The 216842-nt window shown below is 35.8% G+C and overlaps 4 protein-coding genes across 10 annotated transcripts; 2 read left to right on the plus strand and 2 right to left on the minus strand.

Moving 5' to 3' along the window:
• Positions 1-15605: 15605 nt before the first annotated feature.
• On the plus strand, positions 15606-41622 carry SAV1 (salvador family WW domain containing protein 1). Its single transcript, XM_019725669.2, has 5 exons — positions 15606-16070; positions 18192-18635; positions 30908-31178; positions 34129-34272; positions 40217-41622. Exons 1-5 carry the CDS (start codon positions 15977-15979, stop codon positions 40416-40418), a joined length of 1155 nt encoding a protein of 384 aa, XP_019581228.1. The 5' UTR covers positions 15606-15976; the 3' UTR covers positions 40419-41622.
• A 990-nt stretch (positions 41623-42612) lies between these two features.
• Positions 42613-99653, minus strand: ATL1 (atlastin GTPase 1). Of its 4 annotated transcripts, none has more exons than XM_019725665.2 (14): positions 99324-99653; positions 78156-78403; positions 76055-76189; positions 75497-75601; positions 73698-73748; positions 71460-71516; positions 58730-58822; positions 57559-57697; positions 52892-53019; positions 51683-51739; positions 48374-48445; positions 46665-47096; positions 45192-45206; positions 42613-43054 (listed from the first exon to the last, which is right to left on the minus strand). In XM_019725665.2, the coding sequence occupies exons 1-14, from the start codon at positions 99355-99357 to the stop codon at positions 42944-42946; spliced, it is 1677 nt and encodes a 558-aa protein (XP_019581224.1). In that variant the 5' UTR covers positions 99358-99653; the 3' UTR covers positions 42613-42943. The 4 variants fall into 4 exon arrangements, with proteins under 4 accessions (XP_019581224.1, XP_074183590.1, XP_074183588.1 ...); XM_074327487.1 differs by having other exon boundaries at positions 42824-43054; positions 78156-78406; positions 99324-99492; XM_074327489.1 differs by lacking the exon at positions 45192-45206.
• Positions 99366-114583, minus strand: LOC141570759 (uncharacterized). Its single transcript, XM_074329178.1, has 3 exons — positions 114454-114583; positions 113846-114306; positions 99366-99492 (listed from the first exon to the last, which is right to left on the minus strand). Exons 1-2 carry the CDS (start codon positions 114581-114583, stop codon positions 113906-113908), a joined length of 531 nt encoding a protein of 176 aa, XP_074185279.1. The 3' UTR covers positions 99366-99492; positions 113846-113905.
• On the plus strand, positions 114031-204180 carry MAP4K5 (mitogen-activated protein kinase kinase kinase kinase 5). Of its 4 annotated transcripts, XM_074327486.1 has the most exons (33): positions 114207-114336; positions 114559-114774; positions 133505-133562; positions 147523-147613; positions 148054-148118; positions 150476-150531; positions 158012-158059; positions 158144-158186; positions 158974-159046; positions 162676-162807; positions 164234-164296; positions 166134-166215; positions 167104-167220; positions 171425-171503; positions 175628-175686; positions 176573-176634; positions 178054-178096; positions 178704-178857; positions 179751-179848; positions 180006-180047; positions 180939-181023; positions 183567-183646; positions 183939-183999; positions 186447-186561; positions 186929-186987; positions 189001-189104; positions 189489-189666; positions 192598-192666; positions 195188-195280; positions 195647-195684; positions 197801-197871; positions 200115-200170; positions 202539-202674. In XM_074327486.1, the coding sequence occupies exons 2-32, from the start codon at positions 114667-114669 to the stop codon at positions 200158-200160; spliced, it is 2472 nt and encodes an 823-aa protein (XP_074183587.1). In that variant the 5' UTR covers positions 114207-114336; positions 114559-114666; the 3' UTR covers positions 200161-200170; positions 202539-202674. The 4 variants fall into 4 exon arrangements, with proteins under 4 accessions (XP_074183585.1, XP_074183587.1, XP_019581223.1 ...); XM_074327484.1 differs by lacking the exons at positions 114207-114336; positions 195647-195684 and adding an exon at positions 114031-114121 and having other exon boundaries at positions 202539-204180; XM_019725664.2 differs by lacking the exon at positions 195647-195684 and having other exon boundaries at positions 202539-204180.
• Positions 204181-216842: the final 12662 nt, after the last annotated feature.

A 216842-nucleotide genomic window follows, 5' to 3' on the forward strand; every position in this document is an offset into this window, starting at 1 on the left:
CCGGTTTGGGGTTCCTATCCTTATTGTGGTTCATAATTTACTTCTAGAATCCTGACTTAACCCTAGGCCAGACCCTGCTTGGGATTTTGGGTGCTTCAGAGGTGGCTTTACTTCCCTTTGCTGTCTTTATGGATGACTCAGACGTTTTTAGTTATGCTGCTTATGAATAATGAGCTATGTGCAGTTATAGGCACAAAAAGTTAACCTGAAAGCACATTTAAGTTAATATGCTGAATACTGAAATATGAAGTAGAAGTGTTGGCCAAACTAGACCCATCTTCATGATCTTTGCTTTATTTATTTTCAAAGTTTTTATACCAACCTCACACTAGCTTTATGAGGCAAGAACTATTATTATCCCCATTTTACAGATGAGAAAACTGCAACTTAGCAAAGTTGTGACTTACTCAAGGCCATTCAGCTTGCTAAGGATGGGACTCAGGACTCAAGGCCCAGGTTTATTTGTATTAATATGTTGTATAACTCTTGTATCAATTTCTGCTGGCAAACAATATTTAATCAGTGTAGACTGAATAACTGCTATGTGCACTGCACTCTAAAGAAAAATATACAACATTCATGGTTTTCTATTCATGATCTGATTGGTGTAGAACAGTAAGATTTATGCACAAAACTTTAGAAAACAATACATTCAGACATAAAATTATCAGGTTTTGTTGATGGATTCAATGTTATGGGCGCTAAGAAGATTAGTGTCTCAGGTATTTTAATGTAGGAAATGAGGAAGTTTTTTAACCTAGCATTAAAGATAATTCTGTATTTCATTGAGATTAGTGTAACCTGTTTGTTTTTTTAGTCTTTTATTCATTTTGCATTGAAAAAGTCATATTTTCTCTTTACTATCTACCTGATACACATTTTCCCATATCACTGGTTAAATTTTGTCCAGAAGACTGGAATTTTCACCTAAATTATGCAAAATGTCTATAATCTATTGATTGAAAACTTAAATTTAGACAAAATGTCATAAATCACAAGAGTGTTTTTTATTCCTTGTTTGGTTTTGTCTCATTTGTAAATCAGAAAAATATGGCTAATTTTGACAAAAGGATATCTTTTTAAAAAATCAGTATTTCATAAGGGGGAACTATAAAACTGAATCAGTGAAATGGTGTAAACTAAAGAGTAAGCAACCATGTACAATAGACCTGTATACCCTTATGTTAAAATAATATTTAATTCTTAGAAATCATTACATGAGATGTGCTTTACTCGTTATGGCAAAGTAAATGATCCTGAACTGTCCTTACAGTCAGATGCGTGTTTACCAATCATTTTTCTTTCTTGTTTGGAGATTTATCTATTTTCAAGATCTCAAGCAATCAATATGCACCAGCCTCGTGTCAGGCACTAAGATGCCATCTAGTATTAAAATGCTATAGTGGAGCAGGCCAAGATAGCAGCATAGGAAGACCCTGAACTCATCTCTTCCCACGGACACCAAATCTACAGCTATATAAGAAATAATTCCTTCTTAAAAGGACCTGAAAACTAGCTGAACAGGCTCCTTCACAATCAACAGTAAAAGGTCCACATCAAGACGCGTAGAAGCAGAGACATGCTCTCACCAAAACTCCACCCCTGGTGCAGCAAGTAACAATCTGGAGCTTCTTCCTGAGGAGGGATTCATACCCCACATCAGGCACCCTAACACGGGCCTGCAATGGAGAGATGAACCCTCAAAATGTTTGGCTTTGAAAACCAATGGGGCTCACAGCTAGGAGTCCCAAAGGGCTATAGAGAACTGAGATAGTTCTCTTAAAGGACTCAGGTGTAGACTCATTTGCCCTGAAATCCAGTCTAAAAACAAGTTTGAAAGTGCCTAGACTATATAAGAAGGAAATTCATTTGCTAATTTTAAAGCATCTGCCTGGGAGGAGGCCGGTTAGCTCAGTTGGTTAAAGCATGGTGCTCATAACAACAAGGTTGCCAGTTCCATCCCCGCATGGGCCACTGTGAGCTGCGCCCTCCACAACTAGATTGAAACAAGTTGGAGCTGACAGGTCCTGGTAAAACACACTTAATTAAAAAAAAAATTGTAAAAATATGAAAATAAAAAAATAAAGCATCTGCCGGACGGGTCTGTTAAAATTTTCTCTGGGGACAGGTGTGCTGGTGGGCACCATTTTTGTGCTCTCCCCTACCTTGATAGCACCCACAGGTGTGCCTCTGCCCAGCACTCCTCTGCTGCCCTGCAAAAGCCAGTAACTGCACTCCAGCCCTGCACTCTCCCATGGCACCGTGAAAACCAGTAGGAGCATGAGTCCTCAGAGGGGATGCTCCTTGATCTTCTGGGTGTGGTGGCCGGGGGGCTTGTGTTCCTGGTTCCCACAGAACTGTAACAATTGGAGAGACAGTTCTTGGCAGGCTGCCACCACCAGGGCACTACACAGACAGCCAACTAAAACATACCCCCGTCTTTCTGTGGAAAAGGCCTATTTCCTTGCTCTGGAGCTTCAGCCTGAGGGACAGACATCTGATTTGCCACACATTTAGAGGCTACGGAGGTGCTCTCAGGGAATGTAAGCTGGGGGACACCAGCATTGTGCTCTGCCTCAGCCTCACTACACTCATCAGGACCTCCCAAAAAGGAGCTTAAACACTCATCTGAAGCCCTGATTTTTTAACTGGCACTGAGGGGCACCTCTGGATCAACTGGTCTGGAGGCCAGCAGGGTTTATGATTGCAGCCCACAGGACTGTATATATTTACATACTGGCTTCCAATCAGCCTGAAAACTAGGTGCTGAGATCCTTCCCTTTGAAACACTGACAGGTGTTGGCACAACTTCAACAACTGGGACCTATCAAGAATCAGGCTGTTTAGACAATCACAAAAGTTCAAGAGACAACCAAGAGCTATGGCAAGGTTGAAAGACAAGATTCATCTACAGAAATCCACTCCTTCAAAACTAGTAGAGGTAGCTGTTTCACCTAATAAGTAGGAAAAAAAATACAGAGTCAAGAAAAATTGGGAAACAAAGGAATATGTTCCAAATGAGAGAACAAGATAAAACCTCAGGGGAAAGAAAACCTTAATGAAAAGAAGTAAGTAACCTGATAAAGAGTTCAAAGTAATGGTTATAAGGATGCTCACTGAACTTGGAAAAAGAATGGATAAATGGTGCAAACTTCAACAAAAAGATAGAAAAATTAAGAAAGTACTAAAGAAGTCACAGCGCTGGAGAATACAATAATTGAACTGAAAAAATTACAATAGAGGTGTTCAAAATCAGACTAGACGAAGCAGAAGAAAGGATCAGTAATCTATAAGAGGGCACTCACCCAAACAGCAGCAAAGAGAAAAAAGAATTTAACACAGTGAATATAGCTTAAGAGACCTATGGGACAACATCAAGTGGGATAACTGCATTATCAACGTCCCAGAAAAGAGAAAGGAGCAGAAAAATTACTTGAGGAAACAATGGCTGAAAATTTACCTAAACTGAGGAAGACAAACATGTCAGATCCAGGAAGCCCAGAGAGTTCCAAATGAGATGAACCCAAAAAGAGCCACACTAAGACACACTATAATTAATATATCAAAAGTTAAAAGTAAAAAGAGAATCTTAAAAGCAGCAAGAGAGAAAAAAAACCCACTGTTAGTTACAAGGGAATCACTGTAGGATGATCAGATTTTTCAGCAGAAACTTTGCATATCAGAAGGGAGTGGCACAATATATTCAAAGTGCTGAAAGGAAAAATTTTCCAACTAACAATATTCTACCCAGCAAGGTTATCATTCAGAAGTGAAGGATACATAGTTTTCCAGAAAAGCTAAAGGAATATATCAACCTCTAAACTGACCTTTCAAGAGATGTTAAAGGGACTTCTTGAAACTGAAAAAAAAGGCCATTCATTAGGAACAAGGAAACATATAAGAGAATAAAATAAATCTCACTGGTAGAGGTAAATATATAGTAAAGTTATTGGATTAATCACTTACAAATCTAGTATGGTTAAAATATAAAAGTAGTAAAAATAACAACAATAATCAGTTAAGGGATACACAAAATAAACAGATGCATAATGTGACTTCAAAATCATAAAATGTGGGGAGGCGCAGTAAAAATGTAGAGTTTCATGCATTCAACTTAAGTTGCTATAAACTTAAAATAGATTGTTATATAGATAGGCTGTTATATGTGAATCTCACGGTAACCACAAAGAAAAACCTGTAGTAGATACACAAAAGATAATAAGAAGGAATCTAAGCATAACACATAAGAAAATAATCAAACCACAAAAGAAGAGAGCAACAGAAGAAGAAAGGAAAATAGAGGAACTACGAAACAGAAAACAACAAACGGCAATAAGTATATATCTATCAATAATTCCTTTAGATGTAAATGTATGCTCTAATCAAAAGACAAAATGGCCAAGTGGATTTAAAAAAAAACAAGACCCATCTACATGTTGCCTACAAGAGACTCACTTCAGATGTAAAGCAAATATTAACACATAAAGGGAGAAACTGACATCAATATAATAATGTCACGGGATTTATTATCCCACTTACATCAATGGATACATCATCGAAACAGAAAATCAATAAGGAAACATCGGCCTTAAATGACACATTACACCAGATAGCCTTAATAGATATATAGAAAACATTTATCCAAACACAGAATATACATTCCCCTCGAGCGCATTGAACATTCTCCTCCAGGATACATCATATGTTAGGCCACAAAACAAGGCTCAATTAATTTAGGAAGACTAAAATATCAAGTATCTTTTTTCACTACAATGGTATGAAACTAGAAATCAATTACAAGAATAAAACTGGAAAAATCACAAGTATGTGAAGATCAAACAATATGCTAATGAACAACCAATGAGTCAAAGAACAAATCAAATGAGAAATTAAAAAAAAAAAAAAGGAGACAAATGCAAATAGAAATACAACTTACCAAAATCTCTGAGATGCAGCAAAAGCAGTTTTAACAGGGAAGTTCATAGCATTACAGGCCTACCTTAAGAAATAAGAAACTCTAATAAATGATCTAATATTACACCTAAAGGAACTAAAAACGAACCAACAAAGCCTGAAGTTAGTAGAAAGAAAGAGGTAACAAAGATCAGAGTGGAAATAAGTGAAAGAGACTAAAAAGACAGTAGAAAAGATCCGTAAAACTAAGACCTGGCTCTTTGAAAAAGACAAACCAAATTGATAAACCTTTAGCTAGACTCACCAAGAAAAAAATAGAGGGCTCAAATAATAAAATCAAAAATGAAAGAGGAGACGTTACAACTGATACCACAGAAATACAAAGGATAAGAGACTCGTATAAACAATCATATGCCAAGAAATTGGACAACCTAGCAGAAATGCATAAATTCCTAGAAATATACAATCTTCCAACACTGAATCATGAAGAACTAGAAAATCTGAATAGACCAATAACTAGTAAAGAGATTGAATAAGTAATCAACAAACAAAAGTTCAGGACCAGATGAATTATACTAAACATTCAAAGAAGATTTAATACCTGTTCATCTCAAACTCTTCCAAAAATTTGAAGAGGGAATGCTTCCAAACTCATTTCAGGAGGCCAGCATTACCTTGATACGAAAATCAGACAAAGACACTACAAGAAAAGAAAATTACAACCCAATATCTCTGATGAACATAGATGCAAAATCCTCAGCAAAATATTAGCAAACCAAATTCAACAATACTTTAAAAGGATCGTACACCATGAGCAAGTGGGATTTATTCAAAAAATGCAAGAATGACTCAACATCTGCAAATCAATCAATGTAATATACCACATTAACAAAATAAAGGACAAAAATTATCTCTCAATAGATGCAGAAAAAGCATTTGACAAAATTCAATGTGCATTATGATAAAAACTCTCAAAAAATTGTTTTCAGTTTTTGGTCATTATTAATAGAGCTTCTATGAACATTCATGTACATGCCTTTGTATGAACATGTGCTTTCATTTCTCTTGGTTAAATACTCAGGAAAGCAATGACTGGGTAATGTGGCACATATGTTATTAACTTTTCAACTGCCCAACTGTTTTCCAAAGTAGTTGCACCATTTTACGGTCTCACCATCCTTACCCATACTTGTTTTGTTCAGTTGTTTCTTGTTAGCCATTCTAATAGGTATGTAGTGGTATCTCATTGTGGTTTTAATTAGTGTTTCCCCAATAACTAATGATGTTAATTTTTTTCTTGTGCTTTTTGGCCATTCTTATATCTTATTTAGTATTTGTTCAAATATTTGTCAAATATTATTGGGTTTATTGTTGAGTTTTGAGGGTTCATCATACTTAGTAAATATCTTTTAAAAGAGAATGTATTTTATATGACTTTAACATTTTAAATGTATTGAGACTCATTTTATGGCCCAGAACATGGTCTGTTTTGGTAAATGTTCCATGTGCATTTGAAAAGAATATGCATTCTTCTGCTGTTGACTGGAAGGTGCTATAATACTTCAGATTTGTTGATAAAGTTTGTGGTAAACAAACTAATGGTCCCTCAAAGATGTCTATGTCTTGATCCTCAAAATTTGTGACTATATTACTTTCCACGGCAAAAGGGACTCTGCAGACATAATTGAATTAAGGATATTGAGATGGGGAAGAGTATGTTGGATTGTTTAGGTGGGTCCAATTCAATCACATGATTCTTTCCTTAATAACTGACAGCTTTTCCCAGTGGTAATCAGAGGAAGATGTGACTATGGAAAAAAAGGGTCAGAGAAATTCAACATTGCTTGCTTTGAAGATGAAAGCAGACAGCCATGAGCCAAAACATTTGTTGAGAGTTTTTATCATAATGCATGTTGAATTTTGTCCAGGTCTTTTTCTGAATCTATTGAGGCAGAGGACATAGTCTGCACCCTAGAAATGTTTACAGACTACTTACTTATATGAAAAAGGACATGAACATAAAAAGGTAGAGATTAAACAGACACTCTCATTCACTGCTGCTGGGAAATTTAGTAATCTATTGGCAAACTCTTTGCATTAGTTTCCTGCTGTAAAATATTACTACAAATTTAGTGGACTAAAACAACACAAATTTATTACATTTCCAGAGGTTAGAAGTTCAAAATCAGTCTCACTGGGCTAAAGTCCAGCTGTTGGCAGGGTTGGTTACCTCCAAAGAATCTGAGGGGAGAATTTCCTTGACTTTTTCAGCTTCTGGAGGCTACTACCTGCATTCCTTAATTCATGGCTCCTTCCTCATAGCACTCATACCTCTTGCTTCTATCATCACATCCCTTATTTCTAGTCTTATAAGGACACTTGTGATTACATTGGGCTCACTTGGAAAATCCAAGAAAATCTCCCCATCTTGAGATTCTTAACTTAAGCACATATGCAAAGTCCCTTTTACCATGTTAACATATTCACAGGTTCTGGGAACTAGGACATGGACATCTTTGGGGTGCCATTATCTAGTGTACCCCACTCTTTGACCCAGGGATTGTTCTTCTAAGCATTTAATCCAGAGGAAATGTGCATAGGGATAGCCACCTGAGGGACCAGTCACTGACTTGATCATGGAAGAATGAACTTCATATCCATAACAAAAGCTACAGTACTTCTTCTTTATCTGGACCATTCTATCCATGGATCTTCATATTACACTCAGTAACATCAGTAGTTCAAGCATTAGTTATTATTAATATTACCATTAGAATCCAACAAGGGTTTAGGGTTTACGTGGAAGCAGTTTTTATATGAGAAATGATGTGTGTGTTTACGGGATGAGAGAAATGGAGTCAGTAAAGAATGTAAGTTGAAATTCCTTTTTTTCTCCTGCATTCTCAGTCATTGTATCCTAAATTGGAAATAGCATCAAAGTTGTCCCTGGAAAGATCAATGCTATTATAATTAACAAAACTGTCTTGATTGCCAGATATGATCATTCAGTTCTGTTAACTCATCATGTATGAGCTAATCGGGCCCTGACATACAAGTCTATACATACTCTAAATTTGGAGGAGACTATTATGGAAATTCTGAACATCAATTTGTTTAGAGGCCTAATAGCACTGTGACTTTAACAGTGGAGCACATCAGTAAAATACAGTGTTTGTATGTTACTACTGAGTGATTTAGAATAGAAGTTCCAAATAGTACTTCTCAATAAAGTTCTGGGAATTCAGAGGCTTCTGAGTAATAATACATGACTCAGAAAGAAGAACTCTGTTATTTGTACGCCTTTTATTTATATTATTCTTTCCTCTTCCTTTTCTACTGCTTTCTGGGACATTCCCTTCATCTTTTTTCAATGGCCCATCGTTTATTTTTACTACATTCCAAGTCTGCTGACTTGCTGCCTTCACATTACTTAACTTCCTTAATTCCATCACTTCTACCTCTACTTCAACTACTGGCTAATTTGGTCATACCTGGTAATTTACCATTTAAAACTCTTGAAATTCCTCTCTGACCACAACCTCCTGTTCATGCTCTTCGATTTCCTCACTCCACTGAATCTGTTCTTTGTCTGCATTGTTATTTCAACTTCCGCAGTCCTGATCACCATGAGATAAACAGCATCACCAGCCAAAGACAAAGGATTGTGATATTTAGTGTCCTGTTCAGACCTGCCTTGACCAAAAGCATTTTGGTTGTTTTTAAAGATATTCTTTAAAGTGAAAAATGTTAAAAATGTACTGACATGGGAAAACACTAAGCAAAATCTGATTTCTTTAAAAAACTTAATTCCCTCAATTATTTAGGCTTTTCTATATTAAAATGTATTTAATGCTTACCACCAGTCCATTGCCAACTACTCCTCCAATCCTGAGTTTTAAATTTTGACTAATCTCTGGTTTGTTGAATTTCATCCTCAAGTATGTCTTTTCAGAAAGGGCCTGAAATGCTGTATTCCCCCCAAGTTTTTCAGGTTTCATTGCCTCTCATTTTTCCTTGAATCTTTAGCTCTTATAATCTTCTTAATTTTTCCTAATAGTACAGATTTCTTAAATTCCATCTTTTCCTAGGTACTTCCTTGTAGAATCCTCTTAAATCCAGTTCCAATCTGGATTGAGTTCCAGTTGTACAGCTGTGGTATTGAAACTTAAATTCATTGCTCTCCTGAGTTAGATTCACTATTTCTTTAATCTGTTTTCCTGCTTTTGTATTGTTTGTTCTTTGTGTATAAGAGAGTTTATTCTCTCATTTTGTTAGAATTTATCTTCTGATAACTTACTAGAGGAGAAAATATGGGAAGTATACTTTCTGAGTTCCTTCATGTCCTTGCTTTTCATTAATATTTTGGGTGGATATGGAATGGTACAATGAACGTGATTTTCCCTCATTTATTGGAAGGCATTCTTTCATTGTCTTATAGCAGGCCTTGATGATGAAAAATCTGATGCTAGTCTGATTCTCATTCCTTTACAATTGGCCTTTACTTTCACTTAAAGGGAAGTTTTTAGGAACTTCCCTTTATCCTTGCTGTTCTGAAATTTTACAATGTTCTATTAAGACATGGATCTTTCTTCATTTGAGGGGCACTTGAGATACTCTTTGAATTGAGAAATTTTTTACCTTCATTTTTGAAAAATATCTTGTATTACTTTTTGATGATGTCCTCTCCATTTTCTCTACCATCTCTTTCTGAAATTCATATTTTCAGGATATTGGGCCTCTTGTATAGAGACTATTTCTCTTATTTTCCTGTCTCTGTCTTTCTGTTCTGTTGTCTGAAAGATTTGCTCAACTTTACCTTCCTTTCTCCTGAATATTTTATTTGGCAACTTGTATCTTTAATTTCCAGGAACTCTTTATTGCTTTCTGCTTGTATCTTTTTCATAGCATCCTTTTGTTGACTTATGGATGCAATGTCTTCTCTCAAATATCTCTGTTGATGGTAGTAAGTATTGTTGCTTAAAGTATTCGTCTATCTTCTGAATTATTTCTTTGGGTTCTATTTTTCTGTTTATCTGCTATATCTCATGTTGCATTTTTTCCTAAACTTTCTAGTGATCCTTGGTTGCATATTTATATTTAAGAATAACACATTAAAAAAAAAACACAATACTTGGGAGTCTGTGTGAGGGATCAGGATTGCCTTGCAGACTTCCCTATGAGATGAGTTTGTTGTTCTGTGGCAGGACCTGCAAATGTTAGAATGCTAAGATCTTTGTTTTACAACCAATTTCTCCAGAAATGAGCTCTTACATCCCCTTTCTGGGGGATAGGTGCCTAGCTGGCTGAAATTCTGGGGGCAGGGATTGAATAGTGGAGTTTTGACTTTTAATTAGTGCCTATTTTCAACTCCACATTTCTTTCCTACCTTCCTTAGTTAAACCAGATACTTGAGACCCCCTAGCCTCTCCTAGGTCTTTGGCTGTATGTGCTTTCACGTAGTTTAGGCTGTGGCTTCCTCAGTCCTGCTTCATCTGTTCTCTTCACCTCCTTTCCACCTCACCTCAATCCTGTCACTCTATAGTTGAATTCATTGAGGTCATGTCAACTGATGGCCCATTGTCAATGAAATGGGCTTCCAGGAGGAAGAGGAGGTATATTTACATGGCCAGTTTCCATATGGAACAGGACAGTTCCTTTCTTTCCCTTAATCCTTTGCATTCTGGTTCTAACCACAAGAATTCTACTTAAACTGCTCTCTTGAAAATATTTCAAACAAATGTATTTTTTCATTCCCTCCATCCCCATAAATCATGTTTACCTTGCATCCTAAGGCTGAAATCTCATTGTCCCAGAGAAAAAGGTCAATAGAACCTTCAAGAAAGCAGTTCATAGGATAGGGAAGAGATGATAGAGAGTATATTCCCAGAAGACATGACCTGGAAGTAGCGCATTTTGGCACAGAGAGAGTAGGTTCCATGCTGCAGTGAGATGGTAGTGTTACAAGGCTTGTGAAATCCCAACAGTTATTGAAGAAGGGGGAATATTTTGTCTCAATTTCCACTTGGGACTCTTGAAGATCATCTTTGCAGGGGCCCTTTGCATCAGCATGGAATAGCCACAGCACAAGAGAAATAGTGGCCTGGCTTATTTAGGCAGATGGAGTAGAGATGGGGTTTCTGAGTATCCTTTGACCCCCATGTGGTGTGGAAGGGACACAAGTGTTTCCACATTAAATATACATCAGTAGGCCCCTCCCCCCATAATGAGAGCCCTAAGTAAATTTTTTTTTTTTTTAAAGATTTTATTGGGGAAGGGGAACAGGACTTTATTGGGGAACAGTGTGCACTTCCAGGACTTTTCTCCAAATCAAGTTGTTGTCCTTTCAATCTTAGTTGTGGAGGGTTCTGTTCAGCTTCAAGTTGTTGTCCTTTCAGTCTTAGTTGTGGAGGGCATAGCTCCGCTCCAGGTCCAGTTGCCATTGTTAGTTGCAGGGGGCACAGCCCACCATACCTTGCGGGAGTCGAACTGGCAACCTTGTGGTTGAGAGGACGCGCTCCAACAAACTGAGCCATCCGGGAGCTCAGCGGCAGCTCAGCTCAAGGTGCTGTGTTCAATCTTAGTTGCAGGGGGCAGAACCCACCATCCCTTCCAGGACTTGAGGAGTTGAACTGGCAACCTTGTGGTTGAGAGCCCACTGGCCCATGTGGGAATCGAACAGGCAGCCTTCGGAGTTAGGAGCATGGAGTTCCAACCGCCTGAGCCACCGGGCTGGCCCTGAGTTGTTGTTTTTTTTAATCTTACTATAAGCCAAGTAAAAATGGAAAATTGCAAAGAGTAGTTCAAAATAAAGTTGAGTGGCTGAAGGTGAGAAATTTTGGAAGATAAAATTTTCTAGGGCTAGAGAGGCAAAGACACAGAAAGGCCTATAAGGACAGCCAACTGAAGTCAAAGGCTAGCATTGCCAAGAATAAAAAACTCATTTTGGCTAGTTATCAAGGCTTCAGAGGACCTCTAAATCCAGGCAATTAACAGCACATAGGAAGAAGAGCTAAAGCTTAGGGAAACCAAATTTCCCAGCTTAACTCCTTTTGAACAGACTTATGATACTAATTCTCTACATTATTTGGGTGGGGCAGGGAAGGGGGAGGGGGGAAATGATTCATAGTGGAGACTGGGAACCAAACTTAGTTGCTAATATTATATTAAGCATTTATATTTTCAGAGCTGTGTATACATCACGCATCCTTATCCTTCATAGGAAACAACTAAAGCGTCTGCCTAAAAGGACACGCAGGAATGTATCCTTCCAGATTTTAAGAGCAAAATTTTGGAGGCTTGAAGAGCCCTAGATTCTAGCATAATTATTATTTCTTCCTAAGATAAAGTTTATTTTGCTACATGACCAAGAAGAGTGGGTTGGAGAGTATAAGTTCCTCTCCTTTTTATTTATTTTGAAGAAGCTCCATACATGGGACGTATTTACATTTGGTTCTTTCTTGGACAATCCTTTATTTGATAATTCTTTTAAATTTTACACGGTTCTAGCAAGAAAAAGTAAACACAGTGCAAGAACCTCAGCTCTCTTTGAAAGTAGTAATCAGGCATGAAATTTTATTTTATACTAATGACGACTATATAATGCTAATATGTTAACACTTGCTTTAACAGTTTTTTAAATGAAAACACAGCAATAAATATAAATATTTTTAAAGAAGGGAAATAACCTATATGCTTATTATCCTACTAGGGTAACTTTTTTATTTTTGTATATTTCCTTCTGCCTATATGGTACAACACTGTAAGCAGAAAGGCACTTTGGAATTCAACTAGTCCAATTTCCTCATTTTCAGATGAGAAAATTAAGGCCCAGAGAGCTATGAGGTTTGCTCAGATTAACACCTTATTGCCTCCTTTAAAATAACTTTTAATGCTAAATTAAGAAAAAAATAGTTGTTGATAAGACATGAGTAACTCCCTGTCACTTTTCTCCACTGAGAATGCAACTGCAAGGGAAAGAAATATATATCTCTATTCTGCAATATATATATATAGTATTAGCCTACCAAGAGCAATGTCTGGAGAACTATAGCTGCAAAATCTGGATTCCTTAATAAAAACTCCCAGAAATCCGGGAATTTCTAGAAAACAGATGTGAATTCAAAGCGTCTATAGGTAAGGATTTGGATTCCAAGTTCACATGTTGCTATGCTATATGCATTGCTGCTGATGATGCAGATGGTTGATTCTGGAATGCACACTGTTTGATAAAAAGGCAAATTATAGCTCTTAAAAAGAGCACTTAATTGAGGCTTTCTCTCTGCTGTAATTCAAATTAAAATAGCATTGAAAAAAGAAGTACTTTGTGGGGAACATGGATGGCTTTCAAAACAACTGTGTTAGAAACACTCTGGACTCACATTAGTAGAATTCTTAAAGTGCCAAAGCAGAAAGAGGCCCAAATGCAAATAGAAAACTCCAGTTCTGAGACTAGTCTACCACTAACCAGAAATATAAGGGAACTATTTAATTTTTCTAGTTTTGTTTCCACATCAATGAGGTTAGCCTACGTGATTTCAGAATTCTTTTCCAATTATAAAATTCTCTGTTTCTTTCCTCCATGAATGTGAAAAAAGTATCCTGTATTTCAGTTTGTGGGAAAATCCCAGGTGTGAAGAGCTGGCTTTATTAACAAGGTTAGACCGAATATCCTTTTGTTCTCTTATCCTTCTGAGGTAAGCCCTGGGCAGAAACCTGGCACTTAGCTGGCATCCCCTTCCCTCCTAATCTCCTGCCTCATACTCTAACTGTAATAAAACCCTATTGTCTCTTCATCTGTTTCATTATTCTTTCTTCTCCAGGCACCAGCACCAGTTTACCAGTACCGGTCCTCGTATCTGAACCACAGAAACAAGTAATTGCTTTTCTAATGTTCCTTTCAGAGTACAATTTATTGTATTCTATGGAGCTCCATTCTGTCCTACCAAGATTGGTGGGAGTGAGTAATCCTTGAGTTCTCTCATACTCTGTATTCAATCTGTCAGCACATCCTGTTGGCTGTTTCTGTATGTCCAAAATCTGACCACTTCTCATTATTTCCACTGCAGCTACCCTGGTCCAAGCCAGCAATAGCTTCTGACTGATCTTCCTTTCACCCTTGTTCCTATTGAGTCTATTCTCAACACAGTATCCAAAGCGATCCTTTTAAAACATTAACTTAGATGGTGCTCAAAGTGCAATTCCTTACAATGAATGACCTCCTCCAGGTTCCCTAGCCATTGTTACCTATCTAACTTGATTTCCCACTACACTCTTCCTCTGCTCCAGCTACAAAAACCTTCTTGACCCACTATCTGCTAGGAACATGGTGACTTGCAGTGACTTTGCACTTGCCTGGAATACCCTTCCTCCAGATAGTTGCTTTGCCAATTTCCTCACTTGGTCATTTAACACCAGTGTCTCCTTCTCTGGTCATTCTATCACACTAAAGTCGCAAGCCCTCTTTTTGCTTTATTTTCACCTCAGCACTCATCACTATGTAAAGAAGTATGTTTTACTTATTTTCCTTTTTTGTAGTCTCGCTTCCCCACAAGAGTAAGGATTCGTGTCTGTTTTTATTGTTACATCCCAATCAGTATAGTAGGTGCTCAATAAATTTTTGTTGGTTATTGAATGAATTGTGAGAACTCTGTACCAAGGGAGCATAATAGCACGCAAAGATGGAGACAGACACTAGGTAAAATATCGTTTGTTCATGGCAAACAGATTTTTGACCATCATCCTAATATTGTGTAGTAAAAAATTCCTTGCCTGTTAGTTGTTTTATATCTCTTGTTAAGATGTTTTTGATCTCAGGGAAAGCTTTCTCCAAAATCAAAGACTTAATTTGGTCACTAAGGGCTGGATCCCACCTTATTTTCCAAATGTCACCCTGTACATTTGACAGCTCTTCTAATTTATATAGAAGGTCTATTTTAGATTAAAAATTGCAGGTCTTGACCTTTAATGCTCAAAATCCTCAAAATTCTAAGACTGTAATATTTAACTCCAAGAGGAAGTTTGTGGCTACTAAATATAATACTAGTGATGATTAAATAAAATATGCTTATATCAAATTTATCTTAAATAAGAGGTAGTAGAAACTCCGTTTTGGTTTTTCCCCCCGTTTCTTCCCCTTAATGAGAAAGACACATTACCTGGTACACAGGAGATTATAGATTTATATTTGTTTAATTAGTATTGGACAGATGAATGTTTTCAACAAAGAAGCATCTAGACTTTTTTTGGTGCAGCACCAGCGTGGGGGTTGTGGTCCAACTCTATTCTCATTCTGCGTTATGGAGGACCTGAATTTACCAGCCCAAGAAACTCCAAGAGGGACGTCTGCACTCAAGATGATGACGGGAACACGTCTCGGAGAGCGTCCCCAGCTCCCTCAAAGTCCTGGTGAAAAAACTCTGTGGGACTAGGGCGCTCCACTGCGTGGGCTCACGACGACCTCCCGCGCTCAGTCTGGTCATCTTCGTACTTGTCCTTTCCCATCCTCGGGACCTGCCCCTCACTGAGGTGTGAATCGACCGCTGCTCCTCGGGGCATCTGTGGGACCAGCCCGTTAGCTGAGAGCCAGGCCCGGAGTCCCGCAGCCGGAGCCGCGCCCGGAGCTGGGGTGGGGGAGGGGCGGCGGCGGCGCCTGCGCTGCGTCGAGTTTCCCAGAATTCCCAGCGGCCGCGGGGAAAGTTTACGGGACGTAGGCGGCGGCTGCGGCGGCTGCGGCGGTAGCGGTAGAGGTTACTAGGCGGCCCGAGGCGGACCGTGGCCCTGGCCCGGCGTCCCTGGCCTCTCCTCACGGAGTCCTCCGGCAGCGTTGCGGAGCGAGCAGACTTCCGGGAAGGAACTGACAAGCGACTGAGCGGCGACCGGCGCGCATAGCGCCCCGAACATGCGGCAGTTCCTGCGGGCGACCCCGGGCTGCGGAGAGGCGGCGGCGGCGGCGGTGGTGGGAAGGAGGCGCCGGCGCCGGCGGAGGTGGCGGCGGGGACGGCCGGCGCCCAGCGCGGAGCCCTAGGGAGGCTGCTTGGCGCGGCCTGGAGCCTCGTCGACCAGGATGCTGTCCCGAAAGAAAACCAAAAACGAAGTGTCCAAACCTGCCGAGGTGCAGGGGAAGTACGTGAAGAAGGAGACTTCGCCTCTGCTGCGGAGTAAGTGTCAGGGCGGGTACACCCCATACCTGTCCCGAGCGGCCGCGGCTCCCCGCGCCTTTTCATTCCTACTGGTCTCTGTGAAATACTGTTGTTGTTATTTTAATTTCATTATGTCTGAAGTCGTGTTTGTTCTTTGAAACTGACAGATAGTAAGAAACTTAGATCAGTCCCCCTCCTCCATATGCCCCCCCCAAAAAAAAAAATGACAAATTTCCCTGTTCTCTTAAGGCAGAGCGTTCGTTTTACTGGAAGAAAGAGGCTCTTTGGGGGAAAACACTTAAATTACTGATCCCCTGATGCTATAGGAATAAAAGTAATTAGACTGGGGCACACTTTTTCCTCTTCTAGATACGTCGAGATATGCCTTGTGTTTGCAAACATTGTGGGTGTCACTCGCCGGTGCTTGAAGTTGTGCAAACTCTTGGGTAGAAAGAATTCCTTAGCTCTGCTGCTGGATGCAGAACTCGAGGAGGTGAAAGCTGACCATCTCTATTGTAGCTGCTATCCAGAGCCTTTTCAATCTTAGATCTCAGGGTTGGGGTCGTGTGTGTTTGGTGTTCTCATATATTCATGAGAATTGCTTCAAATAAATAACCCAAAAAGACAAAGTACTCAAAATGATTTCTGTCATATTTTAGGAGAAATTACCAAAAAGTTTGTGTGTGTTTTTTAACTTTAATAGGATGTACTTTGAATTTTTTATTCTTGGTGTGTGTTCAGAACATTTGTGAGGTAAGGAGCTAATATATTGGTGCTCATACTGCATGCTGGCCCTTTGTGTAAAATTTCCTTCTTGGAAGCTTGTGGTAACCTTGTGACTTAAGCATTACCTCATTATAATTGGGAAAGCTGTTCATAGAGTTCCTAGTATTTGCCCAAGATCACACAGAAAGGGGTGGAGAGCATGTTTTTCCATTATAACCAACCACATCATTAGCCTTCCAGATTTATCCTGTATTTGCAGTGCTTTCTAATAGAACAGCAAACTAGATCAGATAGGTACATCAGTAACCTGAAACTTAATTTTTTAAACCTTTTTTTTAACAATTCATTTTTGAGTTACACATTCGTTTTTGAAAAGCTAAGTTTATGATAGCTTGCAGTTTGCTGCAAATGAAGTTTATTAAATATTGCTTGAAATCATAAAATATGTTTGCTATACTTTTAAGCAAATAACTTGATACAGTATTTTGTTTTAGTTTCATTAAGTGTTGACCCTTGTTTATTTGGATATTAATTTCTGTCTAGAGTTTGCTTCTGAAGCTTAATATGAATGCCCTCAAAATTTGACTGTCTCCAAATCTAGTTTTCTTCATGTCTTAGGGTTATTTTGCCTTCTAACCAGGAATGTCTAAGCTATTTAAGTATTCCGAAGTACTATATCCTGAAGAGCCATTGTTCTACTGTTATCTTCTGTTTTGAATTATAATTACTTATTCTTAAAGGAGCCATAGTTTCAGGCTTGGCGGTTTATTTATTTATTTTTTAACAAATTCAACTTTTGTGTGACCATGAATTTTTTTAATTTTTTTATTTTTATAGCTATATTTTTGGCTTTCCATCTTTTGATTACTGTACTAGTGCTATGTCCAGGAGTAGAAAGACCAGGTTAATAATTTTAAAATGTTTTTAAAGAATTCACCTTTATATGTTTGGGAATAGCATATGTTCTGTTTTTATTTTTGAAATTGTGTTTGTTTTGAAGAAGGATTTTTAGGAATTTTGAAAATGACGTTAAATCAATAAAACAAGCTATTAAATTATGCTGGTAACTATCCATTTGTTAGATTGTTTTCTATGTTTATACTTTATTCGCATTTCATTAATATGTATTTCATAGTTAAGCTTATGGATATTTCATGTTATGTCTGGTCATAAGCAGAATACATTTGATTCCACACATTTATAATGAAATTATAAATTTCATTTGAGTGGAAATATGTTAATCAGCCTCAATTTTAAAATATCCAAGTACTACCTGAAATCACAAATTTTAATTGTGTTTTCTTAAGTCCGTTGAAATTTTGCATTTGGGGGTGATAAATGTAAAAGAATGACTTTTAAAAAGTGTATTTGTTACTTATTGAAGTGGTCATTTTGTTCTTTGTTTCATTCTAGATCTCATGCCTTCATTCATCCGGCATGGTCCAACAATTCCAAGACGAACTGATATCTGTCTTCCAGACTCAAGCCCTAATGCCTTTTCAGCTTCTGGAGATGGAATAGTTTCAAGAAACCAGAGTTTCCTTAGGACTCCAATTCAGAGAACACCCCATGAAGTAATGAGAAGAGAAAGCAACAGATTATCTGCACCTTCTTATCTTGCCAGGAGTCTAGCAGATGTCCCTCGGGAAGATGGCTCTTCTCAGTCATTTTTAACAGAAGTTAATTTTGCTGTTGAAAATGGAGACTCTGGTTCCCGATATTATTATTCAGATAATTATTTTGATGGTCAGAGAAGACGCCCACTTGGAGATCGTACACATGAAGACTACAGATATTATGAATACAACCACGATCTCTTCCAAAGAATGCCACAGAATCAGGGGAGGCATCCTTCAGGTAATTTATAATTAGAACTACTACATTAGTTTGGATTTATTAACAGTTAATTTAAGAGATGCTTTTTTCTGGATTTTCTTGGGAATCCAACAGATATTCCTAGAGAAATACTTCTCCATTTTGCCAGTCCTGCCAAGCCAGCTTTCAAATAATTATTAACCTACACTGAGTGAAAGAATTTTGTGTCCACTTATTTTATGAACTCATTTTGTAAAAACTTGGTACTTACCTGCAGGTTATCATGACTGTTAACACAGTGAACCTTGAAAACCTAGATAATTTAATATCTACAGCTGGATTGAATCTAGGTTTAGGTTTTGTAGAATGGGTTAGGGTTTCAGAGAAACTGGACTTAAACCTGGGAAAGGGAAGGCAGAGAGGAAGCATTGTGCGTGGTAGGTGATACCATGGCAACTGCATCATTCTTAGCTAGAACCTGCACTGTTTCTCTTAAAACTGTTCTCATAGTTCAATGATTAGTTCCCAAGTTGGTCAAAAAGCCTTATTGTGAAATGTTTAATTGTGTGTTAAGCATGTCTTTTTATTCTTTTTTTGAATAGACAAAAATAATAGCTATATAATTTTTTAAAATCTGCTTTCTATATTTGCTGACTTGGGGATTCTTGTACAACAAGCAGAAGAGATGAGAGGAATGTACAGTTCTGCTTTAGTCCTAAAGTACTGGAATACACCAAATAAACTGAAGCAAGCTGAAAATTAAACTTTTTCATTTGATTCTTTTTTTTCCTATAAGTTGTAGGCTTTAAATTTTGGTAAGTTAAAAATATAAAATACATGAGACCTTTACTTTTTAGCCCACAAAATTTCAAATAAGGTGACTTAAAAGCAGTTTGGAGCATGAGTATTTTGAGTGTAGAAGACATTTTTAAAATTTATTATGAATTATATATCTAGCATTTTTCCTGACCTTCTTGGTACTCCTCTCTGTTATCTTATTTGGGGGAACAAAACCAATATATGCAAAATAATCACAGAACAGTTTGTATATTTTGTGGTATTCCTAGTATAACTGCAGTAGGGGGTCAGAAGAGAGGTAGAGTAGGTAGAATACTTAGAGAATGATTTGTGGGACTTCAGCTGTGCTTTAAGCTTGGACTTTAGATTAATGGGGGCTGACAAAAGGCATTTTAGGTGGAAAATTGGAAGAGCCCAGTGAAAACAGACATGATGTAAATCCAAGGAACTGTATAGTTCTGCCTGGTTTGAAGAACTAAGCTGTAAGATGGCATGGAGATTTGTGGTCCAACAACAGGCTGTAGTATTTAAACTTGAGTCAAGAAAAAACTATTGCAGATTTACAAAAGACAAGTCATTTTATGAAAGTACCGTTTAGAGATTAGTTTACTAGTTAGGATATGTTCCTAGAGAAGAGTGTAGGTACCAGGTACCAATAGGTATTGGAAAGGAAAGGGCAAATCTATGACGTTTTTGAAGGAAAAATGAGAATTATGGGTTTGAGAGAGTAAATCACTAAAGTTTTGAAAACTGAGAAACAGTGTGAATGGTTGGTAAGAGCAGCTTATTTTGTGAAAGTCGACATGAGTCTCACTGGGACATTGAAGAGGAGAGCTTTTCTAGGGTGAGTGTCTAATTTTTGAAGAACTTTTAGATTAAAAGATTTGATAATTGCCTACTGAAGTGTTTATTTTGGCTATTTCAAATGTCATGTGCTTTTAAACCTAGAAAGAATTTGTTATCTCACCAAAATTGTAAGTTTTCAGAATAAAGCTCTTTTATATATTTTTAGAGTAGTATCTCATTATAGGAAATTTGCAAAATGCAGAAAAGTAAAGTACCCATGATAGCAGAGATTCTTAATATTTTAGTTGTTTCCTTAACTTTTTCCATGACATTTTTTTTTCACATTGTTACTGAAATCTGTAGTTTTTTTATCCCTCATTTTTATTTACTTGAATGAGCTTTTTAATGTAATGTGCTATTAACGAGTAGTTTCAGTGACTCTCCTCTTCCATTTGGTGCATGTTTGGTGGTTAATATTTTGAATGTTAATGAGGACCTGACTTAGGCTGGGAACATTTGGAAAGGGGAGAAGTGGGACACATCTGCATTGATGGGACTTGGCTATTAATGGGGTTTGAGGGATGAGGGAAAGAGAAGTCTTATAGAATTAGCACAGTACTTAGCTATATAGGAGGAACTCCAAAAACACATGGTTGATTAAGTGAATGAATCCAGAGATTTCAAGTTTGGAATTTTAAGAGTTTGGTGGCTGAAGGGTAGCAGGAATAATAGCTTATAACAATCTGGTAATATAAATTATTGTTCTTTGCACTCACCTTTCCTATGTATATTTATATTGCAAACACCACTGATCGTTTATAACACTTTTCTGCCTGAATGTAGTAAGTATGAAGAATTAATAATACCCAGTTAAAATATTGTTTTAAAATTCTGATTCGCGGGTGCGGCCGGTTTGCTCAGTTGGTTAGAGCACGGTGCTCTTAACAAGGTTGCAGGTTCGATCCCCACATGGGCCACTGTGAGCTGCGCCCTCTACAACTAGATTGAAACAGCTACTTGACTTGGAACTGATGGGTCCTGGAAAAATACACTTAAAATAAATAAAAGTTAAAATAAATAAATAAATAAAATTCTGGTTCACAAGATATTGCAAAAATGCTTTAAGAACTAAATTTCTACTGATCCTCTCAAGAGCTATCTAACAGTTTGTGTAAGTCTAATGACTTTAAAACAATTTTCCAATCATGATTTAGAAATAAATAAGTTAATTGGATACTTTTTCAAATTAAAGAATATCATTTTTAAAAAGATTTGCATTTATTATAGTTACACATGCTTGAGAAATTTCACTTAACATTAATTTATGTCAGAGCAATAAGATTTAATGTTTTATTTACCTTTTAGAAAAATACTTCTTTGAAGGAGTCTCTTAGGTGGCAGGGAAGAGTTAATAATCAATTATTAACCAAAAAGAAAAGTCTAAGAACTGTCTTTTCCAGAAGGAGAAAAAATCTGAATATGAGACAATAGCTGGGAACTGCTTGAATTCACCTTGAAAAGACTTGAAACTTACTCTATTTTCAAGATTTGTGCTAGCTAGAACTTGAATGAATTGAAGTAAGTTTGTGGGATGGTAAGAATGTGCTATAGACAGATTTATTTTCACTAACTTTATATTTTGATTGCTGTTACTAATGTAATAAGCATAAAAAGGTATGAAAGGAAACAGTTTTGTAATGAGTTAATGAGAGTAGTAATTCCAATTAGTTATTATTTAGATTTTACGGAAACACCTATCTCAAGGGTTTACTTCATCTTACTGTATTTAGCAGAAGCACAAAAACAAATTGTATATTATCATTAAGGGTTCTGGGGCCTAGCAATTTCTGCATTTAGCTGTGAAATTTGACCTTGAACATTTTGGCCAACATAACAGGCACTTACTGTATGTGCCAAAGGAAGGAATCCTGCTGTTAACAGGAAGTCTTTAGTTAGAATACTAAAGGCAGGTTGAATTCCTTTCTCTTGCTCTTAAATAATTTAGTTTTATACAGTTTTTAGTACAAGCTTTTAAAGACAACTAAAGACATCAGGTTATAAAACTCAAAATGGGGGCAGCCGGTTAGCTCAGTTGGTTAGAGCGCTGTGCTCTTAACAAGGTTGCCGGTTCGATCCCCACATGGACCACTGTGAGCTACGCCCTCCACAACTAGATTGAAACAACTACTTGACTTGGAGCTGATGGGTCCTGGAAAAACACACTTAAAAAATAAATTAAAAAGTTTTGAAAAAACAAAGCTCAAAATGGAAAGTGTCAGGCTTAAAAACACAACAACACTGGAGTTGTGTTTACTCCAGGATATGCATAAATATTTAGTTAACCAGAATCATCTTTTGAGAAGGGTTAATATTCTTTAGGCACACAACTTTATTTGTAATTATTTTGCCGAGGAGGCAATTGGCTTGATTCAATATTTAGATCTGTCAACATCTCGATTATAACAAGGGCTATAAGGTTTAGTATTTATTACTCTGGAGCTTATAGACCTTTATTAGAGTTCCAGATTTTCATTCTTTAGCCACTACAAAATTAGGAAACGAGAATTTTTTAGCTTTGTAAGGTCAGATCTCATAGATACCTGCCTAATTATATGAGATTAAGTTCTTTGGAGGCATATCTAGGAAAGGTTGGTAGAGAGACAAAATACTTTTTCCATGTCTTTGGGAAATCATATATTTAGCTTATGAATGTTTTACTTTATTTTATGTAAATAGAAGGTGTGCAGTTAGTTCCTGCAAATGGAAGTTATTGTAAGGATTATGAATGCTACTGTTCTTTTCTGGGGCTAATTGGAATTACAGAAAACTGATTTTTTTCCTTGTAGCTCAGAAACAAGTTCTCATTTTTCTTGATTGAATTCAAAATTGGTAGCTTGCTTTTTCTTTTATTAGTGGCAATCATATTTTTCTTTGAAGAATTACAGATCTTTTAGTGCTAAGATTACATGGTTAGTAATATTATCACTTGATCTTACACCATATGTGTGGCCTTTGGTAAAGTAACTTAATGGGACCTTGGTTTCCTCATCTGTAAATTGGTAGTGATTCTACTACCTCATAGAGCTCTTTTGAATATGAAATAGCACATATGGAAAGGGCTGGGAACAGAGTAGACACTCATAATTGTTAGTGTTCTTGTCCTTAGTAAGAGTGTTAATATGCTTTTCTGTTTTTCCCAGATTTGGCCTTTGATTAGTGAAGTTCAACTTTCTAGCTGAACTTAAAGTGGAGGTCTGGTGTGTTAAAGCTTGATACAGCTTTTTTTTTTTTTTTAATAGTGTGTGAGACATTTTATTACTGTAATATTTTAAATTTTAGATCAGTGGTTTCCAGTCTTTTGTACAGTACATTCATCTCTCAATAGGTTTTATAAAATCCCAACTAATAGTTTGAAAAAAATTTAGTGTATCTGGCACTTTCTGAAAGTACAGGTAGAGTGTGTCATGAAACTAAAAAACTATTTGTGAAAATTTTTAAAAGGTAAAACCATGATTCCTAGCATGGCGTTGGTAAACCAATGAGTCTATATGGAACTTTGTGTGGACTTCATTGCTCCCTTATCAAATTGTCAAGGTTTTGTTGCTGGAAATGAGATTTTACAGAGAGTTCTTTGTGTTTCCTCTAAATATGAATTTCATGTTTATCATGCGTTACATCTGGTGTTTGGTACCTGATGTTTAAATGTAGAAATATGTGTGTTTCTAGATTTAGGTAAGTTCAGTATATAGAATTTTGGATTTTCTCTACAGATAGATTTGTCACGAACTTTAATATTCTCTAAGCCTGTACAGTTTTTGATTACTAATAGTTTTTGTTGTTAATAATGCTGTATTTAGAAATCTATACATTTCCGGGGACCTCTGTTAGGCTCAGTGTTACGGTTTTTATAAATAACTCTATATGAGTACATTGCATTGACTGTGTGTGTGTGTATTTATTTAAAATTTATTTTAAAATTGCTATCCTTGGTTGTGGCTAGTAGTACAACATTTTTAGTGATGAAAGTATGAGCAAGTATAAAGCCATTGCATGCATACACAATGTGATTTTTAAGTTATTTGCTATGTTTATGTCTTTAGTACATTGGCTTATTTCTTCTCTTTTTAAGTATTTTCTCTTTAAGTACTTCAGTTGCAGTTTGACTGAAGCCAAGCTCAGTTTCACCAAAAGGCTTTGTTCTGTTCTATAGTCACCATCTGTTTTAGAAATGTATCCCTTAGTTCCCAAAGGGTATTGAGCAAGAGTATTTTGTTTTCTTTCTTGCATTTTCTTTTATGCCAGAATACTTTATAGGTGGTGTAGTGTACATTCTGTTGCATCAGTTCCAGAGACACATAATGACAGATTTCTCTTGTGATGTTTAAATTGATCATGGGATTAGATGTCAGCCCCATTCATCCATCATGAAATTCTCCTTCAGCCTTTTACCTGATAATTTGGCAGCCATTAATGATCATTAGCTAGATCCAACATTTCATTAGGTGTTGCAAGTGTTGATACTCTAATTCTATCATTTCTTCTTTATTAGTTGGAATTCTGTATTGAAGAACTTTCCCTTATCAATTGATTGCTGTTCATAGAATACATGCTAGATCTTTCCTTTTATTTACTATTGTTTCAGAATGATGAATTGGTACCCAAGCCACCCTTCAAAGGTAACCAATGAATTTGTATTTTAATATCTTTATGAACTCAGGGATTTAAAAAAAACAAAAAACTCTTAAGCTTTATTTAGATTTCACCAGTTTTTTCATTAATGTCCATTTTCTGTTCTAGGATCCAATCTGGAGTACCACATTGAACTTAGTTGTCATGGCTTCTTAGGGTTCTTTGGTTTATTTCAATTTCATAGTCTTTTCTTGTTTCTCATGACCTTGATAGTTTTGAAGAATATTTGTCATATATTTTATAGACCATTCTTCAAATTGGATTTTGTCTGATTTTTTTTTCCCTCATGATTTGACTGGGCTTATTGGTTTCTGGAAAGAAGGCAGTGAAATGCAGCATCCTCATCATCACATCTACATGACACTAGTGACGTTAACTGCATCACTTGGTTAAGATTTGCCAGGTTTCTGCACTGTAACCAACACTGCATGTTTGTTCTTCCAGTTTTTGTCTTTACCTTTTTATTGTCTTACTATCTCTTCTTTTGGGTTCTTGCTCTTCTTCTTTGTGGTTTTCAGAGAGTTGATTTCTTCATTCTTTATTCTCTTAATTTATGTCAGAATATTTAGTTGCATTTTTTTCTCTGCTTTGGGGCAACATTTTTCTGCACAGTCTCTTTAATAAATTTTGTACTTTTGCTTCTTCAGTTTTTCTTACTAAATTAATGTTATGCTGTTCTTATTACACATTATTGAATAAATTGGGTTTTTCTGTGACAGTTATTTGAAATCGCCTTCTGTGGTTGCTGGAGAGGTAGGAGGTTGTGGAGGGAAAAAGAGAAATTACCAGGGGAGAATTTTGGGCTAGCTAGTTTTTCATGGTGCTCTGTTTTTATTTCTGCTTCTTTCTTTACTGATTTTGTTCTATCTCAGCTGCTTTTGGCAGCTCTTATATGTATATTAGATCTAGGAATTATACCACTCTCCTTTTTTTAATTGAAGTTTTTATTGAAATAGTTGTAGATTCATATGCTGTTGTAAGAAGTAATGCAGAGAGATCCCCATACAGTTTACTTAGTTTCCCTGTTGGTAACGTTGTGCAAAACTATAGGATAATATCACAACTGGCTATTAACATTGATATAGTCCACCCATCATGTTCGGAGTATTTTCCCTGTTTTGCTTGAACTCATTTATGTGTGTGTGTTCAATTTTATATTTTGTCACATGTAAGTTATGTATGCACCATCCATAGTTAAGACATTGAACAGTTCCATCACCACAGGAATCCTTTCTGTTGCTCTCTTATAACCACACCCATCTCCCTTCCCAACCTGGGTAACTACTTATCTTTTCCCCACTTCTAAGATTTTGTCATTTTAAAAATATTATATAAATGGAATCATGTAGCGTTTAACCTTTTGCAAAGATTGGCTTATTTTACCCAACATAATTTCCTGGAGATTCATACAAGTTGTTATATGTATCAGTAGTTCCTCTTTTTCTTTTGTTGAGTAGTATTCCATGGTATGTATGTACCACAATTTGTTTAACCCACGCATTTGTTGAAGGTCTGGGCTGTTTCCAGTCTTGGGCTATTATGAATAAAGTTGCTGTAAACATTTGTGTATAGATTTTTGTGTGAACATGTATTTTCATTTCTCTGGGATAAATGCCTAGGAGTGAAGTTGGCTGGGTTGTATGACAATTGCATGTTTAGTTATATAAGAAACTGCCAAGTTGTGTTCCAGAGTGATTGTTTTTTACTTTCCTAACAGCAATTTATAAGTGATGCAGCTTCTCTGCATCCTCACTACCATTTGGTATTATCACTGTAATTTTAGCCATTATGTTACATGTGTAGTGATAGTCATCGTAGTTTTCATTTGATTTTTCCTGGTAGCTAATGATGTTAAATGTCTTTTTGTATACTTATTTGTCATCTTTATATCCTCTTTGGTGATAATCTCTGTGTCTTTTACCCATTTTCTAATTGGATTGTGTTTTCATTGTTGAGTGTTGAGTGTTCTTTATGTATTTTAGATACTAGCCCTTTGTTGGATATGTGGTTTGCACATATTTTCTCCCAGTCTGTAGCTTGTCTTTTCATCCTCTTCAAATGGACTTTCACAGAATAAAAATTTTTAACTTTGCTAAGATCCAATTCATACATTTTTCCTTTTATGGATTGTGCTTTTAGTATCAAGTCTAAGCACTCTTGGCCAGACCCCAGATCTCAAAGAGTTTCTCCTGGATATCCTTTTAAAACAGTTCTGTAGTTTTATGTTTTATATTTACATGTGCTCCATTTGAGTCAATTCTTCTATAAGGTGTGAAGTTTAGGTCAAGGTTTTGTTTTTTTGTTTTTTTTGCCTATGGATGTCCAGTTGCACCAGCACCATTTGTTGAGAAGGCTATTTACTACATTGAATTACTTTTGCACTTTTTGTCTAAAATCGGTTGTGCATTTAGATTTGTATGAGTCTGTTTCTCGGTTCTCTGCACTGTGTCATTGATCTGTGTATCTTTCCTCCACTAATACCACTGTCTTTCCTCCACTCTCTTCATACTGTAGCTTATTTATTGAACATTTACTATGTGCTCTGTTCTTCAGATACTGTTTTAGAGGTTTGTGAACAAAATGAAGATATCTGTCTTGCGTGCATCTTCCATTCTTGTGGGATAAGAAAGATGATAAGCGCACAACAATTATATAATAAGTTTGAAGGTTAAATGACACCAAAAAAAGAATAGGGTAAGTGAAATCTGGGAAGAGGTATTATAGATGGCAGTACCTAGTCAGAGTAAGCGTCATTGAAATACTTAAGATACTTGAAGAGGGTGAGGGAGTGAGCCAAAGAGATATTTGAAAGAAGAATGTTCTAGGGAGAATGAACAGCTAATGCCTGCCATGTTTGAGAATGGCAAGAAGGCCAATGTAGCTGACACTGAGTGAACTGTAGGGATATAAAAGGAGCAGCTTGGGTCAGAAAGGAATGGATAGCTGATTATCATAGGGCCTCCTAGCAGTTATCTCTTGATAAAGCAACAAGGAAAAACTCAGACTGAGCTCAGCCTGTCAATTAAACTATAGACTTGTAAACTAAATAAATCTTTTTTTTTTTTAGCTAAATAAATCTTGTTTTAAGCTACTGAGTTTTGAAATGATTAGTTAAACACTACTACTGTTCTTGTGTGAGAGTAAAACTACACAGCCAGATTATTTTTTTTCCCCAAATAACATACAGTAAACTTATTTATTTATTTATTTTTTAAGGTACAGAGGTCTGTGAGTTTTAATATATGTGTAGATCCATGTAAGACCAGCACAGTCAGTATATAGGACATTTCCATCACCCCACAAAATTCCCTCATTACTGCCCCCTTGTAGTCAACCCTGACTCCCCACCCCTAGTTCCTGGCAACCACAGTTTTCTGTCCTAGTAATTCCTTGCTTGTGCAGTAATTTCATATTAATGGAATAATACCATTTATATCATAGCCATTTGAGACTGGCTCCTTTCACTCAGCACAGTGTCTTTGAGATTTTTGGTGTTGAATAGATCAATAATTGTTTCCTTTTTTACTCCAGAGTAGATTCCACTGTATGGTTGTACTGCAGTTTATCAGTTCTCTTGAAGGACATGTGGTGTATTTCTACTTTGGAGCAATTAGGAATGCAGCCACTGTAAACAGCCCCACGTAGGTTTTTGTGTAAAGATGAATTTTCATTTCTCTAGGTTAAATATTTGGGAATAGAATTGTTGCGTCATATGTAAAGCATATGTTTAACTTTATAAGACACTGCTGAACTGTTTTCTAGAGTGACTGTAGCATTTTGCATTCCCACCAGCAGTATATGAGAATTCCAGTTTTTCACATCCTCATCAGAATTTGTGTTTTCACAGTTATTTTTTTTTTATTTCTATTTTTTTTTTAGTTTGGCCATTCTCATAGATGTATACTGTCATTTCATTGTGGTTTTAATTTGCATTTTCATGATGGTTAATATGATACTGAGCATTTTTTTATGTGCTCATTTTCTATCTATATACCTTCTTTGGTGAAGTGCCTATTCAAATCTTGCCCATTTAAAAAAAAAAGCCTGAGTTGTTTTCTTAATGTTGAATTTTGAAAGTTCTTTATATACTCTAGATTAAAGTTCTTTGTATGGTATGCGGTTTGCAAATATTTTCTCCCAGTCTATAGCTTGATTTTCTTTCTCTTAATATTGTCTTTCATATAGCAAAAGTTTTTAATTTGGATAAAGTCTTGTTTATCAGTATTTTTCTTATATTGGTTGCACTTTCAGCATCTTGGTTAAGAAGTCTTTTCCTGAGAAAAGGTCACAAAAATTTATCCTACGTTTTCTTTTAAAAGTTGTGTAGTTTTATGTTTTACATTTGATATATGATCCATCTTGAGTTCATTTTTATATAAGGTGGGAGGTATAGATTGTGATTAATTTTTTTACATATAGATGTCCCAATATCATTTGTTCCAATATCATTTGTTGGTAAAACTATCCTTTCTCCATTGAATTGCCTTTTCACCTTGTCAAAAATCAATTGACCATATATGTGTAGGTGTATTTCTGGATTCTCTATTCCACTGATCTGTTTGGCTTTTTGACAATACCACACTGTCTTGATTATTATATCTTTATAGTAAGTCTTAAATTAAGGTAGCATGAGGTTAGAGCTCCATGCTCCTAGTTCCGAAGGCTGCTGGTTCGATTCCCACATGGGCCGGTGGGCTCTCAACCACAAGGTTGCTGTTTCAACTTTCAAGGGATGGTGGGCTCTGCGCCCTGCAACTATGAACACAGCACCTTGAGCTGAGCTGCCTCCCGGATGGCTCAGTTGGTCGGAGTGCGGGCTGTCAACCACAGGGTTGCCAGTTCGATTCCTTGACTCCCGCAAGGGATGGTGGGCAGCGCCCCCTGCAACTAAAATTGAACATGGCACCTTGAGCTGAGCAGCCGCTGAGCTCAGTTGGTTGGAGCGCGTCCTCTCAACCACAAGGTTGCCGGTTCGACTCCCGCAAGGGATGGTGGGCTGTACCCCCTGCAACTAGAAAACGGCAACTGGACCTGGAGCTGAGCTGCGCCCTCCACAACTAAGATTGAAAGGACAACAACTTGACTTGGAAAAGAGGCCTGGAAGTACACACTGTTCCCCAATAAAGTCCTGTTCCCTTTCCCCAATAAAATCTTAAAAAGAAAAAAAAAAAGAGTATGCATTTAAAAAAAAAAAAATTAAGGTAGCATGAGTCTTCCAACTTTATTCCTTTTAAAAGTTGTTTTGGCTCCTCTAGTTCTTTTGCCTTTTCATGTACATTTTAGAGTCAGCTTGTCTATATCTACAGAAACTTCTGCTGGAATTCGATTAGGATTACCTTAAACCTAAAGATCATTTCAGGAAGAATTAACATCTTAACTATTTTGAGTCTTCCAATCTATTAACATGATAGGGCTTCTTTCATTTTTTTCATCAGTGTTTTGTAGTTTTCAGCATACAGATCCTGCACGTAGTATTTTGTTAGGTTTATTTGTAAATGTTTGATTTTTTTTGGAGCTGTTGTGTGTATAATATAAGTACTTAAATGTTTCCAGTTGTTAGTATATAGATATTTAATTGAGTTTTGTATGTTAAATGTATACCCTGCTACCTTGATAAACTTACTAGTTCTGGGGCACAGCCAGATTATTTTTAGAAATTATACATTGGAAATAGTTTATTTTTGCTGTTTTAGCTGAAATGTCAAACTTAAATCTTGAATGAGGTGAAATATTCTTTTCCTTTAGCAGTATATATACTTTAAATAGTTTTGCTAGTAGTTAAATGTTTGTATGGCCTGATGATGGAGGCGTCAACCAAAAACACCTAATTTCAAAGAGGGAGACTACTTCCTCCCTCTTTTTGTAATTAAATAACAGTAATACGGGCTACTTTTACTTACAATGATAAAATCATGAATTTTAACAGAAGAGTATATACTCAAGATAGTTAATTTTATAGCTGTTTCTCAAGTAGCATTTTTTTTTAAATAATTTTTTTTGAATAATTGTTTTGTTTCTTCCCTTTTTCTCTTTCTCCTCAGGTATTGGGAGAGTTGCTGCTACATCTTTGGGAAATTTAACTAACCATGGTTCCGAAGATTTACCCCTTCCTCCTGGCTGGTCTGTGGACTGGACAATGAGAGGGAGAAAATACTATATAGATCACAACACAAATACAACTCATTGGAGCCATCCTCTTGAGCGAGAAGGACTTCCTCCAGGCTGGGAGCGAGTTGAGTCGTCAGAATTTGGAACCTATTACGTAGATCATACAAATAAGAAGGCTCAATATAGGCATCCCTGTGCTCCTAGGTATCGACGTTTTTTGTTAAACAACTTTTTGTTTTGAGATTGTCTAATGTTAGATTTTGAGGTCATATTTCCATCAAAGAAAAAGGCTTTCTGAAGTTTGATATTTGAAAGCTTTATTTTTCAAAGTTTATGATACTTTTCTCTGAACATATATTTAGTAATGAATGACTTCATAATGGGGGGAAAAAAACTTTACGGAACCTCTAAAACAGGGTCAGTATTCTTATGATCAGATTCTACTTTAATATGCCAGAATGTTTTTGTTATAGGTACCCAGAAATTGAAATAAATAAAACATCTGCCTCTTTACATTTAAATTCCTATAAATAATACAGACCTACCTCCTAATATGTCAACGTATACTTTTGAATTGTAACATCTTGCTGTTTTTGTTCACTTTTAGATATTTTATGTTCTGTTTCTTACTGTTGCCAGGCACAGAAATGAAAATAGGAACTGCACAAAATATCCCAGATCTATTTAATAAATGTAGTCAGTGATCCTTTGGGTTATTTTGATTGATGCTGGGCTTCTCAGTAGACCTTGCTTATGGCCAGACTTCTAGCCCTCTGAATACTGTAGCCAATTGTCACATGTAGCTATTGAGCACTTGAAATGTGATTAATTTAAATTGAGAAGCACACACTGGTTTTGAAAGTACATAAAAAGCTAATATTAATTTAGTAATGAAGTTGCAAGTATTTCCAATTAACTACATTTGAGCTTTCAAGAACTGAACCGTAAGATTATAAATGGGTAGAATACCATCAGCATGTAAATTGATATTGTTTAGTATCATCTAGCATAGCACAGATATTTGATTATAGCAGACATTTGCGTTTTTAGGATCATTAAACTTATGAAAATACATTTTAATATTACCTAGGAAACAAAGTTTTATCATTATGTTTTAATCATTTTACATATTTGGATTTATTCAACTTTGAAAAGCAATTTTTTCCAGTGATTCCATTTAGTGGCACTTAGTGTTTATTGAACAACTGTGAGGTTGTCATCCCTGCAAAAGAATGAAACCAACTGCTCTGCCTGTGTTGGGCTCTGGTCCCTTCACCTATTGTGTGCCATCTCAGGCATGCTGATGCCTCCCCTGGGCTCCATTTTCACGCCTGTGACATGGGGATAACTCAGAGCCCCCCACCCCACCCGACCATGATCTGCACCCAAGGGCAAGGATGAGTCCAGTTGTCTGCTCTGTCCCCAGCACCCAACACAGAGATGGGCACATAGTGGGAGTGGAGCAGATGGTGAATGACTGAATGATGGGGAAAAAAATGTGGTTGCAGTTTCACCAGGTGGCAGAGGACTTTTAGTCCCGACAGCCAGATTTGAGAGTATGTTCAGCTTGCTTTTCTGTTCATCATCATTAACCTTACGTTATCACAGAATTTTTATAGTTTTCAAAGCATTTTCATAATTAATTAATTTGCTTTTCTCAGCAACTCGGTAGACATTAAAGAGGAGAGAATAAACACCTTAAGCTCACATAGGTAGGTAGGTAGTATTAATAGCTATTTGTCTATATAGTGCTAATGCTCATACAGAACACTTGACTTATATTAGCTCATTGAATCCTGAGGACATTCATCTTTGGTATGAATTTATTCCATTTTACAAATAAAGAGACTAAGGCTTAGAGAAGTGAAGCAGTTTTGCCGATATTCATACTATTTCTAAGTAGCCAAACTGAGCATACCCCCTCACCCCCACCCCCACCCCAGGCATATCTGACGTCAAAACCTGTTTTTCCCCACCCTCCAGTTGTACTATCAAGGAATATTTCTCTTTGTACCTACTTATAAAAGAAGAAGATAAAATTCAGTGCCATTTGCACACTGATTTTTAAATTGTTAACCACAATCTTTACACTTACTTAAAATCCCAGTTTAGTATTGCAATGTCCTTTCCTGATAGACTAAGAAATTTTTTTTTTTTAACTTTCATTTAAACGTGTTTTTCCAGGACCCATCAGCTCCAAGTCAAGTAGTTGTTTCAATCTAGTGGAGGGCGCAGCTCACAGTGGCCCATGCGGGGCTCGAACTGGGAACCGTGGTGTTACGAGCATCGCGCTCTAACCAACTGAGCTAACCAGCCGCCCCCTAAACACATAAATTTTAATGTTGGGAGGCAGGCCCTTCCACTTTGTCTCTAAGACTGGAATAAACCGTTTTGGCCTCCCAGAATTCGATCTTTATCTTTCAGGAGGTTCGGTGCTCTCCTTACCTTTTTCCCATGTTAACAGCCCCCTCCCCGCTTTGCTATTCTCTCCCTTGCCCCAGCACATACAGGCCATTAGAATTACTTAAAAGCATGGTCTTTTTTTTAAAAGTCTGATTTAAAATAGATTCTAATCAGCTCTAACTCCCATACGCCCTCTTAAGGTGATAAAAGCAAAAAGGAAATATTACAGTTAATGTGGACATTTCATGCACAATCACTCCTACTGCACTATATGTTCCAAACTCTCTTTTCAACCTAATGGAGGAAGAAAATATCCATTGTTATTTTGAGAGAAATTCAACCTTTCCAACATAAATTTACAGCTAATTACTTGTAATTATTGGAATTTATGGTTCTAGTTTTAAGCCTCTGTATAAAGGTTACAACTTAGCTCCAAGTTTTTTATAGTCTCCTTTGAAGTCATCCTTGAAAAGAATAAATACCAGCCAGAAGAAATTTCTTAAAAATATGTAAAGATTTAACTTAGGTTTATATCCATCACTAGTGCCCTACTAGTTTCCAAGAGAAGTTGGGTTTTAATTCCCCTATAGTATGATTTTTAAAAAGCTAGTCCTTTACGTTTTTTTAGGTGGTAGAAGGAACTCAGTTTGGGCAAGAGGCTCATTGAGAAATGCTTAAGTATTATTCTTTCTGGTTTCTTGTTTAGATTTAGGGCCTTTATCCTAATGAATGTCTATTCTTTTTTTCATAGCGTACCTCGGTATGATCAACCTCCTCCTGTCACATACCAGCCACAGCAAACTGAAAGAAATCAGTCCCTTCTGGTACCTGCAAATCCGTATCACACTGCAGAAATTCCTGACTGGCTTCAGGTTTATGCTCGAGCTCCTGTGAAGTAAGTGAATTTATAGCACAAATTTTTGTTGAGGGATGAGTGGAGCACTGAATGGAATTGGGGCTGCTTAACCCACCCAGCACCATTTTGTTTTTCTCTTAATAACGTTGGGCTTCTAAATAATACTGTATTTGAAGAAAGGATATCACAGTTTATAAAGTTTGAAAATCATTAATTAGAAATATGTTCTGCAAACTTTTATTAAATCTTTACTTTGTGTGCAGACGTACTTACTATATTATGGGTACAATAAGAGGCTTATATTCTCAAAGGGGGAGACTGAGTTGTAAATAAGTGATTCGATACCTTGTGATAAACATAAGGACCCAGGTGAGACCTAGGTACATGCATGAAAGAAAGCAGGACACGGGGTTGAGGAAGTTGTACGGGTTGTGGCTGCAGGTTCTGGGATAAGATCTAGGTACACTGATGCTTTTCAGCTGTTGTAACCCTGGGCAGGGTGTCTAACTTTGTTTTGTCTTCTGTAAATTGGGGATGGTAATAGTATCTACTCTTAATATATTAAGACTTCACTAAAATAATGCATCTAAAGTATTTATCACAGTGCTTTGCACATTGAAAGAGCTTGGTACATGATTTGTGTTATTATTGGGGGTAGGAGTGTAAAATAGTGGTTAAGATCGCTCAGGAAGGAAGCGGAGTGTGATTTCTGGCTCCATCACCGACTTACTGAATGACATTGTGCAATTACCGAACTTAGATCTAAGTGTTTTTCCTCTACTGAAACATGGGGGGTAATAATCCTACCTATCTTTCTTGGTGTGATGAGGCTTAAAAGTGATCGCGCATTTTAAAGCACACGGCACAGTGGCTGCCGTGCATAAGCCCTTAGGAATGGTTTCTTATAATGAGCGGAGCAAGGAAAGCTGCACTGAAGAGGAAATACATGTGTTAGTTTTTAAAGATGGCTGTGAGTTTGCCAGCCTCGTGAGCTGAGGATATTTATTGGGTGCCATCATAGGCACAGTATCCAAACATGATAACATGATTGGAGTGTTATCATGACTAAATGAAATCTTTGCCTCGAAGAACTTCTCTCTTCTGGGCAAACAGAAGTAGGTAGTCAGATCAATAACCCAACATGATAAAGATTGGCAGCAATGATACATTTGTATATAAAAATGCTGATTTCAGAAAAGGGGGTGTTTGAAAGTAAATAGTTACTTTTTGATTCTCCAGTGCTTACTGTGCAAAACTTTGAGGTATGTTATCTCATAATCGGCCCCAAACCCATTTTATAGGTGAACAGAAGGAGGCTTTCTCTTTGCTGAGATCTCACAGCTATTAAGTGGTAGATTTCGAAACTTTATCTAGCTTCACAGATTTTGCTCTTAACTTTTGTCATTGATAATTTCTTATTTTAATAATAATTATCATTTACTTAGCAGCTGTTAAATTCCTGGTACTTGTTAGGCATTTTACCTGTAATAATTATTTCATATACTTTTAACAACTATATAAGGTAAGATTCAGTTACTGGTATGTAGCCTTACTCTTTATTTCCCTTTTGTATTTCAGAAACCAAAATTATCAGTATAAAATAGCCCAAAGAAAAGTTTTAGAGTGTTTAAGATGATTGGACAATGAACTTGGAATAAGATAATTAAATCTTTGATATTCAAATAAAAGGAATGTAAAAGCTTTCATATATACTTTTTTGAAATAGTAACTCTTTTCTGTAATTATAAAGGATGATCATTGAAATAAAATGTCCAGGGGGTTAAGTTAACTCTGATCTAAATTTTTACCATATTATTATGTGTTTACTAGCCGCATGCATGCGTGTGTGTGTGTGTGTGTGTGTCTGTGTATAGGCCTTTAGCCTAGGTATTTTAAAAATTATTTGTTTCTTGCTTAGAGCCATTTGTTTTTATTAGCTTCTTTTCACGTTTAATTTGAATAGTTGGTGCGTTACCTAAAGTATACATCTCATTATATTTGACTGTGATTCTGCTCATTTAGGCCAGTTTCGTATTCTAATAATTATTGGTCGTTTACTATGAATTATTAATTTTTGGCCAACATGAACACTCCCACCATTCTTCTCAGTCTGTAAATTCACAGCTGTTGATCTGTGGCTGATGCAGAGACAAGATGATCCTTGAGGACTGTAGTCTAAAAGTGTCAGTTATTTTTTTTCCCCAAAGTCCAATTTAATGTAATTTTCAAGAACTTTTCATTATAGATACCATTCTGCAAAGTATAAACAGTGCTTGGGTCACGTTTGGTTTTAGTTTAACTTGAAATGAGGTACACATATATCCATAGAAGTTTATCATGGTTTGGTGTCTTGGCTAACCTACAGAAGCTTCTTTATCTGATAATATCCGTGTATTACAGGAATGGGATAAGGAATGTGATAGCAGATGGACTTTTCTTCCCTTTTCCCCCTCCTCTTTCACTCGATACCACTTGACCCACTGCTCTGTATACTCTTGTATGCTGACCCTAAGTCAACTATAATATGTGTTTGTATATGTATTTTCCTTAAGTCTGGAAGAGTATGTGCCCCACTGTTAACCTTTGTTATTTTGGGGAGTTGATGAGATTGAGAAGGATTATTCTCTCTGTTTTATGTTATTTCTACTCTAGTCATTGTTAGAAAAAAATAACATAAAGATCTTTGTTAGAGAAAAATGATCGTATTAGGTTGATGCAAAAGTAATTGCAGTTTTTGCTGTTATTTTTAACCTTTTAAACTGCAATTACTTTTGCATCAACCTAATACTTCAATGGAATTGCTTGCTGCTTATGAAAAGAAAGACTCCCAAAGATTATGGCCCGTTTCATATCTGGTTTTATGAGCTAGCTATAAAACTTTAGGAAACTAGAGACTGTTTTGTTGTTTTGTTTTATTTCAAATAGATCAGAATTCGCACAGAATGGGCCAGACTAGAAAACAAGGGAGCAAGTACTTCTTTACTGCTTAAAAACTTAAGAGGTCTGGAAACCTGTTGCTTTTTAGTTGCTCCTAAATTTTTATCCCTGAAGAGTATGGAAATGGTTAATATTATTCTAGCAACAAAGGATGAGCTGTTATCTGTGAATTAGATAATGGAGAATCAATTACTTATCAAAAAGAGGTTTTAGCCAAAATTTAGCCTGTTTCTTCAAGTTGGTTAGCAATTGACAATCTTCCAAATTCCTGAAATTTTATTCTATGTCTAGCAGTAACTTACCAAAATAATGTTTGCACATAATTCCAGAACTTGACTTAGAAACAGATTATGTTCTAAATTATTTATTAATTTTGTAAAGTTAATGTTTCTAAGTCTTCTCACAAAAGTCTATAATGCATCATATAAATGTATTCCAGTCGAACTATAGGGTAAAATTGTAAGATTTAATTTTTAACAGGAAAAAGACTGTCAGGAACATATTTACTTTCTAATATTCCTCACACATACCCCAAAGCCAGTCACCAACGGCACTGTGGCATGGACTTTATTCCTATGGCTTGGTGATCTTGCAGTGTCACCACTGACCCAGCTCTGAGTGTGGGTTGAAAGAAAGAGCAGGTACACTGTTACCAGGGGCAGATGCGAGGGACTTAGGCTGCAGTATGATACCTGGAGGTGGGAAAAGCAGCACTGGGCTGCTAACGTCAGCATCCACTGGAGTGTGAACGTGTGTTTTTTGGTAGCATTACAGCAATTGCTGTTGGCATATATGGATTATTGTAAGTAATGTGTGACTAGAATACTGCCCTAGGAAAAACAGCAAAAGAGATGCTATAAGCATAGGCCACTGGAATGGTTTACAGCGAGTTTCTGAAGGATTTACTTGTGTATTTAGAGTATAACTGGCTAAAAGTTAAGCTTAGGGAAGCAGATTATTTGGCTAGTTAAGAAGGAAACAATGGAAATTACATACTTTTCGTTAAAGAAAAAGCACAGGCATATTTGGATGTATTACAGGCAGAAGGGAAATAACTATATAGAAGCACCAGGGGCAAGAATTTGGAAAGGAAATTGGCACATTGCATAATTTTCTCATTTATGCTTTTCCTTAGAGTGCATTTTCTTCTTCCCCAAGGATTTTTCTCTATTCTGATTTTGTTGCTTCTTTCATAATCCTATTCTCGATGCTAAATGCTGCGATTGGGAAGTCAGAAAATTATCTGAAGCTTTTTCTCTTTTCCCTTTTTTAAGAAACTTGAATGCTTATATGGAATATTTATGTCTTAAAAACCAAGTATATTTACCCATTTATTCTTCTCTTTTTCCTTGCTAGAACGTACACAAATGATAAATGAGCTTTAATGTTCTTATAGTTCACCGCCTGGCATAAATTTAAGCGTCTAGAATCAGTAGACATTGCTGAAATGCCCGAAGCTATGGAATTCAGACTCTGGAAGATTAAGATTTTGTTTGTTTGTTAAGAATTATGGATTTGTTTCAGATAAGTAAAATTTTAAGCTACATGAATGGCAGAGGTTCTAGAAAACACCTTACAACTGTTCATGGAGGCTCATTGAGTATTTCTTACGGTATTTCCCCAATTTATGTTGGCAAGTAATTGGAGTTTCCCAATGAAGAGAGTGTAGCTTTCTACCAAGTGTATCTATTAGTAAATTTGCAGCACTCATTAAGTCATTAAATGAGTAAAATTGGGATCCAACAAAATATATTTACCTTGTGGTTTTGCATATTGTGCTCTTGGAATTTGTGGTGCATACACCCAAGTTATACAGAAATGGATGTCAGTGTAACAAGGAAAGTATGTGGCTCATACTAGCTACGCAGTTATTTGTTTATTGTTTTTGTTTTTTAAAAAGCCTTTTAAAATTTATATTAGGTGATCTTTTTGGAATAAGATGATAAATGAATTACCAAAGGACCATTGGGTAGGAGATACTATAAACAGTCATTAAAAATAAATTTACTAGAATTTATAATCAAAGCTCATTATTATGTCTGCTCGGCAATATGAGTTGAGAAGTAAAGCTTCAATAGCATATCGGTATATGCCCTGCTTTAGTTCAAATTCTTTGTTTAGTCTTAGTAGGTATTAACATTTAAAACTATTATATTAATCAAGTATCTTGGTCCACAGTTCTCTGCCTCTCTGATCTTTTCGTTACAATTTGACAAGAGATCTATAGCCTCTTTGGGTTTCAGTATTTTCATCTGTAAAATGAGAAATTGGATTGGAGTGCTGTCTTCAGGCATCTTTCAATTCAAAGTGTAAATTACTGCTTCAGTAGTTTGTGTCACTTTCATCTCAGTATGTGATCAACCTACCATTGCAGGCCTTCTGAGATACATACATAATATTACATGAGTCCTTCCCGCATTGTGGAGTCTTCTACAGTCTCCTTATTTTCTCATTTTCAGAACAGCTTGATCTTTCCTTTCTGCTTGAGTTTTTCTGTTTGGGTGTTTTTTGTTTTTTTAAATACTGTATACTCAACATCAGGAAGACGCAACCCATGAATGGTGGTTCCTCTTCATTCCTCTTTCTGTTTAGTTCCTTGTTTGGTGTAGTTAACAGCATTCCTCAAAAAGCTCTATCAACACTAATGACACACATGCCTTTGCCCATTTTTATGTATTGTTTGTGGGTGCAACGTGGTCTAAAGTGTCCTTAAGTTCCTGAAAATTAACTTTGGATGTACTTATGAATAGCATAAGTGTTCTTCAGAAATTATAGAACTACAGTGGTTTGAAATCTGTGTTTATCATTGCCTAATGTTAATACTAGAATAATTGATAAAGATGAAATGAAATAATGTTAGCAGCTTTCTCTTCTCCTTAAATAGTGTATTTAAACAGCAGTTAATAACTCAGTTATTTTTAATTATAGCTTATGGTTTGTTTGGTTTTAATAGAGTTGCAATTTATAAAAAATAGACTGGTTTATTGCCCTAACTACATATTTATGTATGTGTTCTGAACATATGTATGATTGTGTTTTAAAACAGATATGACCACATTCTGAAGTGGGAACTCTTCCAGCTAGCTGACCTGGATACATACCAGGGAATGTTAACATTGCTTTTCATGAAAGAAATGGAACAGATTGTCAAAATGTATGAAGCTTACAGACAGGCTCTCCTGACAGAGTTGGAAAACCGCAAACAGAGGCAGCAGTGGTATGCCCAGCAACATGGCAAGAATTTTTAAGTTAATTTTTTTTAAATACAATTTAAGTTTTATAAGGGCTTTAAAATATTTTCACAGATGAAAAAAACTGCAAACAAGTACTTTTGTTAATAAAGGCAGCTTACTCTTTGGAAATAATAATATTCTAATTTTACATGTATTTTGTTATTAAAAATACTCTTTTTATTGAGAAAAAAAAAAGATTATCATTTTAAGAGCCAACATGGCAAACACTTCTAAATCTGCATGTTAGGAAACTGCTTTGAATAGTCTCAATGGAGACAAATGCAGCAAGAAATCTCATAACTAGATAATAAATAGGAAATGATCACTTGGTAAACACTTACTGTAGCAGTACCTTTCTTTACAAAACAGAGTGAGAGATAACCTATGCAGTATTTTAAAAAAGATGTTTACTGCTTTAGTGTGGAACATTGTCTGGAATCAGATAATTTAAATATTGTTGTGTACTGTTCAAAACATAAAATGGGATTTGGGCCCTTTATTGGGATAAATTTTTATATATAATTTATGGGGTTTCCCTCCCCCCAAAATATAAAGAACCCCTTAAAAATGTGTTAAAGTATTTTTTGGTATGAAAGGGTGAAGGGCCTGTAATCTTTCAGGAATAAATTGAGGCATAAGGTTTTAGCCTGTGTGGGAAAGGTGTGCACAGCACTCAAAGTTGCTAACGTCACTTCCTCACTTTCGGCCAGTGTTCTCACTGTGTTTAGGAGCATGACTCTGATAAGACAGGGGAGGGTTCCCAATAGCATAGCATGCTGCCGTCCTAACAGACTGCCACAAATGACAATCAGGGATTCAGTAAGAAATCTTGGGTCAATAAATTGATTTTACATATCTTTTCTAAGAGTTTGTGACAGAACTTTAAAACCCAGTATTTCCTTCCAAATTATTTTTCCTTTTGGTTTAAGTAGTTAAGACATTGTTCATAATTAGCAAAGTACATTTGATTGCAGACACATTTATGGCACTTCTGGCCTATAAAACTCTAGAATTCCGTGAATTTCAACATTAGTTGAAGTAGCCTTTCAGTTATATTTACATGTGTTGTAAATATGTAAATATATTTTTACTTTAGGTAATCTTCCAAAATACAAAGCACTCCCAGTTGTAACAGTGAGTTTGACTTGTTGATAAAATGTAGAAAATGTTAAATGTTTGATTTTATACAAGCTTATTAAATATATTTTTGTGGAAACTACATGTGTCTTGTTTGAGTTCATGTTTTATACTTAGTGCTATCCAAACTGGTTTTTTCCATTCAGAAGACCCATAGGCAACGGAAGCAGTATAATGAAAGGGGTATTGAAAAGTGAAATTAAGCGAGTGGAATTTTATCAGGAAAAAGTTATTTTGCCGGGCATGTGATCAAACTTTTCGAAGATTTAAGCTTACACATCTTATGAACTCTCATACACTCTTCTAATTTTTCTTTCCTGCTACTACTTTCTTTATATTACTGTTTAATTTAATTAAGGCTTAGCCATTTCTAAGTCAGAAACTACTGTTTTAAAGCTCCCAGATAAGAGGCATTACTTTTTTCATTATCACACTTTTTTTTTCTCTAAAAGGTATATAATCAATGAAATTTCACTAATTTTAGTAATTAGAAGTACAGTATAAAATCATTAATTTAAAAGAAATGGAAGGTACCTAACAGGGATTAGCATTTGTTTCTTAAAATGGAAACCTAATATAATGGGGTCAATATTAAAGAAAATGCGTTTTGAATTAAAAAAAAAAGAGATAAACCTTAATCATTTCTATATCAACACCTTGCAAACATTTTCAAATTCAGTAAGCATTTGTTTTTAAATCTTAGGAACTGGAGTAAACTTTAATAATAGTTCACATGTTAAAAGAATAAACCTATGAAGAATACATTTTTTTGTGTGTACCAAATGAAAAAATATACAATGCAGTGAAACTCAAATACATATACAAAGTGATTTTTGTGCATTTTTTGATCAAGAGGTTTATATTCTATATTAAATCATAATATAAAAAGCAAAACATAGTTTTTGCTAAAGCAACTGGAAAGCTCTCTTAAATATCTTTAAAATTAAGAGCTCACGGTATATGTAAGATGATATAGATTGAGTCAAGCCTGTTGAGTTATGATACTGTACTTTAAAATGACTGTAAAATTAAAAATTCTGTGGAAATTAAATGAGCATATCCAAACATGGAATAATATTACTACATGGTTTAATTATAACCCAGTAGTAGAATTTAGTAAATTCAAGCAGAACACATGTACTGTCATCATAGACAAATACTTTAAATTATAACAGCATATTTCAAGACAAAATCAGGAAACTACATGTTAACAAAATGATATAACCATGCATACATATATCTTCTTAAACACTGAAATAAACAGACTAAACCATTTTGCAGTCTTCAGAGGTGGTTGGTATTTTATTCTGTTCTGATGGAAGCACTTTGAAATGTTTGCATGGAGACATGAAACAATATTTAACTGACAGTTGGTCATGCACCTGTATTTTTTTAAATTTGGATTAAATTTTCTTCTTTTCTGATTGTTCAGCAGATTCTGACTTTGGTGCAGGAAAAGCTTGATGATACAGGTGTCTGTGGGTTGCTGCCGCACTGTAAAGCTTATATAAAGCCTAGAAATGCAAGAATCCAAATTATAAAACATTTTATTAAACATACAGATGTAAAATTTTTCCTTTATAGTGTAATTAAGTAATGGTACTGTATAAAATTTAGCATGCTAAATTTGAAATCTGTATCATTAGTCAGCATAGGATATAAATTAATAACTAGTGTCTTGGAACTCAAAAGTATTTTCAACTCTCCAGTGTGTGCATGTTACTACTTTTGTGGATCGATCTTTGTGGTAAGTGTTTTACTTTCACACTACAGTTGCTTTTACACCTCTTGGAGTACAACTTCCTAACCACTACCGTGTTTCCCTGAAAATAGGACCTAGCCGGACCATCAGCTCTAATGCGTCTTTTGGAGCAAAAATTAGTATAAAGCCAAGTCTTATTTTAATATAAGACTGGGTCATAATATAATAATAATATAAAATATCGGGTATATTATAAAATACTGGGTCATATTAATTTTTGCTCCAAAAGACAGATTAGAGCTGATGGTCCAGCTAGGTCTTATTTTCAGGGAAACCCCAGGGGTGTGTTGAGAACTCATACTGTGAATATTACCAGTTTTAGAGGAATTATAGAGGAGCTCATAACTTCTGGCTGCCAATAGCTACTTCATTATATACATAGCTAGACTACTTGCTATCAGAGCTTCCTTTTAGGATTTTCAGAATGGGATCACATTTTTTTCAATTATTTCCTGATACGGTCATGCAAAGAAGCACATGTCCTCCCCCGCCTCCGCCTACTGGGATCCCTCACTTAAATGTTCCCTTGCCTTGTTTCCATTAATTAGTTCGTGTCTTATAAAACCTTATTGAGAAACATTACCTCAGAAAGCTTTTCCTCACTAAAACTGCCTCTGTGATTATTTGTGTTATATTTAACAGTGTTTGAATCATAGGAATCTACATATTGCTTTATATTAATGTTTATAAATATTTTTGCTCTTTTTTTCTCCCGTAGCTAGTGTCTAAAATTCATTCCCTTCTCTGATTTTCACATAATGAACATTCAATTAAGACCAACTTATGTAATTCTGGAGCCTGTAAAAAGTGAATATTTTTAAAAGGTGGACAAAAGCTTAATATCTTTTAAATAATCATTGATGCCTAGGAAATTCCATTGATTTTTATCTTTTTGATTCTGTGTGGCTATTTTCTTTTAATTTTCTAAAGTCTGTACCATCATCAGTACTTCAATGCGTATTGGTGCAACACGGTATTAGTTCTGTTATATTCTGATTCTAACACTTTCTGTTTAATCCCTGTTCTCTTAAAAGCTTTGATATTTTCTTAAGTTTTGACTTACAAAGATGAAATTTGTTTTTACTTTAGTGAATTTGTTTTACTGAATTTTACATAAAATAATTCCTTATAAATATTAAATATATCATTTGTATTTGATTAGAGGACATAATCCAATTACATGTAACAGCAGAAACTAAGAAAAGAATTATGTGTTGTCTTGGTAGTTGCTCAGGATCAGTTTTGCTTCCTGAAGACAATGAACTAAATGACTCCAGAGATAATTTTTCTTATGTAACAAATGATTCCTTCCTGGAAGCTGAGATTGTTTTCTTAGATGTAATTTTGCACATGTGGAAATAGTGACTTGGTAGAAGTAACAATTTGCAGGTCAGGTTGGAGGTATGCCAAGAAAGATACTGCATACTGACGTTGCACCTGCTTAAAGTGTATAGGTAACTCGAAACAAAAATTAAAAACTTCTACTAACGGTTGTAACTTCATTTAAATACTCTAGTAGTTAAGTTCCTCAAGATTCATAACTACTCTGTTTCACTCTTCAGTAGAGCAAAATGCACAGTGTGAGAGCTTAAGAATTTTAAAGTTTTCTACACATTTAGCAAACAAAATAGGATATTCATGATATTCATGATAATCAGTTCTTGTATTTCATATGAAGATCAAATCACATGATGTCTGGAGTAAATTAAATATTTTAAAACCATATTAAAAATTCACAATTAAAATTGTAAATGCTAGGAGAACACAGAAGCGGTAGTCACCAAAGATTTTCTATCCTACATTTAGACATCCTTTAATGGCTAGTTGGTTTATAAAATAAAAATAGAATGTTTACAAACATAGTACTTAATTAAAAAAATTTAACTTACCTCATTTGTAGTTCCCTGTGGCAAAGGCAGTTTAAAAGGGAGAAAAGAAAAGTATATATCCTGCTTCATTAATAACATGATATTCAACTTTGTAGTATTAATTTGTGAGCATTTAAGAACAAATACTCCTATAGAGTTTTTCTGTTTAGATTACATATTTTATATGAATCTTTTGAAGAAGCCAATTTTATACCCTTTGTAGGTTTCAGCATCATATTCTAGGAGGGCTTTGGGATTTTTACCTCAACCCCTCTTCAATCTTTTGAGGTTGAGGGGCTATTTGAGACAGTGGCTCCGAGAACTCAGTTTTTAACTCATTCGTTTCCCATAGTGTTACCATTAGTTTAGCTCTAGATTTTTCAAAGGCAATTGGTAAATCCATTACTTAACAATCCTGTTTTAAAGACTACATATTAATAGTTATTAATTGCTCCCTCAGACCATAAATGTGCAAAAGTTTTAACTCCAAAATTTTGTAAAGAATCTTTACTTAAGCTTTACTAAATTCCCCTAAATTTTCATGAGTGATGTGAAGACATTTCCAGAATGACACAGTGAGTTGATTATTGTTTTAGGTGTGTTTATAATTGTCTCCCTTGTCCATAATCAATGATTTGAACAATGGACCATGGTGACTCTGACTCCCTAGGTTATATTAATTGGATCAAAAAGGACAGCTGACCTGTATGCATCTGATCTAGAGGCTGACCTGGACTCATGACTTGGTATAAATGTCTAGTTCAAATAGAAATCATTTAAGTCATCGGATACTGCTTTTAGGAATTTATACTGAAAGAGACAGTGTTACGACTTATGATAGTGGGCTGTATGTGCTTCTAAAAAAGCCAATGCTAGTCAAATGATACGTTTTAAGTATGAAGTAAAGTTAACATAATTGAGCCACAATTAGCTAAATACTCAACTGTGTTTTCTTACAGTTTTCGTAACAGCTTTAACTTTTAGGATAAGAAAAAGTAAAAATACTGCCTGATCTATGTATTTTTAAAAAATACTGAAATGTTAACTGAAAAGAGTTTGTATAGGACCTCCTATATTATATTATAATTACCGTGTTTCCCTGAAAAATAAGACCTAGCCAGACCATCAACTCTAATGCATCTTTTGGAGCAAAAATATTAATATAAGACCCAGTCTTATGTCATATTAAAATAAGACCAGGTATTACATATTATATTATATTATAGTGTATTATGTATATTATATTTTATATCAGTCTGGGTCTTATATTAAAATAAGACCGGGTCTTATATTAATTTTTGCTCCAAAAGACGCATTAGAGCTGATGGTCCAGGTAGGTCTTATTTTCGGGGAAACACGGTAGTTGATTCTGAAGTTCTTGAAAACTGGAATCACGTTCATCTGTATATTTTCAACATCTACATAGTGTCTAGTACGCAGACAGCATTCAAATGTGTGCTGAATTTAGTTGAAAAGAATTACAAGTGTTCCTACCTGGTCCCACAAGGCTGCAGCCACCTGGTCTATGACAGCTCCCAGCTCTCGGTATTCTCCAGAGTATCGGATGTATGCCCAGGTGCACAGGGTGATAAGGGTCAGTCCCATTATCATATTGCACAGGCTAGCTATGATGTCCAAACCAATGAATCCAGTCACACCAGCAATCACATATGTGATAAAGATGACGACAAACAGTGTGGCTGGAGTACGAGCTGCATGGAAGATGTTTTTGCTATCATTGTGCTTGATATACTGGATATAAAGTTCATCTATTTCACTCTCCAACTGCTGCAGGTACCGCCGGCTAAATTCCTCCCCACCCATCTTCTTCACCCCTCGGAATAGCTTCACAGATTCTTCCTTAAGCTCCAGATGTTTGGTCTGCAGGTCATTGGGGGCCAGAAATGGTTTATCACCCCCACAAATCTGTCAAGTGGAGAAGTATTGTTTATTCAATGCAGATTAAAATCAGCAACTGTATCAAAATTTTTCACTTACCTAGTTAACCAGAAGGAGGCTGCATGTATGTTTTGTCAATCCACATCTTTCCAAAGTTCATATCTATCAGGCATGACTATAAATGGTACTGGTACCTTATAGGTGACTTATATAAAGTCATTCTTAATTTTTATTTTCTTTTTGACACTGGAAAGAATATCCAGAACTTAACTCAAATTCCTCAAGACGAAAAGACATGCAACAAAGTGAACTGCAAACTGAGTTCATTCACAGAAGAAGTCCAAATTCAAGAAAACTAGTCCCTTTAGGAAATTTTTTCTGACTGCACTGAAGTAATTTTGGCCAATGAAGTTTAATTCAAAACAATGAGCAATGCTATAAAGCTCTAAAGAAAAATTTTTAAAAACATTTTCTTTGGCAGTTTCACTGATTTTTGTTTCAATGGAACTCATTCAGTATGTTCTTCAAGAGACTAAATGGAAACATTACATGTTCTTGGACCACATTTTCAATTTTTTTCAGAAGTTACAAGGGAAATCTCAGTTACTGATACCACTTAACTTCGGTTATTTGAGATTTAACTATATAAAGGATGCTCTCATTCTAATTACCCTTTAGTTATGTCATAAACACCACTCCATATCCTATATTTCCCTTGTCTCTAAGACTCGATCAATTTTAAATGTAATATTGATTTTTATAACATTTTCAGGGGAAAAAAGACCTATCACACAGTAGATATAGTAGGTGTCCTATCACACAATCATTATGAGATGCATCCTAATTGAGAATGTTGAAACAAAAAGAGGAAATATGATATGTAGAAATATTGGCCTTACGGTTTATTGTCTTTTTTTCTAACAGGTTTTTAAAAAAAATTTAAGATAGAAATATTGGAATTGTGCAATGTAGGGAGGTACAGTGGAAAGGGTAACATATGTTATTTTAGCCACTAGACCTTATAAATTAATGGGAAAATCTGGCAAAAAAAAAAAGTAAAAAATATGCCTATTATAGAGATAACTCATATACATTTAAAGTTGTGCATACGTAATGTTTTTTTCTTGGTTTTCAAAATGTTTTAAGAGTACAATAAATAGAAGTGCAATACACACAGGCTGAGAGAATAAGTGAAAGGCACCTCTTTGCGTCTCTATACAGTATAACTTGGAAGAAAAAAGAATGAGCTCATGGAAGAAATACTGATTTTATCTAAAACATCATTTAAAATATTTAATTCTTACCTCTTCCATTTTTTTGTTGTATGTATCCTTAGCAGTTGCCACGGCTGCTAAATTGTTAGCTTCTGCTGTGGCCTTTGGACAAAGTACAAAATATGATGTAAAATGGAATTCATATTTATTAAACTTCCACAGGCAGCTCTCATTTATGAATATCGTGCAAGAAATGTGCAAGAACCCAAGGTCATAAAATAATTTGAAATTGTTGAAATATTTCCACTACATTTTTTTAAATTAGTAAAACTAAAATTTCACAATGCGTAATACATAGATATTTACTCAATAAACCATCATTCTAAAATGAATCTTCATTTGGAAGATTTTTTCCTCTTAAAAAATATTTTTAATGCACCTGAACTTGGGCTGCAGCAGGGCCACTCCCAGGAGGTCCCAGGGACAGGCCCGGTGGCCAGCTTCAGACCCAGCATGAGCACCACCCAGCTGCCTGCAGGCAACACGCCCAAAAGGCAGAGCCTTGCTAAAGCAAATCCTGCTCTGTAGGGTCAGCCCCGGCACAACAGTTCTCCACTGTAGTCACCGCCAGTCCTCATAACCAATCAGCACATCCAACTGATGTGCAAACAAAAGCCAAGGCTCAATTATAATAGGAGGGCACACACAACTCACACAAGGTACATACCTGGAACACCTGGGTCAGGTGACCAGGGAGACTGTGCCACTGGGCACCACAGGACACCTGTGTTTGCCCGAAAATAAGACCTACCTGGACCATCAGCTCTAATGCATCTTTTGGAGCAAAAATTAATATAAGACCCAGTCTTATATAAGACCCAGTCTTATTTTACTATAAGTTTTACTATAAATTTTTCTCCAAAAGACACATTAGAGCTGATAGTCTGGCTAGGTCTTATTTTCGGGGAAACATAGTACTACATAAGGCCTTTTTACTAAGACTGGGAAACACTTCAGCCCTGCCTAATACATTGAAACAAACACAGCAAGGCAGCCAAAATGGGGAAACAAAGAAACATGGCCTAAATGAAAGAACACAACAAAGCTCCAGAAAAAGAACAAAACAAAATGGAGACAAGCAATCTACCAGACTCAGAGTTCAAAACACTGGTTATAAGGATGCTGAATGATCTCAGTGAGAATTTCAACAGAGATGGGAAACATAAAAATGGAGATAGAAAACATAAAAAAGAACCAGTCAGAAATGAAGAGTACAATATTGAAATGATGTATTACAGGGAATCAACAGTAGATTAGATGAAGCAGAGGATTGAATCAGTGATTTGGAAGATAAAGTAGCGGAAAACACCCAATCAGAACAGCAAAAAGAAAAAAGAATCCAATAAAATAAGGATAGTGTAAGGGGCCTCTGAAACAACATCAAGCATACCAACATTTGCATCATAGTGGTCCCAGAAGAAGAGGGGGGACATGGAATTGAAAACGTATTTGAAGAAATAATGATGGAAAACTTCCCTAACCTTGTGAAGAAACTAAACATACAAGCCCAGGAAGCGCAGAGAGTCCCAAAAAAGATGAACCCAAAGAGACCAGCACCAAGACACATCATAATTAAAATGTAAAGATTAAAGACAAAGAATCTTAAAAGCAACAAGAGAAAGCAGTTACCTATAAGGGAGCTCCCATAAGATTGTCAGCCGATTTCTCAACAGAAACTTTGCAGGCCAGAAGGGATTGGCAGGAAATATTCAAAGTGATGAAAAGCAAGGACCTACAATCAAGATTACCTAGCAAAGCTATCATTTAGAATCAAAGGACAGGTAAAGAGCTTCCCAGACAAGAAAAAGCTAAAGGAGTTCATCACCATCAAACTAGTATTACAAGGGATGTTAGAGGGACTTCTTTTAGATGAAAAAAAAAAGAAAGATAAAAAATATGAATAATAAAATGGCAATAACTACATATCTATCAACAATTTCTTTCAATGTAAATGGATTAAATGCTCCATTCAAAAGATAGGGTGGTTGAATGGGTAGGAAAACAAGACCCTTACATATGTTGCCTACAAGAGACTCACTTCAGATCAAAAGACACACACAGACTGAAAGTAAAGGGATGGAAAAAGGTATTTCATGAAAATGGAAACAACAAAAAATGCTGAGGTAGCAATACGTACACCAGACAAAATAGACTTTAAAACAAAGGTTATAACAAGACAAAGAAGGACCCAGTAATTTTCAAAGAGACATGCACATCCATATGTTCATTGTAGCATTATTTACAACAGCCAAGATATAGAAGCAACTAGAATGTCCATCAATGAGTGAATAGATAAAGTGGTACATATATATACAATGGAATATTACTCAGCCATAAAAAACAACGAAATCTTGCCAACACGAGTGGACATAGATGGTATTGTGCTGAGTGTAGTAAATCAGACAAAGACAAATGCCATATGATTTTACTTATATGTGGAATCTAAAGAACAAAATACCAGTAAAACGAACAAACTTATAGATACAGAGGACATTTTGATGGTTGCCAGTTGGGAGGCGGGTTGGGGTGGGTGGAAAAGGGAAAAGGATTAAGAAGTACAAATTGGCAGTTACAAAATAGTCATGGGGATGTAAAGTAGAGCCTAAGGAATATAGTCAATAATATTGTAATAACTATGTACAGTGTCAGATGGATACTAGATTTATTGCGGTGATCACAATATAAGTTATATAAATAGCTAATCACTGTGTTGTATACCTGAAACTAATATAATATTGTATGTCAACTGTAATTGAAAAATAAAATTATTTAAAAATATTTTTAAGCCTCTCACCAAATGTTGGGGGAAATATATAAATCCAGACACATAATATATGTCAAGTTTAAGGACTGCTACTGATTACACAATGTCTCACTAACAAAAAGGAACTATTATGAACTTAAATTTTTAAAATAAGTAAGGAAAAAGCTACTTTTTCCTTTTTTAAGTGTTTATTTGTAGAGACCACTTGTTTAAAACCTGGACCTACTTTTCTAATTTTTGTTACATGTGTGAATCTAAACCATAGTATGAGTCTGTTTTCTAAACAAATTTAGTACAAAGAGAATGAAAACTCTTTGGTATCAAGTGTTTGTATCTCAGCACAAGTGAGGCTGCTATATATGTATTTGAAAATGTTTAGCTGAACACACAAATGGGCAGTTATTAGAAAAATAATCTAATATTAACATCATTTTGTCCACTATTTTTATTTGGCAATTTCTAACAGCCAGAATGGAGCATATCTTTCGCTTAGCATAGCATAAAGCTAAGGAAAGCTTAGCTTTAGTGATAAGTATGTTTTAAAATGTAATGCATGCCTCCTGATTAATAATTACCTGTAACATGGATTTGGGGTGTGGTAATTCTTCACCTTGATAGATCTTTATATAAGCCTAAAAAGAAAGAAAGAAAGACTCATGCTCAAGTAATTCCATTCACTATTTCTCTAATTCTATTAAATTGTATTCTAAGGTCTTGACAGTTCAAAAAATATAAGGTCTTGGCAGTTTCAGGAACTTTTTCTCATACTTTAAATTCCCTCTTAGCTCTGGTTCCCTTTTCCTGAAATCTGCCCCCCTTTTTTCCCTGAAACGCCCTTTTCACACACCTTCATTTGCCAATCCTACTCTTTTTAAAGGCTTAACTCACTTCCACCTCCTTTAAAACTTTCTCAGATCCCTCTGCTAGGAGTAACCTTTCTTTTTCAGTTACCCACAGGAATTTGCACCTGCTGACGTCATAAGTTTTATGGAACAGATTTGTATAGGGGTCCTGAATATCCTGCTAAATTCTAAGCTTCTCCACACTGTTATGCACAGTAAGAATTCAAATTTTAGATAAATAAATAACATGCCATTTATTGCTGAGTGTGATGAAGTAAGTAATCATACAGGAGGTATATGACTGCATTTTAAATGACAAAACGTATATTTTAAAAATGGATATTTCAGTCCTTGGAGCAACAGTACACAAATTAGATTGGTAACTGAAATTCTCCACTACATATGTGGATTGGTTGGAAAAAAAAAAGCATTGTATTCGATGCTACCCGAGGTAAACAGGTAAATGCAAATTTAAAATAATTCCACTTCAAATTGGTTCTTGGTACAGAGAGTGGGAAATGTGGAAATATTTTTTCCAGTAGAAAAGCAAGGTATAGCCCTGTTGGAAAATCTTCAGAATGAAGGTAAAATGCAGTTTACAGGTTATGACTGAGGATTGTGTGGCATGGACCCTGGGAAACACCTCCCCCCAAAAAATAAGACTTTTCCAATTCTTAGATACACTCATACTTCAAAATATATTTCCCTTAAGATAAAAGGGGACAGTGAAGTTACCTCAAGGAGTTTTCCAAAAAAATTAATTTGAGAAAGTGAAGTTCCTTTTGGGAGTCTAATAATTTTTTATCATTTTTATAGATTACTTATACCTTTGTTCCCATGTTACAGTCTACCATTTTTGTCGTCATAGTTTCAAGGAATAACTACATTCCCAAACATGTCAAAGCTAAGTACTCACAAACGCACTAGAAATGAGAGTGATACCTTGAAGTACTCCACCAGACCTCGGCAGGTGATTTTGTTCCCGTTGATCTCTTTAATATCTAGGCTCTCAGGACTAAGTAACCAAGGAATGAGGATTTTCAAGTTTTTGATGAATTCATCATCTATTTCTATAAGTAAAATCAAATCCATCATTATTTTAAAACTCCTATCCAGTCCTCCATGCCATACAATAAAACATGCTTTCATTTCCTCCATTTCTTCCCCAGAGATAAAGCCATCACTCACTTTCCCGTCATCTAAACAACTTCTGAAACCCACTTTTCTCAAGGTGAATGATCCTCCTTGCCCAAACTTCTATGTCTGGTCTTTCTTAGCTCCACTTCAATTACACATTTATCTTCTGCCTGTAAAGTAGCTTTCTTGATATTAAACATTATACAAATATTTTACACCCCATTCACATAACCATTTCATATATTTTGATGTCTTTGTCTTGTTTGTGTTCATATATATATATATATATATATATATATATATATGCTCATAATTGGGGTGAAAGCCATATATTGACTGGCTATTAAGAAATATTCCCTCCAGAAAACGTATCCAAAAACTGTTCTATGTTAGTGTGCCCGCCTTACGGACAGTGCAGAGAACTAGTTATGGTGTGGTGAGTAAGAACTCAAGCAAGATAGTGATGATGATGCTACCTCTAGTGGTAAAACTCAGCAACATAAAATAACATGGCAAGAACACACCATGGAAGCCCAATAGCGAGCAGATCAGAGGTAGTCTGAGTTATTTACCTACTATGTTTAGCTCAAGTGATTACATATAACCCATGTCATAGCCTTAGGTTAAGCTTAGTGTGAGGACAGAGCCAGGAGAGCAGTTTCCAGGCTCTCGACCTCATGTGGAAAGGTGCTGGCTGGGGTAGTAGATGGCCATCAGCTGTGACTAGTTGGCCATTAGCTGTAACTGGTTAGCCATTAGTCACTGATATAACTGCCGTGGCTGTGCTCCTGGGGGCGGGGGGCGAGTGTTGGTTGGTTGGTTGGTTGGTTGGTTGGTTGGTTGGTTGGTTGGTTGGTTGGTTGGCAGGCAGGCAGGCAGAGAAGCGGACAGCAGATTGCGGATCGTGTGGCTCCTGCTTCCTGTGTCTCCAGCCCAGCTGCCAGCGAGATTATAGTGGTATGAGTCCCCTATCTATGGCTCCATTGTTGTTCCTTTTTGGCCTCGCCATATTCTGTGTTCTTGTGCGGGGAGCGGGACCAGAGACCCCGCATGACACTTAACATTACAGATTTAGCAAAGTAACACAGAAAATATATCTTCAGGGAAGTCTTTTGAACAGTGATAATTCCTTAAGTCGTCATTTCAAAACCCCCAAAATGCACATGATATATGTAAAATGCAGGATATGTCCAGAGACTTGATATCTAAGTAACTGCCTATATATTTTTTAAAAATCTGAACTTGAGCATAATCACTGACTTTTCAGGCTTTGGGACTGGTGATTTCCAAGGTCTTAAAGATGCAAACCTTATGACTGTGTTTGCATTTTCTCTGGTTGTTTTTATAGCCCCAATATACATTGAAATACCAATTCACATAAGAATTCATGTTTCTCTTCTCTTGCTTGCCGCTTTTATGACATGCGTGAGCATGATGTTGGAAATCTGATATCAGATTTTGCTTCATGTTTTGTACAGCATTGAAATTTTAGTGCCCATGTTTTATGACTACTTGTATAGGAGTTGGAAGTGGAATTATAGGAGTTCAAAATTGGAATGGAATAAGATACACCTGTGTATCTGCTTCACCTAAGTGGTAACTATTAAAGTAACCAGCGTATTTGGATTAAAAATGTGTTCTGAAGATGGCATCAGTCATAGTCTAACTCTGTTCTCACTGAGACCAATGCCAGGTATTCCAGTTTTAGATTCAGAAAATACGAACAGTAGATTCATAACATATACAAGTGGTGAGCTCTTGCTAACAATATTAATTGAACACAGTAAATACATGACCCAGAACATCTGCAGACCATTCAGATCAATTTGCAGACGTATACTAATCAGTTTTGGCCACTGCAGGTGTTCAGTAAAAATGTATGAGCAGAAGATCATTCAGGATGATGATTTGCTTTCATCGTTTCTTCAGTAATTTTTGCCACCAAAAGTAAAACCTTGCTAAGAATTCAGGGGCTAGGTCAAAGTGGTTATTTGTCACAATAACTGAGGACATGATACATGCTTTATAAGAACGCCACAGGGCAGAGGAACTGGTATATCGCTGCTGTGTAAACTAACCAAGGAAGGTATTTTCTTGGGGTTACCTGACTCTGAAAAGTCACTAGAGACACCTTTTTAAAAATAATCACCTTGCAATGGTGTTTAGTTATTTTTCTTAACTGGAACTGCTAAGAATGCAGCTCCACAATTTATGGTGCGGTTACCTGGTCGTTCTACCTTGGGCACGATAACACAGAGCAACCTCAAAAAACAAAAGTAACTCCTTGTTAATTAAAAGATAGTTAGGGTAGGTATTCAGTAGGCACTTGGTAAGAACTGGTTGAATGTAGCATGAATGGATGTGATTCAGTGCTTTTGATTCTTTTGATTTCCTATGTGGGAAGCTATTAAATTAATATCCATTAAATGTAATCATAGTATTATAAGGTTTAAGTAACACTGGAAATAGTAAGAGGAAATAATAATTTCAATAATGCGAGGGACCACGATCAAATAATAATTATAACAATTATTACTATTGATAATGAACTGGGAAGTTATTTCTGTAAGTATGTGAGAAACTATTATCAAAGAACAATTTTTGCACAATTTTTTATTCAGAGACATTTCTTCTCCAGAGGCAACCACTCAGATTCCAGCCCTCTGGAGAACAGCATGGCTAGCAGACAAGATCTCCTGGCTAGAAATCACACCAAATTATGAGATTCAGGAAGGGATGGAGAAACAACGTAGACAGCAGACTGTCAAAACTGCCCAAGGAGAAACTGAGGCAAAGTAGAACATTTCAGCACACAGAGAATCCGCAGCAGGTCTACAACGTCTCATCAGAACTGCTGATGGACAATTAAAGCTGCCTTTCATTGCTCTTTCTCTCAGGCTAGCCACTTTGGTAAACTCATAACCAATTGCGTGGGTCAATATATGTTTAGGCATGAGTAAAATTTTATGAAGAACAAATCTGTTAAAAAGAGGGATTCTACATTTGCACAATTTGTCTTAAACCCTCTCCCTGAGATCTTCCATTGCAAAATGTATTAGTTAATTTAAGAACTGTAGTTAATGTAAGAACTAGAGGAAAGGAACAAGCCAGAGTAGTTTTTTTGTCCCAATAAAGGACTGTTGTTAAAGGCCTGCCCCTCCTTTGCCTGTTTACAGCTCCCCAACTACAGAGAAGAAAGAGAGGCCTTGTGGGAGCCCTCTTTGTATGTAATTTATTCAAAACACATTGAAGCCATTAGGTAACTGCACAGTATCAAGAGGTCTGTGTGTTCACGAGTGGGTCGGAATTTGTAAGTGACTGTGAAATTGTAGGATCCTGGAATCCACGCAATAGCCTACTGCTATTTGTTCTGTTGTATAAAGGTAAAATAATTTAAAACTTGTATAAAAACAATGTTGATAATTGAGAAATTTGGGATTCTATTTATGATACTAACCGCCATAGTTCAATATAAGGTATCTGAAAGTTAACACTGTGGGTACAGGGGGGAAAATGGTTTGCTTTTCAAACCAGATCCATAAAACCGAATACAAGTCATGTTATCCTTTTTTAAAAATAACTTGAAAGCCCTTTGAGAACAATTGTGCTGAAAAGTTATGTTACTGTCTCACCACCCATCTGGCACAATGCAGAAAGGCCACAATAAATTAAGCAAATGTCGGAACTCATTGGTGTTCAATGCTAGGCTTACAAGTAAAAAAAAAAAAAAGTCAGAAATGTCCTTGTATTACCTTGTGTTACCTACGAAGCAAATAGATAAAGACCTGGTGATTATCTACTAGGAAAGATTAACTTCTGTTTCCTCAGACCCCTACCTCCACCACCCCCTTTTTTAAACAAGTTGAGTTGCTTTGGAATTGTAAACTGTTAGACATGCCTCTGTTTCAGAGACAATTACAGACTGTTAGTATATACTGTTTGAAAAACACTCTAATGCTTTTGGTTTTTAAAAAACTGGTCCTTATCCAGAAGAAGATTTCATTTTTAGTGAGGCTTTTAAATAATTTATAATTAAATTCTTTAGTAGCAATTTAAAGAGCTTGAATTCAGTACTGTGTGATAGTTCAATCTCTAATTATGTAACTTAATACAACATCCCAATAATATAGGTATCTATTTTCCCCGTAAATGTAAATAATAAAAATTAAACAGGAAGACATTAAGGAGCATTTCTCAATGCTCAGAGGTGAGCAGCAATCTCTGTGAAAGAGTGAGGGTTACTACCTCCCAGGTGAACACAGGATTTAGCCTTTCTCAGTCAGTGTAGAATCCCACAGGTCACCAAGGACGTGCTCTAGCACCAGCCCAGAATTCCCAATTTTCCTGACAATTTCTAATCATCAGCCTCACATCAGTGGATGAACTAAACTACCAGCCAAAAGCCCAGTGGATAAAACGACATTTTTATAATCAGAATAAGTGATGTAATCATATGCATTAAAAAGACAAACCTTTCAGTTTTCCATCAAAGTTTGGATTGGTAGCTACTTTTAAGCCAGGATGAGGTAGCAGAAAACAGGAAATTTTGGTGAAACAGGAATGGATGTGTTTTCGAACATTCTGTAGTTCTTCATGCTGGTTCCCTGAGACCTGCAGTAGTAAGTCATTCTGAAGTTTAAACTACTTTCAATATAAATTGAACTCCAAAGAATTCTGTGGCATCTTATATTTGCTATGTTGGTCTCGTCCCACAATGATAAAAATGACAGGCCATGTCTAAATATACCATACATATGACATTATTATTACAACATACAAATGTCTATTCTTACACTAACTGAGATGGGCCTTCCCATTTTTTAGTACAAATTGCAGGATTTTACTGTAGCTAACTAGGTCCTACGAATTCCAATTTTAATTCAAAGTACTCACAGGAGACATGAATAGATCATAAAATATTCCCACCTTCTTTTCAGGAGATACTCAAGACAGCTTCTTGTCACCTGATAGGTGTACATTTAAATTCTAGAAAAGCATCTGAATAGTTGGGTGTTTATTTATAAGCTAAATTGTTCCCTTTTTCCCCCCACATGTATTTGACAGTTAACAATAACTGCAAACCTAAAAGGGTAAGCTCAGAGATACTGATTATAAAGAAATTTTTTAATCTTGATTTTTTTTCCTGATTTCTCAGAAGGTATTTTTTATGGTGTCTGTTTAGTGTAAACAATTCATTCAATATTGAACTATCATGACGTAGAAAATGGAAAGTTTTCTAATTTTAGTTTTCTGTGAACTACTAGCAAAATGTTCTAAGATTGACTTTGGGGACTTTAAAATGAGATATTTCCTTTAAATTGACTTTTAAACATCTACTAAAACATCAATCCAGTTATTTGTGCTGTCAGTTTTGAACCAATTTAATTCTTCAAATTAAAATTTTTGCTTTTAGGAAAAAAAAATCATTGTTTTATAGGTATCTACAAAAGAACTCTTTACCATAATTATTGATATTTGAAAATTGTAATTCTGAAAGTATTTTATTAAATATCTTTGTTCATAGAGATACTATGAGGGTCAAATGAGACTGTGGCTACTGTGTATCTATTTGGCAAAGCATTCAAGAAAAATAATTCTAGATGACTATTGGTGAAATTTCATGCACCTAAATATCTAACAAACCTTGAGGCGTTTTTCCAAGAATTTGGAGCCACCATCAGATCCATATGAAAATTCGTATGGGAAACTCCAGTCTCGAACAAGAAATATCAGACTCTAAGAAATGATAAGAAGAAGGGGTTGATAAGGAGACTCTAAGTTGCCTCTGTCTGCTTTTTAATTGAAACCAATTAAATTATATTGTCATTTGAATAGTATTCTTTACATTATGGACTTAAAAGCAAACATAACACCTTTGAAAGTTTCCGAGCAGTCTCTCCTCTATTAGATCATCCTACCTGTTTCCAGTAAGTGTGAACAGAAAGCTGCCTGAAAACTGATTATAGTTGCATAGAGCCATTCAGCCAGTTTGAGGGCATCTGTGTCTCTCATCTATCGGTGGGGTGCATTCATGTTGGCAGTTTTCAAACAGCTTTTTACAAAGATTCAAGTTTTATTTGAGGAAAGTTTTCTTTTAATATCTCTTTAAATATTTTCCCTCTATTACATATGTCCCATTCTCTTCTTCAGGGGCTCTCATTATGCATATATAGATGGTATGCAGAGAGGTGGGAATACAGGTTTTGTGGTGCCTGCAGCTTATACAATCTGTGGGGGGAGGCCGCAATAAGAAAAAGAATGCAAAATTGGGCTTGAAAGTGAGTATTTATTTAGAATGAGAAAAATAAATTACAAATTCAAAAAAGCTGACACAGAGCACACGCACGTTCTCTCTCTCTCTCTCTCTCTCTCCAGGAAAATAACATAGCTACTACTTCTTTTTCCTGCAGTTTTTGGCTGCAAATGATTTGATTACTTCTTCATATGATGATTTTGAAATATTTTCTGTTAGAAAGCTAATTCAGTCTTTCCTCTAACAGAGCCACATTTTTTATTAATTTTTTTTATTATTGAAAATTTAGAAATGTTTCAGCTTCACAACTTGTTATTTGTAATATCATGTACATTTTTAGTTTCCTCATCTGTGAAATAGGGATAATAATGGAACCTACCTCATAGGATTACTAAATGAGATAATACACCAGGGGTGCCAAAAAAAATGTACACATTTTAAGAGATGTTATCTACTATGTATTACTTTTCCAAGTTGAATTGAATTACAATAGCAATGTGTAGTATGATGTTTGCTCAAAAGATGGCGCTAATCAAACGAATGCTAGCTTCATTCATTGTATTACAATTTTAATACAATTTTTTTCCCATCTTAAAATGTGTATACATTTTTTTGGCACCCTCTGAATATAAGGTATTTAAACAGTGCCTGACACATAGTGCTCTGTTAGCTGTTTGATTTAGATTTTAATGGCCACATAGTATTTTAGTACATGGATAGACCATAGTTTATTTTGCCATTCTCCTAGATGTTTTCTAGTAGTCTAAGAAATGCATTGATAATCATCCTTGAAGTTGAATATTTGTTCACATCCAGAAGGATTTTATCAGGGACTGTGTTTGGCAAATTAGAACAATCATTAAAATCATTTGGGAGGCTTTTAAAAGTACAGAATTCTTGGGCCCCACCCCAGACCTATTGAAACCAAAGTAATAGTAGCTTTCATTTATTGAGTGCCTATTACATGCCAATCACAGTACCAGGAATTGTACACATTTTATGCATTTCTACAATAGCCCCAAAAGTTAGGTTATAATTTATTATTCTTTTCAGAAGAGATATACAAAACCCACCTCCACCCTCACCTGACATTAAATAATTTGCCCAAATTCACACAGGCAGAGATGGAAAAGCTAGTAATATTTAAACTTGGGTCTGACTTCAAAATCCCTGCTGCACTGTGCCTCAAAGTTAAGTATAAAACATATAGTTTATGAACCGAGGGCTGATTAAATTATTCTTTTAAAAATTAGGTTAAGAGATACTTCAATTTTTAGTTTCTGTAAAAAAAGGGCAGGTAATTGAAAAAAATCAGAATTATTTTTATGGAATTAGCTATCCTTAAATGATCTTTTCTAAAAGTTTATATCATCTGAGTTTCTAACTGAATCTTTTAATCTTGCCCATTAAAACTTATGTCTTTTAATTCTTTGTAATATACAGGTTCCTCTTCCATCCCCTTTTCCCCCCTTACAGGTGTTGAAGAACCTAGGAATTTGACCTGTAGAGTTTCCCATAACTTGGACCTTGCTGATTGCATTTCCATGGGGCAGTTCAAAATATTCTTTTGTCCTGTGGATTTTCTGCAAGTTGGCCGCTGGACACAGAGGCCTGATCTGACTCAGGTTTTATTTCTTTGGCAAGACAATAGGAAGCAGAGTGTCCTTTTCTCAGGAAGCACATAGTATATGATTATCTCTCCTTTGGTGAAGTTACATCATCTTTGCTTATCTGAAGTTCGTTCTTCACTAGATTTCTCATTAAGGTCTCATCGGACAATATTTTTTGCATTCTTACACACTGAAGTTTGTGCCGGTTATACTTGAAAGTCAATTTTGATGGATATAAAGTCCTTGGCTCACATCCTCTTTCATTCAAAAAGGATGCTTCTTAGTTTGCATTATGGATAGTTCTTGTTTCACTAAGGTGGAGTCTCTCCTCTCCTCCTTTCCTCTCCTTTTCCCTCCCTTCTCTTCTCCACTCTCTTTTCTTGTTTTGTTTTGTTTTTTTGTTTTGTTTTGTGGAATCTTGTGGGGAAAGGAGAGATTCTTACGGAGAGGAAATTTAAAAAATACCTATACCCATTATCATTAACAGATACCCATTTTTGTCAAAATAAAAAATAACTTGTATTCAGAACATTTATATCTAAAACATGTATTTTGAAACTAGAGGTTAGCAAGGAAGCAACTTTTACAAAATAGAAGTTCATGAACCAGGATAAATGAAACCAAGTATGTGGATTTGGCTATATTTTGCATTTTTCTTGGGAAATTTTAGTTTCATTTCTTGGGTTTTCCACTGGACATCTTCCCAAATCAACATGAGGACCATGTGTAGAATAGGATCAAATATGTAGTCTTATTTTTACAAATCAGTAATCTACATTCCATCTATCTATAGTGTCAAGTTCCCAAGTTCCCTGCCTAATGCTCCTATCCAGTGATATGCTGGTAAATTGGCTCTCCAACAACAACAAAACATCTTAATTTGTAGCATCTGACAATTTCTATGGTGTAAATATGCCCACCATGGCTGATTTCAAGCTACTGTTTAATAACTGGCTTACATAATTCCTGAATATTTACTAATTAGCTCTCATGAACTGGTAAGTCAGCTCAGCATACCCATGGGCCACATCTCCTCCGAAGGTAATTTGTATGCTTTACATTTATCATGTATGGAATTCTATGAATCTCAGTCCTTATTTCAAAAGCCATCAGTTTTCCACATTACTGAATCTTGATTTGTTCATATATATAGGTAGGAATAAAAATCAAGAATATAAATTACCCTAATTTTCTCAGATAAAAATATTTGAAGTCGTAAATACTTTTTTTTAAATGAATTAAATCCAGTCTGGCAATTGGGGTAAATGATGGACCTATGCTATGTATATCCTACTAATAGTCATATATATATATATATATATATATATATATATATACACACACACGAATATATAATGTATATGACTATTGACTACTAATGACTATTAGTAGGCTATATATATTTTTATATATATATTAGTAGGATATATATATATATATATATATATATATATTTTAAATCATGAAAAACACTATAGCCTTTATTAACTTCCCTTTGCAGACTGTATTTCAGGAAATTATTCAAAATGAGTATTATAACACTGCTATGAGTAATAGTGAAAAAAAATCCAAATGCTCACCAATTAGGAAATGGCTATAAAAATTATGGCATATTAATATGATAATACAATACATAGCTATTAATGTTACAAATGTGTGGAATATATCAATATGTTTTATGTTGGTTAGATGTGACATGGGTTGACAACAGTATCTGAATTTTCTAGAGGGAGGAAGAGGTTGAAGTGGTGAACTGCTAAGAAAGCTTGTCTTGTTTGTTTACCCACAGCAGTAACTCTATCGATTGATTGATCTATCTGAGCACTGTTTGGTCTCTTTTGGTTTTTGATTGATTGATCTAGCTATTTGAGCACTGGTTAGTCTCTTTTGGTTTTAGTATATCTGGCAAAGTGTAAGAAGCAGTGACATCTGCTGATAAGACTTATATCCCTTTCCAGAATTTACAATGGAGTTCCCCAGTCTATGCCCATGGGTCCTGAGAGGAACAAATTCAGAGAAGAGAAAAATCAAAGCAAATAGCCTAATCACCATACAACACTTCAATTATCAACCTGACCAATTTTTTTTTTTTTTTTAAGAAGACAGAATCTAGTAGGTATTGAAAATCATATAGAAGATTGTAAGCAGGGACTGGTTTTATTCCAGCTCGCCTCCTGTCCCCACCTTCTTCCCCAGACCTCAGGGGAGAGATCCATACTCCTTCACTCACAGCATACCATCATCTCTCCATGCAAAGGCCCCCTTTTGCTTTACTTTATATTTTTCCCAGATCCCCACTCCCATTTCTCAACTGTGTATGTAGAGTGTTTTAAATCATCATAAATGGTTATCATGTTATAGATCGCAAATTTTTTTCCTGCTTAATTCAGTATGAATTTTAATATTCTACTCATGCTACTCTATATGCTTCTGGTTAACTGCCTTTGGATGTTGCCAAATATTCCAGAGTATGCTTTTCACTATAGTTTATGTATCCATTTTTCCAGTAATAGGCACCTAAGTTGCTTCCAACTTCCCACTACTACTTAATGCTCCCATGCATATCCTTATAGATTTCCCGTGCCACAGAATGGCTGCTGTAATCTGCACTTTCACCAACAGGTCCTGGTGTTCCCATTGAGCCAAATCCTAGCTATCATTTGGTATTAACCCCATGTTCTACTTTTTGCCTGTTGAATGGATGTTAAGTGGTATCTCGTTTGAATTTTTATCTGATTATCAATGAGACTTGACATCCTTCAAAATATATTAGCCATTCAGGTTGCCTTTCTGTGAACTGTCTATACATCTTTTGCCTATTTTTAAACATTAGAAGTTCAGTTTATCATTTTTGAATATTGTGGCATTTTTAAGACTAATTTTTAGAGCAGTTTTAGGCTTACAATAAAATTGAGAGGAAAGCACAGAGATCTGGCATATACCACCTGTCCTTACACATGATGGCCTCCCCCTTAGCAACATCACTCACCAGAATAGTACTTTTTTTTTTTTTTAACAAGAATGAACCTATATCAACACATCATAATCACTCAAAATCCATAGTTTACCTTAGGGTTCACTCCTAGTATCGTACATTTTATGGGTTTGGACAAAGGTATATTGACATACATCTATCATCATAATATCACATAGAGTATTTTCACAGCCTTAAAAATCCCCTGTGCTAGGCCTATTCATCTCGCCGCTTCTCGCTGCCCCCTTCATCCCTTGATCTTTGTCTCCATAGTTTTGCCTTTTCCAGAATGTCATATAGTTGGTATCATACTGTATGTAACTTTTCAGATTGGCTTCTTCCGCTTAGTAATATGCACTTAAGGTTCCTCAATTTCTTTTCATGGACGGATAGCTCATTTCTTTTTGTATGGATGTATGCAGTTTATTCATTCATTTACTGAGGGCATTTTGGTTGCTTTCAAGTTTTGGCAGTTATGAATAAAACTGCTAAAAACATCTTTGTGAAGGTTTTTGTGTGGACATAAATTTTCAACTCCCTTATGTAAATACCAGAGTGCAATCGCTGGATCATATGGCAAGTGTATGATTAGTTTTGTAAGAAAACACCAAACTATCTTCCAAAGTGGCTGTACCACTTTTACATTCCCATCAGAAATGTATGAGAGCAACTGTTATTCCACATCCTCCTTTGTGGAACATTTGGTGTTGCCAGTGCTCTGGAATGTGGCTCTTCTAATAGGTGTGTAGTGGTTCTTTGTCTATTTTTGATTGGCATAAAAGTCAGTTATTTGCAAAATATACCAGGGTTGCCAAAAAAATGTATATACATGACTTGTATTCATCTTTAGTTATTGGTATATATTGAGTATTACAATTTTAATAGATTTTTCTTTTCTTAAAATGTGTATACATGTGTTTTGCACCCTCTGTATTAAGCCCTTGTTGACTTTTGACATTGTCAATATCTCCTATCAGTCTGTTCACTTTGCTTATAGAGTCCTCTGATAAATGGAAACACTCTATTTTAATGTAATAATACCCCTCAAGTTTTCATGACATGGCTTATTTTTTGAGGATCTTAGTAAATAAGTGTTTCTTCACCCCAGTTCAGAAGGATATTTTCCAGTATTTTCTTCTATTAGGCTAATAGTTTTAACTCTCATATTTAGTTCTTTAGTCCAACTGGAACTTACTTCTATACACCTACATGGTGTTTAGAAGAAATCCAACTTTTTCTTCAAATAGTGAATTAGTTTTTCCAAACCCCAGCTATTAATCCATCCTTTTTCCACTAGTGTATTACACTACTTTTGTTGAATACCAGGTTTCCATATATACGGGGATATATTTGGAAGCTGTTTAGTTTCACTGGGCCTTTTTCTTGTATCTGTGTGGGACCACACTACTTTCATTTCTATGGTTTTATAATGTATATTCAATCCTCCAAATTGGAATTCCTTTTTGAAAACTGACTTAAACAAAAATAGAACTTAATTCTTCCCTATAAGTTACAGAAAAATGAGTTGAGTTTCTTTAAAAACTGGTAATTTTAATTGTAATTGTACTGAGTTTATTGACTAATTTGGGGAGAATTAAATTCTCTACAACATTATATTATATCTCTCTGTTTTATACAAATCCCCCTTTATGATCTTTAATGGAGCTTTGAATTTTTCTCCATTAAAGTCTTTACACTTTGGGAGTTAATTAACAAAGCTTTTTTTTTTTTTTGAACGGTATACTTTTTTAAAAACTTGTATTTGTTAATTGCTGGTTTCAAAACATACTACTGATTTTTTAAAGATTTAAAGTTTTTAATGACATGACACCTATAAAATAACATATATGTATATTATTAAGTACATTAATAAAATGGACACCTGTGGATCCACAAACCCACTTAAATAACTGAACATACCAATAACATTGAAGCTTCCTGGATGGCCCTCCTGATGCATCCCCATTTCTCCTCTCTAGTGGTAACCACTCTCCTAACTTTTGTTTTCAATATAGGTTTATCACATATGTACATGTATTCTTCAACAATATGCTGTTTAGTTTCACTCATTTTTGAACTATATTAAAAATGCCATCTGCTGTAGCTACTCTTTAAGAGGCAACTTTTCTCACTCCACATTATGTTTTTAAGACTGCTCCATCTTGAAGCATGTAGCTCTCACCAGGTTCTTTTATTTTCTTTAGAGTTCTGCTATTTTTTCTCTCTTAATTTGTGCTGATCACAAATTTTCTGTCTTCTTTTCTAATATAAACTTTTAGGGCTATATTTTTTTTCCTCCACGTACTATTTTTATTATAGCATTTAATTTTCAATATGCACAATTTTTAAAGCATTCGGTTCTCAGTATTTTCAAATTTTTCTTATGATTTTAATTTGACCCATGACTTATTTTTGAAATGTGTGTTTAAATTTCCAAAACATACTTTTTAAAATGAACACTTTCTTATTAACTTTTAACAAAATTATTCTGTTGCCACAGAATGAGGTCAGTATGAATTCAACCCTTTGAAATTTGTGGAGACATGCTTTGTGGCTTAGTATGCAGTAAATTTTCATAAATGCACCCTGTATTCTTAAGAACAATTTGTATTTTCTATGTTAGGTACAGTATTTTATATTAGGTTGGAGCAAAAGTAATTGTGGTTTTTGCAATTATTTTTAACCTTTTAAACCGCAATTATTTTTGCACCAACCTTATACATATCCCAGTATTTAATAAAGCAAGTTTGTTAACTGTATGTTTCATATCTTCTCTATCTTTACCAATTTGCTATTTATTTGACTGATCAGTAGTTAGGAAACCTGTGTTTGAACTGACCCATTTCCTCTTATAATTCTATCAATTGTTTTCTTTATATGTTTTGAGGCTTTTGACATACAAGTTTAAATTCTTACATCTTCCTGAAGATATGAAGTCAACTTTTTATCATTATGAAATTCTTTATTCTAAATAATTCTTATTCACTTGAAGCCCCATATTAATATAGTTACCCAAATTTCCTTTCACTTAATATGTGCCTGGCATATCTTTTTCCATACTTTTATTTTCAAATGAGCATTTTTATGTTTTAGTATGTTTCTTATGAATAACATATAGCTGGATTTTTCATTTTTATAGAAACTAATCTCTTTTAACTGGTAATTTAAATCTATATTTATTGAAATCATGAATACATTTGGACTCTACCACCTCGCCTTCTACATTCCTTTTGTCCCACTTTTTCCTTGCTTCTCTTTTTTTTTCTTGTCCTCTTTAGAGTGATTTCAATATTTACATGTTTTATTTGTCCACTTCTAATACCATTTGCACCTTCTACAGCCCTGGATGTAATATTCTCTAGTTCTATTATTCTTGTAGTAACCCTTAAAATTTTAATAACTACATATAATTTTTTAAAGTCTAGGTAATTTTAACACTCCTGTTTGATACAAGGACCAAAACTTACATGCTATTTTGTCCAGTATTTTGGTTCTGTCTTTTTTAAGTGTCATAGATTAGAAATTATTACTTTACATATAACAATGTTTGTTTACATTTGCTCATGCATTTGCCAATTTGTTGACTCACAACTCATTCTTGTATTATTAAGAAACACCCTTTTGTCTCTAGTAATGCTTCTTTTCTTAAAATTTACTTCATTTGACATTAATGTAGCGCTACATTAGCTTTCTTTTGACTGATGTTTACATGATGATACCCATCCCCTCATTGGCCTCCACCTCCCCTGGGATCACAGCAATTTTTTACTATCTTGTTAATCATTCAAACAAATTTTTAATTTTCTTTTTTTTTGATTGTTGTCAGAAAGAAGGTTAATCCAAATGATCTAATCTTCTATTACTAGAAACTTAAGACATTCATCCCTTATTTCTTAAGAATATTTACTATGCTCATATGGTAGTCTGCCTCCGAGAAGGCCCCCGAGATCCCTACTTCCTAGTATTCCTACCTTTGTTTAGTCCCTTCCCATGCCAGAGTTAGTCTGTATGACCAGTAGAATTTGGTAGAACTAATGTCTTCACTGCCAAGATTAGATTGTAAACGGTTGCAGCTTTTCTCTCTCGGCTGCTCTCTAGCCATGGGATCATTTACTCTAGGGGAAGCTTCTTGTGAGCAGCCCTATGGAGAGGTCCATGCGGCGAGAAATTGAAGCCTTCTGCCAGCAGCCATGTGAGTGACCTTGGAAGTGGATCCTCAATCAGGTCTTCGGAGAATGTCTCCCTGGTCAACTGCTTCAGCACGACTTCGGAAAACACTCTGACCCAAAACCACCCAGGTTAAGCCATTTGAGATTCTTGACCCTCACAAACTTTGTGAGGTAATAAATGTTTATAGTTTAAGGATGCCGCAATAGATAACTAATATAGCTGTAGGGCCAAGGCCAGGAGAGCAGTTTCCAGGTTCTGGGCCTCACTGGAAAGGTGCTGGTTTAGTTATTTGATGACCATCAGCTGTAACCAGTTGGCCATCAGCTGTAATTAACAGGCCATTAGCCACTATTGTTTTGTATAGTAACTGCCATAGCTATGTTTGTAAGGGCAAATTGCTGTTAGCAAGCGCGTTTAGTAAGCATGGTTAGCAAGCCTGGATTGCGGATTGCGGATCGTGTGGATCCCACTTCCTGTGTCTCACCCGGCAGCCAGCAAGAATATAGTGGTATGAATCCCCTATCCATGGCTCCATTGTTGTTCCTTTTCGGCCTCACTATATCCTGCGTTTACCTGCCGGGAGTGGGAGCTGAGTCCCTTCATTATACTTGGCACAGTGAGCAGAGTCTCAATCAGCACGGGGAACAGGAAACGCAATCTGCCTGGGAGAAATATGACCCCTCGGTAAATTGGTGGTTCTTTCGAGCCTCTGGATGGCTGTGGGGACAGAGCCAGAAGAGCAGTTTCCAGGCTTTCAGCCTCACATGGAAAGGTGCTGGCTCGGGTAGTAGATGTCCATCAGCTGTGACTAGTTGGCCATCAACTGTTACCGGGTAGCCATTAGCCACTGATACAACTGCCGTGGCTACGCTAGGGGGGTGGTTGGTTGGCAGAGAAGCGGACGTCGGATTGCGCATCATGTGGAGCCTGCTTCCTGTGTCTCCAACCCAGCCGTCAGCGGGGCCAAAGTGGTATGAACGCCCTATTCATGGCTCCATCGGTGTTCCTTTTTGGCCTCACCATATCCAGCATTCTCAGGCTGGGAGCGGGACCAGAGACCCCGCATGACAGAGCGGAACCAGACCCTGCATGACAATGGCACACCATCCTTTTGGCCACAGCAAGCATCGCCTGCCTTTCGGTGGTCTGCTGCTGCTGTAGGCTCCTCGAGTTGTGGACATCTTACACCGGGGCCACCAACCACTCTGATACCTGGCGTGGCAAGCAAGATTCCATCCAGCCAGGTAAGAATGATGTCTGACTCTGGGCAAGAGGTCATGTGGCCTCCACACAGTGTATGGTGCCTGGTGGCCACTATTCTCAGGAGTTGGACCCCCATGGAGGGGTGGAAAGACATGGACAATTCTCCAACCAGCATAGGCCGGAGAAAGCGAAGGTTGTTGCGGCTGTGGGCTGGGGAGTGCTTGCTGAGGGAGCCCAGGTGCGGGACTTGCAGTCCCAGGAGGAAACGCTTGCTGAGTCCTTGGTGAAGGATGCGGGTGAGGTCAGGGTCGTCCCTCACCCCCAGGTTGGGGAGGACTTGGAGCCCTCGCCCTGCGAAGAGGGCACATATTGTGAAGCCAACGCACAGCCCTGGCGAATGACTGTAGACTATGGAGAATTGAATAAGGTGATGCCACCTGTGCACGCTGTAGTGCCTTCCCTCCCTGATTTGATGGACCACTTGACTGTTTGCTTGGGAACATACCACCATATAGTGGAACAGGCAGATGTTTGCTTCCTGTGTCTCACCCAGCTGCCATCAAGAATATGTAAGTACCTTGGCTATAAGCCACTATTGTTCTAGCACAGTACCCTGAGAAACCCTGGCTGTGCCCAGAAATACTGGTGGTATCCTGGGAACCCGAGCTGTGCCCACGAAGTCTGGTTGTGCCCAGAAAGCCTGGCAGTACCCTGAGAAACCCTGGCTATGCCCAGAAAGTAGGTAGACATCGAGGGACACCCCCTTGGACATTACTTGAACTGGACTGAAACTATGTCTCTTGAGCTGGGTTCCTGGCACAGGGCCCCTTGTGAAAGATGCTGGTTGTGTAGATTGTGAGGCAAGACCCAGGAGGGGTGGAGTGTAGGGTCAACGTCCCATAGAGCAGTTTCCAGGCTCTCGACCTCACATGGAAAGGTGCTGGCTCAGGTAGTAAATGGCCGTCAGCTGTAACTCGTTGGCCATTAGCCACTAATATAACTGCCGTGGCTATGCTAGCAAGCGTGGATTGTGGCTAGCCAAGTGCGGTTAGCAGCGGATTGTGGATTGCGGATCGTGTTGATCCTACTTCCTGTGTCTCACCCGGCCGCCATCGAGAATGTGGTGGTGTGACTCCCCTGTCTGTGGCTCCATTGTTGTTGCTGTTTGGCCTCACCATATCCTATGTTCTTGTACGGGGAGCGGGAGCTGAGTCCCTGCATTATAATAGCTTATTTTAAATTACTTTTCATCTGAGCCATTAATTCTACTCTGCCCTTTACCAGTTCAGTTTCATTGTGTGTTCACATTCCCCTCAGGCCATGATCCATCTTGGCTGGTGATGTGCATAGGACAGAGGGGCTACATTCTAGGCCTTAGTTTGAGCACCCTCTAATAAGCCTAGGCTGAAGCTGTCATGCTTCAGGCGCACAGTCTTTGGCATTTAAATATATACCTTCTCCAGATAACTGCTTTCAAGGGCTGTTTGGCTTAGTTATAATCTCTTGGTTGTTGGTATAATATAAAATAAGGGTAGAAGAAGAAGGGACCACACAAGGGCCAGACTATCTGCTTATACCACCTAATCCAAGCTCAGGCATTGCCCTGATGTTATCCTGCTGTCCCCAGCAAAGGCTGAGCTGGTTGTTGTACTTCTGATACTCAGTGTAATGGAGCAGGTAATGGTTCACGCACGTCAGTGTGTAAGCAAGAAAAGGGGACCTCCAAAAATCTTGCCCCCGTCCAATATCCTGTCTTTGGTGCTTGGCCAGCTTTTTCTGTGGCCTGCAACTATCTTCCACTGTCAAAGGAGTCTTCTTTGTCTGTTTTTAGGTTTTACGTTTGACAAATTGATCAATTTTCTTTTGGTCTCTTTGACATCTCAAGGGTTGGGTTCAGGGGAGAAAAGGTGATATTCTAGCAGGCACCAAACTATCTCATTCATCTTTTTATTTTCTCACTTGTTTTTTAAAAAATAATTTGTTAAATTTTTATTTCCCCATTTCCATTTCCTCCTCGCATCAAATACCATTAAATAGGTATTCAAATGAGCTTCTTAAATGAAATAAAAAGAGAAACATGACCCTCTCAATTAATTAAAATACCTGCTTATGGTCTTCAGGAAAATTTAATTAAGAACTTACCATTATTTTACTCCAACTCACCTGAAATGGCTTCAGGAATGTTTCCTCCATTGCCAGTCTGCCATACTCAGTGAAAAGCTAGAAGGAAAATCACACACACACACACACACACACACACACACACACACACACGCAGAAAGAGAGAGAGAGAGAGAGAGAGAGAGAGAGAGAGAGAGAGAGAGAGGACTTCAGTATCTGTAAAGTTTTACTTCTTGGCTTTCTTCTATTTATATTTTCCCTCTAGCTGTAACATAATACTATATTATTAAGAGTATAATAATCACTTTAAGGAACTAAGTATTAGAGAAAAACAGAACTACAGTAATTAGATATTTTAAAATTAAGGACATGAAGTATATTTTAAAAATAAGTTTCCATTTTAAACCTAACACCTTTTATATCTAGAATATGGGACAATTTTTTTGTAGGGAAGATGGGGAGAAAGAAACATATTAAATGACCTTTCAAAGTGGAACTTGCGTAATCAGACCAGAGAGCCATAAAGTATGTAGCATATATTTGCAAAAGTTGTTGCCTGAGGAAACTTAATGGCACAATGGACTGAATTATTACAAAGAAATATAGGCATTTGGCTTAAAATGCAAAAAATCAAACACACTGCTGTCTCATGTTTTTACTGCTCCCAATTGAGAGGCACCATAGCAGTTTTTGTGTTGCCAGAAACGTAAGGTTTTCGAGAACATAGACCTGAGGGGATGACTGTGATTTGGGCCTCTGGTGAGAGCTCCACTGTGACGGGCTGAGTCGGCTTTCCCATATGTACACAGAAAACGCTACTTCATATACCAGAGTAACAAGCAACAGTGATTTCTCAGAGCTGGGGAAGAATGCTGCCACAGAGGATGCCCAGCTCTTGCCCCTTTAGAAGAGCTTCCACAGGGCCACTCTGCCTTTCCTGTGGGAGCTATGGGAATCTAGAAAGCAAAGGGTAATTACTAGGCATCTGATTAGAGTGCTTAAATGAAAGTCTGGGATGTAATGTCTAAAAGGCAGCTGGTCCAGAGATTAGACACTCTAGTTAGAATCATCTACTAACATAAATTGAATTCACAGTGTTTATTTGAGGAAGACTGAGATATCATTTACTGGAAATTTTTTAAATTATGTCAAAAAAGATAATTTACTCAATATCAAAGTCCAAAATCAGTCCTTTTTCAGAAATCCCTAAACTGGTATTGAATGGTGCCATGTCATTAACTTGGAAAATAATTGGCTCAGTTATGACACATGCCTGAAGAAGTAATTGCACTCCTTATTATAAGAAACATCTAACAATTATTCTGCATACTGCCTATTTGTCATAAGTGGTCAGTGTGATGTACAAGAAATACATTTCGGAGTAATGCTGGGTGGGAACTCAAATGATATTTTCAACATCACAGATTACCCCACTTTATCATCCTTTGTTATCTGTTAAATTTGTACATGGTTCTTATTGCCAAGATAAAATAATACATTGAAAGCAAAATATACTATAAAATATGTAGAGTTGAACTATCAGAGAAACAATAGATAGGCATTGCTATGTAATCAAGAATCACATGAATTTTAAGAGAGCCGACAGCATTACAGAGATGTGAACTATCTTTAGGAAATATCTAATCTTTTACTTATTCGAAATTTAAATGCTGCTTGGAGAGTTAAAAGAACACTGAGCCCAGTCAGATGACCACTGTTTTATTTCCACTCTACCACTAATTAACCACATGAATTTAGGCAAGTCACTTATTTCTTTCAGCCAAATTTTCCTTATGTATAAAATAAGAAGTATAAATTAGGTGTCACTGAGGTCTCTTTTAGTCTAAAACAGAATTCTTTGAGTTTACCATCAGATAGCCCCTCATACTTAGGTATCTAAAGTGGTCCACAGGAAAAAATGTCTGGCATACAACTGTTATCATACTAACAATTAACTCCCTGACCTTAAGACTTCAACTTCACATTTTGGGTCATTTTTAAACCTAAGATGCTTTTTCCACTCTAATTTGCCATATGTTTTCACATACATAGGGCCGATAGCAAGTAGATATACAGAAACAAAAGAATTTAAAAACTGAATTAGAAAGAACATACCCATATAAGACTGGAATAAGAAATCTGGTAATAGGACACCTCCATTTGGTTATGTTTCTAAATCTTTCTGAATTGTTAAGTTTTCCAAGTAAAGAAGATCCGACAAATCTGCTATGTATGCTCAAAAGATGACCAGATGTTAATAAAGAGCATAAGCATTGTTACCTGGAGGTGCTGAAGATCATCTTCCTGGACATTTTGGGATAAGTTATATACCTTGATTAAGAAATAAAGTTAAAGTGAGAAATAATTAACATCAACCTAAGCACTTACTTTGTCATTCTTTATTTTTCTAAATATCAATTATCACAAACTTGAACTCTCTTATACACATTTGTGCATAATGATATTTGTAAGACCTTAAGAGAGGAGTAAAAGAAGTTTGAGAAACAATAAACAATGTACAATGATCATAAAATTGTCCCGGAAGTGCAATAGCCACCTGCTCTGGAGGCAGAATATTAAAATTACTTTATGAACCTAATTTAATAATTAGTCAATAAAATACTTCTTCTTACAAGCACACCAAAATAATGGCAATCTAAATCTAAATAACCCATACATAAAACTGTTTTGAAAAATTATATTGACTTCTTCACAATTGATTATTGTGATTATCTTAGTTATATTTACATAAAGTTTCACCACATGGAAGTTAGGTTCTGAACATCATGCTCACACCCTTATGCATCTGCATTGCTTCATGAACAGCTCACTGTATTAAGGTGATATTTTTGGGCGGGACTTCAAATAAAAGTTAAGGCTGTGTATATTTTTATGTACTGATATAAACAGTATACTTTGTGTAGCTATTTAAATAACTGATTGTTTCTCAGATAATATCAAATAGTCATTACTAAGAACTTAGATTTTTTTCAGTGAGAATATTTAATGTCTTCAGGTAAAATAAAAAATAGTAAATAGTAAATATTAAGGCAAAGTCAATCTGATTTTAATTGGCTTGTATATGTGGCTTATACTGTCAATTACGAAGGAATTAGATATTAAGTCAGTATTTTAAAGGCTCATTCATTTAAGAAGTATATTGTTAAAAGCCAGTCAATCGTAGGTTATAATCATAGCTTTTTATCATAGTCTTTTATAAAATAAAATAAAATTCAGTCTTCCTTCAATTCACCCTCTCGTGGTTGTCCTAACCAAACATGAGGCCCTCACTGCCGATTCACTAGCTTCATTCTCTTTATCCACTTATAATTTCAGCCTGGACTTACTCATCGTAACCACTTTGCCTTCACTACCTTTTCAAACTGTCTTACCTTTCTTTAATGGTCTGTTTCTGGTCTACTATCTCTTCTTGCTTTTTCCAGTAAATAGAAACTATTTTAAAATTGTTTTAAAAATCTTTTACGTTATGTGTTCTCTAGTTATAGTAAAACTCTCCAAGGACCTTCAGGATAACTTATAAAGCCTACAATAACCTCAAAAACAATACTTAAAAAGAAAGAAAAAGAGGAAAGGAAAGGAAGATAAAAATTTTTATAAGAAGACATTTACTTTCCTAAATGTATATTAAGATGTTTTAAAAAGCTGTGAACACATATAAATGTTGTTTACATTTACATATGTTTCTACTTGCTATGTAAAATAAAAATTTACATTTATAAATCTCGTTTCACTAAATATAACTTATAGGTGGTACCAATGTATCTGCATACATTATTAGATTTAATATTACTGAGTTTATTGCGGGCTTTAAACAGAAAAAATTATCAATATGATAACATAAGCTTTTCTGACTAAAGAAGGCAATTTTAAAACTGATCAGAAATTACATTATAGTAACAAAAACAATTCTACTCTTATAGAAATCATAAGAACTGGTATGCTAATTGAGCCAAATAATTTCTGTTGTTTGTCTCATTCACACACATATGTAGAAATACATATTTTCATATTTTTAGTTAAAGAAATATCCATCAAAATGGATTTATTTTATGCCATACCTGTATTGAGCTGATCATTGTGCTAAGGGCAAATACCGTGGCTGAATCTCTCAAAGTTGACTGACTATCGAAGGTTCCCTGAGTATCCATCAATAGCACTGCAACCTACAGGCAATATCAAAGTGTATTGATATTTTATAGAACATGTAGAATATTAGGGTTAACACAAAGTTAACATTATAAGAACTAAAATAACATGAATAATGAGTACTTTATTTTTTACATGTGTTATTAATGCCACAGAAAATAAAAATACTACTAAGCTGCCGAATGCTGTAATGATTAATTTTCACTGGTAATGCGACATAACAGAAACAGCATTGAAGCAAAGTATAGATGTTAGCTTGCTTATCTGTTCTTCTATCGTCTCTGTGATTTTTGCCCATCTTGATCACTAGAAAGGTTAGTAAGGAACATGCAACGTAATGCTACCCACTTCCCTTTTAAACTTCATATAAAATGGCCAAAAATTAGTTTTCAAAAGAGCCCTTTCGAGGATTCTGAAAAGTGGTAACTGTTGTAAGTGAAATATCTATTTTCTTTAAGTTGACAACATACCTTTTTACCATCAGGTTTATTGATAAGGAAGACTTCACTCCATATCTGTATTCCCGTGGTCTCTCGTTCAGACCCACCTCTCCATGAAAAACCAGTCAATGGTTCATTGTAATCTCCAACCCAATCAACTGATTCCTATAAATTAAGACAGTCTATGGATATGTGGTATGGTATTTTCCATTCATCCATTCTGGTTTGTATCCCGCTCAACTCTGGTCTAAAGGAAACAACATATTCACATCTACTGTGTTGATATCATTACTTATTCATCCAAAAAGTAATTACAGAGGAGCAACCATCTGCCCCATTTTATGCCAGGTTCTGGGGATACAAAGATATTCCAGACCAGAGGAAGCTCATAGCCTAACATGGAGATGGATGTGCTAACAAACCATTATAGTGCAATCTATGCATGCCAAAATGGGATTGTATATTAGGCATAAATGCAAGCATAGGAAAAGAAATAACTAACTCTGGGTCAGGTAAGACTTCAGAGGAGAAGTGATGTTTGAACTAAGACTTGAAGATGCTTAGGAATTTTCCAGGTGAGCAAACCTGGGGAGGGCATTCCAGAAACAAAGATATGAGACATGTTATATTAAAATATAAAGACTAATATACACAAATGCTTTAGTATTTGGGAGGAGGCAGTGAATAGTGGGGGAGAGCACCTAGCAGTAGGTGCAGAAAACAAAAACAAATCTTTTACACTTGAATCTGAGCAAATGCTATTTAACACAAGCAACATGACAAGTGGTTTTGACTATTTCACTCTAATGTTTAACAGTTAATACTCTGAATATCCCTAAAACTACAATCTCAAAGAATGTAAAGTTTACAAATTTTGTTCATTCGATTTTCCCACCTGCATTAAATAGCATACTAATGTTGATATGCTAGAAATAGAGCACGATAAGAGTTTTGCTTGCTTTCAAAGTCTGAAGTATTTTAGCAGTTCTGGTCCTGATTCGTTTGAACTGATGCTAAAGATAGAAGATGTTAAAGTTGACAAGACAAAATTGTTCAAAACTAACCCAACTAGAAAAGATCAATCCAAAATGGATAATTATGGTATAATTACATTACACAAAATTTCTTTGGGTAGTGTGTCTGTCTATTCTGCCTCAACATCCGTATTTGTATCAGAATTGCTATGGGTAAAAGGTAGAAAAACAATACTGATATGCTCTCTACTCCCAACCCTTGGTTCCAAACTCTAATCTCCTATTTATCCTTCTGCTTTTGCTTTATCCTGGGTCCTTTAAAATCTCATTTCTGTGCCATACTTTTGTTTCAAATGTTATGACACTACTAGTTGCCTCTGGGGGTGGGGTAAGGGTGAGAACTGAGTGGGAAAAGGTAAGAGAACTTTCTGGGGTAAAGGCAAGATATACTCATAGAATTGGGGATTACACAGGTATACGCATTTTCAAAAAAAATAAGCAAATGTATACTTAAGATTTGTTCATGTAACTATGTAAATTTTACAACAAAAGAAAAAACCAAATACTGAAATATATAATAATGTATACTGAAATATTTATGGGGAAGTACTTTGATATCAGCAATTTACTTTGAAATGAATAAAAAAAATAAGATGGAGTGACAGACGGAAAGAAGGAAGAATAACTGGAGATACACGGGATAAAGCAAGAATTTAATATTAATGGCAGAATCTAGGTAGTGGATACCCAGGTGTTCACTGTAAACTTCTTTTATTTTTGCTGCTTGCTTGAAAAATGTCAGAATAAATGTTGGAGAGAAATAATTTACAAGAAAAAAGTTATGACAAGTTATTTGACATTTTAAACACAGCATATGAAGTTTACAATCTTATCACTATGCAGTGTCTATTTTTAAAAGAGTAGAAAAATAAGTTACATTCTAAGGGAAATGTAGCAAAGTGGCTTCAGACAAAATAGCCGATATAGTTTGGTGCCCAAAGTGCCAAAGTTGGAATTACACCATATAATTTTTTTAACTAATTCATATTTATGGTACATAATAATAGAAATATTGGAAATTTGGACACTACTAAATAAAAACATAAAGTGACAGAAGCTTAGCAACAAGAAACCTTTTTGAAGCACCCCTTACATACCTGGTTGTACATGTACCTCAACATGAAGTCCATTAGGAAGGATTTTCCTTTTCTAAATGCTCCAGCAACAGATACAGCAACGACCTCCTGGTCCCTGACAGCCTCCGAGAGAAGGATTCGATTTAGTGCAGCTTCATCCAACTCAAAGGAATGGTCGTCTTTGACAATAAGGACTTGGACAGGGCCTGCCTTCTTCACTGGCTCCTCGTCTTCTGAGCTCCATTCATATGCCTTTTCTGAAAACCCACCTGCTAAATAAAAATAGCAGTTTATTCAGGTAATCATCTCCAAATACCAATAAATGCATGTGTACCTCTCAAACATCTGAAACAGGAGCACAGTAGAATTAGAAATGCTCATTTTAATGACATACATTAATGCCATTCACATCATATCTCAGAAAGATTTACATCTGGTCTTTCTGATCATGTGACCAAATGAAACAATTTTATTTTCGAAAACTCTTTAAGACAATGCAGCGATCTCTGCTGAGTGAAAAAGAAAATCAAAGCAAAGGACTTTTAGAGCAGAGGAATAAAATGGCTTTAGTTGACACTTTCTTCACCCTTTAGAAATAAGTTTATCTATTCACATGAAAAAGGATTGCAATACTTTTTAAAGCTGAACATACACAGGAGGAGATGCATAAAGGGACTCAGAATCACATATTCTTGAAATTGAAATAAATCTCTAAAGCACCTAGTTCAGCTCCCTCCAATGCACACATTGATCTACAAAACCCTAGACTCTTAATTGTCTAAAATTATAGCTCATAGCAATGGAACTTACAGATAATTAAATTGGGTAGGACCAGATTACAGAGGATCTTCAAATCATGGCAAAGAGGTCTGGAAATAATTCAATAAAAAAATAAGAAACTTTGGAAAGTTATTTTATATGGAGATCTTACCAAAAAGCTGCCTGACCCTAGGAAATTACTATACTTCTCTGTTTCTTCATCTGTAAAATGGCAACCACTAATATTATGTATTAAATAGGGTTGTTGTGAAGATTAAGGGAGTTACTATATGTAAAGTGCTGAGAACAGTGCTTGGCACATAATAAGCTCGTAAAGGTTTAGCTATCATCATCACCACCACCACTACCTTGGGACTATTGACTGAATTCAGTATTCTTGGAAGAAATTCTGCATACTTTTTATAAATTTGTGTGTGTGTGTACTTGTGTGTTTTCAGAGTTTTCCATTAAATTGTCAGAAATGCTATTTTTGACAGCAGTCAACATTTATTTATTTATATTAGTTTCAGGTGTACAAAGCAATGTAATAGTTAGATATTTACACCCCTCACAAAATGATAACCCCCCCCATCTACTGCCCACCTGATATCGTATATAGCTGTTACAATTCCATTGACTATATTCCCTATGCTGTACTCCACATCTCATGACTGTATAAATTAAATTACAGTTGACATTCAATTCAGCTTCAGCTTCAAGTGTACAGTGCAGTGTGCAGGCATCTACACAGTGTATGAAGTGGTCTCCCTAATAAGTCCAGTGCCCATCTGGCGCCCTATATAATCTTTACAACATTATTGATTATATTTCTCAAACTGTATGTCATATCTATGTGACAATATTGTGGCTACTAATTTGTGCTTTCTAATCCCATTACCTTCTCCCCATCCCTTCTCCTGTCTAGCAACCATCAGTTTTTTCCCCCTATATCTCTGAGTCTATTTCTGTTTTGTTCATTTATTCTGTTCTTTAGATTCCACATATAAGTGAGATCATATGGTATTTGTCTTTCTCCCTCTGACTTATTTCACTTAGCATAATATTCTCTAGGTCCATCTATGATGTTGTAAATGATAAGATTTCATTCTTCTTTATGGCTGAGTAATATTCCATTGTATAAATGTACCACAGTTTCTTTATCCAATCATCTGTTGCTGGGTATTTTGGTTGTTTCCATGTCTTGGCTATTGTAAATAGCACTGCAATAAACATAGGGTGCATATATTTTTTCAAATTAGTATTTTGGATTTCTTTGGATAGATACCCAGGAGTGGAATTGCTGGGTCATAATATAGTTCTGACAGCGGTCAACTTTGAGAATTCATCTTTATTACACAAAAATTTTGGAACCCTAGACATTGGCATTTGTGCTATATTACAAAACAACTTCAGTGTGTTCAGTGACAACTTCTTCTATCTACTGTATCTTTGTAATGTCCTCCTGCTTTGACTCTGGGGTCAGCCACGTAATATGCTTTAGCAGACATGCCTCTGCCATTCACCATGAGAATATCTCTAGGCTAGTCTGGTGCTGGATGAGAGAAGCTTGGAACAGGGGCAAACTGCCCAATCCCAGCCAAGCTCTGCAGCAAACTGACCCCCAGTCATGTAAGGGAACTAAGCCAAGATGAACAGTTGCCTAAAACCATTTCAACATGTGATCCATAAATGCTTATTGTTCTATGCCCCTGAGGTTTTGTGACTGTTCATCATGCAGCATAATAGGCAATAAACAACTGATACAGCCTATAACCCCTTCCTTTAGAAAGGCAATATATTGTAGTGGTTAAAATCACAGGTTCTACAAATATATGGTGATGGAAGGAGAACTGACTCTGGGTGGTGAACACACAATGGGATTTATAGATGATGTAATACAGAATTGTACACCTAAAATCTATGTAATTTTACTAACAATTGTCACCCCAATAAATTTAAAAAATAAAAAAAAAAAAGAAAAGAAAGAAAATCGTAAAAAAAAAACAAAAAAAAAACACAGGTTCTGGAACCAGATTGCTGAGATTTGAATCAAGGCTTCCCCATTTCTTAGCTGTGTAATTTTAGGCTAGTTGTTTAACCTCCCTGTGTATACCTTATAAGATTGCTGTAAATAAATATATGCATGTATATTGTACTATATGCATGTATACATATGCATGTATATGTATTATATACCAGCCACTTAAGATAGTGGCTGGTATATAGTAAATGCTATTAATATTATTATAGATTTAGGAAACTAAAGCCAAAGATGTACCTGACCTTGCCCAAGAAAAGGAAATAGAATTTCTTCTTTTTTTAATTTTTAAAAACTTTTTATTGGGGAATATTGAGGAACAGTGTGTTTTTCCAGGGCCCATCAGCTCCAAGTCGTCATCCTTCAATCTAGCTGTGGAGGGTGCAGCTCAGCTCCAAGTCCAGTCACCGTTTTCAATCTTAGTTGTAGGGGTGCAGCCCACAATCCCATGCGGGAATTGAACTGGCAACCTTGTTGTTAAGAGCTCATGCTCTAACCAACCGAGGCATCCAGCCGCCCCTATTATCCGTATTTTTGACACATGAGAAAATTAGGAATTGGATTAAGTAACTTTCCCTAGATCACACCCACTAGGAAGTGATATACCCAAGTTCACCTAGTGACTGTCAATTTGGGATTAGATCCCAGGTAGCTAAATTTCATCCCAGACCTTTCTGCTGTAACATTCTGCCTTTTTTGTGCAAATCAACTAACTCTTGGACAACACATAAATGGGTTCATTTGCTTTGTATCAAAAGAACAGAAAGTCAAAACACACACTACCAATTGATTCCTCAGATCAGATAGATGACCTATCCTTAAATAATAGTAACCTCAAATCAACCCTTAATATTAATATTTGAAACAAACTGGGCTCTTAAATAAGCTAAGTTTGTGAAATATACTTAAATAGACATTCTTCATTACGTCTATTTGATAAGTCTTACAACTAAAGAATAACAAGGTAATTGTATCTCTTGGTATAATTTTAAATGAGTCATCAGATCACATTGATATATACATATATATACAACATTTGTAACCACATTTATATATACATATGTTGCTGTTCATCTATAAAAATAGTACTATTGAAATACTGCACATCTAACATGCAATTTAGTTTTTCATTAATGGAGACAGACATACAGAAATACGTCCTGAACAATAGTACAAAGCATCTGGAGACAACAGAACCATGTCCTACAGCCGTGAATCAGAGTTGTTCTCTCTGCAGTTAAGAAAAATGGATTTTATATCCAAAAGATAATAGCTTTTGTATTGTCATATCACAGACACTGAAGTTAGAGTCTTCGTTAAATCCCAGCTTCACGCTAACATGTATATGAAGCTGTGAAAATTATTTAACTTCCCTATGGCTCATTATCCTGTATCTGAAAAATGAGATTAAGAATGGTACCTACATCAGAGAGGCTTTGTGATAAATGAAATAGTGTTCAATAAGTGAAGAGAGAGACTGACAAATAGTATATGCTTCATAATGGAGACCACTATTCATAATATTCTCTCTTCATATTTGATTCCAGTACTACCTGCCCACCTAATTTCAGCCTCAGCACAAAGGCCTTCTTGGAGGATAGCAACTATACATTTTCTTTGATGAAGCTCTTTGCCCATGGTGTAGTTGTGATCTGACTACACAACTGATGTGAATCAGGGACGCTGGCTGGACATAATATTCTGGATAGAAAAACATCTTTGGAGCTGAAAAACAGACCACTTTCTAAAGACTGAAATAATTCTCTAAGATTGTTTGTAACAAACTACATGTATGCAAGATAAACTGTGAACGGAATTTCTGGGTTGTCATTTTTTTTCAAATATTCAACTTCACAATGTGATGCAAAAAATTTTTTTCTTAGTGGCTGTACCAATTTTTCACTCTCCACCCACTCCCAGCAATTTATTAGCCATCCTATTGAACCATATCCTTTCCAAGATGTGGTTATGTCTGACTTCTTAATTTTTGTCAATTGCATAGATATAAAATGGCATCTCATTGTGGTCTTGATATACATTTCTCTAAATGCTAATGTGGTGAGCACCTTTTGCTCATTTTTCTACTAAGCTGTTTGTCTTTTTCTTACTGATTTATAGTGTTTCTTTATATATCTAGAATGCTAGTCCAGTCCTTTTTAGTTCTATGTATGGCAAAAATCTTCTAGTTTAGACTTGCCTTTTCCCTTTCCTCACTATTACTGATGAAGATCAATTCTTAATTTTAATGTATTAGATTTTATTAATAATTTATTTTATGATTAGCACTTTGTATGTCATGTTTAAGAACGTATTCCTTACATAAGATATGAAAGACATTCATATATATTCTTCTAGGTTTTAAGTTTTGCTTTTAATTCTTAAGTTCTTTTTTCTTTGCATTATTTTATTTTTTTCTTTCTTTAAATTAAAATTTATTGGGGCGACAATTGTTACTAAAGTTACATAGATTTCAGGTATAAAATTCTGTAATACATTATCTATATCTCACATTGTGTGTTCACCATGCAGAGTCAGTTCTCTAATATCACCACATATTAGACCCCGTTTACCCTCTTCTAGAGCCCCACTCCCCTCTCCCCTCTTACCCTCTGGTGACCCCTAAACTATTATCTATGTCTATGACTTTTTGTTCTTTCAGTTGTTTGTCCTGTACTTTTGTTGTTTTTGGTTTACATACCACATATCAATGAAATCATATGGTTCTCTACACTTGCCTGTCTGACTTATTTCGCTTAGCATTATAATCTCAAGATACATCCATGTTGTCACAAATGTTCCTATTTCATCTTACCACCAAATAGTATTCCATTGTGTATATATACCACAATTTCTTTATCCATTCATCTATAGAAGGACATTTTGGTTTCCATGTCTTGGCCACCATAAATAAAGCTGCAATGAACATTGGAGCACACATGTCTATATGGATAAATGTTTTCAGATTTTTTGGGTAGATACCCAGGAGAGGGATTGCTGGGTCATATGGTAATTCTGTTCTTAATTTTTTGAGGAAACTCCACACTGCCTTCCATAGTGGCTGCACCAGTCTGCATTCCCACCAACAGGGTATGAGGGTTCCTTTTTCTCCACAGCCTCTCCAACACTTGTTACTATTTGTCTTGATGATGATAGCCATTCTAACTGGGGTAAGGTGATAGCTCATTGTGGTTTTTATTTGCATTTCTCTGATGATTAGTGATGTTGAGCATTTTTTCATATGCCTATTTGCCATTTATCCTCTTTAGAGAAATGTCTCTTCAGGTCATCTGCCCATTTTTCCATTGGGTTGCTTGATTTTTCGTTGTTGAGTTATATGAGTTCCTTGTATATTTTGGATATTAGCCCCTTATCGGAGGTGCTGTTTGCAAAAATCTTCTCCCATTCAGTTGGTTGCCTCTTTATTTTGTCGATAGTTTCTTTTGCTGTGCAGAAGCTTTTAAGTTTGACATAGTCCCATTTATTTATTTTAGCTTTTAGTTCCTTTGCCTTTGGAGGCAAATTCATAAAATGCACTTTGAACCCAAGGTCCATAAGTTTAGTACCTATGTTTTCTTCTATGCAGTTTATTGTTTCAAGTCTTATGCTTAAGTCTTTGATCCATTTTGAATTAATTTTGGTACATGGTGACAGATAGCAGTCCAGTTTCATTCTTTTGCATGTGGCTTTCCAATTCTGCCAGCACCATTTATTGAAGAGGCTGTCTTTTCTCCATTGTATGTTTTTTGCTTCTTTGTCAAAAATTATCTGTCCATATTTATGTGGGTTTATTTCTGGGTTCTCAATTCTATTCCATTGGTCTATGTGTCTGTTTTTCTGCCAATACCATGCTGTTTTGATTATTGTTGCCCTGTACTACAAGTTAAAGTCAGGGAGTGTGATACTTCCAGCATTGTTCTGGATTAGGATTGCTTTGGCTATTCGGGGTCTTTTGTGGTTCCATACAAATCTGATAATTTTTGTTCTATTTCTTTAAAAAATTCTATTGGGACTTTGATGGGGATTGCATTAAATCTGTATATTGCTCTGGGTAATATGGCCATTTTAACTATGTTGATTCTTTCAATCCATGATCACCGAATGTCTTTCCATTTCTTTGTGTCTTCTTCAATTTCTTTTTAAAATGTCTTATAGTCTCAGCATATAGGTCTTTCATATCCTTGTTTAAGTTTATTCCTAGGTATTTTATTCTTTTTGTTGCAATTGCAGAAGGAATTTTTTAAATTTCTTTTTCTGGGATTTCATTGTTAGTATATAGGAATGCAATGGACTTTTGTATGTTGATTTTATAGCCGGCAACTTTACTGTATTCGTTTATTGTTTCTAATAACTTTTTGGTGGAGTCCTTAGGGTTTTCTATATATAGCATCATGTCATCTGCAAAGCGTGACAGTTTAGCTTCTTCATTCCCGTTTTGGATGCCTTTTATTTCTTTGTCTTGCCTGATTGGTCTGGCGAGGACTTCCAACACTATTTTGAAAAGCAGAGGTGATAAGGGACAGCCCTGTCGTGTTCCTGAACATAGAGCAAAGGGCTTCAGTTTTTCACCGTTAATTATGATATTAGCTGAGGGTTTGTTATATATGGCCTTTATTATGTTCAGGTATTTTCCTTTTAATACCTATTTTATTAAGTGTTTTAATCATAAATGGATGTTATATCTTGTCAAATGCTTTTTCTGCATCAATTGATATAATCATATAATTTTCGTCCTTTATTTTGTTTATGTGATGTATCACATTGATGGATTTGCATATGTTGAACCATCCTTGTTCCCCTGGGATGAACCCCACTTGGTCGTGATGAATAATCTTTTTAATGTATTGTTGCATTCGATTTGCTGGAATTTTGTTTAGGATTTTAGCGCCTGCATTCATCAGACATACTGGTCTGTAGTTTTCTTTTTTTGTGTTATCCTTACCAGGTTTTGGTATCAGGGTAATGTTGGCCTCACAAAATGAGTTAAGGAGTATTGTCTCTTCTTCAGTTTTTTGGAAGAGTTTGAGAAGGACAGGTATTAGATCCTCTTTGAAGGTTCAGTAGAATTCACGAGTGAGGCCATCTGGTCCAGGATTTTTGCTTTTGGGAAGGTTTCGGATGACTAATTCCATTTCTTTACTGGTGATCGATTTATTTAGATTTTCCAATTCTTTATGATTCAGCCTAGGAAGGCTATATGTTTCCAAGAACTTGTCTGTTTCTTCTAGGTTATTGAATTTGGTGGTATATAGTCCTTCATAGTATTCTTGGATGATCCTTTGTATTTCTGGGGCATCCGTGATAACTTCCCCTCTTTCATTTCTGATTTTGTTTATTAGTGTCTTTTCTCTTTTTATCTTAGTGAGTCCAGCAAAGGGTTTGTCAGTTTTATTAATCTTTTCAAAGAACCAGCTCTTTGTCACATTAATTTTTTCTATTGTCTTTTTGTTCTCTATTTCATTTAGTTCTGCTCTGATTTTTATTATTTCCTTTCTCCTGCTGACCTTGGGTTTCATTTATTCTTCTTTTTCTAGTTCTTTAAGGTGTACCATGAGGTTATTTATTTGGGATTTTTCTTGTTTCTTGATATAGGCCTGTAATGATATAAATTTCCCTCTTAAAACTGCTTTTGCTGCATCCCCAAAATTTTAGTAGGATGTATTTTCATTCTCATTTATTTCTATGTATCTTTGGATCTCTCCTCTTATTTCTTCTTTGACCCGGTCATTCTTTAAAAGCATGTTGTTTAATCTCCACGTATTTGTGGTTTTTCCTGGTTTCTTTTTGCAGTTGATTCCAATTTCAAAGCTTTGTGATCAGAGAATATGCTTGGTATGATTTCAATCTTCTTAAATTTGCTGAGGCTAGTTTTATGTCCTAATATATGGTCTATCCTTGAGAATGTTCCATGTACACTAGAAAAAAATGTATAGTCTGATATTCTAGGATGAAGTGCTCCATAAATGTCAATTATGTCCATTTCATCTACTGTGTCATTTAGGGCTGCTATTTCTTTATTTATTTTCTGTTTGGATGATCTATCCATAGCTGTCAATGATGTATTTAGGTCCCCTGCTATAATTGTGTTTTGGTCCATTTCTCCCTTTAGTTCTGTTAGTAGCTGGTTGGTATATTTCGGTGCTCCCTGATTGGTGGCATAAATATTGATGACTGTTATGTCTTTTTGTTGTATAGTCCCCTTTACCATTATGAAATGTCCATCTTTGTCTCTTGTTACCTTTTTTATCCTGAAGTCTGTTTCATCTGATGTCAGTATGGCTACACCTGATTTTCTCTGGACACCATTTGCTTGCAGTGTCAATTTCCACCTTTTCACTTTGAGTCTACGTTTGTCCTTGTAGCTGAGATGTGTCTCTTGGAGGCAGCATATGGTTGGGTTTAGTTTTTTGATCCAATCTGCTACTCTGTACCTTTTTATTGATGAGTTCAGTCCATTTACATTTAGGGTGATTATTGATATGTGATGATTTCCTATCATTCTGTCTTTAGTTTTCTGGTAAGATTGTGTCACCATTGTTTCTTTGCCTTTCTGTTGTTGTTTATTATTTCTGTGTGGTGGTATTCTATGATTTTTCCCTCTGTTTCTTCTTTTATTACATTACATATTAAAGTTCTGCATTTTTTTGAGTGGTTACCATTAAGTTTATGTAAAAGAAAGTTTGATATTTAGAGTATTCCATTTTCTTCAGCATGCTTACTTTCTCCATTTCCATGTTCCAATCAGGCCTTTAGTCTCCCCCCTTTTATGTTTTGGTTGTCACAAATTATCCCTATTGATGCATTGATGCTGGTGGAATAGCCTCCTTCAGTATTTCTTGTAGTGCAGGTCATGTGTTAGAAAATTCCCTCAGCTTCTGTATATCTGAAAAGGTATTTATTCCTCCTTTATATCTAAAGGATATCTTTGCTGGATATATTATTTTTGGCTCATAATTTCTCTCTTTAAATAGTTTGAATATTTGGTTCCACCTCCTCCTGGCTTGTAGAGTTTCTGCTGAAAAATCTGATGATATTCTAATGGGCTTTCTGTTGTAGATTACCGTCTTCTTTTCCCTGGCTGCCTTGAGGATTCTTTCTTTGTCGTTGATTTTTGACAGTTTCAATACAGTGTGCCTTGGAGAAGGCCTCTTGGGGTTGAGGTAATTAGGTGTTCTATTTACTTCTTGGATTTGAGGATCCAGTTCTTTCCACAAGTTTGGGAAGTTCTCATCAACTATTTGTTTGAATATACTCTCTATTCCTTTCTCTCTTTCTTCTCCTTCTGGTATGCCCATTATTCTTATATTGCTCTTTCTGATGGAGTCAGAAAGTTCTTGTAGAGTTCTTTCATTTCTTTTAAGTCTTGAGTCTCTTTCTTCTTCCATTTGTGTTATTTCCAGATTTTTGTCTCCGATGTCACTGATTCTTTCCTCCATCTGGTCAACTCTACTACCTAAGCTAGCTATTTCACTCTTCATTCCTTTTATTGAGTTCTTAATCTCCAGAAATTCTATTTGGTTCCTTTTTAAAATTTCAATATCTTTGGTAAAATGTTCATTTTGTTCTTTGATTGTGTTTCTGAGTTCATTAAACTGCCTGTCTGTGTTTTCTTGCATCTCGTTGAGTTTTTAAGAACTGCAATCTTGAATTCTCTGTTATTTAAGTCACATATTTCCATATCTTTAAGTTCCTTTTCTGGAGACTTTTCATTTTCTTTCTGAGCTGTCTTGTTGCCTTGGTTATACATGGCAATTAATGATTTATTATTTCTCTTCCTAGACATCTACAGGAGTGGGTTCTGCAACAGGTTGATAGAAAGAGGTCTTTCTTTTGTTTTCCAGTAGGTGTTGGTAGAATGTTTGATTTTCTCTTCGACTACAGCCTTTTACTCTCTCTCACACTGTAATGTTATGTTTTCTCTGCACTATTCCGGCTTCTCACACAATGGGGTTATTCCCTGGAAGGCGGGCTTCTCCTCTGTGAACAGTTTGTCTGTGTCATACGGCGCTGCCTCCGTGAGGGGATGTGGAAAGCTTCTGAAGTTCCAAAGCTCTTCCTGCACCAGATTCAGAGCCTGTGTGTTTCAGCAGCTCTGTTTACTCCTTTAGGTGATTTCAGTAGTGCGCCTCTTAGTCTTGACTGTCTGCTGTGCAGTGAGTCCTTTGTGGAGTTACAGTTGTTCAATTTGTTGTAAATTCCAGGGGAGATCTCAAGAGGCTCACCTCATGCCACCATTTTTATGACGTCACTTCCCAACACTTAAGTTCTTAATCCATCAGGAATTTTATTTGTATAAGCTGTGAGGTAGAAATCAAATTTGATTTTTTTCTATATGTGTAACAAAATTTTCAGACCTCTATTTATCAAAACCCCTTCTTTCCTCAAGTGTTCTACCATATGGTCTTTGTCATAAATAAGAGTTACACACATACACGTACATATTTTATATATATATATGACTTTGTTTCTGGGCTCTCAATTCTGATCCATTCACCAATTTGTCTATAGCAGCACCAATAGTATACTATCGTAATTGAAATAGCTTTATTAAATGTCACTATATATAATATGGCCAGCTTTTCTTATTCTTCTAATTATTATTGATATTGGCTATTTTGACACTTTCCATGTAAATATTAGAATCAATATTAATTGAATTTTTTGAAGTTACATTAAATTATAGATCAATTTGAAAGGAATCAGTACTGTTATGGTACTGTGTTCCAATCCATAAATGTGAGATTATCTCTCCACCTGTATTTACTCTTCAATCCCCTTTAACAAGTTTTTATAATTTGTGAAAGGGAGAGGGGGAGAGAGAGAGAGAGACCACATTCACATAAATTTTATTACAGTATATTGTTACAATTGTTCTATTTTATTATTAGTTATTGTTGTTAATCTCTTACTGTGCTTAATTTATAAATGAAACTTTGTCATAAGTATTTATGCATAGGAAAAACAGCATACATAAGGTTTGATACTATCCACAGTTTCAGGAATTCTGTGGGGATCTTGGAATGTATCCCTGCAGATAAGGGAAGAATAGTCCACCGTATTTTGTTTATCCATTTATCAGCTGACAGGAATTAGTGTTGCTTCCTCTTTGGGCTATAATAAATAATGATATTATGAACATTTATTTGCAAGTTTTTGCAAGAACATATATTTCTATGGCTCTTGGATGGTCAACTGATTTATGACAAAGGTGCTAAGGTAATTCAATTGAGAGAGAACAGCTTCACAACAAAATGATACTAGAACAATCGGATATCTATATGCAAAAAAATAAACCTCAGTATAGTACACCCTATATAAAATATTAACTGAAAACAGATCATAAATATAAAGATAAAACCTAAAACTACAAAATGCTTGAAAGAAAACATAATCTTTATGACCTTGGATTAGGCAATGATTTCTTAGATATGATGCCAAAAGCATGATTCTCTGTCTTAGTCAATTTGGGTTGCTATAACAAAATACTACAGACTAGGTAGCTTATAAACAACAGAAATTTATTTTTCACAGTTCTGGAGGCTGAAAGCCCAAGATCAGGGTGCCAGCATGATCACGTGAGGACCCTCCTTCATGTTTCAGAAGCCTTATTGTATCTTCAAATGGTGGAAGGGAGTAGGCAGCTCTGTGGGGTCTCTTTTATAAGAGACCCATTAATGAGGGCTCTATCCTCATGACCTAAGCACCTTCCAAAGATCCCACTTCCTAATGCCATTACACAGGGCATTAGGATTCCAATATAGGAATTTTGAGAGAACACCAACATTCAGACCATAACATAGTCTATATACAAAAAATGGAATGATAAGGAAATTAAAATGTTACATTGCAAATAAAATCAACTAAACACATAAGAAGACAGTAAGTAATGCAAGAAAAGAGGACCAAAACTGCTGTAAGGCATAAAGAAAACAAATAGCAAAATGGCAAAAGTAAATCCTTCCTTATCAGTAATTAAATTAAATGTAAATGGATTAAACTCTCCAATCAAAAAACAGAGACTGGCAGAATGGATTAAAAAAACATGATCCAACCATAAGCTGTCTACAAGAGATTCATTTTAAATCCAAAACACAAACAGGTTGAAAATGAAAGAATGGAAAATATATTCAATGGATACGGGAACCAAAACAGAACAGGAGTGGCTATTAAATAGACCTTAAATCAAAAAGTTTACAAGAAACAAAGAAGGACATTATATATTAATAAAAGTTTCAGTAAGCAAGAAGATATAACAGTTATAAACATTTATGCACTTAATAGTGGGCCACCAAATTATATGAAGCAAAAGTTGGAAACTTCAGTACCCCACACTCAATAATGGATAGAACAGGGCTGGCCTGGTGGCTCAGGCGGTTGGAGCTCCGTGTTCCTGACACTGAGGGCTGCCAGTTCGATTCCCACATGGGCCAGTGGGCTCTCAACCACAAGGTTGCCAGTTCAATTCCTCGAGTCCTGTAAGGGGTGGTGGGCTCTGCCCCCTGCAACTAAGATTGAACACAGCACCTTGAGCTGAGCTGCCTCCCAGATGGCAAAGTTGGTTGGAGCACGGGCTCTCAACCACAAGGTTGCCAGTTCGATTCCTTGAGTCCCACAAGGGATGGTGGGCTGCACCCCCTGCAACTAGCAATGGCAACTGAACCTGGAGCTGAGCTGCGCCCTCTACAACTAAGACTGAAAGGACAACAACTTGAAGCTGAACAGCACCCTCCACAACTAAGATTGAAAGGACAATAACTTGACTTGGAAAAAGAGTCCTGGGGGTGCACACTGTTCCCCAGTGGAGTCCTGTTCCCCTTCCCCAGTAAAATCTTTAAAAAATAATAACGGATAGAACAACCAGATAGAATATAAGCAAGAAACTAGAGGACTTGAACAACATAATAAATCAACTAGATCTAACAGACATATACAGAACACTCTATCCAACAACAGAGTATACATTCTTCTTAAGTGCACATGGAACATTCTCCAGGATAGACCATATGTTAGGCCAAAAATTAAGTGTCAATAGGTTTTTAAAACATAAATTTAATACAAAATATCTTCTCGAGGTGGCCGGTTAGCTCAGTTGGTTAGAGTGCAGTGCTGGTAGCACCAAGGTTGCCGGTTCGATCCTGCATGGGCCACTGTGCGCTGCGCCATCCTTAAAATAATAATAATAATAGTAATAATAATAATAATAATAATAATAATAAACTTCTCTAACTACAATGGAATAAAGGTAGAAATCAGTAACAGAAATAAAACAGGAAAGTTTACAAATTTATAGAAATTATACGACACACTCATAAACAACCAATGGATTAAAGAAGAAATCACAAGAGAAATTAGGAAATAAAATGCAAATCAAAACTACAATGATATACTTCCTCACATCCATTAGGATGTGTATTATAAAAATAAATAAAACTGGAAAAGAAGTGTTGGTGACAACATAGAGAAATTGCAACCCTTGTGCACTATTACTGAGAACGGAAAATGGTACAGTGACAGTGGAGTACAGTATGGTGGGTCCTCAAAAAATTAAAAATAGAATTACCATATGATTCCGCAATTCTGCTTCTAGGTATATACCCAAAGAATTGAAATCAGGGTCTCAAAGAGATATCTGTACACCTATGTTCATAACATCATTATTCACAATTGCTAAAACATGGAAGTAACACAAGTGTTTATTGACAGATGAATGAATAAGCAAAATGTGGTATATACATACAATGGACTGTTATTCAGCCTTAAAAGGAAGAAGATTCTGACATATGCTACAATATGGATGAACCTTGAGGGCATTATGCTAAGTCAAAGAAGCCAGTCATAAAAAGACAAATACAGTGCTGTATGATTCCACTTATATGAGATCCTTAGAGTAGTCAGTATCACAGAGAGAGAAAGTAGAACAGCAGTTGTCAGAGACTGGGAGAAAGAGGGATTAGGACTTAGTGTTTCATGGATATGTAGAAGTTTTGTAAGATGAAAAGAATTCGGGAGATGGATGGTGGTGATGGCTGTACAATGATATGGATGTACTTAATATTACTGAACTGCACACTTAAAAATGGTTAAGATGGTAAATTTTATGTTATGTGTATTTTACCACAATAAAAAAATGGAAAAAAGGGATGTAAAACTTTAAAACCAAATATTATAGGAAAATATTTCATAACTTTGAGGTAAGGAACGATTTCTTAAAATATAAAAAGTATAAACCATAAAGGAAAATATTAAATTGACTACTTTTAACTTCTGTTTATTAAAATATACCATCAAGAGAGCAAAGTCATATCACAAAGTGGCAAAAGATATATGTAAGACAAATGACCAACAAAGGACTTGTATCAAAATATTTAAGAAGTTGTAAAAAGCAAAAAGAAAAAGATAACCTAATAAAACACTGGCAAAGGGCAAACAAGCACAGATTAGGAAATATGAATGACTAATAAATACATGGAAATATGCTCATACCTCACTAGTAATTAGTAAAATGCAGAGTTAAACCATAATGAGATATCATTTCACACCTATTATATTACTAAGTGTAGGTGAGGATATGAAATAAACAAAATACTTCGTGAAAAAATGCATACTCTAGATTCCATTTATATTAGGTTCTTAAAAATGTAAAACTAAATAGTATACTATATATACTATTTTATATATATCTGCATATTATATATATACATATATATACATATATACATATTTTATATATATATACATATATACATATATATATATTAAAAGTTTTCAGGAAATGAGAAACACCAAATTTATGAAAGTGTTTCTCTTTGGAGAGGGATTAAGGAGAGGTAGCCATTAAAGAGGGGCACACAAACGTGTCAAAGTATTGATAAAATATATTTCTTCAGCTGGGCAGGGGAGATATAGGGGCTCACTACTCTTTTTAAAACTCAACATCTATATTTTACTCATTATTTTGTATACAGGATTTTTTTATAAGATTTTTTTTATGTAAAAGAGGAAGAGCCTTCAAATTTAAAAATATCCCAAATAATGACTTAAAGAAACTAATTTCCCTGATGATCACTTTCCTGATCATCACAGGTTCCACCTACAGTCTAGTCACTGGTTCTAAAGATAATAAAGGCAGCAGGGATTGAAATAGAGCAAAGCGATAATCCAGGAGATATCAAGACAAGGTATAAGCAGATATAAAGTATAAAAAATACATATCTATAGGAAAAATGTGTTTGAAAAACGATGTAGGGAAGGCAAATTAAATTAGAAAATGGGGAGGGAAAGAGTAGGGAAGTATATCTATGACCCATTAGAAATTTTATTTTGCTTCCAGAGGAATAGATATATAGAAAATGAGGCAAGTAAAAAGTAACAAATAGTCTCATTTCATGAATATATCCGATGGGAAAAGAAAGAATACATCCAATGGGAAAAGAAAGATCAGGAGGTAACTATACTATATTTAAGATTATTTTTACATTTTTCCAAGGATATACAAATGGCCAACAGGTACATGAAAAGATGATGCTCAACATCACTAGTCATGAGGGAAATGCAAATTAAACCACAATGAGATACCACCTCACGCCTGTTAAAATGGCCATCATCAAAAAGATATGAGATAACAAGTGCTGGTGTGGATATGGAGAAAAGGGAACCCTGTGCACTGTCAGTGGGAATTTAAATTGGTACAGCCACTACAGAAAACAGTATGGAGGTTCCTCAAAATATAAAAAATAGAACTAGTTAAAAATATGATCCAGCAATTTCACTTCTGGGAATATATCCAAAAGAAATGAAAACACTAACTCAAAAAGATATCTGCACCCCTATGTTCATAGCAGCATTATTTATAATAGTCAAGATATGGAAACAAGTTAACCTAAGTATTTGTTAATAGATGAATGGATAAAGAAGTTGTCATACAGACACACAACACACACACACACAAACACACACACAGGAATATTATTCAGCCATAGAAAACAAGGAAATCCTACCATTTGGGACAACATGGATGGACCGTGAAGGCATTCTGCTAGGTGAAATAAGTCAGACAGAGAAAGACAAATACTGTATAATCTCACCTCTATGTGGAATCTAACCAACCAACAAAACTACCTAATTCATAGAAAAAGAGATCAGATTTGTGGTTACCAGAGGTAAAGGGTGGGAGGAGGAGGGAATTGGAGGAAGGTGGTTAAAAGATACAAACTTCCAGTTATAAGATAAATAAGGACTAGGGATGTGATGTACAACATGATGACTATATTGAACACGTTGTATGCTACATAGCAAAGTTAAGAGAGTAGATCCTAAGAGTCCTCATCACAAGAATAGTGTTTTTTCTTTTCTTCTTATTTTATCTATATGAGATGATGGATGTTAACTAAACCTATGTGGAAATCATCACGATATATGTAAATCAAAGCATCATACTGTATACCTTAAATTTATACAGTGATGTATGTCAATTATTTCTCAACAAAACTAGGAAAAAAGAAAAAATTGTTTTTAATCTTTCATCAAAAAACAAAAAAAGAAACCTAAGAATTAATTTTCAATAAATGCCTTTTCAACAAAGAGACACAATACACTTACTATGAAGTAAGATAGTTTTTTTTTTTTTAAGGGCAGGGAAAGCTAACGTTTTAGCAAATATTAGTTTTCCAAAGCAATATTGCACTGACAGTTTCTGTTACACTGTAGAAAACTCAAATTCCCATGTGGTATCCCAAGTTTTGAAGCAATGTAATTAACAAGAACGAATAAACAAAAAAGGGTACACTTCTGTTTTGTTTCTGGTAGTACTTCAGCTCTCTAAGCCCAACAGTGAAAGACTGCTTTCTGGGCTACTGCTTCTGATATTCATCTGTTCCCTTTATTTTTCACACTAGCACATTCTTTGCCTTCTTTTCTAGTCCCAGGCAATCAATTTTATAGAGCCTTGCTTTATTATACCAGCTGAAGCCTAGATAGTAGGCTTGTTGTGGTACCTTTGGGCACACTATTTTAGTTCCTTGCCTCAGCATACGGACTAGAGAAGCAAACAACCCTAAATTTAAATCCTAGGTCTGTAACTTATAAATTATGGAACCTCTTGCAAGTTACTTAAGCTCTCTGAGTCTCATATTCCTTACATATTAAAATAAGGATAATAATGCCGACCTTTGAAGAATTGACTTTTAAATGCTTGAATTTAGTCTAACTTATAGTTCAGTGTAGATTTTAGGCACAGGTGGTGGGATTCTCAGTCCTACTCACAGACCTGCTTCCCAGTTGTATATCTGGGTATGAGACTCGAATACCACCCCCAACTCTGGGTACCAGCAGAGATGTTTTTCCGCTTTCTAGCTTCCATGATGGTCCTTGTAGGACCTAATAGGTCTTGGACCACTCAGATAATATTAATACTAATACCTGTTATATGGTCTTACAAGGTCTTTATCCGAGTTTTAGGTCTCCTGTACAGATTTTACAAATATTTTTTTTGTCCTTTTCTTGGAAATTACTATATATTTTAATTCTAGATAGTCTACCTTTGCCCTCTGCCCTTTGCTTTCTAACTTGTCTGAAAAATATTTATTTAGGTAGATGATAAGGTTAGTCTTTCACAAGCTATCACTTGAATTTTTTCTCATCAGAGACCTCTGGTTTCTACGAAGGCCTGTCCTCTCTATTCCCCTCAACCATGCCCCATTATCTTATAAAACATTCCATATTCTATAGCACCATGCTATACAAAATAAATTAGACAACAACCCTACATTCTAATCTTAGTCCTCTAACTTACTAAATATGTAGCTTTAGCTAAGTTATTTAACCTACCGAAGACTCAGTTTTTTTCATTTGCAAAATAGGGAACATGTCCTGCTAACTTAAGAGGCTAAAGATCAAAAGCAATAATGCAGGTAAATGTGACTTGAAAACTGTAGTTCATACAATGCAGAAGGTATTATCCATTCAACAAAGAGGCAGTATAGTATAGTGGTAAAAAACAAAAGAATCTAAAGTCAAAAGGCCAGAGTTTGGAATCCCAGCTCTATCATTTACCTTTTAATATGTAAAATGATGACTCTAGTACCTACCACATTGACATTAGCTCAGTGATGTTAACTATTATTGTTATTATTAAATGCCTACTATGTGTTACACATTCTACTAGGTGCTGGTAATAAAATGGAATTAAGACTGACATGGCTAACACTTAACCAACAAACTATCTCCTACTCAATATGCTATATTTCCTAAGTCATTTATGTCATATATACTTTACAGCAAAAAAATAAAATAAAATCTGAGTAGTAAAGCATTTTCATAAAGCATCAAGATAAGATACCACAATTCCACTATTTCTTTACTGTCAAAATTTCCAGTGAACAAACAGTGACTCTAGTATTTCTTTTCCTAATTCATCACTTGAGTTGAAACTCTCTTGATGACTTCTGGTAAACTGTCTGGGATATGTTTCTATCAAATATAAATAATCTAAGATAGTGTTTCTGAAAGTAACATCCAAAGACCACCTGCTTCTCAATTACCTAAACCGTTAATTAAAGGGCAGATTCCTGGACCCCATTTCAGACCTACTGATTCAAAAGCTCTGGCTGGAAGATGTGGGAATCTGCATTCCTAATCAGTTCCCAATGTAATTTTTACCTAAATCCCATTTGAGAACCACATTCCCAAGAGAGAAAAACCCTTCACTACACAAGAAATCTGTAACCAAAGGAAGTACTGAAGGATGATTATCCAAAGTTTCATGAAGGAGAAAAATTTTAATCCTCAGAATAAATTTTCACATACCTATCTTTTAACATGGTAGAGTCAACAAGGCATGGAAATCAAGATCAAAATTGATTTAACATACACATCTTAACTGCTAGCGTTTAAGAAATTATTATTCTAGAGGCCAAGGGGAGAGGTGGCAATGGGACACTATGAAAAATCTTACGCATATTTCGGCAGAAGCAAAGAAAACAGTGTTATTGCAATAGTCATACATACTAAAATGGGGTTTTGGTGATCTCAGAAAATGGCATCACTGTCTCTTAAACTCAGACAACTAAAGCCAGACCTCCCTGCTCCAATTCTCCAGATCTACCGCAAACCTTGGATAAGTTCTCAAATGTAAACCTTTTCTACTGGGAGTTAAATTGGTCCTGTGACCAATCAGAGGCAAGGAGAAATGTGGCCTTTTGATAAAAGTAAATTGAAATAACCAATTAAAATTAAATTTGTACCTCTTGGTCTGATGGACAGTTAGAGATGAGATCCTACTGAGACATGGAAGAGAATCAAGGTGTTCTGAACTCACAGTGGGCGTAAACTTTCCAAATAATAATTCAAAGCTAAGGAAAAATATTTCTCTATCGACCAAGCCACAGTGGCCTGAAACCTGCTCTGGCTCAGAGTAATAAAATGCCCTAAAAGGCTTTAGTTCCTAAGACGGCAGTGAGCTTAGCACTGTGACTGGAAGAACTTGGGAGCCCAAGGCGGAAATAGACGCCCAACCTGCCCATACTAACCGTCCAGAACCAAGTCTGGAGCAGCAGAGCAGGCGGGGCCGCGATTTCTCCTGCATCACTGCACTCTCTCTTCTCCGCCTGCGTGAGCGCCGCCCACCCACTCGCGGCGTGAACCCACTGGGCCTAGCCTCTCCTTCCCCCGCCCCTCGTCCTGGTGCTGAATCATGAGCCCAATATCTCCAAAAGGTAAAATCAAAGAACAATGCCACCCATATTGCTGGCCTGAATGGGGTACCAGGTCGGGGTGGGGCAGAAGGCTGGAAACCACAACTTTGCTTCCCTTCTTCCCAAATTCCCCAGCCAATCCCCAAATTAAAACCAGCACTGCAGCACTGGAGGACTCCCAAACGGGCGTCCCTTCTCCGGTTTGCTCAGGTCTGCAACGCTGCCACCGGCCGGCGTGCTCTGCCTCATTGTTCCAGAGCCTCCCGCCCCGCCGGGAGCTCGCAGCTCCGGGGGAAGCGGGGGTTGGGATCCCCGACCCCTCGTCCCTCTCGGCTGAGTAACAGCAGCCCTCCGCCCAACCTCATCGCCTTCCTGCCAACCTATCGATCGCAAAAGCAGAACCAGCGAGTCCTCCGGAGGAGAGCGGAGGGTGCTGTCCAAATGCTGGGAGGAGGTCTGGGGTGCGGGGAAGCGCCCGGAGGCTCCGGCCTGCGCGAAGCGGCAGCCCTCGCCCACAGCGCGATTCCGGTTACGCGGGTGGCACTCGGCCACGGTTCCTCCCGCCGGACAGGGAGCAGCTCGGCCGTGGCTGTCTCCCAGCCCCGGACGCGGGCGCCGAGCAGCCTTTGGCCCTCCCCATCTCCAGAAGCAAAGTGGAGGGCCAGTCCCCATACTGGCTGCAGAAGTCACCGTATACTTACTCACCCCAGCTGTTTCTGTCCCTGCGGTTCTTGGCCATGGTGGTCCAGGGCCTGGTGGCGGTGAGGCGCTGTCACTGCGCTCGCTCTTCTTCCGGGCCCAGGTTGCAGGCGGTGGGAGGCTCTGTGCCTGCCTGGGCGCCGTTCGCTCAGACTCCGAAGATGTTGCTGTGGCGCTGGTGGGAAGGAGTGGGGAGGAGAAGGGAGGAGAAAACGGTGGACCCAGCTCAGCATCACAAGCCCAAGTCCACACAAACACCAGCGTCACACCCTCCCTGTCTCGGCCCACCCCTAGAGCGTGAAGACAGTGACTGAGGATGCACTGCAACATTTCAATGGGACACACACACACAAATAAACAGCAACCCCCCCACACACACACACACTCAAGGAATTTAACAGCGTTATCTAGTCACAGAAATACAGAAACCAATGTACTGCATTATTCTGGATGTTCAAATACCTGTTTCCTAGAGCAGTTACATGTTAGAACAAACATGCTGGCATCATTTATATAGCTAAAGAATTAAATTAATATGCCTTTATCTACCAGGCACCATTCCTCCTCCCCCATTTTAAAAGCAAGGTCATGTTAGTAAAGAGGATATCACGAATTTTCGTACCTGTAGACCGAATAGGCCTTTTAAAATTAGGTAGCAAAATTAGATCAAGAAGATCAAGATAAATGAAAGCTGAAGAGTCATCATAATCTGTAACTAAATGTCTAGTTGGCAAAATTTCCCACTAGATTTGTAGAGGTAAAGTCTGGAGTTATATTGGCAAATATTGAAGTAAAGTCATACTACACAGTCTGGGTGAGCCTTGGAAGCCACAAAGATTGCAGACAATTTTGAATGGAAAGCAAAAAGCAATAAATACTTTAAAAAAATATTCTCAGTCTCTCCCTCTTCACTGGCTTCTTCCTTCTCTGCCTACAAACCTAGTTTTCAGTAGCCTAGAAACATTGTCCCTTCACGCTACTTCACCCTCAAGATACCGTCATCTCATTCCTCACTTCCTCACAGTTTTCTCCTACATATGGTTGTTGCCCATACTCTACAGATCAGTTCTGCCTAGGAGAGTCCTGCTGGCCTCTTAAGTACCCAGTCCTTAGTCTCGACTTATTCATCATCATAAACAACTCTTCACTCTGTGTTCTCTCAATACAATTTACTACGGTGTCTTCAGACAGGGCTCCATGCTGATGATTCCCAAGTCTGTACTCCAGTCTTAAGCTCTCTTAAGGAGAGAGCATCATCATAACAGACCTAAATTTATAACTGCCTGAGGTCATCTTTGTTTTCCTACTGACACTTCAAAATCAACATGTCAAAACCAAACTCTCTTACCTGCCAAATCTTATGCATTCCATATTTCAGTTAACGGTTCTGGCGATCTCGGAACTGTGAATACTGTTTACATTATAGTTTTAAAGGGGGCTGTATTCATTAGAATTTCACTCCCCTAATACTTATGAATTAACAGAGGATAGAAATTATCTTACCCCTGTACCTACAAATTAATTCATAGAACAAAAAAGTGTGTTCTGTTATTCTTGTATTTCTTTACTATAATTCTCAGCTCACATTCCAGACTGATAATCCCTTTAAGTGAATCTCATTTAAAGAAAAAAGAGTATAGTCGATTTTATAAAAACAATTGTACACAAAAACAATATATAAGGATTATTTATTGTAGAATGTTTTGTAATTGCAAAATGCTAGAAACAACCTAAATACAGTGGTACCTCGGTTTTTTAACGTCTCCATTGACGAACATTTTGGTTTATGAACGCTGTAAACCCGAAAGTAAATGCTTTGGTTTTCGAACACGACTCAGAAGTCAAACATGTCACGCGACTTCCACTGAGTGCAAGATCCTGAGGCCTAGCTATTTTCGAACGTTTCAGAACTTGTGGATTACGTTCGAAAACTGAAGTACCACTGTATCCATATACAGGAGAGTGGCTGAATATACTATAAAACATCTACACAATGGAATACTAGGCAGCTGTAAAAAAAATAATTCAGAAGAGCTTTATAAATTGATATAACTGATTTCCAGAATACACTGCTAAATGGAGAAAAAAACCAAAGTGCAAATACGTTCCCTTCCTGTAAGGAAAAAAAAAGGATATGAAAAAAATAAACGTATCTGCTCATCTGTGCAAGAGAAACACAGGAAGGATAAACTAGAAACTAGAAAAGGATGTTTTAAAATTGATTGTAAAATCAATTCTGCACAACTCTGAATATACTAAAAGTCACTAAATTATACTATTTAATTTGATGAATTATATGGATGTGAATTATATCTCAATAAGGCTGTTTTTAAAAAGTCAAGGTCATGTTTATTTTAAATCAGAAAAAAGGAAGAAGATATTCCTCCATTTGTACTTGAGCATTCTAGATCCTTTCTTTTCCTGGCCCCTCGGGGATGTTACTCCATAAATTATTCTCATTCTATATCCTCAATTATTTTTTCTCCCATTGATTTCTTCTCCGTGCTCATTTCCCCCCATCATAGGAAAAGGACTCTTTCAATCAGTAGTTTCTCAATAGCTGATGCTCCAACTTACTCCTTCCCTTTATAGCTAGCAATCTTGAAAAAGTATTTCTATCAGAATGCTTTTGGTTATAACTCATAATAGCTTAAAAAAAAAAGGATATTTACTGTTACATGACAAATTTTTTTTGAAGATAGGTTGGTTCTGTGGTGGCTAATTCATCAGCTCAATATCATCATGGACTAAATTACTTAGCATTTAATTTGGCTGCTATAAAAAAAATTACAGTGGCTTAAGACAGATACTTATTTCTCTCGCATGAAATAATCTGAGCATCAACCATCCAGGGCTAATATGGTGGCTTCAAAAGAGCAAGGAATCCAAGCTGTTTATACTTTCTTCCACCCTTAACTTGGGACTTCCATTGTATAATCCAAGACGGCTGCTTGGGCATTCACATCCGTATTCCAACCAGATAGAAGAGAAAAAGTGCACATATCTATTTTAAGAGTATAATCCAGAAGTTGCATGTATCACCTCTTCTCATATATTATTGACCAGTACATGTTCCACCTACTTGAGAAATATACTATGTATCCATTTAAATTTTAGGGGGTCTAATATTAAAGAAAGAAGGGAAATGGATTTTGGAGAATACCAGCAGACTTTGCCACAAAAACCAAGGTTGCACTCTACCATCCTCAGTATGCTGGCTTATTTTCTAACGAGGGCTCGTCTCATGGTTCCAAGATTGCATCTGCCATTCCAGTCATCAGCGGCAGATGGTCACGTGTACAGACAGAAAAATGCATATCTGTGTCTTGTGTACCTTGTTAAAAGTGAGGAAAACCTTCCTAGAAGTACTGCAGCAGATTTTTTCCTCATGTGTCATTGTCCAAAATTATCTAATCCTAAACCATTCCTTTAACAAGAGGAATAAGGCTAGGCCAATCAAGATTTATCCCCTGGATGGAAACAACCAAAATGTCCTTTGAAAGATGAATGAATAAAGAAGTTGTGGTATATATACACAAAGGAATACTATTGAGCGGTAAGAAAAGATGAAATAGGACCACTTGTGACAACATGGATGGATCTTGAGATTATAATGCTAAGCGAAATAAGTCAGACAGAAAAAGTAGAGAATCATATGATTTCACTGATATGTGGTATATAAAACTAAAAACAACAAAAGAACAAGACAAACAAATGAAGGAACAAAAACTCATAGACATAGACAATAGTTTAGGGGTTACTAGAGGGTAAGGGGGGGCAGAGGCTCTAGAAGAGGGTAAACAGGTTCTAATATATGGTGATGGAAAGAGAACTGACTCTGGGTGGTGAACACACAATGTGAGATATAGATAATGTATTACAGAATTGTACACCTGAAATGTACGTAACTTTACTAACAATTGTCACCCCAATAAACTTTAATTAAAAAAAAAAGATTTATCCCTTAGGATAAGGGAGTGTCTCAGTCTCCTTCCATGGACATGACCACTCAGAAAAGGTTAGCAAAATTGTGGTTCTGATAGAAAGGATAAAAGAAAGGATAGTGTTTGAGTACAAGGCCCAAGGTGATAACCATAGCTTCCATTTCCCCCTTTCCCTCCACTAGTATCTCATTTGGTGGGGTAACTCAAACTTTACTCCTATAGGATTCAAGTTCTTAATGGTCTTATCTTTACTGGGTTGCTGCAGTTTCCAATTGTCCAGTAATACTGGGTATGTGAATACAAAGAGGTACCCTAGTGCATACCTCGGGTTCCAGACATAGTCCTTTTTGTTCTCTTTCTGGAACAACAACCAATTTACCCTTGGTAATTAGGTATAATCACCTCAACCAGTATAATGACCCTCTCTCTAACTGTTCGCTCAGTGATCTTAAGACCTCATATCAGCCAGGTGGTAGTTTTTGCTTCCCATTTAATGGAACTGTGATTATGTTATTTGGACAAAATATCTGTGCCTTAGGCATTAGGGCCCTCAGACCCACCAAGCTTAATGTTTTAAAGACAAAATTGTAGAGACAAAGTTGTAGAGACAAAAATTCTTCAAGTGAGTTAGTAGGAATAATAGAAGAGCAATGCCTGCCTCCACCCCCTGGTTCCTAGGTCCATACATTCTGAATATGGGGTAGATGGCAACATATATTGGCTACTAGGTCAAGCCCTATATCATATCCTCACAAGGGTTATCTCATAGCCAGCACCACAACTGATCCCTCAGCAGACCTTTCCTCCGTTCTATCAAACTAGCTGCTTCTAAATGATGGGTTTGAGGTAAGACCAGTTAATTCCATGGGCATGACTCCATTGCCATATTTCCCTCAGAGTAAAATGAGTTCCTTGCTCAAATTTAATGTTGTTTGTGATACACAGTACTGTAATAAGGTATTCTATAAGTCCATGAATTGTGGTACTAGTAGAACTTTTCAGGCAGGGAAGGTAAACCTATATCTAGAATATGTATCTATTCCTATGAAGACAACTGGCTCTTTCCTATATCATGGAAGGGATCTAGTGTTATTCAACTGCCACCAGGTGGCTGACTAGTCTATCTAGGGAATAATACCATACTGAAGTCTCTGCAATGGCCTCTGTGATAATTAGGTTAAACACTCATAGTGGCAGTAACTGTATTATCCTTGGCAAGTGGAAGTCCATGCTGTTGGTTCCACATTTAGCATCCATTTGTATTCCCACATGGCTCCATTGAACTAGTACCACAGTGACTAGGTAGGGGCTGACACCCATAGGACAGATTGTCTTCTAGACCTGATTACTGCGATGGATGCCCTCTTGCAGACAGTTACGTGGCTCACAGATATTTTCACTTTCTGGGCCAATTTTGAATCCACTGGTTATACCTTTACCACTGACTTCCTTATCTCAGATCTTCTTTCCAAGTTATTGGTCAACCTATTAGCCATAAATCAGTATAGATCCATACCTCAGGCCATCTCTCCTTCCTAATAAAGAGAACAAGCAGATGTTCTATTCAAAGTTATGCCCACTGGGAGAATTGCTCTTCATCACTATTTTTCAAAACCACCTAATTACAAAGTGGGGCTATAAGTCAGTGGCTGTATGCTTCCAGTCGGTGCTAGTATATCATGCAGACCATTTATAAACCAGGTCTATCTTTTTTTTTTCCTCTGCTAAATGATCATGAGCCCATAGGTATGGGTCAGAAAAACAAAAGGCGGCAAAGAAGTAAGGACAAGTACAATGGAAGTTTGCCCATGTAATTTACTTGGGTCTTCATTCTAAATCCACTCAGGCCACCCAGTATATACCTTTTCATCAGACAATGGAATTCTGCAGCCCATGTTCAATGTTCAATATAAGATTCAGTAAATTAGATAACATCCAGTTTCTAAAGAGCAGTTCACAGTCCATAGTCACTTAATTATCCCATGGTCAGGTGTTTATCGCTGGCCTGGTAGCAAGCCAAGAGTTGCCTTTCAAATGGAAAATATTTGTCAACAGATGAGGGCATGTTCTTATTCCAAAACCCTAGGTCTCTGCTCTGGGATTTTCCTATTGGGCAGGCAAAAAGGCTCCATGTAGTACCCTTATTTACCGTCGGTCTGCTGAATCCTAAAGCCTACCAGTAGAGTTTGAGCGATCACCTGGACATTCTGTAGGGTATTCTGTCTTTCCAAGTCACATGAAAAACTTCAGTCATCTAGGTTACTGACAGTTAACCTGGTAAATGGGTCAGAGAGAAGCAAACGCAGTATGGTGTCTCCAAAATCCAAACAGGCTAACTAAACACTGTGCAACTTCCTCTGAGGTGAGTGATGCCAGGTAGAGCACCGTAACTCCACTGGACTGTTAGAAATTTCACTGAAGTGCATGTCGTTGAACTGAGTTTATTTCCTATCCTCTGATAATTAGGGTCTTTGCACAATATCATTAAGCTAATAGACTAAAGTGATGTTCTACTGGATATCAAGGAAACCAGGGTCCCTCTGGAATGATACCGTATCAGAAGTGCGGAAACAGCCCTGAGGTAAGACAGTGACAGTGTTGTGCTGGTGACATGAACGCAAACTGCTTCTGATTATTTCTGTTGATGGGAATTGAAGAGAAAGCTACATTTTAGGTCTCAAATCAATAGCTACATTTAGGTTCCAAGGGATGGGTTGATTTTTCTCTAGTAAAGATTCCACATGTGGAGCTACAACAATGATTGACATCAACATCTGATTGAATTTTTAATAATCCATAGACATTTTCTAAAACTAATTTGGCATAAGCCAAACAGATTAGTTAAAAGAGAAAAACATATCTTTCAGAACTTTTATGGTGGCACTAATTTCTGTAATTCCCCACTGATAGAGTTTAATTTTCATTTTCTACTTTGGCAAAGGGGAGGAATTAGCTGGGGAGGTTTCTCTCGGCCCTTCCATACACAATATCCCTTACTCCATGTAAAATTAAAGTAGGAATTCTACTACTTGCTATTAGCCATTCCCACATACATTTTGGGACTGGAAAAATAACCCCATATAGGTCTTCAGACCCACCACTATGAAATGGACCTGTATCAAGACTAAGCTTGACTTTCTTAAGTCTCAACTCTGATCACTGGAATTTTGGTAGTATTTTGAGATTGCAGGGATTAGTATTCAAGGCCAGTATTTATTAACTTCTAGAAGGTGTGAAAATTCCCCATTCCTCAGTTTATAATCACCCTGGTAAAAGGTCACAAGTCCTTCCGTCTCAGAGAAGATTCACAGTTTATACCTGGCTGCACTGCAGGATCCTTCCTCAAAGGAACCTGGTCTCTCTGTCAATTGAGAGACTCCAGGTTTGTGAACTGGCTTTAGCATAGGACAGGGGTGTCCAAACTGCGGCCCGTGGGCCAACTGCAGCCCACAATCCATTTTTAATTGGCCTGAAGCAAATTCCAAAAATATATTTAGTTTACTTAAATAAACCAGGTGAGGCAATACGTACTTCACCTCGAGTGAGTGGCCCGGCTGTTTGTGTATTTTACCACATATGGCCCTCGGTAAAAAACGTTGAAAAAAGTTTGGACACCCCTGGTATAGGACTTATGTAATATGTCTTTGTGGGAATAGAGCCAGGAGAACAGTTTTCAGGCTCTCAGCCTCACATGGAAAGGTGCTGGCTCGGGTAGTAGATGGCCATCAGCTGTGACTAGTTGGCCATCAGCTGTAACCAGTTAGCCATTAGCCACTGATATAACTGCCGTGGCTACACTAGGGGTTTGGTTGGTTGGCAGAGAAGTGGACGGCAGATTGCAGATTGTGTGGCTCCTGCTTCCTGTGTCTCCAACCCAGCCGCCAGCGAGAAATAGTGGCATGAACCCGCCCATCCATGGCTCCATTGGTATTTCTTTTGGCCTCACCATATCCTGTGTTCTTGTGCAGGGAGTGGGACCCGAGTCCCTACATGACAGTCTTGAATCTCCGTTATAGTGACTTCAGTTAGATTTCTGCTCATGAGACCTAAAATTTTGTCCTTATGTATGTCAAGTAGCACTTAAGTAGGCTGCTGGTTTCATTCATTCTTCAGGACTTGGTGATCACAGGCTACCACCAAAGATCCAGGTAGTCAAACACCTGATTATCACCTGAGGGTTATCATGGTACTTGGGTTGAACGTGTCTTTGAGTTAAGAATCTCCCACCTGGCCTCTACCAGAATCCCAACATTACAACTGAAATCGTGGATCCCGGTTTCACTGTGCCAGTTTCATCCTTTTCAACCGAGAATAGCCACCGAACAATTTTTCAAAAGTATTTGTGGCCCTGTACTCAATGCTTTGATGAAATCAAATTTTATGGGCTCTCTGTCATGCATTAGGGTCACCTGCTTTCTCTGCCCTAGGTCCCAGAGGTCCTGCCACATCGCGTGACCCCACAGTGGACGGTGTCCTACCAATCAGTTTTGGTGTTTCCACGTAGGGAGCCACAACATTAGGCCCTGGAACACCATCCAGCTGTCAGTACAAATAACTAGGGGCCCGGGCTCATGGCTGATTACCATCCACACAGCCCGTAGCTCAGCCCACTGGCTACTCTGGCCCGTCCCAGGATCAAACCAAACGGTGTCTGTTTTGGGCTGCGCACCAATAGCCGTCCAAACAGCTGCAGCTCCCCAGCTAGAGCCATCAGTATACCAGGCATCTTCAGGTACTCGGGGCCATCCTTCTCTGTAGGGCAAGGGCTCCAAGTCCTCCCCGCTAGGCATAGTGCTTGGCTCAGCCTTTCTCTATAAGTAAGTAGCTTCTGCTCCTTTCCACAATTGGGACCAAAAAAAATCCCACTGGGAGACGCGCTCCCTGCCATGCCCAGCCCCCCCCACCCCTCTCTTGGGTTACGTGAACATCACATCAATATGGGGCCAGGGTCTACTACTACTACTTGCTGTGCCTGCTGCTGCTGCTGTGCCTGTTGTGGAAACAAAGGCTTGCTCTACAGCCTCTGTCCAATCCCAGCCCCCCCCCCAGGAGGAGGCCCCCCCCCCAGTGTGTGTGTACTGGTGTGGTAGCTTTCACAGGTTGGGACCCCGAGGAAGGGTGGGAGGACATTGATGGCTCTCAGGCCAGCGTGGAGGAGAGGGCCCTGCAGGTTCTAGCTGAGTGGTTGCCAGAGGAGGAGAAGGTAGCAGCCGCGTGTGGGGCTGGATGTTCTCGCAGTGTTGCATCGTAGCATGGGAGATGCGCAAAATGAAATAGCCCAGGTGCCGGAGAGCAGCCCCTGTGGGAGGCACTGGAATCTGGGGACCGCCAGTTAGAAGAGATTCTCACCGTGTTGCATCATAACTCGGGGGATGGGCTGCTGGGAATAGCCCAGGTGCGGGACCAGGTGTCCCGGTGGGAGGCCCTGAAGCTCGGGTCCACCCTGTAGAGGAGGAGCCCCCATAGTGGATAGTCTCTGAAGAAAAGCAGCAGATGAGATGCATCATCATGACCTGCTTCCCCTGTGTGTCTCGGCCGCCAGGAGACTGGGGGTGCAGGAAGACCCCTTTTTGGGGTACTGGCGGATGTTTGCTCCCTGTGTCTCCAACCCAGCCCCCAGCGAGAATATAGTGGTATGAATCCTATCTCTATGGCTCCGTGTGTGTTCCTTACTGGCCGCACCATATCCTGTGTTCTTACGGGGGGCGGGACCAGAGTCCCTGCGTGACATTCTTCTAGAGATGGTATGGCTAGAGCATGACTAAGCAGGATGTCCATAATAGAGCAAGTCTAACATTCCCATCTCCCTGAATCTTCAGATTCTTTCCTTTACGGTATGCTAGGGAAGTTCTGGCATCTCAGCATCTAGACTACCAGCTTCAAGTAACCAATTTAGAAGGACTACCAGCTGCTCAAGTTAACAAGTCAAGTCTGAATCACAGGTAAATATTTGGCAAGATCCCTTCAGTGTATAAGCTCGCTCCTCCGAAAACAGGTCTTGCCCTTTTCCATCAGAGATAGGCTGAAATCTTAACTCTTAGCCTAATTTATATCTGCCTAAATGCCCCCAGTTCATGCAGCTGGGTCCCAGCCCTTCTCCACCAGTGTTCTTACCTTAGCATAACAGATCTAGATCTCACATTTAATTGACATTGCAACTCTGCAGCCTTTACCATTAGGTCTAGGCTTGTTCCATATCTGCATTGCAGCTACAGAAGATGACAGGTTTCTTCCAAGATGTCAAAGAAGCTTTTTGATTTTCTACTCATGCCTTAAGTATAGAATTAAAGGCTCCGTATTTGTCTTTTTTGCCATATATTCTCACAGAGGCAGTCAGAGAAATAACACGATTTTAGTAATCATCACTGGCAAAGCAGTTCAGTGCTAGAGCTTGATCTTCCAATGCTGTGTCCTGAGCAGCACTCCATCACAGGCCGTCACTGATAGTTACTTGAGTAACTGTGAAGCCACTCCATGCTATGGCAAACCATTGTTCCATTTTCTGTGGCAAGTAGTTTGTTTATACAGGTAATCAATCATCACGTATGTGAGTAACACCATCCCAGAAAGCAAAGGTTTCTTTCCTGAGGCTACTTCCAATTCATCTAACTATCAATCAGGGTTCTGGCAAGAAAGAGGTAGCACAGAAAGAAAATCTAATGAAAAGACTTTGTAAAAATGAGGACATGGTTAAAGGAACCAACAAGGGATAGGGAAGCACCCTGAGACTAGCAACAGTGGGAAGCCATTATCATCCTTGCCCTAAAGGTTAGGTACGGAAGAAGAGCTTGTTAGAATCCTGCAAGAGCTGTTATAGCTGTAGGACAGAGTACTAGAGTTTCTCAGAACACTAGCCTATATATAAAGTATAAGCAAACTTTAGACACCTCTTCTGAATATTATACTCATGTTATGTAGAAATTGATACTGAACATAAGATTATTTGAAATTTTCTTAGTTATTGAATTTGCAGACAGGACCAATTTATGAGTTGAATAGAGGAACCTTGACACCAATTCTCATATAAATGTTAAAACTACCATGGGGATCAGGGTAATGGAAATAGCATTTTAACATATCAGGCGAGTAATTCAAGCAGGATGAAAAAGCAATGTGCACTGCCTTCCTCAACTCTTCTTTTTAAAACTCCTATCGTAATGACCTGATACTGATTCTAAATGATATACATGTTCTACGGCTATCCAGAACAAAATAGAATTCTCCCTTCCATACTTTGAGAACATGATTTTTGCCTCAACAGACAACTGGCCCTAATTAGTAAGAGAAAGAATAGTTTAACTATTTAAAAATTCAAATCATAATTATAGCCAATGTCTTCCAACATTTAATTGATTTATATTTAACAAAACTGTAGAGCAGTCAACTCAATCATTTAGTTACATTTTGCAACTAATTTATGTTGGAAGATTCATCAGATTATACGAGTTCTGACAATTGAGTTTGCGAACCCATCCTAGAAAACGTGCTACATACCTCATTGCTGAAAATCACTACGGTCACCTTCGAAGTACTCCCCTTGGGAAGCTATGCACACTGACGCCAGCACCTAGTCCACCCGTCAAAGCAATTTTGGAACTCTTTTTCTGGAATGGCCATCAGAGCTGTCGTCATGTTACCTTTGATGTCCTGAATGTCATCAAAATGTCTTCCTTTCAATATTTCCTTTATCTTCAGGTAAAGAAAGAAGTCATTGGGGGCCAGATCAGGTGAGTAGGGAGGGTGTTCCAATACAGTTATTTGTTTACTGGCTGAAAACTCCCTCACAGACAGTGCCGTGTGAGCTGGTGCATTGTTGTGATACAAGAGCCATGAATTGTTGGTGCAAAGTTCAGGTCATCTAACTTTTTCACGCAGCCTTTTCAGTACTTCCACATAGTAAACTTGGCTAACTGTTTGTCTATTTGGTGCAAATTCATAAAGAATAATCCCTTTGATATCAAAGGAGGTTAGCAACAGTGTTGCAACAAGTTCTCGAACTTAATTGTCAGACCTTCGTATTGCTTAAACCTCTATGTTCCATAGACTAAAATTATTGTCTTCATGTTCTGTTCTTTCACTTGATCTTAGCCAAAAGGCCGAGAAGCGAATGTGTTCTGTTCTTTCACATTTGACGGTTTTAATTAGCCATTATGTCTTGGATAGTAAATTGTGAATCTTACATATACAGAAGTTAAAAATTTTTATGTCCCTTGTTTTTTAAAATTTAGCCTTGGCTAAAGTAAAAACCAGAAGCCACAGATTACAATTGGCATTTTACTAAAGAAGGGAAAAATGCTACAAAGCATAGAACAAACCATTATAGGTTGTTATATAGATTAGAGTAAAAGCTGGAATAAATTTGCATGTCAGATATTATGAAGACACTAAGAAAATAAGATGGGACGAAGGGCCATATGAAGCCATATCTATTCTTATTCCAAACCTTGTCATTATAAAATTGAGTGGTTTGTAAGGAACTCTCCTTTTAGTTACATTTTTTAATTATTACTATGTAGATTTCACCTATGTGCTTAACTGTTTAGTATATAAAATTAAATTTATACACTGTATGTTTATTTTATGGAAATTGAATTAGAATTTCTTTACCAACCATGTAATATTTAACCACTAGCTATGACTTCACCGATCTTGTTAAAATTAACTCAACCACTAAATATTTAAAAATCCTTAAGATTCTTTTGGAGTTAGTATAAAGCAAATGCTTTCCCCTTTGCATCAACTGTGGTACAAGTAAAATAATGATTATAGCAGACACAGTTTTTAACCATCACGCAGAATTTTGACTTTTTCCGTGCTATCTGCCTCTGAGTTCATGGTCAAAGTATATGGATTTGCCATTACTGGCAACATAAAATATCTGCACTCCAGGGTCTTGTTGAAGCCTATGACCTCACTTTTTTTATTACTTAATTCATATCAAACATTGTGTTTCAAGAATAACACGCTTCAAGGATTATCAGAAGGACATTTATCCATGTTTCAAACTGGGAATTCAAAGTTTCCACTTTATGAAAGCTCATGAGGTAAATTTTTCTAAAGTCTTAGAATCAGGGAAAAAAATGTGTCTCTCTCTTGATCAACTGGTTCATTGTGATCTCCAAAACACTATAAAACCCTCTATTTTGGTTAATTTGTTACATTGTTCTGGTATCCTATTTTCCCTCTCTATAACATCATATCTATTTCCTAATTTACTTATTTCTGTCTTGTGTTATAGTATGTATTTTTTTGTATGATGCCCCAAATTCTCTGTGGAATAATGCAAGCATAAATAAGTAAGAATAAACATATTTCAGACTAGAGAAAAGATCAATGCTTATAGGGTCACAGGAAAAAAAAAAAGAAAAAATCTATGACAGTAAACAAGTACTAGGATACCAAGAGAACATTTGAAACGATTTTGAGTCATTGAAGCCAAAAGTATGTGCCCACCCAAACAAGTGCCAAGAAGCTTTGAAAGAAGGAACTGTTCTTCAACAGTTTTTTCAATGCAGCAAACACATAGGCTTTGTCCATAGAGCATGTAAGTCTGAGCGTACTTATGTTCCCTAAATAAGTGCCCTTTGTGCATGGAACACAAGAAAATACATGTATTCCCTGTCCTGCTAAGGTGTGAATTTAATTCCTACATTATACAATTGATTATAATGATCAACAACAGGAGCATATTGCCCCAAAACAGAATTGAATTGGATATTCAAAGCCATAAGCTAACATCTGCAGCTTGCTCTTTTGTGATTTTTCAGTCACAAATGCATTGGCTGAGTGTTATGTGGCTTTTATGTTCAAAACCCCTACTGGGGTCTAGAAATACCTTTGCCAGTATACATAAATCTGAGAACTTTATTTCTACCTTCAAAACAAGACTGGAACTAAATCTGCAAACCAGCTTGTGAAATATCAACCAAATTACTTCCCCGAACTTGTTTGATATTCTGTGTTTTGTGAAGTACTTTAAAACCTCTTATATTTGATAACCCTCTTTATAATCCTGTAAAATGCTTTATAAACACCTTGTTGGATGTCAGATGCACAACCTTATCCTGTTTAAGCTGCAGACAAGGATATCGAGATATTGCCAAATACGATGTCTTGTCCCGGATGATACACTGAAGAAGTGGTAGAACCAGAACCAGGTTGTGGTCCCTGACGTTGTTTTAGCTTCTGCAGAACTCCTGATCCAATTAAAGGGGCGTATAATACTCCCTTTATAGAGGGTATTAGGAGACACTGCGTGTGAAAAATAGTAATAAAGGCCATTGAGACTTCCTAGGAATTCAAGGAAATGGCTCGGAAAACTCAGTAGAAGACAGGTTGCGCAGGTGTGCAGCGCAGCCTTAAACTGGTACCACTGAGAAAGGTTTGCAAAACAGGAAGGTGCAGTAAGTAGGGTGTGCCGCGGATTAGTTAACCTGGCATGCCCCCATCTCCTGCCTAACGCCCCACTTCCAGGTAACTTCTGGCCCAGTGCCCTCAACGTACCTTTTCCGTGTTGAACTGGGAGGGCTGCGTTGCCAGCCGCCTCGTGCCCACTCTTCCCCCTCTACCCGTCACCGAGTTTACCTGACGAATCTGGGGCAGTTTAGCGGCGGCCTATCGGCTCACAAATGCCCAGGGGCGCCCCTAATCTCTGCGAGAGGGTAGTAAAGCCTGGGCCCTGAAAAGACGTGCTGGGCCAGCGGGGGCGCGGTGGCCCGGCCGGGAGGGTGTCGTGTCCCGACCAGGCCTCAGGGCGGCACTCTGGTCCTGCGGCCGGCGCGCTCGGGCTGGCCGCTGGGCGCCGACCCACGCTGGCTGGGAACGTGTCTCCCGGTGACGCAGCCCCGGGTGGGGAACGTGGTACGGCGGCGGCGGTGGCGGTGACCGTACGCGCCTCCACCGCCAGCTAGAGGACGTGTGGTGCAGCGGGCGGCGGCGGCACAGGCTTGGGGCGGCGGGCGGGCGGGCGGGCGCTGGAAAGCAGGACGCAGGCGCCGGCAAGAAGGACGCAGGCGCCTGCGAGGAAGTAGGTCCCGGGCGCGGCGCTCAACAAAGAGAGGGGCCGCCCCCCTCAGGTACCGAGCCGGCCCTGGGACCAGGCAGGCGGGGAGGCCGGGACAGAGTTTGCAGGCGGCGGGGAAGGGGGAACGGCCGCGGCCAAAACGGGGCTGCGGGGCGCCGGGGACCTTTACTGGCCCTATTTTTTTGCGGCCCCCAGCGGGGCGGAAGGGAAGGGGCTGGGCCACTCGGGGTCGTAGCCCGCGGCGCCGACCCGCCTTTGCTTGTCCCTCGTGCAGGCGGAGCTGCGGGCAGAGGCTCCATGTTGGCAAGCGGCGCCGTTCGTCCTCGTTAGCGGGAACAGGGCGCCGCGGGCAGAAGCGGCGGGGGCCGGGTGCTGAGCGAAGATGGAGGCCCCGCTGCGGCCTGCCACGGACATCCTGAGGCGGAACCCCCAGCAGGACTACGAGCTCGTCCAGAGGGTCGGCAGCGGCACCTACGGCGACGTCTATAAGGTGAGGCAGACCGAGCCCCGGCCCCGAGCCGGGCGCGTTTCCTGCGGTCGGCTGGCTCTCGGGAATAGGGCCACTTTCTGGCCAAGTATGAGGAGGGGGGGAGGATGCTTTTATTGTTTGCATCGTGGAGATACAGCGGCCGCGATCCCTTTCACTCCGTTCATTGCTTGCTCAAATCGCTACCAAGAAGCAGAACTAAACATACTTTTGCAAAGCACTGTTGTACTTTTTTTGTGGTATAAAGGTATTTTAACGCTTCTTTATGGTATTGAAGGGAGTTCGAATCTGCTTATGGAGTTGCACTTGAGGACGATTTAGTCTTAGCATGGAGAAGTCCTTCATGGAAGATAGTGGACGGGAAAGAATATTGACATACCGACATCTGCATTTAAAAAAACTAAAATGGATGAGCTTGACTTTAAAAGTCGTATGAAAACCCTGTCTCTCAATTTTAACTGTACGCAATCTAATACTGGATCAAAGTGATCTGTGCGCAAACATTATCCTATGCAGAAAGATGCTTTTCCTGGCAGAAGTTTTATCATTTGTATCTAGTCAATGGGTTTTTATTTTTGTTCTGTTTTTTTCTACTTTAGCAGTTCCTCTCTGGGATTTATAGCATCCCATGATCAAGAGTGGATAAGAGCTGCTGTCTTTTTAATTGTGGTCTTTTGCATTATTTGAGACCCATGATGAGGGTGAGTTTCTCTTAGTTTGGGACTTAAGAAAACATCATAGAGAAGCAAGCCCAATTCTCTAAGTCCACTGAGTTAGTTCTTCAAGGATCAAGAGGAAGGCAATTGTTTCAGATTGCCTTAGGCTTTTTGTTCTGTTCCAAAAGGGAGTAATAATGCAACTCATATAGGTATATTAAGGGAAATTTCCTTTGATTTTACAACAGCTTTATTTATTGGATGTAATCATGGTATATATCCCATCATTCCAAATAACACTCCTGCATGTATCTGAAAGGGCCTTGTGTGTCATGTGGGTAATTAACCAGTAGAGTCTTCTGGGGTTATGTTGTTTTTGCACAGGTAGTAATGTGGAAGGAAAACATTTCTGCTTTTCTGCTTTGGTTTAATATCATCTCTGTTAATACTAACAGTTCCGAGTGGTGTTATGACCGCTCTAGCACTGTTTGATTCTATTGAGATGGACTGTAATGGGTTGGCTTTTTATTTGTTAAGTAGATATTTAAATCTTCTAGATATGGGGTGTTCAATTGTGAGGTAGGTCCCAGCTCTTGCCTTGTATACTTTCAAATTCAAAGTAGATAATTATAACATAATCCTCTTTTCCTTTATGTAGAATTAGAGGTAGTTCACTCTTAATTGTTTATCTATGAATTAGTCATGTTGTGGAATGCTCTTTAAAAAATTGAAATTCCTATTTGCCTTCTCATTCTTATTTTTTAGTCATCTTTGTCTTATGATTAATACATATATAAGTGTTTTCCCCACAAAAAGCCCAAGACCTCTACCCTTTTCCTTTATAAATAACAGCAACTAAAGCAGCTACCTGGAGCAGGATTTTGTTTTTGCAAGGGAATTCAAAAGGTTATATTAAAGGGGCAGCTAATTCTTCTTTCACCCTGGTGCCTCGTTGCTCTGTGTCTCTCTTCCACAGCTCCTAAACAGAGGGTCAAAGATTGAATATCATATACCACCTTCAATGGCACCCCCTCCGCACGATCGCCTTCCCTCACATTCATGCTTTCTCACAGTTACACATACACTCAGTCTACACTAGTCTAGCCTCTGATTCATAAACATCTTCAACTCTGGTTCCTTGTCTTTTGTTTTCCTTTCTTCTAATTACTTGAAATCACCTCCCATTTCCACCTGTTGCGATCCTACCTGTCCATGAAAGTCTTACTCAAATGTTCCTCCAGGAAGCCCCAGCCCCTTGATCTCCCCAACCTCATCTACTACTCTTCCCCTTCCTTCACTCTGTTCTGGCTACACTGGTCTGCTAGCTCTTTCTTAAACATAATAAGCGTCTTCCCACCTCTGGGCGTTTGTTCTTGTTATTCCCTTTGCTCAGAATGTCTTTCCTTAGACAGCCACATGGCTTGCTCCCTTCCCTTGCTTTTATACCCTCTCCATCTTTTTTTCCTACTTTGTTTTTTCCTTTGCTCTTATCACCATTTAGCATAATGTTTTACTTTTTTTATTGTTTATCATCTATCTCAATCCACTAACATACATACTCCATGAGCGCAGGAGTTTTATCTGTTTTGTTCACTGCTCTGTGTCAAATAGCACCTAGAATTATGTCTGGCACAGAGAGCTTTCCAAAAATTTGATGAATGAATGAATAAATATCAGTAATTCTATCACCTATTTCTGTGGGCATATGCTTTTGACATAACAACACAATATTGGCATTTAATACTCTTTATTCCTGTAAGGCCTGTTATGATATCCTGTATTTGTACTTCTATTAAAAATTTCAATAATTTGAGTTCTCTAGGAAAAATATTTCTGTAAAACTATTTCATAGCATATCTATTTTCAGCACTCTCAAGTCCTACAGAATTTTGTCAGTTTATATTTACTCTTTAATATGCTTAAAATCTTGTACCATTCAGCTGTAGTGCTGAAGTTTTTAAGCTCAGAGCAGTTGGAGTAATTTTGGTATTTATCATTGTGTTTCTAGTGAGCTGAAAACCCTAGGAGGTTTTAGAAGTATTTCCAATCAGTGATGTAAACTAGTAAAATACAGTGAAGATTAATGAAGGTAAATTAGTCACTGTTCTAATCATATATTATCCCTACATTTTTTTTTTTTTTTTGCTTTTGACACCTCAGATATGAAGTATGAGCTTTAAAAGGACTATAGCTTTGAGATTCTTTATCAATTATTTTTATGTTCTTCAAAACGACAGATCCTCTCTGAAGCACCTGTCTCCTGAGAATCCCAAGACGGGAGAGCTCAGTCTTAAACTGGCTATTCCCTAGTTGAAAGAAGAGGAATGTAAAGATTCATTTAGATAATGGGGTAAATAATTGAGGGTGAGAACAAGAAATGGTGGAGGGGAAAGAAACACAAAAGAGAAAAGAACTGTGGTTGAAGATGGATGAAGGATTAAATTTCCACTGATCAAATTTCATTTTTAATTATTGTTAATTTTTAAATCTGCTAAAAGGAAGAGGAAGTCTGGAAATTTAGTGTCTCTACTACCTTCTGTCCACAGTGATCTAGGCAACTGTAGTATCATAATACTGTTTGTAATCACACTGCAAGACATTTTGGTGGTCTTTATCCCAGTGTTTGTATAGAATTGTTTCCAGCCTAGATTCCACAGAAGTTCTAAACCATTTTTACCTTTCGTGGGATATAAATTTAAGGCGGGCAATCCCATGTATTTTTTTCCTAACCTGTTTTGCGTTTTCTGATTGATTATAAAAGTATATCATGTTTAGCTCCAGGAAGACAGGAACAGATAGATGTCTCTTGCTTATTATGTAAAATAGCAGACAGATACTTGTTGAATGACGTTAGTTATAGAAAAATTATGCAGATAAACACTGTTAATGATTTAATATAGTTTATTTTAGGCTTTTTCCTAGATGTTTTTAAACCAACGTGTTTCTAAAAATGGGTTTTATAAAATTGGGGTCATGATGTATTTTTCATTTTTCTACGTGACTGGAATGAACAGAAGTTTCCCTAGTCATTAAATATTCTTCAAAAATACCATTTTAAAAGAATCCTTTGAACAAACCTTCATTTAGTTAGTCATTCTAAATTTCATGTTTGTTGTTTCCAATTTAAAATATTTTTTGCAGTTATAAGTAATGTTATAATTTGTGTAGAAATTATTGTTGTGTAGTCTTATCACTCCCGCGGGTTCCCCTGGATGGTGGATGAACTGGGTCCACTGTAGTGAATTCTTCTTTTATATATGCCATTCTTCGCCCCCAAGCCAGAAGTCACAATTCTGGAATAGCTTTAGGCACTTTGAAGTATATTCCATGATTCTATTGTATGGAGACAAAGCTTGAAACATCACAACACTTCTGTAAGCATTCATTTATTCAAGAAATATTTGAGTGCCAACTGTATGTAAGAATATAAGGATGCAAGCAAGAGGAAGTATACTATCAACAAGAAACATATAATTTAGTGAGGAAAACAGACATGTAAACAGTCATAATTTGGTAAGTGCTATAGTAGAAATGAAGTGGAAGAAATGCCCAACCCTGTCTTTGTTGAGGATGGGGGGGGAGGGAAGAGAGGAGAGAGAACTATGGTGTGAACCAGGGAGGTTTAACAGGAGGGCATTAACTAGATTTTAAAAGATTTCAGGGCAATTTCCAAGTGGACATAATGGGAAAGATATCCCAGGCTGTGGGAATAGTGTGTGTAAATACCTGGTGGCTTGAGAAACCATGAGTTTAGAGGAATCTGCAATTGCACTCCGGGTCCGGTGTGACCAGACCCGGCGGAGAGGTCGATGGAGGACATGAACTCTTTTCTGGCAGGAAAGGACCAGATCATGGAGCTTCTGTGTCGTGTCAGAGAATTTGGACTCTTCCTGTAAACTGAAGAAATGCTTTTGGAGAGAATCTTTCATGATGTAGAGGATGGATTAGACAAATATAAGGAGCAGTTACTGAAATTTTATGCAAACAAATTTACGCACTGGTACTGGAGATAAAAGGAAGGGGGACGGATTTGAGTATATTTAGAAGATAATAAAAAATTCCCTGGTGATTGATGGAAAAATAACATTTATAATTTCTGGCTTGGGTGACTACCTCGGTGCCATCAACAGAATTGAAAAAGACCAAATTTGTGGAGTCTGGATCATGTGTTTGGTTTTGGACGTATGTCCTTGCATAGGTAGAGATGTCTAATACAAGGCAGGAAATGCAGCTCTGGCCTGGAGAGATCTGGGCTGGGGATACAGGTTTGGGAGTCATCATCACATTGTGGGGTGGTACCTCTGAAGTATAGGTGAGGTCACACAGGAAAGTTTGTAGGAGTTGAGGAAAGGCTGTATTGTTAGAGTGGCAGAAGAAAATGCATATTGAAGGTATGTGAGAAGAAACAAAGAGGTATGAGGAAGTTCTTTTCATAGAAGTCAACATTCTCCAGAACTAATTTCTATCATCTGCATCCATTCTTGTTGTCTTCTGCTCTGACTACGGTAAGGCAAATGTACTGATTTTCCAAATAATATAAATCTGAGGTTTTGTGTCATTCCCCCTTTATTCTCGTTGTCCATGGAATAAATTCTTAGAATAATATGCCTTTCAAGGCTCTGTGTATACCAAAAGGCTCGCCATACTGAACTTCTTTCAGCTCTTTATGTGCACGCTACTCTCTGTCCTTTAGGTTTTTGCAGATACTATTTCCTTCTCCTAGAACACTCTTCCTCTTCTCTTTCATTTGTTTATCTTCTACTCTTTGGGTTTATTTTTAAACACTGAATTTTCAGGAAGGCCTTTTCTGCCCCTTAGATAAGGCCGTATCTATCTGTTGCATAATTTCTTACCATAATACTCATTCATCACTCACTATTGTAGCTGTCAGTCTTCCTGCTCTATTCAAAGTGCACAAGAGCAGGGACCTTGTACTTACCAGTGAATCAGCTAGCCTCACTTAATGCCTAGCACGCAGTATGTGTTCAGTAAATACGTTTTGAAGGCATGAGCAACATAGTGGTCAAGTGAGCAAGGAGTTGAAAGAGTTCTTTAAGAGCAAAGGAGTTGAGGTAAGATTGGTAAATAAGGAAGTAGAGGGAATTAGCTCACTCCTTGAAGCAGCTTAGCTATGAAGAGACAAAGAAATGAGACACACAAATGTTTCTTCTACCGTTTCTGTTTTTTTTCTTCCATTGAAATAGGTTACAGCTTTCAGTTACTCTTTAAGTTTGTCTTACTACCCAAGTGATCAGGAGTGTTGCTGAGTTTAGAGAAGGAAATCAGACAAAGAATTTGGAAGGAATTAGGAATTTAGAAAGGAGATTAAAAGCAAACACTTAGGATGGGATTGCTGGGAACCAAGGTAGGGGATAAATTTAAAGCCTCCTTTCCTCCCTTTCTCCCTCCCTCTTTCCTTTCCTCCTTTCTCATGTAGAGCCTCTTGATTTCCAGCCCCAGTTGTTCCCCTCTGAGTATGGTTAGGTTATGATCAATGGGGAGTTGGGAAGGAGCAGGAGGGGGACGGTGAAAAGGAGTATTTAACATTCAACCATTACTTATAGAGAGCGTCTTATGTGCTAGACAGTGTTCTCGGGCCTTGGGATATATCAGTGAACAAAGTAGAGCAAAATTCCTGCTGTGATGGATCTTACATTCTAGTGGGGGGAGAGAGAAAATAAGCAATAAACATAATAAGTTATATGAGATATTAGAAGGTGATTAAAGATATGGAAAGAAAAAGTTGAATAGGTTAAGGGGGATCAGGATTGCCAGGGTGGGATGGTGCAGGCAGATTAGGGAATTATAAAAGGATGGTCAGGAAAGGCCTCATTGAGATTAGATTTGAGCAAAGACTTGAGGCAAGTGAAAGAGTTAGCCAAGTGGATATCTGGATAATCAGAGGAAGTCTTAAATATCTCTTACTGAATCACTTGAAAACTATCTGTACAGCTAAATTGTAAGCTTAGGGTCAGGAATTAGAACTAAGACACAATCATTGTTATTTTAATTAAATTAAGTTCAGCAGTTACGGGTGTAGGTTACCCATGTCTGTGTCATTTTATAAAAGCATGATTTTGTAAACAAAGGATATGTTGCTGCTTCTATGTCTCTTTCCACCAATGTTCTCTAATCTTTAAATGCTAATAAAATTAAGTCTGTCGACATATTAGCATTTAAAGATTAGCCCCAAATCTGATGGTGATAGAGAATGAATGTATATGCTACTTCTTATTTTTCTGACATTTGATCTCTCAAAATGTCACCCAAAATGTCTTTTTTTTTTTTTTTTTAACTCAGTTTGACTGTGAATATATTATACTGTACATTCTGTGTCCTGATAGTCTGACATGAGAGACTATTGGGTTTTCCTGTTAGGGTGAGAGAGAATGAATAACTTGGAAAAATAGGTTAATAGCAGAAAATAAGGACTATGCTTCCAAAATTTTATTTGAAATTACATTTTTTTATTAAGTTAGTAGATAAAACTTGGTGAAGATAGACATAAAACAGTGCCATCACTGATGCAGGTACATAAATTCTAGTTTCCAAATTGACTTGTGGATGCAGCCAGCCCCCGCCTTAGATTTATAATACATCTAGTATTCTAGTTATTTTTATTTACATAGGCTCAGCATTGTCACTTTAACCATGATTTCCGGTGTTTTTGATGGAGCCGAATGGGTTAGAAAGCAGATTGGCTTAGGTTTCTTATTGTAGTTTTGCTTTCGAAATGTATAAATGTTTCACTTCTAAATTTTAAATTGTGATTTCAGACCAAATCCACAGGAAGAGAAACATGAGGCTTATTAACAAATGATACTTGTGTTGTCAGGGCTTTGTTGTCAATTTGAGAATTTAGTCCAAGATCAGATAAATTGGATCACGCACTTTCACTTGACAGTATTAGATTATTTGAGTATTTGTACATGTTTGAGTGTTATTAGAAGGCTATTGCTTTCCAGTTACGTGAAGTACTATTTAAATTAGAGAGGGTAGATAACTATGAAAAAGGCAAGATGAATTTAGGTCTAGATGAATTTAAGTCTAACATAACTCTGTTTCTGTTGAATGTCATAATCTCCCACTGAGATTTTGAGGTGATGTAGGAAGCCAGGCTGATAGCCTGGTCTATCCTTGAGGTTTTTGGGCCCATGAGTCATTTTGGCCCCTACTTTCTAATTTTAATAAAAATGAATCAGATTGAAGTGACTAAGAGTGACTAATTTTTGTTTAGCTCTTTCATAATCAGTATATTGTTTGTTTGTCACAATAATCCTATGAAGTAGGTGGGACAGATAAATTACCTATAGTTTACCCAAGAAGAAACTTAACTGTTTGCTCTAGATCTTACTGTTAGTAGATGGCGCTATGATGGCTTGAATCCAGATCTTCTCACTGTATAATCTCTGTCCTTTCCACTATAACAAGCTGCCTCAGGACTGCAGCTTTAAATTTATTGCTGTACGCACAGCTCTAAACACATTGCCCAGCACATAATAAGCGCTGCACAAATTGTGGTCAGATGTCAGAGGAGACTTGGCAGCCTCACGCCTCTGCTGAGAAGTGAGAGTTTTTTTTGCACCAATTTGAATATGCGTATAAGTAAGCTTCAGGTCTCAGCACCAGTTTTCAGAGGCACTTTTTTCTGGTTATTTGCCTGGCCATTACTCTTACCCCCATATTTTCCAAATCAAAGTCTAGGCTTGATTCGCCTTTACTATGGAGATGACTTAGCTCAAAGCCACCCTACAATATAAATAACTTAAAAGAGAAACTGTCCTGTTCCTTGGTTGTTGGACACCCTTCCTGCTGTGCCTTCTCTTGCCCTCATTTTGTTAAGAACTTTAGGCTTTATGGTTATTGTTACCTAGATTAACTGACTAGATTCTGTAATGCTATTAAAAATTAAAATGAACAAAAAGCTAATTTTCAGGCAAATAGAACAGCCTGCCTTCTGTAGCATTACCTAGTTACTTCTGTTTGCCTCTGCCTAATTTATGGTAAACAGGACTGCCTGAGAAGGATGTGACTTTCAGCTTCCTCCTGTGAACCAATGTGTTACTTCTTATACCCATGCACCCCCTTTTTAGGTGTCTATGCCTTCTTGCACCTCTTTTTTAACCCTTTCTCTTACCAGTATCAGGAGGAGCCAATGTGAGCATGACAATGTATTTTAGTAGACAGAACTTTCAATAAATTATTAACAATTTTTTCATTTTAAGCTTTTTAGCTCCTATCCTAGTTGTAATAGACGACAGAAATGCTTGGGTCCCCAGTTTTTCTTCCCCCAGGAATAATTTCCTATTATTCTTTCTGCAGTAGCATAGATACATGGGTAGGACTTGCCTTCCTATTTTGCCTCTCTCCTCCTTGCCTGGGCATAGGTAGCCTTCTTTCCTACCTTTTGTTTTTAAAATACATTTTAATTAATATGTGTAGAATTTTAGAGAATTTTGATGTACAAATAAATGAAAAATTACCTATATGTCCTTTACCAAAATGTAAGCATTGTTGTATATATCTTTGTAGACTTTTTAAAAACTCATGTTAAGGACATGTACATAAATCATAATATATAAGCATGTATAAAATATTACACACAATGTATATTTATTCTATATTGTATATATTTGATAATTACTTTTTTGTTTAACAGTATATCACAAACCACTTTTCATGTCAATAAATATATATTAGTATTTGTGTATTATTTCCTTGTATTGTACAATTTTTAATCCATTATTGTTGAACAAGGAGATTGTTTCCAGTAGTTCCCTGTTATAAGCAATACAGTAATTAGTATCCTTAAACAAAGTCTTTTCACACATCCTTGATTATTTAAGTAAATTTCTAGAATTAAATTTGCTGAGTTATTTTAAGTTTTAGTGGGTTTTGTCCCAATATTACCCCCCAGAAGTTGTACCCACCAACAGTGATTGAGAGTTCACATCTTTCCTACCTCTTTTAACCTTAGGACAAACCCTTTCCTTCACCATTAAGACCTCCAGGTATTTAGTTTAGTTATCTTCTGGAAGGAACTCCTTTTTCAATAAAAATCCATCTGTATTAGGAAAGGGTTAGAAAAACTTTTCAGAGAAGTGTTCTAACAGACTAAGGCTTTAGTGTGTCCTAAGATACAAGTCATGTGGCCATATTTGGGTCACCCTAATGGGAAGGCCTCAGGCTCTGAATGTGTCTGCGGGGTAGTGGGCAAAACCCTGCAGTACAGCCTCCTGCCCTGAAGAGGGAGTAACTGCAGAAGCTGTAGTTTGAGATTGGTGTTATGATTGGAAAATAAGACCAGTTAGCATGATTTTGTAATTATTCCCATCAACATTTAGCTGTTCGATACCAGTATGGAATTGATGGATAATTGTTTTTTTATTAGATTAGGATTTTGCCAGGCTAATATAGAAAAAGGGTTAAGGAAGTTAGGGATGTTTGCAAAAGAGTGATTATAGAGTAATGGGCCGTGGCACCCTGACAGTTTAACAAGGATGTGAGGAATTGAGAGGTAATGGATAGTCACAGGGAAATGCACTGAATTCATGAGGTGGAAGAATCGCTGGAGTGGAAGGATGAGGGTTAAGTGAGGTGAAAGGATAGGAGGTTATGATCAGGAAGTGCAGTATTTGAAATCAAGATTCAGGTAGGAGGTCAAGGAATGAGAAGTCAGAGAGGAGATCTGGATATTGAAGTCTCTACGAATGGTGGCAAGAGGGGTGGAGAGCATGACTGTGCGTCAGGGCGTAAAGTCCTACCTGAACAAGGAGGGGTGACCAAGAAGTTAGTGGAAGCCAGGTAGGGCTATAGTCTGCTGAACTTCAAAGGAAGCTTCTCTCTCACTCCCCCTGCTTACACCTTTGTGTTCCCGAATACAAGATAATTTTACTCTTTGAAACGCCCGTCTTTGCTTTATAACCTTTGCCTGGAAGAAATCTGCCATAATCCTTTACCTGCCCTCCCCACCCCCTTTCTCCCAGGAAAGGCACCTTAAGACTCAGTTTCGATTTGCTTCATCCTGGAAGCTTTCTCCAGTCATCCTTGAATGGGCTTAGAACCCTGCTGCTCGTCTAGTATCACCTTTGAGACCATTTCTCACACTGTGTTGTATGTACTTTTCACTTCTCTGTCTCTCCACCTGATACAAGCTCTCTGAAGACTCGAACTGTTTTGTTTCATTACATCCCCAGTGTCAATAACAATCCCTGGCGTCTAGTTAGTATTCAGGAATGTTGGTTGAATGAATGAACAGTCAAAAACAATGTTCCATAAAGAAGTCAGGTACAGAGGTTTTATACAGCCGATGGCATTGACTGTTTACTTGTTTTGTGGACAAACCAGCTGCTTTGCATTCCTTCAAACCTTGTAGGTGCTGTGTTGCCACTTGTATTGAACTTCATATTCTTTAGTCTGGGATGCCTTATTCTGACTTTGAGGAATAGTCACTGTTCACTATAGATTGCTTGTTAAACATTGAGACGTCTGGATTTTCTCTTGTTGTGTTAAAAGAATATTTTTGGAGGAAGGGGGCATATTTAAAACTGATGCCCTCCGTTGGCTTCATGGAAAAGTTTTGTGACCCTAAAAATATGCTGGAAAGAAGTTAACTGGACATAGGATGGGGGCCTAATGTGAAGAACAGTAAAGTGGAATATAGGAGCTGACCAGCGTTGTGACCATCTTGGTGCCATAGCTTTCAGATGACTGTTGTTACTTGCTGGTTTCATTTTTTACCCTAGTTTAAAAAAATTAACTTCTAACTTCATGGCTACTGAGATGTATTGTGCTTTAAGTCGTATCTTTCTATTCTTTGTTGAAAACTTACAGATAAAACGTATAAACATAATACTTCCCCTTTAATTATTTGTCACATTAAAAATTTCACAGCATGTAGGAAAGTGCATGGCAGATAAAACTGGCAACTGGATAATATTGTTGAAATAGAAAATGTCTTAGTTCGAAAGATCAGCACCTTTAATTTTTTTTTCTTGGTGCAAGTGGAAATCTAGGTAACTTTTTACTATGAATTTAAAACTACAATACAGGATAGTAAATTAACTTGGAAATATTAATTAAGAGATTAAAGGGAAATGCATTGGCAATGAGAATAGAAACTTAATTTAACTGGAAAGGCTCTTTTACGGATTTTATAGTGACATTTATCACATTTATTATTAGTTTATCTTTTTCACTCAATTTCAATTCCTGATTAATAAGAGTTAAATAAGAGATTTACTATAATAAAATATTTTATTAGATTTCTGGGTGTTTAGTCTACTCTGAAGTCCAAATGTTAGTGTATACCAATAACCTACTAAAATGAATAGGAATCAGAAATAGATCTTTTTTAAAGAGTACTGTGGTACTTCTATTAGTTTCTTCTGTAAATATAATGCAGGTTCTTCAAATTCTTATGTGTTAAAGTTAAAAACAAAAATACTTGAGAATATCACATTTAATTTGTTGCAGGGGAATGTTGGGTTTCAAAAACCAGTATTACATATGACTGCTTTGGATTTTAGTGTGAAATTATACAGTTAAATTTCTGAAAGATCTCTTTAGTAAATTGAATCTATAAAGTCTCTGTTTAGAAGACTTTTTTTCTGAAAGCCTCTTTGCCTTTCATTATAAAAGAGCCTGGTACTGCTTTCTGTTTTAAAAATCCAGCTGGAAAATTACAGAATATGAACATTTGCCCATCAGTTCTTCATTTGGAGAGAACAGAAACATGTCTTTAAAATGGAGACTGGCATTTAAGTATTTATCCTATCAATGGGAGTTATAGCGTATAGTATTTACTTTTTTTTTTCATTGAGGAAGGGAAACAGGACTTTATTGGGGAGCAGTGTGTATTTCCAGGACTTTTTTTTTTTTTTTTCCAAGTCAAATTGTTGTCCTTTCAATCTTAGTTGTGGAGGGCGCAGCTCAGCTCCAGGTCCAATTGCCGTTACTAGTTGCAGGGTGCGGAGCCCACAAGGAGTTGAACCGGCAACCTTGTGGTTGAGAGGATGCGCTCCAACCAACTGAGCCATCCAGGAGGCAGCTCAGCTAAGGTGCCGTGTTCAATTTTAGTTGCAGGCGGCGCTGCCCACCATCCCTTGCAGGACTCGAGGAGTTGAACTGGCAACCTTGTGGTTGAGAGCCCACTGGCCCATGTGGGAGCCGAATCGGCAGCCTTCAGAGTTGGGAGCATAGAGCTCTAACCACCTGAGCCACCGGGCGGCCCTAGTATTTACTTTTTACTTAACTACATGTAATATGTTTTGACTTCTGCATAGTGTAGCTGAACTTTAAAAGACCATCTTTATTTTATGTGGTTCTGTGATGGTTATTCAAATGCTCCAGTGATCTGTTTCTTCCTGAATCCCTCAGAATCTCTAAAAAAGTCAAAGCATCCTTGGTCTTTGCGTCTTCAATTTGGTTCTCTTAAATTGAAATAACATATTTGTGTTGATTGTAATAAAAATTGACTCATAAATGTATCTGAAAGTGTATACTTAAAATAATTTTATATGTATTCTTTTAAAAATAGTTAATAAACTTAATTTTTAGTACAGTATTAGATTTACAGCATAATTGAGCAAACAGTACAGAGTTACATTCATCCACACCGTCTTCTACAGTTTCCCCTTTTATTAACATCTTGCATTAGTGTGCTACGTTTATTGCAATTATTGCACCAATATTGACTTATTATAGTCCATAGGTTACACTAAGGTTGACTCTTTGTTGTATAGTTATATGGGTTTTGACAGCTACATAACAACATGTATCCACCATTACAGTTTCATATAGAATTGTATCACCGCACCAAAAATTCCTGTTTCACCTGTTCATCACTCTCAGCCTGAACCCATGGCAGTGGTTCTTTTTACTCTTTCTATAGTTTTGCCTTTTCCAAAATGACATATAGTTAGAATCATAGTATATATATATATATATATATATATATATATATATATATATACACACACACACACACATATATATATATATACATATATATACATATAAATATACACACACATATGTATATATATATACATATAGCCTTCTCAGACTGGCTTGTTTGACTTAATTTGCATTTAAGTTTACTCCGTATCTTTTTATCGCTTGATGGCTCATTAATTTTTATTATTGAATGATGTTTCATTGTATGGATGAACCACAGTTTGTCCATTTACTTATTGAAGGACATCTTGATTTCTCCATTTTTGGTGATTATGAATGAAGCCTGCTACTATAAACATTCTTGTGCAGGTTTTTGTATGGGTGTAAGTTTTTAACTTAATTGGGTAAATGCCTAGAAGTAGAGAAGTGCTGTATCATATGGTAAGACTGTTTAGTTTTGTAAGAAACTATCAAATGGTCAGTATACGTGTTCTTAAGAATCAATCTAGGGGCTGGCCGGTGGCTCAGGCGGTTAGAGCTCCATGCTCCTAACTCTGAAGGCTGCCGGTTCGATTCCCACATGGGCCAGTGGGCTCTCAACCACAAGGTTGCCAGTTCAACTCCTTGAGTCCTGCAAGGGATGGTGGTCAGCGCCCCCTGCAATTAAAATTGAACACGGCACCTTGAGCTGAGCTGCCGCTGAGCTCCCGGATGGCTCAGTTGGTTGGAGTGCGTCCTCACAACCACAAGTTGAAGGTTGCCGGTTCAACTCCCGCAAGGGATGGTGGGCTGTACCTCCTGCAAGTAGAAACCGCAACTGGACCTGGAGCTCAGCTGCGCCCTCCACAACTAAGACTGAAAGGACAACTTGAAGCTGAATGGCACCCTCCACAACTAAGATTGAAAGGACAACAATGACTTGGATAAAAGGCCTGGAAGTACACATTGTTCCCCAATAAAAGTCCTGTTCCCCTGCCTCAATTAAAAAAAAAGAAAGAAAGATGTCTTGCCATTAGTTAAAAGAAAAATCTGACTTTAAGGAACCAGAGAGAAAAAGAAATCCTTTACAAAAAAAGAATCTAATTAAATGTCTGGAAGGATATACTCAAAACTATTAACAGGAGTTGCTACCTCAGGGAGATGAGATTAGGAAGGAGGGAAGAGGACTGTCATCTTTAATTATTTGAATTTTTAAAAAAATATTTTGTAATTTTTTACAAATACATTTTTTCTCCAAAATGCTTTATTTAATTCATAGTAATAAAAATTGAAAATAAATCAACATAAATGAAAATTAGTAGACCATTTAAAACAGTATATCATCAGTTTCGTAGTGCTTTTGAGTTGTAGAGGATTTTAATATTTTATTCTTAGCTTTTTAAAGAGCAATAACATTCCTACAATCATAATTGTCCGTTCAGCAAAGTTATAGCGCATCTGTCTCCCAGTCCTTCAAAGAATCATGCCCAGGGCTCAGAGAACACACTTAGTCTAACCCTGGGATGTTAGGGAAGACTTCCGGAGGAAGTGGTACCTTAATCACACTCTGCATCACTGTCTAAATTAAGGAGGCTGGGGGAGCGGGGCAGAGAGCAAAGGAAGAATGTGCCACAGTGAGGACTGTGTTTGCAAACTAGAGACCCAGTCATTTGCTTCTGATTAACCTGAAACTGGAATTAATTGTTCCAAACTCGCAGAGAATCATATTAGATCTTTTCATGTTGTTGGCACTTGTTTGATAATCTGTAATTGTGAAATTTAGATTCATATTTTCTTTTGGTTTCTAGTGACTGGCAAAGTGCATTGCCCTACTGCCTATTTTGCTTGGAAAACTGAAGTAATGAATAACCTGTGTGTGTTTTGTCGTTGGAGATGTCAACATCTTTCGCTGTCACATGTGTTAAACATTGCATTCCTCACCTGAATTTTAGAACTTTGAATTGTTCAATTACCACTATTTGTAGGGTACATATGTTACTTTCTTGTACCATCTGTGTCTTAAATCTTTCTTCCCAGTATGTAAACTTCCATTCTATGTCTATAGACGTTTTTCTGTTTTCTAGGATACAGTGAGATTTTTTAAATTATCACTTAGGAGGATGGGGAAAGAGGGGAACCCAGGAAATATGCCAACATTTGGGGATAGAAGTGGGTATGTTCAATCAACTCTGAAGTTATTTAAGACTTTAAATATGTAAGAGTTCACATTCTGTTACATTGAAAATCATCATAGAAAATAATTGTAGTTTAAAAGATGATTAGTACATAATTTTGTAAATTATTTTTCAACAGAAGTTACCCCTGATATCTGTTAAATATTATGCAGTTAATAATTTTCTTTAGTACTTATTGCATTTATTTTTGAAAAACTTTATTTACAAAAATTAGCAATGCAGGAATACAGGAGATGGGTTCAAGAGATGTTTATGAGATGGAATAATAGAATTTGCAGACTGATTGCATATGATAACTTGAGTAAGTCCTCAACTAGCTCATGTCCACAGGAGCCTGTTGTATTTAAAAACGGAAAAGAGAATTCTAGTATTTTGAAAGGACCAGTGAAACCTTTGTATCAGAAGAATGTCTTGGGTTCTGTGACTGTTACCCTGTCTGCAGGATGATCTGGAACAAGTCACTTAACTTTACTAAGTCTTTATGCTTCTAAATAAATATTAATAGAATTAAGTAATGATTAGAAAGTTCCTCCACACTATAAAACTACACATATCTAATTGCCATCATTGTTATGGAACTTGTCTTCTAACACAAATCTTATTACTCACTGAAACAAGATCCCGAGGAGGTCAATTATTATTACTTATTCTATAACTTCTAGCCATGTTTTCTATACCTGAATCGCACTGGTTCATGAAGTGCTGAGCAGTAGACAACCTAAATCTATATGCACATAACTATCTATAACCCGAGAGAGATTGAAATGCCAATGCTAAAAGATTTTAGGAACTGGGACAAGACCAGAAGCTAACAGCCAATTCTTTCGTCCAAGGGCAAGAAAGAGGAGTGGTTAGGAATGGTGTGAGACTTTTGGCTGGCTGTTCCCATTTCTCTAAATGTGTTAACGATTGGGGGAGGAGTAACTGTGGATGAGGGGAATTAAAATGTATGTTCTCTCTGCCTGAGACCTCTCCTTACCCTGTTTATCACAATAGATGAGGAAAATGTGAACTTCACATCATAAAATATTTGAGACTTCTGCCGTAGAACAATCCTTTGTTCTTCCGATTTCTACTTGTACCTCTGTTATTTCTCTCCCCCATCCTATTTTTCTCACCCTCTATATCTCATTTCTAAAAGTATCCCTTGTAAGGCTGTCTTACCTGCGTTCTTTGTCGTTCTTCTTTCTGTTCCTTTCCCTTTTTGTTTTCCTATTTCCTCTGGTTACATAATTTATTTAATCCAGCAAATTAGTATATCATACTTTCCTGTTTTATCATGCACTCCTTATTTTTTTTGAAAGTTCACATTCAAATCTAATATAAGTGGTATACATTGTAAATTATGAAATTGCTTTCCACATATGGGGTGCCCTGGGTACAGTGAAAATGAACACCCATGTTAGCAATGACTGTATAATGAATGGTACAGCGCTTTTAGGCTACTTAGGCAGTATGTGTTATGGCCTTAAGTGTTCGTACTCATACCCTTTGACCCAATAATTTCATACCTTAGAATCCATTTGAAAGAAATAATCTTTTTTAGTATTTTTATTTTTCAATTACAGTTGACTTACAATATTATATTTCAGGTGTACAACATAGTGATTAGACATTTATATAACTTGCGAAGTGATTGTGCGAAGTGATCGTCCCGATAAATCTCATACCCATCTGATACCACACATAGTTGTTACAATAGTACTGATTATATTCCTTAGGCTAGACTTTACATTCCTGTGACTGTTTTGTAACTGCCAATTTGTACTTCTTAATCCCTTCCCCCTTTTTACCCATCCTCCCAACCCCCCTCCCATCTGGCAACCATCAAAATGTTCTCTGTATGTATGTGTGTGTTTTTGCTTTGTTTATTCATTTGTTTTATTGAAAGAAATCACCTTAAATAATGAGAAGACTACCTTCAATGTCTAGCAGTAAGAGAGAATGATTATATGGACTATTTTATAGTCATGTAATATTATGCATAGAATGGAGAAAAGTACATAACTTTAAAAACAGAATAAAATTTGTGCCTATAATAGAACTTGTCAGATACAGATTTAACCTCTAATGTTGGTGAGAGTTATAAATTCACATAATTTATTTTAGAGCAGTATGGTAGCATATCCATTTTAAATCCATATACCTTTTGACCTAACAATTCTTGTAGTTGTCTTACTGATTAACTGATATGTGGCAAAATATTTGCAGTAATGATCATTGCAGCACTAACTATAGTAAATCTATCCATTGTATTTTGTTAAATGGTAAATAGGTTTTTTCCTCGGAATTTATCTGAAGGAAATAATCAAGGCTGTGGATAGATATAAAGCTAAGATATAGTTAGCCCTCTATTTATAATTACAAAATAATATTAAAGTCCTGAGTGTCCAACAGTAGCAGATTAATTAAATAAATTATATAGTCCACCAATGGAAAATTAGGCAGCATTGCAAATCATGTTGTAGAAGAGTGCGATGCCGTCATTCACTTCTACAACATATAGCATACTTCGTGCACAATGCACGCACAGGCCAGAAAAGGAAACACACACACCAAATGTTAACTTTTTTCTCTGGGTAGTAACATACAGATGATTTGTTTTTTTATTTTCCTTAAATGACGTATGACTATATTTATAAAATATATAAAAACCATGAGTATATTTTTTCTTGCTTTCCTTTTTAAAAAAGTTTATTGAGGTAACATTGGTTAAAAACTATGTAAATTTCAAGTGTACAACATTATAATTCAATATCTGTAGCTCTATTGCATGCTCACCACCTGAAATCTAGTTTCTTCATGAGTATGTTTTAAATTAATTTTGTGCGTATCTTTTCTGTATTTTTCTTTAATGGAAAAAATGAGTATACTCATTGTATTGAAATAAAGATTTTGTTTTTGTTTTTTAGCTTTGGTTAGGGCATGGTTGATAATCAACTAACATAGTACCAAATAACTTTTATGTAGTTAACGAAGTCTAAAAACCTTTTATTTTCATTTTAGGCCAGAAATATACATACGGGAGAGTTGGCTGCCGTGAAAATTATCAAATTGGAGCCTGGTATGTATTAACGCCTTAAAGAAAATTCTTGAACACTTTTCTTATGCAGTTCATAAATATAGGACTTAAAAGCATTTCCATATTTTCTTCTTCCAAAAGAAATGTTGTCAGGGCAGTAGGATATCTCAAATGTGATTAGATTAAATTGCACTAGAGGTTATTAGTTAAAAACAAGTTTGATATAATGGTTTTGTTGCTAAATAAAATTCGAAATTTGCACATTCAAAAATTGGAAGACACATTGACATTGTTAAAGTAATTTTATTTTAAAGTTACAGTGAATTGTTGAACTTAATATTAACCTTTATGAGAGTTTGATTAGGAAAGTGTTCATTGATTTTTGGGGAGATATTCAGTAATATTTGGGAAAATAACATTTTATATGTCAGCTGTTTCCTGGCTGGTTGATTCTGGTCTTAGCATAATGCTTATTTTTTTAAACACCTGTTTCTGTCAGAAGGCTATTTGTTTTAAAACATACTGAGTAACTTACTTTGAAAATAAAAAAAACTGTAAAACGAAACAGTTTCATTATTTTGATATCCTCAAAGTTTCCTTTTTTTTCTTCATGGGATCTTTTTTAAAAAAGTGTTAGAACTGATATTGTGCTCAGATTCACTGCCAAGAATAGGAAATTGAGAAATGTGTAAAGAAGAAAATAAAAATAATCTATTATTCTATCACCCACAGAGAACTGTTATTGCCTTTTGGTATATTTCCTTCCATTTTCTTTCTCTGTATACATGTAAACATTTAAAAAGTTTGAATATACTACATGAACTGTGTGCTGTCCCCCACCAACATTACATAAAGGGCATTTTCTAGGTCAGTAAATATATATATATATATATATATATATATATATATATATATATTTTATTGAGATATAATTGACATAGAACATTATATTATTTTCAAATAATGATTCATTATTTGTATGTATTGTGAAAGGATCACAATAAATCTAGTTAATATCTGTCACCATACATAGTTACAGATTTTTTTTCTTGTGATGAGACCTTTTAAGATATACTTTCTTAGCAACTTTCAAATATGCAGTACAATATTATTTACTATAGTCACTATGCTTTTTATACATTACATCCCCATGACTTACTTATTTTTTAACTGGAAATTTCTACTTTTTATACCCCTTCACCCATTTCACCCACCCCCCAACCCATCACCTCTAATCTGTTCTTTGTATGTATAAGCTTGGTTTTTTGTTCTTTGGTGTTTTTTTTTAAAAGATTCTACACATAATAGAAATCTATTGAGTTTATTAGGTTGATACAAAAGTAATTGCAGTTTTTGCATTTTTTTTTTCCCCCTTTTAAACCGCAATTACTTTTGCGCCAACCTAATAGCATAATGCCCTCAAGGTCCATCCATATGGTCATTACTAAAAGTTTCTAAAAGTACTAATTCCCTCCAAGTTTTTTCACTGTGGTAAAAGACACATAACATATAATTTATCATCTAAACTATTTTTAAGTGTACAGTTCAGTAGTATAAAATTCACTCATAATGTTCTGCTACCATCATCTTCAGAACTCTTTTCATCTTGTAAAACTGAAACCCAGTCAACAATAACTTCCCATTCCTCTGTTTCCCCAGCCCCTGGCAACCACCATTCTATTTGCTATCTCTGTGATTTTGACTCTATAGGTCCTTTATATATAGTATTTGTCTATCTATGACTGGTTTATTTCACTTAGGATAATGTCTTCAAGGTTCATCTATGTTGTCACATGTCAGAATTTTCTTCCTTTTCAAGGCTGAATAATGTTCCATTGTATGTATATACCATATTTTACTTACCCATTTATCTGTTGGTGGACACTGGGTTGCTTTCACATTTTAGCTATTGTGAATAATGCTGCTGTCAACATGAGCGTTCTTCAAGACCCTGCTTTTAAAGTCTTTTGGGTACATACCCAGAAATGGAATTGCTAGATCATATGGTAATTCTATTTTTAATTTTTTGAGGGACTGCCATACTGTTTTCCACAGTGGCTGTACAATTTTACATTCCTGCCAACAGTGTTCAAGTGTTCCAATTTCTCCACGTCCTCACCAACATTTGTTATTTTTCTGTTTTGTTTGTTATAGCAGCCATCCTAGTGGTTGTGAAGGGGTGGTATCTCATTGTGGTTTTTATTTGCATTTCCGTAATGATTAGTGATGTTGACTATGTTTTTTTCTTTTTTATGTTGAGTATCTTTCATGTACTTTTTGCCATTTGTATATCTGCTTTGGAAAAATGTGAATTCAAGTCCTTCGTCCATTCTTGAATTGGGTTGTTTTTTTTTGTTGTTGTTGTTACTGAGTTTAGGAGTTCTGTATATATTCTAGATATTAATCTCTTATCAGGTAATGATTTGCAAATATTTTCTCCCATTCTGTGGGTTGCCTTTTTACTGTATTAATAGGTTGTTTGATGCACAAAATTTTTAAATTTTCATGGAGTTCAATTTGTCAATGTTTTTCTTTTGTTGCCTCTGCCTTTAGTGTCATACCCAAGAGATCATTGCCAAATCCAGTGTCATGAAGCTTCTGCTCTATGCTTTTTTCTAAGAGTTTTATAGTTTTAGGTCTTACATTAAAGTCTTTGATCCATTTTGAGTTCATTGTTACATATGGTATTAGGTAATGGTCCAACTTTATTCTTTTGCTTATGTATATCCAGTTATCAACCATTTGTTGAAAAGACTGTCCTTGCCCCTTTAAATGGTCTTTGTATCTTTGTTACAAATTATTTGAGCATGTGAACATTGTTTAGATACTGTACCTTTGTAATAGGTTTTGAAATCAGGAAGTGTGAATCTCCCAGCTTTGTTCTTCTTTTTCGAGATTGTTTTGGTTATTTGGGTTGCTTTGAGATTTCATATAAATTTTAAGATGGGTTTTTCTCTTCTACAGAAAAGGTCATTGGGATGAGGAGTGGTAATTTTTGACCAAGTAGGTGAATGGTTGATGATCTGTTTATTTGCTGCTTCCTAAAGTTAGACATGTAATTGTATGGCCGTAATTATGCCAAACAGTTTTTTAAAATTTGAGCACTTAAAATGGTTTTATATTTCAAATAAAATATTTTTGATCATTATGTGTATGATTCATTCGAGAGATATTACTGAGGTAATGTATGCTGCAACACTTTAAGAATAAGCTTTCAGATGTGTCATAGTATCCTATTCCTAGATAATAGAAATTGTTATAGTAATACTCTTTTACAGTCTTCTTAATAAGTTCCACCCAATAATTTTACAATTTTTTTTTTAAACAGGACTTTATTGGGGAACAGTGTGTACTTCCAGGACTTTTTTTTTTTTTCCAAGTCAAGTTGTTGTCCTTTCAATCTTAGTTGTGGAGGGTGCTGTTCAGCTTCAAGTTGTTATCCTTTCAGTCTTAGTTGTGGAGGGCACAGCTCAGCTCCAGGTCCAGTTGCCGTTGGTAGTTGCAGGGGGCGCAGCCCAGCATCCCTTGCGGGACTCAAGGAATCGAGCTGGCAACCTTGTGGTTGAGAGGACGTGCTCCAACCAACTGAGCCATCTGGGAGCTCAGTGGCAGCTCAGCTCAAGGTGCCATGTGCAATCTTAGTTGCAGGTGCCATGTGCAATCTTACCTGCCCACCATCCCTTGCGGGACTCGAGGAATTGAACTGGCAACCTTGTGGTTGAGAGCCTGTGCTCCAACCAACTGAGCCATGCGGGAGGCAGCTCAGCTCAAGGTACCATGTTCAATCTTAGTTGCAGGGGGCAGAGCCCACCATCCCTTGCGGGACTCGAGGAGTTAAACTGGCAACCTTGTGGTTGAGAGCCCACTGGCCCATGTGGGAATCGAACCGGCAGCCTTCGGAGTTAGGAGCATGGAGCTCCAACCGCCTGAGCCACCGGGCCTGCCCAATTTTACAATTCTTAACAACAGTGCTCAAGGGTTCTAATTTCTCCACATCCTTCAACATTTGTTTTTCTGTTTTGTTATAGCATCCATCCTAATGGGTGCGAAGGGGTGATATCTCATTGTAGTTTTTATTTGTATTTCCTCCCTAGAATGATCTCCAAAATGTCACACAAATAGAAGAGAATATAACAGAGCTATGCTATGCAAGCATTTGTCTCTTCTGGAGGAGTCATTTGAGCAAATATTCAAGTTATGTTCAAAGGACAGTTATAGTCTAGAAAATGAATGGGCTGGGTTCTCAGAGGAAACAAAGATGTTTATCTCTTTTCTGCCTTCAGTGAGGACACTGGGCTTATTACAGCGTTTCACTTACTATTTGACTTGAGGGTATCGCTTGCTTTTGATTATAGTTCATATAATGAATTAATAAGTATGTTTTTTAAATCCTACAATTCTGATTTCTCAATAAGCTATTAAAAAGAAATATATATCATTATATGATGTTATTATTTAACACATAGGATTAATTACTGGGACCATAAATTAAGACTCTTTGAAAGGTCGGAATTTCTCACTGCCTTGCTTTGTAAAAGATAAAAAGCTTGTGACTTTATGTTAGAGTTTATTCATATAGAAAGACTGACTAATGTTTAAAATCTTTCCTGCAAAAAGAGCAACAGAAATTCAGTAAATGCTTAATGATGTGATGTTAGTGTTTGACCATTTTTATATTCTGTTAATTGCCTGTATTTATGCTCTGCCCAATTTTGTCAGGTTATTTGCCTCTCATAGTACTGATTTTTAAATGCCTTGTGCCTTTTGAGAATAGGGACTTTTCAGATGTTTTAAGTTTTCTCCTTTTGTCTTCTGTCTTTGTACTCTGCTTATGATACTTTTCTGTTTGGAAGTATTTTTTTCCTCTTTGATAATTGGTTGCTCCTCCTTTCACTAACCCCTCCTTCTCACACTTAAGCCTTTTCTTATGGAATTCTAAAATCTTTTAACTGTAATTTCTTCTTGTTTTTTCTTGTTTTTTTTCTTCCTACATTTATTTGTTCAACCAGAAACAATTTTGTTGTAAGGGGTGAAGAAGAGCTAGGTCTGTTCTTTTTCAAATGGCTGGACAGTTTCCCAAAGCTGTTTACTACAATCTCTCTTTTAGTCATAGGTTCAAACTGCCTGTTACCATAAACTGAATGTCCATGTAAACATGAGTTTTGTTTTCTGTTACAGTAAGTTTTTCCCCCTCCTATTTGTAGTTCAGTACTATCCTGTTTTTTAATGTTTTTTGAAGCTTTAAAAAATCATGGCCAGAAGTTTATTTTTTACTGCTGATAATTTGAAAGGAACAGCCTGTAGTTGTATCAAAGGGTGGCGTGTAAGACTTTAAATAATATACTTAAATTTGTGTTTTTGATTTATCAATTTAAATGAAATAGTCATTAACTTACTAGATTTAAAAATGTTGAACTTCACATATTTATACTCACCCTACCTCTTCATCTTCTCTTTATCAATTTTCAGACATTTGTTTGTTTATTTGGGAGTTTTAGCCTCAGAATTTTTTATTGTACTGGGGTTTAAGTTGTGTGTTAGTTTGTGTATCTTTTAAGAATTATAGTATACTTATTATTTAGATTTTGTTTTATATTTAAATAGATTCAGTGCTCACTGTTCTTTTTTCATGCCATGTCCTTGCCATTCTGATTGACTTATTTTGTATCAACTATTGATAGGATAGATCATATAAGTATTAGGAGTAATGTATTTTGAATCCACAAATAGATTATTCTTGCCAAAAATCTAGGCATTGCCCTTGATTTCTCTCTTTTATTTGCACTCCGGAGTCAATCTGTCAGCAAGTTCCTTTAACTCCTCTAAAACATATCTTGAATCCAATTTCTTTTTAAATTTTATTTTCTTATTAGTTTCAGGTGTACAGAACAATGTAATAGTTAGACATTTATCATTTATTTTCCTCACAAAGTGATAACACCTCTCCCCCCATCTACTACCCCTCTGACATCACACACAGCCGTTGCATTTCCACTGTCTCTATTCCTAATGCTGTACTCCACTTCTTGTGACTATATATATATATATATATATATATATATATATATATGTAAAATTATAATTGACATTTGTTATTGTTCAGCTTCAGGTGTACAGTGCATCCAATCTCTTGTCTTTATTGTCATTTCCACCTTCCTGGTCTTCCTGTTTCCTCTCCCACACCTCCCATCCGCCACCATCTAGTTTCTACAGAACTACCCGAGTGATCTACTTAAAACACAAATCATAGTGCTCTCCTGTTTAAAACCTTCAGGGAGCTTCCATATCCACTTAGAATGATATTCAGACTGTCAACCTTGCTTATAAAAACCTACATGATGTGCCCTGTTTCCTTCTCTGAGCTCATCATGTATCTTTTCCCCTTTCCTACTCTACCTTTTTCTTTTTTAATTTAAATAGTCCAGGATTAAACTAGCCCTTCCGTTCTTCCTGAAGTACTATTTTTCATGGTCTTTGCTCAGAAGACTCCTGTTACTCATGTCTCAAATGCCATGTCCTCAGAGAAGTGCATGTCTAACTACCTAATTTAAAGTAGACACCCAGCCCCTTGTTATTTTAGTTCTCTGCATAGGACACGGGACTGCCTGATACTTTTCCTGTGTGTGTGTGTATTTGTGTAACGTCTGTTTCTCTCTGCTAGAATATAAGATCTATGAGAACAGTGATCTGTCTTTACTGTTATATTTCAGTATCTAGGCACATAGTAGGCACTCAATAAGTAGTCTTTGTACAAATGAATATTATAAGTGTCTTTCTGTTGCCTTTGAATATGAATGACCAATTGACCAGGTATAGAATTATTGCTCACACATTGTTCTCTCACCCTTAAAAAAAATCTATAGACATTTTCAACCTAGAATATCATTAGAGAAAACTGTAAGGCCAGCCTGATATTTTTTCTCTTGTAGGTGATTTGTTACTTCTGACTGATTGTTGTTGCACCAATACTGTGAGATGTTCAGAAAATAAGGCCTTAGTATTTATCATATCTTTAGGTTTTGATTCATGGTTAATAGTAATTGTAATTTTAAAAATTAGTAAGTAACAGCTATAAAGTTAGTTACCTGAGAAATAAAAATAAGTTTTTCTTATAGTTTATATATACTTTTCTTTTTAATAAATAGTTTCACTTATTTTCATCATCTGTACTTTAGAATTTGAGGAATTGATACTCTGTGACTGACTTTATTCATTTGCATTGTTTCATTACATTGTAGAATTGTTTTGTTTGTTTTTTACATTTAAAAAAATGATTTCTATATGACCATGGATTTTTATACCATGGTGTTCTAACATTTTCAGTAAAGCCAGAATAGATGGTGTTTTTCACATTTTTGGCATAGACTTAAGGGAATGTTTAGGTCAAAAATGTGAATGTATGCTAAAGAATTTTCCCAACATTCAGTTCAGATACTTCAAATAATTCTGGAGACAGCTGTATTTCAGAAATGAATTCTTAATTATACTCAGCAGCTTTTAAAAAAAATTGCACTGAAGCCAGTATAATACAAAAGTGCTTCCTTGTATTGATTTAACAGATGTGCTGGTTTAGAATTGTATTTAGACATGAAAAGATAATTATTTGCCAATATGACTTAGAAAAAGCTTTATGTCTGATAAAACATAAACAAGACTTTTTTTTTTAAGTAAATGAAATTGCAGCTGTAAATTTAATACTTTTCACCCCAGTTAAAAATAGATTATTGAAGTTTATAGTGATTTTAGAGTCCTGAGTTTTATTACAGGTTTACTGAGTTGCCCTTGGCAATTTAATTTTATAATATAGTATTTAAAATTTTACTGAAAAACAAATTGCTTTTGAAGCTTTTCATAATACTCATAAAAATTCTAAAGGGAACATTAGAGTTAAAAATAAAAATAGATTAGCACAGAGAATGGTTTTTTAATTAGCCATAGAAATAATTGAAAAAGAAAACGAGTCAGCATTCCTTCCTATGCCCCTGTATTTTTGTTGCTCTTTGTATACACAGGCAAATAAATGATTATTAACAAGAATTATTTAGCAATTTCTATCTCATTTACTAGTAGATAGTTATTAAATATAGACACCGTCTTACAAAATGGTGACATTCAAATAAAGTTTGATTTACTAGTGATTAGTATTGAAAAGAAACAATATCAGTGATAAATTTTGATTTTGATTTTCGTATTCCATCTCTGGTTAGGCAGCATAACTGCCCTAGAAAAGCAGGCAGGTATTGTGATGATGTTTGTCACTGTTTTCCTGTCTATGTCTGAATTTCAGCCTGCCCTCTAACTCATTTTACAGATGTTCATTTTGCTCAAACAAGTCTGTAGCTAGTGGCAGCCAACAGCCAGAACAGGAGCAAGATTCTTGGGAAAGTCAATCATCAGAATCCTACTTTACTTTTCCTTCCCTTCTCTCCTTCCATTATCCCTCTTTTATGGTGAAACTATATGATAGTATTTTAAAGTTATGCAAATTATAGTTTGTTGAAAACTGTGTCTTGCTTACTGGGAAGGAATTTAATAAAGTCATCACCCAGAGTGAATAATGCGTTATACTTTTGTTTGCTTCCTTGTTTTTTAAAATGCTAAATTGAAACATTCATGAAATGGTTCAGTATGTTTAAATAACAAGTTAAATGTATTTCATGAGTGTGGATAGTTTTCAAAATAAAAATCTTTAAATATCTTTGAGTAAATGTTTAAATTTTTCTTAGTTTTGTTTTGTAATAACTCCTGGAAGTATAAACAGGAAAGTAAAGTACGTTTTTAAAAAGTCAAGAAGTCTGTAAAGATTTAAACAGCCATTAGTTTGCCTTGTTAATGTTCTTGAAAGAAATCCCAAAGTAGGAGTTTGGGCCAAATAGGACAAATGTTAGCTATTCTGGTTAAATGTTATGCTCGTGCTTTTCAGTGTTTACTTCTATTTTAAAATCTAATAGTCTAGGTTTTTAAAAAATAACATGTAAAGTAAAATATTGATACCCTATTTTCACTATTTGGAAAGTTCCGGTCTGAATTAGTGGAAAATGTTAATTTGAAGTCACAAATGCCCACCAAAAAAATTCTTTAATAAACGCTTTCTGCTGTTTAATATGTAAAAATCACTTGTAATGTTAGGGAACGCTGTTTCAGTTAGATCCCAATTTGCTTTTGAACACAAATTAAAATTCAAATGAAGATATTTTGTTACTATGTAATAAAAAAGGTGAACTTCAATGTCAGGTTCTAAATTAGTGAATTTAAAACTGATAGGGTTTTTCTCTCTAGGTGAGTTTTCAGAATCTAAGATACGCATCCTTAAGAAAATGTTTTGTTAGAAATGACTTTCTCTGTTTACATTCCACATAATTTTGCTCAGTGGAAAAAATCATATTTCCTTATGACCAGCCAAAACAATCAAATTTACAAGATTGCTACCATCTTCATTATATTTTCATAGATATTTGAAAATTATCTGACAGAATATTTAGCCTTGGATTAATTGGTTTTCTGAAAATACTGCTAATTTATTAGCTGTACAGTAAAATCAGTTTTCTCTTTGGTGTCTATCTTTATCATGGATTTCATTTCATAAATTTAATGTGTTTAGTAATTACTAGTACAAAAGGCTTTTGCCATTGCTTGATATTACAAATATTAATTTAAACATCTTTTTGTATTGTGAATGATATCAACATTTTTAGGTTACTGGATTTTTATTTTTAAAACATATTTTAAAAAGTGTTTTTAAACTTGAATATTCATCCAACCATAGTGAAATGTTTAAACAGGGTATATTCATATAATTTTAATTATTTTTTTATTGTGGTAAATCTTTTAAAATACATCAGTACAGTAGAAATAATAGCAGATGCTTGTATGGCACTTAATATGATCTTAGAAATAACTTTATTCTCAAAACAATCCTCTGCAGTTTTATTGTATCCTTATATATAGATGAGGAAACTGAGAGCCTGAGTGTCTTGTAAGAAGATGAGAAATAATCAAATGCTAAAACAGAGAGAAATAGGATATTGAGGCCGGCTTAGATCTTGAGGAAATTGTTTTGAACCAAATTGTGATTTGCCTTCTTTACCTTCTTCACATTTGGCACAATAGAGAGGATACAAAGTCCAAGACCCATCCTAGGTGAAGAGTCATCACCCTGCAAAAGACTGGGACCCCAAAAGGCTTGTTGTCTCGGTAAACTAGAAGTAAACTTTTCTATCCTCCAACCAGGATCACAAAAAATATTGCCTGTCTTTTTTTAAAAATTTATTTTTCAATTACAGTTGACATACAATATTACATTAGTTTCAGGTGTACAATAGTGGTTAGACGTTTATATACCTTAGGAAGTGATCACCCCGATAAACCTAGTACCCATCTGACACCATACATAGTTATTACAATATTGACTATATTCCTTATAACTGTATTTATAACTGGCAATTTGTACTTCTTAATCCCTTTCACCTTTTACACTCATCGTGCTAGTCCCCCTCCCGTCAGTTTGTTCTCTGTATCTATGAGTTTCTGTTTTGTTTGTCCATTTATTTTGGTTTTTAGATGCCACATACAAGTAAAATCATATGGTATTTGTGTTTCTCTGTCTTACTTAGCATAATATACCCTCTATCTAGGTCCATTCATGCTGTCAAAAATGGCAAATTTTCATATTGTTTATTGCTGAGTAATATTCCATTGTACGTATGTACCGCATCTTCTTTATCCATTCATCTATTGATGGGCACCTAGGTTGCTTCCATACTTGGCTATTGTAAATAATGTTGCAATGAACATACAGGTGCATGTATCTTTTCAAATTAATGGTTTGGATATCTTTAAATAAATACCCAGAAGTGGAATTGCTGGGTCATATGATAGTTCTATTTTTAATTTTTTTGAGGAACCTCCATACTGATTTCCATAGGGGCTGTACCAGTTTACAATCCCACCAGCAGTGCATGAGGGTTCCCTTTTCTCCACATCCTCACCAGCATTCGTTTGTTGCTTTATTGATAATAGCCATTCTGACAGGTGTAAGATATCTCATTGTGGTTTTGATTTGCATTTCTCTGATGGTGAGTGATGTTGAGCATCTTTTCATGTGTCTATTTGCCATATGTATGTCCTCTTTGGAGAAATGTCTATTCATGTTCTCTGCCCATTTCTTAATCGGATTGTTTGTTTATTTGATGTTGAGCTGTATGAGTTCTTTATATATTTTGGATATTAATCCCTTATTGAATGTATCATTTCCAAGTATCTTTTCCCACTCAGTAGGTTGCCTTTTTGTTTTATTGATGGTTTCCTCTGTGGTACAAAAGCTTTTTAGTTTGATGTAGTCCTATTAGTTTATTTTTGCTTTGGTTGTCTTTGCCTTAGGAGACATATCCAAAAAAATATTGCTAAGACAAATGTCAAAAAGTTTATTGCCTATGTTTTCTTCTAGGAGTTTTATGGTTTCAGGTCTTACATTTAAGTCTTCACTCCATATTGAGTGTATTTTTGTAAGCCTTGCAGTATAGTTTAATATCAGGCAGCATGATACCTGGAGCTTTGTTCTTCTTTTTAAATACTGCTTTGACTATTTGGGTTCTTGTGTGGTTCCATATAAAGTTTAGGATTATGTGTCCTAATTCTGAAAAGTAAAAAGTGCATCAGTATTTTGATACGGATTTCATTGAATCTATAGACTGCTTTAGGTAATATGGACATTATAACAATGTTAGTACTTCTTATCCAGGAGCATGGTATATCCTTCCATTTATTTATGTTGTCTTCATTTGCTTTCTTCACTGTCGTAGTTTTCCGAGTACAGGTCTTCAACCTCCTTGGTTAAATTTATTCCTAGATATTTTATTCTTTTTGATGCAATTGTAAATAGGATTTAAAAAAATTTCTCTTTCTGATAGTTTGTTATTGGTTGTAATGACGAGCGGGGAAAAAATAGGGGAAGAGCACAGGCTAGAGTGAGGCTAATGAATTTATTTAGCAATGTCTAATCAATTTATTTAGCAATATGCAATAGCAAAAAACAAAGGCAATTAATAAAATGTACTAATGACAGAAAGTAAAGGTGGTTAAGACAAAGCTATATACATTGATAACAATGTCATGTCAAAGGAGTACGCATACATACAGGTTTAAGAGATCTCAGCATATGTTTACTATTGATCCAATATCACTGGGCTAAATACACAAATAACATCAGTAAGGAGTATCCAAAAACAGTAATAAACTTTATAGGATAGTAACTATTACAGTAGATGCCAAAAGCTCACCAAACCGGTGGAGAACAGCACTGGAAAAGTCATAAATCAAAACCTTGCCAGGTCTGTAGCTGAGAGAGGGAAACTCAAGCGTCTCCCACACTGCTGCTTGTTAGTTCCCAAGAATGCTGCTGCTGCTGCTGCTGCTGCTGTTGTAGTTATTGTTGGAAGTTAAGAAGTTTTCTGATACTGCAAGCTGCAAACTGCATACAGGTTCCCAAAGATGCTAGAATGAAGACAATTCACCAACAAAAGAAGTTTCTGCTGTCCATTGAGGCAAGTTCCGATCTCTTACTCTGAAACAATCCAATCCTGAAAAGCAGTCCTGAAACAGCAAATCTTCTGAATAGCAATCTGTTGAAACAGCAATCAGTCAATTTCCAGTTCACCTGAGGTCTGTCTTATATATCTCTTTAGATGCACCCCAGAACCAAGTTTTGTGTTCCTGCCTCCCCTCTCAAGGAATAGCCAGTTCCTATGGGTCCGACAGTCAATAATATTAATGCTGCCCATCCGGCTGAAGGGCTAGTTCATCCGGATGAGTAGCAAGGCCTGGCGATGTGCCTGTCATGTCATCCTGATACAACTTAGCGACTTCTTCACTTCATCTGCTGATGTGGGCGAAACAGACAGGAAGCAACATCATCTCATATCTCCCCTGCCTGGAATGAGACAGAAGGGGGAATTGCAACCTCATCTCATGTCTCTCCTGCCCGGGAGAATGAGACCGAAGGGGGAATTTACTCAACCCCTGATCACAACACAGAAATCACCTTATATGCAGGAACAGACAAAAGCTAATACAGAAGTTAACACCAGCCAATGAAAGAAAATTTTCTTCAACATCTTCCCTATATTGGTGTATAAAAATGCATCTGATTTCTGAATATTAATTTTATATCCTACTTTACTGAATTCGTTTATTCTAATAGTTTTTTGGTGGAGTCTGTAGGGTTATCTATATAGTATCATGTCATCTGCAAACAATGACAGTAAATATTGCTTGTCTTGAATTGGAGTCACACTATGTGTGTGGCTTTAAAAACTATGGTTTTTAGTTTTAGATGTCTCTTAGGATGGCAAACCCAATCACTTAGCAGAAGCTAATGTAATCTCTCACCTTTCACTCAAGGTTCAAAAAATTCACACAGATAAAGTTCCAAGAAATAAGAGCTCCAATAAATGGTTTGAAGTGGAAAATGAGTTTTCCTGACCACATGTCCTTATTCCCACTCAAAAATCACAAAAAACCCAAGGTATTAAGGTGCCTTGAGCAAGAGGTAGTGGAAAGACAACAGAACAGACCCATAAAGAATCAGATTTTGGAATTCTGTACTCTCTCTATATACATGATTAGATAAAGATTTGAAACAGTAAAAAGTAATCAACTGTTGAAAGAAAGACAAGCAGCTTTGAAAAATAACCAAACTGAGCTTCTGAAAGTGAAAAATAATTATCAATTTAAAATTCAGTAGATCTAACAAGTTAGACATCACTATACCATAAGTTATTTAACCATTCTTTCATTATTAAGTCACACTGTAGAGAACATTCATCTCTGTACATCTCAAGAAAAAAAAATTTGAAGTGAAATTATGAGTTCAGATATTTTGTACACTTTAAAGGTTTCTGGCTTTGTAAATAAAAGTGTATTTATCTACTATTGTCACGTTTTCCTTCTTCCATATATAGAGACTTAAAATGTAACATAGTGATCAAGTTATTTTGTTTTTCAGGAGATGATTTTTCTTTGATTCAACAAGAAATATTTATGGTTAAAGAATGTAAACATTGCAACATCGTTGCCTACTTTGGGAGCTATCTCAGGTAAAAAACGAAAAAAAGCATCTGTCTGTCTTTGTATTTTATATTTCTTTGCTACTATTCTCCCTTTCATGTTAGTATTGTTATGTATATAAATTTTTAAAATTACATTGCCTAAAGTTTCTCAGGTTTTATTGTTTCCCATTATGTTAATAGTGACACCTCTGTTGATGCAGTTATACCTTATCTGGGAAACTTAATGAAATTTTATGAGTGATTACAAGTAACTGTTTTAGCTTATGAAAGAGATCATATTCTAAGGCATGTGAGATGGGAACAAAGCTGAGGTCAGTTATGCTTTGCTCTATCTTGACGAGAGACTGGGAGGGCAATTTCCTGTTGCATTCTGTAATCCATCCTGAATCTTGGCGTGCTGAAGAGCATCTCAGGGTATCTCAGTGACCAAGCATTACTAGCTAACGTGACTTTCTCTTTCCTGTTAGTCGGGAAAAATTGTGGATTTGTATGGAATACTGTGGTGGAGGATCACTTCAAGACATTTACCACGGTATGTACTGTTCACTTGTCTTTGTTTGAAAACTGACTTTGACTTCATAATGGTTGTTTAACATTACTTTCTTCTGTTCTGCTGCTCGTTAGTGCATAAAAGAAGTCTAAATCTAATTTTTTTGTTGGTTGTTCAGTTATATTTGCTGGAGCTTGAACTGAGAAATTCAGGAGTACTTGAACAATCCAAAGTTTACTTTTTAAATGTAATCTCTAGGAAAGTATTTTATCTGCAGATGAAACTGCCTAAACTTGCTTATAAATGAGAATTGAAACGCAAAGGGTAATGCTCACATAAAGGAAATTATATATCTTAATAGTAGTTTAACCTGCTAACTAGGAAAGCAATTTAATTCCTTTTATAATATTTTTGTATTAAAAATCTATAATTTTTTAAATATGGAGTATTTTATTTAGCATTGTTAATTTAGGCAGTTTTCTGAGTTGAATTTGACTTTGCCTCATAATACTATTTTGATATAGTTTTCACTTTTGCTCTACAGTTTAACTTCTCTAGTTTGTTTTGTTGTTGACAATTTCCTGAATTTCTAGAGTTTACGAGACGTAAGCATAGATTCTTATAAAATAACTTCTTTATTTAACTGTATATGGGATAGTAAAACTCCCATTGCAATTGTGCGTTGTATAAGTTATTAAGAATTAGGTATTTTTAAACATTTAAGAAGTATTTTTAGACATTTCCATGTTGAAATCTCTATATTAAAAGCCTTATCAAATTTCATTCAATTTACAAATACCATAGTAGATGTAAAAACAAGTATTATTCCGGTTTAATATTTGTAGCTTGTAGAGGTTGAATTTTTAAAATTCAATCAATAGAGCAGTGGTTAAATATACACTGCATCTATAATATGGAATACTATGAAGCACTTAAAAAGATAAAGTAGTTCCATTTATATTGACCTGGAGGTATTTCCCCAAAGCCTTTTTTTAAATGGAAAAAATGAATCATGAAAAAATATGTACAGCATAATGGATCATACTTAAACTTTTTAAAATTGCATTTCTAAAACTGTATATATGATGGTAAATGCATGGCAAAATGAAAGGATACATATCAAATGTATAAGCCATTAGCTCTAGGGAGGAGCAGTGGGACTCATAAGTAAAAGTTCGAATTAATGAAAATGTATTGATGTATTATTTAATTCTAAATTAGTAAGTATAATAATTATCTAATTTTGTCACAACAAATAACCCATGATAAAAAAAACTTGTGACTCATGTCTCAACTCTGGTCACTGCCTCTTTTTATTTAAAATAATATTCAATACCACATAAATATTATAACTATACAAAATGTTAATAGTTTTAAAGCAAGAACTAATCCCATTTTTTTAAAAGAGAAAAATGTGTTTTTTTCCTTTATTCAATGATTTTATGAAGAATTATGATATTTTATATAAAGTTTTTATATAATAATTACAATCGTAATCTATACACATTTACTGAATGATAACTCAATATGGATAAATAAAACTATATAGTTGGCCTTTTTCATTACTTGTTTCAAACTTAAAGAACTGTTTTGAGACTTTATTTCTTCATGAGATTTCTACTTTCCATTATTAAAACCTGGTATTTGTTGAATTAAATTGAATCTAAGAAGTATCCATTTCTGTAAATAGTATATTAGAGAGCATAGCAATCAAGAGCATCTACACTTAACAACAAACTGTTAATAAAGTGACTTTCCTTCTACTACTATTCCATCAAGTTACTAAGAATCAAAATGTTATCTTTCTGAGCTGGTATAGAGAGCTGGGAATAAAAATATGCAATAAAATATTTCTCTTAAGTAAAGATTACATGTAAGTACCTGATTTGGTTTCACTGTCAGCAAGTATAGATTTAAATACTGTCTCATGGTGTTGGACATATTTCTAAAATCTCTGGTTGGGTACTTGCACAAGGATTTTATATTTCATAATAGGGAGAGATCTGGTTGTCAGAAGTGATGTGATTACTTTTTAAATTCTTAGAGAACATATTGGATCAAGCCTCCCTGTTTTGATAGCTATAGTAAAGAATTATACTAAAGAAATAATATTTTGACCTTTAAAAAAGTGTGTGATGCCTTTGTGTACATTTTATCAATTGATCTCTTTATGGTTCTCCACTTCTCTGTATAGCTGTATTTAATTATACATGTTTTTCTCATTTGTTGCAAAAATTTTTCTGGATTGAGATCAATGTCCATTGCTTCCTATAGAGCAGTCACCCAACAATATATATAGAAGACGTTTTATAGTTTGTCATTTTTAAAGTAGACTGTTTTTAATTTGTTGTATTCAAATGTATAGCAATGTGGTCTCTCTCTCTTTTTTTTCTTTCTAGTTACTGGACCATTATCAGAATTGCAAATAGCTTATGTATGCAGAGAAACTTTACAGGTATTACTTTTGCTTATGTAGCTAGAAAGGCAGTTTTAGTTTTGCTATTGAAAATTATAAAATGGTGATCTGCCCCCCCAAAAAAGATTAAATCAAATTTTTTTCTGTTAAGTTCTCATATTGTAATTCTATAAGTGTGGTCATTTCTTTCATAAATGAATCACGGAATTCATTTAAGCTGATGCTGGTATACACAGTGGTCTTTTGCCATTTCTCCCCAAAAGAAAATAAATTAGAATAGTGATAACCCAGAATCTTACCTGGAAACCCTAATTTTATGTGATATTAATAAGTCATTGATAGCAGAATCTCGTTTTTATAAGCTTGGTAAATATTATATTAAGCAGAGGTTTCTTTATTTCAGATCTGTGAGAACTTTTATTACGTTGAAGTAGTTGTAACTCTTCAGTAGGAGTACAGAGTATGCAGCATTTCTCCCAGTTTGTTTTTTTTCAGTGTTCTGAAAAACTATTCATTGAGAAAATTAGCAGTTAACAATTTTTTTATATACTTTAAGGCATTTAAATTAGGAAGTGGGATTAAGTAGTACCGTGTTTCCCCGAAAATAAGACCTAACTGGAAAATAAGCCCTAGCATGATTTTTCAGGATGACATTCCCTGAACATAAGCCCTAATGTGTCTTTTGGAGCAACAATTAGTATAAGACCCAGTCTTATTATCGGGGAAACATGGTAGTGCTTGTGTTTTATATTGTGGTAATTTACAACTGATAATTGTTAATTGATGCTTCTATCCCTACATTTCCTAGATTATGTAGTTTGTTTAAAAGTCAGATTGCTGTTCTATATGTTTTTCTGTATTTTAGGAAGTGGGAGATTGACGTGATTTAAGAGAAAGCTCAAGTCATTTTGAAAAGAGTTGGTTTCCACGTGCTTTCAAAGACATACCGTGCTAAATCTTATTGTTAGATATATTAAGTAAATTTCGTGTGTGTGTACATACATATATATTTCTGTAGCATTCACATAACAGAGAAATCTACTGCTTGTATCCACATAAAATAGAAAGCTAATCATAAACTCATAGCAGAGAATTGACAGATTAATTTTCTTTATATCTTAATTTCCAAAGTTGCTTCTAATAAGTAATGGACAGAGTACTGAATATAACAAAACAAAAACTTGAGTTTGCATTCTGGCTCTGATATGTGAACATAATCTCTTCTACAGTTCTAGTTCCCTGAGAATAAAATGAGTCTTTGGAAGGGATGACCTAAAATAAGTTCCAATTTTAAAATTCTGTTACGGTGACAAACTTCCACATCTGGGGTCTGCCAACAGATGAATGGATAAAGAAGGTGTGGCACACACATATACACACACTGGAATGTTATTGAGCCATTAAAAAGAAGGGAATCCTGTCATTTGTGACAACATGAATGAACCTGGAGAACATTATGCTAAATGAAGTAAACCAGGCACAGAAAGACAAATACTATATGACCTCTCTTATATGTAGAATCTAAAAAAGTTGAACTCACAGATGCAGGAAGTAGAATGGTAGTTATTTCTTTTATGAATGAATCACGGAATTCATTTAAGGGACTGGAATTCATATGACGGACTGGGCAAAGGAGGAGAAAAGAAATGGGGAGATGTTGGTCAAACACTATAAAGTTCCAGTCATGTAAATTGACTGATTACTACTGTATAACATGATGACTATAGTTAATAATACTGTATTAAAGACTGAAACTATGCTAAGAGAATAGATTTCAGGTACTTTAATCACAAAAAACATGTTAGCTACTTTGACTTAAGTAATCACTGCGTATATGTATATCAAATCATCATGTACACCTTAAAAACTGGGTGCCAAAAAAATGTATACAAGTGGACACTTTGGTCAGTGTTGCTCAAGCAGTAGTTTGCCGTAATAAGTGTCTGGATGCTGATGGCAACCACTTTGAGCACCTCTTATAATTGCAGAAGTCAAACGTAACTTGTGTTCATCTTTTGTTATCAGTATATATTGAGTATTACAATTTTAATAGTTTTTTCCTTTCTTAAAACGTGTATCCATTTTTTTGGCACCCTCTGTATATACAGTTTTATTAAATAATTATTTTAAAAAAAAGAAAGGGCAGAAAATTGTCAGAATGGAAAAAAGCAAGAACTAACTAGATGCTGCCTAAAAGAAAATACTTCTATAAAGACACAAATAGGTGAAATGTAAAAGAAAAACAGATAAACCATAATAACTATTCAAAACAAGACCAGAGTGGCCCTATTCATATCAGACAAAGTAGACTTCAGAGCAAAGGCTATTACCAAAGGTTATTTCATCAAAATAACAACCCTAAATGTTTATGCCCCTAATCACACAGCTTCAAAATAAACGAGCAAAAACTGGTAGAACTGCAAGGAGAAATAAATTAATGCACATTTATAGTCAGATACTTCAGTACCCCTCTCACAATAATTTTATGGAACAAATAGGCAGAAAATCAGGAAGAATATGAAAGACTTGAGCAACACAGTCAATCAACTTGACCTTACTGATATTTTAGTACAACAACAGTTGGATATATGTGCTTTTCAAGTGCCCACAGAGTACTTACCAAGATAGACCATATTCTGGGCCATAATATATGTCTCAATACATTTAAAATGATTTAAGTAATACAAAGTATATTCTCTGACCACATGCAGTTAAATTAGAACTCAATTAACAGAAATATTTCTGGAATATCTCCAAATATGTGGAAACTAAGTAAAGCACTATTAAGTAACCCATGGGTCAAAGAAGAAATCAAAAGAGAAACTAAAAAATATTTTTAACTAAATGAAATGAAATCACAACAAATCAAAATTTGGGATGCTACTAAGGCAGTGGTTAGAGGGAAGTTCATAGCATTAAAGAGGTGTTTAACTCTTTTAGCAAGGAAGAAAAGTGTGATATCAATATCCTCAACTTTCCACCTTAACAAACTACCGTGTTTCCCCAAAAATAACACCTAGCTGGACAATCAGCTCTAATGCATCTTTCGGATCAAAAATTAATATAAGACCGGGTTTTATAATGTATAATGTATAAATACCATAAGACACAGATTACTAATATTACTACAGACTCTACAAATATTAAAAGGATAATAAGGATCGTCAATACCCAAGGTTTAATTTTCCAAAAGACACATTAGAGCTAATTGTCTGGCTAGGTCTTATTTTCGGGGAAACAGTAGAAAAAGATGAGCAAATTAAACTTACAGTAAGCAGAGAAAGAAAAAAGTGAAGATCAATTAAATAGAAAGCAGAAAACATAAGAAATCAATGAATTGGGGGCAACCGGATGGCTCAGTAGGTTAGAGCACGAGCTCTGAACAACAGGGTTGCCAGTTCGATTTTCACATGGGCCAGTGAGCTGTGCCTTCCACACCTAGATTGAAGACAACAAGCTGCCGCTGAGCTGCAGGAGGAGCAGCCAGATGGCTCAATTGGTTAGAGCGCAAGCTCTTAACAACAAGGTTGCTGGTTCAATTCCCACATGGGATATTGGGCTGCAACCCCTGCAACCAAGATTGAAAACGGCGACTGGACTAGGAGCTGAGCTGCGTGCGCCCTCCACAGCTAGATTGAAGGACAATGACTTGGAGCTGATGGGCCCTGGAGAAACACAGTGTTCCTCAATATTCCACAATAAAAGTAAAAAACAAAACAAAAGAAATCAAGGAATCCAAAATCTAATTCTCTGAGATCAATAAAACTGACAAATCTCTAGCCAGATTGATTATGGAAACTAAAAAGAGAAGACACAAATTACTAATATTATGACAGACTCTGCAAATATTAAAAGGATAATAAGGGAGGTCAATACCCAAGGTATATTATGAACAACTTTATCCCCTTAAAGCCTACAACTTAGATGAAATGGACGATTTTCCTTGAGAGATACAAACTACCAAAATTCACTCAATTAGAAATCATCTGAATAGTCAATATCTATTCCCATAAATAAATCTCCAAGCTAGATAATGTCATGGATAAATTCTATCAAACATTTAAGGAAGAAGTAATGCTAATTCTACACAAACTCTTCTAGAAAATTGAAGAATAGAGGACACTTCCCAAATCATTTTATGGGCCAACATTGCTCTAAAACCAAAATCAGACAACGTTACAAGAGAGCAAAACTACAGACTAATATCCTTCATAAACATAAATGCAAAAGTAAAAAGGAAAATAAAAGTTAACAAAGACAATCCAACATTATATAAAAAAGATAATGCACCGTAAAGGAGTTTTATCCTAGAATGCAATGTTGATCTAACATTCAAAAATCATTTCAAGTAATTGACCATGTTAATAAACAAAAAGAAAACCTGCAGGATCATCTGGACACAGAATAAGCATTTAGCAAAATCCAACACTCATTTGTGACTAAAATTCTTAGTATGCTTGGAATAGAAAGGAACTTGTTCAAGATAGAGTCCTTATGAAAAACCTACAACTGTATCATACTTAATGGTAAAGACTAGATGCTTTCCCAGCAAGATCAGTCAAAACAGGCAAGATGTCTCCTCTCATCATTTCTTTTTAATATTGTACTAGACATTTCAACCATTGCAAAAAGAAAAAACAATGAAATAAAAGGCATCAAGATTAGAAAGTAAAACTGTCTTTATTCACAGACTACAAAATTATCTATGTAGAAAATGGAACAAATCTACGAAATAGTAACTAGAGCTAATAAGTGAAGCTAGAAAGGTCACAGGATTCAAGATCAATATACAAAATCAATTGGATTTTTATGCACTGGCAACGGACAATCAAATTAACATTAAAATATCATTTATAATAATAAAAATTATATTCTTAGAGATATATATGACAAAAGATGCATAAACACCTGTGTACTGAAAACCATAAAATTGCTGAGAGAAATTAAAGAAGACCTAAAGGGAGAGCTATACAATATTCATGGATCAGAAGATGCAGTACAGTAAGATGTTCTCCTAAAATCCAAGGAAGCTTGTTTGTTCTATAGAAGCTGATTCTAAAATTCCTGCAGAAATAGAAAGGACCTGGAATAGTCAGTCAAACAACTTTGAAAACGAAGAAAATTTGAAGTCCAACAGTAACAATTTCAAGACTTATAAAATGACACTAATCAAATCATAGTAGTGTTGGCATAAAGATAGGTAAGTGGTTCAGTGGAACAGAATAGATAGACCAGAAATAAGTCCATATGGGACCTATTGATTTTTGACAAATGTGTAAAGAAGTCACTGGAGAAAGGATAGGCTTTTCAATACATGGTTCTGGACTAACTGGATATCTATATGCAAACAAATGACCTCCAAGTCATATTTTGCACCATATATAAACATTAAGCTCATACTCGTAGACCTAAATATAGTAGAAAATCTAAAACTAGAAATTCTAAAAGAAAACATAGAAAATTTTTCAGTCTTGAGTTAAAGCAAAGCCTTTTCAGACATAACATGAAAAGCGTGATCCATAAAAGAAAATCTTGGTAAATTAGACTTCATCAAAATTCTCCTCTTCAAGAGACACTGTTAAGAGAATGAAAGGACAAGCTGCAGACTAAAAGAAAAATTTGCAAACTATATACCTGATCAAGGACATGTGTATAGAGTATATAAAGAACTCTCAAGACTCAATGATAAGAAAACAACAACTAAATAAGTAAATGGACAGAAGATTTGAACAGACACAACCAAAGAAGATATATGGACAGCAAATAGGACATGGAAAAGATGTTCAACATCATTAGTTATTAGAAAAATGTGTATTAAAACCACAGTGAGATACCACTACATACCAGTTAAAGTGGTTAAAGTTAAAAAGACTGAACTTTGGATGGTTGGTGAGGATGTGGACTAATTGGAACTCTTATACACTGCCAGTTTCAATGTAAAATGGTACATCTGCTCTGGAAAACAGTATGGCAAGCACCAGAAGTTTAACTTGTACCATCATATGATCCACCCATTGCACTGCTAGGTATTTACTCAAGAGGAAAAAAATCCTACGACTGTACATGAATTTTCATAGCGGCTTTACTTATAGCCCAAAACCTGGAAACAACCCAACTACTCAAATGTCTTATCAACAGGTGATTGGATAAACAAATTTGCTATATCTGTACAATGAACTACTAAGTAATAAAGAGGAATGAACTATTGATATACACATTAACAAGAAATGTCATATTAATTATTGTGAATGAAAGCGCCAAAGAAAGAATGCACTGTGATTTTGTTTACACAAAACTATAGAAAATTTAAAAATGATCTACAGTGACAGAAAGATCAGCATTAATGGCTGCTTATATCACTAAAAGATAGCCAGACATTGTGTAATTCTTAATGGACATCAGCAGCAGCTGAACAGTGCATCCTTCCCAGAGGTCTGAATTTCAGTTCCACAGAACTCTTCTTCTAGACTTCTAAGTATTAATGACGCCAGCCCTTTTCTGCCCCCGTCCCCCTCAGTCCTTGACTTGGTAGCAGCTTCCCACAATTGCTGCTTCTGTAATACCTTAGTTCTCTCTGTGCCTTTTTAGTTCTAGAATTCAAATAACACAAGTTATTTCAGTCTCCTGGCTGGACTCTGAGTGATAATAGCACCCTCCCATCTTGCCAATATAATTCAATCTTCAATCTCATCAAGACCCTAGATTTAAGTGCTCATTTACTGGTAATACAGGGGGGTCAAAGGACCACGTTAACATTGTTGGGATGTAACTAGTAAAATCTAAATCCTGGGAGATGCACAGGATAAACAGCACTTTTTTAAACAGAAACTTACAAGGGAAAAAATAATAAGATATGGTAGAGGATTCTATAGATTAAAAGAGAAGGAGTCATGTCATCAAATTGCAGCGTACAAACCTTGTTTGGATCCCACTTTAAACAATTGTGAACACTGAATGTTTGATAATATCAAAAACTATTAATGATAAGGACATAATGTCGTGATTATATGTTTTCAAAAAGTCACTACCTTAGTGAATGAAATTATATGAAATTGGGGAATTCAAAATAATATGGTGATGGAGGGGGCGTGTGTAGTATGTGAGGCTCAAGATGAAACAAGATTGGCTATGATTTCATACTTGTTCAGTCTAGGTGACGGGTACATAGGGACTCATTGTATTGTTACTCAGTTTTTATATATGAAGTTTTCTACAATAAAAATTAATGAAAAAAAGATAAGTGCGTGTGGGAAAAACTTTGATAGCATTGGATATATTAATTATCTTACTTGTGATGATGGTGTTATAGGAAAATTTTTCTGATTTTTACCAGAAAATGCATTTGAAATCTTAAAATGTAGTAAACATTGGTTAGTAAAAAGAAACTCATTGTAAACTCCCCCCCTAAAAAAATGACATTCTGATTTTTCTTATTCAGTAAGAATTCAAGTAGAAAATTTAGATGCCCAGTTCGCAGTTTTGCTAATGCTACCTTTTTTTTTTTTTTTTTTAACTTCAGGGGCTTGCCTATTTGCATACTAAAGGCAAAATGCATAGAGATATCAAAGTAAGTTTATTTAATATGTTTAAATTGATAACTTTATGGGAAGGAATTTTATGATCTTAACTAAATATTTATATTTCTTTTTAGGGTGCAAATATTTTATTGACGGATCATGGTGATGTAAAATTAGGTATGTTATTTCACGTTCCTAACATTTTTTTCCAAATTAAAAAAAAAATTTTAATGAGAATTAACACTATACAAGTTTAATATTCATATCAAGAACTACAATAATGTTCATCTTTTGATCAAGTAATATTACTTCTGAGGCTCAGTTTAAGAAATTAATTGTAAAGATAAAAATCCATACTCAAAAGTGTTATTCATAACGTTATTTATAATAGAAAAAATGAGAACATAGGTCTAGCAGTAGAAAAATTGTTATGCTGTGATAAATCCACTTATGAAACATTATTCAGTCATCAAAAGTAATAAAGAAGAGTAGGCGTAAAATCTCCTGGTCTGTTAAGTGACAAATATGAACTATGTGTGTATTTAGTTTTTATAACCATATTTAACGGCAACAATAAAAAGTTTATACATAGAAAAACAGGACTTTTTTTTAATAGCACCAAAATACTAACCTGGTTGTGTTAAGAATCCAGGTGGGTGTTTTATTTTTTGCTCTTTTTTTTTTTTTTCAAATTAACTTCAATGTACTTGTAATAAAAATATTTTTATTAACTTTGTTCTTAATAAAGTATGTTTTCATTCTAGCCAAGTGGCAGTAAATTAATTCCTTTTAATGAATACGTTATAAACCAAGCAATAAAAGATTTAGGTATTCAATTTGTATATATTTACCTAGCATTAATATCTGAATTATTAACAATGCCATGCCTAAGGGTGAAACTTAGAAATGTTAGTGGTTTTATTGAAAAGAACTGAAGTTTTCTGTTCTATTTTTTTCCCACTAGCTGACTTTGGTGTAGCTGCAAAAATAACAGCTACCATTGCAAAGAGAAAATCTTTCATTGGCACCCCTTATTGGTAAGACATTATTAAAATTGAATTTTGCATGTTTTCATTTCTTCAAGGTTAGTATTCAGCAGTGATACTTAGTAATATAATTGATACTTGACTGAAAGTCTGAAGACTTGCATGCTCCTTGGTACTCATAGTTCTGATTGGGTTAGGCAACTTTGATACTCATTTTCATTGTCCAGCTTTGCCTGTGTTAAAGTTCTAATAATTTCTACTATCTCTAGGATGTTGTATTGAGAGGACTCGTATTATGAGATTTTCAAAAGAAAGGCTCATAGTACAACCTTGTCATTTTGTTACCCTCTCTTTTTGCTCTTCCTTCTATTTTAACCTAGGACTTCACTTTCTGGTTGTTAAATTTCATGCATCCTTCCCAACCATTAGTTTTCATCAGCCACCCTACTTCTAATGCATCCTACCAGTTATTGACAAAATAATCTTTCTAAAGCACTGCTTTCATTATTTAAGACAGATAATTGAAATATAATAGAAAGCCTAGTAAGAAACAATATGTGAAATCACTTAGTGAATATTATAAATGGTGCCATTTAAAGTTTTTATGAAAGGTTGGATTCTTTATTATTTGGATAATTTATTACTTGAAAGAAATTTAAAGTAGCTCCTAACTCATATTAATATCAAAATAAATTGTATATGGAAATAGTTAAATATAAACGTGAAACCAAAAGAAATATCAGTAACTATCTGCTTTAAGAGTTGAATGAGTAAGCTTTTGTTGGCACAGAAGCATAAAATGTTAAAGGAAAAAAATGATAGATTTAATTACATGAAAATTTAAAGCTACTGTATGTCCACCAGCTTAAACAAAAGTAAAAGGCAAGTAGCGAACCAGGAAATAGTGGCTAAAATATAGCAAACTAGGTTTTAGTATCCTTAATATGTAAGTTCTTAATAATATCAATAGAAGTATTTCCTTAGAAGCAGCTATTAATATATATATAGGGGGCGGCCGGTTAGCTCAGTTGGTTCGAGTGCAGTGCTCTTAAGAACAAGGTCGCCGGTTCGATCCCCACATGGACCACTGTGAGCTGCGCCCTCCACAACTAGATTGAAACAACTACTTGACTTGGAGCTGATGGGTCCTGGAAGAACACACTTAAAATAAATAAAAGTTTAAAAAATAAAAATAATACATATAAGATGTCATAAAATATGAAAAACGTTTCCCCCAATGATGACTAAAAATGCAAATTAAATAAACTAACATTCTTTTCTGTCAAATTGGAAAATATTTGGAATCATGGATACCTATCACTATCAGTAAATATTTGACAGTGAAAGTGGAAATTGGTAGAACAGTTTTGAAAGGTAATTTGGCAATAATGTTTTACAAAAACCTTAATGTTTATGTTCTCTAGTCTCAGTTCTGCTTATATTAATTTATCAGAGAGACATACATATTTATTTATGAAGAGCTTTATCACAATACTTTAACAATGAAAAGCTGAGGGAAAATATTGATAAACAACAGGAGTGAGTTAAGGAAATTATGTATATTCATTCAAATCGTTGGAACAAATTGCTGGTATTAAAAATTCTGTTGTAAAAAATGAATAGTCAGTGGATACGCTCATGATACAATGTTAATCATAAAGGAAGTTTAAAAATAGCGTGAGAAATGTAGTACCATTTTATAGAAGATATATATGTGTTTAAGTAAAATTTATGGATGAAAATAGATAAAATAGTGGCTTCCTTAGGGTGGGATAATGTTTAACTTGTGTTTAACTTGTGTACTTCCACATTTTTTCATATATTCCAAATTCTCTTCAGTCAACCCATATCACTTTTAAGAACAGAAAAAGGGCCCCAATAAATGTCATTTAAATAGTTAAAAGAAAACATAGGTGAGTTCGATTACCTATAAAATTTCCTTCATTGTATGCCTATTTCCCTCTTTCGTCTCTTTTCTTGTGACTGTCATCCCCTATGAACACTCTTCATTAGTCAAAATTATCAATTTTTTGTACTCTGACTATACCTGATATCTCCCTAATAATCTGTCGTCTGTGTTTATCTTAAGTCCTGCCCTGTCTGAAGAGTGGCGCACTCTGCCTTTCTTCACGGCTCTTTTCTATTGAGCCAGGAAGTGCAACAGTCCTGGTCAGTTTGGTGCTTCGGTTAGCCATCACTAACTCATTTTAGTGGGCAGAGGAGATGAAACCCATATGCTTTCTCTGGGTTCCAGCTCAGTTTCTTTCCTCTGTGAAACTTGCCTTCAGTCATCTTGCTCCATGGTGATCACTTGTTTCTCTTTGCTCCCATGCCCATTACAAATGTAGTACTTGCATAAAGCATGTACATGTTGGCATTTTTAGTATACATATTTTATATCCTCAACCACACTTAACTTGAGAAAAATTGTTTTATGTAACTTTTTGTAACCCAAGTGCATATAAAAGCAATTTCCACCTTGTGGATATTCAATATAAATATGTTTTAAAATAGTAAACATTAAAAAAATAAAAATATTTCCCTTGAGCAATATCATCTATGCTTTATAACTTCAGATGCCATCATTATACCACTGACTCCCAAATAGATAACTCACACTCAGCTACTCAGTTGACCTTCACTCTTGATTATAATTAACAGTTGTTGGATAATAGCTCTACTTGGATATCCACAAGCACTTTATACTCAAATCAGTCTCTTTAGTCAACCCCTTTTATTCTGTCTCCTGTACCACTGCCTTCAAAAAGTCCTTTATCTTTTGTCCCTTGTATTTTTGAAATAGTCTTCTAACTCATCTGCCTATGATTTCCCCTCCTCTCACATTATCTTTCATGTTGCCCTGAGTTTTAGATCAAGTTTACCTCCATAATTAATCTTTCATTTCCACTCTAAAGTCCAAACATCCTTACAGAATTGGTAGGCCATTCATCACCTAACTAGCCCCACCTCTGAGATTCATTTTCCAAATACTTTACTGACCCTCCCAAAGAACCTGTGGTGAATGACCTTTTTTTAATGTCCTGTCCAACGCAGAATGATACTTCAGTAAAATACATTAAAAATGAAATACTGAAAAATGATCGTGTATTTGGACCAGAGTAAATGCGTACTGTCAATTCCTGTACTTACCACAGACTGATAACAAGCAATTTATGTCCTAGATCAGTCTGTAGATCATACATTGAGTAGCACTGTCCTAACACCTATTCAGGTGTTCTGTGTTCTCTGTCTCCCGGCATTTACCCTTGTTTCCTCTGATTAAAATGTCCAGACCTCCCACTTCACTTAGCTCCCTACTAATTCATTCTTTAAGTCCCACGTCCTTTGAGAACTTTTCTCTGATCTTCATGGGGATTTAGGCAGTCTTTTCCCGTGTTATGTAACAAGACTCACAAAGCAGAAACTAAAGTAAGACAACACAGTTTTTCCTCAGAGCACTAGTATTCAGAGGAGAGGATTCAAGATTTTTAAATAATGAATTCAAAGAGTGCATGTGTCTGTATATGGTCTTTATAAGTCTTTTCTAGTAAAGTTTCTTCTTTCCTAGTGAATGCCTCTCTGCCACTTTCCCTCCAAGAAGTCTAGTGACTATCACAAAAGTAGCAGATTTTGTATCATTTTTAAAAAATAAAAACGGTGTATTCACTGATTCCTTCTAGGATGGCCCCAGAAGTTGCAGCAGTAGAAAAGAATGGTGGCTACAACCAACTCTGTGACATCTGGGCAGTAGGAATAACAGCAATTGAACTTGGAGAACTTCAGCCACCTATGTTTGATCTTCATCCAATGAGGTGTTCTCACTATTTACAATTATTCAGTTATTAATGAAGTCGTCTGGGATAGTAAAATACTAATGACTTTGTTTTCCAAGCTCATTTTCAAGTATGTTTAAGTAGTAAAGGTACTGTAAGGGACTTAGGGATAATCTCATCTAAAATCTGGTCTCGTATTGCTGTTCCTAAGACTACGGAGTAATTGTCTATGCTGTCTGAAACTTTTCCATAAAACAAATTGTCCTTAATAATCATAGTAGGATATTGCAGTTATCTATTTTTTTGTTAGTTAGCAGTTATCTTAAAAAAAAAATAGTTTTTAAGTCTTTACATTCGTTCTTCCATTAATTGAACTTGTTTCTTTTTTTGTCCTAAGTGGAATTATAAACAAATGATAGAATGCAGATGAGATTTTTTTCTATTCTCATTTAATTATGTTTTTTTACTTCGTCTAGGGATAATGAGTTAGCTATGCTTAGTATAATTATCATTTACAGTTTAAGATAAATTGTCTCAGAAAAAAATTTTTGAGGGCCTTTGAAAGCGTTTTTAATATTTTAAAGGAAAATATGAATTGGGCTAAAATTTAAACTTTTAAAATAAATTGTATAAAGTTAAAAAGAAAATAAACAGGATGGGGAACTTGTAACATGATAGACAGATTAATATATAGTACATAAAGAACTCATTCAAAGACTTTATAGGCAAAATATAGATTGTTTATAAGCAAGTAGCAGATACTAAAGAAATATGGAAAGCTGTTTCACCTCACAAGTACTGAAGTTATACAAGTTAAGAGATACCTGCATTTAGCTGGAATGCCAGTAAGTGCAGACCTTTAGGAAAATAATTTAGACATTGTTATGGGCCATTCAAATGTTTCCGTGGTTCCACTACTTGGAAATAATTCAAGGGAAAAAAGCTAAGAATTATCCATTTCAGGATAACAAGGAAAAAATTCTAAGTGTTCAATAGTTGCTGAATTGTTAAGCAAATTATTCAGCAGTCAATGGCAGCTGTTACCTATGTATAAACCAAAGAAACATGCAAAATTGATTATTAGTGAAAAAAGCAGAACATAATATTGCCTAATATTGTAGTAATTAGTTAATTTAAATAAAGACTAAAAGCAGAAAATTTTAAATAATGTCTTAGGGTGTTTGGAATATAGACCCTTTTTTTCAATTTTTCTTTATATATGAATCATTTAATTTTTTAAACGAGAAAATATTTTTGGTTTTTTAAAAAAAATTAAGGAATTTGTTTAGAAACATGGAAAGGCTTTTGTAGGAAATACTGAAATGGAACATTTTAGAACTTAAATCCTCAATCCTTCTATCCCCATACTCAAAGGTAGATTCTATGACAGAATATTTTTTCTGATTGTTAGATGTAGTAATAAAAGTGTTTTGGTATTGCTTTTTAATTGACGTTTTTGTTTCAGGGCCCTGTTCTTAATGTCAAAAAGTAATTTTCAACCTCCGAAACTAAAAGACAAAACAAAATGGTAAGTTAAATAACACACAGATTTATAGAATTTTACGATTGAAAGGGATACAGGTTCAGCTTTCTTATCTTGTAGATGATGAAACTGAAGCCCAGAGGCAGTAAACAGTTTACCTGAAGTTTCACATCTAACTTTCTTACAGAGCTATGTCAAGGATCTAGATTTTTCTAGGCAGTGTTCCTTTATAATATATTGCTCTCGTGAAACTCTAATCATTTTCTTATGTTTTGGTAGCTTGGGTAGGAGGTGTGGTAAGAAAAGGATTTGAAATAAATACATTCAGATTTTGGAGACTCATATTTTTACCCGGTATTCCTTTACTTTCATTAATTACAAGTTGACTTTCATGACAGGTGATAGGAAAAGCTTTCCCAGACAACCATAACACTTAAAATCAATCCTTATTAACTTTTTCTACCTTTCTTCCCTAATATTCAACAAGGTTATTACTTATTTTCATCCTAATCTCTTCTTTCTCATACAAAGTAAATCAGTGTGGTGGTTAATAAGGATATCTTCAATTAGAGGATAAAAATTGAATATTATTTTTGTGATAGTGTCCTCCCATGCGTTTTATAAAAGAAACTATGCAAATAACTTACCAAATTTTTAAATTCAGTAATTCTTTATCTGGATTACATGGATCTCTTCAGGGGTCCATGGGCCCCCCCAAATTTTGTATGTACATATATTCATATGTCAGGGTGACAGTTCAGATCTTATTTCAGATTCTAAGAGGCCTGTTCACAAAACAGATTTTAAGCTACTGTTTTATTTTTTTTTTAGCCTGTCTGCATAGTATTATTTAGGAGTCAGGTCATTCTGGGGATGAAGCCAGGAGCGAAAGGCAAATCACACTGTGGAAACAAAGGAGTTTATATTCTACTGCTAGCTGTATTCTTTTGTATTGACACGGGTTTCTTCCCATTCCTTCTTACCCCAAGTTTTAAGCAACTGAAACTGGAGGACTTTATGGCAGGAATGACTGAATATTCACTCAGGAATGAATGACTATTAGCTATAACAGGTGAATTCACGGTCAGGTTCCAGAGCAGTCATTACCACTGGAGTAGCTTTCCCAGTCTCAGGTACTATCACTCCATGTTATCTCCTCCACAAGTCACCAAATGTAATGCAGTGATTTGATTTCTCTGAAGAGAACTGCTGTGTGGTAATGACTAAGGTTATTCTCTTGTGTTTCTTATCCCATCCCTGTTCCAGTGGAATCTTGGCAAATACCCCTCTTTGGTATTAATTAATCATCAAAACACTATTCCTTTAATTTGTCTTTTTCTCTTCTCCACTTCAGTAATGCAGATGGCAGGAAAACTCTTCTGGGTGCTAAAATCACTCTCTCTTCCTTGCCCTTGTTTCTTGGAAATTTAGTGACCTTTTAAGTGTTTTAAACAATCTCTTACATTACTCACTCTACCTCTATGCTATCCAACTCCTTTGATATAGCAAAACACTTACATACTATATAAATTAGGCAATGAGAAAAGGTCATTTTGATTATTAAGTTTCAGCCCTAAAACACAAGACTATAAATCCTATAAATGATACAGCTACCTGTTTCTACTTTTTAGTGTGTTTTTTAGAGCTTGTATATTACTATTCTGTTTAACTGATGGCATTTTACTTATGGGATGAAACTGATATGTTTTCAAGGAATATACTATGCTTTGGGTTTAGTTCTTTGGCTTATATAGACCTAAAGTCCTAAGGAAAAAAATATGTGTTTCAGACTTTCTAACTAGTTGTAAGTTAATTTTACTTAGTAACACCAAAAAACTAATGTGAGTGAAATGTTTTTGTACATGTCTCTTTTTATTTGAAGGTCATCAACATTCCATAATTTTGTCAAAATAGCACTAACCAAAAACCCCAAAAAAAGACCAACTGCTGAAAGACTTCTGACTGTAAGTCATTGAAATTATAGGGGAATTTTCTGTAGTCCTGCATTAATTAGGCATATCACCAGAACAAGTGTATTTAGGTTTTTTAATATAAAAATGTTAGTGATCTCTTACAGCTGGGGTCAGCAAACTTTCTGTAAAGGCCAGACATTAAATATTTTAGGTTTTGTGGGCCATACAGTCTCTGTTGCAATTACTATTTTGCCACTGTAGCACAAAAGCAGCTATAGACAGTACCCACAAATAGGTATGGCTTTAATACCCAATAAAACTTTATTTACAAAAAGAAGCAGTGCACCAGACTTTGCCCATGGGCTATAGTTTGCTAATGCCTGCCTTTGAGAAAACTCTTAAAAATGTTGCCATCATCTAAAATTAATTGCTTTTCTTGGCTTTTTATGTAAATTTCTAGAATACTCTGTATCTGTTTGTGAAATACTTTTATAGTAGAAAAAGTCAATGATCACATCAATCTAAAAATCTTTATTTAAATGTCATAAAATTTGTGTCTGTACATTAACATAATTTTACTGAATTAAATGTATGCAAATGTAGAATATACATGATGTTTTCTTACTGTGATATGGACTATACCACAATGTTCATTTACATATAAGTATAACAACATGAGTAATAAATTTCATTGTTATAGCCAAGGTTCTAATTTTACCACCTAACATATTCATGTTATAAACTTTATAATATGTAATTATGGATTCTCTGATTAATGTTTTTACTAATACGTTTTCTAATTTATTTGTATTAGTAGGCTCCCATATGCTTGTGTCTGGTAATTACTGAATGGAAATGTACAAATGACATTTTATAACCCATAGATGTAAAGCATACTCATGAAGTTGTTTTGTTTTGTTTTGTTTTGTTTTTACTTAGCACACTTTTGTAGGGCAGCCAGGTCTCTCTAGGGCACTAGCAGTTGAACTATTAGACAAAGTGAACAATCCAGACAACCATGCACATTACATTGAAGGAGACGATGACGACTTTGAGGTAAGGAGTGTTTGCAGTCTAATATTTGAAAATAAATATTTTAATATGGCCTTAGAGTTTGTTTTCTAATTCACTGTTTTAAGTTAGTTAAAAAAGATTTAGCTACAAAGATTAATTAGCAATGTAAACTACACTTAACCTGCATATAATTACCAATCGATACTTTTTTAAATTTAAGTATAATGTACATAACATAATCATTTTTTTTTTTTTTTTTAACTTGAATTGTCTTTTTATTATAGAATTATAGGAGCTCTTTATACATTCTGGGCACAAGTACTTTGTCTGATACAGGCCTTACAAATATTTTTCTCCCAATCTGGCTTGACATAATCATTTCTTAATCCTAGGTCTTTCCAGATTTTTGTAGTTTCTTTACTATATAGATCATTAACAGAATACAAATAATTTTTTTAAATTGAGGTTTCAATAGAAATTTTATCTTTTTCAATACTTATTCAAAATTATTATATCTTACATAATGACATATAGAACTATCTATACTATGCTTGCCTTCTCTGAAAATATTGTCTCTGAAAATATTATAAAATTATTTTTTGAATATATCATGTTTAACAATACAATTTCCAAATCAGGAATGAGGGCCTTTTTCCCCTTTGGCAGGTTCCTATTTATGCCTATATATAAGACAACTGTATTTTTTCACTAGTGTCGTTTCCTCTTCTTCTATGATTCGTTTTTATCTCTTGTGTTTCTCAGAATCTGTCTCTTCCTTTCTATCTATGCCTTAATTTCCCTTTACATCACTACCTTCACTTCTGGGAAAACTATAGAACTAAACTTTATGTTATTCTTTATTGAATGAAATTTTCTGCTTCATGTTCTTAAGTTTTAAATTATACCCTGTAAGTGTCATGATAACTGCTAACACTCATTGGGTAGTCATTGTGTACCAAGTATTAGGCCAAATACTTTTCATGGTAATTCATCTAATACTCAAAACAGTCCTTTGCAATAAGTGCTATTACTATCCCCATTTTACAAATGAGAAAATGAAGAAAGAACAGAAGTACTTGCCCAAGAACATATAGCTAATAACTAGTGAAACCAGGATTTGGATCCAGGCAAACTAACTATAGAGCCTACTTACTCTCTTATTTAGTATACCATCATTTCTATATATGTACTTAAAGGAAATAGTCATTAAACAATCTTTGAAAACTAATCATTGCTTAGTATATAACATAGTCTTATGATGAATATTTTATTCACTGTTTAATGAACTTTAATTGAAAATATTAAATAAACCAGCCATACATAGTTTTTTTCTACTTAAACTATCATTTGTAGACTTGTAATAAGTTTTAATCCACTAAAAATTCAAGAAGTGTTTTAGCTTAAATGTAGAATTGGCTATTACTTGATTCCTTAATTAGTCTTTCACTGGTTGTAAAAATAACCAAATTCTTTTATTCCCCCACACCTTTTTGCTGGGCTTCACAGATCTACTCTACCTTCGGAGTTCTGTTTCTCTTTAATGATTATCACTATATTTTTCAATCCTTGAAACATAAAACCTTGTACCAGGCAGTTGGGGATACAATGATGTATAAGATTTGACACTGTCCCTGCCTTCAGAGAATTTATGGTGTAATCTCAAAGGAGATTCAGAAATATGAAAAAGTGACTTACAAGTTTGATATCTGTAATGGACTGGGAAACATAAGGTGCTATGGAGGCATATTAGGGACAAAAAAGGACTCACTATAGAAGTGATATGTAAGCTGAAAACCTGAAGGATAAATCGGAATTAGAGGAAGAGAACAGACAAAAGTGTTTTGGGCAAAGAGAGTAATTGCATGTTTGAAAACCTGGTTATAATAGAGAAGTCAGTGTACTTGAGGAACTAAAGATAAGTTAGTCTGGTTAGAGCAGAAAACAAGGAAGGAAGTGGTGGGAGACGATGTTACAGAGTGAGATACTAGCCATTTCAAACCATGTTAAAAATTTTGGCTTTAGTCTAAAGGCAATAGAACCTATTAAAAGATAAGGGAGTGACATAATCAGATAAGCACTTTTTTAAAGATCTAGAAGTCAAGTTAAAGAAATCTTTAGATTTAGGTGGTGGCATTTATTTTTTTAAATTAGTTTAAAAGGATAATTTTCAAATTCTAGTAGAAGTGAAACTAGATTAGAGTGTTTTGAAAGATAAGTATAGCAACTCATTTATGAAATTTAGTTGGGAAGCGAATAGAATAGAGCAATCACTGGAGGAAAGTGAGTTGGTGGGGGATTCATTGATTGATTTTTTATGTGAGGCAACAAAGTTTGAACAGGATTAAATGCTTATGAAAAGGGTCCAATAGATAGAAATAGAAGAATCACGAGAAGCAAGATGAATAGGCAAAGTCCCTGAGAAGAAGGAAGGAGAGGCTAGGATCTAGATTTTGTTGAGGAACTTGATCTCAGATAAAGAAACACTTCTCTTGCATTAGAGAGGGTAGTTGAGAGTATAGCTAGTACTTATCTTCTGTTTGATCATTTCTGTTTTCTCTGCGAAGTAAGTGGCAAAGTCATCTTCTAACAGTGTGAAGGAAAATGTGTATGTTTGAAGAGTATGGAGAAGGTGTGTTGAGCAGAATGAATGGGTTAAATGACTAGAGAAGTGTTGTGAGGAAAGCTGAAACCTCAGATGAGATGAATTTTCAGTGTGTTCTGCTGTGTAATTTTCCTCCAGCAGTGATTGTATCTCAGATGTGAACACAAAGGTGCTAGTTTAATTCATCCGAGGTTGTCATTTGGTCATGCCAGTGTGCTAAAGGACAGTGAGGCAAGAGGAATTTAGGATATAGCAAGAGATTGTTTGAAATTTTGGACCACCAGATATAACCTGGATAGGAAGAAAAGTGAAGATAGGAGAAATGTTGATGGAGAGTGAGAAAGTAATGGATCATTGGACTTGAGATTCCAATGTGGACATTAAAAAAGTGTAATGGGAATAAATAAGAGAGTATGCTCAAAGGATGAGTAGTTTGCAGTATAGTGTGAACTTGTGTATCAGAGCTGTTGACAGGGACCAGGGTATGGTCTTAGGAATAGAGAGTGCATTGAAGTATGAGAGAATGTCTTTTGAGATGAGATCAGAAAACGTTAAGTCCAGAACAGTGGGCTTTTGACGTCTGTTGGTATGATAATGAGTCTTGAAGTAGAGAAAAACACAGAGTCTGAATCCTCAGGCAATGAGAGTCGTCAGAAATTTGGTAGGTAGGGGTTGAGCTGAAGGCATAGTTTCAAAAGGATCGGGAACTTACACAAAAAGGTGGAAATGGTTAGCTTCTCCCCCATGATATACTACAATATTCTTAGTCCCACTGCATCCAGCATTTCTCCCTTTCATGCCCCTTGCATCAGATTACGCTTAAAGCTGACTCTGGTGATGCCACTCACTCCATTTCTATAAAATCTCCAAAAAACACCTTTGCCAAGAAAATAGAATTGAGAGCCCTGCCCTAACACTCTCATAATGGTCCTGCTTATCCTCAGTCTGTCCAGCTTTTCATCTCTTCACTACAACCAAATAATAACCAAGTCCAATTCCCCTAAACATGCCACAGTTTCCTTTAGTTCTTGCATCACTTTGTTCCTGTCCTTCCTGCTGCATTTCCCACATTGGTGCATATTTGATGCCTGCTTGTCCTTCAAGGCTCCAGATCAGATTACAGCTCTGTTCTGAAGAACTTCTGTACCCTTCAGGTGGAAGTCATTTCTCCTTCCTCTGGGCATTAGCAAGCAGTAAAAATAGAAAATCAACATTGCCTATAATCACATCACCCAGTGCCAACCCACAGATAATATTTTGCTAAATTTCCCTCCTGTTTTTACATTTAAATTTTTTCGTGGCTGAATTTATAATATACATAAATTTTTACTTAATGAATGGCACTTACCATTTTCTAACCTTAAAAGTATTTGTGTGTCTTATCTTCCTAGACTGTAAGCTCTTTGAAGATAAGATCTCAATCTGATTTTCTTTGAATGTTTTCAACATTTTATACTGAAATAAATAAATAAACTTTTAAAGTATCTTAGTGTTAATTGTATTTTTTGTTTGTTCTATAGTTCACTTTATTAGTAGGTAGTTATATTTGTCAATAAGTGAACATTTAATTAAAAGAGAAAGTTTGACCTTTTTAGTTTATCATTGAAATTTATAAAAGTGTATATATTATGCTTCTGTCCATAGCCCCATGCAATCATTCGTCATACCATTAGATCTACAAACAGGAATGCCAGAGCTGAACGGACAGCTTCAGAAATTAATTGTAAGTGTTTGGTGTATGTTTTCAATCGGTGGTTTTGCTGGGTTGAGCTGGGTATTCTTGTGGTTTTTTTAAATAATAAAATCTCAGATTAACTGAGGCTACCTACTTTAACATATCAGAATACCTCTAAAATAGAGGTTGCTGTTCTGTTTATAATGGAATTCCCTTGGTTTATAATTCAGTAGTTTTTATTTTCTAATTATAAAGGTAATATATGTCCATTGCAGAAATTTGCAAGTGGTAAAAATAGAAAATCAACATTGCCTGTAATCACATCACCCAGTGCCAACCCACAGATAATATTTTGCTAAATTTCCCTCCTGTTTTTTTACATGTACATTTTTACATGGCTGAATTTATAATATACATAAATTTTTACTTAACATTTTCAGAAGTATTTTCCACATATTAGCCTAGGCTTTATACCATTGTGTTTGTTGGTTGCATCCTATTTCAAAGAGCATTATTAAGAATAGGGACTCTACAGGTATCATATTTAGGAGATAGCAAGTGTCTGTCAACAATCCAAAACCTTCAACTGGCAAAGAGAAAAAAAAAGATAAGGAAAAAGAAAGAGGACAGAAAGTGAAAAATTATAGTACGCACCTTAAAGTATGACAGTGTCTCCGGTCATCTTGTTCCATGTCTCTTGGGCAAATAATCCATTTCATGCCGTCATCTTAATCCAATAGACTTGTGTGCAGACTGTCTTTTTGCATTCATCTGCCTCTGTAGATTCTTTGTCATCTCAAGTTGAAGGGGTCCTACTGAGAGAACTCCCTCTGATTTAAGGTTGGCCTGTGTCTCTATAATTGAGAGATACGGGAATACAAGGATCATCACCCATTTTACTGTTGTGTTAGTTGTTCACAGTACCTGGCAAGATTCTATTTGTTGAGGTTGAAAGCAGTTTTCCAGAAGGCAGTTTCTGAGTTTAATTAGGAAAAGGTTGTTTCAGAGGAAATGCTGCTTGGACATGTTTGAATATAAAACTGTGTGTACTGTATAAGTCTCAGCTGTGTTAGCCTGTAATAATGTAGAAACTGGAATTGGGGGTGGTATTCCCAGATGTACAAGATGCTCGGTTTTTGGTTCATTGGGAGAGAGACAATGAGCTCCTGAGGAAATTGATGTCATTGTCATTCAGGCCAAAACAAACAAACATTTTAGGCTGAGGAAGTCTAATAATTTCTGAAAGCTTACCCAACTTGAGTTTGGAAATTCCATTTGTCCCTTTTATCTTAACTAAGACTGAGGATGATAAAGACAGTGGAGATTTTAAATAAGATGTATTGCCTTACAAATCTCCTTAGTAACAGTTATAGGGAAGTAAGTGTTTATGTCACTGGAGAAGTGTTGTCAAATCAGGTAGGACACAAAAACTCCAGCAACTTTTCTTTGCCATTGTTCAAATTGAGGCTTTTTAGCAAACTTTGCTCCATCCTAGAAATAAATGCATAGTAACAAAAAATAAAGCCTTGGTTGACAGCAAAACTATGGAAAGTTATTTGAAGTACAACATACCCATATGTTCCCCTACATCAATATTTTTTTAAACTGTTAAACACGCAGTTGGTTACTACCAACTGCATGACATCCGTTTAGGTTTTTTTTTTTTTTTTAATTGGGGAATATTGGGGAACAGTGTGTTTCCCATCAGCTCCATGTCTTTGTCCTTCAATCTAGTAGTGGAAGGCGCAGCTCAGCTCCAAGTCCGGTCACTGTTTTCAATCTTAGTTGCACAGGGCGCAGCCCACCATCCCATGCGGGAATTGAACCAGCAACCTTGTTGTTGAGAACTTGCGCTCTAACCCTCTAACCGAGTCATCTGGCCCCCCCTCTGGCAGCTCAGCGGCAGCTCATTGTCTTCAATCTAGTTGTGGAGGGCGTAGCTCACTGGACCATGTGGGAATCGAACCAGCAACCCTGTTCAGAACTCGTGCTCTAACCAACTGAGCCATCTCGCCACCCCCTAGATTTTTTATTTAAAGACAGAAAATACCCAGGTGTATCATTTGAGTCCTTAATAGGTACTGCACTATGAAACTTTTGGGGATTTTTTGGTTTGTTGATTTTTTCTTTCTTTAGCAATTTGACTGATGTGCCTAGGTGCAGTTTTGTTTCTTAGATCTTCTTAGATCTTTGAGTTGATTTTTTTCATCAAATTTAGGAAATTTTGAACTGCTGTTTCTTCTGTTCTGCCCCAGTTTCTCCCTTTTTTTCTGGGACTCCAGTTTAAATGTTAGACCACTTGATGTTGTTTCACAGGTCACTGAGTCTCTATTCTCCATCTCCCATATATACACACTTGTGTGTTTTTTCTGTGTTTCAGCTTAGTTTCTCTCACCCTGACTCCAAGTCATTGATCTTTTTTCTGTGGTGTTTGGTCTGCTGTTTAAGCCCTTTAGTGAATTGTATTTCAGATATTGTATTTTTAAGACCTAGACTTCCATTGATATATATAGGCGTATGTATAAATATAATATACATACATATATAAAGTTTTTATTTCTCTACTGAGAATTTCCATCTGCTTACTTACTGTGTCCATCTTTTCTCTTGAATTCTTAAAGATACTTATAAAAGCTCTTCTGAAGTCCTTGTGTGCTAATTTCAACATCTGTGTCATTTCTTTTCTGACAAACTTCGCATAGTCTTGCTTTGTCCTGGGCAATTTAGTATTCAACCAAAGCCTTAAGGAGACCTCTTAGCATGTTTCTAGAGCTCCTTTATACAGCTTTCTCATTTCTGGTACCGTGCCCTTCAAATTCCCACTGCCTAAGCAGCCCCAAACTCCAATCTTTGTTTCCTACACTCAGTGAGACTGTTTCTCTCTCTTTGGGTTCTGCTTTCCTGTGCCCTAGTTTACAAAGTGCCTTTAGGGAAAAAGCCAGGGTGAGTGTGGATCTTACCACCATGTATTTCTCTTCTCTCGAGCCTTGTGGTGTCTGTTATCCATTGCCTTAGAATAGTTGCTTCCTATAGTTTGTGCACATACACACATATTTGTATTACATGTATGTAGTTTTTTATAGCAGAAGGATAAGTCCAATTCCTGTTCCTTCATTATGGCTACAATCTGCATGATCTTTTGGAGATAAATGAGGATTATATAATAGAAAACCTCCTACCTTTGTATTTTCATAGGCCAAAGATGCACCCAAAAGTACTGCCAGGATTTTCTTTAAAACAAAATAAAACAACTTGGGGTCCAGTCTACCACACAGAGCAATGGCATTGAAGGCTCTGGCATTCTGTGCCATAAGCCATGGTGGCAGTACCTTTAAGCTAGTGAGAAAGAATTTGAATTTTTTTTAAGGAATATTTTTCTTACATGTTAAAACAGCTTTAATATTCATGCTATTATAAATGAAATCTCATTTTCAATCAGTGAAACTGGTACATTGGGATACAGTCGACATTTTACTATATCTTTAATCCATATTGATGAAACATTTATGAAGCATTTTTTCTCTATGAACTTTTTTGTCTTGAAATTTTCTAGATACAGAATTCTTACTATTTAAAAAATGATATTTTCTTTCTTTTCTATATTTATACCTTCTATAATTCATCTCTAGACCTGATTGCCAGTATTTCTAGTTGTGACAAAAAAGAAAACAAACAAACAAAAACCAGTTCATCTCTGTCTCAAATAAGTGAAATGGTTCTTTGTGAATTATAGTAGTTATTGAATTAACATTTTTTTAAATTATGTTAAGAAACAAGCCATTAATGAACAAAGGCTTTTTATATTAGGTTATATTTGAAAAGTAGATACTGTATTTTAGGGAACGTCTTCCAAACTTTGATTGTAAATTTTATGACAATGTTTTTAATGTAATTAATTATGTATGTACTTTTTATTGCTTTATAAGTCTTGTTTTTAGGAATAAGGACAACTGGATTTTTTGAAAGTGCTTTTTTAAATGTATTTAGTTTACCAAGATTGTATTAGGAATCTTGCATAAAGAAATGGGTACTCTTTTAGTAACAAAATAAGAGATTTTGTTTTCTTCTTTCCTCTCTCCCTTCCCCCCCTCACCCCAATACACATGCTTCTCATTACATTTCTGAGATTAACCCTTTTAAGAGTTTGTGAATATCTGTTATATATTTTGCAGTTGATAAATTACAATTTGAACCTCCTCTGAGAAAAGAAACAGAAGCACGGGATGAAATGGTAGGAATTACGACTTTAAAGTACTTTACACATTAAAATTTGAGAAAAATTATAGTTAGATGTACTTTGACTAGGATACAGTGTGTGATATACCATTTTAACCATTCTTGACTCTTTGGAGACTTTTGAAGAATTTACCTGAAGTACTGTATATGGAATTTGATACTCAGCTTTAAGCTCTCAGGATCTTTTTTCTTATTGATTCTGTTAGGTTTGTAGTACATTTTTGCATTGCCTTACTATTTTTAATAGTTATTTGTTAACATAGCTTCTTTTTTAACCATTGCTCTTATTCTGAGAGTGCTATTTAGTTAACCTTTTCCTTATCTGAAAGGAAAGAAGTAATAGAACAAGATATTATTAGAGACAGCCTCGATGTTATCTTAATCTATTTTATTTTTAAGCTTTAGTAATAGTTTCTAGAGTAATTGTCTTCTATTAATGGATTTCTTCCTCCTTAACCTTCTTACTACAGTATGTGTATTGTTGTATAATAAACCCTCAATGTCGATGCTAGTACAAAAAACATAATAGCACCAATAAATTAATGATAAAATAATAATATGTTTAATTCTCCATGTTAATGGAGTAGTGATGCAAATCAGTTAGGTTTTTCTGTTTTGCTTTGGATATACTAACACATTGGTAAAGAGGGCTTCACACTTGAAGCTATATTTAGTATGTTTATGGCATTTCTTAAGTTTTAGTCAACTGATGAGTCATTGACCTAAATATGTCAAATGACAGCAAATCTAGCGGGACATTTAAAAATTGATTGAATGCCAAGATGATTAACAATTATGATACTGAATGTTTTCTTGAATCAAATAAAATGATTAATATCTGTTAATAAGGTAACATTTTAATCTATTTTATACCTTCAAAGGGAGTATCATCAGATCCAAGCTTTGTATTACAGTGGAATTTTGATGGTGCAAATACTGGAAAGTAAGTTGTTTACTAATATAATAACTTTATTTTACTTGATTATGTAAGAGCAGTATTGGGGGGTAGTGATTTATCCTAATAAGGTTTAATTTTCATTCTTAAAACGGTTGTACTATGCCTCTTGGCAGTGTAAAGCTTCTGACTTTTTTTTTTATTACCAGAAGGTGTCATGTGTTGATCTTTCAGGTTTTGGGGTTTTGTTCTTTAAATTAGAATCTAGTATGTGTAATGTTAATATACTGAAAGATGAGCCACATGATGTCATGGGAAAAAATATACTGTATAGTAGGCGTCAGAAAGCCCCAATTTAATCTCTATAATGTAGTTACTTCATATGCTTGATCTATCTTCCCTCAGCAATTAAGTGACAAGGATAGCCTAGATGAGTTGTTCCGAACCGATTATGCATTGCCGTGCCTAGAGAGCTTTTTGGAAATACAGATTCCCGGGCCCCCACATTAGGCCTGTAGATCTAGGTAACCGGGCCTATAAGCCACATCTGGTCCACTGCCTACTTTTTATACAGCCCACAAACTAGAATGGTATTTACATTTTTTAGTGATTGAAAGAAAATCAAAAGAACAGTGATATTTTGTTACACATGAAAATTAGGTGAATTTAAATTTCAGTGTTTATAACTGAAGGTGTGTTGGAAGACAGCGAAGCTCGTTAGTTGATATATTATCAATGGCTGCTTTCATGCTACAACAAAAGAGTTAAGTAGTTGTGACCACTGTATGCTTTGGAAAGCATACAATATTTACTGTCTGGCCCTCTAGAGAAAAAGTTTTCCAACCCCTTCTATAGAATACAATCTTTGGGACTGGAATCTAAGAATCCTGAAAGCTTCCCAGTTGATTGCAATGACTATGGTAAATGAATGGAACCAGTAGGCTAGATCAGTGATTCTCAAACTTTGAGGTGCCTGGAGGATCACCTGGAGATCCTGTTAAAATGCAGCTTCTGATTCAGTATGTCTAGAAGATGTGTTTATAGAGTTTCCAGGTGATGCCAAAGTTGCTGCTCTGTGGACCCCACTTGGAGTAGCAAAAGGCTTGATGATGTGGCCATTTGAATCTGTGATTCACTGTGGGTTCCTAAAATTCTGTTTTTCGAAATTCACTAAAATTCTGACTCTTTTTTACTAAGTTAAATTTTTATTACATATTAATTGTAGCAAAGCATAACCATAAAGTAAAAGTCTTTGTGTTCACTGTATAAAAATCTCTATTTTTATTGTTATACAACTTGACAGAAGGAGGTCTTAGGTCTTCCTGTAGATTTTAAAAATATCGTGTACCATGATCTAATCGTCTTTTCTATCCCCTGAATATAAACAGATTTTAATGCACATTTAATGGTGTCACCATGTAACAATCATTTATCACCATCTAAATTGCATTTTTCTCTTTGTATTAGATCAACCTCAAAACGCTCAATACCACCTCCCCTACCTCCTAAGGTGAGCTGCTGAAAGATTTTAAACAATAAATTCTTCTTTAAATAATAAATTAAAAAAATAATTTGATTGACTTTGTTAAATTCTCTTAAATATACTTCAAATAAATAGTTTTCAAGAGGGGAGTATGAAGATGTAAAATATATATTAAAAGAGATTTCATGACAAATACAATGTTTTAAGAGCTATTAGAAAAAGGCAAAAATAGATTATTACTCATTTGAGAAAATACTTGGCTGCACGTAGAAGGGAGTTCATTTACATTCCTCATTTATTACTACAGTCTGACATTTCAGCAGAGTCATACTTCATTAAGTCATTTTCCTTGCTTGTTTCTAGGTATTAAAATTTTGTGTATTGTTTAGATAATTTTATCAGTTATAAAATTTTTATCAGTTGGGTTTGGCTGGGATTGATTAAAAATCACATGACAAATTCATGGTTGTGTTGGGACAGTAATTCAATTCTTGCTCACTTAGCCCAGTAAATTAAACTATATAGAGGAAAGAAAAAAAGGCATATCCCCTAAAGTCTTTGATGTGTAATGATAATGAAATATTACTGTTTTATATCCAAATTTGTTAAAGTACTTTTGTCTTATCATCACTAGCCAAGGATAAACAGTTACCTTGAAGATAACCTCCTAGATGAAGAAAAGTCATCGACTATAAAGCGCTGTCCTGATGCAGAGAACAGAGCTCCCCACGTTCTCAGAAGACAGAGTAGCCCAAGCTGTGTTCCTGTAGCTGAGACTTCCTCTCTTGGTATGGCTAGCAGTACTAGCAGCCCTGGAGTGCATGCAGCTAGATAATGTGATCTGGGTAAATCAATCAGAGTGAAAACTGATAAGAAAGCCATTTTATTCATATTTTAAAGAATGTCTGTGTTCTTTAGTTAGTATCTAAAGCTTTGTGAAGGTTCTTTAAAATTCCACATGGATGGGCTATAAATAGAGCCCAATTCAACCCTAATTTGATCCCTTACTAAATATTATAGGATCTAGAAAGATGAGTGGATGTTCCTGCCCTTCAGAAGTATAGGATTTATAGCAGAAGTTATACCCATGTACACATAACATTAGCTAATACAGTTTGTATAAGGGTCTCCTATAATAATTAACTATGTAATAGAAGATGAATATGTATATTTCTGAGGGAGATGAGAGGTACCCTCTTGCAGAGTATTAAAGGGCTTGGTGAACCTTCAGTATGTGGAGCCAGTGCTGACAGGCAGTATTAGAGAACAAGAGAGACTGAGCAAATGCGCTGAAGCAGGAAAGCTTGAATTATGTTGGTATGGAATGATAGAAGTGTGAGCTTTTGAAGAGTATGTACTGGGATATAGGACTAAGAAGGTAGATCGAAGTTCAATTATGAAAGGCCTTGAATATCAGCATCAGTAGGTCAGATTTCATTTTTCTTTCAATATGAAAAGACATTTGTTGACATGCATTGAAACCACTGCTAACGATGCCCTGCCAGCTCCACAGAACCCAGAGATAGGCACCAAAGATGCTTTAACTCATCTGATGGTAGAGAGTATTTCCCAATAAAGAGTTACCAAATGGAAAACAAGTATTAGGGGAAAGGGAAACTTATTTTTCAAGGAAAGTACTTGTTTGTATGTTCATTCAAGTTTTAACCATGGTTCTCTTTAGGAAATGGTGATGGTATCTCCAAACTGATGAGTGAAAATACAGAAGGATCAGCACAAGCACCACAGTTACCACGTAAAAAGGACAAGCGTGATTTCCCTGTAGGTATAAGAGGCATTTGGTGATTAGTAGTAACTACTACTATGTTTATCATATAAGGGGCATAGTCTATTTAATTGAAGAATTTGAATAACTGAATTTCTAAATGTGTAAAGTTTTAAGAGGTCTTACAGTATTAAAAATTATTTTCCCCCACAGAAACCAGTCATTAATGGCCTCCCACCCACCCCAAAAGTGCTGGTAAGGAATATTTTTTATGTGAACCACTTGCCAGTTTTTCTCTCTTTAGAAGTAGCGGAAATTTGTTTATTTGCTATTTTGACATTTGGTCTTGAGCTATTAAAGGCAAGATTCATAAAATACAAAGGCATTAAATGGATTTGGATATACTACGTACCCTAATCTGAGTGAATTGGTTAGAATTCGGAGTTTCACTTTTTGAATGCAGGCAGTTGGGTTCTCAGATTAGCCTACAAAGGCCAATTTAATTTTAATGTGATGATATTAATAGTACTTTGTCCTGTTCATTATATGGGTTAAATATCTTTCTACCCCACAGCCATTTTCACATTGAACTGTGCATGCACAGTAAAAAGGAACAGGGAAGCTTATCTTAATGCTTGTTCTCTGGCCCTTCACTAGAACTTATCTGTAAGGTGGTTCAGCCAATCACATGAATGGGATACTTTATAAATTATACCTTTTTTCATGAAAAGTCTAGGATGTAATATAAATATTAGTCTTTTTGTCTGTTATCAGTATTAAGGAGTTATACTGCAATTATAATCACTACAGTGCTACTAGATAAAATCATCCATTATTTCACATTATTACATGTTAGTCTTAAAGATAAGTAGTAACTTAAAATTCCTAGAATGTATCATTGATGTATGTAGATGTTTTGATAAATTTGATATTTCTGTCCTAAAATATGGATTATACAAAGATAGAATATGAGATTCTTGGTAGAAGGAGTTAAATTATATCAAAATAAGAATTTTGTTTTGTAATGAAACCATAAGTATATGCAAATGAGAGTCAGTTTAGCATTTCATAATCTTGGCTATTTTCTAAGAATATATAAAATTATTTAATCAAGTAAGTCAAAAAATTTTTTTCTTTATAAATAAGATGGGAGCATGTTTTTCCAAAGTTTTTGATGGCTGCCCTTTGAAAATTAATTGTGCAACATCCTGGATACATCCTGATACGAAAGGTAAAATTTCTGAACTTTGATATACATCTCCAGTAAAATATTTGTTATGGGAAAGGCTCTTTATGATCAATAAACTGAGGTGGTTTATTTTTAAAATATTATTTAGAGCCTAAATAGTGTAGGTACCTGCAACAATCCAAGCAGGTAAATAGAATTTTGGTTTAAGGCATTAGAATTTAAGAGAATACAGGAACTGTTCCTGATTAAAGGAGGCCAAAGAGACATCACAACTAATTGCAACCATAATTTGAGATTCTCTTTTATGTAAAAAGACAATATTGGGACAATTGATAATCTCATAAGTATAGTCAATGGATTAGATAATTGTATAATTTCAGTGTTAATTTCCTGATTTTGATCATCGTACTATGTTATATAACTTTTTTTCTTTTTCTTTAAGAAATGCACACTGACGTATTTAGGAGTAAAGGGACATTTGTGCTTGTAACTTACTTGAAACAAAAAACCAAAACTATTCAGAAAACGAAAATGTGTATATGGAGAGAGAAAGAAGGATATTTCCAAAGTAATAAATGTTAACATGTGAAATCTGTGTGAAGGATATTCAGGAATTCTCTGTACTGTTACAGCTTTTGTGTAAGTCTGAAATGATGACGAATAGAATTTATTTTTTAAAAATTTAGACTGTATATTTTTAAACTGAGGAAGCATAATACATAGAGGCAAAAAGGTGGAATCAAATAGATTGAGTTTGAATTCCTACTCTGTTGTTACTATGTGGCTTGAGAAAGATACTTAACACCTCTAGTTCTCAGTGTAATCATTTATAAGAGAAAAACTCTTAATGCAACGTACCTGGTTTCAGGGAAGCAAGGCACCTGCCTTGGGGGGTCTGGCAATTAGGAAACAGGTTAGGCAGTAGAGGGTGTTCAGGAAATGTTTGTTTCCGCTTCAACCCACTATTAGAAAGTATAACAGAGAAAAAAATGTTTTTAACAGTAAGGAAATGATTTCTTTGTGTGTTTGTAAATTTCATTTTGATGTAATTTCAAACTTACGAAAAGTTAGAAAAATAGTACAAGAAACTCCTGTTTCTATTTTGAATCATCAGTTGTTTCTGTTTTGCCCCATTTGTTTTATATGTGCATTTTTTGCTGAATCATTTGAGAATGAGTTGAAGACATGATCGTCTTCTCCTTATACTTTAGTTTGTATTTCCTTGGAGTAAGAATCACCTCTTACATAACCATAGTACAATTATAAAGATCAGGAAATTTATCATTGATGTAATACTATTTTATAATCCACAGTCCATATTTAAATTTTATTAATTGTCCCAATAATATCCTTTGTCGCTCACTTCTCTCCCCCCACCCCTTTTAAAGTTCAAGATCACATGTTGCATTTAACTACTATGTCTCTTTCGTCTCCTTTAGTCTGGAACAGTTCATCAACCTTTCTTTCTCTCGCTTGGTGTTGACATTTTTGAGGCTACTTACTTTGTAGACTGTCCCTTAATTTGGCTTTGTCTGATGAGTCCTCACGCTTAGATCAGGTTATTTTGGCAGGAATATCACAGATGTGTTACTGTGCTCACCTCAGTGCATCATATCCAAAGGCATATAGTATCAGCTTGTCCAAATAATAGTGATACTAACATTGACCAGCAGAGTAAGATGGTGTTTACTAGCTTTCTCCACTGTCAAGTTACTATTTTTCCTTTTCTAATTAATAAGCAATTATTTTATTAATTTCCCAAACTAATTGATAAGTAATTAGTGGGGAGATATATTGAGACTATATTAAATATCCTCTTATCAGATTTTCACCAACTAGTTTTAGCATCCATTGAAAATCCATTGACATCTATTGACAATTTCCCTTCTTTCCTATTTATTCATTTATTTTTATCAGTTTGAACTTATGAATTCTGTTTTTTTAATTCAGTGAGGTATGATCTGTCACTCTTATTATTTAATTTAACACTTAAATTGTCAGAATTTTTGAGTAGTGGGAGCCCTTGTGTTCTTTGTTTGATATGTCCTCGTCGTGTTTTGAGCACTTCCTTACTTTCTGGCACAGCAAGATTTCTAGGCTCATCTTATACTTCCCTTGCCCCAGAATTGGAATCAGTCTTTTCTTTAAGAAGCCATGTTTTTTTATTTATTTAAGTGGTAAATATTTAGAAACCAAGGTCTGGACACTAGGTGTACTCATGGTTTCTGGTGTGTCATAATTTATCATTTCTATTTAATTTGTATTTTTCTTGTTCAAAGAGTATTTGAGATGTCTGCAAAAATATATAACTATAATAAAAAACCTTAAGATACAAAAATTATGTTGAAAGGAAGGATTGTGTAGTAAGATAAAGCCAAATGAGTTAGTAGCAGAGAATATATCTGCTTTTTAAAAGAAATGGGGAAAGAGGTAAAAGAGGTGACATGGATTTTAGAAAATAATTTTTCTTTGGATGGGTGGGTGACTGTGTAACTCTTAATGCCATTAAAACATAGAGCCATTATTTTAGTGAATGGTTTCAGAAAATGATAATAAATTTCAGTGATTTATCTCAACTATTTTAGATCAGTACATTATATTTGGAACTGAAGATGGTATTTACACATTGAATCTCAATGAGCTACATGAGGCAACAATGGAACAGGTACATTTAGGAGTTTTAACTCAAGAAATTAGTTTGGGTAAATTGAGTAAAAGAAATATCTTAATTTTAAACCAATTTATGTGGGCCTCAGTTTTAATTTTTATGATTTAAATATTTAGAGGTGAAATTGTATTATTTTACTTGTTCATGTTGAAAGTTTTTCTGTACCGTTTTGGTAATTTACTGAAAGATTGAAAATAGTTATTTTTGATACTATTTCAGACTGTTAGAATTTGGAAGTTAAGGGGTAAGAGAATGAAAATTGAAGAGTTTTAATCTTTTTTCTTTATAGTTATTTCCACGGAAATGTACTTGGCTCTATGTTATCAATAATACTTTAATGTCATTATCAGGTATGTATATGATGAAAATAATGTGGAAAATAAATCATAGACAAGATGAGAAGTGTGATTTTAATATACATTATTTTAAAATATTATTTGTTCATTTGGGTAACTAAAGTATAATAACTTTGAGACTTGCATATGTTTTCTACAACTTAGAATGAGAAAAAACTTTGAAAACTGACCCTGTCTTCAGTTAAGGTAGCACTTCCCAAACCTGCCCAGGGTGTAAACACCTGAGAAATGTCACAGTGATTGTCACCTGAGGCCATTCCCTTCCACTCAGCTGCCTCTGTTATCACTGTCATCATTCCTACCCTCTGTTGAGAATTAACAATTGAAGGGAAAGAATCAGAGGATCTAGCTGCTTTCTTTTTCTGTGATCTTGAGCAAGTCACCCTCTCTTAGCCTCAAGGATGATGGTAACTAACAATCACAGTTTCAGGAGGTTGCTGTGAGGATTGAATGAGATGATACCCAGAGTGCGTGGGACACTGAAGACTTACACAGATGTTTCCTGGTAGAATTCATGTTATTCTGGACCACATAGTAACCAACCATCTTCGACTTCAAAGTCTTATACACAAGTGGGTTGCAGAGCAACCTATTCTAATTGTATTTTTCTTCTTATGGTTGTTGGAGATGGTTTCGTGGGTGGAGTTGTAGGCTTTTTTTTTTTTCAATTGTTAACCTACCAAAACCTATTTTTTTTTTTTTACATTTTAGATTTAAGTAACTAGAGATTTGCCGCTTGCTTTCCTCCTGATAAGAGAGCACAGGATAGTTAATTATTTGTCTGTCCCTTAATTAATCCTAATGGTATATTAACTATTAAAATAGCACTCTCCCGCTTCTCCACTTTGAATAATTGAGTAATTTCAGTATTTCTTAAATTTTTTTCAATTCTTTTGTTTGACACTCTCTTGTGCTCTTCGTCTCAATAAATTATGTGAGGATTCTGTTCCTACTCTATTTACTGTACTGTCAGGCTTCTCAGTATTAAGTGTACCTTTCAGCTGCTTACGCTTTAAAGCGTCAGGGCTGGTACACATTCTTACTCAGTGATAGATAGATTGTATAAATTGTGGCCTAATAACCAATTGCCTAACTAGAGATTTTTCAGGAATTCATATATTTCAGCTGATGACAGTGTTTACGAAGAGCATATTTGATCGTGCATAAATGGCTTCTAAAAAGCTAGGGTCCTCCAAAGAGTACTTAATTTTTTTTATTTTAATTGTGCTTCTACCCAATGTTTTTACTTTTGTTTAACAATATATTAATATATTAGTGTTATTAAGAAAATAAATATAATCCAATTCTGTTTCAGTTAACAATTCTGAATTGCATACATATAAGCTCACTGTTCTCTAACTCTCTTACTACTTTTATCCCTACTCATACCTCTCTTTGGAAATGAGCTTAAAAACTACACAGAGTACATCTTACATATTTATAAAATAGCTACAGGAAAACAGGGAAAAGTTAGCCTATTAATTAGTTCTCTCCATACTCTTGTTAAAATGGTCCATAAAACTAAACAAAGGTAGATAGCAGAACTTAATTGGAAAAAATACTATTAAGGGTCTGCGTTTGTGTGGATGGCTATGCACACATGCACGTACCTGTGTGTTTAGCTGCCTAGCTAGCTAGGTAGCTGGCTGTTTATATAGGGGGAATGGAGAGAAGGAAGGGTGCTACAATATTAGGCAGACTGAAAAAATACAGAGAATTTTGTTCAGGATAAGACTATATATATTAAGTTTTCTAATACTAAAGTGATAAATACTAGTTTGTGTTACAGTACCATGCCATGTATAATAAGGAATCAAAAGATAACCCCATGCGTAACACAGTTATGATTTTGATTATATGGAAATAATCCTGTGACTTTCTTATAATAATCACTGTTATCCTTATATTATGACATATATTAGTTTGCTTTACTTTTCTTAGTATTTCAGTCTGTTATAAAGACGTCATTCACAATCACTTTTAATCCAAGGTAATTTGAAAAATTATTGATAAATAGGTCTGTCCCAGAAAGTAATATAGTTTTATAGAATTTTCCGTGTTACACTAAAGTAATTACATGCATATTATTGTAACTCCATTTATTGTACAACAATGTTTAACAACTTCTTTTTCTGTCTGGCTTAATTAAAGTTTACATATATTCTGCCCAGATCACCTATTAGTCAAAATATACCTAATTTTTGTATTAAGAAACACAATTGTTTACTTTCTTTTTTAAATGAGTTTTAAAAACTCATTTTACCTATTATCTTTCAAACTGATAATAACTGGATTTTTGTTTATGGTTTTCTGTTTTGCTTGGCTTTTTGAACATTTCTGGACTCCTCATTTTAGAAGGTAATTATGTTTTCTTTTGTTTGAAAATTGTTTTTCTCTCCTGGAAATGATTCTAATAAAAGTAAAATATTTCTCTTTTCTAGGAAAAACCTTTCAACTCTACTCTCATAATCTCATAGCTTTGTTTGAACAAGCCAAAAAACCAGGATTAGCTGCCCATATTCAAACTCATAGGTTTCCAGACCGCATTCTACCAAGGTACAAAATATTTTGATTCTGCTGGAAAAAAGAGGATTTAGTGTTTATTTTTAAAACAGCCAGTGTTCCTTGCCCACTAAAAAACTTTCTTTGTCTTAATTTTGAAAGATAGTTTATACTAAAGTGCGTGTCATCTAGAATTTGAAAGATCGATATTTCCTTAACTTGGCTCCCTGGGAGAATCACCTGTATAAGTTGTATAATACAGATTCCCAGACCCTGCATAAGTCCTATAAAATCAGATAGTTAGTCCAAGACAGTTTTTTTTTTTAAAGCTCCTACTGGTTTAGATGTACCTTATTTACAAATCACTGTTTGGTTCCCAAACACTGCAACAGAGTGCATTTATATTGTCCTATGTTTTCAGAAAGTTCGCTTTAACCACAAAGATTCCTGACACAAAAGGTTGCCACAAATGTTGCATCGGTGAGTAAATGCTTTTTCTGAAACTGGATGGTTAGAACTTTTAACTTCTTTAAAATTGTTTTATGGTATCAAATAGGAAGGAAGGTATGTTTTCAATAAGTTAAGGAGCCATTGAAGCACAAAAACGTGTAGTGGGACACGGCCTACAAGTGCTTGGAGATAGTAGTCCTAGTGCTTCCTCGGGGCACAGTGTTCCTAGAGTTGTTTAACCATCACCCCTGAGGCCATATCTCTGCTAACATACTAGCTTTCATTTATTTAACACTCACCATTTATTTAATGTTTTCGTTTATTTAACAGTTACTGCTTAGTGCTTTATGAACATTATTATTGCAGGAGCTTAGCCAACTATGAAGTTAGAGGAAACAGTCCACATAAGACCACCCTCACTTCTGATACCAATTGCAAATTTGGGGGCTTCACAAAATCACCCTCCTGTTCAAAAATTCTCTAGAAGAACTCACAGAACTCACTGAAGGTGATTCTACTCATGTTTATGGTTTATTACAGGGAAAGGATATAGATTAAAATCAACCAAGGGTAGAAGTGCATAGGGCAGAGTCCAGGAAAAGTACCAACATAGAGCTTTTGTTGTCCTCTTCCCATGGAGTAATGGACAGCATTACTTCCTGGCAGTGACATGTAATAATACAGACAGAGCATTGCCAACCAGGAAAGCTTACTTCAACCTCATTGTCTGGAGTTTTTATTAGGGATCCATCACATAGGCATGATTGATTGCCCACATGGCTGATCTCAGCATCCAGCCCCTCTGGAGGTCAACGGATACTGCATGACCCAAAGCCACTAGTTTAAATCACATTGTTGGTCTTTGTGGAATGACCAACCCCTCCCTTAGACTATCCAGTGTTGACAGCCTCCATTCAGTGACCCAAGGTCCTAGGCAAACTAAGACCATCCTATCAGGTATGACATTCCTGAGGCTTAGAGAGTATCTTGCAGAAGGAAGGACAAAGTCCAGACCTCTTTGGGAGGGAAGGTTAAATTCTGTACTGTATAATTATCTTATCTCACTTAACCCTAAAACCACCCCATGATACTTATGTCACTAGAAAGTAACAGAAACTGGGATCAGACCCAGTCTGTGACTTGAGATTCTGAGCTCCTAACTTCCTGTTTATTCTTTTTGTTTAATCAATGAGCTTACACATTGATCTTCATGCTACATGGTTCCACAGCATACTCTCTTCTAGTTGTAAGCAAATTTCCTGAGCATTTTTCTAGGGAGAATCAGATTCATATCTGTTACCAGATTCCCAATATCAATGACTCAAGAAAGGTCTAGAAGCTTACAATCTAAGATATAAACTTATAAATATATTAAGATAGAGCTTTTGCAGATAACTACTTTTACAATCATTATGGATGGGAGTCAAATTGTGAAGAAGTAAAGACCAATATGAGTTTTTGTAGATTTGAGTCAAGGAAGTTACATCTTTAGTAAGATGTAGTTATTTGCACCTTGTCTTAAGTACACAGCTGTACCCAAAATGAAATCATAGATGTCAGTTGCCTCCCAGATCTTCTTGTCTGAAGTCTCTTTTGATCAGATTTCTTCAGGTTGCATACTAGTTTAGGTGTTTTAGTGCTTAAAATACTGTTCTTGTAAAAAGTTCCTATGTTTAAGAACCTGGTAAATTAAAGATGTTTAGAAGTAATTGTATATAATTTAAAACTGAGATAAGAAAATGAAAAGGAAAGGGTAACAGACAAAAGAAAAAGACATCATCTTTCTTTACTTTCTACCCACTCATCTTACTGAACAGAAATAATAATTTTCCTTTATCGGCTAAATAATCACTTCAAATAGTTTGTCTTCCGTCAATGGAAGGCCACATTTCATTAGGTTTTATTTTCCATGTGTTAACACTGCTTTATAAAGAAAGGAGACTTAGCTTTTAGGTGATTACAGCTTTTAACTAAACTAATTATGTTTTCATATAAAAGTATTCAGCGTTTTGGGTGTGTCTGTTTTATTTTGTTTCATTCCAGTCAGAAACCCTTACACAGGACATAAATACCTCTGTGGAGCTTTACAGTCTGGAATTGTTTTACTTCAGTGGTATGAGCCAATGCAGAAATTCATGTTGATAAAGGTATATATTACTTTGTTTACATTTTTCTTCTTTAGAAAACATTAGCGTATAACTGAGGCTAAAATTTTAATACTCCGTTACAACTATCGAGGGTCAGCATGTTTATAGTTATTTGTAGGTCTTTATTTGGTTTAGGAGTTTTTTTGTTCTTAAGATTTCCTCTCTACCTTATGTTAATAAACTTCCGGAAGCATCACAACCATAAATGGCCAATTCTATAAAGCATATTTTTATAAAAAAACTCATCCTTATCATGATCATTTTAGAGGTAGTCCTTTTTCAGAATTAGATCAAGAAAATGAAAGTCTTTTTATTGACTTTATTCAACAACAGTATGATGAGAGATTGTTTCTAAATTATACTTCTGTTGTTTGTTTTTTGCAGCACTTTGATTTTCCTTTGCCAAGTCCTTTGAATGTTTTTGAAATGCTGGTAATACCAGAACAGGAATACCCTATGGTCTGTGTAGCTATTAGCAAGGGCACCGAATCAAATCAGGTAGTTCAGTTTGAGACAATCAATTTGAATTCTGCATCTTCGTGGTTTACAGAAATTGGTGCAGGTAAGTGTTTTTTACCTTATGTTAAAACATTGATGCTTTTGCATATGAAAGCAGAATGGTTTCAGCCTGTGTGGATATGTTCAAATAAAGACTCAGAGCAGTTTAGTTTCCCAAGTAAGCCCAGAGACTCATGTGCATATAGTCTGTGATCTCTATTTGCCTGAGGCAATTTGATGCAAATTATTTTACCAAGGAAAAGTTTAATGATTTCTGACATTTAAAGGTCTTAGTTATTATCAGTTAATCTTTGGACTTCCTAAATTATAGTTAAGTTTTAAAGATACTTTTCAAATTTTATGAGCTTTTCAAGCAGAGATTTACTTTTTTTTCCATGTCAGTTCCCTGCCCACCCCCACCCCCACACACACACACACACATACACACACACACACAGAATCATTGAGTTCAAGTGTGGTCCCCTTGAAGATACGGGGACATATCTCTTGGCACTTTCTGAGAGTGGTTCATTAACTTAGGATTTTGTCGGACATGTCTTAGTGAAAGTTCTGAAAAGGTTGGAAGTTTATTCTCAAACTTTAAAATTCAAACAAATCCTTTTTTAAATCTACATAATAAACGAAATGAAAGGGGTCTTCATTTTGCCAGTTTACTGTTTGTTGTGCCAGTGTATTATTTGATCATTTGTAACTAACTCCAGGTTTATGAAGCTACTATTTTTACATATGAAGTCAAGCAAGCTGTAGTTATAGCTACTTCATTACTGACCACTGTTACGTTTCTTATCACCCTGTGAAGAAGTTTGTTCTAAGTATCATAAGTTTGATGGTTCTTATTAAATATCCTTAGCTTGTTATCATTTATAGGCTAAATTACAGAACTCTTCATACAACCCAGCTATTGAAGTTAATGTAGAACCAGTAATGCTACTTTCAGAATAAGAATCAGTATCAAGTAGTGGTATTCTGAAAAATGGCTCTTGGGTACAGAGCCTGGTTTGGAGGTTGCCTATTTCTGTAGTATAAATACTCCCACCATGGTCAATTTCAGACTACCAATCTGATGTCATCTGGCTCACAAAAATCCTGAAAGTTTAACAACCCTGTACAAGCCAGTTACAGCATGCAGTGGGCGATGTCACTCTCTATATAAACCAAGTCATCATTTCCAGCAGAATAAAATAGGAATGTACTCATATTCTGTATTCTCCCACCCCCATCTGTACCCCGCATTGCTTTTTAATTGTTTAATATTTTTGGTTGAGTTAGATGCATGCCCTCCTGGTATAGTTAACAGGTGCAAATTACATTGTTTTATTATCATGAAATATAAGCAGCCCAAATAGAAATGTGTTCCTGTTACATACGTAGTTGCTGCCAAAAAGAAGGGTGATAGATCAATTTATTTAAAAAACAAAATCAATTTTAGCAGACAGCCCCAACTTTTTTTTTACTGGTTAGTATACAATAACAGTGTAGAGCAAGTCATTTCATACAATTATCTAATGTGTGCTTGCAGCCGTCTTCTGTATACTAGGAGGTTACATTGCTTGAGGCTAGACATTCAGAATCCTCTTGTGAAATTTGGGGGAGGGAGAGTTGAGGGGTTTTGTTGTTTGTTTTTTAAGGCCTGAAGCATACTGTTCTACCCATTTATAACATTTTCCAGGCCAAAATTAAGGCAGACACAAATTTACTTCCTGAGGAGAGCCAGGACTTTGCCTGAGGGTCATCATCCAAATCACCAAGCAGAGGTTGTCCTGAGGAGGCTTCTCCATTTCATAAATGATGGTTAACCCACCTCCCAGCTGTTTTTGTTGTTGAATTGAATTGGCAGTCGTTGTAACAGTTAAAATGAACTCCTATTCCAAAACTCTTAGTCTGATTTACTACTGCAGTATCCTATCTCCAAGGATGCTGTTTAGCATATCGTCAGCACTCAATACCTATTTATTTAATAAATGCAGGCACATAGATTTACTGAGAAAAACTATTTTTAGAGTGTTGCCTGATGAACCAACAGTTTATCAGTTCTGTAGATCTGAATTTTTCACTATGAGCGTTTGAAGTTTTCTAAAAACACCCCAAAATAATACATAAAACTTTATGTTTTTGTTCAGATGTGCAGTTTTTAAGGGAGAGGATTCATGGGCTTCCCAAAGAAATGTAGTTAAGAATAACTGCTCTAAATAATCTACAATCTGTTTTTAAATTCAGCTAGACCATTCAAGCAGTTAGAGTGCCTAAAATGAATTGTTTTATCAAAAATGTTTTGCGAAAATATCATCACATCTATTTGTAAATGTTAAAAGCCTGCAAATAATCAGCCCTGCAACTACTGGCCCCGCAAATATCAGCAAAGCTATGAAAGTTGCTTTCTGCAAAGATACTGTTGATAGTATTATTCTGTTACTCAATGTCCTCTTAAAAAAGGAACTCCCTTTTACACACACACACACACACACACACACACACACACCCAACACCAGGAAATTTTTTCTTTGGTCACAGTTTCATTAAACCTTTTGCATTTTCTGAATTGCTGCCTTATTTTTATCTCGGATGCTGTGATTCACCTGATCTTGTTTCCATCTTCCCATTGGCTACTGTAAAATGCAGAGCAGAATTGTATAGCATGCATCTTAGGCATTGTATAGCATGTATCTTACTTTCTTTTCCATATTTATCCTTTGCTTCATTTTATCTTTGTAACTCACCTTTCTAGAACTAGCTAAGGTATTCATTAACTGTAATATTGAGCTTAGCTCAGTTAGCCATGCATAAGATTAACATTTGTTCTCCTAAGTTGACCTACATACATTTTTTTGAAAAGATATCACAAAATGTAATTTCTATGTTAAATTTCAAAGGCTAGTTTTAAATCACAGAAAAAGTCAGAATTTGTATTCTTTTCTAAGCTCTAGTTTTTAAAGCATACTGTGTAACTGTAACCTTGTTTTTCTTTCTCCCTAAGGCAGCCAACAGTTAGATTCCATTCATGTAACACAGTTGGAGAGAGATACCGTTTTAGTGTGTTTAGATAGTAAGTACTATTTTAAAGTTTATTCTGAGTATACTACTCGATATAACATATTTTCATGGAAGTGATTCTCTTAAACCAAAATTGAAGATTTTCCCTTTTTTCACCTTAAGTTTAGGCTTGTTTTATTGATGAAAAACCTAAATTGGCTACAGATATAATAAATATTAATTGATCTGTTTGTCAGTACTATTCTCTGTGACTTTTTTCTTTGTTTGGTGTACTTGGGAACATTATACTAGAACAGTTTGCCATAACCTTGGGGTAAAATTCTTTATAAAACTGTTCTGAATACAATTCTGTGTAAAAGTATTCAGAGTGTTTTCATATCATTATAATTAATGAAAAAAAATAGAAGGTATATAGATGTGCCACTTAAGGACAGGAATATTAAATTCTGAGAAGTGCATCGTTAGGCAGTTTTGCATTGTGCAAACATCATAAAGTGCACTTACACAAACCTAGGTAGTATAGCCTACTACACAGGTAGGCCATGAGGCTACATTGCTCATAGGCTACAGGCTTGTACAGCATGTACTGCAGTAGATTAAATCAAGCACAAAAGAAAATGATACAATCAAGAGATGCTGTAAATGTGAGATATGTGAATATGCGGCTGCTGCCAGCATAACACAGTGTACTGATTTTTAATAAGTAGAAAGAGTACACTAAAGTATAATGTAGTAAATACATAAACCAGTAACATAGTCATTTATTATCAAGTATTATGCACTGTATATAATTATATGTGCTATGCTTTTATATGACTGGCAGCAAAGTAGGTTTGTTTACACCACCATCACCACAACATGTGAATAATTCATTGTACTGCAATGTTATGATGGCTACCTCTCTAGGTGACAGGAAGTTTTCAGCTCCGTTATCATCTTATGGGGCCACCATTATATATTTGGTCATCGCTGACCAAATCATCATCAGCGTGACACATAACTGCACTAATATGGTCACTTAGAATCATGAAACGTGAACTTTTGGAATCGTATCAGAATGAGATTTTAATATACAGATAGATTTGACACACTTATCTCTAGTGATACTTTTGATGCAGATGGAAATATATTTTGAAATTAAATTTATTGGAGTGACATTGGTTGATAAGAATATATAGGTTTCCAGTGTACAATTCTATAATACATCATCTATATATTGCTGATAGAACTGTGTTGTACTATAAGCAGTTGAGAAGCAGGAAAAAACTTTTAAAAACACGTATTTCAGGTTTATAAACAAAGTACTCTGGTTCTTAAAACCCACCTTATTTTTATGCAGTGAATCCTGCAAGGTGAAATTCACCTAGACTTGAAATTATATTTTAACCTTGGCAATATTTGCCATGTTTGATCCATTCCAGTATTTTTTAAATTACTGAACTTGCCCATAGGTGTTCAGGGTTATTGTAAAAATTGTTCTGCTACTGAATTTGCCTGTGTCCCCTAGTCGATTTTCCTTATAGAGTCATAAAAATCATCTAATATTATAGATAAGTAAACCAAAACCCGAAGTGTTTCATTCACCCATCATCCCTTTTTTAAGTACTTTGATTTTTTGAATACTGATAAGATTGGAGTGTTATTAGATTACTCATAAATGAATTTAATAAATTCTTTTTTGCCAAACAAGTGGAAAGTTCTATACTGATTAACCAAATAATCACATCATCAGAATTAAATTTTAATAATGTTGAACCTTTAATATTACTCTCTACTACCTTCTGAGTCATCCAAGGAAAATAAATTTGCTTAGTTTTCATTTTGTTGATTTATGTATTTTATCAAAAAAATTTTAAAACCTTTGATTAACTAAGCTCTCCGTTTCCCAGTTATTCAACGTAAATGGAAAGTTGACTTTCTTGAGTTGTTTTTTGTTGTTGTTGTTTTTACGAGCAGTGTAAAACTTCAGAAGTGAGTTACCAACTATGCAATATAAATCTGTTTTAGTAAGCAGCAATAGAGATAGGCCTGAAATCACAAATCATGTTAGACAGATTTGAAAGCAATGCAAAGAGAAGGTATCTTCCAAATCAGAGCTGAGATGGTTAAATTAGAAAACAAATAGATGAAAGGGAAATAGAGTGATGTATCCCAGAGTTGACTTATGGAGAAATTGTGACCCTCGAGAGTACTATTTGTTGCTCCTCTGTATAGTAGTACTCGGTCCTAAAGTCATGAATGACTGCAGGTAGTACTGATTATATGTTATGTCATTTGTAAGGGGGAAAAATCCATTCTTACTGCACCAAGGTAGCCACTTTTAAACTGTTCAATCTATACTATATAAAAAAGAAAATAATATACAAACAGAATTACCACTTACCAAAGGAGGCACTCTTACAGTGTATGTTAAAAAACATATTAATGATAATTTTTCACTGGGCATGTTTGAATCAAGATAAATAGTTGAGCTTTGTTAAAAATACTGTTCCATATCCATGTAAAATCTACATATCAAGTTATATTTAACAGATTTGGGTTTCCGGTCTTAACATGTTTTTTCTTTTTCTAAGAATTTGTAAAAATTGTAAATCTACAAGGAAAACTAAAATCAAGTAAGAAACTGGCCTCTGAGCTAACTTTTGATTTTCGCATTGAATCTGTAGGTAAGTCTATTTTTTTTAATAATACTAGAATACCTGTTTTTTTGTTCATTCTTTACTTAGGGTTGTCTAGACCAGCACTGTCTAATAGAAGCTTCTGTAATACAGAAATGTCTTCTTTGCTTTTAAATGTAGTAGTCATTAACCACACCTGTTAAGGACTTAAAATGTGGCTAGTGCTACATTTTAGTTTTAATTTTTTTAATTTTAATTAATTTAAATTTTAATGTAAATAGCCACATGTGGCTCGTTGCTATCATATTGGACAGTGCAGATCTAGACTGTAATAAATCTTTTATTTTTCCTGAATATTTAAAACTTGAAATCATTTTTAAAATTTCTGTTTATTGTTCCCTTTGCTGCATCAAGTGAATTATACTTCTCCCAATTCTTTCCAAACCATGAAGGTATTTGTGTGATATGATTAATGGTATTAGATATGCTGTCATTCTTTGTCGTGTAAGATTTTGCTTGGTGTGTGTTGATAATCATTTCTATGTAAATAACTACTTTCCCGCAGGACTTGGAAACTAAGATGCCATTTTAATTTGCTTCCTTGTCAATGAGTATTTTACTCGGTAATACTCATTGGTTTTATGATAGAAATTATTGTATTTTATTATTGTTTGCATCCTCATTGATTATATGTCAGTATTTTCCCCAGGGGTGATGGAACTTAGGAAAAAAATACTGTGGCTGGAAACATTGTGAACAATTTATGATAATAATTCTACTATAAGTTAAAAATAGTTAAAACAAAGTTGGCAGTTTTTATTTGGGCAATAAAAAATATATGTATTTTATAATTAAATGTATATATACTTTTAAATACGTTTCTCGTTATTTAGACAGGATTTTTATTTTTTAATATTTTAATGGTTTCTCAACTGGAGTTTTACCCTGTTGCAAAGTACATTCATCCCTCTGTGTAAATATCTTACATAAAGATAATTTATGATTGCAAAACCTAATTTATTGAAGCAGAAAACCTAAACTTTATGTAGATGCCAGGACAAAAGGAATTTTGGAACTGTTTCCTTTTATTTCTTTATGTCCTGGATATTGTATGTCAGTTTCTAAAATTTAGTATTTTCAGCAGAGAATCTGACTTAGAGACCTCTAAGTCTTCATTTTAACTGAAACACATTGGCACCTCAACTTTTTCATATGTGCCAAATATTTTAGAGAATTTTAATTGTTACACAAAAGTTTGTTCCTCCTAGGCTACCATATCTCCTTGCCAGTGAACCTTGGAATAATTACAAGTATCCTTCTGGGTAAAAAAAAGTCCCTTTAAGTCACCTTTTAAAAATAAAACTAGTAACTGAGTTTTGTATTCATCACAGTTAGTGAAACTCGTGTGATTTGTTATTGTAAAATCCTTTTAATTTTTATTGAGCTAAATTATGTTTCCAAGACATTCTTACATTAACTTTTTACAGTCACCATTCTAGTGAAAAATACAGTAAGTTTCAGTCACTTTCTCACATCACCTTTGCTGGCATAGGACATATGGCTAACTCTTCAGCTGTCAAATGGGTTCTTTCGCTCATTCTTTCTCCCTCTCTCATTGCACTTTAATGATCCCATCCTCTGATAGGAAGAGCCCAGAGGCTCCACTGCTTTCTCTAATTATGGGGCCTGCTCACTCTGTTTCTCAAATGCTAAGTGACCTCATTGGACCCAGGCCTGTGGTTGTCACCAAGCAGGACACAGAGATGGACAAGGCACAGCAAGAACAAGTTTCCCTCCAAGACCTTCAGGCCACCGCAGCGGGGGAGCATAGGAGATGGGTCGGAGGGTAGGAAGGGCTGTGCCATACCATGTGGTGGCCACACTGTGGGGTCCTGGTCACTCCTGAACCTAAAGCCATCAGGAAGGTGGGCAAGTTTGGCTCAAATCTGTGAATCCACATGTGAGCAGTGAGCAAAGGCCCAGGGTGCCCCAGAGGCCTGAGGGGCTGGGGACCGCAGCAGTGAGTGTTGTAACTGAGTACTCCTCTGAATAAGAGTGGGCTCAAAGATAGTAAATATTCAGTGTGTGGTTAAATTTTGGATTGTGAGACAGGTCGGGGGTTTTATTATGTAATTTTATAATAGGGAAAGTGTGAACATAAATAAAAGACACCTTAATAAATATTCGAATTATATAACAATATTTAAATAACCATGTTTTTATCAAAAAAACCAATTGTATATGTTTTTATTATTGTATTCACCTAAGACAAAAGATAATATATGAAAAAAATACTAATATGCTGATATCAACTCATCAGGAGTTAGCCATGTTTGAATGAATGCCTTTTGTATGTGTCTTTGACAACTTACGTGACTCTGCCTCAATAAATTATTTTAGCTTAGGCATGGCTTAGCCACAAAAATGTTGGGAACTAATGGTCTAGACAGTGGAATTTTGCACCAAGCACTAGCCTTATGTTATCATTTATTAAAAACAGTTAAGAAAAATGTATGGTGAATTACTCTGTGCTTTATTTTAGTTTCACTTCTCCCTTACCTTTTTTAGTATGCCTTCAAGACAGTGTGTTGGCTTTCTGGAAACATGGAATGCAGGGTAAAAGCTTCAAATCAGATGAGGTAAGTTTTCTCAGATTACCTCCAGTGATTCCCACAAAAGATTTTAAATGTTGAAACATTCATTTTAGACATTTTCTCTCTGGACCCACATTACCATGTTTAGTGCCTTTAGTACTATGAACTGGTAGAGCAAACTTGCCAGTATTATTCCTTCAGATGTTCAGTTTTGATTTATTGTATAATTCTCAGTGGCCACAATTAATTGTCAAACATGAGTTTATACAATTTCAGTCCTTTAATTTGTAATTTGTAAATATGGCTACTAAACTTTTCTAAATTTAATAAGGCTTTTCCATGATCTAGAAGTGTATAGCTTTTTTAAATTATTTAAAATTCTAAATTGATAAGTATTGGATCACAGGACTAAGGAAAATCTAAGAAAATTAACTCATTTAATAAATATTTACTGAGTACCAGCTACGTGCAAGACATTATTATTATAGCATTGTAAGGCATAGTGAATTATAATTATACATAATTTCAAACTTTATAACATCTGGGTTCCTGGCACTTTATAAATAAGTACTATTCATATCTCAGATTTTTACAGGCACAGAGTAGTTAAGTAACTTGCCCAGAGTTACATAGCTAGTTAGGAGGCAGAGCCTGCATTTGAAGGGTCTCCAAAAATCACTGTTAGCTGAGATAATCAGGATCCATTTCATGCAGGAGATGAGACCTGGGCTCCCACCTTGAGAGATGAGTCCTAATAGCTAAGACAGAACTAACAGACCTCTCCCTTTTGTGTGAGTACCTGTGTCATTCCTGTATAGCATGGCCTCACAAATCTGTGGACTTATTTTAAAGCTTCAAGTCTTCTATTTGAATTACCTTTAGTTTTATCTACACTCTTATTCATATATTACTGAATATTTCCACCTCTAATATAAATGAGGAATTAGAATATTTCCAAGAGAAAATAACATAAATCCTGTCTTTGAATATGTCAGTTTATCTAGTTACCAACCTCTGTCACCAGGTCCTTGGATTTAATGAAGCCTATAGGCCTACTTACTACTATAAGATTAATTGTCCTTAGATGCTACTTTGATTGTGTCGCTTCTTTGGTTAGAAATCTATAGAGATACCTGCTGCTCACGATGTCAAGTACAAGTTTTATTTCTTATTTTTAACTCATCATGCTTACTTCTTTCTTTCTGCTTATGTTCTCACACTTCAGCCTGGGCTGAGCTGTAATATTCTTAAAGTAATGTTCAGCCAAGCCAGTCCATGATGATTGGAACATTTCTGAACTTAATACTCTGAAAATTAACTCCACCTAGTATAGCATGTAATTTATTTTCTGATTCAAGTTCATTACTTCTATCTTGCCAGCTAGACTGCAAATTCGTGTTAACAGACAATTTTTATATTTATTTTATATCCACACAGTTGTAATCTGGGTTCCTCCAGAAGCTGACCTTAAGACCAGAACTCAAGTGTGGGTAGTTTATTTGGGAGTAGATCCCAGAAAACAGTGATGGAGTGAGGAATGTAAGATGGAGAGGGGCAAAAAGCCAATAAAGAGCACATTAAGAAACCGGTTCCCACTATGGGCAACCAGGGCTTAATCCCATACCGACCGCTGAGTGTAGAACACACCTCAAAATTGACTCATTTGAAGGTGGGGCATCTGGTGCATTTATAAACCAACTGCTATCCCTGTCGTTTAACAGTTGCCCCTGGGTGAGTGGAAGCTCCCAGTGCTTTGGGATAGTACCTGCCCATGGCTGAGCGCCTTCCACAGCTTTGGAGAAGACAGAGCAGAGCAACACCACAGTTAACACAGGCGGGTGTCTGGCACTGGCGCAGGGGAACGTCCAGCACAGCTCTGTGCAGTGTGATAGGAAGGGAAGAGCAGGGGCCCAGCAGTCCAGCAAACCCGTGTTCCAATCTTGGATCTACCAGTTGTGTGACCTTAAGCGAGTCACTTAACCTCTCTGAGCCTTGGTTCTTTTTCCTCCAGTGATAGGGGAATTATAATCCACATCACAAAGAGTTCTTCTAAGGAAACAAGTGATGGAGTGAGGAATGTAAGGAAAGTGCCTGACCCATAACAGATTTTCCATAAGTGTTTTATTTCTAATGGGCAGTCAAAAAATACTTCCTGACTATATTTCATTTGAGCAATTGACTATCATAAATTATCATTCTGTTTAATAATTGCTCTATCTAAATGATTTTTAAATTATTTAAATAGTATGGGGCCTAAGGTATTAACTGATCGGTATTTTCTCTCATAGGTTACCCAGGAGATTTCAGATGAAACAAGAGTTTTCCGCTTATTAGGATCAGACAGGTAAATAGTGTGATTGTTACAATCACCAAAGGAATTCGGTGGTTTTCTTCTTAATTGTACTGTCAGCCTGTGATTGTTTTTCAAAGAAAACTCTTAGAGGGTTTCTCAGCTACTTCATGAAATTTCCCTGTATCTTTATTAAGAGAGAGAATAATATTTCCATTAGTCGACGATGAAGCAATCTTTTGTCAGTGTGAGGATCGTTATTCTAGAGATAGTGATACTCAGCAGACAAAATGTGTTAATATAGGTGTTTATGCCTCTTGTACCATGACATATTTTAGCCTCTTTTGTTTTCAGTATTTCTTCCTGGTGTGTTACTGTCTATTAACTATTACATCCAACAGAATAGGCACCTCCTGACGTTTGCTTTTATATCAGAAAATATTCAACCCAATTTCTGAGGTTAATCTAAGTTAGAAGGAATTATGTGGGTCTCTGTTATCAAAATGAAAGGCAAGTTCCAAAACTGTGCCATCTTATGAAAAAATATAGTAGCTTTTATTCCCCAAAGTCTATATTGTCTACCTCTACAACTAATAAAATACCCATTCCCTCCTATTTTTCCACCAAAAGTTGTTACTGCAGGAAAACTGGCTACAGTAGTATGTGTTAGTCCTGAGGCAAGGATTGAGAACCTCTGGTCTTCAAGTTCAGTCTAATCACAAAATAATTGCTTAACTATTAGACACTTAAGGAAAAGGTGGTGGTGGAATTAGGACTCCATAAAACTTTTAAGGAGACTTTTGTAAGTAGAAAGAGATTTTTTGAAAAATGGCAACTACCTTAGTAAGTAGAAAAGGTAAGCCCATAGAGCGTGGCAACTTACTAACTTGTCCTGCAAAAAAGAAAGAAAGAATTTGAGGACCACCTGGGTAAAGACTCTAGAATGGAAGACGCTTCTCCAGGAACAGCTGATAAAAAAATTGTGGATCACCCAGTGGTCCTGGCACCAATAGCACTTTAACAAGACCTAGTATGAGAGAATTCTGCTTAATAGAGGGTAGGTATCAGAAGCCAGTTCTTTTAGTCATTTATTTCTGTCAACCCCTTCCCCCCAGAATTTCTCCTTCAACTATTCCCTTTTTCTGTCTCCATTCTCTGTCAGAATTTGCCCTAAAAAAACTGCTTTTCTCAGATCATTGCCTTGTTCTGGTTGTCTTAATTGGTTATCTCCTTGAATTTAAGATAATATCTTAACCAAAGTTTTTGTTTTCTCTTAATTTTTAAAGTGGTTTTTAAAATTGTACTTTTTTTATTAAAATTTATTGGGGTGACAGTGGTTACTAAAATTACATAGGTTTCAAGTGTACAATTCTGTAATATATCATCTATCACATTGGGTGTTCACCACCCAGAGTCAGTTCTCCTTCCATCACCATATATTTGATCCTATTTACCCTCATCTACTGCCCTCCTCCCCCCTTACCCTCTGGTAACTACTAAACTATTGTCTGTGTCTATGAGTTTTTATTTCTTTCTTTGTCACGTTCCTTTGTTGTTTTCAGTTTTATATCCCGCATATCAGTGAAATCATATGGTTCTTGACTTTTTCTGTCTGACTTATTTCACTTAGCACAATAATCTCAAGATCCATCCATTTTGTCGCAAATTGCACTATTTCATCTTTTCTTATGGCAGTATAGTATTCCATTGTGTATATATACCACATCTTCTTTATCCAATCACTATCGAAGGACACTTTGGTTGTTTCCATGTCTTGGCCACCATAAATAAAGCTGCAGTGAACATCAGAGCACATATATCTTTACAGATCAATGTTTTCAGATTTTTTGGGTAGATACTCAGGAGTGGGATTGCTGGGTCATGTGTTAATTCTATCTTAATTTTTTGAGGAACCTCCACACTGCAATACAATTATAAAATTGTATTGTTTAAATGTAGATATTTGTGTCTAAAAAAAAAAACCTAAGTATGTCAAAATATTAATAATGGTTAACTCTGGGCATTTGGATTATAGTTAATTTTATTTTCTCCTACTTTTCTGTAATGCATAATATAAAGTTTATATTACTTTACTTTCATTATGAAAGTAATAATATGCTAGTTGTAGAAAATTCATACACTAATACACCTTTCATTGGCATGTATGAGTAAGCCAATTTGTTTTTAGTTGGAATAAGATAAAAGACTGTTTTTTCAAATATTCATAAATTCATCAATTTTACTCAGTTTTGTTTTTAAGCTACGAAATGTAAAGCTGAATTTTTGACTGTGCATCTGTGATGTTTGTATAATCTTATGAGAATGTGAACAATGATATTCTTTCCTGGGTTGATGTTAGTATTTGAAGCATGCAGCCTCTGTTTTTACTCTTACACAAACCTTTTGTTTGGTTTAATTGCAGGGTTGTCGTTTTGGAAAGTAGGCCAACAGAAAATCCTACTGCACACAGCAATCTTTACATCTTGGCTGGACATGAAAATAGTTACTAAGCAACAGAAACTGATCTCACATGACAGGAAAATGAATATGCTCCACTGAAAGCAAAATATCTTAAGGAAGTTCAGTACAAACTACACTATTATTTGCTTTAACTGTTATGGGTTATATCTCTTGTATGATCTGTACTTTAAGGTAGAATTCAATATTTTCTGTAGCTGGAAACAGCTATTTTATCTCTTGCCACTGTGTGGTGGTTATGTCAAGTTTGCTTAATAAAAGCTATGAGATAAATAGTCCTATAGTTCCAGGAAACAGTCTTTTTTTAAAAAGGAAAAATAATGTTTGTAACAAGGGTGCCATGATATTTTTAGATAACAACTTACGTGATTCTCTTCAAAGAGATAAATTTAGTGGCATTTTTCTCATTTTTATACCATGTTTCATTCCTTTTTAATGAACATAATTTGATAAAGAAATTACCAGATAAGGCTTTCACTTTTACATTGGCCATTCTGTATGTTTTTGTAAAATAGAATATTTAATCTTTATTTATTAATCTCTTGCTGGAGTGGTGGTATCTAACTTTTAGCAAAGGAGGGTTGCCGAGCAGCTTAAATTTTTATATAATGTATAAAAATTTTGTTTACCTTTTAGGAGTAGTACTTTGAGGGTTTAAAGGCAGTTTGTTTGGAGGTTCAATACATACATGCAATTTTGTTTAACACAAGTATTTTATAATACAATATTATTCAGAATTGCCTTACAGGGAGCTTTGTGTTTTCAACTACAAATAATTGTAGGGTATCATACAGAAGATATTGATGATGGTTGAAATATTGTTAGAAGAGGTGTGTATGTCTAGATGTGACTACCATGCGTATGTGTTCTTGACAAGCAGTATATGTACCTGTGATTTATTATTTTTTTTTACATTAGGGATAATGCATAAGAAATTAATCTTCATATATATTATCATCCCTGATGTGGGGGGGGGAGTATTTAACTGCCCATGTTATGTATTTTATTTACACTATACCAGAGCGGAAGCTATAAAGCAACTATTCGTGTAATCTTGGGTTTTTCACATATGTAGGTATTCATTTTGAATAGGTTTAAGAAAAATACATTTTAATGAAATTGAATTCCTGATGGGGTAGCATAAATAAGTATTATGAAAACCAGTGTTTTAAAAATAAGAAAGAATAAGGCCATTTTGAGTTTGCTTCTCTTTTGCTATTGTTAGTATTCACAATTAAAGTGTCACATCGGTACCTGTTGTCTTAATGCCTCTATTGAGAGCAGTTAACATTGAGATGATGAACAAGGTGGTTAGCAATAGCAAACTAGATTTATTTTGAGCAGTTACTTGGGAAGAAAACAGTATAACTATCTCATTTGGTCTTTAACAATTCTGTAAAATAGGTATTATCATATTTCTATTTTTCAGATGAGGAAATAAAGGGTTAGCAAGATTAAGAGACCCAATTCACACAGCAAGTTAGTGGTTGAGCCAGACCATGAGTCTTGTGACTCTGTTATTTTCACTATGCAATATGCAAACAATAAAATGTAATGCAAATAAAGTATTGTCCTTTAAAAACATACATAGCATTTCAGTACGTGTGTGGCTCTTTATTTGGGGCATGTTCAGTGGGGCCTCTGGCTGGAGGGTGCTGGATATAATAGATAGCAGTGGACCATACTCAAAAACAGGAAATATTTACTTACTGGATACAAAACCCAGTGTCCTCTTCCTCTCGTGAATCCTGGCAATCAGATAGTCCCATCCTAATACTGTTGGAAGTCTTCTCTATGCAGTCTGGCCAGTGCAAGTGCAAAGACCTAAATAGACCCTGGCATCACAGGTGTCCTAGCCAAACTGCCCAGCTAGATAATTCTACAGTGAAAGTCATAGTTGACAAGCCTGCCACCACCTACATCCTGAGGTCGCAGTTAGTCTTTTAGTCCTATGCTATTACACATGATTAAGCAACTGAGAGTTATAAAATATCTGAGGAAAGCCTCTAATATGAAAGAGAAAATACAGTTGGGAATGAAAAGCACTTAGAGGAAACAGATTTTGTAATATCAAGAAAATGTTGAGAAGAAAATACCTTCAGAAAAATGTTGCAACTATGAATCAAGAGTAGGATACTGAAAACGGGAACTTTCAAAAAACAAAGAGCTCTTAGAAAATATGATAGCATATGTAAATAATTCAACAGAAGGTTTAGAATATAAAGTTGAAGAAATTTCTCAGAAAATCAAATGAAAAGAAATGGAAATATTGGAGGAAAAAAAGTTAAGAAAATTATAACAGCCCAGGAGGCCCAATATCCAATCGCCCAGAGATCCAAAAAGAACAGAAGAAATCAGTAGAGTATTTGAAGAAATTTTTCCAGTACTGAAGAACTTCAGATTCTCGATCAAAAGAACACAGTGGATGAAAAAAAAACAAAAACACAGCTACACCAAACACATCATTATGAAATGTCAGGGAGACTAAGGTCAAAGAGAAGGTCTGCTATGTTTCTGTGTTTCCAGAGAAAAGGGGCAAGTCAGATACCAAAGAAGAATCAGAATAGCTTCAAATTTCAACAGAAGCAGCGCCTTCAAAATGAAAGGAATTTCCAACCTAAAATTGTGGATCCAAGTAAACTATTAATCAAACCTAAGAGTAAAATGAAAACGTTTTCAGTTATACAAGCTCTTGAAACCTTTACCTCCTGTAGAGCCTTTCTCAAGAACCTACTAGAGGATGTGCTTCATAAAAATAAGCCGAGCAAAATGGCATAAGCCAAGCAAAATGAAGACAAGATACAGAAAATGGGATTCAATACAGGAGATAGATGAAGGAAACCCCTGGTGATGGCAATGGGGCATCGAAGGAGAACACTACAGCAGGCATAGAAAATACATTGAAGCATATCAGAAGCTTCTGGAGATACTTTCAGAAAGATTAATAAACAACTGATGCATCTCAGTATCTTAAGAGTTAGACAACCAGCAGAGTGGGAGATTCCTCCTAAAACAGCCTGAGAAAAGAACATGGGTAAGTTCATTTTAGAGACCCCAGAAAATTGGAGTCAGGGACTTATGAAACTGAGGAGGAGAAGGGGGAAAGGATGCATTATTGAGGTCAGTGCTGTGAGGACAATGGCAACTTGATGCCACCACGGTCTTCTGAGAAGCTGTGTGAGAGCTCCCACAATTGTCTCTCAAAAGGCGAGTGGTTGGAGCATTTATGTACAGACTTTCAGTCCTCACTCGTTGAATTGCTGCCAGGGGCATTATCTCCTGGAAGTACCAAGTTGCAGCTTGCACTTGGGCCAAGTAGGCTCCTTAAGTATCAGAGAAGGCCCTGAGGCAGAAAGCTAAAAGAGTATGAGATAAATCTGAGCTTATATTGCACTATTCACTGTCTGGCTGAAACCAGAAGTAGGTGGAGGGGATGTTCTTCAGTCAGTGATTATATTGTTTCTAAGCAAAAACATATCTAAGATTAAAATTTAAAACTTGACAGCTATTAACTGCAGGGAAGGAAAATGCTGTATTAGTAAACTGTGACCAGTGGTTGAATGGCATAATGTTAACAGTAAATATCCACCTAGTAAAAGTTGCAGAATAATTATATTGGGAGAGGACATGATGTTTGGGAGATAAGGTAGAAAAATTACCTATTCACAGTGGGAAATCAGTGAATAGTACCTAAAAATTAAAAATCAAAAGTAGCTTATTTAGTGACAAAATAATATGATAAAAGAAGGAAAAGTGTTTATGGAGGAGAGAAATTGAGGGTCATGGTTTTTTTGGTGACAAACCTTGTAGACTGTTTGGTTATTTATGTACATGTCCACATTTGACTTCTTTAAAAGAAAAATTTAAGTGAAAGCATGTTTGTTACATGACAGCATGCACAAACATATAAGTCCAGCTTATACTGTACTTTACACATAGTAGGCAATAAATATTGATTATGGCTACCATGCATACTGTGGAAGGAGACAAAGTATTCGGTGAGATGTAGGGTGGATTTGTTAAGAAATCCAGAAGTTCTCGTGGAAAAGCATTTTCATCAAATCATGATTTGCAATTTGATTTTTTTGTATTACTTTCAGGTGTACAAAACAACATAATGATTAGACATTCACACCCCTCACTAAGTGATAACCTCCCCAAGTCTCCTACCCCTCTAACATCGTACATAACTATTACAATACCATTGACTATATTCCCTGTGCTGTACTTTATATCCAGGGGGTGAGGGGAGAGGATATATATATATATATACATATATATTTTTTATATGTATACATATATAGTTGACATTCAGTATTATTCTACATCAGCTTCAGGTGTACCGTGCACTGGTCAGGCATCTACACAGTCCATGAAGTGATCACCCTGATAAGTCTAGTACCCATCTGACATCCTACATAATCCTTACATTATTGATTCTATTCCCCATACTGTATTTCATATCCCCTATTTTGTAACTGCCAATTTGTACTTTTTAATCTCTCCTTTTCCCCCATCATCCAATCCCTCTCCCACCAGCAACCGTCAGTTTTTTCTCTGTATCTATGAGTCTTTTTCTGTTTTGTTTGCTCATTTATTCTGTTCTTTAGATTCCACATGTAAATGAGATCATATGATATATGTCTTTCTCCGTCTGACTTATTTAACTCAGCATAATGTTCTCTAGGTCCATCCATGTTGTTGCAAATGGTAAGGTTTCATTCTTTTTTATGGCCGAGTAATACTCCGTTGTACAAATGTACCATAGTTTCTTTATCCAATTGCCTATTGATGGGCGTTTCAGTTTCCATATCTTGGCTATTGTGAATAGTGCTGCAAAAACCATGTGTGTTTTTTGTTTGTTTGTTTGTTTGTTTGTTTGGCTAAGCCTCCTATCCGGCCTTCTCTCACACTACTTCACTGGTCAGCCTGGAACCCTGGCACGCAGAGGCCGTGATCACTCCACCTCCATTGCTTGACTCATAATGGCTCTCTCAGCCTGAAATTCTAATTTTTCACCAAAAATTTAAATCCTTTATTTCACTCAAATCACAGTTAAAGCCGTAACTTTTACATGACAGCTCTAACTCCTTAACAGACTATTTTCTGTTTTTCAGCATTTCTACAGCACCTATAGATTATACATTTCAATGTGACACTCAATTTTCACTTACCAGCCAAACCACGTAGAATTTCCCACTTAAAACAACCCTGAGGTGTCCAAGCCTCCTGGGTATTAGGAGAGTGAAGTCAGATGTGCATTAGAGTTTCTTGCTCGTGGTAAGAAAAACATATTGGCTCCTTTATTTTTCACCAAGTAGTTCATGAAAGGCATGAAGAGTGCATTTTTGTTTTATAGCTGTTCCTTTCAATATGTTACACGTTAGTAGGCTTATCGTGGGGCTTTTTTTTTTTTTTAATGTAGTCTTTTTTTTTCTTTTCTTTTTACAGGACTTTATTGGGGAACAGTGTGTACTTCCAGGACCTCTTTTTTTTTTTTCCCAAGTCAAGTTGTTGTCCTTTCAATCTTAGTTGTGGAGGGTGCCGTTCAGCTTCAAGTTGTTGTCCTTTCAGTCTTAGTTGTGGAGGGCAAAGCTCAGCTCCAGGTCCAGTTGCCATTGCTAGTTGCAGGGGGCACAGCCCACCATCCCTTGCGGGAGTCGAACCGGCAACCTTGTGGTTGAGAGGACACGCTCCAACCAACTGAGCCATCTGGGAGCTCAGTGGCAGCTCAGCTCAAGGTGCCGTGTTCAATCTTAGTTGCAGGGGGCAGAACCCACCATCCCTTGCGGGACTCGAGGAATTGAACTGGCAACCTTGTGGTTGAGAGCCCACTGGCCCATGTGGGAATTGAACTGGCAGCCTTCTGAGTTAGGAGCACGGAGCTCTAACCGCCTGAGCCACCGGGCCGGCTCATGGGCCTTTTTAAATACAGCTTTTTTCAAGTGCTTTGTATGCTTTTTCATTTGGAGAAATAACTGCTATCTCGTGTCAAAGGTCCAAGAAACTCCATACCAATCCTAGTGGAAGAGATCATTTTAGGTTTTACTGAGAATTTTAAACTGTTCCTAATGGATATTAGGAGAAGAGTAAGAAACATTCGTTTAAAATCTAGTATATTGACATCAGAAATGAGTGAAATATTCTCAGTCTCACCACTTGTTATTCATTGTACTGGAGGTCCTAGTCCAACAAACCAAGAAAAACTAAGAAAAGAAATGAAAAGATTAAAGATTTGGAAAAGAATAAAAATGCCATCATTTGCAAATAAACTTAGAAATTATAAGTAAATTTGGAAAAACACCTGGATGCATTCACAACATAAAAAACAATTATACATACGTACACCTATAATAAATGAAATTTTAAAAGGATACCATTTATAATATAGAAAACCATCAAATACCTATGAAGAAATAAAATGAGATGCAAGATCTCTGTACTTAAAACTGAAAAACATCACTGAAAAAAATTAAAGAAGACCTAAATAAATGGCAGATTATGCCATGTTATTCAATTTGAAGATTTGATATTGTAAAGATGTCAGTTGATTTAAAAATTCAGTGTTTTCCCAGCAAATGTTTTATGGAAATTGACAAGTTGATTCTAAAATTACATAAAATGGAGAGAGCCAGGAATAGTCTAGGCAATCTTGAATAAGAAAAACAAATCTGGGAGTCTTAGGCTACCAGAGTTTTGCTAAAGCTGCTATAGCAGTTAAGATAGTGTGACATTGGCACAAAGACAAATACAATTAAGAGACCAGAAACAAACCCACGTTTAATCACCTTATGTGTAATAGATACACTGCAGTGGAGTGTGAAGGAAAAGATAACCTTTTCAATAAATTTTATTGAAAATAATAATGGAAAATCTAATGAATCTTGACTACTTCACACAATAAACAAAAATAAACACCAAGTAGCTTATAAATCTAAAATATACTGTCAAAAAAAATGTATACAAGTAGACACCTTGGTCAACGTTGCTCAAGCAGTAGTTCGCCTTAATCAGAAGTGTCTGAACGCGGATGGTAACCACTTTGAGCACCTCTTGTAATTGCAGAAGTCAAATGTGACTTGTATTCATCTTTTGTTATTGGTATATATTGAGTATTTCCTTTCTTAAAATGTATATGCATTTTTTGGCACTCTTTGTATAAAACTATATAGCAAACTATAAAGCTTTTAAAAGAAAACAATATCTTCATGAACTTAGGGTAAGCAAAGATTTCCTAAATAGAACATTAAGCCTTTGACTTTAAAAGAAAAAATTGGTTAGGTGGACTTAATTACAATGAATATGCTCTGTTCATCTAAGGACCTCTTTACAAGGATGAGAAGAAAAGCCACAGAATGGAAAAGAGGCTTGCTTGCATTATATATATATCCACAAAAGACCTACCCAGGAGATATAAAGAACTTCATAAGGAAAAGGCAAGCAACCCAATAGAAAAATGACCAAAAGATTTTGAACAGGCACTCCAGAAAAGGTAACGTCCAAGTAGTCAAATGTGATTTCAATTTCCTTCGTTATCAGAGAAATGCAAATTCAACAATGCAGTATTTTTACACCAAGATGATTAAAATGAAAAAGACAAATATTGGTGGGATTGTGAAGAAATGGGTGCTTGCACATTGCTAGTGCGAATGTAAAATAGTGCAGCACTTTGGCAGACAGTTTAGCAGTTTCTTACAAATGTTCAACATAGATTTACCATGTGACTCAGCAATCCTACTCCTAAATACCTGCCCTAGAGAAAGCATGTCCACACAAAGACTTGTATGCAAATACCCATAGCATCACTATTCATGACAGCCAGAAAGTGGAAGTAACCCAAATATCCACCAACTGGTAAATGGATTAACAAACTGTCATATGCATGCAATGTAATACTATTCAGCAAGAATCCTTTCCAGTTAGGTTGGACCAACCGGAGACACTAGGAGGAGGATGGATAGTAGAGGGAGAACAACAAACTTCCTGTTTCTTGTCATTCCTTAACTGGAAGTTCTCCCTAGCTCCAGCTTCCAGCTCTTCCAGAACCGGTCTTATTACACATCGTCAGCAGCGGCCAGGCAGCAGCTCCTCCTTGGAGGTCAGAGCAGCAATATTGCGGGTCCTCTCTGAGCCCCGAGGTTCTGTACACTTAATATTTATTGTGCATAGTGTGATTCACATTATAGTAAAAGCTAAATCTTGTCTTCTCAACTTGAAATGTGTGTGTGTGTGTGTTAGATTAATACATACACACGCTATCAAATATCAAACTGTTTCTACTTGATATTAAGATAGTAATGGTAACCAGACTACAGAACACTTGAAGAAAGATTGTTTTTTAATTTTTGGCCTTTACATATGTAACTCTTCAAAAATACAAAGAATTTAAAGTAATATAATACCACACTTTGTACTTGCTTGTATTAAAAATTGCCACACTATATTCTAATTATTTATATTTTTGTCTTCCTTCTGGAATTAATGCCTGAGGAAAGGACTGTGTGTTAATTCAACGTGGTATCAGGAAACTGTCTCTCAATAAATATTTATTTTTCATTACTATCATTATCATTGAGTACAAACAGGGACAAAGAATCTTTTTCCTGTGAATTTATACCTGACTGGGTTTTTACAAGTTTTAAGAGATCAATGTCCCAATAGGTATTGTATAAAGAACCTATTCTTATGATTTCTAAACATTCTTCTTTTGGCTGAATTAGGGAAATGAATAGCGGGGAGTGAAACATGCACTAACGGCCTCTCCTAGTGCCAGAACTGGCATAGGTATCTACTATGTACCAGACAGTATATTTTTAGACTATTTCTGTTGCACTCAGTGAAAATGAAGCTACGGCACTCATGGTAGATCAAAGATATAAGTAAAGTAGATTATAAAACTACAGAATAGAATATAGAAAGGAAATTACATTTCAGTTAGCAGTGGGAGTCTATGTATATATCCTCTCCATATCGGGAGAGAATTTCAAGATACTTAAGCAATCCACAAAATCTTACCTGCCACTTATTATGTAATGTTTTTAATGAGTCCCATCTTAGAGCAGCCATACACATTATACTATGTGTAATTTACTACTATTAAAAAAAGAAAGGGGCAGCCGGTTAGCTCAGTTGGTTAGAGCGCGATGTTCTTAACACCACGGTTGCCCATTCGATCCCCACATGGGCCACTGTGAGCTGCACCCTCCACAACTACATTGAAACAACTACTTGACTTGGAGCTGATGGGTCCTGGAAAAACACACTTAAGATAAATAAAAGTTAAAAAAAAAAAATTGACAGTGCCAAGTGCTTGCATGGATGTGGAGCAACTGGAACTCTCATATATTGCTGATGAGAATGAAAAATAGTAGCCATTTTGAAAAACCCTATGGCAGTACCTTAGAAAGTTAAACATACATTTACCATACAACCAAGCCATTTCAATTCGAGGTATTTAGCCAAGAGAAATGAACACCCATGCCCACAGGAAAACTTATTCACAACCAGGGGTCAGAGGTGGGGAGAAAGGCAACCTGAGGCATACTTGTGCTGAGAGAACTGTTTTGTAGCTTGACTTTATCAATGTGAATATCCAGTTCTGATATTGTACAATAGATTTGCAAGATGTTATCACTGGGGGACACTGGTTAAAGAGATCTCTGTGTGACTTCTTACAACTGCATGTGAACCTACAACTTCCTCAAAATAAAAAGGTTAGTTAAAAAAACACTTAAAAAAAAATCAACAAAAACAGATCCCAGACCAATACAGGAAGTAATTGTCCTGGTTTAACAGCCAAAAAAGGGTAGAACGCAGGTCTGATCCGCTCTGCAGCACAGGCTGTTTGTCTCCTTCCTTAGCGCTCGTCCCAGGAGCAGTGGCATGATGTGGGAAGAGAGCTGCCCCGGCGGTGGGAAGCATTGGCTTCCTGAATAGAACCCCAGGAGAGTTGCTTAGGACTCTGAACGACTGAAAAGAAAATGATCTTCCTTGATTGGTAGGCCAAAAGTGGGTCTATAAATTTACATATGTTTTCAGTTAAGTGTGGAATACATTTTAGTACTAAATGAAATTTCTATCTGAACAGAAAAATTAGTATACTGAGATTATTACTATCATGACGACAATAACAGTGAAAGCTAACACGGATATAGCACTCATTTAATCCTCACAACAACGTTAAGAAGTAACTAATCTCTATGTTGCAGATAATGCAAATGAAGCATCAGGAGGTTGAGTAACTTGCTCAAGTTATCACAGATGGTTCATAGCAGAGCTGGATTTGATCCCAGGTCGTCTGGCTCTCGAGTTCATGCTCTTACTGGTGAAAATCAAGTCAGATGATACTGTAGAAAAATACATATGTTGCTGTTTGAGGTGAAGGATTTCTTATTGTTTTGGGGGGGAATATTGTTTAAATGAGTATTTTTTACAAGGATCTTCACATGGGTTCGCTTTAGATACCTCACAGTAATATCGCACTATTAATATTTGACGATGAGCCATTCCTGTGAAAGCTATTTACAATAATAGGATTTCTGCATGTGGTTACAACTATGATCTTCGTTCAATCCTTGGCATGCATGCAGCTTAAAGATGATCTTATGAAACTATTTAGATCTTTTAGACCAATAGACGCCTAAAAATTCAATGGTTGACATGACAAATGTATCTTGGGTGCCAGAGGTTTGTTTGTACAAAGAGTTATTTAGATAACAATGAATAAGCATCACAAAGTTTCTTTAAGGGAAGGGGAAGTTGAGAGGACTTTTATTAACCCCACGCACGAAATGGATGTATTTCTAAAACAATCTATGAAAAGAAATCTCACTGAAGTGAAGAATATTTTTTGAAAGGAAGTAATTTATACTCCCAGTCCTCTCTTCCATTCCTTCCTCACCTTGTCATACACATGACTATTTCTATTTTACTATTGGGTTTTCTTAAGGCAGGTTTATATTTCTTAACCACAGAATTAGAGCTGTCTGATTAGAAGCCACAATATGATACAGCAGGTGGAAAGAATACAACTAAGAATTGAGACCCAGGTTTTACGCCTGCTTGTTGCCTAGAACAAAGGTGCTTGTTGACTCTGGGCAAGTCATTGAAATTTTCTGGATGTTTCCCCACATGCCAGATGTGCCCTCTCTCTTTCACAGACCTTTGTGAAGTTTTTGCAAAGCAAAAAGTACAATGTAAACACCAGCCCTCCAAGTTCTCCTATCTAGTTTCCTCCTGGAGGAAAGCCCCTGGGTGAGGAGGCAGACCTGTCTGCACAGATGGAGCGCTGATCTCGGGAAAGTCATTGCTTAGTCTCCAGGGCTCGGCATGGTGTCTGACGCACATCAGCATTCAAGAAAAGTCTGCTCTCCAATCAGCGCTCTCTCTGTCACAGCTTTAAGCTGAAGTTCAGTAAGTTATTCGTGTTCTTTCCTATTTGTTTCATAAATTTACCTTTGCCCCAGAATGTCATGATTCAAAAATCATAAAATCATAGAAATGTACTTAGATTGCCTTATGAGTAAGTGTGGTTAGCAACTGTCCAAAGTGGCAAAGAGACATACACCTTGAGGTTCTGAGACTTATTTCTGGAAGAAAGATTGTCATGTACATTGACTCACCCTCTGGTAGCACAGGACCAGTGACATAAACCCTCTAGGGGGTTAGTGACAATATCACTGAACTCACATGACATTTGAATTTGTTGGTGAAAGTATGGGGGGGGGCGGGGGTTGTTTTAAAATCTGAAAATGCAAAAAAAAATTTTTTTGAGGTTGCTAAAGGAAGACTGAGAAAGCAAAGTTTTACAAGAAGAGATGCTTTAAAAGGATGGCTTGCCATATGTAAAATGCAGTAAGTATTTAAAGGGAAAAATACACACAAAATAACTAAGGTTATGTTAATTAGGGGTGAAAACACTTTATGTTGATTGAGCCCACAGGTAAGTCAAAGATGATAGGGGCTCTTATTTTATTTAAATTGATTTTCCAATATTGACTTTTATTCAGCACGCTTTACTATCTCCAGATAAGGGGGAAAGTTTTTACATGCCTGGTTTTGTAACGGGTAGCAGTGAATGGTCAGGACGGACGTGGCTGACACCTGGCTTCTCTTTTGGTTGTTGGGTATCAGGACTGGACCAGCAGTTCTGCCTGTTGTCAGCTCCCTTGGGCATCTGAGGACACAGATGTTCTTTGTTGTCATAATTCCATCACCACCGCCAGATCATGGGCTTGGAAGTAGGTGGAGTTGGGTTAGACACCTGCCTTCAGCCCTGGATAGCTGGATGGCCTCGTCTACACTGACCAACCTCTCATAGCCTCAGCCACTTCTTTTATAAAATGGGGCACTTAATAATTCCAACTACTTAATAAATCCAACCATTGGATTGTTACAAAGATTAGAGATAAGATGATTATTGAGCCTGAAACATAAGTGCCCCTAAATGGTAGTTATTAATTATTTTCTGTATGTGCCCCGGAAACTATTTCCTTTCCAAATCCAATTAAAGCAGGGAAAGTAAATTCAAGTATTTCCTCAAGTGGCTTTATAGTGTCATTTTAAATCACAGTGACTCAACTCCCTTTTCCTTAGAGGAAATATAATTGGGGGGGAAAAAAGCTTCAATATTGCCCCTGGGTCCAACACTGAGATGAGGTATCACTGTTCTGCCCAACCTCATGGCGGTTTGTTCTCCAGAGTGTGGGGGCTGCACACAGACAAAGATACTGCGCTACTGTGAGAAGGAAGCATAACGACAAGACTCACCTTCCTGGCAGCTTAAACAAAAGGAGGAGGGTACTACATGGTGCATTGTAAGTACTTCGGGCCAACTCCCAATATCCTATACATTAACATAAAAATCCTGACCACCTGACCACCACCCCTCTGCGTTAGGTAGCATTAGCAAATCAGTTAGGAGCAAAGGTTCTGGAGTCAGACTGCCCGCATTCCAATCCCCACCTCACAACTCACCGGCTTTGTGTCCTTAGGTAAGTTACTTATCCATTGGAAAACTCACTCTGCTCATCTAAACTTCAGGATTATATCGATGCCCCCGTCCTAGGGTTGTGGTGAGGTTCATGTATAAACTATACTTAGTATAATGCCTGCCATGAGGTAAGCACTAGTTAAATAGTTACTCTTGTTGTTTACGCAATAGTAATTATCTTGCACAAGATCAAACACCAGTAAGAAGGCAAAAATCTTGGTGTTCTCACTCCAACTGCCAGGCTCTTTCTCTTCCCATGTGTTACTCTACTGAATGTCTATTGCTTCCTTAAATGATTGAAATACCACGGTATTTTTCATGTTATCCAGGGACATGGAAGTATTCTGATTGTGTAGAGCTGCAAATTAAAGGTCACTACAATTGTGAAATGATAATGTTGTGTCACTGTTGGCCTTTCTTGAGAAGAAGAGCACTCATATCAGAGCATTCCTCAGCTTTCCAAGAACTGTACTTCACAAGAGTTATAATTCTTTAATATCAAAACCAATTTCAGTCCTGCCAACTGAACGAACTGCCTGTGGTTAGACAGTATAGAGGCCATAGTATCTTCTCTGTTTGGTGCTAAATGGTGACGTCCACTGTTTGTCTCCCTTTCAAAGTTGTTCTCTCATATTTTAATCCAACTTCCTCCAAACAAAACAACTGGTGCAGCTGCAAGACACGCTAGCTTTCTGGTTCACTGCCACTTAGGCGTAAATAACTGGTGCACTTGCTCCCAACCTTAACTACCACTGGGCTTGGCACAGTCCCAGGCTCCCTGGGTACTGAGCCAGAAAGTTAATTTTCCAGACTAACTTTAACCTGGTGTGAACTTCAGACAAGGTAACTCTGGAAAAATTCACATTGACTTTCCCACCTCATTTCAAAATATATATTTTTTAATTGACAAAAAGAAACATTTACCAACATATATCATATTCTGGGCCTAAAACAAACCTCAATATATTTCAAAGGATTTAAATCATACAAAGGGATGTCTCTGGAAACAATGGAATTAAACTGGAAATCAGTAACAGAAAGATATCTGGAAAATCTGCAAAGAGTTGGAAATTAAACAACACACTTCAGAATCACCACTGGGTCAAATAGGAAGTCACAATGGAAATTAGAAAATAGTTTGAGGTCAATGAAAATGAAAATACAACATATCGAGATTTAAAATGGTGCTTAAAGGAAAATTTATGGCATTAAAGGCTTATATTAGAAAAGAAGAAATCTAAAATCAATGGCTTAAGC

Source organism: Rhinolophus sinicus, linkage group LG03 (assembly GCF_036562045.2).
Source record: "Rhinolophus sinicus isolate RSC01 linkage group LG03, ASM3656204v1, whole genome shotgun sequence".
NCBI classification, from domain to species: Eukaryota; Metazoa; Chordata; class Mammalia; order Chiroptera; family Rhinolophidae; genus Rhinolophus; species Rhinolophus sinicus.

Coding starts and splice junctions, on each gene's coding strand:
- ATL1 (XM_074327487.1), bottom strand. CDS start 99,357: ATGGCCAAGAACCGCAGGGACAGAAACAGCTGGG. Junction 51,740..52,891: donor GTCTGGTGGAGTACTTCAAG/GTATCACTCTCA, acceptor CTTTCTTTTTAG/GCTTATATAAAGATCTATCA. Junction 48,446..51,682: donor ACCCCAAATCCATGTTACAG/GTAATTATTAAT, acceptor CTTTGTCCAAAG/GCCACAGCAGAAGCTAACAA.
- LOC141570759 (XM_074329178.1), bottom strand. CDS start 114,583: ATGGAGCCTCTGCCCGCAGCTCCGCCTGCACGAGGGACAAGCAAAGGC. Junction 114,307..114,453: donor GCCGCAAAAAAATAGGGCCA/GTAAAGGTCCCC, acceptor CTCTTTGTTGAG/CGCCGCGCCCGGGACCTACT.
- MAP4K5 (XM_074327484.1), top strand. CDS start 114,667: ATGGAGGCCCCGCTGCGGCCTGCCACGGACATCCTGAGGCGGAACCCC. Junction 189,105..189,488: donor AGAAATTCATGTTGATAAAG/GTATATATTACT, acceptor TGTTTTTTGCAG/CACTTTGATTTTCCTTTGCC. Junction 192,667..195,187: donor CGTTTTAGTGTGTTTAGATA/GTAAGTACTATT, acceptor TCTTTTTCTAAG/AATTTGTAAAAATTGTAAAT.
- SAV1 (XM_019725669.2), top strand. CDS start 15,977: ATGCTGTCCCGAAAGAAAACCAAAAACGAAGTGTCCAAACCTGCCGAG. Junction 16,071..18,191: donor GACTTCGCCTCTGCTGCGGA/GTAAGTGTCAGG, acceptor GTTTCATTCTAG/ATCTCATGCCTTCATTCATC. Junction 18,636..30,907: donor TCAGGGGAGGCATCCTTCAG/GTAATTTATAAT, acceptor CTTTCTCCTCAG/GTATTGGGAGAGTTGCTGCT.